This window comes from Procambarus clarkii, chromosome 5 (genome assembly GCF_040958095.1).
Source record: "Procambarus clarkii isolate CNS0578487 chromosome 5, FALCON_Pclarkii_2.0, whole genome shotgun sequence".
In the NCBI taxonomy this organism is placed as follows: domain Eukaryota; kingdom Metazoa; phylum Arthropoda; class Malacostraca; order Decapoda; family Cambaridae; genus Procambarus; species Procambarus clarkii.
In genome coordinates, this window is record NC_091154.1 from 2,736,648 (window position 1) to 2,997,257 (window position 260,610).

Below are 260,610 nucleotides of genomic sequence, written 5' to 3' on the forward strand. Positions count from 1 at the left end.
GGAAAATTCGTTTCGGTTTGTGAATTTTCGGCTTACGCCCCTGTCTTTGGGAACAGATTAAATTCGAAAACCAAGGTATCGCTGAACAAGAAAATAACAAATTCTATATGATCAATGACTCAATACTTAATTTTATTAATTTTCCGTTTGTATATTACAATAAACTTTAACAACTGTATAAATACATAGGTTGGATGAACCAATGTAGCTGTAGTTGTATATTTGTTTCTGATGTAAAAGATTTGATGTCTTACAACCCAGCCCGTTTTGACTATTTCCTGTCCGTAACAAATGCTGTGGTTAACCTAAACAAAAGTGTCAGAACCCACACTACCCATCTAATCTACTGTAGCCGATAATTGTTATGACCTCGAAGGATCGCTATTGTGGAGTTTTTAAATTCCCGTAAACCACCACAATTTTTATGCCGGGGTCAACTGCGTTAGAAATGTAGTGCGTTTAGTAAGGGGGTCAGGTTGCATAAGTACACTGAGAGCACCTCACACCTCAAAGTTAGGAACCGATGCTTTACGGATACAAAGACAATTTGAATATTGGAGATCCTGCAGTACAGCTATGATCTCAACTCACAAACGGCGATCCTGGATTCGAATCCCGGCAGGTCAGAAATGGATGGACGTTTCCTTTCACCTAATGACTCTGTTTGCCCAGCAGTAAGTAGGTACCCAGGAGTTAAGCAACTGTTGTGGGTTGCATCCTGGGGAAAGTCAGTAGGTCAACCATAGAGTGACCTTGATACAAGACAAAGTACAGGCTTCCTGTCCCCCAACAACAGGAATTATTTGGAAGCTACCGAGGGAGCTTTACTCACATTACCCCCTCACTTGACAATCTCTCACCTCACTAGTGGTGCACTTTTTACATGCAAAGTTGGTGAAGTTAGTGTGTGTGTGGAGTGTGTCATCTCTACTGGTCTCGTCGTCCCCAACACACGAGGTACTGACATTGTCATCACTATGAGGTGTGTCTTCTGGGAGACCGTCTCCACCAAGTGACACAGAGTCCTCTTCCTGGTCATCAGCATCTAATGGTTCTGTTGGTAAATGGCTGGATTAAAAACAGGAGAAATTGTTTTGTGAATAAAATAATATATGTCACAGATGAGTTTTTTCTTTATTTTTACTAAAAATATTATATACACTGAACTTGCCAATAAAAGTGGAAAACTGTAGTTGACTAAAATATGTGAATATCTGTGACAAAAATATTTGTGGTCAGAGATTGGAAATTTTTCAGAGGAATGATTCTTGTGGCTGCAGGAAGTCCTCCCACACACATTTGATCTTCTTATAGCTGCCAGGTTTTGTCTGGCGGCTTAACACTTAAACCGCGCAGTACATACATACATATACAATGGGAGTAACTTTCCCGAAACCGCACAATACATACATATACGATTGAGGGTCTAGTGCACGATTTTAAATGCCCTGCGAGGGATAGGGGCAGCTATAGTCCAGCCAGACCCGATAGTAAACAAACGCGATCTTGAAAAAAAATCGTGGGTAACATATCCAGGTGTGAGAGCCTCAGTTCTGAGTGAGCCACCAAGGCTGACGCATGCAGCTTGAGCGCACAGCACCACTGTTCAGCTTTGTTCAGCTTGTGACCACAGCATCACCTAAAAATGTCAAAATATATATGAACATGCTATTATTTAGCGATGATAGTATTACAGAAGACCCTTGACTGTGATAAAAAACCAGCGTTGAATGTAATGAAGCGACATTTTCTAGGTGAGTCCCAGGGGCATCCTGGAGCTATCCAGGCTGATATGGATACCCCTAACTATTTTGCATCAGTTAATGTGGGTGGAGTTCTAGGCCTACCAGGGACCACGAGCCAAAACCTGGCCCCTCACAGAGGCACAAGGATCCAGAAAGGTAAGTGCCACAAAACAAATCCCTATTCAGGTTAAAACAATGAAAAATGCCAATGAGTGGATAGAACTCCCCAAAAGAAAAACGAGCAAACAAGCATGACGTCACCTGAGCCGCGCCGCATGTCTGCGCAGCTTTCCCCGTCCCCGAGAGGGGAAATGGGGGGCCCCAGACCCCCACGCCGGAGATTCACCTCTCATTTGAGAGGCTGGATATCAAAAAGGGGAAAAACCGCCGACCAGAGGGAGGGCAGCCGGGCAGCCTCTGGGACTCATCCAGAAAATTGCGTTTCATTACATTCAACGCTGGTTTTCTGGGAGGAGCCCCTACGGCTCCCTGGAACTATCTCATCAAAGACAGAAAGAGAAAGGGACTTACCCGGGAAGCAGTCGGTGCTCTACACCTCAACTCGAAGTTGAGACAACAGGCTGCAAGCGCCGACCCAAAGAGACACAGGCCCGATTAGGCCCAGGGACGTGCACGAGGTAGCGTGCAGCCAGGACCCTCTTCGATAGCCAAAAACCCCGTGCCCGAATGTCAACCCAAGACATGTTGCCAAAGATGGCAGCAAGAGCAGCAAACTTACGAACGTCGTGGGCACGGGGATACACCACAGGCTGGCTAGACTTAATAAGCATGCAGACGATGTGAGAGACCCGTCCCCACGAACAGGAAAGAAGGGAAACCGGATCAACCCAAAGCGTGTCCCCAGACACAGAGGCCGTGACTTGCTGCCGTCAGGGAACATATACGGCACGCATAGACGCGATAAAGCACCTAAATTATTAGGATTGTCTCAAAGCCCTCCAAATGTACTCACTAGAAAGAAGACGAGAGAGATATCGAATAATATACAAGTGGAAGATACTGGAGGGCCAAGTACCAAATCTACACAGTAAAATAACAACATACTGGAGTGATCGATATGGAAGAAAATGCAGAATAGAACCAGTGAAGAGCAGGGGGTGCCATAAGCACAATCAGAGAACACTGTATAAACATCAGAGGTCCACGGTTGCTCAACCCCTCCCCCACCCCAGCAAGCATAAGAAATATTGCCGGAACAACCGTGGACATCTTCAAGAGGAAACTAGATTGTTTCCTCCAAGGAGTGCCGGACCAACCGGGCTGTGGTGGGTATGTGGGCCTGTGGGCCACTCCAAGCAACAGCCTAGTGGACCAAACTCTCACAAGTCAACCCTGCCCCGACCCTGAAGCCCTCTCAGATGCTTCTCAAGCAGAGGGGGGGGGGGGGAACGAATGAACCACCGAAGGGGAAGAATGAGGGGGCACGGATGGAACCATGGCCAAAGCGACCACCCCCCCCCCCTGTCCGCGTCCCTAAAAGCAAAGCGGGGCAGTCTCGGGGCGTCCAGGGAAGCGACAATCCGAGCATGTTACAATAACCTAAATCTATCGTGCAATGCGGGGTTTCCCAGGGGCCCCTAAACTGGGTCTCCTAAGGGTTATATCAGGCAGGGTACTGCTAACCGGCACCCCAGACTACCAAGCAAACTGCTAAAACTGAACTGATGGGACGTGTCCACTCACGAGGGCGAAGCAGGGGGCGCCACCACACAAACGACCCTAATATAAGGGGAGGGAAAAACACAAGGCAGACCCCCCCCACCAGGCAAAAAGAAAAGAAAAACCTCACAAGAGTACAACATACCCGAAAAGAATAGAGCGGTCGCTGTTAAGGTGAAAACGAACTATGCAGTACCCCGTGCCCCACCAGTGCATTAACTACCACTTACCCCAAGGCAACAAGGAGGGGAGGGAACCCCCACACACTTGGGGCGGCCAAACGCCAAGCAGCAAAAGGCCAACAGAGGTAGATCCAAGGTGACTTGTGGAAGAGAACCCCAAGCCCCAAGAGCTGTACTTGCAGGGCACTTAGGGAAGGCGACCCTAAGCACACGCAGTCCGAGTACCTAAGAATAATACTCCCAGCTCACACGATCACTGTAAGAGCAGCACTGAAAACAAAGACAGCACTGAAGAAGACCGGAGCTGGAGCCACATGACCGTGCACGATCCCATCAGCCAAGGAACTGAGAGGTGGATCACCGATGCAGGGGCTCCCCTCTCCACCTCCCGAGGACGGGGGAAGCTGCACAGACATGTGGCGCAGCTCCAGTGACGTCATGCTTGTTTGCTCATTTTTCTTTTGGCGAGTTCTGTCCACTCGTTGGCATTTTTCGTTGTTTTAACCAGAATAAAGGTTGTTTTGTGAAGCTTACCTTTCTGGGTGCCTATACAGATCAATGGCAGATATAGAATGCTCCAAATCACATGTGCACTTCTATGGGCCATTGCTCCATGTGCCTCTGTGAGGGGCCAGGTTTTGGCTCGTGGTCTCCGGTAGGCCTAGAACTCCACCCACATTGACTGATGCAAAAATATTAGGGGTATCCATATCAGCCTGGATAGCTCCGGGAAGCCATAGGGGCTCCCCCAGAAATGACTAGGATTCTGATAATAGCAGGATTGTGATGATATTTAGCACTGTGCTCTATGGTGGGAGGAGTAATGCCTAGGGAGGGAGGGAGGTGGCGTCATCTTCTGACTGTGTGTGGCCACCTTTTATTAACTGGACTTACCATACCAGCTTAGTAGTTCACCATGGTGAACACAAATGTAGATACTTATATATAACATGTGTATAGAGTGTAATAACAGCAATAGGATTATGTTGGGAGCCTTCATTTTGGTGAGGGAGGTGCATCGTCTGCATGACATGTCATGTTGTTTACTGGTGGCCACTATGGTCTTTGGGCACCATACCAGCTTATTTGTTCAGTTATGTTGAATAAAACATGTAAATATTTATATATAATGTGTGTATATAGTGTAATAACACCACAAACAGTATTGTTGGAGGAGAAATATTAGTGTGTCTGACCTTGAACCAGTGAGGGAAGCAGCTGACTGTTTGTGTAGCAACACATAAGGGGCATAACTGGCCGACCCCTCACAGTGTTCAAGAGAGAACTGGATAAGCACCTCCAAAGGATACCTGATCAACCAGGCTGTGACTCATACGTCAGGGTGCGAGCAGCCGCGTCCAACAGCCTAGTTGATCAGTCCAGCAACCAGGAGGCCTGGTCGACGACCGGGCCACGGGGACGCTAAGCCCCGGAAGCACCTCAAGGTAACATCTCTTATTGCCTGAACTCACTATATGAGCTTAGATGTACAGATATGGTGAACAAAACATGTAGATACTTATATATAAATGTCTGTATATAGTGAATAAAAGCAAAAACAGTATGGTGGGAGGAGAATGTTGGCGAGTGAGGAGGTGAGGAAGGGAGTGTCGACCAGTGGCTGATTGGCTGGTGTGTGGCGACCACTCTTCGTTGCTTTTTGACTCACAATACCAACTTAGTGGTTCGTTATGGTGACCAAAACATGCAGATACTTATATATAACCTGTGTATATAGTGTAATAACAGCAAAACTATTTGTTTATTGTTTTATGAACATAATAATTGAATCGCATAATAACTGAATCATTAATATGCACACCATAATTTTGAGTACAGCGATGATTCACACAATTTATTATATAAATATGTCACACTACACGCTATTGAATAATATTACTGCAAAAAAATAAGAAAAAATCAATCAGACATTGAAATAATTAGGTAATAATATCTTTGTGGCAACTCCCACCTGTCAGCTGGGGAGTTGACACCTGAAAGATCCAAGTACCACTTATGCAGCTCTCGTCTGGCACCTGCTCTGTCAACACATCTTTTTTGCCAGACTTTCCCGCCCTACTGCGGCCAAAACATGCCACCTACGTTTTTTTTTTTTCCCCTGTGATCAGGGAACACAAATGAACACTTTTATAAGACAAAAGAATTGTTTGGATTTCATTTTGTTGCACCTGGCAGTGTTGCAGGCCAAAAAGCCCTTAGCGGTTTAAGGGTTAAAGCCATATATGACTACAATATTCACTCAATTTAACGGCCTCTTTTATACCGATCTGCCAGTAATAACGACCGATTTGGGAGACCGGTATTTAGAGCCTCATATAACGGTCTGGCAGTCAATATTACCGAAGGTCGGTATTGGGTTTGTTTTGGCATCAGGGGGTCCTCACATGGCAAGCAGGCCGCCTATCTCTATCGTCCCCTCCTTTACCCTCAATGAACCTCTCCCCCACACCCTCACTCCTGCTCTCCCCCACTCCTTCACTCCTGCTCTCCCCCACTCCCTCACTCCTGCTCTCCCACACAGCCTCACCCCCCCCCCACCAAGACCATTCTGGGAAATGGCTCAGTAGACTGCCAACCAGCCACAAACAGCCTGGAGAATCTCCATCTAATACAATAAAGCATTCATGAAACAAATATTTTATAACTTTTTATTATCCTAATAATATTACTAAACAAAATCTGCAACCAAAAATATAAATGATGATGTATATCCAGAACTTATTTAAGAAACATCTGGTTCACTGGGTCAAGTGTGTTAGGCTTAGCAGAGAGCCGGTCCCTTCCCCACCACCGACACACCTCCCCCACTTGCCCCCCCTACACCCATACACTCTCTCTCTCTCTCTCTCTCTCTCTCTCTCTCTCTCTCTCTCTCTGCTCAACTCAATACCCATCTCTCCCTCCCTCCCCCCTTCCCTCCCTCCCTCCATATCTCCCTCCCTCCCATTTCTCCCTCCTTCCATCCCTCCCTCCTTCCATCCCTCCCTCCCTCCTTCCATCCCTCCCTCCTTCCATCCCTCCCTCCTTCCATCCCTCCCTCCCTCCTTCCATCCCTCCCTCCTTCCATCCCTCCCTCCCTCCTTCCATCCCTCCCTCCTTCCATCCCTCCCTCCCTCCTTCCATCCCTCCCTCCTTCCATCCCTCCCTCCCTCCTTCCATCCCTCCCTCCTTCCATCCCTCCCTCCCTCCTTCCATCCCTCCCTCCTTCCATCCCTCCCTCCCTCCTTCCATCCCTCCCTCCTTCCATCCCTCCCTCCCTCCTTCCATCCCTCCCTCCTTCCATCCCTCCCTCCTTCCATCCCTCCCTCCCTCCCTCCTTCCATCCCTCCCTCCCGCCCTCCTTCCATCCCTCCCTCCCGCCCTCCTTCCATCCCTCCCTCCCTCCTTCCATCCCTCCCTCCTTCCATCCCTCCCTCCTTCCATCCCTCCCTCCCTCCCTCCTTCCATCCCTCCCTCCTGCCCTCCTTCCATCCCTCCCTCCTTCCCTCCTTCCATCCCTCCCACCCTCTCTCCATCCATCCATCCCTCCCTCCCTCCTTCCCTCCCTCCATCAATCCATCCATCCATCCCTCCCTCCACATATCTCCATTCTTTCCCTCCCTGCCTGCCTACCTCCCAGCCTCTTCCTGCCTGCCTGCCTGCTTACATTTCAGCCTCTCCATCCCCGTGTTACGACCCTGGGTTCCTTAGTTGGAAACCAGAGGTCAAATTGAGCTCTAAATAATTTACTTTACATTAATTGGTAGGACTGCTGATGCGTGTTTGTTCCTATCTTCCTTGCCAGACGTAAGACGAATCTTGTTTCTCACAGAGCATTCAGACTCTGAGCTTGTTGTTGACTAAATATAACACTGAACTAGTTATCAACTATTCTTAGAACTAGTAAAGTAACCAGTATTGTACGTCGGTGAAGATTTGTAATGTTTATAAGCTGCACGATCAGTTAGTTATCTTCCCGCCAACAACAACTGGAGAGAGCTTGGACTGGAGGCTCTTTCGGCCTTGTCCGGACTGCTGTGGTTGAGTCAACACCTCTCCTGTGTGGCTCTGTCTCCTCCTCCTCTTTCTCCTCCTCTTCCCTTACCTTATCCTGTGTCTAGTTTACAAAGCTAAGTACCGTGTTGCATGTACGTTTTCTACCATAAGTGTGTAGTAATGTGTATAGGCTACACTAGTGTTTATATTGCTAAGTTATCCTAAGGGGTCTCAGTGGAACCACGTGTGCTCAAGTGGTACCAAGCTACCTAGAGTCCTTGCTAGTGTCCCTTGCCTAGTAGACTTTACCCTAGCTTGTCCCAAGTGTAAGCCTTGTATCCTGTCTATGTGCACCAAGGTATTTAACGTAAGATAGTGTGGTCAAGTAGTTATTGTTATTAATGTATATGGGGGTTGTTATTAAGAGGGTTTAATAAATAAGTTAGTTTTTAAAGGAGTATCCATTCTTTCTGTGTAGAGGATCAGTGATTAACCTCTAGTATGACATATTTACTTCAAGCCACTACTTTAATATGGTTTTATGTTCTTATTGGGGGCCGGGCCTATCTGATCTCCGCTAATTTTGATACATCCTGATTCTAGCTGTTGGCCCTTCTCTTTAATACTCCATACCCCCCATAACAGCAAGCTAATTCATAACACCCCACCTGCCTGCCCATCCACCCACCAGTCAGCCATCACTGACACAATGAGTGCATTTGAAGCTGACATGGTGCACGGATGTTTCTTGATTGTGCAGATATGTACAACACAGTCACGGAATGAACACTCTAGCCTCTTAACAAATCAAAACAATGTGCCGTGAATCTGTGACATCACAGGGTAGAAGGCTCTAGAGTGGTGGACCAAGTGACAGTCTGTACAAAATATATCTTACCTGAATGTTACTTGGAAAAAAACAGACACTTAACTTCGGAAATACCGGAGCTCCGGAAATAACAACCAGGGTACAGCCCCATATAGGCCACTAAATCGAATGGATACTGTATTTAAATTCTCAGCCAAAATATCTACATGCTCATTGGCAAATCGCCAAACACACGACGAAACTATGACGTCGCTACAATATTTGAAGAAGTTATAATACCTTCTAACAAGTAATATAACAACCAGTATAACAAATTGTAACAACTTTCTTCACATCATAAAAACTTTATAACAAGCTGTAACAAGGAAACAATAGGGTCCATTACGCTGTGTGTTTGTAGGGTAATACATTGGCATTATATCAGACTAAAGGTATTGTATGAAAAGCAGCCAAGCCAAACATCAAAAAACTTTCATAGCCAATCACAGGAAATCTGAACCACTTTTCTGGACAGCTTGGGGTGGTAGGGATTAACAAAGGCAGCAATCGGGTTCAAAAGTGTTGCCATCACAGATGTAACACACACACACGCGCATCAAAGCAAATGTAAAGTAACAAAGTTTGCTAGTGGGAAGAAGAGGCCACAAGGATGGTACAGGATATACCAATGGGTACAATTGATTAGTTCCCGCAGGTATGGCCGATAAGTTATATACAAGTTTCTAATGGGGTGTGACTTATCAGTTCCTGGAGGTATAAGTGATTATTTACCATGCTAAATAACTCTTACTTACCTTCTTTTACTACAGGCAAGTCTCTGTTCACACAGCTCTCCAAGCTTTGACAAATGTTCGCTCCCTGAAAGTCATAAAATTGGAACAATGACAAAATTAGGGACATATGGTTTGATTACAGTTTTGAGGTCAAGAAGAGTCTTATCATTAAACCCTCTATCATGCAATAAGCATTATAAATGAAGTTTCACAGGGCACATCCGGTCCCACGATCGTCATCGCCCCTAAATCAACAACAACAACCCGGTACGCAATAAATTTTAAGGACATTGCATTATGTCTCCTTAGCTTAGTATATGTAAAGAGAAATTTGAAAGTCAAGATGGTCGCCATCAGACCAAGTTTGGATTCTTGTCTGATCCCAAGACATAAATCTTGGGATTTATGTCATAATGACATGGATTTATGTCATTAATAAAGCTACACACGAGAGGTTTAGTTCAATTGCAAACATCTGGCAAGTGACATAATTAATGATAAACTTGCTACATTTCTGTCACAGTTTGCACACACACACACATATTGGTACATATAGAACACATGTTGGCCCACATGTTGGCCCACAGCACCAACTCTGAGGATGCCGGCTGTTGACACCTGAGAGACCCAAGTACCACTTACCACACATTCTCCCATTTTCGTTCTTTTTGGCGATTTGTTAGGCTGATCAGACTTGCGTTTGAATAACGTGTAATTTTCATCGCGCACCTCCAAAGTCTTCTTTCTCAGCCGGGAAGAGAGTGCCACATCTACAAGAATATATTACAGTACAGTACCCTAGTTAAGAAATACATACTTTGTGATTATTTTAATAAAATATGTATAAAGATAATGTACCCCCATCCCACCATTACAGTACGGTGTCTTCCTCAAAGTCTCTTTCCTCTCCTTCCCCACACCAGTCCTTACTTCAACAGAGTACAGGTACTATATAGACAATTATCATCATTTTATAATTATCATAAATTTATGTAATTTTATGTACACAGACACAGAAAGTGCCAGATTTACCTGGCACTTTCAACTTCACCATAGGAGCCCTGCAGGCTTAAGACAATGGACCCTTAACCCTTAAACTGCGCATGACGTATATATACGCCCTTAGTAACATGTCCCACCGTGCGCATGACGTATATATACGACATTGGGTGACGGGCACGATTCAAATAACCCTCGGCTACACGGGGTTCACATTAGCTTCCTCAGGGCTCTTGTAAACAGACGCCATGTTTAAAAAAAATTGTGGACAATATTCTCTGGTGTGAGAGCCACAGTACTGTGGGAGCAGCCAAGGCTGGCACACGCAGCATGAGCTAACACTATTGCTGTTCAGCTTGTGACCACAGGATTGCCTCAAAATGTCAAAATAAATATGTAACTGCTATTATTTAGTGATGATAGTATTACAAATGACCCCTGACTGTGATAAAAATGACCAGGATTGTTGTGATAATTAGCATTGTGTGGGAGGAGTAATGCTGAGGGAGGGAGATAGCGTCGTTTACTGACTGTGTGGCCACCTGTTATTGTCTGCATTCACCATACCAGCTCAGTGGTTCTCTATGGTGAACACAAATGTAGATACTTATATATAATGTGTGTATTAGTCTAATAACAGCAAAAGGATTATGTTGGGAGGAGCCATTTGGGTGACGGAGGTGACGTCGTCTGCATGACTTGTCTAGCTGCGTAGAGGGTGGCCACTATGATCTTTGGGCACCCTACAAGCTTAGGTGTACAGTTATGGTGTATACAACATGTAGATACAGTACTTATATATAATATGTGTGTATAGTGTAATAACACTACAAACAGTATTGTTGGGGGAGAAAGTTTAGTGCGTCTGACCTTGAATGAGCAAGGGAGACAGCCGCCAGCTGACTGTGTGTGTAGCTATGTCTCTTAGTGCCTGAACTAACTATATCAGCTTAGTTGTACAGTTGTGGTGAATAAAACATGTAGATACTTATATATAACGTCTGTATATAGTGAATAAAATAAAAAACAGTATGGTGGGAGGAGAATGTGGGCGAGTGAGATGTTGTTGAGGGAAGGAGTGGCAGCAAGTGGCTGGCTGGTGAGTGGCAGCAAGTGGCTGGCTGGTGAGTGGCGGTCAATCCTCGTTGCTTTTTGACTCAAAATACCAACTTAGTGGTTCGTTAAGCAGATACTTATATATAACCTGTGTACAGAGTGCAATAACACCAAAACTATTTGTTTGTTGTTTTATGAACATAATAATTGAATCACTAATATGCACACCATACTTTTGAGTATAGCGATGATTCACCCCTTTTATTATATAAATCTATCACACTACACACTACTGAATAATATTACTGCAAAAAACTAAGAAAAAATCAGAGACATTGAAATAATTAGGTAATAATATCTTTGTGGCAACTCCCACCTGGCAGCTCAGGTGACGCTGACTGCCTCTGACGACTGCTCTGTAAACGCTTACATTCTGGCAAACATCCTTGGCCTATTGAGGCCAAAATATGTCAACTACGACTTTTTTTTTTTTCCTGTGCTCAGGGAACACAAATTAACATTTTTAGAAGACGAAAAATAATTTTATAATTTTTTCTTGCACACAGGTGGTGTAAATCTCCTCAGGACCCCTTAGCAGCTTAAGGGTTAATATTTACACTGGTCCATTCACAATCTGCGATTACCTTCTGTGTACCAAATGCTATATTCGACTTACTCCCAGTTTATTTGTGAACTCTTTTTATTTTTAGCATGCACACCATGATGTAGGGCTTGTAATTAGCTACACCATTGAAGGGTTCATCTGTGCAAGTTTTAAACACATGCATACAATCATATAGAAGTTATTTAAACTCCCAAGAGTGTGGTTTACATATGGTAGGTGTGTGTAATAAAGTGGAAGGAGTATTTAGAAACTGTTCAAGTAGATGTTTTGCTCCTCCTCCCCCCTCATCACCATCTTCCATACGCCATCAAGAGCCCTCCATAAAGGTAAGTGAAACTTTGGTACTATATATTGTAGTTAGAAAAAAAATTGTATTCAGTATAAAATGTATTTGTATGTTAATATTTTGGAGGGTGGGTAACGGATTAATTCAAATCCCTCTATTTCTTATGGGAAAAATCGCTTCGACTTACGATCCATCTCTGGGAACGGATTAGCATCGTAAGTTGAGGCGCCACACACACACACACACACACACGAAAAAAAGAAAGAGAGAGAGAGAGAGAGAGAGAGAGAGAGAGAGAGAGAGAGAGAGAGAGAGAGAGAGAGAGAGAGAGAGAGAGAGAGAGAGAGAGAGAGAGAGAGAGATATATATATATATATATATATATATATATATATATATATATATATATATATATATATATATATATATATATATATATATATATATATATCAGATGAGAGATATTTGATAATATATATATATATATATATATATATATATATATATATATATATATATATATATATATATATATATATATATATATATATATACACATATATATATATATATATATATATATATATATATATATACACATATATATATATGTAGACATGGGTATCAATTATGTTGTTATAGTAGTGATGAGTTCTACATGGGTATCAATTATGTTGTTATAGTAGTGATGAGTTCTACATGGGTATCAATTATGTTGTTATATGTGGGTATCAAGTACATTATGTTGTTCAACACATGGGCATTTAAAGGGCAGTACACATTCTATACATTTAAAAATTTTACAACAGTAGAACCTATTAAGATTGGGCAATCAAACTACCTGACTGAGAACTGGTGTCCAGATGGCTGACCTGTTGCACTGGGCTCGAATTTTTGCTGGAAGAATTAGGCAAGCATCGAGACGCACGTGTTATAGGCCTATCATTACATGACTGGAACACTTTATTTGTAGATATCTTGCTCTTTAAATATGGCTGATGTTTTTGAGATAAAAAGCCAGTGTCATCATCACTTCCGTGCTTGAAGAATGGGTCAACCCTGTAAAAAAAAAAAAGGCAATATGGTTATTATTATAATCAATGTTATAAATAAATTTGGTCAGAATATTAACAGGCATAGACATTAAGAAAACAAGACTGCAATTGCATTATTTGGTAAGTAGGAAGATGATATGTGTAAATATATACTTACTGAAAATTTGAGACAGCAGCTGCCTCCGAGGGTATGTCGGAAGATAAAGCAGATACGTGTACTTGGGCTTCAGTGAGGATAGTGTTACTGGTGTTCAACGGTAACGTCATTGAGTCTAACTGAATTGGTTTCTTTGAGTCTAACATGGAGTAATCTGGAGCAGTAGAGTCAAAGGGATGTATGCCTGATGTCTGGCAGTCTTTGTCAGATTTCCCTTTGTTATGCCATTTTTCTTTGACTGGTCTTCCTCTTTTGCCAGATCTGCCTCTTTTGTTAGACAATCCTTCTCTGCTGAACACAACTCCTCCTCTGCTGGACACAAATTGCCCTCTGCCAGATGCCAATCGTCCTCGGCCAGATGCCACTCGTCCTCTGCTGGACACCACTCTTCCTCGGCCGGTCACCACCACTCCTTGGCCGGACACCACTCCTCCTCGGCCAGACATCACTCCTCCTCGGCCAGACATCACTCCTCCTCGGCCGAACACCCCTCCTCCTCTGCCAGACACCACTCTTTCTCTGCCGGACACCACTCTTCCTCTGCCAGACACAATCACTCCTCTGCCAGACACCACTCTTCCTCTGCCGGACACCACTCCTCCTCTGCCGGACACCACTCCTCCTCTGCTGGACACCACTCTTCCTCTGCCGGACACCACTCCTCCTTGGCCAGACACCACTCCTCCTCTGCCAGACACCACTCTTTCTCTGCCGGACACCACTCTTCCTCTGCCGGACACCACTCCTCCTCTGCCAGACACCACTCTTCCTCTGCCGGACACCACTCCTCCTCTGCCAGACACCACTCTTCCTCTGCCGGACACCACTCCTCCTTGGCCAGACACCACTCCTCCTCTGCCAGACACCACTCTTTCTCTGCCGGACACCACTCTTCCTCTGCCGGACACCACTCCTCCTCTGCCAGACACCACTCTTCCTCTGCCGGACACCACTCCTCCTCTGCCAGACACCACTCTTCCTCTGCCGGACACCACTCCTCCTCTGCCGGACACCACTCCTCCTTGGCCAGACACCACTCCTCCTCTGCCGGACACCACTCCTTTGTTAATCGTCTTGCACTCTGTTTTAACCTGCGTGATATATTTCTTCGAGTCTAACATGGAGTAATCTGGAGCAGTTGAGTCAAAGGGATGTATGCCAGATGTCTTGAAGCTTGCCTTAATAATATCCGGAGTGCAAATCTCATAGTAAAGTGGCAGGAAGTTGCAGAGAAACGTTTTACAGTCTAGCTTTTCCTTTTGATTCTCCTTGCACCATTTGCTGGCATTAATTTCCCAAGCGATTTCCAACTGGGCAAATACCGACACATGCAGAGGTTGTAGGAAAGGTTTCGTACCGAGCGGCAAACCGTACATTATTATTTGCCTCTCTTGGAGTTCCTTGGCCAGATAGTAACTTACACGAGTTTCGTGCCAATCAGTCCATAATATAACTGGTTTTGTGATGTTGTTTCTAACCAGCCATGGGTCAAATGTGTTGAGAAGATAGTCGGTCAATATTTCAACTGTCATGCAGCCCGAGTTACTGAGCCCCAAACTGCAGTCCAGATGTAATGGTCTGTTCTCTATAATCTTGTTGGAGAGTATCTTGCCAGGAAACACAACCACAGGTGACGGAACCTTCCCATCAGCAGCCACCACAGCTGGAAAAACAATTATCTTGTAGTTATATCCTAAGCTTGCTGCTAAATTACTCAATTTCACAAGTTTATCACAGGTCAAGCCTGGCCTCAGGCTGGGCTCGGGAGTAGAAGAACTCCCAGAACCCTCTCCAGGTATGCTCCAGGTACAGCTTATTACTTCTCATAGGCTAATATAGATTAAAGGCCTACCTGTATACTAAATAATTACAGGCCTAAATTACATCCTAAATAATGGAATAAATTACCTACCTAGTACGGTGATAGTCTTGAGCTGAGCTGAAAGCCAAGCGAGATAAGGATCAGGGGCTCCACTAATACTGTTGACCTTTCCAGTGGTCGGTGAGATTGAGAAGCAAACCTCGTCCATATAAAAATTTCTCGATGGGTCACTCAGCACATCAGCACACTTCTCTTCACAAAGATACTCTCTTACTGCAGAGAACCACTGATGTACTGATGTTTCCGTAACTACTCTTTTAGCCTTAGAGAGGAATACCGGCGACATAATAAACACCTCTGGATGCCTGGCCCTAAAGAGTTTCCACCAAGTCTTTCCTGGCCTGAAGTTCACACAACCTGTTGGCCGCTTCCTTCTGCATCCCTCCTTCACCTCCTTCTTCAGTATACCCTCCACCCAATTCAGCACATCGTCTCTGGTGGTTGGATAGGCTCTGCGATTGGATTTAATTATGTAATTGATTAAACACTCCTCCTCTGCATCCGACAAGATACCTTGAGGGCCATATCTCGTAGGAACAATGATTCCTTTAGCTACCTTCTCTGCCAGAGTGGCTCTTGGAATCTTATGAAATGAAGAGGCTTCTCTTATGGATCTTCTCTTGCTGTATATAAAAGACAAAACTGTTAGGTTTGAGAATCCAACAATTATATTGCATTCTGTAAAAATAAAAGATATAAAATTCATGAATTATATATGCAGTGTATAGTTATTTGATTACATATTTTAGTAATACAGGCCAGTTTTTGTAAGCCAGGTACAGTACTATAACATATTAACTCACCTTTTTACATCCTCAACAGCTTGGGCTAAATCTTCAACACAATATTTTCTTTTTACTCTTTTCTCTGCCATGTTTATCTAAGGCTAAAACCCTGTAAACAAGATGAACTGTAAGAAGACATACAAGAACAGTTGGTGGAGTTTATATTATTCGGGACTCAGATAATACATGTACAGCTATTTTTAGCTACAGCATATCACTGATTTGCACGTACAGTACGCAAACATTTGCAGTCGCATAGGTGAGATCCCTCCACAAGTCTGATCAGAGAAGATGGCTCGCTGCATCATCAGCCCCTTTTTATAATGTCGTTTTGTGTCCCTCATCAGAAGACAATGCTTCTTGAGAGAGGTAAGGTGGCAGTATAAGATGCTCATGATTGACCATTACCTCCCTCATTACCCCCCCCCCCTCTAGAACACTGAAGTGCCAACCCCCACTACAGAGGACCTCTCTCGTCTAATGACAGGGGACATCTGTGCGTGTTCTCAAAGCAGTATGCATGAAGCTAACCTACAGCTTTCCTGTGGATATCACTGGCTACCAGAATCACAGCCATACTTTTTTTTATTTATATATACAAGAGTTATTACATTCTTGTAAAGCCACTAGCACACATAGCGTTTTGGGAAAGTCCGTAATCCTAATTTTCCCCGAATACGACCCGCCAAATCGTTTAACAGCCAGGTACCCATTCACTGCTGGGTGAACAGAGGCTACAGTTAAGGATTAGTATCCGGTCAATCCTCCCCGGCCAGGATACGAACCCAGGCCAAAGCGCTTGTGAAGCCCTGCGTGAGTGTTTTACCACAGCGCCACAGGGACTGCTACCTCCTCTGCCATGTGAGTGTCTAATAACATGCCACAAGCAGCCTGTTTGTGTGTGTATACGGAGTCTGCCACACCTGTTACTCAGCCCATCAAACGGCTCATAGCTGCCCGCTCCTCACCTCCAAGTTGCCACTGCAGCAATCTCCCGCTGTTCTTCTATCAAACTTGATAGAATTCTATGGCAGGATCAACAAAAATATTGCAAGAGAAGGAAGGATGAGTAGATTGCATCTTCTAAGACTGGCAAAAAACTTTTACCAGATGATTAATACACATGATGGAGACAAGTGGAAGTTGTCAAGTACCACGACCACCTCCTCCCACGACCAACCCCACGACCACTTCCCCACATGACCAACCCCACGACCCACTCCCACCATGACCAACCCTATGACCAACCCCACGACCACCTCCCCACGTGACCAACCCCACGACCACTTCCCCACATGACCAACCCCACGACCACTTCCCACCATGATCAACCCCACGACCCACTCCCACCATGACCAACCCCACGACCACCTCCCACGACCAACCCCACGACCACCTCCCACGACCACCGCCCACGACCAGCCCCACGACCACCTCCCCACATGACCAACCCCACAACCCACTCCCACCATGATCAACCCCACGACCACCTCCCACGACCAACCCCACGACCACCTCCCACGACCAACCCCACGACCACCTCCCACGACCAACCCCACGACCACCTCCCACGTGACCAACCCCACGACCACCTCCCCACGTGACCAACCCCACGACCACCTCCCCACGTGACCAACCCCACGACCACCTCCCCACGTGACCAACCCCACAACCACCTCCCCACGTGACCAACCCCACAACCACCTCCCCACGTGACCAACCCCACAACCACCTCCCCACGTGACCAACCCCACAACCACCTCCCCACGTGACCAACCCCACAACCACCTCCCCACGTGACCAACCCCACAACCACCTCCCCACGTGACCAACCCCACAACCACCTCCCCACGTGACCAACCCCACAACCACCTCCCCACGTGACCAACCCCACAACCACCTCCCCACGTGACCAACCCCACGACCACCTCCCCATGTGACCAACCCCACGACCACCTCCCCATGTGACCAACCCCACGACCACCCCCCCACGTGACCAACCCCACAACCACCTCACCACGTGACCAACCCCACGACCACCTCCCCACGTGACCAACCCCACGACCACCTCACCACGTGACCAACCCCACGACCACCTCCCCATGTGACCAACCCCACGACCACCTCCCCACGTGACCAACCCCACGACCACCTCCCCACGTGACCAACCCCATGACCACCTCACCACGTGACCAACCCCACGACCACCTCCCCACGTGACCAACCCCACGACCACCTCCCCACGTGACCAACCCCACGACCACCTCCCCACGTGACCAACCCCACGACCACAACCCCACGTGACCAACCCCACAACCACCTCCCCACGTGACCAACCCCACGACCACAACCCCACGTGACCAACCCCACAACCACCTCACCACGTGACCAACCCCACAACCACCTCACCACGGGACCAACCCCACAACCACCTCCCCACGTGACCAACCCCACAACCACAACCCCACGTGACCAACCCCACGACCACCTCCCCACGTGACCAACCCCACAACCACAACCCCACGTGACCAACCCCACAACCACAACCCCACGTGACCAACCCCACGACCACCTCCCCACGTGACCAACCCCACGACCACCTCCCCACGTGACCAACCCCACGACCACCTCCCCACGTGACCAACCCCACGACCACCTCCCCACGTGACCAACCCCACGACCACAACCCCACGTGACCAACCCCACAACCACAACCCCACGTGACCAACCCCACAACCACAACCCCACGTGACCAACCCCACAACCACAACCCCACGTGACCAACCCCACAACCACAACCCCACGTGACCAACCCCACAACCACCTCCCCACGTGACCAACCCCACGACCACCTCCCCACGTGACCAACCCCACGACCACCTCCCCACGTGACCAACCCCACAACCACCTCCCCACGTGACCAACCCCACAACCACCTCCCCACGTGACCAACCCCACGACCACAACCCCTACAGCACTCCCAATCCTCACACAGGACCTTCACACAAATACAGTTCCACTGTACTATAAACACCGCCTCTGCCTCCAAGCATCCCAGGTCGCCACCACATTTGACCATTGTGCACAAGTGTCAGCGAGGTGGCGCGCCACTGGAGGCCATACTGGCGCCCCTAGAGGCACCGCTGGTCAACTACGAGGCCGCGGGAGCCATTACTGGAGGTGTAAATGATGGAGGCGAGAGATCTCCAGTCCTCCTCTCATCTCCCGCCATCAGCTGCTCTTGTAAACAAACACGGCCGTCACTTCGTACACGCCCGCGCACTGACTCATACAAATCACATCGTACACAAGACGATTCGCAAATGGATTTTTAAAACCTATTTGAGATATATACAAGAGTTGTTACATTCTTGTACAGCCACTAGTACGCGTAGCGTTTCGGGCAAGTCCTTAATCCTATGGTCCCTGGAATACGATCCCCGCCGCGAAGAATCGTTTTTTCATCCAAGTACACATTTTACTGTTGCGTTAAACAGAGGCTACAGTTAAGGAATTGTGCCCAGTAAATCCTCCCCGGCCAGGATACGAACCCATGACATAGCGCTCGCGGAACGCCAGGCGAGTGTATTACCACTACACCACGGAGACTGCTCCCCCTATTCTTCCCTAACCCAATGGAACCCAATATAACCTAACCAAATCTAACCCAATAGGTACCAATACAACCTAATTAAACTCAATGGAGCCTAATCTCTCTCTCTCTCTCTCTCTCTCTCTCTCTCTCTCTCTCTCTCTCTCTCTCTCTCTCTCTCTCTCTCTCTCTCTCTCTCTCTCTCTCTCTCTCTCTCTCTCTCGCTCTCTCTCTCTCGCTCTCTCTCTCTCGCTCTCTCTCTCTCTCTCTCTCTCTCTCTCTCTCTCTCTCTCTCTCTCTCTCTCTCTCTCTCTCTCTCTCTCTCTCTCTCTCTCTCTCTCTCTCTCTCTCTCTCTCTCGCTCTCTCGCACTGTCTCTCTCTCTCTCTCTCTCTCTCTCTCTCTCTCTCTCTCTCTCTCTCTCTCTCTCTCTCTCTCTCTCTCTCTCTCACCCCCCCCCCCATCAACCAGCTCAACTAGGGTAAACCTAACGACCAAACTGGCCAATTAACACCAAACAATATAGTTCAGATCAACAGCTAACGACACCAACGATGTATTTACACATTTGACAAGTGATTTACAGTAATTCTTTTTCACTCGTAAACATTCGTTTGTTTTGAAAATTTAAAACAAGGAAAAAACCGTTAAACGGTCACACGATTTTCAAGATATTTATCATAATAATTTAGCCGGGACAGGAAGCCTGACTGTATACATACACGTTAGGCTTATATCCCGGAATTACTGACCCCGCCCAGGATTCGAACCCGGACCACAAGCAACGCCTAATGGCCCAATCAGTGCCGGTGCGATGACTACGTCTATATTACAGTGTCTTAATATTCCCCATAGGTTGATAGGTCTTAATAACCCTCCAGAGGTTGATAAGCCTTAATAACCCTCCAGAGGTTGATAGGTCTTAATAACCCTCCAGAGGTTGATAGGTCTTAATAACCCTCCAGAGGTTGATAAGCCTTAATAACCCTCCAGAGGTTGATAGGTCTTAATAACCCTCCAGAGGTTGATAAGCCTTAATAACCCTCCAGAGGTTGATAGGTCTTAATAACCCTCCAGAGGTTGATAGGTCTTAATAACCCTCCAGAGGTTGATAGGTCTTAATAACCCTCCAGAGGTTGATAGGTCTTAATAACCCTCCAGAGGTTGATAGGTCTTAATAACCCTCCAGAGGTTGATAGGTCTTAATAACCCTCGAGGTTGATAGGTCTTAATAACCCTCCAGAGGTTGATAGGCCTTAATAACCCTCCAGAGGTTGATAGGCCTTAATAACCCTCCAGAGGTTGATAGGCCTTAATAACCCTCCAGAGGTTGATAGGTCTTAATAACCCTCCAGAGGTTGATAGGTCTTAATAACCCTCCAGAGGTTGATAGGCCTTAATAACCCTCCAGAGGTTGATAGGCCTTAATAACCCTCCAGAGGTTGATAGGCCTTAATAACCCTCCAGAGGTTGATAGGTCTTAATAACCCTCCAGAGGTTGATAGGCCTTAATAACCCTCCAAAGGTTGATAGGTCTTAATAACCCTCCAGAGGTTAATAGGCCTTAATATCCCTCCAGAGGTTGATAGGCCTTAATAACCCTCCAGAGGTTGATAGGCCTTAATAACCCTCCAGAGGTTGATAGGCCTTATTAAGTTAATAGGCCTCACTTAGTTGTGCTTGTGGAGGATGAGCTCTGGCTCTTTGGTCCCGCCTCTCAACTGTCAATCAACTGGTGTACAGGTTCCTGAGCCTATTGGGCTCTATCATATCTACATTGTAAACTGTGTATGGAGTCAGCCTCCACCACATCACTGCCTAATGCATTCCACCTGTTAACTACTCTGACACTGAAAAAGTTCTTTCTAACTTCCCTGTGGCTCATGTGGGTACTCAGTCTCCACCTGTGTCCCCTTGTTCGTGTCCCACCAGTGTTGAATAGTTTATCCTTGTTTACCTGGTCAATTCCCCTGAGGATTGTGTAGGTAGTGATCATGTCTCCCCTTACTCCTCTGTCTTCCAGTGTCGTAAGGTGCATTTCCCGCAGCCTTGTAACTCATGCCTCTTAGTTCTGGGACTAATAACATGTCCCCCCCCCTATGGGTATAAACCTAACGTGTATGAATACCCTCCGGCTTCCTGTCCCCCGACACAATGAATTATTATTATTAAAAAAGACCTTGGGATAATTGTAATTGTTCCATGACCCAGAGACGACTGAGTTGGTCCTCTTGTTTAATGAACTGTTAATACATTGTTTAGTAATTTAACCTTTGGCTCAAGTTAACAAACTCCTAAGTACAGATTAATTATACCTATATGTTGTTTAATAGTGCCCAGAGGGCATCCAAAATTTTCCATTCTTATAATAAGTATCTTCACCGCATTATGTCTGAACAAATGTAAAAAAATAAATAATATAAGAAAATGTACAAATGTTTATGCTATCCTGTAACTAGCCTTTATTATTCTTCAGCTACTAACTTAAAACTTAAAGCACATTTATATAAACAAATTAATGTTATCTAAAATTTTATCTTATATATTATATCAGAAGTAAATTTTCTATTATAAATGTCCCGGAGAAGAAGCTTAGGGCGTCGCTGTCAGCCCGGGTGTGGTCGACCAGTGACTGTGTGGGTGGTAGTGTGTGGTCGACCAGTGACTGTGTGGGTGGTAGTGTGTGGTCGACCAGTGACTGTGTGGGTGGTGGTGTGTGGTCGACCAGTGACTGTGTGGGTGGTGGTGTGTGGTCGACCAGTGACTGTGTGGGTGGTGGGGTGTGGTCGACCAGTGACTGTGTGGGTGGTGGTGTGTGGTCGACCAGTGACTGTGTGGGTGGTGGTGTGTGGTCGACCAGTGACTGTGTGGGTGGTGGTGTGTGGTCGACCAGTGACTGTGTGGGTGGTGGTGTGTGGTCGACCAGTGACTGGGTGGGTGGTAGTGTGTGGTCGACCAGTGACTGTGTGGGTGGTAGTGTGTGGTCGACCAGTGACTGGGTGAGTTTGTTGGCAGTTAGCCACAGATGGACTTTATTTAGCTCAGTATTTACTGTGGCATTTAGAGCAAGGGGGTCAGGACTGGAGTAAATGAAGGTTGTGTCGTCAACAAATAGATTTGGTTTGAGGTGTTGGGAGGCATTTGGAAGGTCATTAATGTAGATGAGAAAGAGGAGAGGGCCAAGTATGCTGCCCTGAGGAACACCAATGTTGATGGGTAGGGTGGGAGAAATTGTATTATTCACAGAAACATATTGGAGCCTGTCAGTAAGGTAAGATTTGAGGTATTGCAGGGAGTGACCTCTGACTCCATAATGATGTAATTTAAGAAGAAGGTTTTGGTGGTTGACAGTGTCAAAAGCCTTACGCAGGTCCACAAATAACCCAACAGGGAACTCCTTTTTATCAGGAGCTGCGTGAATCAAGTTAATCATACTAATAAGTGCATCGTTAGTGCTTTTTTTGGGTCTGAAGCCATATTGACAAGAGCTAAGTATATTGAGTTTGGCTAGATAAGAGTAAAGCTGCTTGTAGATTAGTTTTTCAAAATTTTTTGACAAGTTTGGCAGGATTGATATAGGTCTGTAGTTGTTAACATCTGTGGGGTCACCACATTTGTGGACAGGCGTTACTCTCGCTTTTTTTTAGAATGTCTGGAAAGGTTTGGAGTTCAAGTGACTTGTTGAAGAGCAATGCAATAGCAGGGGCTAAAGATCTGGAGGCTTTTTTGTAGATTAAAGTTGGTATCTCCTCGAGGGCACTAGACTTGGTTTTAAGGGAAAGGATATATCTCATTGACGTCAGTGGAATTAATAGGCTTTAGGTACAGAGACTGTGGATAGTAAGATAGACCTGTAAGATAGTCCTTATTGTCAGTACTGGAAGATGGAATATCATTTACAGTTTACTAACTGTAGGTAGTAACTGAGTGATTGTAACCTATCCACCGCTGCCTACTGGATGGGGGGCGGTGTAACCTATCCACCGCTGCCTACTGGATGGGGGGCGGTGTGCAGGACAAACATATCAATTGTGACACTAGCTCTCCACATATGTCAGTTGCTTAATTTAGAAACTGTACTTGAGGTCGATCTCGAACCCATTGTTGATGTGACGACTTATATTGAATTTTGTAACTAGCTCATCAAGATTGTAACTTGCTTAGCTAAATGAATTGTGGGGTTCAGTCCCTGAGCACATTATGTGCCTCTGTAACCCTTTCCACTACCGCCCACAACATGGGTATGGGGTGCATAATAAATGAACTAAACTAAAAAGCTCAATTACTATTAAGTTTTAGTCTGTTTTTTTAAAGCCACTAGTACTATGCGTACTAGTGGCTTTAGGTATTGTATGTACCACCTCTATCTTTAAATCTAACAGAATGTTTGTACTGCAACTCGGCAACTATGTATGTACTGTTCCTAAATAAATTATTATTATTATTATTATTAAGTCCAGGTATCCGATAACACAAGTCCAGGTATCCGACCAGTGGAGGTGTTTTCATCCGGCCTTGAGAGCCAGGTTTAGTTAGCGAGGCGGCCGATCAGGGCGCCACATGCCGGGTGGCCGTAGCGCTCTACACGCCCACGGTTACAACCGCTGTTATTTCCCTAAACAAATTACTATCCTGTCAATATGTCGTGTGAAAATGGAAGCAACATTCGGTGCGAGGCTTCAACTAGCCGTTTACCGAAGAGGAAACATGTAGTGATGAACTTGGAGCAAAAATGGCACCTTATAAATGAAGCTGAATCAGGCGTGCCACAGCGTGTGATCTGTGACAAATACAACGTCAGCAAAACTACTCTTTATGACATCGTGAAGTCCAAAGATAAACTATTTGACTTTTGTTCCAAAGTTGAGAGTGACGCCGAGATGCGGAATAAAAAAATGATGAGTTCGGCTAAAATTAAGAGCGTAGACGAGGCAGTTTGGGAATGGTACGCTAAGTTTGCCGGGGACCAGGCCGGAAGGGGCCCTGTTCCGGGCTGGCTCATCCAGAGCAAAGCCAAGGAGTTCCATGAGCAGATGAACATTAATGAGGAGTGTGTGTATAGTGATGGGTGGCTGAGGGGATTTAAGTATCGTCATGGTATTTACGGCGTGAAAGCGCGTAGGGAACATAAATCGGTTAATGCAGAGGAAAATACCAAGCTGGAGTCGGTCCGGCAGGACGAATGTCTGCCTCCTAAAATCATTTATAATCCTAATGACACGAGCCCAATACGCGCATCGATCCTTAATTGTGAGTACTCTTACAGTATAATTGTGATCTTTTCTTTCATTTGCAGTATTTAGTGAAGCTGTATTTTGATGTATTTTCGGATAAAAATGAATCAACTGTTTAACGGGGTCGAGAAAGTGTACTTTTAACAAGTCGGATATATGGACCTGAGGTGGTCGGTTTGTACGTCTTCAAACTAGGGAAATAACGTTAACCAAACCCATTTTTTTTATGTATGCGTGCAGATAATTGTTATATGTTTAATATTTAAGATATAATACAAAAAAGATATTGATATATTGTAAATTTAAAAGAAAGCAGATAAATTGTTTGCCTTGTACGATGTTGCCAGACGTAGGAGTCAGGTGCAGGTGGTGGGTTGTTGTGGGCTGGGGGGGGGGGGGGTAGGGGGGACTCACCTAGTTGTGCTTGCGGGGGTTGAGTTTTTATCTTTTTTTTTTTTTTTTTTTTTTTTGAGATATATACAAGAGTTGTTACATTCTTGTACATATACAAGAATCTTAAACTGGTTGGGAGAGGTACAGTCTTTAACATGGTTGGGAAGGTCATTCCACATTCTGGGTCCCTTGATTTGCAGAGCATTTCTAGTTTGATTAAGTCGTACTCTAAGAATATCAAATAGGTATTTGTTTCTGGTGTGGTGCTCATGGGTTCTGTTACAACCTTCTATGAAGCTTTTGAGGTCAGGATTGGCACTACAGTTCAGGGTTTTATATATGTATAATACACATGAGAGAATGTGCAGTGACTTAATGTCTAACATATTCAGAGATTTGAGTAGGGGTACCGAGTGATGTCTGGGGCCAGAGTTGGATATTGTCCTAATAGCAGCTTTGTGTTGAGTAATTAGAGGACGTAAATGATTTTGGGTAGTAGAACCCCAAGCATTATACCCTCTGGGAGATCATTTACATATATCAGAAACAGTATAGGTCCAAGGACTGATCCCTGTGGGACTCCACTGGTGACTCCCCGCCACTCCGAGACCTCACCTCTCACATTGACTTGCTGTGTCCTGTTGCTTAGGTACTCCCTTATCCAATGGAGTACCTTCCCTTTCACTCCAGCCTGCATCTCAAGCTTGTGCACTAATCTCTTATGTGGTACTGTGTCAACGGCTTTCTGGCAATCCAAAAATATGCAGTCTGCCCACCCTTCTCTTTCTTGCCTGATTTTTGTTGCCTGGTCGTAGAATTCAATTAGCCCTGTGAGGCAGGACTTGCCATCCCTGAACCCATGTTGATGCTGTGTTACAAAGTTCCTTCGCTCCAGATGTTCTGCTAGCTGTCTTCACCCTTCACTACCTTCACTGCCCTTCACCACCTTCCCTACCCTTCACTACCTACCCTACCCTTCACCACCTACCCTACCCTTCACCACCTTCCCTACCCTTCACCACCTTCCCTACCCTTCACCACCTTCCCTACCCTTCACCACCTTCCCTACCCTTCACCACATTCACTGCCCTTCACCACCTTCCCTACCCTTCACCACCTTCCCTACCCTTCACCACCTTCCCTACCCTTCACCACCTTCCCTACCCTTCACCGCCTTCCCTACCCTTCACCACCTTCCCTACCCTCCACCACCTACCCTACCCTTCACCACCTTCCCTACCCTTCACCACCTTCCCTACCCTTCACCACCTTCCCTGCCCTTCACCACCTTCCCGGCCCTTCACCACCTTCCCTACCCTTCACCACCTTCCCTACCCTCCACCCCCTTCCCTACCCTTCACCACCTTCACTACCCTTCACCACCTTCCCTACCCTTCACCACCTTCCCTACCCTTCACCACCTTCCCTACCCTTCACCACCTTCCCTACCCTTCACCACCTTCCCTACCCTTCACTACCCTTCACCACCTTCCCTACCCTCCACCACCTACCCTACCCTTCACCACCTACCCTACCCTTCACCACCTACCCTACCCTTCACCACCTACCCTACCCTTCACCACCTACCCTACCCTTCACCACCTACCCTACCCATCACCACCTACCCTACCCTTCACCACCTACCCTACCCATCACCACCTACCCTACCCATCACCACCTACCCTACCCTTCACCACCTACCCTACCCTTCACCACCTACCCTACCCTTCACCACCTTCCCTACCCTTCACCACCTACCCTACCCATCACCACCTACCCTACCCTTCACCACCTACCCTACCCTTCACCACTTACCCTACCCTTCACCACCTTCCCTTCACCGCCACAAATGGCTGAAGGGAACATGAGTATGGTAACAATGAGTCACAATAACGGGGCTGAAGATATAATGACCAAACCACACCCCAGAAGATGATGAGATAATGGTCCATCTTGGACCATTAACAAGTCTATTGTCAACATCTCTTTAACCAAGTCTATCGATAGACAAGTCCATGTCTATCTCCCTGTAATTCCCACCTAACTAAATATTTATATATGTATGATATATATGTAAGTTGAGGGTTCCAAACGTGTCGTTATTATCGGTTATCGTAGCAGCGGGTCTCAGATATTGCTGAGAAGCTTGCCCAACCGTTCTTAAGATGGCCGAACGGATCAAGAAGTTAGGCGATGTCTTCAAGTAGACCAAAGATGTATTGGGCGATATGCCCAAGTGTTTCTGGCGGTAGCGAGCCTCGGGTCCGGTGTCTTCCAGTGTGTTACTGGCCCATCAATGGGGCATTATATTGTGTTTGGGAATGATGGCAGCCATCAGCGGCTCCTTGATCATGAGGAAGGAGTTTGTGTGTGTGGATCAGAGCACAGGTGAGAGACCACCGGACGACCTGTAGACTTACTGTGAGTAACACCACGTGTCCGTGGGCTATGACGACGACACCCACAACAGGCGGACTGAATCACCCGCCCATGGCACCTTTGTGGGGTTCCTGGTAGGTTGTGTAGTCTGTCTTGTGGTGGTGCGCGGTGCTGAGACAGGCGCAAACTGCTACTTCTTGACGACGTTAATGACTGATGCACAAGATGATGAAGATGAAGAGAAAGGTAGACAGGAGAGCAGGGAGAAAGTGGCAGAGTTCCTCCGCTCCCGTGTGGGTAACTTTGGTAATGTTTACGGCTGCCGGTGTGGCATCCACATCTTGGCTGTGGTGGTGGATGTTGTTTTACTTGGCTATCATAGCTATATAGTCCAAGGCAAGACCTTTACCTTGATGGCCACCTACCCCTGGAAAAGGGACGTCGTGACCTTCAGGGACATTATGTCCCTGATATTCGCGCCCTTCGCGAGGTGCGACATTGACTAGGACGACGCCATTTTGGGGCTGACCACACGCAACTATGTCTGTTATAACCCGTTGGCTCTTGTATATGAGAAGTTTTCTCTCATTATTTTTATTTATTTTATAGTTATGTTTGTGTTGGGTTGTGTGACTGGTTCATACATTGTGTACCAAGGGAGCCCCTGGGGGCAGCGCTCCCTGCTGGCCATGGGGGGCAAGACCCGCCCCCACGAGGACAGGCTCCTCACCAAGATCACCGCGGGCGACGTCCTTGTCCTCCACTACCTGCGGCCCAGGACAACCGGACGACACTATAGGGAGGTGGTGTCTGGCCTGGTCCACCGGTTGTGTCGTAGGGACACCCAAGAGCCTTACAGGGACACCCAAGAGCCTTACAGGGACACCCAAGAGCCTTACAGGGACACCCAAGAGCCTTACAGGGACACCCAAGAGCCTTACAGGGACACCCAAGAGCCTTACAGGGACACCCAAGAGCCTTACAGGGAGCTCTTGGTCCCCCTATACACACTCACCCGGGCCAACACAGAGTATACAGCAATAAACATGATTAATATAACGGACATTTGACGGGGGCGTGCAATAAGAGGCTCTGGTGGCCGCTCTACACGGTGATGCGACCTCGGGAGGCTGCGGGGGCAATCGTCTGGGGAAAGCGCCAAGCCATTACCACTATATAACACTGGCAAGGGGTCAGGATAAGGATTTGGGATGGGACGGAGGGAAGGAATGGTGCCCAACCACTTGGACAGTCGGGGATTGAGCGCCGACCTGCACGAAGCGACACCGTCCACCCCAAGTGGTTGCGTTGCGGCTTCATGAATAAAAGTGAATAAAAGGAAAAAAGTGTGTGTGTGTGTGTGTATAATAATAATAATTTTTATTTAGGTAAGGTACATACATAAAGAGATTTTACAAAGTTTGTTGGGTTAATAGATAGAGCTAGTACATACAATGCCTAAAGCCACTATTACGCAAAGCGTTTCGGGCAGGAAAAACATTAATGACTAAAGCTTAAAACTAATGGGTAAAAAGAATAAAATGTGTTGAGAACAAATAAAAATAGAGGTAAAAGAGGGGGGAACATGGTTGAAAAAGCAGAACAAATACAGTATAATTACCTAAGTGTAATTACCTAAGTGTAGTTACAGGATGAGAGCTACGCTCGTGGTGTCCCGTCTTCCCAACACTCTTTGTCATATAACGCTTGGAAACTACTGACGGTCTTGGCCTCAACCACCATCTCCCCTAAGTTGTTCCAACCGTCTACCACTCTGTTTGCGAAAGACAACTTTCTAATGTTTTTTTTTGGCATCTTTGTTTCCTGTGTGTACTCGCCTAGTTGTGCTTGCGGGGGTTGAGCTCTGGCTCTTTGGTCCCGCCTCTCAACTGTCAATCAACTGACTGAACAACTGAAAAAAAACAGATTTGAAATTAATTTCCTATGGATACCATCACATGTCGTCTCCTAACGTACCCTCATGTGGCTCATGTGGGTACTCAGTCTCCACCTGTGCCCCCTTGTTCGTGTACCACCAGTGTTGAATAGTTTATCCTTGTCTTTCCGGTCGATTCCCTGAGGATTTTGTAGGTTGTGATCATGTCTCCCCTTACTCTTCTGTCTTCCAATGTCGCAAGGTGCATTTCCCGCAGCCTTTCCTCGTAACTCATGCCTCTTAGTTCTGGGACTAGTCTAGTGGCATACCTCTGAACTTTTTCCAGCTTCGTCTTGTGCTTGACAAGGTACGGGCTCCATGCTGGGGCCACATACTCCAGGATTGGTCTTACATAAGTGGTGTACAAGATTCTGAATGATTTCTTACACAGGTTCCTGAATGCTATTCTGATGTTAGCCAGCCTCGCATATGCCGCAGATGTTATTCTTTTTATGTGGGCTTCAGGAGACAGGTTTGGTGTGATATCAACTCCTAGATCTTTCTGTTCGTTTCATGGAGTAATTCATCTCCCATTCGGTATCCTGTATCTGGCCTCCTGTTTCCACTGCCTAGTTGCATTACCTTGCATTTCCTCGGGTTGAACTTTAGCAGCCATTTGTTGGACCATTCATTCAGTCTGTCTAGGTCATCTTGTAGCCTCCTACTATCTTCATCTGTTTTAATTCTCCTCATAATTTTTGCATTCTTAATTTTTTTTTTAATTTTGACCCGAAGGGCTAGTTTATTGGGCAGCGTCACTCATCCTGTGAGTGGACATACCACCATAGTGACAGTATTGGGCAGCGCCACTCATCCTGTGAGTGGACACACTGCCATAGTGACAGTATTGGGCAGCGCCACTCATTCTGTGGGTGGACACACCGCCATAGTGACAGTATTAGGCAGCGTCACTCATCCTGTGAGTGGACACACCGCCATAGTGACAGTATTGGGCAGCGTCACTCATCCTATGAGTGGACACACCGCCATAGTGACAGTATTGGGCAGCGCCACTCATCCCGTGAGTGGACACACCGCCATAGTGACAGTATTGGGCAACGTCACTCATCCTGTGAGTGGACACACCGCCATAGTGACAGTATTGGGCAGCGCCACTCATCCTGTGAGTGGACACACCGCCATAGTGACAGTATTGGGCAGTGCCACTCATCCTGTGAGTGGACACACCGCCATAGTGATACTGGCAAAACTTCGCCATATCCGGATACCAGTTCGGATAACAGGATGTTTGGCCGTTAGTTCAGACAGGCATCATCTATACTGATTAGAATAACCACGAATTTATTAGAACAATTCAGTACAGTAAAATAAGTAAAAAAATTATCTAATACAATAACAAATATAATTTTCTTAAAAACGATGTGTATAGGCTGTAGTTTCCTGCTAACATTTTGAGATTTGTTTTTGTTTTGGTTTGGCGGCCTAGGGCCCATGTGCTCTGGACCGTCGCTATATACCACAGTGCTGTCCCGTTAGTGAAACATTTTCTTAAATAATTTGTTCATTTTCACAGTCTGATAGTTTGTTTGCCAGGACCATGTCTGGTAGGAGCAGTAATTGTCGTGAAGGTGTTAAGAGGAAAAAGGTTGTGTTAACCATTAAGGATAAGTTACGGGTCATAGAACTATGTGAAAATGGCCGGTCGACTCGGAGTGTTGCCAAGGAATTTGATATAGGCACTAGTACTGTCAGTGATATCAAGAAACAAAAATATAAACTCATGAAATACATAACAAGCAGTGAGAGTGGCGGCGCAGGAGGCAGATGGTGTAACAGGAAGACTGTGAAGCTTGGACGGCATGCACAGTTGGACCAGACTGTGTACACGTGGCTTGTACAGCACTGTGCAGCGGGTGCAACAGTTAGCGGCTCAGAAATAAGGAATGCTGCAAGCATGTTTGCTGACAGTCTTGGCATACAGGATTTCAGAGCAACTGATGGCTGGGTTGCCGGGTTTAAGGGCAGGCACAATATTGTGAAGAAGAGGAACATTGGCCCTGACCAAGGTAAGCGGAAATTGATGTTGTCAGTCAATTCTTTCAATCATTCCCCCCCCCCTAGAGCCATGTATGTGGAAATAAGAATTATGTTCGGTTTGGTACACAAAATTGCGAATATGTCTATTTTTGGACTTTCCTGGTAAGAATTCCAGCTTATCCGGATGGGCAGCTCATCTGGTGAGGGGTGGGCCTGTCACCCCATGTATTCCGGATAAGCGAGAACAGTCGGTAATGCTATAGTAACGGTACTGGGCAGCGCCACTCATCCTGTGAGTGAACACACCACCATAGTGACAGTACTGGGGAGCGTCACTCATCCTGTGAGTGAACATACCACCATAGTGACAGTACTGGGGAGCGTCACTCATCCTGTGAGTGAACACACCACCATAGTGACAGTACTGGGGAGCGTAACTCATCCTGTGAGTGAACATACCACCATAGTGACAGTACTGGGGAGCGTCACTCATCCTGTGAGTGGACACACCACCATAGTGGCAGTACTGGGGAGTGTCACTCATCCTGTGAGTGAACACACCGCCATAGTGACAGTACTGGGGAGCGTAACTCATCCTGTGAGTGAACACACCACCATAGTGACAGTACTGGGGAGCGTAACTCATCCTGTGAGTGAAATGAGGACCTTAAACAATACAGGATACAAAACACAATCGAATCTGCCCATAGTTGAAAAACAGCATGTCAAGGATTTGGGAATAATAATGTCTGACGACCTAACGTTTAGGGAGCATAACCAAGCAAATATTGCGTCAGCCAGAAAAATGATCGGACGGATTACGAGAACTTTCAAGTCCAGGGATCCCATCACAATGGTTGTATTCTTCAAGTCACTTGTGTTGTCCCGTCTTGAGTACTGCTCAGTACTCACTTCCCCCTTCAGAGCAGGAGAGATTGCTGAAATAGAGGGAATACAGAGAACATATACGGCACGCATAGACGAGATAAAACACCTAAATTATTGGGATCGTCTCAAAGCTCTCCAAATGTACTCACTAGAAAGGAGACGAGAGAGATACCAAATAATATACACATGCAAAATACTGGAGGGCCAGGTCCCAAATCTACACAGTAAAATAACAACGTACTGGAGTGAACGATATGGAAGAAAATGCAGAATAGAACCAGTGAAGAGCAGAGGTGGCATAGGCACAATCAGAGAACACTGTATAAACATCAGAGGTCCACGGTTGTTCAACGTCCTCCCAGCAAGCATAAGAAATATTGCCGGAACAGCCGTGGACATCTTCAAGAGAAAACTGGACGGTTTTCTAAGAAAAGTTCCGGATCAGCCGGGCTGTGGTGGGTACGTGGCCCTGCGGGCCGCTCCAAGCAACAGCCTGGTGGACCAAACTCTCACAAGTCGAGCCTGGCCTCGGGCCGGGCTTGGGGAGTAGAACTCCCAGAACCCCATCAACCAGGTATCAACCAGGTAACCAGGTATCAACCAGGTGAACATACCACCATAGTGACAGTACTGGGGAGCGTAACTCATCCTGCGAGTGAACATACCACCATAGTGACAGTACTGGGGAGCGTAACTCACCCTGCCAGTGAACATACCGCCATAGTGACAGCATTGAGCAGCGTCACTCACCCTGGGAGTGAACTTACAGCCATAGGATGTTCACTCATAACCTGTATGACTGTCAATAATTCTGAGGATCAACGTCCCTGTGCCCTAGTCTGTGACCAGACCTCCTGTTACTGGTCAGGTCAACCAGGCTGTTTGGTGCAGGGGCTTGCACGCTACCGCATCAAACTGTCTCGCTGATCAAGTATCCTTCGATGGTGCAACTTCCATGTTTGCCTGTTTTTTCTTCCGTCCCGAATCACCTTATGCACTTGAAGCCAAGACGATTTCTTGCAATCGCTGATTCCCTCCATCGGCCCCGTCCTTGCTATGCTATCCTCTCACATTGTTTGCCCATAATTGATAAAAGTCTTGGGGATGAAGTATTTAATATGACCTCAGCGGCCAGCACATCCGCTCCTCCATGTCCACAGGTGCCAACTCCGCGGGAACATCCTTCCCCGGCCCGAAATGAGACCAAATATCCCTTACTTAACCCTTGGATTACATATCCTTGTATCAGGGCGTCTCCCAAGCGTCTGTCTTGTGAGAATACCGAAGTAACTTCCAGGGAGAGGCACAACATTAGAACGCTGGATGTATGATGTAGTCCTCCAACGCTCTCCACCACTTCGGTAGAGTGAAGGAGTCGACCTTTAGCTGCAATAGTTTGCCCGAGACGCCTCGACGAGGACAGGAAGCCGGCGCCTTGTCGAAGGTCTCCCCATTTGCCTTGATGATCTTTTCCAGCTGAGCTTTATAAGTTATAGGAAACAGTGCTGGGGTCACTATAGCTGTTGTCTGGGGTCACTATAGATGACTGGGGTCACTATAGGTGTTGTCTGGGGTCACTATAGATGACTGGGGTCACTATAGGTGTTGTCTGGGGTCACTATAGGTGTTGCCTGGGGTCACTATAGCTGTTGTCTGGGGTCACTATAGCTGTTGTCTGGGGTCACTACAGATGACTGGGGTCACTATAGGTGTTGTCTGGGGTCACTATAGATGACTGGGGTCACTATAGGTGTTGTCTGGGGTCACTATAGATGACTAGGGTCACTATAGGTGTTGTCTGGGGTCACTATAGGTGTTGTCTGGGGTCACTATAGCTGTTGTCTGGGGTCACTATAGATGACTGGGGTCACTAGGTGTTGTCTGGGGTCACTATAGGTGTTGTCTGGGGTCACTATAGCTGTTGTCTGGGGTCACTATAGATGACTGGGGCCACTATAGGTGTTGTCTGGGGTCACTATAGGTGTTGTCTGGGGTCACTATAGATGACTGGGGTCACTATAGCTGTTGTCTGGGGTCACTATAGATGACTGGGGTCACTATAGGTGTTGTCTGGGGTCACTATAGATGACTGGGGTCACTATAGGTGTTGTCTGGGGTCACTATAGGTGTTGTCTGGGGTCACTATAGATGACTGGGGTCACTATAGGTGTTGTCTGGGGTCACTATAGGTGTTGTCTGGGGTCACTATAGGTGTTGTCTGGGGTCACTATAGATGACTGGGGTCACTATAGGTGTTGTCTGGGGTCACTATAGATGACTGGGGTCACTACAGATGACTGGGGTCACTACAGATGACTGGGGTCACTATAGGTGTTGTCTGGGGTCACTACAGATGACTGGGGTCACTATAGGTGTTGTCTGGGATCACTACAGATGACTGGGGCACTACAGATGACTGGGGTCACTATAGGTGTTGTCTGGGGTCACTATAGGTGTTGTCTGGGGTCACTACAGATGACTGGGGTCACTATAGGTGTTGTCTGGGGTCACTATAGATGACTGGGGTCACTATAGGTGTTGTCTGGGGTCACTATAGATGACTGGGGTCACTATAGGTGTTGTCTGGGGTCACTACAGATGACTGGGGTCACTATAGGTGTTGTCTGGGGTCACTACAGATGACTGGGGTCACTATAGGTGTTGTCTGGGGTCACTATAGATGACTGGGGTCACTATAGATGACTGGGGTCACTATAGGTGTTGTCTGGGGTCACTACAGATGACTGGGGTCACTACAGATGACTGGGGTCACTACAGATGACTGGGGTCACTATAGGTGTTGTCTGGGGTCACTACAGATGACTGGGGTCACTACAGATGACTGGGGTCACTACAGATGACTGGGGTCACTACAGATGACTGGGGTCACTTCAGATGACTGGGGTCACTACAGATGACTGGGGTCACTACAGATGACTGGGGTCACTATAGGTGTTGTCTGGGGTCACTATAGATGACTGGGGTCACTATAGGTGTTGTCTGGGGTCACTATAGATGACTGGGGTCACTATAGGTGTTGTCTGGGGTCACTACAGATGACTGGGGTCACTATAGGTGTTGTCTGGGGTCACTACAGATGACTGGGGTCACTACAGATGACTGGGGTCACTACAGATGACTGGGGTCACTACAGATGACTGGGGTCACTACAGATGACTGGGGTCACTATAGGTGTTGTCTGGGGTCACTACAGATGACTGGGGTCACTATAGGTGTTGTCTGGGGTCACTACAGATGACAGGGGTCACTATAGATGACTGGGGTCACTACAGGTGACTGGGGTCACTATAGGTGTTGTCTGGGGTCACTACAGATGACTGGGGTCACTATAGGTGTTGTCTGGGGTCATTATAGATGACTGGGGTCACTATAGGTGTTGTCTGGGGTCACTACAGATGACTGGGGTCACTATAGGTGTTGTCTGGGGTCACTACAGATGACTGGGGTCACTATAGGTGTTGTCTGGGGTCACTACAGATGACTGGGGGTCACTATAGGTGTTGTCTGGGGTCACTACAGGTGTTGTCTGGGGTCACTACAGATGACTGGGGTCACTATAGGTGTTGTCTGGGGTCACTACAGGTGACTGGGGTCACTACAGGTGACTGGGGTCACTATAGGTGTTGTCTGGGGTCACTACAGATGACTGGGGTCACTATAGGTGTTGTCTGGGGTCACTACAGATGACTGGGGGTCACTATAGGTGTTGTCTGGGGTCACTACAGGTGTTGTCTGGGGTCACTACAGATGACTGGGGTCACTATAGGTGTTGTCTGGGGTCACTACAGGTGACTGGGGTCACTATAGGTGTTGTCTGGGGTCACTACAGATGACTGGGGTCACTATAGGTGTTGTCTGGGGTCACTACAGGTGACTGGGGTCACTATAGGTGTTGTCTGGGGTCACTACAGATGACTGGGGTCACTATAGGTGTTGTCTGGGGTCACTACAGATGACTGGGGGTCACTATAGGTGTTGTCTGGGGTCACTACAGGTGTTGTCTGGGGTCACTACAGATGACTGGGGTCACTATAGGTGTTGTCTGGGGTCACTACAGGTGACTGGGGTCACTATAGGTGTTGTCTGGGGTCACTACAGATGACTGGGGTCACTATAGGTGTTGTCTGGGGTCACTACAGATGACTGGGGGTCACTATAGGTGTTGTCTGGGGTCACTACAGGTGTTGTCTGGGGTCACTACAGATGACTGGGGTCACTATAGGTGTTGTCTGGGGTCACTACAGATGACTGGGGTCACTATAGGTGTTGTCTGGGGTCACTACAGATGACTGGGGTCACTATAGGTGTTGTCTGGGGTCACTACAGATGACTGGGGTCACTATAGGTGTTGTCTGGGGTCACTACAGATGACTGGGGTCACTATAGGTGTTGTCTGGGGTCACTACAGATGACTGGGGTCACTATAGGTGTTGTCTGGGGTCACTACAGATGACTGGGGTCACTATAGGTGTTGTCTGGGGTCACTACAGATGACTGGGGTCACTATAGGTGTTGTCTGGGGTCACTACAGATGACTGGGGTCACTATAGGTGTTGTCTGGGGTCACTACAGGTGTTGTCTGGGGTCACTACGGATGACTGGGGTCACTATAGGTGTTGTCTGGGGTCACTACAGATGACTGGGGTCACTATAGGTGTTGTCTGGGGTCACTACAGATGACTGGGGTCACTATAGGTGTCGCCTGTGTGTTGGCCATTTATCTGCCATACGGCATAGCAATTGTTTTATTTTTTTTCATCATAGAGCCTTCGGGCTTTAAAGAAACTTAAAAAAAATAATGTAAAGACAATTTACAATAACGTTCCTGCCCGAAACGCTATGCATGTTAGTGACTTTTTAAGAAGATTAAAAACACTAGTGTTATGTGCTCTCACAACCCAGTGTACTTTCTTGTATATATATAAAATATAAAAATATAAATATATTTCTTCCATTCCCGGGAACGCTGGGGGTGTACGCGCCCCTGTGCTGTAGCTGCCCCTAACCCTACAACATCAACAACAACAAACTTTTCCTCTGGCGTCGTTGACCCTAAATCAACAAACTTTGCTCTCTATATGTTCTCGTGTTTTATATATATATATATCTATTTATATTCTTAGCATAAATAAGTCACCATGTCACCTAAGAAAGTTAGTGATAACAGCCAATCAAAAAGAAAAATGTTTAGAACGACAATAGAGGTGAAAAAAGAATTAATTGCAAAATATGAAAGTGGTGCCAGGATGTCTGTTCTGGCTACAGAGTTTGGAATGCCTATGTCTACGATCTCTACCATACTGAAACATAAAGAGGCCGTCAAGGCAGCTAATGTTGCTAAAGGAGTGAAAGCGGTTACGAGACAGAGATCGCAGACAATGGAAGAGGTTGAGAAATTGTTGTCCATTTGGATCAACGAACAACAGTTGGCTGGGGATAGTATATCGGAGGTCATCATTTGTGAAAAAGCAAAACAACTGTATGGGGATCTCTTACGAGAAAGCCCAGAAACGAGAGCTGATAATGAAGTGTTCAAAGCCAGTCATGGGTGGTTTGACAAATTTAAGAGGAGAAGTGGCATCTATAAAGTGGTGAGGCATACTACATCAACTTTGCTAAGTACAGGTAAATTGAGAATAAATTTGCATCTATTTTATCTATTTATTGTGTATTTTTTGTGGTCTGGAATGGATTAATCCAATTTAAATTATTTCTTATGCGGAAAGTTATTTGGTACTTGAACAGATTGGCACTCGATCAACCTTTTAGAAAAAACTAATTTTGAGTACTGTACCTAGGCATCATTTATAATAATTTTATTCATACGAATCTGTGTACAAAATACATAAGATGAAAGGAGATTGTGATCAAACTTGAAGATAAAATATCTTCAAGTTTCATCTCCGTGAATGCAATAATATCTGGAAGACATTATGAGAATGTTTATTATGTTATTATTTATTATGTTATGAATGTTTATCATTCTTATGTGAGAATGTTCAAGAAATAACAAACTAATTTAACCTAACACAACCTAACTTAACCTAACCTATCCTATCCTATTCTATCCTATCCTAACCTAACCAGCCTAATCCAACCTATCCTAATCTCACCTAAACCAGCCTAACCCAACCTAACCTAAGTTAACCAGCCTAACCCAACCTATCCTAATCTCACCTAAACCAGCCTAACCCAACCTAACCTAAGTTAACCAGCCTAACCCAACCTATCCTTACCTATCCTATCCTAACCTAACCTAAACCAGCCTAACCCAGCTGAGCCTAACACAGCCTAATTTATGCTAACCTAAAAATACTCGTATATACGGTTTTAACAAACAGAAAACGAGCTTAGTTAAAGTTGTGTGTTTGATTTGGCCATGCTCTAACTTACCTTTAGTTTGGATGAAACTGACCTCATATTTTATAATTCCTGTAAATCTAATAATGGTACAAAAAATAAATGTAAATTTTCTCATTTTTTACAGGTCAGACGAGAACAACTACATGGACTACACAGTCTCCACCAAGTTCTCCAGCGGTAGTCAACCCAAAAGATGTAACACGCAAAGACCTTGTTCATAACAGACCAGAAGCCCAGTGTGGAAACATGGTAAGAATGAATTGTATCACTGCTAAGTAGTTGCTACTATTATTATTGTATACAGAGGAACCTCAGGTGACGAGCAGCCCCATCTACGAGCATTTCAGGTAACGAGCGAGCCATTCGCAGAAAATTTGTCTCGATTGACGAGCTTCCGTTCGGTTAATGAGAAAACCACGTGGTACTTCCTAGTGTTTCCGCTGGTTCTCGCAAATTTACGGACGCCTCCGATGAGAGTGTTGTTTTATCACACAGGATAAGCATCCCTCTGCAGTTTGTTGTGCTTTTCTTTGGTTTGTTTTTTGTGGTTATCTGACTACAATTTGTAACGCACAATGTCACCAAAGAAGCTGCATGCTAAAGATAGTGTTGTCAAGAGGAAGAAATACACAATTACTGTAGATTTGAAGAAGAAAATCATAGCAAAGCACGAGTGTGGCATTCGTGTGACTGATCTCGCCAGGGAGTATGGCAGGTCCTCATAAAAAAATTGCACCATCTTGAAGAGGAAGGAAGAATTTAAGAAGCTTGATGGGGCTAAAGGAGTTACAAAGGTTATCAAGCAACGTCCAAACCTCCTAGAAGATGTTGAAAAACTGCTGTAGGTCTGGATGAATGAAAGGCAATAGTGGCAATAGTGTCTCTAAAGCTAAATCAATAGTTTGTGCTAAGGCAAAGGTGCTGTATGTGGACCTTGTCAGAAACACACCATGCGCATCGTCTGAAAATGATAAATTTAAGGCAAGCCGAGGAATGATTTGAGAATTTTTTTTTTTTTTTTTTTTTTTTTTTTTGAGATATATACAAGAGTTGTTACATTCTTGTAGAGCCACTAGTACGCGTAGAGTTTCGGGCAAGTCCTTAATCCTATGGTCCCTGGAATACGATCCCCTGCCGCGAAGAATCGTTTTTTCATCCAAGTACACATTTTACTGTTGCGTTAAACAGAGGCTACAGTTAAGGAATTGCGCCCAGTAAATCCTCCCCGGCCAGGATACGAACCCATGACATAGCGCTCGCGGAACGCCAGGCGAGTGTCTTACCACTACACCACGGAGACTGCTAAGAGGAAGGAAGATTTAGGAAGAGAAGCAATATACACAGTGTTGTGCGACATGGTGAGGCTGCCAGATCTGATAAAGCTGATAAACCCATTGTCTCCTTCAAGCCAGCAATGACTCTTCATAAGGTAAAATACAATTGAAAACAGTACAACAAAACATTTATAATTATATGTAAGTATTAGAATTACATTATAAAATGTCATATTGATGTTTTTTTGGGCTGGAATGGATTAATTGTAAACTATTTCCATTATTTTAAATGGGGAAATTCGTTTAGTAAGACAAGCATTTTACATGACAAGCTCAGTGCCTGAACGGATTAAATTCGTTAACCGAGGTTCCTCTGTATTTAAATCCCCCATAGTTAGTACTAGGTCTCACTAATATAATTAACTGGCTACGAACAGAAGTGAACAACTTGGGTTTGTAGCTTACACCGCATTGCTATATGGAGAAGTAAAGTGTCTGCTTGCATTTGTTGTTGTATCCAGTGTGTGTCAGTGTTTGGTGCCATATGATCCCAAGGTTGTCCGACCGCAACCCTTCTTCAGGCAAATTATTTTATTTAGATTATATTGATTAGATTATTTACTTCATTTCATCTAGTGGTTGACTCCAAAGACGCATTCATATATTTTAAGATGCTGTTTATTCAAAACGGTAATTTTTTCAAAGATAAATTAATATACCGTATTAGCATATTGTGCACATTTAGGCCTATGTTAGGTTAGAAGTGTAGGTTCTGTTGGTAATTATTTGTATTTGAAGTATATGAGTGAAGCATTTACAGAGTTGCTAGTTGAACAGAGGTCATCAGAGAAGCACTATATGAGAAATGTTTGAACGCCTTAAGTAGTGAATTGTGTAGTCCATCCTTATCAACAAAAAGCTAGATGTTCATTCCATGCAGCTGTCAAACACCTGTGTTTGAATGAAAAATTCTTTATCCACCACTCTCAACTGGTGGCATTCGAATATTTCTCGAACAGTGCTTCACTGATGACCTCTATTTGAATCGCAAGTTGTAAATGCTCCACCCACGTACTTCAAATACAAATAATTGCCAACAGAACCAAAACATCGAACCTAACCTAACCTTTGCCTAAATATGCACAATACTAGTAATGTAATATATATGAATGTATACAGTGACGCCATGATTAACGAATTTAATCCGTTCCGGCACCGAGCTTGTCATGGGGAAAACTCATCTTATGAAACAACAACAACACTGTTGTTGGAGGTGTCTGAGAACCAGTGGGAATGCTCGTTAATTGAGCGAAAGCTTGTCAGTCGAGACAAATTTTCTGGGAGTGGCTTGCTCGTTACTCAAAATGCTCGTAACTGGAGTTGCTCATAACTCGAGATTCCACTGTACAGTATTTGAGAAAATTCCTATTTTGAATGAACAGCATGTTAAAATTGATTCTTGCATCTTTGGGGTCGCCCGTAGGATGGAACGAATATAGCTTGAGGACAGAAAATATAATATTAACTTATATTGATAAAATTCTTATTTTTAATGAACAGTACAGTATGTAAAAAATTGATGAATACTTCAACTGCTGGATGGAATGGACATACCCCAAGGACAGGTTGCAGACAGTGGTATATTTGTGCTTGAGTTTGTCAGTGGCATTACCTTCTTCATGTACTGAAGTTTTCTTTTTATCTATATAACTAAAAATGGAAATGTTCTTTTGTTCATAATCGCTAATCTCCGAAAGTTCTTCACTGATTGCTTTGAAATTTTCATTCATCGTTCCATTTGCATCCAAGTGGGTTTTTATATACATACAATATAGATGTCATGTCTGTGATGGGAAAAAACATGATTTTTTGAAAAACTGTGTTTTTCATGTGAGGGAAATCTTCGAAACCTCTTTACCGATTGCTTTGAAATTTAGACACAACATTGCATTCGAATAGGCGCATATTTTTATGTACCTACTATATACATGCCTTACCTGTGACAGGAAAAAAACATGTTTTTTTTTTTAAAACAATGCCATCTGTTGGACGTAAGAACAACACACACTGTAATCTCCGAAAGTTCTTCACCAATTGTTTTGAAATTTTGACACAACATTCCATTTGAATACGCGCATGTTTTTATATACCTACTACATAGATGCCACACCTGTGACAGGTAAAAACATGCTCTTTTTGAAAAACAGCGCCATCTTTTGCACGTAATAGCAACGCACACACACTACACTAAATATGTTACAATTCCATTTCAATGTTTCTGATTGCATTGATAAATTGAATTTTCATAGATTACAATTTATTTTCATTTTGATTTAATTATTTTTGTGTGACATTGCGTTGGAATTAAGCTGTGTTGTTTACCATACCGTTCATTTCGTAAGTATAAGTATAGATACCACACTTGTGACAGATAAAAAACATAATTTTTTTTAAGAAACAACTCCATTTGTTGCACGTAAGAGCAGCTCACGCTATCCTAAATATGTTATGATTCCATTTCAATGTTTCCAATTGCATTGACAAATTTAATTTTCATAGATTTCTATATAATTTCATTTTGATTTAATTATTTTGTGTGACATTGCATTGGAATTGAGCTGTATTGGTTACCGTAATGTTCATTTCATGAGTATAGTTTATTTTTTTGTTTTTTAACTGTTTTTATTTTGTTTTTTAGATGTTTTTCTTATATTTCAGTGATGGGAACATTAGATCTTTTGATGTTCCCAATTCTCTGATGGCAACATCAGATCATTTGGGAATGCATCGGACGAGGGAGTGGGGAATGGTGAGGAGGACAAGGGGACTGGAGTGGGGGATGGTGGGGAGGACAACGAGACAGGGGAGGGGTTAATTGTGGGGAGGACTAGGGGACGGGGGAGGGGGAATGGTAGGGAGGACGAGGGGACGGGGAAGGGGGGGAATGGCGGGGAGGACTGGGAAACCGGGGGGAAGGTTGCTGTGGCTCAGCAACACACATGCATTTCTGAGCCACAGCAACGCGTGGCCGGGTACAGCTAGTATTGTAGTATAATAAGTATATTGTACTGAGGGGGGGTGATCTATCAGGGAAAAGTGCCATGCCAATAAGACTACAGTATACAGCACTTAGAAGCAATTAAATTAATGGGTGGTTTAGAGCCTGCAGGCAATGTACTTCCATCTTGGCGGGATAGTGCTGTTAAGTCATCTTAGTGTTGCTCGAGTCTCAGGATGTAAGAGGGAATTTTTATAATAGGATCTTGTTATGCATTATTAGTTTTCTGGGGGGAGTCTCGTCGGCTTCCCGGAGCTATCCAGGATGAATGGATATGTATTACTTTCTGGCATCAAAGTGCTTGGAGTTCTTGCCTACTGGGGACCACGAGCCAGAACCTGGCCCTTTCAGAGAGGCACAAGGAGCAATGGCCTATAGAAACGCCCCCTGTGGTTGGGAGCATTCTATGTCTGCCATCGACCAGGACAGGCATTCAGAAAGGTAGGCGCCCCAAAACAAACCCCTAATCTGGTGAAAATATTGCTACCGAAAGCCGAACGAGTGGCCAGAACTCCCCAAACAAAATTATCAAACTAGCATGACGTCATCACATCGCCGTCTGTGCAACCCCCTCCCCGGGGGGGGGGGGGGGTAGGGGGTGGCGCAGGGGCGCCTACGCAGCGCTCCACATCCTCCGCGCCGGCGATCCAACCTGCAGTTCTTGGCTGATGTGATTACTGGCTGGTCGGGTGCCTCTGGCTCCGATTTTGTTTCAGTTCTGTCCCTTGTGGTGTGGGCTACCTCTACAGGTGGTGTGTGAGCCAGGAGAGAGATTCCACGGTACTTGTACTGCATGTGCCTAGGGTTTTCTTCCTTAGGTGCCCTGGAAGTACTGCCGTTGGGACTTGGGGCCACCTTCCACAAGTCGCCTTGGGATGTACCTCCGCTGTGTCCTTTACTGCTCGGTACTTGGCCGCCCTTGTAGTCAGTTGGGGTTTTGTTGCCCTTGTTTGTTTCTGGGTAGGAGATAGTTTTTGTCACTGGAAAACTAGCTATACAGTATCCTGTAGGGGCGCGGGGTACTGCACAGCTAGTTTTCACCAATAACAGCGGCCAGCTCTGTTCCGCCTGGGTACGTTGTCCTCTTGCGGGGGGTTTTCTTTTGTTTTTGCCTGATGGGGAAGTCTGCCTTTGTGGTACTCCCTTCTTGGCCCCCGTGAGTGGACACGTCCCGGGGGTTCAGCTTTTAGAAGTTTGTTTGGTAGACTTGGGTGCCGGTTCACAGTACCCTGCCTGGGCTTCCCTTAGCGTGTAACCATGGCTAAGGGCCCCTGGGAAACCCCACGGGGGGCTCCGTGGTTAGATGGATGTGACCCCCTCTCGTCTTGCGAGTTTGAAGGTTGCTCTGTCCCCTTGTCTCGGGTGACACTCACTGGTTTGGCCTCCGCTATGCTACCTGTTGGGTCTGTGTTTCCTTCGACCCGGAGTCGTGTGACGGGTGTTGTCTGTACATGCTCCCGTTCATTCGTCCAAGCCTCTGATCATGATATGCGGGTGCAGGCAGCTGCAGCGTTGCATGCTGGGGTTAGGTTGCTGCTATGCTCTAGGTTGGTTGCGGCCCTGGATGCCCCGAGACTGCCCCGTTTTGGTTATAGGGGTCCAGACTTAGGGGTGGGAGTCGCTTCAGCTCTGGTTCCGTCCTCTCCTCCTAGTCCTTCCCCTTCTGTTGTGCATACTTCCTTTCCCTTGCTTCTGGCTCCAAACCATGGGCGGGTTTCGGGGTTGGGGCAGGGTCTGGTTGGGTTGAGACTCGGGTGGTCTCAGGGGTTTTCCTCTTCCGGGGTGGCATCAGAGGCATTGAAGCCTGTTCCTCCAGCCATGCCGTATGGGTCTGACCAGTGGGCTCCTTTCCTTAGTGTTTTGTACGGCTGCCCCGGCTTTTACTTGTGGGGCTGGGGCTTTGGGGAAACGGTTCAGCCCCGGTCCTGCCGTAGAGATTCCTGGGGTTGGGGAGAGGTTGCCTGGGGGACCTAGGCCCCATTTTTTCCCGCTTGGGTTTTTGTGCCCTCAGAGTGGGGCTTGCAGTTCCTCAGAGTTGGGTTTTCCTTCCCCTTCTGCGTTCGTGTTGGTTTCGGGTCTACCCCTCCCTGGGTTCGGTTCTGTGACCCTTCGGGTCCATCGGTTCCATCATTCCTGGAGGTGCTTTTCTCCCCTTCTCCTTTTCGTGATTATGTCATGTACATGTTTCCCTCGTATAGGGATCCCAGCGTATCTCTTGGTCTGGGGTCTCTTTGGGCCATGTGTGCCTCCGTGCATTTGCACTTGCTTCTCACGGTTCTCGTTGATTCGCGGAACTCTTCGATGCTTCCAGTATTATTGGAACGTCTGTTGACTTCCGGTGAGGTTTCCCTCTAGTCTTTTCTTGAACTTGTTGGCCCTCTTCTGTGCTTCTTGTCTTCTTTTGATTCTGTTTTCGCATTATTTAGTCTTCACATTGTCTCTCCTTCCTATCTTACCATTACTATTATTTGTTCCGTACGCCTTGCTGGCGCCCTCCAAGGAAAATGTTTGTGCAGTTCGGTCCTCAGGCGCGGGGGCTGGGGAGGAATGTTGTTTTGGACGGTGTACACATGTGTTGGCGTTCCGCGTTCTTTCTTGCAGATTCTATGCCGTTCTCGCACCTCTTATCTCTGGCCATAACCCCTTGGATACTTGGGGTGTTCTGGATTTTGTGTGGAGCAATCTTCTAGTTCTTTTCTCGGCTTGCAAGTGTGGGGCGGCTCTGAATAGTGCCTCCTCCGCTTCTGTACTGCGTGCACCTCATCTTCTCCTACTGGGCATGCACCTCTGGACATTCTCCACTAGGGATGCCCGATTAAATTGCACAGCTCAGTTGTGTCATGACACGGTGGTGTCTCTGTTCTGCAGGTGAGATTGTACTGTCTGGCGACTTTGTCGGCCAGGTGCTGGTTCTCGCTTTTTGGTGGGGTACTCACCTAGTTGTGCTTGCGAGGGTTGAGCTCTGGCTCTTTGGTCCTGCCTCTCACCTGTCAATCAGCAGGTGTACAGATTCCTGAGCCTCCTAGGCTCTATCTTATATACATTTGAACCTGTGTATGGAGTCTGCCTTCCTCACATCACTTCCTCGTGCATTCCATTTCCTAATTACTCTGACACTGAGAAAGTTCTTTCTAATGTATCTGTGGCTCATTTAGGTACTCAGCTTCCACCTGTGTCCCCCTTGTGCGTGTACCACCCGTGTTAAATAATCCATCCTTGTCTACCCTGTCAATTCCCCACTTGACAGGGTAGCGTCAATGGCACCTGACAGGGGTGTTAGGTGTTGTGTGTTTTGCTTGGATACTTTGCGTGGGTCTTACAGTGACTTTCCTTTGTCCGTGTATCTTATTCTTCTTCGTGCTGTGGTTCACAGCCCAGAATTTCAGTTCTTCCCTGATGGAGCTAGTTGCGCTGCTCCTTTGGGATGCGGGGTCGCTGTTTTTCATTTCGTGTCTCACGCTTTAATTCGTGGTGCTTGTTTTTCTCGTTGGCCTCTGTCTGGGCTCTGGCTCTTCAGTGTTTGACCATGTTGGTTCTTTAGGGGTCCTGGGGGGGGGGGGTTCCTCCCGGACAGGGCTTGTCTGCTCGCCTGGGTTGGTTCCTTTTCAGCTCTCTGGGATTGGGTTCCTGGTTCCCTGGTGGCCGTTCCTTCTGGTTTTGCCGGCCTTGGTTGGGAGCGTTGCTTTACTCGGTTTCCGATCCTGAGGGGTCTTCCCGCGGCTCCGCCTCTTTTTGTGGATCGGTCCAGCCCTGTACGAGGCTGGTTCGCTCTTCCCCTCGAATCTTCGCATCTCTGGTTTTTGTCTCGAGTTTCTCGTCGCTTGTGTGGGCACCAATGGCTTCGTTGTTGGTCTCCCACCTATGTGCTTCGTCTCGGCAGCAGTGTGTAGTTTTCCTGGCGGTCCTTCCAGGTTCCTATCACTGCGAAGGGTTCTTCGGTCTCTGATAGGGTTGTCTTGTCTTTCCCTTCGGGGTTGTTCCAGGACCGTCGTCTGGTGCTGTATACTCTCGCCTCATCTTGGGTGGCGCTGGCAGAGCTGCTCCAGCTTGCGTTCGGTGTTGCTGTTCCTTCTACTCCATTCCACTTGCTGTCTTGGGCATTGTTTCGCCTCCGACCTGCTCTTGTGCTTCCGGTGCCGTCTTGGTCGTTGGCCCGGATGGTCTATTTTCTTTTTCCTCCTCGGTTTGTTGTGATCCCCTTGGTTCTGGTGTGTTTTTGTTTTGTTTTTCATGTCTCCTTCTTCTGTTGGTGTTGACCTCTAGCGGTCGGGTCGTGGAGTTTCCAGCTCTCCTCCAGCGCTCGTGTTTTTTCTGCCTCGTTTGGTCCTCATGGTAGGTTGCTCGTTTGTTGCAGTCGCCTTCTTTTTAGGTGATGTTTGGGTTTGCTGCTTTCCGGAGGGGTCCTTGGGTTGCTGCTTGGTTGATCAGGCCGGGGGTGCTTCCTTTGTTGCTCGGTTACGGCTCTTCGCTGTTCTCTGTGTATCTTGGCCTCTCGGGCTGTGGACGCGTTTTGGTTTGCCCGGGTTCCCTTCCTTCCCTCCTTCCTGTTCGGGGGTTCGAGTCTCCCGGGTCGTCTGCGGGGTCCTTTAGTTTCGTCTGTGGTCTTTTATGTTCGGGCTCGTGGCATCTGCCTCCCAGATGCTTCCTTCTTTTCCTTATCTGTGGTGAGGTAGCCCCGGGAAGCCGACGGGGCTCCCCCCAAAAAACCAGCGTTGAATGTAAAGAAACGCCATTTTCTTGGTGAGTCCCAGGGGCTCCCTAGCATCCCTCCCTCCCTCCGGTTGGCGGTATTTTTCACGTATTATGACATCCAGCCTAAAAACTGCCAGTTGGATCGCCAGCGCGGAGGGTCTGCGGCTCCCCCTTCCCTCTCCCGGGGAGGGGGGGGGGGATTGCGCAGATGGCGGTGCAGCAACGTGATGACGTCATGCTAGTTCTATAATTTTGTTTGGAGAGTTCTGTCCACTCATTCGGCTTTCGGTAGCAATATTTTCACCAGATTAGGGGTTTGTTTTGGGGCGCCTACCTTTCTGGGTGCCTATCCCGGTCGATGGCAGACATAGAATGCTCCCAACCACAGGGGGCATTTCCATAAGCCATTGCTCCTCGTGCCTCTCTGAGGGGGCCAGGTTCTGGCTCGTGGTCCCCAATAGGCAAGAACTCCAAGCACTTTGATGCCAGAAAGTTATACATATCCATTCAGCCTGGATTCCGAGGAGCCTCCGGGACTCACCCAGTAAATGGCGTTTCATTACATTCAATGCTGTTTTTTTTTGTTCTACCACAGATATGGCCACACATTTACAATGCTAACCAACATACTGTATATACATTTTCTTCTGTTTGCCATGGACATGGTTAGAGAATTATTGAACATATAGTTCAGTGATGTCGGATATGTCAGTTTTCAAAACAGTGATATCTGTGTTGAAAATGATTGTTTTGCAAGTTCGTTTGTGACAAGACTAGTTTGTGACTAGTAAATGTGTTTACACTTTGATATATATAAAAATGTCTTTCTTCAGGGTAATGCACCTAGGCATCAAACCCTTTTGGATCGGTTTGTGGTCAGAAGTCCAAGTAGAGTGTCGACAAAATGCTCCTCCTTCGGGCATTCAAGGGTGATGAAACGGCAGTTCCTCGATGCAAAGGTAAGTACAGCATTTTTAAATGTATTTTCTTATTTTTTATTAATAATTTAAAATTATTGTATGCTTAATTGTATGTTCCATTGTTTCTGCTAATAAAAATGCAATAAATTTAGCTGAAAAACAGTGATTGGCATTATAGCTGAAATTTGTTTAAATTCAGATCAATGGAAGCCCCTTTGAGCAGAGGAGTGGGAGAAATTATGGGGATGGGGTGGCAGGAAGGAAGGAACTATCAGAAGAAAGTGCCAAGCCAATACAGCTACATAGCACGCGGAAGGGATTACGATGAGGATTTTGGATGGGGACTGGGGAAAGGAATGGTGCCCAATCACTTGGATGGTCAGGGATTGAACGCCAACCTGCATAAATCGAGACTGTCTCTCTACTGTCCACTCCAGGTGGTTGGGCAGGGGGTGGGGGAAATCATTGTTTGAGCGGGATTCTACTGTACTGGAAAGGTGATGTATAAGCTGAGTCAGGTTTTGTGAGGTTTGGACCCTTGTTTTTCTGTCTTGGTCAGGTAAGGGAGCCAAGCTCTCTGATATATTGGCATAATGTGTTGTATATATCAAATACTATACAGTGTACGGTAGAGACCCACTAATCCGGAATCTGCAAATCCGGAAAACCCCTTATTCCAGTAAAAATCATGGCCCGGATAAAGTTATATCCTTATCAGGTCAAAATATCCATGGAAGCTGGACTAGCAGATATTTGTCCGGATCAATGGCCTAATAATCGTTGTACACCACCACCAGGACGGGAGGGAGGAAGTCACCCTCACTGCTGCTCACTTCCTCTGTCCCACCCACATTCACTGCCTCCCTCCCGCCCTCCCTCCCTTCCCAAGAGATTCTTCTGTAGGTGGCAGTAGATTGCCAGCCAGAAATAGCCTGGAAAATTTCCATCTAATACAATAATGCATTCATGAAACAAGTATTTCTGGGGGCCGCCCCTTCGGCTTCCCGGAGCTATCCAGGCTGAATGGATATGGGACCGAACGAGTGGACCGAACTCCCCAAACAAAATTATCAAACTAGCATGACGTCATTACGTCACCGTGCCACCATCTGTGCAACCCCCAGGAGGACCCCCAGACCCTCCGTGTTGGCGATCCAACTGGCAGTTCTTGGCTGATGGGTTTACTGGCCAGTCGGGTGCCTTTGGCTCCACTTTTGTTTCAGTTCTGTGCCTTGTGGTGTGGGCTGTCTGTACTGGTGGTGTGTGAGCCATGAGTGATATTCCACAGTACTTGGGCTGCATGCGCCTAGAGTTTCCTTCCCTAGGTGCTCTGTGAGTACTACCCTTGGGGGTTTGGGGCCATCTTCCACAAGTCTCCTTGGGATCTACCATTCGCTGTGTCTTACTGCTCGGTACTGTGCCACCCTTCGGGTCAGCTGTTTTTTTTTGCCCTAGTTTGTCACTGGGTAGGAGGTAGTTTTCATCACTGGTAAGGGTGCGGGGTACTGCATAGCTAGTCTTCTACAATTATAGCGGCCGGCTCTGTTCCGCCTGGGTACATTGTCCTCTTGCGGGGTTTTTCTTTTGTTTTCTGCCTGGTGGAAGGGTCTCCCTATTCTTCTCTTCGCTTGGTCGGGGTTTGTGTTTTTCTCTTGTTTTGGTGGAGTCTTCCGCTTGGCCCCCGTGAGTGGACACATCCCGGGGTCCAGCTTTTAGCAGTTTGTTTGGTAGACATGGGCGCCGGTTTGCAGTACCCTGCCTGGGCTTCCCTGAGCGTTTAAACAAGGCTAAGGGCCCCTGGAAAACCCCACGTGGGCTCTGTGGTCCAATGACGGTGACCCTTGAGTCCCCTCTCGCTTCCTGCACGTTGCTCTGGTTGCTCTTTCCCCTTGTATCAGGGTGACACTCACCGGTTATGCCTCTGCCTTGCTGCCTGTTAGGTCGGTGACGCCTTGGCCCGGAGTCGTGTGACTTTTGTTATCTGTTCGTACTCCAGTTACCCACGCCACTCATTCTGATATGTGGGTACAGGCATCAGCCACGTTGTATGCTAGGTTTAGGTTGCTGCAACGCACTAGGTTGATTGTAGCCCCGGATTCCCCGAGACTGCCCCGTTTTGGTTATAGGGACCTGGACTTGAGGCTGAAGGTTGCTTTGGCTCTGGTTCAGTCCGCCCCTCCTGGTCCTTCCCCTTCGGTTGTGCATTTGATTCCTTCCCCCTTGCTTCGAGCTCCGTAACGTCTGCAGGTTTCAGGGTCGGGGCAGGGTTTAGTTGGTGTTGAGACTCGGGCAGTCTCGGGGGTTTTCTTCTTCCGGGGTGGCGGCGGAGGCCTTTGAGCCTGTTCCTCTAGCCGTGCTGTAACGGTCTGACCAATGGGCTCCCTTCCTTAGAGTTTTACAGCTGCCCCATTTTTTTCTTGTGAGACCTGTGCTTTTGGGGGACAGCTCCGCCCCGGGTGGGGGAGGAGTGGGCCAAATGGCTTTTGGACAATATATGCATATACAACACCTGCAGGGAATTTAATTTCGAACACAATGACACCAAAATGAGCCATGTAGCACAAGAATTAAGGTGAGAAAACTGAAACGAGTATACGGGTAACTCATGGATAACTTTTGCCGACTTTAGGCTTTGCTGCAGGGAGTCACGCTTGGCTTTTGGACCTTATATTCATATACACATATAGGGAATTCTATTGCGAACACAATGATACCAAAACGAACGACGTAGCACAAGAATTAAGGTGAGAAAACTGAAACGAGTATACACATTTAGTGTCGCCGAGCGTTCTCCGCCAGTAGTAGTTCATGCATGCTTGCAGACTGCACGCCCGGTGCGCGAAAGTGTTATTTAACATGAAAATCAACATATAATGGCATGAGGCTAAGATGTATATTTTAATATGAGCGGGAGGCTCTGTCAGCGATTAACATGCTGACTTAATAACACATCCCTCACTACCTCTCCTTCACTGACTGGACTGACTGACCTGACTGACCTGACTGACCTGACTGACCTGACTGACCTGACTGACCTGACTGACCTGACTGACTGACTGACTGACCGACCGACCGACCGACCGACCGACCGACCGACCGACCGACCGACCGACCGACCGACCGACCGACCGACCGACCTACTGACCGACCGACTGACCGACCGACAAACCGACCGACCGATCGACCGATCGACCGACCGACCTACTTACTTACTTACTTACTTACTTACTTACTTACTTACTTACTTACTTACTTACTTGACTGACTTGCCTGCCTACCTACCTGCCTACCTGCCTGCCTGCCTGCCTGCCTGCCTGCCTGCCTGCCTGCCTGCCTGCCTTCCTTCCTTCCTTCCTTCCTTCCTTCCTTCCTTCCTTCCTTCCTTCTCCCCCCTCCCTTCCTGCCTGCCTTCGGATAACTTAAGTTGGCAAACCAAGTGACTGTACAAACATTTTTTGGAAATGCTCACTTTTGGACTCCCGCGGTGAAAAAATACTGTACATTAATCCAGAAAATGTGCTAATCCGCCTGAGGGGGTCCTTCCCATATAGTCCGGATTAGCGGGTTTATACAGTATTATTATTATTATTATTATTATTATTATTATTATTATTACTATTATAAGTGTACATAGATATGTGGTACATAAGCAGTAGCGGATACATAGGTAAAGTCAGTACAATGCATGAAGTCGCTAATACTCAGAGCATTTCAGGAATACAGTAATGTAAAAAAAATAATAGGGAGAATGTTAAGCAGGTTGTCAGCTTATAGTCTTCAAAGTCTTTGATTTTGGACCACAATTAGGCTGTGGGTATTGGATGATTAATACCCTGTAGAAAGGAATTCTAACACTGCACTGGTTGTACATTATAGCTGTTCTTTCAGTTTCCTGAACTAAAGCCTTCTTTTATATACAGAATATATAGGATATATATATATATATATATATATATATATATATATATATATATATATATATATATATATATATATATATATATATATATATATATATATATGATTTTTATATAGGGTACATGATCTAAGCTACTTTGCAGACAGTAGTACATGTACTGGTACTAGATCACGGAGGAGCTTAACCACTGAACTGCGCAACGCGCCTGTAAGCACTTGATGGGGGCGGGGGGTGCGCAACGCGCCTCCAGGATCTTATAGGTAAAGCGTTTGATTCAAAACTCCTGCGGCTACATGGGGTTCACATCAGCTTCCTCAGGGCTCTTGTAAACAGACGCCATTTTTTTTTTTAAATCGTGGAGCAACATTCCCAGGTGTGAGAGCCTCAGTACTGAGTGAGCAACCTAGGCTGGCACAATCAGCATGAGCTCACAGCACTGCTGTAGTATGAACAGCATAAAATAGCATGAACAGAAATAATAGCATGAACATATATATATTATGGCATTTTTAGGCGATGCTGTGGTCACAAGCTGAACAGCAGTGCTGTGAGCTCATGCTGCGTGCGTCAGGCTTGGTGGCTCATTCAATACTGAGGCCCTCACACCCGGGAATTTGGCCCACGATTGTTTTTAACAATGGCATCTGTTTACAAGAGCCCTGATGAAAGTGAGGTGAACCCCGTGTATCCGCGGGCTGTTTAACTCTTGCGTAGTACAGTATCCACTCAATTTAACGGCTTATATGGGGCTGTACCCTGGTCGTTATTTCCGGAGCTCCGTTATTTCCGAAGTTAAGTCGGGTCGGGTAATTTTTCAAGTAACATTCAGGTAGGATATATTTTATACTGTATAACTAAAATTAAATAAAGTTCATTGTGTAATTGCGTTCCAATTTAGTGCCACGCCGATGATTAAGCCAGCTGGTGGCTGCTGCATGGATGATGTTTGAACACAGTCTGATCAAGTCCAGATGGGTGGGAAAAAATTGGTTCATTCCTTTGTGTTGCAAAATATTTCATGTATCAATCAGTGATTGTTAATATTTTCTCAATAAAATTTTAGAGATGTGTTTTGTTTTACCCTGAACAGTGCAGGTAATGTATTTTTAATATGACACAGGCTGTGGCGGCCAGGCCATAACAAAATTGACTTACTTTTAATGGTAAATTGACTTACTTTTAATGAAGCTGAAGATTACGAAGCTGTGAAGATTACGTCATCCTCTGCAGCGCTTGTTTTATATTGTTCAGTACTATATACAGGGTACATACAGTATCAACACTTATTTTCAGGCACTCACTTCACACAACAGCTAGCCTTACTACTAATTCACATGAGTTCTAATTCTAACTCACAATTGAAAATTATTTCTACTGTATATTTACACTGTACAGTATCTTATTGTCAAGGCTTAAATAATCATTAACACTTACAATACTGTATTCTATCAACACTTTTTACACTAATTTATATGCCTTTCAATCATATTTTATATCGTTAGTGGAGGCTACACAACATTTGATTGGAATTCAGCATCAGCGGGTGCAACATGGCTTGCAGAGCATTCATTGCTGGCGAAGGCTGTACGACTTATCGATGGGAATTCAGCATCAGCGGGTGCAGCATATCTTGCAGAGCATTTGTTGCCGGTGGAGGCTGCACGACTTATCGATGGAAATTCAGCATATCTTGCAGAGCATTCGTTGCCAGCGGAGGCTGCACGACATGTTGATGGGAATTCAGCATCGGCGGGTGCAGCCTAGCTTGCAGAGCATTCTTTGCCGGCGGAGGCTGCACAACTTGTCGATGGGAATTCAACATCGGCGGGTGCAGCATAGCTTGCAGAGCATTCGTTGCCGGTGGAGGCTGCACAACTTGTTGATGGGAATTCAGCATCGGCGGGTGCAATGTGGCTTGTAGGGCACTCGTTGCCAGCGCATGCTGTATGACTTGTTGAGTTCCCAGTGGGTGCTTTCACGAACCGTTGAAATCATGAATTTATCTATTTTTGTCTGAATCTGATTTTCTCTGGCTAATATTCTGAGACATTGCTCTCAGCCGCGCGAGTTAACAGTAAACAACGCGGTCACATGGCCAGGCGCAGTACGTTCTAGGTCCGTGGGAAAAAAAATACCTATTGCCTATACTATAAAAGGTATTTAATAAGAAAACAAAGAATTTTGTTTAATAACAATTGTTTTAAAATATTTTAATAATAATAATTTAGAATTTTCTTCATAAAACTGAATCATTTTAAATGAAAGTTAAGATTTAATATACCACTCTGGATGATCACCTGGTTGCCATGTGAGGGGCTGCCGATGCCAAAACAAACCAAATACCGACCGTCGGTAATATCGACCACCAGACCGGTATACGAGGCTCCAGATACCGATCTCCCAAACTGGTCGTTCTTACCGGCAGATCGGTATAAAAGAGGCCGTTAAATTGAGTGGGTATTGTACTCCAATACATCATATGATGTGATGCGCAATTTATAGCAATTTACTCAACACATCATATGATGTGTTGCGCAATTTAAGGGTTAAAGGGTATACCTTTATATGTACCTTACCTTGCGATGATTTCAGGGCTCAACATCCCGCGGCTCGGTCCTCGACCAGGCCTCATGTAAGGTTAAGGATGTCGATTATTTTACTTGTCTCCTTGTTTATCATCAATTTGAATTATCACAGTGTCTGTGTTGATCTCTCTGCATTTGGTTATTATTAATTTTCATCAATTTGTCCACTCACAGGGAGCTGATATAAGCGAAGACATGAATATCAGCATAGGCGATGACTTAATTGAAGTCAAAGATGGTAAGATATATTTAACATGTTATTAAAATCTTGTCAGGGTGACATAATATTGCATAATTGGGAAGAGGTGAGCAATAGTTCACTTTTCTGATAGTAACACATTTTAAGTCGTAGCATGTTTTGAGGTTCTTTAACAACTGCGAATACAGTGCACACTGATTTTCCAGTGCTCATGGAAAAAATCTTGACCCCCCTTCATTACTGTGTGTGTGTAATTACCTAAGTGTAGTTACAGGATGAGAGCTACGCTCGTGGTGTCCTGTCTTCCCAACACTCTTTGTCATATAATGCTTGGAAACTACTGACGGTCTTGGCCTCCACCACCTTCTCACTTAACTTGTTCCAACCGTCCACCACTCTGTTTGCGAAAGTGAATTTTCTTATATTTCTTCGACATCTGTGTTTAGCTAGTTTAAATCTATGACCCCTTGTTCTTAAAGTTCCAGGTCTCGGGAAATCTTCCCTATCGATTTTATCAATTCCTGTTACTATTTTGTATGTAGTGATCATATCACCTCTTTTTCTTCTGTCTTCCAGTTTTGGCATATTTAATTCCTCTAACCTCTCCTCGTAGCTCTTGCCCTTCAGTTCTGGGAGCCACTTAGTAGCATGTCTTTGCACCTTTTCCAGTTTGTTGATGTGCTTCTTAAGATATGGGCACCACACAACCACTGCATGTTCTAGCTTTGGCCCAACAAAAGTCGTGAACAATTTCTTTAGTATATCGCCATCCATGTATTTAAAAGCAATTCTGAAGTTAGAAAGCGTGGCATAGGCTCCTCACACAACGTTCTTTATGTGGTCCTCGGGTGATAGTTTTCTATCTAGAACCACCACTAGATCTCTTTCTTTATCAGAATTCTTTAAAGATTTCTCACATAATATATAGGTTGTGTGGGGTCTATGTTCTCCTGTTCCACATTCCATAACATGGCATTTATTAACATTAAATTCCATTTGCCAAGTGGTGCTCCATATACATATTTTATCCTTTATCTTGAAGGGCATGACAATCATCTAAGTTTCTTATCCTTCCTATTATCTTAGCATCATCAGCAAACATGTTCATATAGTTCTGTATACCAACTGGTAGATCATTTATGTAGACAATAAACATCACTGGTGCAAGAACTGAACCCTGTGGTACTCCACTTGTGACATTTCTCCTGTCCGATACATTGCCTCTGATTACTGCCCTCATTTTTCTATCAGTCAGAAAATTTTTCATCCATGTTAGAAGCTTACCTGTCACCCCTCCAATATTTTCCAGTTTCCAGAACAACCTCTTATGTGGAACTCTGTCGAAAGCCTTTTTTAGGTCCAGATAAATACAGTCAACCCATCCATCTCTTTCCTGTAATATCTCTGTGGCTCGATCATAGAAACTGAGTAAATTCAATACACAGGGTCTTCCAGATCGAAAACCATACTGTCTGTCTGATATTATATCATTTCTCTCCAGGTGTTCTACCCATTTAGGTTTGATTAGTTTTTCCAATGCTTTCACTATTACACTTGTCAATGATACAGGTCTATAATTGAGGGGGTCTTCCCTGCTGCCACTTTTGTAGATTGGAACTATGTTAGCCTGTTTCCACACGTCTGCTACGATTCCTGTACACAGGGATGCCTGAAAGATCTGGTGAAGTGGAATGCTGAGCTCAGATGCACATTCTCTCAGAACCCATGGTGAAACTCCATCTGGGCCAACTGCTTTGTTCTTACTGAGCTCCTTTAGCATATTTTCCACTTTATCTCTAGACACCTCTATACGCTCTATGTTGTTCTCTGGAATTCTTATTGTGTCTGGTTCTCTGAAGATTTCATTTTGTACAAAAACACTTTGGAACTTTTCATTTAATGTTTCACACATTTCCTTTTCATTTTCTGTGAATCTGTTTCCCATTTTCAACCTCTGAATATTATCCTTTACCTGCAATTTGTTGTTTATGAATTTGTAAAATAGGCCCGGTTCTGTTTTACATTTATCCGCTATCCCTTTTTCAAAATTTCTTTCTGCCTCTCTCCTTACTGCCGTATAGTTGTTTCTAGCATCTTTGTATCGCTGGTATGTTTGGGGGGTTTGGCCTCTTCCTATAATGATTCCATTTTTGTGTCTTTTGGTCTCTGGCCCTCTCACAATTTCTGTTGAACCAATCCTGTTTTCTGGCCCTGCATCTCTGTTTTGGTATGAATGTTTGTGTGCCTTCCTCATATATTTTGCAAAATTTGGCATACATTTCATTTACTTCCCTGCCTAGCAACAAGTCTCTCCAATTACACTCATTAAAAAAAATTCGAAGTTCCCCATAGTGACCTCTCCTTAAATCGAGTGTATCAGCTGTTTTAATGCCCCCATTTTCTTCTAGATGATATCTTAAAGCATAATCAATGTCTAACAGGACGTGATCACTCTTTCCCAAGGGAGGAAGGTACTGGATGTCAAATATCTCTTCTTCTTTCCTGATAAATACTAGATCCAGTACTGACGGTACATCTCCTTCCCTCATTCTTGTGGCCTGCTTTATGTGTTGATACAAGAATGTCTCCAGAATGAGGTTCACAAATCTGCATGTCCAAAAGTCCTCCGTTCTAGCTTCATAGGCCTCCCAGTCTATTGCTCTAAAGTTGAAGTCCCCCAGTATCAACAGTCGTGATTTATCTTTTTCTGCTTGTACAATAATATCTCTCATGACCATTATGAGGCCCTCTCGTTTGTCATCCAGTTCTTCCTTTGTCCACGTGTTGCTTGCTGGTGGGCTGTAGGTATTTAAAATTATCAGCTTATCCTCCTGATTCCAGATCTGCATTGCCATTATATCAATATCTCGAGGGTTTTCAAATATTAACTCTCTTACCTTCAGGTGTTTTTTCACCAGTACAGCCACTCCTCCTCCCTTCTTAGTGTGTGTGTGTGTGTGGAAGGTCATGACATCCTTCATTAGCATGAGTGTGTGGAAGGTCGTGATCTTCTGTTAGCATGAGTTTAGTTCATTTATTATGCACCCCATACCCATCTTGTGGGCGGTAGTGGAAAGGGTTACAGAGGCACATAATGGGCTCAGGGACTGAACCCCACAATTCATTTAGCTAAGCAAGTTACAATCTTGTTAGCGTGAGTGTGTCGAAGGTCGTGACCTTCATTAGCATGAGTGCTAAACAGATATCCTCTCAACATTTTGATCCATCCTAGACCAGGTCAAGAACAATTTTTGTTTAGACATGCTCATAATTTTATGCCAAGCAATTTCATTATCAGTTTTGGTTGTAACCAAAAATGTCCATAATTTAGCGTTGCTCGTGTACCTGACGATTTCTTTTCCAAAATTATACTCGGCACAGATTTGAGACTTGGGTACATGATTATGGTACTGTATTTTCTTGCTTGATACTCGTGTCCAAAGTGGTGCACAATTATTAGCTGTCATAGTGTATGGACAGTCTGTGTTTTTTCCCGAGTAAATACAGGGTTGCGAAGGAACACCATGTTGAATAACCATACTAAAAAGAAAAAGGTGTTGTGTCATCTTATACGTATGATGCACAGGCAGCCTAGGCGAGAGGAGCTTTTCTCAGGACCCTTTCACTTTGTTATTAACATAAATTATCTTTAACTGGATCATTCGACTTGTAACTTGTAGAGAAAAGTTCACAGGTAGTGTAATGTTAAACCAGGACTTGTGGCTTTCTAAATTTGTGCCAGGAAGTGTTAAAATACTGCAGCCTGTTACAATTTGGGTATCATCCCAAATGATACCACCAAAATATTTCTCTGTTTTGAGGTACTCTGTTCATGAGCTGCCTGAAACGCTATGGGTGTTAGTGGCTTTGCAAGAATGTAAAAATATCACTGTAATGTAATCTCCCCAACCCATTATACCTTTTTGTAAATAAAATATCATTATTATTATTATTACTTCACTACCTTGTTACGAATACTGTTTCCAGTACAGTAGTGTACTGTATTTATTTTTTAAAGTTATTAATATTTCCAATTGTTAAGCCCAGTTATTTTTCAACAGAGCCAATAGAACTGGACGATTGGCCAGATAAATGTGTGCGAGAGAGTGATGAGAGCAACACACAAGACCCGGCCCACAAAGACAGCAGCGGACACATTCACAATAACTCTATGGACTTGTCGTGCAAAAAATCCAACTTTTTCCAGATGAGACGATGTCAAGTTTTGGTAAACAAAAATATTGTTGAACTTTTGGCCCATTGTTTATGTCTGTTAGAGTGAATTGTTTAATTGTAGTGATCTGATTACAACATACTCGATAATAATGGTAGTAGAAATTGAGGTAGAGACAAGTTGAATATGATTAGGTTTAAGCCAGCGCTTGAGCCTATTGTGTATATTGTAAGGTTAAGTGCTACCTTGTAGTGGTCACGAGATGATTTGGTAGTTGCAAAGAGTGCTAATTGGCAGTTATTGTGATGCTAATTAGCATTTGGAAAGGCAATTTCATATGTTAAAATGACCCTTCTAGGGGTTTTGTTGGGTTGGATGAGTATTTTCCAGTGTCTCTTTAACCACTGTGTTGTGTGGCTTTAAAATATGACAAATCCGTGGTATGCCGAGAATAAATTCTTTGCAAAAAATTATTTTCTCTTATATTGTTAAAATGCAGTCTCTGATCATGGGAAACTTAAAATAAATATTGTTTGCGACATATTTTAGCCGTGATAAAGCTGAGAAGTTGAGCAGATTATGGGGGCTGAGTGATGAGGCGCTCGGGGTCACTTGACCCCACGCCACCCCGTGGGGCGGCAGTTGCCGCAAATTTAATTTTTCATAATTAATTCTGTCTCATTCGTTTCTTCTCTGTTTTTTTTTGCTGTAATATTATTTGAAAGTGTGTAATTTGTGGAATGTATATAGTTAAATGTGTGAAGCATCACTATTCTAAAAAATATTGAGCTGAAGGGTGGCACATTATAGTCTTAGATCAACCAAACTGTGTTCCTGTTGTTATTACGCTATATACGCATGTTATATATCACGATCAACATTTATATACACCATGAAATACTAATAAGCAGTTTTGGTGGATGTGGTGATGAAATCAAAACACAGCATGGAGCCACAAGCAGACGATGCCAGCAATCACATGATGCAAGACAATGCCTCTAATATTCCACACATGTCGCTATGACTAGCTACAAAACTGCTGTTATTATCACATTCCTGTCACCAAATCTGAATATGAATCCATTTCCGTAAGAAAATGAACATTAGTGAAGGAACATAAGGTCGTTTCATGATGCGTAGATGCGGGGGAAACAATGGCTGGGTGCTGTGTATGTACCTCATGCTGTGAATATAATAACTAGCATTGTATTCATTGATATCTGATCGTTGTACATAGTCTTTAAGACAGTCAGGATCATCTATGACACTATCAATGCCAAATAATTTAAGTTACCTATTTTATTCATTACTAAGTGGTGCTGTGGCCCCTAGCTGCACAGTGGTGCTGTGCGCTGCTGCATGTGCCAGCCTTGGTCGCTCTTTTAGTACTAAGACTCTCAAAGCCAGCACGGATGCTGACGATTTTTTTTTTCCAAGATAGCATCAGGTTACAGGAGTCCTGAGGCACATGATGTGAACTCTTGTGTACCCCCCAGGAGTTTTGAATCATTGCCTATACTTAAAAACGGCATATGGTGTTCTGCGCACCCCCGATTGGGCACCTTTAGGCGCTCCGTGCAGTGCAGTGGTTAAAGACCAATATATCCCAGCAAAGACATTTGAAAAGATCCATAGTGATCCAGTGTGGCGTGTTAACTGGTTCTTGAGTGTTCCAGTTCCTATTCGGTGGGCTAGCAGGATCTTGTCTTAGGGAGCACTTGTGTAATATATTGTAGCTTAGAAAAGATATCTTGATGTTATTTGAAACTAGCAGAGAGAGGGTCTGGTTATACCACGAATACTGTTTGAGGGACCAGCACTTGATGAGTCTGCCTTAGATGAGGATTCTGTCTCCGAGTCTGCTGCTTGATATTGAAATTATTTTCATCTTTGTTTTACTCTTCACAGACTTTCTGAGGTAATGTTCTTTGGCCAGTGTCAAGTGTGGGGTAAAGACCAACACTTTCCTCAAGTTATGCCTAATTGGAGGCCTTTAAAAGATAATATACTTAAGACACCTCGGGAGGATAATAATACAGTGGTACCTCAGCTTACTAATTTAATCCATTCCCAGAGATGGTTCATAAGCCAAAAATTCGTAAATTGAAGCAAATTTTCCCATAAGTAATAATGTGAATTGAATTAATCTGTTCCACACTCCCCCAAAAAATGAACTTTAAAGTAAATTTTATACCTGATTCACCCAAATCTTCAGTACTAAAGTATGTACAAGTTATTGCTTACCTTTATTGATGACTCTTGTTGGCGTATGGAAGACGGTGAGGAGAGGGGGGGGAGGGAGGAGGAGAGGTGTTTGTTACTGTTTGGAAGGAGAGTCCCCTTCCATTATAACATCAGGCAGTGATGACTTCTCTGGGGTACACTCTCTGGTATGTTTTGCCTGCATACCACTAGGACCTGCTTGTGGCTCATTGCTTGATTTTCTTACTAAAAATCTAACCATAGAGAATTGTTTTTCCCTTCGTTGTAGCACTTGACTGTAGTGAGGCATGATGGTGTCATTAAAAAGGTTAATGCAACGGCCAACTACAGCTTGCTCTGGGTGAGTCGTTTCAACAAAAGTTTGCATTTCTTTCCATGGTCTACACCATTTCCTAATTGTTGAGGAAGGGACATTCTGTACTGCCTTCTCATCCCCCTGAAGACATTTCCTCAGCTGCCTCTTGTTGCTGCTCCTTGTGGTCATTTTCACATGTGTTTTCTTGGCTTGAACTTTACCACTGACGTTCTTGGGACCCATGGCGAGATATATAATAATAACTTTTATGTTCAAATACCTAAAAATCCGAAAAACACTGAAATCCTTTACAAAGAATTCAGGCACGATTGTCACTAGGCGGGAGGCACTGGTAAACTGAGGTGCAGTCGCCGTACCACCACGTGCTAGGTCGGCCATACATGTATCAACAAACTTTGTTTCCCGAGGCAAAGTTTATAACCCGATTCGGATTTTACGAAGAAATTGGGCTCGTAACCTGAAAAGTTCGTAAAGAGAGGCATTCATAAGCCGAGGTGTTACTGATGTTGAAGTAGTAATAGTCAATATAATGATGAATATGATTTAAAGTTTTATATATCAATTTTGATAGACAATATATCTCTCTTTTTTTCCTTTTTTAAGATTGACAAGTCCACCATTCGTGCCTTCGAAAAACTGGAAGAGATGAGAAGGGCTGCAGTGGAGAAGACATCCAGTGATGTGAAGTCCCTTGGGGGTGAATGCTTCAGGGAGATGGAGAGAGCTCTATACCTCTGGATAAAGGATCAACAGGAGAAAAACATTCCTGTCAATGGTACCATTATCTGCAAGAAGGCCACTAAGATACAGGCAGGCATAGACAAGAAGATGGGGGCCTCTGGCACATCATTCTATGCTTCATCTGGTTGGCTGAGCAGCTTTAAGAAACGTCATGGACTGCATAACAGAATACTTGGGAAAAGTACTGGCACTGACATTGCTGCCACATCATCTCACCCTGATGCAGACTATTTAAAAGCATCTTTTCACCCTGCTACCCATGCTAGTGCATCATCTCACCCTCATGCTGACTATTCTAGAGAACCTTCTCACCCTGCTAGTAACCCTGCTAGTGCATCATCTCACCCTCACACTGACTATTCTAGAGAACCTTCTCGCCCTGCTAGTGCATCGTCTCATCCTCACACTGACTATTCTAGAGAACCTTCTCGCCCTGCTACTAACTCTGCTAGTGCATCATCTCACCCTCATGCTGACTATTCAACAACATCTCACTCTGCTACTAACCATACTAGTGCATCATCTCACCCTGCCACTAATTCTACTGGTTCATCGTCTCACCCTGCCACTAATTCTACTGGTTCATCGTCTCACCCTGCCACTAATTCTACTGGTTCATCATCTCACCCTGCCACTAACTCTACTGGTTCATCGTCTCACCCTGCCACTAATTCTACTGGTTCATCGTCTCACCCTGCCACTAATTCTACTGGTTCATCATCTCACCCTGCCACTAATTCTACTGGTTCATCGTCTCACCCTGCCTCTAATTCTACTGCTTCATCGTCTCACCCTGCCACTAATTCTACTGGTTCATCGTCTCACCCTGCCACTAATTCTACTGGTTCATCGTCTCACCCTGCCACTAATTCTACTGGTTCATCGTCTCACCCTGCCACTAATTCTACTGGTTCATCGTCTCACCCTGCCACTAATTCTACTGGTTCATCGTCTCACCCTGCCACTAATTCTACTGGTTCATCGTCTCACCCTGCCTCTAATTTTGCTGAAACATTTTCTCATCCTGCCACTAACCATGCTGGATCATCATCTTCCCCTGCTGCTAACCACTCTGATCAATTGTTTCACCTTGCCATGGGCCATACTAGTGCATCGCCTCACCTTGGTACTCATCACTCTTCTGCATCCCCTTATAAGGCCATTAACAATAATGCTGCATTATTGTATCCTGCAGAGTTTGCAGCGATTATCAGAGAAGGCAACTATTGTCCGGAGCAGGTGTGTAGACTTTAATTATTACTGGGTTTTGTAATATATTCAATCAAAGACTCATTGGGGGATATCTTTTATTAAGGGTAGGTTTTTATTAAATTTGTCAACCAGCAGAAGCATTAGTAATTTTTATAACAAAATATATCCTCAACAGGTGTTTAACGCAGGTGAAACTGGCCTCTTCTGGAAGCGTCTGCCCAGTAAGACCTTCTTGATGGAGGAGGAAAAAGCAACTTTGGGTTTCAAGGCTTCTAAGGACCGTCTGTCTTTGCTATTCTGCTCAAATGCTGCCGGGGACTTCAAGCTTCCTCCTGTCCTGGTATACCGGTCCCATCGTCCTCGTGCACTCAAGAATGTCACCCGTCTGCCTGTGGTATGGCGAGCTAACAACAAAGCTTGGGTGACCTCAACAATATTTGCCGACTGGTACCAGCATAACTTCATTCCTGCCGTGGACAAGTACCTGAGGTCTAAAAATCTACCAAGCAAAGCCATCTTGTTTGTTGACAGTGCTCCCAGTCACCCTCAAGCCCTGAGGGGCACTGCTGACAGCGACGGATACCGCCTCGAGTTCTTTCCACCTAACACCAGCTCTCTGCTGCAGCCGCTCGACCAAGGAGTGATAGCGCAGATCAAGAAACTGTACACTAAGCAAGTTCTCTGGGAGATGTTTCTCTACACTGAAGGCAAGGGCAAAAGTAGAGAAAAAGTGGTTGAATTTTGGAAAAAGTTTAATATGAGAAATGCAGTTTCCATCATCACTGACATATGGGAGAACGTTGATCCCACTTGCCTTAAGGATGCATGGGAGAACCTTTGGCCTGAAATCATGCCTGACTTTCTTGGTTTTCCTGACACGCAGGTAGAGGTCCGCAGCATTATGGAGATTGCCAACAGCATCCCTGGACAAGGGTTTGGTGACCTGGTGGCCGAGGACATCGTGAAGCATCTGGAGAGTCATCGCAACATTATGACACCAGAAGACGTCCTTGAGCTGACCACTGAAGAAGCCGACGAGGGACAGGATGATGATTCTGAAGATAATCCCATTACTCAGATTCCATTATCAGTAATGAGGCAATTTGTGAACCACATGATTTCTGGTATTGAAATTGCTGACAGTGACCCCAATTTTAAGCGAGCATCAGAAGCTATCCGTCTCATAAGAAAAGTTTGTGAAGTTTATGTCAGGCCCACCAGTGCTCGTTCCCATAAAATAGAAATTACAAATACTATTAAGTCAGACTAGTTCATGTCTTTTAGCATTCTGTATACTGTATATATATATATAATTTTTGTTAATGTTATTTTTGTATTTTACATAATCCATTATTTTGAATTTTTTTATTTTAATAACAATTTGCAAAATTCTACGTTGTTTATTTCTGCTAATGTTGAGGAGAAACAAATCCCCCCATTGCATCATGAGCCTACTATCTGAGGATTATGGGTAATCATTTAAATAACATATGACTATATATATACATTAAATAAATTACTTTAAAATGAATGACCAATGAGCATGGTGGGTTTCAAAGCGTTATTTGACAAAGAGTGCTGGGAAGACACCACGAGCGGAGCACTCATCCTGTAACTACACTGAGGTAATTATAGGTCGGACATTTACTCGGAGACAGTTTGTAGAGAAGCCATACAAGAAGGACAGGTAGGTGTACATGGCTTCATGGACAGTGGACAGGGACAGGCTTGAAATTGAATTTGGCAAATTCTGTGAAATTTGTCTTACATATGCATATGTAAGAGTTGGTGTAATGACTGGCATTATAACATTGGTGTGCACCGGGGATTTTCATGTCATGACATGATAGTCATGAGGGAGGTCAAGATCAAAATATTATGAAGGAGTGTGAATGTATTGTATAGACCTAATAATGAGTACTGTATTACCATACATCAAATTCGATGTATGCAGATGATGGGAGTTATTGTAGTAGGTAGAGATTAATGTGTATACAAGTTGAAAAATATATTGGTGTATAAGAGAAGACTTGATGACTAGACAAAGGTGAAGTGTCATTCAAGGGAATGTTTGGGTAAGAGGAGAAGGCTGGGAGGACATACCGGCTGTTTCGGAAAGTTGCGATCAAGCGTAAACAACGTATGGGATGTTGTTAATGCCCTCAGGCTATGGATTTGGGATAGGGGGGGAAGGAAACCATGAGGAGAAAGTGCCAAGCCATTACAACTATACAAGGTATAGTTGTAATATGTGTTGAAATAAAGTCAAGAAAAATAACCACCCCAAAAAAAAAATAATGTAGGGATAAGGATAATGGGTGAGAGAATATATGTATTCTTTTATATAAGTGATAAAGCCCTCATATGGTCCCCATTCAGCAAAAACAACCTAAAGAGACAAAGAAAATGAAGTTTGAAATCTGTGAATAACTTTGCCAAAATAAATTAGTCAAGTTCTGCCCCCTGTGGCTGATTGTTGACCAATTTTGTTCCATTTATACATACTTGATGGATGTGCATGATGGGCGTGCATGATGGATGTGCATGATGGGCGTGCATGATGGATGTGCATGATGGGCGTGCATTCTCCAAGATGTAGAAGCCACAACAAAATCAGATAAGAAACAAAGGAGAAAAAAAAAGCAAAACAAAAATCCATTTGCATTGTGCAATGTATTTATATGATATATAATAAAATACAGCAATATAACATAGCTACTCATTATTATTTGTGTGAAAAATCAGCAATCCTAGAAGGCACCAGCTGCATATCCACTTTGTGTGGACCCTCCTTACTACTATTCTTCTTAGTGCGTCGGACAGGTGCTTGCATCCTAATCACTGCATCATCCATCAGTTCCAGTAACTGGGAGGTGTTATTCTTATCATCAGTACTGCCAGAGTACATTTTTTTGTTTAATTCGTATAAAATTCATTTCTTAACAAATTGGGATGAAATTTTCACGATGCTGATGCCAAATAACGTGAGATTTTTTTTAACAGTTTTCACTATACTGTATTATATATTTGGACAAATATTTTTGAGCTCCCTGCCCCCCTAAAGGAATATGTACACATGTTCCCTTTATCCCTTTAACATGGTTATAGAGGTGAAGGGTAGGGAAGCTGGTGAAGGCTTATCTTGAGGTTAGGTTATCTTGAGATGATTTCAGGGCTTTTTAGTGTCCCTGCGGCCCAGTCCTCGACCAGGCCTCCACCCCCAGGAAGCAGCCCGTGACAGCTGACTAACACCCAGGTACCTATTTTACTGCTAGGTAACAGGGGCATAGGGTGAAAGAAACTTTGCCTAGTGTTTCTCGCCGGCGCCTGGGATCGAACCCAGGAGCACAGGATCACAAGTCCAGCATGCTGTCCGCTCGGCCGATCGGCTCCTCCAGGGTAAGGAAGGTTCTGAAGGGTAGGGAAGATGGTGAAGGGCAGGGAAGGTGGTGAAGGGCAGGGAAGATTGCGAAGAGAAGGCAAGCTGGTGAAGGGTAGGGAAGCTGGTGAAGGGTAATGAAGGTGAAGGGTAGGGAAGGTGGTGAAGGGTAGGGAAGGTGGTGAAGGGTAGGGAAGCTAGTGAAGGGTAAGGAAGGTGGTGAAGGGTAGGGTAGGTGGTGAAGGGTAGGGAAGGTGGTGAAGGGTAGGGAAGGTGGTGAAGGGTAGGGAAGCTATTGAAGGGTAAGGAAGGTGGTGAAGGGTAGGGCAGGTGGTGAAGGGTAGCGAAGGTGGTGAAGGGTAGGGTAGGTGGTGAAGGGTAGGGAAGCTAGTGAAGGGTAAGGAAGGTGGTGAAGGGTAGGGTAGGTGGTGAAGGGTAGGGAAGGTGGTGAAGGGTTGGGTAGGTGGTGAAGGGTAGGGATGGTGGTGAAGGGTAGGGAAGCTAGTGAAGGGTAAGGAAGGTGGTGAAGGGTAGGGTAGGTGGTGAAGGGTAGGGAAGGTGGTGAAGGGTAGGGAAGGTGGTGAAGGGTAGGGAAGGTGGTGAAGGGTAGGGAAGGTGGTGAAGGGGTCAGGGAAGTTGGTGAAGGGCAGGGAAGTTGGTGAAGGGCAGGGAAGTTGGTGAAGGGTAGGGAAGGTGGTGGAGGGTAGGGAAGGTGGTGAAGGGTAGGGAAGGTGGTGGAGGGTAGGGAAGGTGGTGAAGGGTAGGGAAGGTGGTGAAGGGTAGGGAAGGTGGTGAAGGGTAGGGTAGGTGGTGAAGGGTAGGGTAGGTGGTGAAGGGCAGGGAAGGTGGTGGAGGGTAGGGAAGGTGGTGGAGGGTAGGGAAGGTGAAGGGCAGGGAAGGTGGTGGAGGGTAGGGAAGGTGGTGAAGGGTAGGGAAGGTGGTGAAGGGCAGGGAAGGTGGTGGAGGGTAGGGAAGGTGGTGGAGGGTAGGGAAGGTGGTGAAGGGTAGGGAAGGTGGTGAAGGGCAGGGAAGGTGGTGGAGGGTAGTGAAGGTGGTGGAGGGTAGGGAAGGTGGTGAAGGGCAGGGAAGGTGGTGGAGGGTAGGGAAGGTGGTGAAGGGTAGGGAAGGTGGTGAAGGGCAGGGAAGGTGGTGGAGGGTAGGGAAGGTGGTGGAGGGTAGGGAAGGTGGTGAAGGGTAGGGAAGGTGGTGAAGGGCAGGGAAGGTGGTGGAGGGTAGTGAAGGTGGTGGAGGGTAGGGAAGGTGGTGAAGGGCAGGGAAGGTGGTGAAGGGTAGGGAAGGTGGTGAAGGGCAGGGAAGGTGGTGGAGGGTAGGGAAGGTGGTGAAGGGTAGGGAAGGTGGTGAAGGGTAGGGAAGGTGGTGAAGGGCAGGGAAGGTGGTGAAGGGTAGGGAAGGCGGTGAATGGTAGTGAAGGTAGTGAAGGGTAGTGAAGGTGGTGAAGGGTAGGGAAGGTGGTGAAGGGTAGGGAAGTTGGTGAAGGGTAGGAAAGGTGGTGAAGGGTAGGGAAGGTGGTGGAGGGTAGGGAAGGTGGTGACGGGTAGGGAAGGTGGTGGAGGGTAGGGAAGGTGGTGGAGGGTAGGGAAGGTGGTGAAGGGTAGGGAAGGTGGTGGAGGGTAGGGAAGGTGGTGGAGGGTAGGGAAGGTGGTGATGGGTAGGGAAGGTTGTAAAGGGTAGGATAGGTAGGGTGGTGAAGCACCTTCTTCATCTCCATCCATCACTATTTCCCTCTAGCGCTTGTCGTTCAACAGTTCCTCCAAGACACGCAAGAAAACCACTCTGCCTTAACTTCAAGACCAACAATGCCGCCCCATGGTGGACAGGCCACCCAACATTGAGTCCGTCTTACCCATCCCCATAACCTTTTCCCTGAATTTCAACTCCCCACCCTTCTTCCAATCCTTCTACCTCCCCATCCTTCTTCATCCCCACCCTTCATCCTCCCCGCCCTTCTTCCTCCCCACCATCCTCCCCACTCTTCATCTTCCCCACCATCCTCCCCACCCTTCATCCTCCCCACCATCCTTCCCACCCTTCATCCTCCCCACCATCCTCCCCGCCCTTCTTCCTCCCCACCATCCACCCCACCCTTCATCCTCCCCACCATCCTTCCCACCCTTCATCCTCCCCACCATCCTCCCCGCCCTTCTTCCTCCCCACCATCCCCGCCCTTCTTCCTCCCCACCATCCTCCCCGCCATCCTCCCCACTATCCTCCCCACCCTTCATCCTCCCCACCATCCTCCCCGCCATCCTCCCCGCCATCCTCCCCACCATCCTCCCCGCCATCCTCCCCGCCATCCTCCCCACCATCCTCCCCGCCATCCTCCCCGCCATCCTCCCCGCCATCCTCCCCACCATCCTCCCCACCCTTCATCCTCCCCACCATCCTCCCCACCCTTCATCCTCCCCACCATCCTCCCCACCCTTCATCCTCCCCGCCATCCTCCCCGCCATCCTCCCCACCATCCTCCCCACCATCCTCCCCGCCATCCTCCCCGCCATCCTCCCCGCCATCCTCCCCGCCATCCTCCCCGCCATCCTCCCCACCATCCTCCCCGCCATCCTCCCCACCATCCTCCCCGCCCTTGGTCATGGAAGCGAGGTGTTTTTAGAAGGAAATTTGACCATAAGAGAAGACGGTCGCACCTCACCAAGATTTACTCGCTGTTTCAAATTATAAATAAGGCGTGACTTTCCCCCAAGATGCAGCCCATAATAGTCGCCTTGAACTACTGCCACCTATTGAATGTTAGGTGAACAGAGGCGTCGAGTCCTGGCCAGGGATTCGAACCCGTGTCAGGTAAATTGTTTGATGACTTTGGCAGATAAGCAATTTTTATCTTTATTTTTTTGTATTTCATTTTATATATCAACCATACAAGCTGCAGCAGGTGATGTATTATTGTTAATACACTCCAGACTGGTCCGGCTCCCATGAAAACTCTACTTTCCCCAATCTGAAAACTAATTTCCCCCCGGCTTAAAACTCTAAAACTTCCCGACTGAAAAGTCTTTCACCCCCCCCCCCCCCGAGTGAAAACTATAATTTCCCCTCGGCTGAAAACTCTAATATCCCCTCGGCTGGAAACTCTAATATCCCCTCGGCTGGAAACTCTAATATCCCCTCGGCTGGAAACTCTAATATCCCCTCGGCTGGAAACTCTAATATCCCCTCGGCTGGAAACTCTAATATCCCCTCGGCTGAAAACTCTAATATCCCCTCGGCTGGAAACTCTAATATCCCGGGTGGTAGTGAACGCGGCGGTGGTGCCGGCGTGAACGCGCCCTCCTCCCCGCCCACAACAACAACAACATCAGCTGATCAAGAGCCGCTGCTGCTTTCTTTCCTCCCTTGTCCCCTCCTGCCAGACGCTGCCGGAGGTCTTCCCCAGCTGGGTCTTGCCTCCCTGGGCAACTGTATGAGATTTTGCTGACCTCCGTCAGGTGTCCGGACTCCCGGCGGTGGTCTTCGGCGTGGATTCCCATACGGGTCGTCATCGGGTATCATCTCTGCGGGTCCACTGGTGCGGGTCCGCTGTGGTACTCAGGTTCCTCGGGTCGGTCGGGCTCTCGTCAATGGGTTCCGTCTTATGGCGAGATTAATGGTAGTGTGGTGGCTAATGCGGCAGCAGGGATAGCGCCGGTCTAGGGCATTACGCAGGTGTCTCTGGAGCTCACGGGAACTCCTGCAGCAGCTTCAGGGGAACCTGTCAGGCCGGCTGGGAGGTGGAGTTGGCACCAGCTCTTCGGTCATCATCTCTGACGATTCTCCTGGAGGACACCTCCCGGCGTCCATGGGCCAAACTCCTGGACGCGGCCCTCACTCACCTCTGGATGGGCCACTCATGCCTGGCTGCACATCTCCATTGCTTCCAGTGGATTCCCTCTTGTGCCAATAGTGGCAGAACTACACTAGTACTCCACCTCAGGCTGCAAATTGCCCGCCTCACGGTTCCCATTATCCTCGACGGGGCAGGAGGAAGAGATGAAGGCGTCTGTTAAGACATTTTTCGACATACCTGCCAGTTCATTGGCTATGTACATGGCCTGAAGAGGCTGTAGGGATCCCATTCCTTTTCATCATTTCCTGGTGTCAGGCTGCCAGGGCACGTCCAATCTCTCAATTGTCGTTGCCCTCTCAGTCAATAACAACAGTTGAGCAGTTGAGCAAGGCATTCCCTGCCAGAATGTTCTGTTGATTTGCCCTAACAGTCCTGTTATGAAGGAAGAAGAGCAGGTCGTCGTCACCACACACTCAACAACAGGAGGTCGGTGTGGCTGCCACTGCTCTCACAAGTCAACAGTTTGCCTGATAATGGCTTGACAGTTACATTTGTTATGCATTACATAACACTAATAAAGCAACACTTTCATCAATGATTACACCACAAGGAGAACTTTCATAACCTCATATTCATGTTATTTTAGCATTAATTGAGTTATCAAAATGTTGAGCACTCTGACCATTGCTATAGCTCAAGGTATCAAAAAAAGGAAGGTGCTGACTATTGATGAAAAGTTAAATGTTATTGAGAAAACCAAGGAGCCCGGTGCCACCTTTCGCACCGTGGCGCGGGAATTTGGCATAGGCATAAGCACTGTTTTTGGCATCAATAAACAAAAGGAAGCCTTGTTTAAATTTGCTGCTGAGAGGGACATTAATGGTGCTAAAGCTTCAAACAGAAAAACTCTTAAGCCTGCTAAATATAAGAATGTGGATGAGGCAGTTTTCAAGTGGTTTTCTGAGCGGCGTGCACAAGGTCTCATGGTCAGCGGAGATCAGATTATTGTCGCTGCAGAAAAGCTTGCAGATTCCTTGGGCGTTTCTGAATTTAAATGTAGCGCGGGCTGGCTCCAAAGATTTAAGGATCGGCATTGTATATATTTTAGAAGGGTCCCCGGTCAAACAGGTTATTGTTGTAATACAGAGAGCATACCTGTACAACCATGTAAGAGAAAACTAGATAATATTATGGAGCCGGAAGTGTTGAAAAAATGCACAGTTGGCAAAGGTACGTAAAACTATTTCCTACATATAATATTTGTTTATTTCAATTTAGATACATTGCAAGCATTTTTATTACATGTGTAGATATATAAATAAGCTAAAAACAGTTTCATATTTCAATAAACGCAGTTGTTCCAAAAACGTGTAGAAAATGTGACATTCTCACTCTGAATGGACATACACTTTATTAGACCAAAGAGCCAAAGCTCAAACCCCACAAGCACGACTAGGTGAGTACACTAGCACAAATTATTTCTGATAAGCAAACTCAGTTTGCACTGTAACAAAAACATTGCATTTTAACCATTAAGCAGTTCCAATCACTATCTACATTTACATGTGTTAACACTTTGAGGTTCCACAGACTGATTATCTCGTCATTTATTTTTCTACTGAATGTGTTCCAACGACGCAATACTGAGTCACTCATTAAAATATTTTTTAAAAATTTAAATTTTATCAGATCAATCTTGTAGTGGTTTTAAAATAAGCGCCTTTAGATTGCACACAATTTGATACCAAAATCAAAGATATAACATGAAACTTGATGTCCAAACACTTGAAATATTATAAATAGGCCTATGGTCCGAATATTAAAATAATTGTTAAAATTCTATTTATTGTCCTATTATCTTGGGACTAGTTTTAAAATGCGCGCCGTTTTATTGCGAACAATTTGATACCAAAATGAAAGATGTAACACAAATATTTATGTCAGAACACTGGAAAGATATAAATAAATTTGTGATGATGAGCGTCCAGAATTAAAATATTTGTTAAAAATCCAGTTATTGTTCTATTATTCTGGGACTAGTTTTAAAATACTCGCCTTTTTATTGCGAACAATTTGATACCAAAATGAGCGACCTAGCACGAAATTTGATGTTATCAAATTGAACGAGTTGAACATTAGGTTGCAATGTACAAAATGGTGCTCGTTCACGGGTAACTTTAGGCTTTTCTGCGGGGAGGCACTCCAGCCTTTTGTACATTTTATTCTTACACATATGTAGGGAATTTAATTGCGAACACAATGATACCAAAACGAGCGACGTAGCACGAGAATTAAGGTAAAAAAATGGAAGGAGAATGCACATGTTACTGATTTTGTGCGTTTTTGCCGACTTTACGCTTTGCTGTTGGGAGTCACGCTAGGCTTTTGGACATTATATTTATACACAGCTGTAGAGAATTTAATTGCGAACACAATGATACCAAAACGAGCGACGTAGCGCGAGAATTAAGGTGAGAAAACTTGAATGAGTATACACATTTGGGTGTCACCGCGCGCTTACCCGCACGGAGGGGCCACGATCCCCCAGTCAACCGCGAGTTTCTACGGAGCGCGAAAGTGTTAAAATTGCCAAATTTATTTTTATTTATTTATTTATTTATATACAAAAAGATACATTGGGTTTATGAGAGTACATAGCATTGATGTTTCTACATTCTTGTAAAGCCACTAACGCGCATAGCGTTTCGGGCAGGTCCTTAATCTAACAAATTAATTTAAGTAGGTAATTTGTAGTAAATTGATCTGATCTGATCACATTAAAAAATGTGATTGATCTTTTCAGATTTTGAATACAGTACTTACTTTTTTTCATTACCTCAAAGTAGGACATTTAATTAGCTGAACTGCATAAGGGTTAAAGAGAAAATTGAGAATTCACTCAATTATGAACCATTATGTAACTTAAATTTACCGGGGGATTGTGAATATACTGGATACAAGCCTTTGGAGAGCACTGTGTCGGAGAGTTTGTAAGTAATGCAGCACCACAATGTGCTTATGTACACCTTAACAATCACTAGCTACACCTGAGAGAGCAACACAGTGTGCCTGTGTATACCTTAACAATCACTAGCTACACCTGAGAGAGCAACACAGTGTGCCTGTGTACACCTTAACAATCACTAGCTACACCTGAGAGAGCAACACAGTGTGCCTGTGTATACCTTAACAATCACTAGCTACACCTGAGAGAGCAACACAGTGTGCCCGTGTATACCTTAACAATCACTAGCTACACCTGAGAGAGCAACACAGTGTGCCTGTGTACACCTTAACAATCACTAGCTACACCTGAGAGAGCAACACAGTGTACCTGTGTACACCTTAACAATCACTAGCTACACCTGAGAGAGCAACACAGTGTGCCTGTGTACACCTTAACAATCACTAGCTACACCTGAGAGAGCAACACAGTGTGCCTGTGTACACCTTAACAATCACTAGCTACACCACAGAGAGCAACACAGTGTACCTGTGTATACCTTAACAATCACTAGCTACACCACAGAGAGCAACACAGTGTACCTGTGTATACCTTAACAATCACTAGCTACACTTCAGAGAGCAACACAGTGTGCCTGTGTATACCTTAACAATCACTAGCTACACCTCAGAGAGCAACACAGTGTACCTGTGTATACCTTAACAATCACTAGCTACACCACAGAGAGCAACACAGTGTGCCTGTGTATACCTTAACAATCACTAGCTACACCTGAGAGAGCAACACAGTGTACCTGTGTACACCTTAACAATCACTAGCTACACCTCAGAGAGCAACACAGTGTACCTGTGTATACCTTAACAATCACTAGCTACACCTCAGAGAGCAACACAGTGTACCTGTGTATACCTTAACAATCACTAGCTACACCTCAGAGAGCAACACAGTGTACCTGTGTATACCTTAACAATCACTAGCTACACTTCAGAGAGCAATGCAGTTCTGCACATATTGTTCAATATGAATCACTGTCTGAAACATTGTGAGACAATACATGACTGTACTGCATGTCATATACAGTACTGTATTTGCATGTCATATACAGTACTGTAATTTTGTGTAAGCTAAATTAATTATACAGTGGGGCCTCGATTTACGATGGTAATCCGTTCCCAGAGACGAATCATAAGTCGAAATATCGTAAGTCGAAATGATTTTTCTCATAAGAAATAAAGGAAATTGAATTACAGTAATCCGTTCCACACCCTCAAAAATATTAACTTACAAATACATTTTATACTGAATACAATTTTTTTCTCTACAATACAGTACATATGTTTATCTTACCTTTATGGGGGACTCTTGATGGCATATGGAAGATGGTGATGAGGGGGGAGGAGGAGAGGTGTTACTGTTTGGAAAGGGAGTCCCCTTCCATTATAACATCAGGCAGTGAGGACTTCTCTGAGGTACACACTGGCACGTTTTGCCTGCATACCACTAGGACCTGCTTGTGGCTCACTGCTTGATTTTCTCATTAGAAATCGTTCCATTAAAGATTGTTTTTCCCTTCTTTCCAACACTTGTCTGTAGTGAGGCATCACATTGTCATTATAAAGATCAATGCAATGGGCTGTTACAGCTTTATCTGGGTGATTCTTTTTAGCAAAACTTTGCAGTCCTTCCCATACTGCACACATTTTCTTAATTATTGAGGAAGGGACATCTTCTAATGCCACCGCCTCCTCCTCTGAAGATTTATTGTACTGCCTAGCTAGTTCAACAACACTAGTTCCATTTTCATGTTTATGTATGATCTCTTGTTTTTCCTCTATGGTCATTCTTACATGTGTTTTCATATGTTGAACCTTACCACTGACTTTCTTGGGACCCATGGGGTGATATATATTAATCAGTTTTATGTTCAAAAAGCAAAAAATCACCACAAAAATTGAATTTCTTATAGGCGTGATCATCACTAAGCGGGCAGCTGTAGTAAACTGTGGCAGGTCGGCCTGCGTGACCAGGAACCACGCGCTCGGTCGACCCAAACGTGTACCAACAGTTATCGTTGGTTGACGACACTATCATAAGTCAAGGCGCATTTTTTATAAAATTTACATCGTAACTCAAAATTATCATAAGTCGGGGCAATCGTAAGTCGAGGTGCCACTGTACAGTAATGAAAATGAAAATGTCAAATATTAGTTGTAGTATTAAGAAGATCTGTAATTTTTAATGTAAATTTGCCCACTTCCTCAGATGGATTGAAAACCTCTCTGGAAACTACACAACCAATCACAGAATGTCAGAAGGCAGTGAAGTCGGGAGTAACATGTGGTGACCGTGTTAGTAAGCCTAATGTATCCGAAGCCGAGTGTAGGAACATGGTATGTATACAGTATTTGTGGGCCTGATGTACCTTTAGTAGTGGCCCTCTTGTTCTGGTTTGGTTCTTCATCAGTCTCTTGTTTCCGATTGGTGCTTTGCACACCTTTCTTCTAAAATTTTGTGCCTCATACATTTGTCCTAATTCAGGTATGTTATTCCTTGGACTCTGATTATCATTTCCAGGCTTGTCTGCTGCTGTTATCTTAAGGTTATCTTGAGATGATTTCGGGGCTTAGCCTTTCCCCCTCAGCTCAGTCCTTGACCAGGCCTCCTTTTTGATACACATCTACAGAAAGCACCTGTCTAATTTCCAGGTCCCTGTTTACTCCTAGGTAACAGGCGCATTAGGGTGAAAGAAACTCTGCTGTCTGTTTCCGCCTCCAATGGGGATCGAACCCGCAACCTTAGGATTATGAATCTGAAGTGCTGTCCACTCAGCTGTCTGGCCCTGTTAGTACTGGGTTGTTGTTGCATTGGCCTCATGTTTATCTCCATGCAGTACTCTTGGCAAGTGCCAACTTTGTGGCCATTTCTTGACAACGTCTTGTTTTGGTGTTTGGGTCCAGGGCTTCAGGGAAGTCAACCTGAGCATTTGTCTCCTGTTCTCCTCTGGTCTGGCCATGTCCCCACCACAGGTGAGTTGTCTTGAGTCTCCTGTTCTCCTCTGGTCTAGCCATGCCCCCACCACAGGTGAGTTGTCTTGAGTCTCCTGTTCTCCTCTGGTCTAGCCATGCCCCCACCACAGGTGAGTTGTCTTGAGTCTCCTGTTCTCCTCTGGTCTAGCCATGCCCCCACCACAGGTGAGTTGTCTTGAGTCTCCTGTTCTCCTCTGGTCTGGCCATGTCCCCACCACAGGTGAGTTGTCTTGAGTCTCCTGTTCTCCTCTGGTCTAGCCATGTCCCCACCACAGGTTAGTTGTCTTGAGTCTCCTGTTCTCCTCTGGTCTAGCCATGCCCCCACCACAGGTGAGTTGTCTTGAGTCTCCTGTTCTCCTCTGGTCTGGCCATGTCCCCACCACAGGTGAGTTGTCTTGAGTCTCCTGTTCTCCTCTGGTCTAGCCATGTCCCCACCACAGGTTAGTTGTCTTGGGTCAGCTCTCATTTGAGTAATGCTATCGTTTTGCTTCTTCTTCTGTCATATCTGCTCCTTAGCTTCGTCATAGAGGAGATTATGTTTTTCCAAAGCCTCAATACTGTATTAGAGTTAGAATCAGAAACTTTATTCGTAACAACTTATACAAATCATTACAATAATATCTATGAACAAATCCACAGGAAACTTAATGAGGGTTCGAACCTATGCGCTGAGTGTTCCCAGACGCGCTCTAGTCAAGGCTCCTGTAGATTTGTTCTTTGATACATCACGTTAATGTGATTTGTCTGTGTCCAACATCTATATCGTTCTTTCTACTTGTGTAACTCGTTGTAATATTCTGTATAAGTGTCACGATGTTATCATCCAAGTAATTGATGCACTATATATTACTTCAACAGGTGGTGAAAAAATAGAACCTTGCAGTGCTCCACTAGCAATATCTTTCCAGTATGTGTTATTTCCATTTCCTTTCTGTGCTCTAATTATTGTTTATCCAATCCAATAATTTACCATTGAATCCATGTGCCTGTAGTTGTGGGCTAATCTTTCATGAGATACCTTATCCTAAGCTCTAGAAAAGGCCCTGTACTTAACATCAACTGGAAATCTTTTTTTCTGAATAGTTAGATAATAGCAAAGATTTGTTTAGAACAAAATCCTAACATTTTCCAGAACTTGTATTTACCTCTTCCTAAACACACTTGCTGCACAACCCGTGGGTTTTTCTAAACCTTGTCTGTGTGTTTCATGGACAGACTTGGCTTCGGCATTATGCATCTTCAAATTTTCAACAAGAGTACCTCTTGTTCTACACCACATCCCTTGGTCTGTCCTGCCTGTCTTGAGCAACCCCCCCCCCCCCCTCCCCACTCGTGTACATCGGAGAGACTTTACATACATACAGTACCTTGCTCACTTTAGTGATGTTATCGGTGCCTGTTCAGTATGTTCGTTTCGTTGAGTTTATGCCGGTTTCTTTGCATGTTATTAACTTGACTCGTTTTGCCAGTTAAGATGGTTGATCTTGCAACCCATCGTCCTGTTTAGATAGTAACTATTGTGACAGTTGTCAATAGTCATGAATTCATACGTACTGTACTTAGTTTTTAGACAGAATTATATTGACTAGTAAGAAATTCTTATATTCATAACTATATATAAGCACAATATTTATAATTGAAAATTATGAATATTTTCATTAATATTATGATTTAAAATATTATAAATCATAATTATAATTAGTTATTCATAATTAAATCAAAATTAGTATACAGGGTATGTAATTGTTACAGAAAAATAGGTCACTTCAAATACAATGGAAGTTTCTTTGGAGCAATATGGGTCTAAAATCAAATCTTCTGTTCAAGTGGAGGTGCACTGCAGATATACATTTGATGAAGGTTTTTTATACTAGCTGTAATTAGCTGAATGTAGTAGTGTAGTTACCAGGCGAGAGCTACGCTCGTGGTGTCCCGTGTTCCCAGTCCACTTTGTCAAATAGCGCTTTGAAACTACTGACAGGTTTTGGCCTCCACCAACTTCTCACTTAACTTATTCATACAGGTTGTTGAAATAGCATATCAGCTTGTTGGCGAGTGATATGCAGGTTGGTGGGTGTAAGGTTATCAAATGTTTGATTTTTTAAGTGTAGTCACAGGATGAGAGCGTTTCATGATTTCCACCTTGTAGTAAATGGTCTCGTGATTACCACCTTGTAGTAAATGGTCTCATGATTACCACCTTGTGGTAAATGTTCTCATGATTACCACCTTGTAGTAAATGGTCTCATGATTACCACCTTGTAGTAAATGGTCTCATGATTACCACCTTGTGGTAAATGTTCTCATGATTACCACCTTGTAGTAAATGCTCTCGTGATTACCACCTTGTAGTAAATGGTCTCATGATTACCACCTTGTGGTAAATGTTCTCATGATTACCACCTTGTAGTAAATGGTCTCGTGATTACCACCTTGTAGTAAATGGTCTCATGATTACCACCTTGTGGTAAATGTTCTCATGATTACCACCTTGTAGTAAATGCTCTCGTGATTACCACCTTGTGGTAAATGCTCTCATGATTACCACCTTGTGGTAAATGCTCTCATGATTACCACCTTGTGGTAAATGCTCTCGTGATTACCACCTTGTGGTAAATGCTCTCATGATTACCACCTTGTGGTAAATGCTCTCGTGATTACCACCTTGTGGTAAATGCTCTCATGATTACCACCTTGTGGTAAATGCTCTCATGATTACCACCTTGTGGTAAATGCTCTCGTGATTACCACCTTGTGGTAAATGCTCTCATGATTACCACCTTGTGGTAAATGCTCTCGTGATTACCACCTTGTGGTAAATGCTCTCGTGATTACCACCTTGTAGTAAATGCTCTCGTGATTACCACCTTGTAGTAAATGGTCTCATGATTACCACCTTGTAGTAAATGCTCTCGTGATTACCGCCTTGTAGTAAATGGTCTCGTGATTACCACCTTGTAGTAAATGCTCTCGTGATTACCACCTTGTAGTAAATGCTCTCATGATTACCACCTTGTGGTAAATGCTCTCGTGATTACCACCTTGTTGTAAATGCTCTCATGATTACCACCTTGTGGTAAATGCTCTCATGATTACCACCTTGTGGTAAATGCTCTCATGATTACCACCTTGTGGTAAATGCTCTCGTGATTACCACCTTGTTGTAAATGCTCTCGTGATTACCACCTTGTGGTAAATGCTCTCGTGATTACCACCTTGTGGTAAATGCTCTCGTTATTGGTTGTATTGACACACTTTAAATAAATTTAAATTTCCTAGACTCGCAGCCTGCTTTTAAGAATTTATTGAGGGAATCATGTGTTTTAAGCCATCATAGATTCATCTCCGTTCTTTATTAATTTACTAATCAATTATTATTAATTTCCTTAAATTTATCCACTTACAGGGAGCTGATGTTAGTGAAGACTCTGAGATCTGCATAGACAATGACTTGATTGAAGTAAAAGATGGTAAGGTATATTTATGTTATTAAAATGTTGCATGGGGAAATTAATGTTGCATGATTAAAAATGTTGATACTGATTGGAGTATTTTTGACAACGTACAGTTTGACCATCTGTGTAGGTCCATGGGATTGGTTAAGATTTCTAAATCTGTATTCTCTTAGAATACAGGTGACACACACACAATAATCTAATCGTTGAAAATTTTAATAGGGGTCAAGTTTGAAATCTGCACATGGAAATAACACCACATTAGACAAGGGGGCACGGCAGGAATTGCAAAATAGCCCCATTGAAAAGCAGAGGTGCAATAGATACACTGAGAGAAAACTATATCAACATCAAGGGCTCAAGACTTCTCAACACTCCTTCTAAACATAAAGAACACAACTAGCTGACCTCTCATGGTGTTTAAAATAGAACTTGATAAAATACCTCAAATATCAGATACAGTATTTAAATAAAATATCTGATCAACTGGACTGTGATTCATTAGACTGCAAGCAGTGGTGTTTACCAGCTTGGTTGAACTGACCATCAACCAGGAGGCTTGGTCAATGAACGGCCTGTAGGGGCATTGATTTCCAGAACCAACACAAGATAGTAGATCCAGCCACTGATTGTCTTGAAGAGATGGAGATCTATGAAGAGAACTGGTCAAGGGTAGGCAGGGAGGAGGTGTGGACTGGCCACTTTGGAGTAAAATGAATGAAGCAGTCTTGAAAGTTCTTCATCATGGACGTAACTGGGAGAAACGCCTGAATCAGAAGGAACAGATGCTGAAAATGGTTGTCGACCGGTTCCAGTCCAGATGAAAACCGTTCAACACCAAAGGCTTCTGACTGTAGAACAGCGCTTAATACAGTGTGAGTTGATGGATTCCCGCAGTGGGGTAATGAGGTACAGTACCTTCAGCCATTGGTAGTTGTTTGAACATCGTGCAAAACCATGAGAGGGCGCATATGAGAATGTTTGAGAAGGGGGGCACATGGATCCCTCCTCTTAAGATGGTAGACTGCTGGGAAACATTTTGAATGAGGTCAGATGGCTGAGACCCACAGAGATACACCAAAGGGCCATCTTGACCTTTGCCAATTTCCGCATTTTGACTGGGGATTACGATGTTATAGAACCTCAGTCCTAATGGTTCTTGAGCAGGCAAAGCAGAGAACACTACAGATAATTACAAACTGCTTTCAGCCACTCCCAGCTCCAGTAATATGCAAATGCAGGTAAAGTTAGGCAGCTCAAGAAGTGCTTGAACTCCCTAATGATAAAATCAGTAGTGTACCTGACAGGTACAGTACTTGTAGGTACAGTACTGTACTGGCAGTTACAGTACTGGCAGGTACAGTACTGTACTTACAGTACTTACAAGCCTCAGATGGGGATGTAAGCGGAGCTGAAGCAGTGTGGAGTCTGAGAGGGTCATCTTGGTAAATTTCATGGGTTAAGCTCAAAGAAAAGATCTTGAAAATGGTAATTGGAATGCCCCATGTAAAATTCCAACCAATCCCTGGACTGAGGATGGGTGAGTAACATGCCAGTAGGCATCCCATGGGTCCAGGAAAATGAGCCATGACTGGCTTGATACCACCTGATACAGACATGGTGGTCATCCTGAATTTTGGACAGAACATAATACACATTGACCCCATGAGTGATCTAAGATGAACCTGGAATTAGTTCAGTTTCAGTCCATCTGAAAGAGAAGTGGCATGATTCACAGGAAGCTTGATCGTTGAAACAATCACATCCTTTAAGTACTGTAATGGTAATGTCTTCTCATAGACATCATAACATAGGATAAAAATGCACACTTGTTTATTTGTGAAATTTGTGTAAATTCTTTACACAAATTTCTTTACACAAAAGATTTACACCAAATCTTTCACACTTTCCTGAGTGCTTTGTCAAGGTCTTGAGAATGTGATAAGGACGAGACTTACATCTCAACATCTTTTTGCGCTGATTAGATGTTGAGATGTAAGTCTCAACTTAACCACACACTCAGACCTTGACAAGGCACTCAGGAGAGTGCGAAAGACTTGATTTAAATTCTTTACATAAATTTCACAAGTACACAAGTGTGGGTTTTATCCTAAATCATATCTTTCTCCAACATACTCGGAATGACAGTTGGGTGGGATGGCTGAACACTTGAGGGACAGGACACCAAAACCGTCAGTAGTTTCAAAGCATTGTACGACAGAGTACTGGGAAGACCAGAGGGAATGAAGTCGTCAGAGGTGACATAGCTGACATTACCCTAAGGTCAAGGTTTTTGGCTTGGAGCAAACTAGGGAAATGGATCAGAAAGACTTTTATTTTTATTTTCACACATTGCCATCTTTTAGTCTAGTTATTTCTCGACAGAGCCATTAGAACATGAAGAGTGTGCAGCTAAAGATGTACGAGCAGGAGAAAAGGGCAAGATGAAAGCCCCATCTCCTCGAGACAATGAGGGAGAGCGCAAAACAAAAGGCAAAGACTGGCCCTGCATTAACAGTGACTCTGTGGACGTGTTGCACAAAATGTCCAGCTGTGGCCAGATGAGAAGTCGTCAAGTTCAGGTAAGTGAGTTACACAACTGTGGTGGGTGGCTTATGGCTGCCGGAGTTACACAACTGTGGTGGGTGGCTTATGGCTGCCGGAGTTACACAACTGTGGTGGGTGGCTTATGGCTGCCGGAGTTACACAACTGTGGTGGGTGGCTTATGGCTGCCGGAGTTACACAACTGTGGTGGGTGGCTTATGGCTGCCGGAGTTACACAACTGTGGTGGGTGGCTTATGGCTGCCGGAGTTACACAACTGTGGTGGGTGGCTTATGGCTGCCGGAGTTACACAACTGTGGTGGGTGGCTTATGGCTGCCGGAGTTACACAACTGTGGTGGGTGGCTTATGGCTGCCGGAGTTACACAACTGTGGTGGGTGGCTTATGGCTGCCGGAGTTACACAACTGTGGTGGGTGGCTTATGGCTGCCGGAGTTACACAACTGTGGTGGGTGGCTTATGGCTGCCGGAGTTACACAACTGTGGTGGGTGGCTTATGGCTGCCGGAGTTACACAACTGTTGTGGGTGGCTTATGGCTGCCGGAGTTACACAACTGTTGTGGGTGGCTTATGGCTGCCGGAGTTACACAACTGTGGTGGGTGGCTTATGGCTGCCGGAGTTACACAACTGTTGTGGGTGGCTTATGGCTGCCAGTTAGACGGGTGTTGTCAAGCAGAGCTGGATTTAGACATGGTGGAGCTCTTAAGCTACGGGAAGCTGTTGAGGGCTTGCCTGCATGATCACTGCTAATAACACGGACACACACAATTGGTAACACCAAAATAGATAACAAATGCATTCCCAAGTATCCAAAAAAAGTATTAATTAAATTTAATTATACTTGTTTATATAGTTACCCCCCCCCCTTCCCCCACCCTCTTTTGTGCCAGGTTTCAGGGTTTTCCTAGTAGTGGTGGGCCACTGTGTCTGGTCGGCACAGTGGTTGCTTTGCTCGTAGGCCGGCTTCTTGTGAAAGGCTTCAGCCCTATCGTGGGTCACCTCGTTGATGGGGGGAGGCTCGCGCTGTTTGTTCACGTCTGGTCCCACGATTCGTATCCTTCGGGTCATCTCTTCCGGCCTATGGTGGCGTTGGGTGGCTCTTCTTTCAGGGCAGGCCTCTTTCCCTGCGCTCTGTTGGGTCATCTTGAAGTAGGTGCGCTTGGGCTTGGTGAAAACGACCGCGGCCCTCAGGTGGGTTTCCCACCTGTTTCCAGTCCCGAAATGGTACTGTGCAGAGCTGAGGTTAATTCTGGACTTATCCCACCTGAACCCCTGGATCTTTTGCCCATCTTTTCAGATGACCACTCCTTCCCAGGTCCAACTTCTTTTGGAGCCGGATGCTTTGATGGTGTATCTAGTCCTCCGGGACGTGTATTGGCACGTTCTGATTCATCCGGGGTTTATGGACTGGTTAGGTTTTGTGGTGGGGTGGCAATCTTTCCACTTTTGTTGCCTTCCATTTGGCCTGAATCTGGCACCTCGTGTATTCGCTTGTCTCACCCAGGTCGTGGTGACCTGTCTGCATCTGTTAGGGGTTTGGGTTCTGGCCTACCTCGACGACTGGCTGGTGTGAGCTCTCAGCCAGTCCGCGTGTCTGCTCACCAGGGATTTGGTTTTTCCCAGCTTGCTGGGTTTGGGTTCCTTGTGAACTAGAGGAAGTCCCATCTGGTTCTGTCCTGGGTTCAGTCTTGGCTTGGTCTTGTGTGGGACTCAGACAGCATCCTTGTCACCCCCTCTGATGTTCTTGCTGCAGCTGCAGTCCCACCTTCTCCTGGGGCTCCTGGGCTCCCGGGTTACTCTGTGGTTGCTTGAGCAGCTGTGCGTGAGTTTGAACTTTGCCGTACTCCTTTACCCGCTGGGTTGGGTTTGGCTCCGGCGTCTGTTCTGGTTCCTTCGAGGATCTCCCTTCCGCCGCTCTCACGATTGTTGGGTTCAGTTCAGTATCGTGGCGCCTACCCGAGGCCTCACTCAATGTGTTCACGGATGCTCGTCTTTTGGCTAGGGCTTCATGACCAGTGCTCACTAGGCCAGCCAGGGGCTGTAGGCTCCGTCTTTCCGTCGGACTCACAGCACGGTGCAGGAGTTCGCAGCTGTTTGGCTGGTGCTTCAGAGGATTCGGATCACTCCAGGGGTCAACGATCCGTTCCATTCGGATGGTTTCCTGGTGGTTCACTGCCTAAATCGCAGGGGTTCTCTTCTGTCCATGGCTCTTTGGGGCTGGTCTCTTCGAGTGACTCGTCTGCTGGAATTCTCAGGGTTTGGCTCTTTTTGTGGTTCTTGTCTGGTGGATGTCCAATGTCCTGGCAAAGGACCTGTCTTGGTTCATTCCCCTGTCTACGGAGTGGACAGGCGACGCCGACTCCTTCAGTTGACTCTGCTAAATGTATGGGCTCCCAGAAGTGGACCTCTTCGCATCAGCGTGATCTGGGTGTCTTCCTGTGTATGTGGACACTCTTCCCTGACTGCGTGGGTTCGCGGTAGACACTTCCCGGCAGACTGGTTGAGGTGGGGTTCCCTGGTGGCCAGCCCAGCCTTGGTTTCAGGTGCTTCTTGCTCAGTGTCCGAACCCGAGATGTTTTCCACGGCTCCACCTCTTTCGGCAGATTGGCCCAGTCAGGTACCTGGCTGGTTTGGTCTTCTCTTCGGTTCTTCGCATCTGGTCTTTCTGACGCGGGTCTATCACCACTTGTATGGTGATCAGGTGGTTTCGTTGATGGTGTCCCACCTGTAAGCTTCGTCTCGGCGACAGTATGAAGTTTCCTAGCGCTCTTTCACCATTTTCTCTCTGTTCATCGGCTGTCCTCTATTTCAGATAGGGTTGTCTTTTCCTTTCTTTCTTGGCTTTTTCAGGACTGTCATTTGATGCCTAATATTTGCCTAGTCATTTGATGCGCAGATGTGTCTGTTCATTCGGTCCTGACGGAAGATTTGTTCGTTTGCAGCTGTCTCCTTCTTTTCTGGGGGAAGCCTCTTCTGCTCCCCGGAGCTTACTAGGCTGATATGTTTATGTCAGACTTTGGCATCAGTCATGTGTATGAAGTTCTTATGGGCCTACCATGAGCCAGAACCTGGCCCCCTCAGAAGAGGCAAGGGGAGCAATGGCCTTTAGAAACTCCCGTGTGGTTGGAAGCATTCTATGTCTGCCATCAACCGGGTCAGACACCCGGAAAGGTAAGCATCCCAAAACAAACCCCTATTCTGGTGAAAATTTGCTACCAAAAGCCAAACAAGTGGATAGAACTCCCCTCAATAAACGAGCAAATGATCATGACATGACACGTCGCTGCGCCGCTGTCTGCGCAGCCCCCCCCCCCTCCCCGGGAGGAGGAAGGGGGGAGCCCCAGACCCCTCACGCCGGCTATCCACCCTTTGTTCTCAGACTGATGCTAGAGGCAGTGGTCGTGTGCTTGGCTCCAGAGTTTTTCAGCCCTGTACTTAGCGTGTGGTGGCTGTCTTCCAGGGGTGTGAGAGCCAGGAATTATTCCATGGAACTCGGGCTGCATGCACCTAGGGCTATCGTCCCTAGGTGCCCTGTAAGTACTGCCCTTGGGGCTTCGGGCCACCTTCCACAAGTTCCTCGGGACCTGCTTCTGTGAGGCCGTCTGACTGCTCAGTTTTTTGGCTGCCCTTTGGGTGCGTGGGGGTTTTGTCTTCCTTGTTTACCTTAGGGTAAGAGGCAGTTTGCACTGGAGGGGCGCAGGTTGCTGCGCAGTTAGTTGTCACCATTCACGGCGGTCGGCTCTGTTCCTTGGGATGGGTTGTCCTCTTGCGGGGTTTTGTTTTTCTTTCTGTTTAGAGCCTTGTGGGGGGCGGTCTGCCTTGCTTTGTCCTCATTGGGCCTGCCTATGCACTATTACTTCGGTGGTGCCCCCTGCTAGATCCCCGTGAGTGTACACATCCCTGGGGTTCAGTTTTAGAAAGTTGTTTGATAGTTTTGGGCCTCCAGTCTGGGCCTTCGAGTTAGCAATACCCTGCCTGGGCTTACCTGGGGCGCGAGTTCTCTTATAGTAAGCGCTCAGGACCCTGGGAATCCCCTAGGGGACGCATGGGTCCGATGGATGTGTCCCCGGAGCCCCCCTCGCTTCATGCGAGTTTGAGGGTTGCTCGGTCCCCTTGACTCAGGGTGACCCTCATGATTTTTGCCTCCATCACGCTGCCTGTTGGGTCGGCAACACTTTCGACTCTGAGTCCTGTTTGCTGGTGACTCAATTTACCCAGTCCACAGATGATCTTATGCGGGTACAGGTGGCGCATGCATTGCATGCGCGTTTTAGGTTGTTGCAACCCGCTAGGTTGGTTGCTCACTCGGATGCCCTGAGGCTGTCCCGTTTTGCTTATAGGGACTCTGACTTGGGGGTTGGGGTCGCTTCGACTTTGGTTCAGTCCGCGCCTCCTCGTCCTTTCCCTTCTGTGGTTCGTTCTGGTCCCCACCCCCTGCTTCCAGCTCTGAAACGCCTGAGGGTTTCGGAGTTGGGGCAGGGTTTAGATGGTCTTGAGTCATGGGCGGTCTCAGGGGATGCCCCTTCCGGTGTGGCGATGGAGGCCTTCGATTCCCATCTCCCAGCTGAAGCCAGTGGGCCCCCTTCTGTTCGGCTTACTCGGCTGCACCGGCCTTTTCTTTAGGGGCCGGTGCTCTGGGGAATGACTCAGCCCCTGGTCCCGAGGAGGGGGATCCTGGAGCTGGGGAGGGGCTGACTTGGGGACCTTGGGCCCCGCTTGATCCAGCCTGGGTTTTTCTACCCTTGGAACGGGACTTATTGTTACAAGGTGTGGGGTTCTCTTTTTCCCCCCCTCCTCGTACGACTTGGATTTGGTGTCTGCCCCTCCCCGGGTTCGGTTCCGTGTCCCCTCGGGTGCGTCGGTTCCATCTTTCATGAGGTTTTCAGCTTTCCGCATACAACCAGCTGCGATGCGGGCAGGCCTTGCGGCTTACCTCCTGCGTGACCCGGATTACGCCTCCGTGATGGATCCGTCGCCTTTCAGGTTTGGGACTTGGTTCTCTTTCTGGGTCCATTCCGGAGTCGTTCTGGCTGGCGGACTGTCCTGTCTTTGCTTTGGAGGCCTGGCATTCCTTTTAGTCATTCCCGCATGCTTGAGTGGCACGAGGTTTCTCCTGTGGTTCAGGTTTTCCTGGGGGGGGCAACCTTGAGCACATCAATGAGTGCTTGTTTGCTCCTGCCCTTCCCCAGGATGTTGGTGTTCTGCAGCTCCATGTGCAGATTCCCTCCCTTTCGGCTGCGCAGGTGGCCGAGGATTTGGGCGCCAGGGGCCTCTTGGCTTCGGCCTTGTGCTTCTTTTCTCTCCTGGAGCTGTCTTCGGACTGGCTAGGGGAGGACAGGGGGGCGCTCGGGACTGTTCTGGGGTCTGGTGCCTTGGGCTCTGCTGCTCGTGAGTCGGCTGCCTTGTTGAAGCTGTTTGTGCCGATCTTGAGGGATACGGTTGTCCAGTTTTACGCTTCCAGCTCGCGTGTCGACAGGCGGTGCTTGCCTCCTCTCTGGAATCGGCCTGGGCCCCCTGGCTTTTAGGTTGTCTTCACCCTTTTGTCCGCTGCTTTTTGCTCCGGCGGCTGTGGCGCAGTACTGTATATTCAGGCTGCTTCGGCCAGTTGCCATCCGATGTTGGACTTGTTGGTTCTCCGGGGGTCCCGGGGTGATCCTTCCAGGAGGGGTCGTGCCAGGTTCGGGTTTGGCTCCGCCTTCGGCTGTTTGGCGCCGTGTTCGCCCTGTTCAGGGTTCTGGGTCTCGTAAGGGGCGCCGGCCCTTTTGCGGTTCGCCCTATTGACAGGGCGATGGAGGGGAGGCTAGCACTGTTTGCTCATGCCTGGTCCGACAGCTTGTGGGCGTTTCGGGTTGTTTCCTTTGGCCTGCGTTGCGGTGGCGTTGGGTGGCCCCTCCCCCAACGGGGGGGGGGGGGGGGGGGTTCGGGACTGACGGGGCAGGCTTGCGCTCCGTCGAATCGTCTTGGAGTGGGTTCGCTTGGGTGTCATTGAAACGACGTCGTGCCTCAGATGGGTTTCCCGTCTGTTTCCAGGTTTCCAGTGCCGAAACAGGACTCTGTGGGCCAGCGGACCATTCTGGACTTGTTCTGTCTGAACCCCTGGGTTCATTGCCCCTCCTTTCAGGTGACTACACTGTCTCAAGTTTGGCTACTGTTGGAACCGGGTTCTTGGATGGTGTCCCTGGACCTCCGGGATACTTATTGGCACGTCCCGATTCATCCGGGGTTCAGGGACTGGCTCGGGTTTGTTTTGGGGCATCAAGGTTACCGCTTTCGTTTTCTCCTGTTCAGGTTGAACCTGTCACCTCGCGTGTTCACATGCCTCACGGGGGTCGTTGTGGCCCATCTGCATCTTTTAGGTGTTTGGGTGTTGGCCTACCTCGACGACTGGCTGGTTTGGGCTCTCAGCCGGTCCAGTTGTCTGCTAGCCAGGGATTTGGTTCTTTCCCAGCTTGCCGGGTTCTGGTTCTTGGTGAACAGGAGGAAGTCCCATCTGGTGCCCTCTCAGGTTCGGTCCTGGCTGGGTCTTGTGTGGCCTCTCGGATCGCTTCCTTGTCTCTTCCTCCGGAGTCTCTCCTTCGGCTGCGGTCCCACTTGCACCTGTTTCTGGGGGCTCCCGGATCACCCGGCAGTTGCTCAAGGGTTTGTTCGGGAGCCTGAACTTCACGATGTTGGTCTACCCACTGGGTCGAGTTTGGCTTCGTCGGCTGTTCTGGTTCCTTCGGGGATGTCCTTTCCACCTCTCTTGCAATTGCAGGGTTCGACCCCTGGGGACTTTGTGTCGGCTGCTGCGTCGCCAGCTTCCTCTTCTGGTTTTTCGGGGTTCAGTGCCTTGGTGCCTGCCCGAGCCCTCACTCGATGTGTTCACAGATGCGTTGTCTCTTGGCTGGGGCTTTGTGACCAGTGCTCACCAGGCCGGCGAGAGCCGGTGGGGTCCGTCCTTCCGTCGAGCCCACAGCACCATGCAGGAGTTTGCAGCAGTGTGGTTTGCGCTTCGGAGGATTCGGGTCGCCTGCGGATAGACGATCAGGCTCCATTCGGACGGCTCGCCGGTGGTTCATTGTCTGAACTGAGGGAGTTCAATGCGGTCCCTGGCTCTTTGGCGCTGGTCGCTTCGGGTGACTCGTCTGCTGAGTTCTCGGGGTTTGGCTCTCCTGGCAGTTCACGTGCGGGGTGTGTCCAACGTCGTACCTGACGGCCTGTCCCGTTTCGTTCCCCTCTCCACGTAATGGACGATCAATGCCGGCTCCTTCCGTTGGCTCTGCCAAATGTTCGGGTGCCCCAAGGTGGACCTCTTCGCATTGGCGTGGTCGCGGCGCTTTCCCCAGTAAGTAGAGCCCTTCCCCGATTGCGAGGCTGTCGGGGTGGATGCCTTTCAGCAGGACTGGTCGAGGTGGGGGGCTCCTGTACCTCTTTCCCCTGGTTCAGCTGTTGCTCCAGGTCCTGACTTGCTTGGATGCTTGGAAACCTACCAGGGAAGAGTTGTCCTCTTGGCCCCGTGGTGGCCGGCCCAGCCGTGGTTTCAGGCGCTGCTTGCCCGGTGTCCGAACCCGGAGGTTTTCCCGCGGCTCCGCCTTTTCCAGCAGATTGGACCGGAATGTCACATGGCTGGTTCAATCTTCGCCTCGAGTCTTCGCGTATGGTGTTTTTGACTCGAGTTTATCATCATCTCTATGGTGATCAGGTGGCTTCCTTATTAGTGTCCCACCTGCGGGTTTCGTCTCGGCGGCAGTACGAAGCTTCCTGGCGGTCCTTCCATTTCTTCCTGCGTCTTTATCGTTGTACTTCGCTTTCTGTTAGGGTGGTGTTGTCCTTTCTCTTTTGGTTGTTCCAGGACCGTCACCTTATGCCTAACACTGTCACCTCGTATCGTGCGGTGCTGGCGGAGCCGCTACAGCTTGCTTTCGGTATTGATGTTACTTCTGCACCATTTTGCAAGCTGTCTCGGGCGTTGTTTCACCTCCGGCCTGCACATGCGCTTGTTGGCATTGGCCTCTGGGGGTCGGGTTGGTGAGCTGCATGCTCTCCTCCGGTGCAGGGGTTTCTGCTCTGCTCTTTCGGTCTTTGTGATAGTTTTGTTCGTTTGCAGCCGTCTCCTTCTTTTCTGGCGAAGAATGAGACTACTGCTTTCTGAAGGGGTCCTTGGATTGTGGATACTTGGTTGCTTAGGCCGGGGGTGCTTCATGTTTTGTGTCCGGTTGCGGCTCTTCGCTGTTATTTGCGCGCCACGGCTTCTGTGCCCGGGGACGCGCTTTGGGTTGATCCAGTTTCCCTTCTTCCCTGTTCGCAGGTGCGGGTCTCCCAGGTCATCCTCAGAGTTATTAATGCTAGCCAGCCTGCGGTCTATCCCCGTGCCCATGACATTCGTAAGTTCGCTGCTCTTGCTGCCGTTTTTGGCAACATGTCATGGGCTGACATTCGGGCTCGGGGCTTTTGGCGGTCGAACAGAGTCCTGGCTGCTCGTTACCTTGTGAACGTCCCTGGGTCTAGTCGGGCCTGAGTCGCTTTGGGTTGGCGGTTGCAGCCAGTTGTCTCGACTTCGAGTTGGGGAGTGAGCAACGACCGCCTCCCGGGTAAGTCCCTAAGGTTTTTCCTATGTGGGTAGTTGGCTCCGGGGAGCTGAAGGGACTCCCCCCAAGAAAACTAGCATTGAATGTAATGAAACGCCATTTTTTGGGTGAGCCATGGAGGCTCCCGGTACCCTCCCTCCGGCGTTTTTTTTTATTTGTTTTTGATGCTCGGCCTGAAATGCTATAGCGGCCGGCACGGGTAATCGGTGGGACGACATTAGTGATGTTTGCTTGTTTTGGTTTTGGAGTTCTGCCTCTCTGTTCAGGTTTTGCTAGCAATTTTTACAAAATGTGGGGTTTGTTTTGTTACACCTACCTTTCTGGGTGCCAGACGCTGGTCGATGGCAGATTCGGAATGCTTCCAAATACTGTACATGGGGGTTTCCATAGGCCATTGTTCCTCATGCCTCTCTGAGGGGGCCAGGTTCTGGCTTATGATCTCTGGCAGGCAAGAACTCAAATCTACCGATGCCACGGTCTAATAAATACATATGAGCCCGGTAAACTCCGGGGAGCCTCGGGGGCTCACCCAGAAAATGGTATTTCATTAAATTAGACACTGGTTTTTTATTAATTTAAGTTTTTATTGTGGTTGACTTGAGTAGAGTTACTGTGATGGAGAGTGATGTTGTTCATGAGATTAGTGTAAACAGTGACGGATGTTGTTCATGAGATTAGTGTGAACAGTGACGGATGTTGTTCATGAGATTAGTGGGAACAGTGACGGATGTTGTTCATGAGATTAGTGGGAACAGTGACGGATGTTGTTCATGAGATTAGTGTGAACAGTGACGGATGTTGTTCATGAGATTAGTGTGAACAGTAACGGATGTTGTTCATGAGATTAGTGTGAACTGCGATGTATTTTGTTCATGAGATTAGTGTGAACAGTGACGGATGTTGTTCATGAGATTAGTGTGAACTGCGATGTATTTTGTTCATGAGATTAGTGTGAACAGTGACGGATGTTGTTCATGAGATTAGTGTGAACAACGATGTATGTTGTTTCGTGTACTACTCGCAGTTTTTCTTAAACTCGATGCCTCCCTAACCTATCGAAGTGGGAGATAGAGTAGTGATGCTGATGATACTTGAAACAGTGCCCTCACCATAATGGCACATAAAGAGTATCAATCAGTTATTGTATTTGTGATTAACAAATTTAAACAGCAATTTTGATGTTTAGTCAACCTTTTTTTTTAACAGGTTGACAAGTCGACCATTCGTACCTCCAAAAAAGAGAGAGATATAAGACAAGCCACAACAGTGAAAACTTTATCCAGTGATGAGAAGTCCCTCGGGGGTGAATGCTTCAGGGAGATGGAGAGAGCTCTGTACCTTTGGATAAAGGATCAACAGAAGAAAAACATTCCTGTCAATGGTACTATTATCTGCAAGAAGGCCACTAAGATACAGGCAGGCATAGACAAGAAGATGGGGGCCTCTGGCACATCATTCTATGCTTCATATGGTTGGCTGAGCAGCTTTAAGAAACGTCATGGACTACATATTGTGACGCAGGAGATAAGTGCCGACACTGGCAGTGCCGAAGCACCATCTCGCCCTAACCATACATACACATTGTTTCACCCTATCACTAACCTCACTAGTACTCCATCCACTTATTACCCTACTACAAGCCATACTAGCACATCATCTCACCCTGCCACTAAACACACTGGTCTATTGTCTTGCCCAATCAAAAACCATATTGGTTCATCGTCTCACCCTGCTGCTAACCATGTTGGTTCATCGTCTCACCCTGCTGCTAACCATATTGGTTCATCATCTCTCCCTGCTGCTAACCATATTGGTTCATCATCTCTCCCTGCCACTAACCATATTGGTTCATCATCTCTCCCTGCTGGTAACCATATTGGTTCATCGTCTCTCCCTGCCGCTAACCATATTGGTTCATCATCTCTCCCTGCTGCTAACCATATTGGTTCATCGTCTCTCCCTGCCGCTAACCATATTGGTTCATCGTCTCTCCCTGCCGCTAACCATATTGGTTCATCATCTCTCCCTGCCGCTAACCATATTGGTTCATCATCTCTCCCTGCCGCTAACCATATTGGTTCATCATCTCTCCCTGCTGCTAACCATATTGGTTCATCGTCTCTCCCTGCCGCTAACCATATTGGTTCATCATCTCTCCCTGCCGCTAACCATATTGGTTCATCATCTCTCCCTGCCGCTAACCATATTGGTTCATCTCCTCTCCCTGCCGCTAACCATATTGGTTCATCATCTCTCCCTGCTGCTAACCATATTGGTTCATCATCTCTCCCTGCCGCTAACCATATTGGTTCATCGTCTCTCCCTGCCGCTAACCATATTGGTTCATCGTCTCTCCCTGCTGCTAACCATATTGGTTCATCGTCTCTCCCTGCTGCTAACCATAATGATTCATCATCTCTCAGCACTGCTGCTGGTTCACCATCTTGCCTTACTGGTAACTATACCAGTTCATCAGCTCGCCCTGCTCTTAACCATACTGGTTCATCATCTCGCACTCCTGTTGACCATAATGCTACAGTATTGTATGCTGCTGAGTTTGCAGCAATCATCAAGGAGGAAGGCTATTCTCCTGAGCAGGTGTGTAAAAACTAGCATTGTTAATTGAATAAGAACTAAAAAAAATTAACAGACTCATTAAGGCATATCTTAAGAGAACAATATATTTTTATTAATCAAATTTGTCATTCGTTTGAAGTTTTAGCAATTTTACAAAATATTTGCTTTGGCCATATTTTGAATTATATTATATCCTCAACTGTTGTATAGACTTTAATTATTACTGGGTTTTGTAATATATTCAATTAAAGACTCATTGGGAGCATATCTTTTATTAAGGGTAACTTTTTATCAAATTTGTCAACCAGCAGAAGCATTAGTAATTTTTATAACAGAATATATCCTCAACAGGTGTTTAACGCAGGTGAAACTGGCCTCTTCTGGAAGCGTCTGCCCAGTAAGACCTTCTTGATGGAGGAGGAAAAAGCAACTTTGGGTTTCAAGGCTTCTAAGGACCGTTTGTCTTTGCTATTCTGCTCAAATGCTGCCGGGGACTTCAAGCTTCCTCCTGTCCTAGGTATACCGGTCCCACCGTCCTCGTGCGCTCAAGAATGTCACCCGTCTGCCTGTGGTATGGCGAGCTAACAACAAAGCTTGGGTGACCTCAACAATATTTGCCGACTGGTACCAGCATAACTTCATTCCTGCCGTGGACAAGTACCTGAGGTCTAAAAATCTACCAAGCAAAGCCATCTTGTTTGTTGACAGTGCTCCCAGTCACCCACAAGCCCTGAGGGGCACTGCTGACAGCGACGGATACCGCCTCGAGTTCTTTCCTCCTAACACCAGCTCTCTGCTGCAGCCGCTCGAACAAGGAGTGATAGCGCAGATCAAGAAACTGTACACTAGGCAAGTTCTCTGGGAGATGTTTCTCTACACTGAAGGCAAGGGCAAAAGTAGAGAAAAAGTGGTTGAATTTTGGAAAAAGTTTAATATGAGAAATGCAGTTTCCATCATCACTGACATATGGGAGAACGTTGATCCCACTTGCCTTAAGGATGCATGGGAGAACCTTTGGCCTGAAATCATGCCTGACTTTCTTGGTTTTCCTGACACGCAGGTAGAGGTACGCAGCATTGTGGAGATTGCCAACAGCATCCCTGGACAAGGGTTTGGTGACCTGGTGGCCGAGGATATCGTGAAGCATCTGGAGAGTCATCACAACATTATGACACCAGAAGACGTCCTTGAGCTGACCACTGTAGAAACCGATGAGGGACAGGATGATGATTCTGAAGATAATTCCATTACACAGATACCATTATCGTCAATGAGGCAGTTTGTTGACTATATGATCTCCAGTGTTGAAATTGCTGACAGTGACCCCAATTTTAAGCGAGCTTCAGAAGCCATCCGTCTCTTAAGAAAAGTCTGTGAAATTTACATCAGGCCCATCAGTGCTTGTTCCCACAATAAAAATTTACAGGCTTCTTTAAGACAGTCTAGTTAAGGGCATTTTTTATTCTGTAAATAAAAGTTTTTTATAAGTATTTTGCTATAAAACATAATTCTTTTATTTTGTAATGCAGTTTATTACAATAAAATTAAACAAATTCTTCTTAGGGTTTAATTATACAAGAGGTTGGGTTGGGAGGTATATGTCCTTGCATACAAGCATCAGCAGATAGCATGAAGAGTGTGGATGATTATTGAAGATACAGTTCTGGTACTGTATTATTACATAATAAACCTGATTGAATATGTACAGCAGTTGAAAGATACTAATATATTAACTATGCGAACATAGTGAGCTGTTCTATAGCCATATGAGAAGAAAAACAACAGTGTGGGACAATGTGATCAGGTTGAAGAAACTACGGGAAATTTTCGTAAAAACGACAAAAACCCAACATAAGATTTTAGGATGACTTTAAAAAGGAACCAATATGGAGATCAGAGTTGTGATCTGGAGGAGGAGATGATAATGATGAAGATAATCATTATAATCATGTAATTCTGTAACAGTTGGGGGAACTCCTGGGTACCTATTTACTGCTAGGTGAACAAAGGCATCAGGTGACAGGAAACATTGCCCAAATACTTCTATCTAACTGCTTACTGAACAACCTGTAATATTTATTTGTTCCACTGAACAATTTGTATCGAAGGCACTGTTTGGACCATCCAGGAATTCGTTATTAGAGCATTGACCCATTGTATGGTGAATGATACAATGAATGGATGAGTAATATTTTCAATGGTTATTATTTAATATCTCCGGCCTACTCATTATACAGTATTTGCCTCTGGACTATTGCCTCCCCACCTCAAAAAAGTATGGATAATGTATGTACATATATAATTATTGTCCTTATATGCTCATTACACCTTATATGCTAGTTATTGACAATCTTAACTGTATTTAATGACTCTGTGCTTTACCTCTTTCCAAAATAATTTCTATTTGATAAAATTTTCAGTTAATGTATACCATTTCCTCCCATGAACGTCTACTGAATTTGCATCTTTCTGTAAATATGCATTGTATTGCAATTTTATTGTGAAATAAATTTTTAATGATTCCTATTTCTTCACATTTTGGCACAAAACAATGATTTCAAGCTCAACAAGCCACAATGTAGAAATATTTCAAGCTCAACAAGCCACAATGTAGAAATATTTCAAGCTCAACAAGCCACAATGTAGAAATATTTCAAGCTCAACAAGCCACAATGTAGAAATATTTCAAGCTCAACAAGCCACAATGTAGACATATTTCAAGCTCAACAAGCCACAATGTAGAAATATTTCAAGCTCAACAAGCCACAATGTAGAAATATTTCAAGCTCAACAAGCCACAATGTAGAAATATTTCAAGCTCAACAAGCCACAATGTAGAAATATTTCAAGCTCAACAAGCCACAATGTAGAAATGAGAACAGGAGATGCTTTTTCACCCACTGGGTTATTAACCCATGGAACCGCCTACCCGCCCAAGACCTAAATGCCAAAACACTGCTGGATTTAAAAAATATATCTGGAAAAGATCAAGGCAAAGGGGAGGGGGAAAACCTTTGACCAGCCGTCGGCTTCCTGTCCTTATCGAGGCCACTAGGGTTAGTGGCCCTCAGGTAAATCAGCTAAACAATACAATGTTTATTGTCTAGTACTTGTTTTCACAACTCCTATCCACATTTTAGTATCTAGTTCATCTTATGTTTTCCAGTTTGGGACAGGAAACCTTTATGTATATTGAGGCTCCTTCTAGGCCACTGACCCTCCCCAGGATGCAACCCACAATAGTTGCCTAACTCCCAGGGTACCTATTTACTGCTGGGTGAAGAGAAGAATCAGGTGTATAAACAAAACTGCACAAGGCCTTATGTCTTGCTATGGGAATTAAACCCAGGCAGGACGTCTCAGTTGTGACCCCAATGTCACCACAAGGTAATGAGGTCACAGGTGATCCTCAGCCAAGGTAACGAGGTAACAGGTGGTCCTCAGGCAAGGTAATGAGGTAACAGGTGGTCCTCAGCCAAGGTAATGAGGTAACAGGTGGTCCTCAGGCAAGGTAATGAGGTAACAGGTGGTCCTCAGGCAAGGTCATGAGGTAACAGGTGGTCCTCAGGCAAGGTAATGAGGTAACAGGTGGTCCTCAGCCAAGGTCATGAGGTAACAGGTGGTCCTCAGGCAAGGTCATGAGGTAACAGGTGGTCCTCAGGCAAGGTAATGAGGTAACAGGTGGTCCTCAGCCAAGGTAATGAGGTAACAGGTGGTCCTCAGCCAAGGTAATGAGGTAACAGGTGGTCCTCAGGCAAGGTAATGAGGTAACAGGTGGTCCTCAGCCAAGGTCATGAAGCAACAGGTGGTCCTCAGCCAAGGTCATGAAGCAACAGGTGGTCCTCAGCCAAGGTCATGAAGCAACAGGTGGTCCTCAGGCAAGGTAATGAGGTAACAGGTGGTCCTCAGCCAAGGTAATGAGGTAACAGGTGGTCCTCAGGCAAGGTAATGAGGTAACAGGTGGTCCTCAGCCAAGGTAATGAGGTAACAGGTGGTCCTCAGGCAAGGTAATGAGGTAACAGGTGGTCCTCAGCCAAGGTAATGAGGTAACAGGTGGTCCTCAGGCAAGGTAATGAGGTAACAGGTGGTCCTCAGCCAAGGTAATGAAGCAACAGGTGGTCCTCAGCCAAGGTCATGAAGCAACAGGTGGTCCTCAGGCAAGGTAATGAGGTAACAGGTGGTCCTCAGGCAAGGTAATCAATACATAAATGATGGGAATGAGGTAAATGGGATTTATTTCTAGAAGTGTTAGTAGTAAAACAATGTTATTCTTCAGCCCCATTTGTATGATGCAGTTCAGTTTTGGTCGCCATACTTCACATGACATGAATTCACCTAACGAGGTTAGAGAAGGGTGATAAGATGAAACTCTTGGAATTAGAAATATTTTGTTTATTATTATTATTATTATTATATGAAGAGAGATTCAAAAATGGTTCATTTATATTCTCTGGAAAGGCAATGAGTTATGGGTGACGTAGTATAGTATACAAATGGACAAAAAGGGAATAACAAAGGAGATTGAAATTGAAATTGAAATAAGTTTATTGAGGTAAAATACACACAAAGGGATGAGGTAGCTCAAGCTATTCTCACCCCGTTCAGTACATCGTGTTAATATATACATAGACACACATCACAAACAATAAACATATTACCAAACATTCTGAGAGATAAACATCTACATTTCCTAACAAAGGAGATAATAATATGTTAAATAAACCAACACAAAACAGAGTATGAAACAATGGATATAAATGGGGTAAGTTTAGACTTAAAAAAGACCTGGTAAAAACGAATCTGGAAATACATAATAATTTGTTTAGTCAAAAACAGAAAGCCTGAGTATTTTCTCTTGAGCTCTTTCTGCCTTTTTCATTAAGACGTATGTAATTTGCATATTACAACCCCCGCTAGAACAACTAAGTGAATAAACACACCAAGGAAGCAGCCCATAGCAGCTATCTAACTCCCAGATACCTATTTACTGCTAGGTGAACAGGAGCATCAGGGTGAAAGTAACTCTGCCTATTTCTTTTCCGTCATTGCCGGGGGATCGAACCCCGGTCCCGAGGATTACGAGTCCTGATAAGTGCTGAACACTTAGCCACCGGGCGCCCTCTAATGTCTACTATTTCCGGTGTTAACAGTGATGTAAAGTATTAACTCAGAAGTTGGCTGCCTCTTTATCAACAATTATAACTTCCCTGATCTCATCTTTTAAGGATCCAACTGTTTCAAGCACAAGAAGCCACAATGTAAGACAGAAAGCTGATGCTTTTTCGCCCAACAGGGTTATAAACCCATGGAACTGCCTACCCGCCGAAACCGTAAATGCCAAAACATTGCTGAATTTTAAAATTCAGCAGTGATAAAAAAAATCTCGATAAAATCATGAAGACAAATGGGGTGGAGGTGTCTGACAAGCCGCCGGCTTCCTGTCCTGGTCAAGGCCACTAGAAAATCGGTGGCCCTCTGGTAAATACAGGTAAAAATAAGCATAAACAACTTGGGGTCTGTCTTAATATTTGGAGAAAATTGTAATAATAACGTTCAAAAGTTTTCTGCCAAGGTAACAGATATTTCTCACATAGTGTAACAGGTGTTCTTCAGCTATGGTAAAAAGATGTTTCACGTCCTCAAGTTCAAGTATGTTTATTGAGATAAGCAAGAAATACATCTCAAAGGGATAGAGTAGCTTAGGCTATGTCTACCCCCTCTACTTCAAGTCCCTCAAGGGGCGCACAAATTCAGTGAGTAAAATAGACAAATAACATTACAAGAATCCCATTTAACATTGCAGGTTAATATAGTAAGTACAGCATATAAGTGTTACACTCTTGGGGCAAAATTCTTGTAGCTCCTAAGTATACTGTCTATTATACCATTATCACACATCCAAACAATTTGATGTGGTACACTATTTATTTCCTTATTTCTATAGTTATCAATAAGTTGACACTCTAATACATAATGTTCTAAGGTGTGGGCGTGCGGCATACTACATAATTTACACTCCTTATCTTTTTCACTGACATCAACACCGTATTGCCAGATATATTTGTATCCTAATTTTAATCTCATGTAAATTGAATCCTTCCAAGTAAACTTTCCTTTACCATAAGTGAAGGACGAGTTTGTATTTATTACTGAATAATTCTTAAGTGTGTTGCTACTGTCCACCATTGCCATTCTCTTTATCATTTCTTCACCCTCCTGAATCACCTTTAGTCTTGTTTTTATTTGTTTCAATGTTAACTGACATACAACATCATCAAGAGTTTTTTTCAGTGGCTCTCTTCGCTGTGTCATCAACTACCTCATTCAACAGTATTCCCACATGTGAAGGGATCCACATGAATCTTACTTTATACCCAGTTTTTTCTAATTTCTTAACATTCTCTCTACACTCTATCACAATATTCTGATAAACTGGGCGTCTGCTATTTAAAGACTCTAACGCTCCTCTGCTGTCAATAAAGAAGCAAGCATTTTTACCACATTTGACAACTTCCTGTAATCCTGCTAATACACCTTGGAGTTCAGCCTGCGTTGAAGAGACATTGTCAGTTAAGCGGCGTCCAATAACAGTATCTACAGTACCGATGTCAGTGTACTCCCTGATCAAGACTCCACATCCTGCCTTCCCATCCCTAGCTACTGACCCATCACAATATACATGTAGAGGGTTTTCTGTAGGCAGTTTTCTAATTATACAATCATATGTTGTCCTCAGCTCTCCTATTTCATACATACTTTTTTTCTTTTGCAAGGGAGTAATTACTACATCTACATTACAATCCTCCCATGGTGGTGTGAATTGTCTCTTAGGCACATCAATACACTCTGTAATAACATCATACTTTATAACATTAGAGCATAAGGTACTCATATATGCTCTCTTCTTTATCATTACTTCCCACTTGTTGAACCGAGAGGATTAATTCATTAGCTCCCCCACCTCTCATTAATCTAATGGCAGAGGCTACATTTATCTCTGAAATTTTATACTCAATACTCTTCAGATTTTACTCCATCCTCATTATCTCAAAAATAGCATTTCTTGAGGCATCCTAAGATAATTTTCATGGCTTCATTTTGAACCTTCTCCAACTTGCCCATCCTACCTTTACTAAAACAAGAAATAACAGGTGCAGCATAATCAATAAGGAATCTTAATTACAGTATTCAAGTAGCACAGGGACCCCCACTCCCTTTTCCACAGCACGTCAAGGCCTTCAGGGGTTGTAAGAACCTAAGAAACCAATCAGATTACAAAACTAACCGCTCGACACCTTGTACTAATTCTGGGAACTAACCGCTCGACACCTTGCACTAACCGCCCAACTCTGGGAACTAACCGCCCAACTATCTGCTGATGTAAACAAAGAGAGACTTCACGTGGGGCCGAAAACCTTCACGTAAACTGCACGTACTATGAACTCGAGGAGACTGTAGCGATAATATACTCGCTCCAGAAGCATTAGCTTAACGAGAGAAGCAAAGCTCTTCTTAGTACTAATTATGGATACAAACCTTTCCCTACTTGCAGTTAATATTCTTGTCTTTGGAGATGTATGAGGTGAGGTGTTGCCCGAGCATATAAGCAGAGTAGCGAATCTTCTCTTAGTGTCTATGTTTATTGTTACCATACTTTACGTAACAATAGAACCGTTATAAGACTACACGTATTGCCAAGTAGAAGAGACAGCAACTTGTGTTATTGTGAAGAGGAATAGAAAGAGTGACTGGTACTCATAATGCCGTCAGGACTATGATTAAGACGTCACTCCAAGGCGCTGGTAATCGAAGCTCTGTGGAAGATTGCACCTGAGTACGATTTATGAAGACAATTTATTCGGAAAATATTCTTTAATGTACGACGTTCGCTTCAGCTTACTAACTGCTCGTTCATACTTGTCGTTGTAAAATCAAGATCAGTTTAGGCTCATACTCGCCTAGTGATAACCGCGCTTGTAGTCTCTCTCTGAACATATTCATCGTTTTTGTTCTTATTTTCGTGGCTTAACATAAAAGTTCTTAGTGTATATCACGCCATGGGTCCCAAGAAAATCAATAGTAAAGTTCAACCTAAGAGAAAACATGTGAAGATGACAATAGAGCAAAAACAAGAGATCATTCGTAAACATGAAAATGGTATGCGGGTTGTTGAACTTGCTACACAGTACAACAAATCTCAGTCAACGATATCCACCTTAATTGCTAAGAAAAAGGACATTATGAGTGCTAATGTAGCAAAAGGTGTATCAATTATCACGAAACAAAGACCACAAACACTTGAGGATGTGGAAAAGTTATTGTTAACTTGGATAAACGACAAGCAATTATCGGGTGATAGTCTTTCAGAGACTATCATTTGTGAAAAAGCAAGACTATTGCATGATGATCTTATAAAGAAAAGCCCCGGAACGAGTGAGGCAGATACGATAGACTTTAAGGCAAGTAGGGGATGGTTTGAGAAATTTAAGAAAAGAAGTGGTATTCATAATGTTGTGAGGAATGGGAAGGCTGCCAGCTTAGATAAAGAAGTGGCAGAAACATTTGCTGCTGAATTTAAAGAATTTGTAGAGAGTGAGGGATATCTACCACAACAAGTGTTTAAGTGTAATGAGATGGGGCTATTCTGGAAAAAAATGCCAAAGAGGACATACATTACTAAGGAGGAGAAGGCATTGCCCGGACACAAGCCTATGAAAGATAGGCTAACTCTTGTGCTGTGTGGTAATGCAAGTGGGGATTTGAAAATTAAACCCTTGCTTGTTTATCATTCTGAAAATCCAAGTGTTTTCAAAAAATATAATGTGGACAAAAACAAACTGAATGTGATGTGGAGGGCTAATAGTAAGGCATGCGTGACAAGGCAATGTTTTACCGAGTGGGTTAATGAAGTGTTTTGCCCGGCCATCAGAACATATCTGCAGGAGAAAAGTTTGCCACTCAAGGCCGTGCTTCTCCTGGACAATGCTCCTGCTCATCCTCCAGGCTTGGAGGAGTCATTGTTGGAGGAGTTTAGTTTTGTTACAATAAAGTTGCTTCCTTCTAACACCACTCCTATCCAGCCTATGGACAAGAAAATAATTTCTAATTTTAAGAAACTTTACACCAGGGCACTTCTCCGGAGATGTCTTGAAGAGACTTCGGACTCAAGTCTCACCCTCAGTGAGTTCTGGAAAAGCCATTTTCACATTTTGAGTTGTATAAGTCTCATAGACAAAGCCTGGGAAGAAGTGACTCAAAGAACCATGATCTCTGGCTGGAGAAATTTGTGGCCTGTATGTGATCCAGAACGAGACTTTGAGGGGTTTGAGCTTGAACCTGCAGTGCCTCTTGTCGAGGAAATTGTTTCTCTGGGCCTGAGATTAGGCTTGGAGTTGGATGGTGCCGATGTGGAGGAGTTGGTGGAGGAACACAGCGAAGAACTGACCACCGAAGAACTCCTAGCCCTTCACAAGGAGCAGCAACAAGAGACAGCTGAGGCCAGTTCTTCAGGGGAGGAGGAGGAGGCAGTACAGAATGTCCCTTCCTCAACAATTAAGAAGTTGTGTAGAGTATGGGAAGAAATTCAAAGTTTTGTTGAAAAGACTCACCCAGAGCATGCTAAAATAGGCCGTTACCTTAACCTTTTTAATGACACTGTTATGCTTTACTACAGACAATTGTTGTTAAAACGTAGGCAAAAGCAAGTGTCTTTAGACAGATATTTAGTGAGAAAAACAGCCAGACAGCCACAACATGGTCCGAGTGGTATGCCTACAAAACGCAAGAGAGAGAGTACTCCAGAAATGTCAACAGTGCCTGATGTATCTTACAATGGAAGGGAACTCCACATCCAACCACTAACACCTACCCGCCTCCCTCTCTCCTCACCATCTTCCATATGCCGACAAGAATCCTCAATACAGGTAAACCAGTTAAATGTTCTTTTATTTTATTTACACATTATATTTTTCCTTATTGTTTTGTGTTTAAAAAAAAAAATGAGTATTATTCTGTATAAAATGTACTTTCCAGTTATTATATATGGGTGCGAAATGGATTAATTCAATTTACATTACTTCTTATCACTTATTTCTTGTGTGTACAAATATTCAGGTTACGTTGCATTTTTGGGGATGGATTAAATTCATTCCTTTATAGAAATAAAAGTAATTTATTATTAAAAATTATTACTTTTATAAAAATAAATAATATTTACTTTATTTATTTATTTATTTATTTATTTATATACTGTACTGTACAAGAAGGTACATTAGGTTTGTGAGAGTACATAGCATGTTGTGTTTACATTCTTGTAAAGCCACTAGTACGCGCAGCGTTCCGTGCAGGTCCTTAATCTAACATATAATATTAAGTAGGCAATTTCAAGCAAAATTTATAAAATGTTAACAGGTACATTGTAAGAAAAATTTGAGAGATTTGTAGGTATATTAAAGTACATTGATAGTTTTGATTGATAGCAGTGATAGCTTGATTGAGAATTTGACAAAGATGAGTAGGCACTAAAAGCATATTGATAGCACATATATGATGACAGCAATGATCACAATGGTAAAGTTGTATGGCTTAGGTACATATATATATATATATATATATCAGGTGCTTTTGTAGCACTAGATACAGTGTGAGTTTAAAGCACTAGGTAGGAAACTATGACGATGAAATTAGATACTTTTTGGTTTTGTTTTGAATAAGGCAAAAGTTGGACAGCTTTTCAATTCATTATGGAGTGAGTTCCATAGAGTAGGTCCCTTTATTTGCATAGAGTTAATGATGTTAATTGAACATTATCTATCTGAAGCTGAATTTCATTTGTTGATTTGCTTCCAAATAAGATATAGTAGGTCTTTTCTATGTTTAATGAGAGTTTGTTGGTTGACATCTCTAAGTGGACTTTTTTAATTCATTATTCACAACATTATTTAATATGTGTGGGTTGGGGTCCGAGTATATGAGGGTAGTATCATCAGCAAACAATATAGGTTTAAGAATGTTAGAGACATTAGGCAGATCATTGATGTACAGTATATTTTAGTGAGTGTATCATGGCCACAACATCTGTCGGGCTGACTGGTGAAATGAGAAGAGAGTTTGGATAGCTGCCTGAGAGTGAGATATTAACATGTGTCTGAGTCTGTGGGATTTTTCTGGCAGGGTTAGCACCAACCGATGAAAAGAAGCTATTAAATTCAGTTGCCGTTTCTAAATCAGTTGCAGGTGTATAGCCATCGTTTGAGAGTTTTATCTGGTAATGTGAGTGTTGTTTAGTTCCTAGGATGTTAGAGATGGCTTTCCATGTACTTTTCATGTTGCCTTTTGCTTCTTTGCATCTACTCTCATAATAGGAAAGTTTAGCTTTTCTTATGATACTGGGAAGCACTGATGAGTACCTTTTAACTACTTCCTTTGTAACTAGGCCAATCCTAAGTTTCTTTTCATATTCATGTTTCTTGTTGATTGATTGGGATATGCCACTTGTGAGCCACAGATTGTTTATCAGTTACTTGCTTGATGAGCAGGGGATAATGAGTGTTGTAGAGGCTTAGAGTTTTGGAAAGGAAGAGGTTAGCTAATGAATTTATACCCTGTGTATTATTGAATTCAGATTCCCAGTTAATATTGTGAAGTGCATTTGTGAGGTTGCCTATTGCTGCTTCACTGTGTAGCCTGAATGTAAGTTTCTTGTTTTCTGGTAGTGTTATGTCCATGTTTGCTCTAAGGATGGTAGGATAGGGTCAGCTGTTCTGTCAATGATTATACCAGATGCAAGGGGAGCTGTTATGTTAGTCCATACATGATCCAAGGTTATCTTATCTTGAGGTTATATTGAGATGATTTCGGGGCTTAGCGTCCCTGCGGCCCGGTCATCGACCAGGCCTCCTTTATGTTACACATCCTGTGGGAAGCAGCCCATAGCAGCTGTCTAATGCTCAGGTACCTATTTTCTGCTAGGTAACAGGGGCATGAGGATGAAAGAAACATTTTGCCCATTTGTCTCTGGCTCCACCGGGGATTGAACCCGAAACCTCAGGACTACCAATCCGAAGTGCTTTCCACCCAGCTGTCAGCTGCCCTACGCTGACAGGTAGTGGCAGATGTTTGAGTGACTCAGGTGGGCTTGGTGATTGTGGGGATTAGCATACAGGCGTTCATGCTGTTTAGGAAACAGTCGACTTGGGGGCTACAGTATTTTGTTGACTTAGGTCAATTTTGAAGTCTCCTCCAAGAATGATGTGATAGGTACATTGGTACAAATAGGTACCAATAGTACAAAAAGGTACAAATAGGCACATTGTAGCAGAATTTGAGATCAATATAATCCCATCAGTATAAATTAATAGTATTGATTATGCTGGTGAAGTTGCATGTCTTGTAGAAGTGCAGTTACAGGACAACCCTTCCTCCGAATTGACAGTACGATTTAATACTAAGTGTAATAAGTACACTTTCTTACTGTCATAAACAGTGCATAATTGCACTTATGGGGCTGTTACATTTACCCAACCCCCTCCCCTGATTTAATTCTCCTCGTTTTCTGTTAAGATACTCAGAATTTTAGGATGAAGTTTTCAATTTCAATTGGCAATACACAAGTTTTAAATATCAGGAATTTCTTTTTCAGGTTTATTAAAAATATAGATTTTATACAAAATTTTAAAATATCCTGAGTTACTTTACAATTTATTGATATATTTTAGTTTTGTTTTATTAGTTTTATAAAACTGTAATATCAATATAGTTATAGGTTAAGTATTAATTGTAATTAAGAAGCAATAAAATTATTATCTTCAAAACCTAAGATGGTTAGGTGAGGTTGTGGTTTTCTATTCAGTTTTTCAGGTAAACTCAAATATTCACAATATATTTGACAGTACGATTTAATACTAAGTGAAAATAAGTACAATTCCTAATTGCTATGAATAGTACATAATTGCACTTATGTATTTGTCTTCTTACATTTACCACCCCATTTTTGGAGGACGGGCTGTACAGGATGAGAACTATCCTTGTGGTGTGCCGTCTTCCCATTACTCTTTGTCATATAACCCTTTGAAACTACTGATGGTTTTGGTCCCCCACAACTTTCTCACTGAACTTGTTCCAACTGTCTACCACTCTGTAAAAGAGAACTTTCTAATATTTTTGGGGCACCTTTTTTTTTCTTAGGTTAAATCTGTGTCCTCTTTTTCATAAAGTTGCTCGTTTCAGGAATTTCAGAAAACAGGTTACATGACCAGCAATCACAAATGATGTTATTGTAAAAGCATTATTTTCTTGTAGGTATCTCGCTCTGGCCGGGTGAGTAAGAAGTCAACAAAGATGGCCATCGCTGATTCACCAGAAGGAAGCGAGACTCGTTGCCAGCAGAATACTGAAGAGACTCAACAGTCCTGCAAGGACATTAAAGTTGAAGAAACTATGGTGAGCGGCACTCTCTCATCTTGCAGTTATTAGTCATATGTTGTTATTATTGTTAATGTATTATTATAACTTTGTTATAGTACTCTTATTATTACTGTACAGTATTCATATTTTTTAAATTTTCAGGAAGATGACACATGCATAGGCTGAGCTTGCTGCTTGGATGAAATTATTATTAATGTATTATTATACCTTTGTTATAGTACTGTACTTTTATTATTACTGTATTCATATTTTTAATATTTTCAGGAAGATGACACATGCAGAGGCTGGGCTTGCTGCACAGACGACAATGAAATTAAGGTGAAACATGGTAAGAGTCATTTAATGTATTTAATAATAAACTAGTAAGTGAAGCACACAGGAGTACAGTACATGATCATTGGGGAAAACAGCAGTATGTTTCTCTCTAATGCATGGTGGGGGTCAACGCAGATACAGATGAATCATTAGAATTACAGTCCAGAATCGTTCTCTGATTATCTGAAGTAGAGAGGACACTATAGTACTAATAGCAATATTAAATATTGATTTTCAAATACTGTAGACAAAAAAAATTAATAACAGTTTTAACCAAGATTGTTTTCCATGTGACTTTTCAGACTGGCCCAATTTTATGCACATTTCCGCATTATCCAGAAACTCTAATAAATTCCCTTCCACATCAACCATAATTCTGTTACAGCTGAAGTTTGCTGTTGGACAGGAGACAGACTAAGAGTGTTCCATCCTTTAGGGATTAGCTCAAAGGTTCTGTTGGGCCACAATGTCGTGTCTTCCTAGTTTGACACTTCCTGTTAGGAAGTTGAGCCAAGCTTTGTATACCTGGTCTTGAGGTAAGATGTATTTTGTTAATGTGGCACCATTGACCTCACTCTTATGGCTCCAGAGAAGTTGTGCTGTATCATTCAGTGAATCTGTTTATTCATTTCTCAACAGAGCCGTTGGAAGTGGAGGGTCAGGCAGATTCTAGTGACTGCTCTCATAATATGCGTGTTATGGGAGAGGAAGACAGACAAGATATGGGAGAGGAAGACAGAAAAGACCTCGTCTTCATTGACATTAACTCTATGAATGTGAAAAGTGAAACGTCTGATCACAACCAGGTAGAAGTTGTCAAAATTATATTGTGATCGTTTTATCTTTGATTACAGCTCTTTATTTATATTATGTACTTTATGACAATTTAATCACAAAGATGCTCAAGAAGATAACCTCAAGAAGGAAGGTTATACCAGTATTGTGTATCTATGAGAAAATATTGAAGCTGTCATCATGGACAAGTTAGTAGTGCATGTGCCTGAGGCTCTCGGGGATATTGGTCTTGACCTCATTGATGGCTTTAATATTATGTCAGGAACTGTATCCTCCAAAGAATTACTTTATAATGTCGAAAGGTCTAAATACTTTTGAATTAATCTATTTTCAGTGTTATGTAATGTTTGAACACCTTCTCATATTGTCTTGAAACTTTCAATATTTATGTATAGTGGTGTGAGGAAGATCCCTATAGTTATTGGTCCATGTGTCCCCTGGTGGTGGTGTGAGGAAGATCACTATAGTTATTGGTCCATGTGTCCCCTGGTGGTGGTGGTGGTGTGAGGAAGATCCCTATAGTTATTGGTCCATGTGTCCCCTGGTGGTGGTGGTGGTGTGAGGAAGATCCCTATAGTTATTGGTCCATGTGTCCTCTGGTGGTGGTGTGAGGAAGATCCCTATAGTTATTGGTCCATGTGTCCTCTGGTGGTGGTGTGAGGAAGATCCCTATAGTTATTGGCCCATGTGTCCCCTGGTGGTGGTGTGAGGAAGATCCCTATAGTTATTGGTCCATGTGTCCTTTGGTGGTGGTGTGAGGAAGATCCCTATAGTTATTGGTTCATGTGTCCTTTGGTGGTGGTGGTGTGAGGAAGATCCCTATAGTTATTGGTCCATGTGTCCTTTGGTGGTGGTGTGAGGAAGATCCCTATAGTTATTGGTCCATGTGTCCCCTGGTGGTGGTGGTGTGAGGAAGATCCCTATAGTTATTGGTCCATGTGTCCCCTGGTGGTGGTGGTGGTGTGAGGAAGATCCCTATAGTTATTGGTCCATGTGTCCCCTGGTGGTGGTGGTGGTGTGAGGAAGATCCCTATAGTTATTGGTCCATGTGTCCCCTGGTGGTGGTGGTGTGAGGAAGATCCCTATAGTTATTGGTCCATGTGTCCCCTGGTGGTGGTGGTGGTGTGAGGAAGATCAGTATAGTTATTGGTCCATGTGTCCCCGCTGGTGATATAGTGGTATAAGAAAGATCAGTATAGTTAGTGAGCAATATTTAAAAAACTAACATTGGTGACCCAGACATTGTATGTATACCCTGATGACGGAATGATCACATTCCGTCATCAGGGAATATGATGGAATGATACTCTCAGACATTTTGCTTTTGATTCATTAATGTGTTTGTTGCAAACAATAAGCCAAAGTTAATATGGCTGAAAATTAGACACCCAACCGACAAATCTGAAAATTGATTAAGTTTTAGTGTGGTGCAGATCATTATAAGGTTGAGCAACCATTATACAACTTCACACTCTTCATGGACAGACGGAAACGTCGCCAATACCTTTATTTTTCAGATCTGTGGGTTGGGTGTCTGATGTGTATTTTTATTTTTAACGAGAACCATTAAAAGATACGGTATTTTTATTTGGAATTGATTTGTCATTTATCATAGAACTTTACAGTATACTACTGTATGTAACTTTTTATCCTTAAACATTAACTCTAATATGTTTAAAATTGGAAATTGTTAATAATTTGCTATTTCCATATAATAATTATAATAATCATAAAATATATTTAACATACTGGGATTTATTTGTATGTGTAGAGATTTCATATTAACCCTTGTATTGTGTATATCATCCTCAGATGATATTAGATGCTCCGCAACATTTCAAACTCTCGCCTGGTACACGAAGATCCCCTTCTGCACCTGAGGCATCCAGTGCACATCAGCCACCCGAGACAAAATTTGTGGGTATGTCGCCAAGAACATAGTAACGACAAGCAGCACACGCAGCTTGAGCTCTCAAGCTGGTTATGCTACTCAGCCCTCAGCATCACCTACACACAACGAAAGTTATAAAGTTGACGATTATGAGCCCCTAAATGATGATTCAGAGAGTGTTGATATATGATCTGTACAACACTCAAAAAGCACATGAAGAAACAGAAAGCAGAAGAAATGTGTATAGTATTTTTTTATGTTGTATTTTTTATATTTTAATAAATTGTAAAAGATGAAATAGTGTATTTTTCAAAGTAAACATGTTTGTGTATTTAAGAGTGGCACAGTATAAGCTATATGACATCTGAAGTGTGAACACCAACACTTAACTACATAATACCTGGAATGTGAGCAAATGGACACAAATGGAATGGGGTTACAAATATACACACCTCTCAATGGTGCTGCCTTGATGTGGTGAGTGTGGTTCTCATGGACATGTGCTTATGGCTTGTGCTTCCGTCATCTACCTGCTATGATGGTGCACGAGTGAATTATGCCCATGTGGCACACGGGCAACACATTTCCTTGGTAGGGAATCGGTGGTAAAAGGGAAGGTTCAGCGTGGCCCATCAGAATCAATCGGCTCATTTGGCTAGCTTGCCTGGTTAGATATTGAGTGAAGTGGGCATTGTGGGGTTGATAACCCTTATTGGTTCCTGGGGTAATCTTCAGACACCTCAGTGGTTACCTATGTTTACTGTCTTGTTACCCCAGAAGTTGCCCATGTGCTTGTACCTCTCTTTGTTGGACTTCTCAGTGGAAGGAGGTACAGGGTTGTAAAGTCCAATTTCTGAGTATTTTCATGTCTTCCGAAAGCATTCCTTCTTCTCAGGTTCGTGTATTGGGTGACTAGCCTCCTCCCCCTCCCCCTTGGGTCAAGTGTGGCTGTGATGAATGAATGAGCTCCATTGCACTGACTATGATGTGCCCAGACCCAGCCATGTCTTTGGTTCAACCTACCAATCCACTCCAATCCCCAGCCACTTTCTTGGCAAGGTCAAGCCCCAAGTTGCCAGTGGTGACAACCTCATCACCTGGAGTGACTCCATCTTTGGTTTTTGGTTAAAAGGTTTCTATACCTTCTATATTCCTCGTTAATTGGAGTCCATGGCGCTCTCGCAATCAAGCCTACATATTTCCCCTTAATCACTGCTATGTACAGTACCAGGATCTGTTTAGCCCTGATACGTGGCCTAAGTACACTGTTTTGGTATCTCTCATGATGACCTTACCTGCCATGATGATTTACAAATCCACAAACCTCTTGTAGACGCTTTGGGTATATATGTTACATTTAATCCTACCTAGTTTGTCTCGCACATTGTTGAGGCCCCTTCAAAGGCAATGGCTGCCCACCAGCTGCCCTGTCTTGCATATTGGGTCCCCAGTATGGGTCTAAAATGTCTAATTAAATGCAAGCATCGGCACAGTTGTTCTTTCTTCTCAACTGGGCACAGAGACCTTGAAGACTTATGATGATATTAAGTACCTCCTCCAAGGCCAAGGTTATCCAATCTTCCAGGTTGATGTATTCTCCAGTCTTCATCATGGTCATCTCTCTCATTCCCTTAGAATTTATAAAAGCACATTTGATAGATCCTCAATCTTCTTCCCTGCAGACTCCAATCCTTTCTATATAAACAATTCAGAGGTTGGCTGCCTTTTTTATCGTCAGCTAGAACCTGGTTGCTCTCATCTCTTAAGGGTCCTACCGAGTCTTTGTTCTTAGTTTTGCTTAAAGGGGCATAAAAAGACTGTCTTTATATTTTGAGTAAGCTTTAATAATAATCTCAAGTTTTCTGCCAAGGTAACATATATTTTTCACATAAGATAAGATGTTTATACAGGTAAAGATACATACATTGGTTAATACTGAGAACAAAAGCATAACTTGAATTTAAAAAAGGTAAACAAGAAAAGGAGAATGATGATAATTACATGATGGATGGAAAATCAGAAAATGTAACAGAACTGCAGAGGGAATTTTAACTAAATAAGCAGAAATTACAATTTGTTTTAAGTTTATACATGGCAGATATCAACAGTTAAACAAGATTCTCAATAATTAATAGTTTGAAAATAGCAAGACATAGGTGGACATTTATGAGGTAAGGTAGGTTACATGGAGTTTATTAGGTAATACTTAGTTTTCTCTTAAACTTCTCTTAAACTAAGAGAGGTACAACCTTTGAAATTATTGGGAATGTCATTCCACATTCTGGGTCCCTTGATTTGTAGAGCATTTCTAGTTTGGTTATGTTGCACTCTTGGAATATCATATAGGTACAGTATTTGTTTTTAGTAGAGCCCAAGGGTTCTGTTAAAACATTCTAGGAAGCATTTAAGGTCTGGATTGACATTACAGTTCAGAGTTTTATATATTTTAGAGTACACTTGAGAGGATGTGCAGTGACTTAACATCTATCATATTCAAAGATTTAAGTAGGGGGGGCGAGTGCTGTCTGGGGCCAGAGTTTGTTATTGTTCTAATAGCAGATTTGTGTTGAGTAACTAGAGGACGTAGATGATTTTGGGTAGTAGAACCCCGAACATAGGTACCGTAATTGAGATAAGGATAGATGAGAGAGTAATAGTGTTACAAGGGCAATGTGAGGTACATAATGTCTGATCTTAGAAAGAATGCCAACAGTTTTAGAAACTTTTTTGCAATACACCTGTCCAGTATTTTGAATGTGGCACTGGAAATTCAGCTTGTTGAAATTCAGATGAGAACACCAAGGAATTTACTATCTACTTTGTTACTAATTTGGCTACTGTTAATTCTTAGATTAATATGATATGAGGATTTATTACCAAACAAAATATAAAAGGTTTTGTCAATGTTAAGGTTGAGTTTGTTAGCAATTAGCCAAAGATGGACTTAATTTGGTTCGGTATCCACTGTATCATTCAGAATAAGAGAGTCAGGACTGGAGAAAATGAAGATTGGGTCACTAGCAAATGAAATTAGCTTGAGGTGTTGAAAAGCATTTGGAAGGTCACTAATGTAGATGAGAAAGAGAGCCAATATACTGCCCTATGGAATACCAATCTTTACTGGTTAGGCTGGGAGAAATGAAATCATTCACAGAAACATTAGAGCCTGTCACTAAGGTAAGACTGAAGGTATTGCAGGGTATTACCTCTGACTCCATAATGATGTAATTTAAGAAAAAGGTTTTGGTGGTTGACAGTGTCGAAAGCCTTAAGTAGGTCAACAAATAACCCAACAGGGAACTCATTTTTATCAAGAGCTGCATGTATCAAGTTAATCATACTAATCTGCATCATTAGTGCTTTTTTGGGTCTGAAGCCATATTGGCAAGAGCTAAATATATTGTGTTTGGCTATTTAAGAGTAAAGCTGCTTGTAGATTAGCTTTTCAAATATTTTTGACAAGGTTGGCAGAATTGATATAGGTCTGAGATTGTTGACATCATTGAGATCACCACATTTATGGAATAGGGTTACTCTCGCTTTTTTTAGAATATCCAGAAATGTTTGGAATTCAAGTGATTTGTTGTAGAGCATTGCAATGGCTGGAGATAGAAATCTAGAGGCTTTCTTGTAGATTAGAGTTGGTATCTCAACAAGGGCACTTGACTTTGTTTTAAGTTTTAGTTTAGTTCATTTATTATTCACCCCATACCCAGCTTGTGAGTTGTATTGGAATGGGTTACAGATGCACATAATGGACTCAGGGGCTGAACCCCAACAATTCATTTAGCTTAACAAGTTACAGTCTTGATGAGATAGTAACAAAATTCAATGCATATCGTCACATCATCAATGGGCTCGACACCGACCACAAGTACAGTTTCTAAGTTAAGCAACTGACATATGTATAGAGCTAGTGTCACAATTGATAAGTTTATCCTGCACACCGCCCCCCATCCAGTGGGCAGCGGTGGATAGGTTACAATAACTTAGATAGTTTGATAACGTACAGTTAGCAAACTGGGGATATTTGGCTAAGACTTCTGGCAGCAGATCATTTTGAATGAAATATTTACACATTGCTGGAACATTTGTTATAGAATTGTTTCTGAATTCAAGTAATCTTTCGCAGTCCATCACATAGTGACGGAGGGTGTGCGAATAATTTTGTTGACACAGTTTACATTTGGTCAGGTCTACATCAGCAGATAACGAGAATTCCCAGAGATACTTGTAACCGAGTCTAAGCCGAGCAGTAGTACTGTAACATCTAGAAGTCTGCTGATTTTATTGGATGAACCATAGATGTGTGGCTCCTCTTGTATGATAGTATAATGATGATGATTGGAATTACTGGTGTTGATTTTACTTTGCCTCAGATCTACAAAGTGATCTAGGCATCTAGTGGTGCCAGAGCTACTGGCATCTAGGGGTGCCAGTAGCTCTGTGGACAGAATGCTGGACAAGTAATCCTGTGTCCCGGGTTCGATTCCCGGTGCTGACGAGAAACAAAATGGGCAGTTTCTTTTACCCTGATGCCCCTGTTACCTAGCAGTAAATAGGTACCTGGAGTTAGACAGCTGTTATGGGATGTTTCCTTGGGGTGTGTGTGGAAAAAAATAGTAGTTAGTAACAGTTGATTGATTAACAGTTGGGAGGCGAGCCAAAAGACCAGAGCTCAACCCCCACAAGCACAACTAGGTGAATACAAGATTTTATTGAAGTTCTTGGTGTTCTATTGCTCTCAGACTGCTTATTGACTATCCAAGGTTATATTCAATTTCTCCTTTAAAGGCAGATTCTTCAGCTAACTCATTAGCTCATTCATGCATTCTGAGGCCAACATGAGATGTATTCTACATGAAATGGACTCTGTTACTATCATTAATAATTTTGTTGTATTTGTGTCTAGCTTCAGACACGAGCATGTTACAGTTATGTCTTCAAGAGTTGAGAGCATTTAAGGATGATAAGGAGTCACTTACAATTAATGTATCAAGTTTGGAGACTTGTACACATTTCAGTGCAAGGATCAAGGCAAATAGTTCAGTCTGAAGGGTAGAGGCCCAATTGTTTATACGGACTCCCCACTCAAAGTACAAGCCATCGCCCATTGTCAGAACAACTGCACTTCCAGCTGCACCCGTGGGGCGGTGTAGGGAACCATCAGTGTATATAATTTGAAAGAGAGAATGCTCTGTGGACAGAGCATCAATATGGCTTAAGGCGTTGAGCTTTGCCTCAAGACGAATCTTGGGCTGATCTCTAATTTGCTTCTTGGGTGGAAAGGGAGGGATTAAAACTGGAAAGGGTGTAACCTCCCATGGTGCAGGAAACTGCCGTTGTTGTTTCTCTTGGTACAGATCATGAACCAGATACATTCTGAGTTGAGTTCCAGTTTTTGTTATCCATTTGGAACAATGCTGATCTTCAATAAAGAAATTCTGGAGGGCTTCTGTGCAAGGATTAGGATGAGTTAGCCTAAGCATTTTTATACCAATTTGACAGTTAATTTCAGTAACACAATCAACGACGCTCGAATTATTAAGTTCCTTTCTCATATTAAGTATCTTTGTGGTACAAGGGCACCCAAGGATTATCCTCAAGGCTTCGTTCTGCACTTTTTCAGGCCCTCCAAGTTTTCTTTCAGGCATCAAAACAAGCAGAGGTGCAGCATAATCCACTAAAGATCTGATGTATGCAAAGTACATCATTTTAACAATTCTGGCATTTATTTATTTATTTATTTATATACAAGAAGGTACATTGGGTTAGAGAGAATACATAGCATGGTATTTACAATCTTGTAAAGCCACTAGTACGCGCAGCGTTTCGGGCAGGTACTTAATCTAACAGATAATTTTAAGTAGGTAAATTCTAGCAGAATTAATAAAATTATAACAGATACATTGCAAGAAAAAAGAAAATGAAGTGGGAGAGATTAGTGGGTATATTAAAGCACATTGGTAGCTCTGATTGACTGCATTGACAGCTTGATTGGTAATTTAGACAAGATTAATAGGCACCATAAAGCAAATTGATAGCGCATACTGTATAAGAAGACAGCAATGATCACAATGGTAAAGTTGTTTGAATTGGGTACATAAAGATTGGGAGATTGGGTAGCACTAGATACAGTGCAATTTTAAAGCAACAAGGTAAAAAACTATGAAGATGAAATTAGGTCCTTTTTAGTTTTGTTTTTGAATGACGCGAAAGTTGGACAACTTTTCAATTCATTAGGAAGTGAGTTCAATAGACTGGGTCCCTTTATTTGCATAGAGTGTTTACACAGATTAAGTTTGACTCTGGGTATATCAAAGAGATATTTATTTCTGGTGTGGTGATAATGGGTCCTATTACATCTGTCCAGGGAGAGTTTCAGAGCAGGATTTGCATTTAAGAACAGGGTTTTGTAAATGTAGCTGAAACAAGAGAATTTGTGGAGTGAGATTATGTTTAGCATGTTTAGGGAGGTAAACAAGGGGGCTGTGTGTTGTCTGAAAGCAGAATTTGTTATTAGTCTGATAGCAGATTTTTGCTGGGTAATGATGGACTTGAGGTAAATAAATATATAAATAAATAATAAATAAATAAATAAATGTTTATTCAGGTAAGGTACATACATACAAGAGATTTTTTACAAAAATTGCTAGGTTTATAGATAGAGCTAGTACATACAATGCCTAAAGCCACTATTACGCAAAGTGTTTCGGGCAGGAAAAACAATAAAGACTAAAACTTAATGCTAATTGAGTTTAAAGTATAAATATATAAAGTAGTATAGTATAGTATAAAAGTATTCATACAGTCTCCGTGGTGTAGTGGTAAGACACTCACCTGGCATTCCGCGAGCGCTATGTCATGGGTTCATATCCTGGCCGGGAAGGATTTACTGGGCGCAATTCCTTAACTGTAGCCTCTGTTTAACGCAACAGTAAAATGGGTACTTGGTTGTAAAAACAATTCATCATGGGGATCGTATTCCAGGGACCATAGGATTAAGAACCTGCCCGAAACGCTATGCATACTAGTGGCTGTACAAGAATGTAACAACTCTTGTATATATCTCAAAAAAAAAAAAAAAAAAAAATGTGTTGAGAACAAATAAAAATAAAAATAAGAAAGGAGGGAACATGGCTGAAAAAGCAGCACGAATATAATTAGGTCGACAAACAGCGGTGTTTAATAAAAAAAAACAGACATAGGTTGACAATAGAGGGGTAAGGTAGGTTACAGGCAATTTATTAGGTAGTGCTTCTTTTTATCTTAAATTGGTTGAGAGAGGTACAGTCTTTAACATGGTTGGGAAGGTCATTGCACATTGCACATATATAGGAAATTCACTTCCAAGGAAATTCACTTCCAAGGCTTCAATAGTTATTTTGATTATTGTGCACAGTCTGTCTGTGTGCACACAGTCATACATGGGATGTAGTGAAACCCTATCACTAGTAACATTTAAGAGACATGATAATAATGAATGATCAATAGATGCATGGCTCTTTTTATCAAATGTGATTTTTTTCTCAGTGGCCTTCCTTGTATAACCAAAATAGGTAATGGGAAACATCCTTAGCTTGGCTGTTTTATTTACTTTATCTTATGAATATGTTAGCGATATGTAATATGTGAATATGTTAGACATTAAGTCACTGCACATTCTCTCATGTGTATTATACATATATAAAACGCTAAACTGTAATGCCAATCCTGATCTCAAAAGCTTCATAGAAGGTTGTAACAGAACCCATGAGCACCACACCAGAAATAAATACAGTTTTGATATTCCTAGAGTACGACTTAATCAAACTAGAAATGCTCTACAAATCAAGGGACCCAAAATGTGGAATGACCTTCCCAACCATGTTAAAGACTGTACCTCTCTCAACCAGTTTAAGATGAAAACTAAACACTACCTAATAAATTCCCTGTAACCTACCTTACCCCTCTATTGTCAACCAATGTCTGTTTTTTTTAAAGAGCGCTGTTTGTCGACAGAATTGCATTTGTGCTGCTTTTTCAGCTATGTTTTCATTCCATGTTTTCATTTTACTCTTTATGCTCAATTAGTATTAAGCTTTAGTCATTTAAGTTTTTCCTGCCCGAAACGCTTTGTGTCATAGTGGCTTTAGGCATTGTATGTACTAGCTCTAACTATAAATCCATCACTCTTTGTAAAATCTCTTTTATGTATGTACCTTACCTAAATCAACATTTTTATTTTTTTTATTTTTTGATTCTGGGTCCCTTGATTTGTAGAGCATTTCTAGTTTGATTAAGTCGTACTCTAGGAATATCAAAACTGTATTTATTTCTGGTGTGGTGCTCATGGGTTCTGTTACAACCTTCTATGAAGCTTTTAAGGTCAGGATTGGCATTACAGTTCAGCGTTTTATATATGTATAATAAACATGAGAGAATGTGCAGTGACTTAATATCTAACATATTCAGAGATCATTACATAGGATCACACCATCGTAATTGGATAGGAGTATTGGTTACATAGTGTAACAGGTGTTTTTCAGCTATAGTAAAAGATGTTTCACAGCTAAGGAAACAGATCAGATTCCAAAACTAAGCGCTCGACACCTTGTACTAACCGCCCAACTCTGGGAACTAACCGACCAACTATCTGCTGACACAACATAAACAAAGAGAGACCACGTGAGGTTGAAAACTTTCACCTAAACTGCACGTACCATAAACACGAAGAGACTACACGTATTGCCAAGTAGAAGAGTCAAAACCTTGTGTTATTGTGAAGAGAAATAGAAAGAGTGACTGGTACTCATAATGCCGTCAGGACCATGATTAAGACGTCACTCCAAGACACTGATAATCGAAGCTCTGTGGAAGATTGCATCTGAGTACGATTTATGAAGACAATTTATTCGGAAAATATTCTTTAATGTACGACGTTCGCTTCAGCTTACTAACTGCTCGTTCATACTTGTCGTTGTAAAGTCAAGATCAGTTTAGGCTCATACTCGCCTAGTGATAACCGCGCTTGTAGTCTCTCTCTGAACATATTCATAGTTTTTGTTCTTATTTTCGTGGCTTAACATAAAAGTTCTTAGTGTATATCACGCCATGGGTCCCAAGAAAATCAATAGTAAAGTTCAACCTATTAGAAAATATGTGAAGATGACAATAGAGCAAAAACAAGAGATCATTCGTAAACATGAAAATGGTATGCGGGTTGTTGAAGTAGCTAAGCAGTACAACAAATCCACGTCAACGATATGCACTATACTTGCCAAGAAGAAGGTCATTATGAGTGCTAATGTGGCAAAAGGTGTAAGAACAATCACAAAACAAAGACCACAAACACTTGAGAATGTGGAAAAGTTGTTGTTAATTTGGATAAACAGCAAGGAGTTAGAGGGTGATAGTGTTTCAGAGGCCATCATTTGTCAGAAAGCCAAGTTATTGTACGAACACCTTGTAAAGAAAACCCCCGGAATGAGTGAGGCAGATACAATAGACTTTAAGGCAAGTAGGGGATGGTTTGAGAAATTTAAGAAAAGAAGTGGTATTCATAATGTTGTGAGGAATGGGAAGGCTGCCAGCTTAGATAAAGAAGTGGCAGAAACATTTGCTGCTGAATTTAAAGAATTTGTAGAGAGTGAGGGATATCTACCACAACAAGTGTTTAAGTGTAATGAGATGGGGCTATTCTGGAAAAAAATGCCAAAGAGGACATACATTACTAAGGAGGAGAAGGCATTGCCCGGACACAAGCCTATGAAAGATAGGCTAACTCTTGTGCTGTGTGGTAATGCAAGTGGGGATTTGAAAATTAAACCCTTGCTTGTTTATCATTCTGAAAATCCAAGTGTTTTCAAAAAATATAATGTGGACAAAAACAAACTGAATGTGATGTGGAGGGCTAATAGTAAGGCATGCGTGACAAGGCAATGTTTTACCGAGTGGGTTAATGAAGTGTTTTGCCCGGCCATCAGAACATATCTGCAGGAGAAAAGTTTGCCACTCAAGGCCGTGCTTCTCCTGGACAATGCTCATGCTCATCCTCCAGGCTTGGAGGAGTCATTGTTGGAGGAGTTTAGTTTTGTTACAATAAAGTTCCTTCCTTCCAACACCACTCCTATCCAGCCTATGGACAAGAAAATAATTTCTAATTTTAAGAAACTTTACACCAGGGCACTTCTCCGGAGATGTCTTGAAGAGACTTCGGACTCAAGTCTCACCCTCAGAGAGTTGTGGAAAAGCCATTTTCACATTTTGAGTTGTATAAGTCTCATAGACAAAGCCTGGGAAGAAGTGACTCAAAGAACCATGATCTCTGGCTGGAGAAATTTGTGGCCTGTATGTGATCCAGAACGAGACTTTGAGGGGTTTGAGCTTGAACCTGCAGTGCCTCTTGTCGAGGAAATTGTTTCTCTGGGCCTGAGATTAGGCTTGGAGTTGGATGGTGCCGATGTGGAGGAGTTGGTGGAGGAACACAGCGAAGAACTGACCACCGAAGAACTCCTAGCCCTTCACAAGGAGCAGCAACAAGAGACAGCTGAGGCCAGTTCTTCAGGGGAGGAGGAGGAGGCAGTACAGAATGTCCCTTCCTCAACAATTAAGAAGTGGTGTAGAGTATGGGAAGAAATGCAAAGTTTTGTTGAAATGACTCACCCAGAGCATGCTAAAATAGGCCGTTGCCTTAACCTTTTTAATGACACTGTGATGCCTCACTTCAGACAATTGTTGTTAAAACGTAGGCAAAAGCAAGTGTCTTTAGACAGATATTTAGTGAGAAAAACAGCCAGACAGCCACAACATGGTCCGAGTGGTATGCCTACAAAACGCAAGAGAGAGAGTACTCCAGAAATGTCAACAGTGCCTGATGTATCTTACAATGGAAGGGAACTCCACATCCAACCACTAACACCTACCCGCCTCCCTCTCTCCTCACCATCTTCCATATGCCGACAAGAATCCTCAATACAGGTAAACCAGTTAAATGTTCTTTTATTTTATTTACACATTATATTTTTCCTTATTGTTTTGTGTTTAAAAAAATATGAGTACAATGGGACCTCGACTTACGATGCTAATCCGTTCCCAGAGATGGATCGTAAGTCGAAGCGTTTTTTCCCATAAGAAATAAAGGGAATTGAATTAATCTGTTCCCCACCCTCCAAAATATTAACATACAAATACATTTTATACTGAATACAATTTTTTTTTCTAACTACAATGCAGTACTAAAGTTACTCTTACCTTTATGGAGGGCTCTTGATGGCGTATGGAAGATGGTGATGAGGGGGAGGAGGAGAGTTGTTACTGTTTGGAAGGGGAGTCCCCTTCCATTATCACATTAGGCAGTGATGTTTTCTCTGGGGTACTCTCTCTCCTATGTTTTGCCTGAATACCACTAGGACCTGGTTGTGGTTCAGTGATTGTTTGTCTCACTACAAATTTGTCAAGACATTTGTTTTTCCCTTCGTTTTAACATTTGTCTGTAATGATGCATCACAGTGTCACTGAATAGGTTAAGGCAACGGCCTACTGCAGCTTGATTTGGGTGAGTCGTTTCAGCAAAGGTTTGCAATTCTTCCCATATTGCACACATTTTCTTAATTGTTGAGGAAGAGACATTCTGTACTCTTGTTTCTGCTCTATGGTCATCCTTACATGGGTTTTCATATGTTGAGCCTTACCACTGATTTTCCTGGGACTCATGGCGTGATATATAATAATTACTTTAATGTTCAAAATGCAAAAATTCACCACAGAAGCGGAATTTCTTATAGGCGTGATCGTCACTAAGCGGGCAGCTGTAGTAAACTAAGGCAGGTCGGCCGTGTGACCGGGAACCACTCGCTCGGTTGACCTGAACGTGTACCAACAAATAACGGAAGTCGACGACACCATCGGATGTCGAGGCGCATTTTTCGATGAAATTTACATCGTAACTCGAAATTATCGTAAGTAGGGGCAATCGTATGTCGAAGTGCAACTGTAGTCTGTATAAAATGTACTTAACAGCTAATATTTTTGAATTTGTGTAATGGATTAAATAAATTTACATAATTTCTTAGGTGTACAAATATTCAAGTTATGTTTCATTTTTTTGAATGGATTAAATTTGTGCACTGAGGCACCACTGTTGTATTTTGATCCAGGGGCCGGATTCACGAAGCAGTTGCTTAAGTACTTAGGAATCTTTTTGTTCTTAACCCCATCATGGCTCTTGCGTCATGATTGTTACCTTACCTTGTGGTTACCTTGTGTTTTTTTCGGGGGCTTAGCGTCCCCGCGGCCCGATCATCGCCCAGGCCTCCTCATTGCTGGACTGGTCAACCAGGCTGTTGGACATTGCTGCTCGCAGCCTGACTTAAAAGTCACAGCCTGGTTGATCAGGTATCCAAACACCTTTGGGTGTTTATTGAGTTCTCTCTTGAACACTGCGAAGGTTCGGCCATTTATACCCCTTATAAGTAGTGGAAGTGTGTTGAACAGTCTCGGGCCTCTCATGTTGATATATATATATATATATATATATATATATATATATATATATAAATATATATATATATATATATATATATATATATATATATCTCTCTCTCTCTCTCTCTCTCTCTCTCTCTCTCTCTCTCTCTCTCTCTCTCTCTCTCTCTCTCTCTCTCTCTCTCTCTCTCTCTCTCTCTCTCTCTCTCTCTCTCTCTCTCTTTCTCTCTCTCTTTCTCTCTCACTCTCTCTTTCTCTCTCTCTTTCTCTCTCACTCTCACTCTCTCACTCTCTCTCTCTTTTTTTTTTCGGTCATATTTACTAATAATAATAATAATAATATGTCGTACCTAGTAGCCAGAACGCACTTCTCAGCCTACTATGCAAGGCCCGATTTGCCTAATAAGCCAAGTTTTCATGAATTAATTTTTTTTCGACTACCTAACCTACCTAACCTACCCTAACCTAACTTTTTCGGCTACTTAACCTAACCTAACCTATAAAGATAGGTTAGGTTAGGTTAGGTAGGGTTGATTAGGTTCGGTCATATATCTATGTTAATTTTAACTCCATTAAAAAAAAAATGACCTCATACATAATGAAATGGGTAGCTTTATCATTTCATAGGAAAAAAATTAGAGAAATTATATTAATTCAGGAAAACTTGGCTTATTAGGCAAATCGGGCCTTGCATAGTAGGCCAAGAAGTGCGTTCTGGCTACTAGGTACGACATATATATATATATATATATATATATATATATATATATATATATATATATATATATATATATATGTGTGTGTGTGTGCGTGTGTGTGTTAGAAAGCTGCATGAACGCGCAAGCCATATATCACTAAGAACTCTTTGACCCGGCCAGGATTCGAACCCATGCCGTCCAGGATCACCCCTTAACATACATAGTACCGTGACCACCGTTGCGACGTTTGTAGACGACAATGGGTGCGGTGGTCACGGTAATGTGTACGTTAAGGGGTGATCCTGGACGGCATGGGTTCGAATCCTGGCCGGGTCAAAGAGTTCTTAGTGTATTATATATATATATATATATATATATATATATATATATATATATATATATATATATATATATATATATATATATATATATATATATATATATATATATATATGCCTACTATTCAAGGCCCGATTTGCCTAATAAGCCAAGTTTTCCTGAATTAATATATTTACTATAATTTTTTTCTTATGAAATGATAAAGCAACCCTTTTCTCTATGTATGAGGTCAATTTTTTTTATTGGAGTTAAAATTAACGTAGATATATGACCGAACCTAACCAACCCTACCTAACCTAACCTAACCTAACCTATATTTATAGGTAAGGTTAGGTTAGGTAGCCAAAAAAAGCTAGGTTAGGTTAGGTTAGGTAGGTTAGGTAGATGAAAAAACATTAATTCATGAAAACTTGGCTTATTAGGCAAATGGGGCCTTGAATAGTAGGCTGAGAAGTGCGTTTTGGCTATTAGGTACGACATATATATATATATATATATATATATATATATATATATATATATATATATATATATATATATATATATATATATATATATATATAATACACTCTGGCTGCCCATCCCTGACACAATGAATTACTGTACAGTATTATTATTGAATTATTTATTATTTATGCTTGCGGTAAGATATATATACATTACATTTCTGTACTGTACTTAAAGTTACTGATGTTTTGTAGAGTCTACATTTACCAATAATATCTGCACCTTCACACTGTTATAAACATTAGGAAGCTTGAATTACTTCATTTATGTTATTTATTTATTCATATACAAGAAAGTACGTTGATTTGTGAGAGTACATAACATTGGTGTTTAAGATTTACATTTTTGCAGGTCCTTAAGCTAACTGATAAAAATAAAAGTAATAATAGGTACATTGTAGCAGAATTTGAAATCAACATAATACCTACAGTGTAAATTGATAGCATTGATTATGCTGGTGAAGTTGCATGTCTTGTAGAAGTGCAGTTACAGGATGAGAACTACCCTTGTGGTGTACAGTCTTCCCAGTACTCTTTGTCATATACGTAGGTGAAGTTGCATGTCTTGTAGAAGTGCAGTTACAGGATGAGAACTCTCCTGGTGGTGTACAGTCTTCCCAGTACTCTTTGTCATATACGTAGCGCTTTGAAACTACTGATGGTTTTGGCCCCCCACTACTTTGTTGCTGAACTTGTTCCGACCCTCTACAACTCTGCAAAAGAAAACTTTCTAAAAAAAATTTTGACACCTTTGTTTTCTTAGCTTGAATCTGTGTCCTCTTTCATAAAGTTGCTTGTTTCAGGAATTTCAGAAAACAGGTAACATGACCAGCAATCACAAATGATGTTATGGTAAAAGCATTATACAGAGAAACTTTGGGTGATGAGCAGCTTCATCTACGAGCTTTACAAGTAACAAGCGAGCCACTCGCAGAAGATGTGTCTCGATTGATGAGCTTTCGCTTGGTTAATGAGAAAACCACGTGGTGCTCCCTAGCGTTCCCGCTGCTTCTCACAAATTCTCGGACGCCTCCGATGATAGTGTTGTTGTTTTATTGCGTGGGATAGTCATCCCTCTGCATTTATTTGTGCTTTTCTTTGTATTTTTTGTGGTTTTGTGACTGCAATTTATAACCCATGATGTCACCAAAGAAGCTGCATGCTAAAGATAGTGTTGTCAAGAGAAAGAAACACACAATTACTGTAGATTTGAAGAAGGAAATCATAGCAAAGCATGAGCGTGGTGTTCGTGTGACTGATCTCGCCAGGGAGTATGGCAGGTCGTCGTCAACAATCTCCACCATCTTGAAGAGGAAGGAAGAATTTAAGAAGCTTGATGTGGCTAAAGGCATTACCAAGGTTACCAAGATACGTCCAAACCTCCTAGAAGATGTTGAAAAGCTGCTCTTGGTCTGGATGAATGAAAGGCAACTACTTGGCGATAGTGTTTCTGGAGCTATTGTTTGTGCTAAAGCAAAGGTACTGTATATGGACCTTGTCAGGAAGACACCAGGTGCGTCGTCTGAAGATGAGGAGATGTTTAAGGCAAGCCGTGGATGGTTTGAGAACTTTAAGAAGAGAAGCGGTATACACAGTGTTGTGCGACACGGGGAGACTACCAACTCTGATAAAGCAGCTGCCAACTCTGATAAAGCGGCTGCCAACTCTGATAAAGCGGCTGCCAACTCTGATAAAGCGGCTGCCAACTCTGATAAAGCGGCTGCCAACTCTGATAAAGCTGCTGCCAACTCTGATAAAGTGGCTGCCAACTCTGATAAAGCGGCTGCCAACTCTGATAAAGTGGCTGCCAACTCTGATAAAGCGGCTGCCGAGAAATTTGTTTCAAAGTTCCAGGAATTTGTTGCAAGGGAGGAGTTCTTGCCCCAACAAGTTTTTAATTGTGATGAGACTAGTCTGTTTTGGAAGAAATTGACGAAGAGGACCTACATCATGCAAGAGGAAAAATCTTTGCCTGGCCACAAGCCGATGAAGGATCGGCTTACCCTTGTGCTCTGTGCCAATGCAAGTGGCGATTATAAGGTCAAGCCACTGCTCGTCTACCACTCGGAAAATCCACGAGTGTTCAAGGCGTGTAAAGTGCACAAGACGCGACTGAATGTGATGTGGAGGTCCAATAAGAAATCCTGGGTAAGGCGGATATTCTTCAGTGAATGGGTCAATGACGTTTTTGGCCCTTCAGTGAGGAGTTATCTTGAAGAGAAGCAGTTACCACTCAAGGCCTTGCTTGTGCTCGATAATGCTCCTGCACATCCTCCACAGATGCAAGATGATTTGTTTCCAGAAAATCAGTTCATCACCATCAAGTTTCTTCCTCCCAACATCACTCCACTCCTCCAACCCATGGACCAGAAAGTCATTGCCAACTTCAAGACACTCTACATAAAGGCCTTGTTGGAGAAGTGTATTGATGTGAAAGACACTACAGAACTGACCCTCAAAGAATTCTGGAAGGAGCACTTCAATATCCTGGGTGCCTTACATTTGATTGATAAGGCCTGGGAAGGAGTGACACAGAGGACCCTAAACTCTGCATGGCGAAACCTGTGGCCTGAGGGTGTCCCTGAGCAAGACTTTGAAGGTTTCGGTCCTGCACCTGCATTTGCATCTGCACCCGTGGACGACCCAGAAGTGCATCTAGTGGATGATATTGTCGCTTTGGGGCAAACATTGGGTCTGGAAGTGGATGCTGCTGATGTGCAGGAGTTAGTACAAGAGCACAGTGATGAACTAACCACTGAGGAACTCCTGGAACTTCAGAAGGAGCTGAATCAGGAGGTACAGGAGCTCACATCAGGGGAGGAGGAGGTAAGGGAGTATGCCGCCTCTTCCAGCGAGATTAGGGAAGTGTTGGGAATGTTTGAAAAGGTGACCGCATTCTTGGAAAAGTATCACCCTGATAAGGCATTGACTGCACGGTGTGTGAACTTGTGTAATGACAATTTGCTGTCTCATTTTAGGGACATCCTAAAACGAAGACAAACGCAAGTGTCAATAGATACATTCTTTGGAAAGGTACAGAAAAGACGAGCAAGTGATAGTGAACCACAACCCGGTCTCAGTGGAGTGAAATTCCCAAGAGAAAATAACTCCTCTCCTCCCCACTGCCCCATCAAGCCAGCAATGACTCTTCATAAGGTAAAGTATAATTGAAAACAGTAAAAACAAAACATTTATAATAATTACATGTATTATAATTACATGTACATTATAAAATTTCATGTTGATGTTTTTCGGGGGTAGAACGGATTAATTTTATTTCCATTATTTTAAATGGGGAAATTCGTTTCACACGACGAGCTTGGTGCCAGAACGGATTAAATTCATTAACCTAGGTTCCTCTGTATTCTTGTAGGTATCTCGCTCTGGCCGGGTGAGTAAGAAGTCAACAAAGATGGCCGACGTTGATTCACCAGAAGGAAGCGAGACTCGTTGCCAGCAGAATACTGAAGAGACTCAACAGTCCTGCAAGGACATTAAAGTTGAAGAAACTATGGTGAGCGGCACTCTCTCATCATGCAGTTATTAGTCATATATTGTTGTTATTATTGTTAATGTATTATTATAACTTTGTTATAGTATTACTATTACTGAATTCATATTTTTAACATTTTCAGGAAGATGACGCTTGCAGAAGCTGGGCTTCCTGCTTGGATGAAATTGTTGTTATTATTATTAATGTACTGTATTATTATACCTTTGTTATAGTACTGTTCTTATTATTACTGTATTTATATTTCTAACATTTTCAGGACGATGACTCATGCAGAGGCTGGGTTTGCTGCACAGATGACAATGAAATTAAAGTGAAACATGGTAAGATTCATTTAATGTACAGTATTATATAATAAATTGTAGTAAGTTAAGCACACAGGAGTACAGTACATGATTACACACAGAGATCACACTAACGTGATGCATCAAATGAATAAATCCACAAGGATTTGACGAGGATTCGATCCTGCGTCCGGGAGCATCCCAGACACTGCCTTAATCGACTGAGCTACGACTGGGTGTCTGGGATGCTCCTGGACGCAGGTTCGAGTCCTCATCACGGCCCTTGTGGATTTGTTTACAGTACATGATCATTGGGAAAAACAGCAATGTATCTCTTTAATGCATGATGGGTCAATGCAGATCCAGGTGTATCATTAGAGTTACGGTCCAGAATCGTTCTTTGATTGTCTGAAGTAGTGGGGAAACTATAATAATAAAAAATCAATATTTGAAATGCTAATAGACAAACAAATTAATAACAGTTTTAACCAAGATTGTTTTCCATGTGACTAATTAGACTGGCCCCATTTTATGCACATTTCTGCATTATCCCAAAACACTAATAAATTCCCTTCCACAGCAACCATAATTCTGTTACAGCTGAAGTTTGCTGTTGGACAGGAGACAGACTAAGAGTGTTCCATCCTTTAGGAATTAGCTCAAAGGTTCTGTTGGTCCACAATGTCGTGTCTTCCTAGTTTGACACTCCCTGTTGGGAAGTTGAGCCAAGCTTTGTATACCTGGTCTTGAGGTAAGATGCATTTTGATAATGTGGTGCCCATGACCTCACTCTTATGGCTCCAGAGAAGTTGTACAGTATCATTTAGGGACTATATTTAGCTATTTCTCAACAGAGCCGTTGGAGGGTGAGGCAGATTCTAGTGACCGCTCCCATGATGGGCGTGTTACGGGAGAGGAAGACAGAAAAGACATGGGAGAGGAAGACAGAAAAGACCCACTCTACATTGACATTAACTCTATGAATGTGAAAAGTGAAGCGACTGATCACAACCAGGTAGAAGTTGTCAAGATTGTATTGTGGCCTTTTTATTTTTTATTACAGCTCATTATTAATCTTACATACTTTATGACAATTTAATCACAAGAAGGTTATACCAGTATTGTGTATCTATGAGAAAATATTGATGCTGTCATCATGGACAAGTTGGTAGTACATATGCCTGAAGAACTCGGGGATGTACATCTTGACCTCATTGATGGCTTTAATATTATGTCAGGCACTGTATCCTCCAAAGAAATACCTTTATAGTTTTATGTGTCCTCTGGTGGTGGTGTGAGGAAGATCCCTATAGTTATTGGTCCATGTGTCCCCTGGTGGTGGTGGTGGTGTGAGGAAGATCACTATAGTTATTGGTCCATGTGTCCCCTGGTGGTGGTGGTGGTGTGAGGAAGATCACTATAGTTATTGGTCCATGTGTCCCCTGGTGGTGGTGGTGGTGTGAGGAAGATCACTATAGTTATTGGTCCATGTGTCCCCTGGTGGTGGTGGTGGTGTGAGGAAGATCCCTATAGTTATTGGTCCATGTGTCCCCTGGTGGTGGTGGTGGTGTGAGGAAGATCCCTATAATTATTGGTCCATGTGTCCCCTGGTGGTGGTGTGAGGAAGATCCCTATAGTTATTGGTCCATGTGTCCCCTGGTGGTGGTGGTGGTGTGAGGAAGATCCCTATAGTTATTGGTCCATGTGTCCCCTGGTGGTGGTGGTGGTGTGAGGAAGATCCCTATAGTTATTGGTCCATGTGTCCCCTGGTGGTGGTGGTGGTGTGAGGAAGATCCCTATAGTTATTGGTCCATGTGTCCCCTGGTGGTGGTGGTGGTGTGAGGAAGATCCCTATAGTTATTGGTCCATGTGTCCCCTGGTGGTGGTGGTGGTGTGAGGAAGATCACTATAGTTATTGGTCCATGTGTCCCCTGGTGGTGGTGGTGGTGTGAGGAAGATCACTATAGTTATTGGTCCATGTGTCCTCTGGTGGTGGTGTGAGGAAGATCCCTATAGTTATTGGTCCATGTGTCCTTTGGTGGTGGCTAAAAATGTCCAGACTCTACACCAACTCGGTCAAGAGAACACCAACGTGACCCGTGTGGCACCCCACGTGACTCGTACTCTCCTAATTGTACTCACCTAATTGTGCTTGCGGGGGTTGAGCTTTGGCTCTTTGGTCCTGCCTCTCAACTGTCAATCAACTGGTGTACAGATTCCTAAGTCTACTGGACTCTATCATGTCTACATTGGAAACTGTGTATGGAGTCAGCCTCCACCTCTTCTCTATCCTTCCTGGAACGCAAACTTCCTCCACCACTCAATAGATACATTCTTTGTTTTGTTTTGGTAGGGACGCGAGTCTTATTTTCCTCGGCGTCACCTTTTTTATATAAAAGGAACCATCGGAAATGCATCCGATGGTTCCTTTCCTCCACCACTTCTCTATCTAGAACGCAAACACAGTGGCCTCCTTACCAGAGCCTCAGATATTAACACCAAGTAAAGCATCCAGCACTTCCACAAAGATAATATCATTTTTATATGCCAACATTCAAGGTATAAAAACACGCAAATCTAACAAAGTGCACTTCATAGATGGCCTCCTGCATGAGGCAAATGCAGTGTTTGCAGCCCTAACGGAAACTCACACCAAGGACTACCATGATGGTGAAATATGGATTTTCTGTCACATCTGAAAAGATGTGACAGGAAACACTGGCTACAGAGTGGGGTCAGCCTCTACAGCAAAGATGCACTCATCTGTACTGAACTGCTAAACACCACAAATGATATGGTGGAAGTGCTGATAATCAAAATAGAGATCTTAAATGTAGTTATTGTCTTTGTATGTAAGTCACCGGAGGCAAATCATCAGCACTTTAAAGACCAACTAATGAAAATAGAGCACTGCTTGGAAAACCTCACAAATCCAGCCTCGAACATCATCCTGCTTGGAGACTTCAATCTACAGCACCTGAAATGGAAGAACCTAGCTAATACAGTTATATCTGAAAGAATACCAGAAAGTAGCCTAAATGAACAGGCACATGCAAATGACCTGCTACGGATGTGTGACAGGTTTACCTTAAACCAGCAAATAGTAGAACCAACTAGGAAGGAGAACACGCTGGACCTCATTTTCACCAATAATGATGAATTGATCAGGAACATAATGATTACAAATACCTGTTACTCAGATCACAACTTAATTGAAGTTCTGACAAGCATGGGGAATAGACCTTCAAAACCAGTCCCGATTCCCGGTGGAGGAGATTTCAGCAAATTCAACTTCAGTAATAAACAGATAAACTGGGAGCAAATAAACCAAGACTTCACAGAAATTAGCTGGGAAGAACAGCTAGAAAATGCAAACCTGAACCAGTGACTGGAAAAAATAAGCTCAGTAGCATTAGAAATACAAGGTATACTCAAACTGTATACCTCTAAGAAAAAAGAGGAAGAGATGCAGATTGGAACAGGAACGTTGTGCCCTCTATAGGCAAAGAAAATGAATCGTGGAACAACTTGAGAGTCACACCCTATCTCAAGAACGAAGAAGAAGGTTAGGTAGAGAAATAGAAACAATTGAACTCAAGCTACAAGAATCATGCAAAACAAAGAAGAGGCAAAGAGAGCAAAAGACCATCAGTGAAATAGAGAGAAATGTGAAATAGTTTTTCTCCTATGCAAAATCAAGATCAAAAACCACATCTAGTATTGTACCCCTGCGAAAGGGAGATGGAACTTTCACAGATGACAACAAAGAAATGAGCGAGATACACTGAAGAAACAGTACGACTCTCTTTTCAGCGAGCCACTAAGCACAGTAAAGATTGATAACCCAAATGAATTTTTCATGGATATGATACCAACACCAAATCATATATCAGATGTCACCCTATTCCCACTGGATTTTGAAGAAGCCATAAACAGTATGCCTATGCACTTTGCACCAGGCCCTGATTCTTGGAACTCCATATTCATCAAGAACTGTAAAAAACCATTATCACAGGCCCTTCACATTCTTTGGAGACAAAGCTTAGATCCTGGCATTATCCCTGACATACTAAAAACAGCAGAGATAGCACCACTCCATAAAGGAGGAAATAAGGCAGAAGCAAAAAATAACAGACTGATAGCACTAACATCACACATCATAAAAATCTTCAAGAGAGTGCTAAGAAGTAAGATTACAAAATACATGGAATCACAGCATCTCCATAACCCCAGACAACATTGCTTCAGAACAGGGCGCTCTTGCCTGTCGCAGTTGCTGGACCACTATGACATGGCATTAGATGCCATGGAAGACAAACAAAATGCTGATATAATTTACACAGGTTTTGCAAAAGACTTTGACAAATGTGACCATGGTGTTATTGCGCATAAAAAGTGTTCAAAAATAATCACCGGAAAAATAGGCGGATGGATCTACAATTTCCTGACTAACAGAACCCAATGTGTAATAGTGAACAAAATAAAATCTGGCCATCAACTGTGAAGAGCTCAGTTCCCCAGGGTACTGTGCTTGCTCCAGTACTTTTTCTCATCCTCATATCAGACATAGACAAGGACACAGTTTATAGTACTGTAGCATCCTTTGCAGATGACACTCGGATTTTTATGAGAGTAGATAACATAGAGGACACGGCAAATCTCCAATCAGGTTTTTCTATGGGCTACAGAAAATAATATGGTGTTTAACGAAGATAAGTTCCAGCTCATGCGCTATGGAAAAAATGAAAATATATAAACGGAAACCACATAAAAAACTCAGTCAAATCGTAACATAGAACGAAAAGGCAATGTAAAAGATTTGGGTGTACTGATGTCGGAAAACCTTACCTTTAAAGAACACAATAAAGTAGCCGTCACAACTGCAAGAAAAATGACAGGTTGGATAACAAGAACCTTTCACACTAGAAATGCTATACCGATGATGATACTTTTCAAGACGCTAGTGCTCTCTAGAGTGGAGTACTGCTGCACAATGACAGCCCCTTTCAAAGCTGGAGAAATTGCTGACCTGGAGAGTGTGCAGAGATCCTTCACTGCTAGAATCCACTCAGTAAAATATTTAAACTATTGGGACCGACTAAAGAGCCTAAACACTGTATTCTCTTGAGTGCAGGCAGGAGGGATACATAATAATTTACATGTGGAAAATAGTAGAGGGGCTGGTCCCAAACCTGCATACAGAAATAACATCACATGAGACCAGAAGGCATGGCAGGATGTGCAGAATACCCCCATTGAAAGGCAGAGGTGCAACAGGTACTCTGAGAGAGAACCCTATCAACATCAGAGGCCCGAGACTGTTCAACACGCTTCAAGAGAGAACTCGATAAGCACCTTCAAAGGATATCTAATCAACCAGGCTGTGATTCATATGTCAGGCTGCGAGCAGCCGCATCCAACAGCCTGGTTGACCAGTCCAGCAAAGAGGAGGCCTGGTCAACAACCACTGCGGGGTCGCTAAGCCCCAAAAACACCTCAAGGTAACCTCAAGGTGGAGGTGTTGGTGGTGTGAGGAAGATCCCTATAGTTATTGGTCCATGAGGCCCTTGGTGGTGGTGTAAGGAAGATTGCTATAGTTATTGTACAATGTTTTCCCTGCTGATGATATAGTGGTATAAGAAAGATCAGAATAGTTAGTAAGCAATATGTAAAAAACTAACATTGGTGATCCAGACATTGTATGTATACGGTATACCCTGATGAAGGAATGATCACATTCCGTCATCAGGGAATGTGATGACGGAATGATACTCTTGGACATTTTGCTTTAGATTCAATAATGTGTTTGTTGCAAACAATAAGTCATGGTAACATGGCTGAAAATAAGACGGCCAACCAACAAATTTGAAAAATACAGGTAAAGGAATTGATTAAATTTTAGTCCGTTGTAGATCATTATGCAGTCGTGTAACCATTACACTTCACAGTGTTCCTGAATGAACTGAAATGTCGCCAATACCTCTATATTCAGATTTGTGGGTTGGGTGTCTAATACGTGTTTTTATTTTTAATAAGAACCGTTAAAAGATACGGTATTTTTATTTGGAATTGATTTGTCATGTATCGTAAAACTTTACAATAAGCTACTGTATGTAAATTTTTATCCTTAAACAGTAACTAATGTTTAAAATTGGAAAGTGTTCATAATTTACTATTTCCATATATAGTAATGATAATAATCATAAAATATACTTAAGAACATATAGGGATCTATTTGTATGTACTGTATAAAGATTTCATATTAACCCTTGCACTGTGTATACCATCCTCAGATGTCATAAGATGCTCCGCAACATTTGAAACTCTCGCCTGGTACACGAAGATCCCATTCTGCACCTGAGGCATCTAATACACATCTGCCCTCTGAAAAAAAAATTGTGGGTATGTCACCTAGGCTCCAGACCATTAGTAAGAACATAGTAACCACAAGTAGCACACACGGCTCGAGCTCCCAAACTGGGTATGCTACTCAACCCTCAGCATCATTTACACACAACGAACGAAAGTCATAAAGTGGACGATTATGAGCCCCTAAGTGAGTTTGATGATCCAGAGAGTGATATATGTTCTGTACAAGGCTCAGAAAGTATATGAAGAAGCAGAAGAAATGTGTACAATATAGTATTTTTTATGTTGTATTTTTATATTTTAATAAATTGTAAATGATTAAATAGTGTATTTTTCAAACTAAACCTAAACACTCAATATATGTTTGTGTATTTAAGAGTTGTACAGTATAGGCTATATGACACTTGGAGTGTGAACACCAACACTGAACTATATAATACCTGGAATGTGAGCATTAATGTAATGTACACAAATACAAATGGAGTTACAAATAAGCGCACCTGTCAGTGGTGCTGCCTTGATGTAGTGAGTATGGTTCTCATGAACCTCCCTTGGACATGTGTCTGTGGCTTGTGCTTCCGTCATCTACCTGCTATGACGGTGCACGAGTGAATTATGCTCATGTGGCACACTAGCAACATTTCCTTGGTTGGGAATCAGTGGTAAAATGGGAGGTTCAATGTGGCCCACCGGAATCAATGAGCTCGTATAGCTAGCATGCCTGGTTAGATATTAGGTCAAGTGGGCATTGTGGGGTTGGTAACCCTTATCGGTTCCTGGGGTAATCTTCAGACACCTCAGGGGTCACCTATGTTTACTATCCTTGTTACCCCAGAAGTTGCTTATATGGTTCTACCTCTCTTTGTTGGACTTCTTAGTGGGAGGAGGTGCAGGGCTGTAAAGTCCAGTCCCCCTGAATCAAGTTGGGCTGTGATGAACGAATGAGCTCCATTGCACCGACTATGATGTGCCCAGACCCGGCGATGTCTTTGGTTCTCCCTACCGATCCTCTCCAATCCCCAGCAACTTCCTTGACAGGGTCAAGCCCCAAGTCCCCAGTGATAACTACCTCATCACCTGGAGTGACTCCATCTTTGGTTTTACAACTATACCTTTTATATTCCTTGTTACTTGGAGTCCATGGTGCTGCTCATGCAATCGAGCCCACAAATTTCCCACAATTACTGGTATGTACAGTACCAGGATCTGTTTTGCCTGGTTACTTGGCCTAAGAACACTGTTTTAGTATCTCATGATGATATACAAATCCACAAACCTCCTGTAGACTGTGGGGTATATATGTTACATTTAATTCTACCCAGTCTGTCACGCACATTGTTGAGCCCCCTTCAAAGAAGATGGCTGCCCTGTCTTGCATATTGGGACCCCAGTATGGGTCTAAAAGTGTTTAATTAAATGCAAGCATCGGCACAGTCGTTCTTTCTCCACAACTGGGCACAGGGACCTTGAAGACTCATGATGATATTAAGTACATCCTTCAAGGCCAAGGTTATCATATCCTCCAGGTTGATGTGTTTACAAGTCTCCCTCGTGATCATCTCCCTCGTTTCCTTAGAATTGATAAAATCACATTTGATAGTCAGATCCTCAATCTTCAGTAGTTCCTGCAGCTGCCAGAGTCTCCATTCAAGGAGTCATCCACACTACCTGCAATAGGTGCTGGAAATTTGGGCATGAACTTTATAAATGTTGTAGTGAGGTATCCTTTTCCCCCTTGTGTGGTGCTTCCAACCATTCTAGGCCAGATTGTTTTTCTCCCCATGCTCGCTGCATCAGCTGTAGTGATTTCTATCCTGGCTTTTTATCTATCCTGTATATACTATTTTCACCCCCAAACATCGAGTTTGTAATTCTTTCTTCAAGGCAAGATGCCAGGTCCAATGTCTTTCCTCCTTTTCTGACATATGCTTGTATGTTGCATCATGTTCCTCTATCCTATCTTTCTTCCCTTCCTCAGGTCCATAACTGTTTTCAAGCCTTATATCCTGACACTTCCACTAGCTTCCATTCCCTTGTTACTCTGCTATCTTAAGCTGAGGGTTCTACCCTTCCTTCCAAGTCTTCCTCTCTTTCCCATATTTGTATTGCTTCTCCACCTCACTTAAATGTGAGGTGGAGACGGGACCCTCTGACTTTCGGTCCCGTCTTCCCCTCTGTCTTTTGGCCCTTCCCGGCATGTGACTGTCCAAGCTGATACCCATTCTCCTCCCAACCATTGCCCTGTCACCTGCTCTCATTCCAACTCCCAGCCTGAAACAATAGCATTCCAGAGAACCGCATCACTATGATGCCTGTGTTTCTCAGTCAGAAAACTAAACAAGGTTCCTCTCCCCACCTAGAATGTAAGAATGTCCTAGTCCTTACCCCAATTACCTCCTCCTCCTTTGTTCCTGCATCTCCTTTTGTCTCGGTAGCAGAGCCAATTGACCTTACTATGGAAGTTCCCATTGCTCTTGTTCTTACCTCTGGTGCTGCCCCTGATCCAAAACACACTGCTGTTTCTGTCCTTACTCAGACCAAGTCCCTTGTCCCTTGCACCTCCTTCCTCACCAGTCCCTGGCAATTCACCTATGCCCCTTACCACAACCCTTTAAACTCAACCACCTCTGCTGCCTTTACTTATGCCCCTTAACCCTTATTTATCTGATCCTAGTTCTGATCTACCTTAGTATTGTGTTCTTTTCTTTGCTTGATAATTGTTTTATATTTTAATTATTATAACTGTTCTTTGTGATTATTTTCAGTCCCCGTGGCACAGTGGTAAAGCACTCTCCAAGGTGCTTCACAAACGCTTTGGCTTAGGTTCGTATCCTGGCCGGGAAGGATTGACTGTGCGCCAATCCTTAACTGTAGCCTCTGTTCACCCAGCAGTGAATGGGTACCTGTTTGTTAAATGATTTGGCGGGTGGTATTCCGGGAAAAATTAGGATCAAGGACCTGCCCGAAATGCTATGCGGGGCTAGTGGCTTTACAACATTTTACCAACTCTTGCATAAATAAACTAATAAATAATAAAAAAAATCTTCAATAGAATATTTGTGGTTTTTAAACCAATTTGAATGAAGTGCAACTTGTTATCTCACAGTTTTCACCACTTCGTGCTTGTCTCCTGCAGCCAATGTTTGGCACTATTCCTGGTCAGTGTTGTGGTTATTCCTTTCTCTCCTTCTCTCCAGCTTTTTCTGCTTCCCCTCAATATAATGCTCTTTTGATCCAGAATGATGTTCCCTTTTTCAGTCAGGCACTTCTTTCACCACCGCTCATATCTTTGTGCGTAAATGGTGTGAAATTTAGTCCATTTTTCTCCCACTACATGTTCTGGTTTCTCTTCCTGATATTTAATAAATTTTTGACTCATTGGTGAAGCCTGTTCACCTTTTCGGTGATTTATAACTGTCAACATGCCCTCTGGGGTGACGTCCTTGTAAATACCCAAAGCTATCTTTTAGAATCTTTCATCCTCTCTTCCCCATTCTCTCCTGAATTCTAGCAAGTCAACTATGTCGACTCTCACACATTCTCCTTTACTGATCTTTTTCTCTGATCATCTTCCATTTATATAGACCTGGTGTGGAGAGTCCATGATGTAAGTCTCCGTGGTGTAGTGGTAAGACACTCGCCTGGCATTCCGCGAGCGCTATGTCATGGGTTCGTATCCTGGCCGGGGAGGATTTACTGGGCGCAATTCCTTAACTGTAGCCTCTGTTTAACGCAACAGTAAAATGTGTACTTGGATGAAAAAACGATTCTTCGCGGCAGGGGATCGTATTCCAGGGACCATAGGGTTAAGGACTTGCCCGAAACGCTACGCGTACTAGCGGCTGTACAAGAATGTAACAACTCTTGTATATATCTCAAAAAAAAAAAATAAAAAAAAAATGATGATGTCCATATCAGTGACCATTTCCCCATCCTTGTATTTCTTTTTTTTTTTTTTTTTTCCTTTTGCCCTCCTTTCTCTCTGCCTTGGTTGACTGGAATATTTGTCACCTCAGTGCTGATCTTCCCTGCCTGCCTGACATATCCCTCCCCTCAATCACTCCTTTTTCATGAACCTTACTTAAAGCTGCACTCAATTCCTCCCTATCCCCTCCTATGGTGCACAAAACTACTTTTCATGGTGTAATTCGGACTATGCTTAGAATATACGATGCAGAATGCAGCCTGGAAAAGGCACTGACACCGGAAAATATCTGATCTTTCATTTAGTTCCTGAAGGCGAAGTATGTTGCCATCTGTACAGCTAAAGTTAAGAGTTAGAAATCCTGCATCTCCCCCTATTACCGGTGACACGCTCTCTGCCTCATGTCTGGAAGAAGCCTCTCGGACATCCCCCACCCCAGGATGCCAGACGTCCCCACCCCAGGATGCCAGACGTCCCCACCCCAGGATGCCAGACGTCCCCACCCCAGGATGCCAGACGTCCCCACCCCAGGATGCCAGACGTTCCCACCCCAGGATGCCAGACGTCCCCACCCCAGGATGCCAGACGTCCCCACCCCAGGATGCCAGACGTCCCCACTCCAGGATGCCAGACGTCCCCACCCCAGGATGCCAGACGTCCCCACCCCAGGATGCCAGACGTCCCCTCCGGGTGGCGACCTGACCTCTAACTTTACATCCTCCTATCAACCTTAGTATCTCTGGTGGTGGTGATACAGAGTGTTCTAAGGGACCCAGGGACCTCGGGGAATACTACACCCTGCACATTCTAATGCGGCGAGTCTGCTAGATAGATGTAATCGTGTGTGGTTGTGCCTATAAGTGAATGTATATAAGGGGTGCAGGTGTGGGGGCACACAGAGGGAGGCCTAATAGCTGAGTGGACAGTGTTCTGGACTCGTAATCCTAGGGTCCAAGTTCGATCCCAGTTGATGACAGAAACAAAATGGGCAGTGTTTTTTTCACCCCTGATACCCCGTTACCTAATTTCAGATGATATTACATCGATAGATGATAGTTGCAGATGAGTATGTTACCTATCAATATCATCTGTAGTATCATCTGTAAAACCATCTGTACATGGGTAAATACTGTTTCAGTAACAGGGTTGTTGATTTGTGGAACCAATTACCGCGTAACGTGGTGGAGATGGGGTCCCTCGATTGTTTCAAGCGCGGGTTGGACATGTATATGAGTGGGATTGGCTGGTTATAAATAAGAGTTGCCTCGTATGGGCCAATAGGCCTTCTGCAGTTACCTTTGTTCTTATGTTCTTTTTTTTTGAGATATATACAAGAGTTGTTACATTCTTGTACAGCCACTAGTACGCGTAGCGTTTCGGGCAGGTCCCTGGAATACGATCCCCTGCCGCGAAGAATCGTTTTTTTTCATCCAAGTACACATTTTACTGTTGCGTTAAACAGAGGTTACAGTTAAGGAATTGCGCCCAGTAAATCCTCCCCGGCCAGGATACGAACCCATGACATAGCGCTCGCGGAACGCCAGGCGAGTGTCTTACCACTACACCACGGAGACTGTAAAGTAAAGCTGTAAAGTACCTGTAAACAATTTTTTTGTCAATTTCACTGTTAATTATTTAAAAATGATCTGTTAGTTTAAGGACTTGCTTTTAGGTTGGTTAAAGGACTTGCCCGAAACGCTTTGCGTGCCAATGGTTGTACAAAAATGTATTGTCAACTTAAACTCTATGTTCTCTGTTAACCCCCAATGTACCTTCTTGTATATAAATAAATAAATAAATAAATAAATAATGTATGTACTTGCTCTATTAATCCAACATTATGTTTGTAACTCTGCATCTATGTATGTACTTTTCCTGAATAAATTATTATTATCATTATTATTATTATAATAACTCTGGGAACTAAGCGCTCGACACCTTGCAGTAACCGCCCAACTCCGGGAACTAACCGACCTGCTGATGTAAACAAAGAGAGACTTCACGTGGTTCGTCGCTCCTAAATCAACACAACAAATCAACACAAGAGACAACACGTGGGGCGGTCATCGGGAGGATAAACCCTTCATGCAAACTGCACCTACTATCAAGAAGACTTCGCGTGGGGTCGAAAACCTTCACGTAAACTGCACGTACCATAAACACGAAGAGACTACACGTATTGCCAAGTAGAAGAGACAGTAACTTGTGTTATCGTGAAGAAGAAGAATAGAGTGAGTGACTGGTACCCATAATAGCGCCAGGACCAAGATTAAGAAGTCACTCCAAGACGCAGGTAATTTGGCCCAGACATTTGGCGCCATGTTTGAGAGCCTTTTGCGATGCCTGTGTGGGGCCATGCTTGTAGCCTCGTGGAGCCATGCTTGTAGCCTCGTGGGGCCATGCTTGTAGCCTCGTGGGGCCATGCTTGTAGCCTTGTTGTGGGGCCATGCTTGTAGCCTTGTTGTGGGGCCATGCTTGTAGCCTTGTTGTGGGGCCATGCTTGTAGCCTTGTTGTGGGGCCGTGCTTGTAGCCTTGTTGTGGGGCCATGCTTGTAGCCTCGTGGGGCCATGCTTGTAGCCTTGTTGTGGGGCCATGCTTGTAGCCTTGTTGTGGGGCCGTGCTTGTAGCCTTGTTGTGGGGCCACGCTTGTAGCCTCGTGGGGCCATGCTTGTAGCCTTGTTGTGGGGCCATGCTTGTAGCCTCGTGGGGCCATGCTTGTTGCCTTGTTGTGGGGCCATGCTTGTAGCCTCGTTGTGGGGCCATGCTTGTAGCCTTGTTGTGGGGCCATGCTTGTAGCCTCATGGGGCTATGCTTGTAGCCTTGTTGTGGGGCCATGCTTGTAGCCTTCTTGTGGGGCCATGTTTGTAGCCTTGTTGTGGGGCCGTGCTTGTAGCCTTGTTGTGGGACCACGCTTGTAGCCTCGTGGGGCCACGCTTGTAGCCTTGTTGTGGGGCCATGCTTGTAGCCTTGTTGTCGGGCCATGCTTGTAGCCTCATGGGGCTATGCCTGTAGCCTTGTTGTGGGGCCATGTTTGTAGCCTTGTTTTGGGGCCGTGCTTGTAGCCTTGTTGTGGGGCCATGCTTGTAGCCTTGTTGTGGGGCCACGCTTGTAGCCTTGTTGTGGGGCCATGCTTGTAGCCTCGTTGTGGGGCCACGCTTGTAGCCTTGTGGTGCCATGCTTGTAGCCTTGTTGTGGGGCCATGCTTGTAGCCTTGTTGTGGGGCCACGCTTGTAGCCTTGTGGTGCCATGCTTGTAGCCTTGTTGTGGGGCCATGCTTGTAGCCTTGTTGTGGGGCCATGCTTGTAGCCTTGTTGTGGGGCCACGCTTGTAGCCTTGTTGTGGGGCCACGCTTGTAGCCTTGTTGTGGGGCCATGCTTGTAGCCTTGTTGTGGGGCCACGCTTGTAGCCTTGTTGTGGGGCCATGCTTGTAGCCTTGTTGTGGGGCCACGCTTGTAGCCTTGTTGTGGGGCCATGCTTGTAGCCTTGTTGTGGGGCCACGCTTGTAGCCTTGTTGTGGGGCCATGCTTGTAGCCTTGTTGTGGGGCCACGCTTGTAGCCTTGTTGTGGGGCCATGCTTGTAGCCTTGTTGTGGGGCCACGCTTGTAGCCTTGTGGTGCCATGCTTGTAGCCTTGTTGTGGGGCCATGCTTGTAGCCTTGTGGTGCCATGCTTGTAGCCTTGTTGTGGTGCCATGCTTGTAGCCTTGTTGTGGGGCCACGCTTGTAGCCTTGTGGTGCCATGCTTGTAGCCTTGTTGTGGTGCCATGCTTGTAGCCTTGTTGTGGGGCCACGCTTGTAGCCTTGTGGTGCCATGCTTGTAGCCTTGTTGTGGTGCCATGCTTGTAGCCTTGTTGTGGGGCCACGCTTGTAGCCTTGTGGTGCCATGCTTGTAGCCTTGTTGTGGTGCCATGCTTGTAGCCTCGTTGTGGGGCCACGCTTGTAGCCTTGTTGTGGGGCCACGCTTGTAGCCTCATGGGGCTATCTAGAACCACCCCTAGATCTCTTTCTTTGTCAGAATTCTTTAAATATTTCTCACATAATATATAGGTTGTGTGGGGTCTATGTTCTCCAATTCCACATTCCATAACATGGCATTTGTTCACATTAAATTTCATTTGCCAAGTGGTGCTCCATTTACTTATTTTGTCCAGGTCTTCTTGAAGGGCATGACAATCATCTAAGTTTCTTATCTTCCCTATTATCGTATCATCAGCAAATGTGTTCATATAATTTTGTATTCCATCTGGTAGATCTTTTATGTAGACAATGAACATTTACCGGTGCAAGAACTGAACCCTGTGGAAGTCCACTTGTGACATTCCTCCAATCCGATACATTGCCTCTGATAACGGCCCTGATTTTTCTATCAATTAGGAAATTTTTCATCAATGTTAGAAGCTTACCAGTCACCCCTCTAATATGTTCCAGTTTCCAGAACAACCTCTAAATGTGAAACTCTGTCAAAAGCCTTTTTTAGGTCCAGATAGATGCAGTCAACCCAACCATCTCTTTCCTTTAAAATCTCTGTGCTTCGATCATAGAAACTGAGTAAATTCGTTACACAGGATCTTCCAGATCGAAAACCATACTGTCTGTCTGTCTGATATTATGTCATTTGTCTCCAGGTGTTCTACCCATTTAGTTTTAATTATTTTTTTCAATATTTTGACTATTACACTTGTCAACGATGCAGGTCTACAATTGAGGGGTCTTCCCTGCTTCCACTTTTGTAGATTGGAACTATGTTAGCCTTTTTCCACACATCAGCTGTACACAGGGATATCTGAAAAATCAGTTGAAGTGGAATGCTGAGCTCAGGTGCACATTCTCTTAGAACCCATGGTGAAACTCCATCTGGACCAACTGCTTTGTTCTTACTTAGCTCTTTGAGCATTTTTCCACTTCGTGTTTAGACACCTCTATGTGCTCCATGTTGTTTTCTGGAATTTTTATTGTGTCTGGTTCCCTGAAGATTTCATTTTGTACATACACACTTTAGAACTTTTCGTTTAATGTTTCACATACAGGTATTTCCTTTTTATTTTCTGTGAATCTGTTTCCCATTTTCAACCTCTGAATATTATCCTTTACCTGCAATTTGTTGTATGAGTTTATAGAATAGGCCTGGTTCAGTTTTACATTTGTCCTCAATCCTTTTTTTCAAAATTTCTTTCTGCCTTTCTCCTCACTGACATGTAGTTGTTTCTCACATCTTTGTATCGCTGGTATGTTTGGGGGTTTGGCCTCTTCCTACAGTGATTTCATTTTTGTGTCTTTTGGTCTCTGGCCCTCTCACAGTTTCTGTTGAACCATTCCTGTTTCCTAGTTCTGCATCTCTGGTTTGGTATAATTTTTTTTTTCTTTATCATATATTTCACAAAACTTGACATACATCTCATTTATTTCATATCCTAACAGCAAGTCTTAACAGTCAAATTCTATAAAGAAATGTCTGAGTTCCCCATAATGACCTCTCCTGAAATCAGATTTTTCAACTGCTTCAACCTCATTTTCTTCCAGATTATAACGCATTGCATACTTTATTCCCAAAAAAACATTGTCAATTTTACCCAAGGGAGGAAAGCACTGAATGTCAAATATCTCTTCATCTTTCCTGGTAAATATCAAATCCAGCATGGAGGAAACATCCGCTTCCCTCATCCTCGTAGCTTGTTTAACATGTTGAAAAATGATTGTTTCCAGGTTGTAGTTTACGAATCTGCAAGTCCAAAAATCCTCTGTTCTAGATTCATATTCCTCCCAGTCTATGGATTTCAAGTTGAAATCGCCGACTACCAACAGTCGTGACCTATCTTTAGGTCACGACTGGTGCCATGCTGGTAGCTTTGTTGTGGTGCCATGCTTGTAGCCTCGTTGTGGTGCCATGCTTGTACCCTCGTTGTGGGGCCACGCTTGTAGCCTCGTTGTGGTGCCATGCTTGTAGCTTCGTTGTGGTGCCATGCTTGTAACCTTGTTGCGGTACCATGCTTGTAGCCTCGTTGTGGTGCCATGCTTGTAGCCTCGTTGCGGTACCATGCTTGTAGCCTCGTTGTGGTGCCATGCTTGTAGCCTCGTTGTGGTGTTGTGCTTGTAGCCTCGTTGTGGTGCTGTGCTTGTAGCCTCGTTGTGGTGTTGTGCTTGTAGCCTCGTTGTGGTGCTGTGCTTGTAGCCTTGTTGTGGGGCCATGCTTGTAGCCTTGTTGTGGTGCAATGCTTATACCCATATGCCTTGGTGCCATTATTATGGCAAACATATGTTGCCATGCCTGTGTGGCATGGCAACATGCCACATGCTTGCATTCATGCTTGAACATGTTCCATGCTTGTGTTGGTTGCTCAACTGTTTTTGTAGCCCTTGTGGTGCTTGTGTTTGTAGTCTTCTTGTCATGTTTGTGATTCTAGCTGTGCTTGTGGCCATATCTGTTGCCAGAGATGTGTAATTGTTTGTATGAGAAAATACTTCTTAGAGAGTCCTTGCCAAGTTGGCTGTGGTGTTCGTTGTTGTTTTGTGTGGCCGTGGATAAGGTTTGTAGCACTTGAAAGGTCACTACAGAATTGTAGTGACCTAGATACTATAAGATAAATGACCAGCAAACACATATCATGTTTTGGTGAAAGTATTATATTCTTGTAGGTATCTCGCTCTGGCCGAGTAAGAGGTCAACAAAGATGGCCGACATTGATTCACCAAGAGGAAGCGACACTTGCGGCCGGAAGAAAGCTGAAGAGACTAAGAGCTCCTGCAAGAAAATTAAAATTGAACAAACTATGGTGAGCGGCACTCTCTCATTTTGCAGTTTTGGTCCAATATTGTTGTTATTATTGTTAATGTATTATTATAACTTTGTTATATTACTCTTATTACTATATTCATATTTTTAACATTTTCAGGAAGATGACACATGCAGAGGCTGGGCTTGCTGCACAGACGACAATGAAATTAAGGTGAAACATGGTAAGAGTCATTTAATGTATTCAATAATAAATTGTAGTAAGTTAACCCTTAACTTGCGCATCGCATCATATGATGCTTTGACCGACTTGCAGTAAATTGCGCATCGCATTATATGATGCTTTGGAGTTCTACGCAAGATTTAAATGGCCTGCGGATACACGGGGTTCACCACACCTTCATCAGGGCTCTTGTAAACAGACGCCATTTTTTTTTTAAATCGTGGGCCAAATTCCTGGGTGTTAGGGGCCTCAGTATTGAGTGAGCTACCAAGCCTGATGCACGCATCATGAGCTAACAGCACTGCTGTTCAGCTTGTGACCACAGCATCACCTAAAAATTCTATAATATACTTGTTCATGCTATTATGTAGCGATGATATTACAGAAGACCCCTGACTGTGATAGAACTGACCAGGGTTCTGATAATAGCAGGATTGTGGTGATATTTAGCGCTGTGTTCCATGGAGGGAGGAGTAATGCTGTGGGAGGGAGGGTGGTGGTGTTGTTTTCTGACAGTGTGTGGCCACCTTTTATTGACTGCATTCACCATACCAGCTTAGTGGTTCACTATGGTGAACACAAATGTATCTACTTATATATAACGCGTGTATAGAGGGTATAAACAGCAATAGGAGTAGTTGGGAGCCGCCATTTTGGTGAGGGAGGTGGCGTCGTCTGCACGACTTATCATGTTGTTTACTGGTGACCACGATGGTCTTTGGGCACCATACCAGTTTACTTGTACAAATATGGTGAATAAAACAGGTTGATACTTATATATAATGTGTGTATATAGTGTAATAACACCACAAACAGTATTGTTGGAGGAGAAATATTAGTGCGTCTGGCCTTGAGGGTGGCCGCCACCAGCTGACTGTGTGAGTAGCTACGTCTTTGTGCCTTTACTCACCATACAAGCTTAGATGTACAGTTATGGTGAACAAAACATGTAAATACTTATATATAACCTCTGTATATAAAAGCAAAAACAGTATGGTGGGAGGAGAATGGTGGCAAGTCAGGTGAGGTGAGGGAGGGAGGGAGTGGCAGCCAGTGGCGGGCTGCCACTGCCACTCAGCATACCAACTTAGTGGTTCGTTATGGTGAACACGAATGTAGATACTTATATATAACGTCTGTATATAGTGAATAAAAGCAAAAACAGTATGGTGGGAGGAGAATGTGGGAGAGTGAGTGGCTGGCTGGTGTGTGGCGGTCACTCCTCGTTACTTTTTGACTCATAATAGCAACTTAGTGGTTCGTTATGGTGAACAAAACATGCAGATACTTATATATAACCTGTGTATATAGTGTAATAACCGACAAAGTATTTGTTCACTGTTTGATGAACATAATTGAATCAACAATATGCACACCATATTTTTGAGTACAGCGATGATTCACTCATTTTATTATATAAATATATCACACTACACACTATTGAATAATATTATAGCAAAAAAACTACGAAAAATCAATCAGAGACATTGAAATAATTAGGTAATTATCTCTTGTGGCAACTCTGGCCTGACAGCTGGCGAGCAACAGACCGACTGGGACGCACGCTGAGTCAGCGCCTGTTTTTTTTGCCAGACTTCCCCGCCCTATAGCGGGCAATATATGCCACTTACGATTTTTTATTATATTTCCCATGATCAGTGAACACAAATTAACGGGTTTAGAATTTTTTTTTTTTTTTTTTTTTTTTTGTATGCGCCTGTGAGTGACACATGCTAAATAGCCAGGTGCCATACAAGGGTTAAGCGCACAGGAGTACAAGATCATTGGGGAAAACAGCAATGTCTCTCTCTCAAATGCTCAGCGGGGGTCAACGCAGATCCAGGCGTATCATTAGAATTATGTTTCAAAATTGTTCCTTAATTGTCTGAAGTACTGTAGTGAGAAAATTATAGCAATGGATGGAAGTAGTAATAGTAGTACATTAGTAGTACTGTAATGGAAAATTAATGGAGTATTTGAAATGCTGATAGACAAACAACAAGCTAATTATCCCCTTAATTAGTTTTAATCAAGATTGTTTTCCATGTCAAATTGCCCCATTTTATGCACATTTCTGCATTATCCAGAAGTACAGTAAGTAACAAATTCCCTTCCACAGCAACCATAATTCTCTTACCGTTGAAGTTTACTATTGGACAGAAGACAGATCAAGTGTGTTCCATCCTTTAGGGATAAGCTCGAAGGTTCGGTTGGGCCACAATGTCCTGTCTTCCTAGTTTGACACTCTCTGTTAGGAAGTTGAGCCAAGCTTTGTATACCTGGTCTTGAGGTAAGATGTATTTTGTTAATGTGGTGCCCATGACCTCACTCTTATGGCTCCAGAGAAGTTGATCTGTATCATTCAGGGACTATATTTAGCCATTTCTCAACAGAGCCGTTGGAAGTGGAGGGTCAGGCAGATTCTAGTGACCGTTCCCATGATGGGCGTGTTACGGGAGAGGAAGACAGAAAAGACCCGCTCTTCATTGATACTGACTCTACGAACGTGACAAGTGAAACATCTGATTGCAACCAGGTGAGCCGTTGTCATGATTGTATTATGACTTTTTCTGTGGAGAGCCCCTTTGGCTCCTTGGAGCTATACCGGGCTGATGTGTATATATTAGACCTTGGCAACAGTCACTCAAAGGAGTTCTAGGCCTACTGGGGACCAGCGCCAGAACCTGGCCCCCTCTAAGAGGCATGAGTAGCAATGGCCTGTAGACACCCCGTGTTGATGGAAGCAGTCTATTTATGTCATCTACCAGGTCAGGCACCCAGAAAGGTAGGAATCCCAAAACAAACTACAGCTGGTAAAAAATTGCTAACCGAAAGCTGTACGAGCAAACAGAACTCCCCAATCAGAAAACAAGCAAACAAGCATGACGTCACCACAGCCGCCTCGCCGCTGTCTGCCCAACTTCCCCCCTTGCAGGGAGGGGGATGTGGGGGTCCCAGACCTCCCGTGCCAGCTTCCCAACCACAGTTCAGTGGCTGTTGTGTTTGGTGTCAGTCGATTGACTTTGGGTCCATCCTTTTGAGTAGTGCTGCCCACGGTGGTGGTGTTGTTCTATGTAGTGGTGTGCGAGCCAGGAGTAACACTAGAGTACTGGGGCTGCATACGCCTAGGGCCACCTTCCCTAGATGCCCTGTAAGTACTGCCCTTGCGGTTTAGGGTTATCTTCCATAGGCCATTCAGGAGTCTATCTCTGTGTGGTTCCTTTGCTGCTCGGTGATTGCCCACCCTTGGGGTCAGCTGGGGCTGTTCTTACAGCTGTTTGACCTTGGTAGAAGGTAGTATCATCACTGGCTGGGGTGTAAGATACTGTGCAGCTGTCTGATATACGCATAGCGGCAGGTTCTGATCCCCTGGGCGCGTTGTGCTTTTGCAGAGGTTTTCTTTTTTTTGGGGGGAGGGGGGGAGCCTCTTCAACTCTCCCAGAGCTTATCAGGCTGATATGCTAATGTCAGACTTTGGCATCAGTCATGTGTATGGAGTTCTATGGGCCTACCGGGGACCTCGAGCCAGAACCTGGCCCCCTCAGAGAGGTAAGGGAGCAATGGCCTATAGAAACCCCGGTATGGTTGGAAGCATTCTGTGTGTGCCATGGACTGGGTCAGGCACCCAGAAAGGTAAGCGTCTCAAAACAAACCCTTATTCTGGTAAAAATTGCTACCACAAGCCGAACAGGTAGATAGAACTCCCCTAAAAGAAACGAGCAAACGATAATGACGTCACACATCGCCGCGCAGCTCCCTCCTCCCCGAGAGGGGGAAGGGGGAGCCCCAGACCTAGTAGGCACCCTTCAGTCAAAAGACTATGGAGTTGCGCCCTGACAGGGCGCAAAGCCTGGGTAGGTAGATATGGAGGAGAAGTTGTTACCCATGCAGCAGGTCCCCCCTCTCCACGTTGCTGAAATTATCCAATAGAAAGGCAAATGCCAATACACATGGTTCCAGCAACGTCGCAGGAGCTGCCAGAACGAGGGTGACGCCAACAACGAACTGCCTTAGGGGCTCCAACTCCGGATTTTTCCTTGAGGTTGACTCCTGAAGCCTTTCCCAAAAAAGGGGTATGGCCGCAAGGCAGCGGAGGTTTAAAATCAGGGTTTTCCTTCCCCTAGATGGGCTGCCTTCCCAGGCTATCGAGTCCCATCTACCCGGAGCAGCTGGTTTTAAGGCGCCAGAGGTACGCCCTTGCCCCTTCTCCTGTCGGTAAAAGCAGTTCCGCCGGACTTAAAGACTAAGCCACCCATGCAGGCCAGGAGTTGGACTTGGTTGTCAGAGGCTATTGGAGACGCATGCCATATAGGAGCATTTTATAGGTCATGAGAGCTCGTCCCCCATTACCACCCCCTGGCTATGACAACCCCTTGGAACCAGCCCCAGACCTACCGCACCGGCTATCCACTATCAGTTCTTCGGCTGATGCTAAAGGCTGAGGTCATGTGCTCCGGCTCTGGTGGTTGTTTCAGCTATGTACGTAGTGTGTGGTGACTGTCTTCTAGGTGGTGCGTGAGCCGGGAGTGATTCTCCAGTACTTGGGCTGCACGTGCCTAGGGTTTCCTTCCCTAGGTGCCCTGTAAGTACTGCCCTTGGGACTTGGGGCCGCCTTCCACAAGTCCCTTGGGTTCTGCTTCTGCTAGGCCGTTTACTGCTTGGTTTTCGGCCGCCCTCTGTGTGCTCGGGTGTTCTGGCTTCTTTGTTTGCCTTAGAGTAAGGGGCAATTTTGCACTGTTGGGGCGCAGGGTACTGCGCAGCTTGTTTTCACCAATCATAGCAGCCGACTCTGTTCCGCCTGGGTATGCTGTCCTCTTGCGTGTTTTTTTTTTTTTTTTATCTGCTTGATCGGGGGATCTGCCTTCATTCTTGTCCCCTGTGTTCCCTGTGTATTGAGTCTCCTTCCTTCTTCCAGTGGTTCCCCCTGCTAGGTCCCCGTGAGTGTACACGTCCCGGGGGTTCAGTTCTTAGAAAGTTGTTTGGTAGCTTTGGGTGCCGGTTAGCAGTACTCTGCCTGGGATTACCTGAGCGCGAGTCCTCTTATAGTAACGCTCAGGACCCTGGGAAACCCCTGGGGGCGCGCGGGTCCGATGGATGTGACCCCGGAGTCCCCCTTCGCTTCCAGCGAGTTTGAGGGTTGCTCTCACCCCTTGTCTCAGTGTGACTGTCTTGCCTCCGTCTGCTGCCTGTCGGGGTGCGGACCTTCGGCCCGGAGTCATGCGAGTTTTGTTGCTTGTTGTGGCTCGGTTACCTAGTCTTATGATGACTTTACGGGTGCAGGCAGCACGGGTGTTGCACGTTGAACTTCGATGGTGGCAATGCTCTCGGTTGTTTGCTCCCTGGAAGCCCCGAGGCTGCCCCGTTTTGGTTGGTGTTGGGGCTTGGGGGTGTTGGTTGCTTCGGTTCCTTCCACATCCCCTTGTCTTTCCTCTGTTGTGATCTAATCTGGGCCCCTTTCCTACCTGCAACCGGATTCTTACCATCTGTGGGTTCGGGCGGGGCGGGGTTGTTGGTTTTGAGACTCTGGTGATCTCAAGGAATTCCTCTTCCGGGGTAGCGACGGGGGCATTTGAGCCTGTTCCCCCAGCCGTGTTGTAAGATTTTGCCAGTGGGCTCTCTTCCTTAGTATTTTCGCGGCTGCCCCGTTTTTTTCTTGTGATGCCGGGGCTTTGGGAGGACGGCTCAGCCCCGGGGCCATGCCATGTGGGTTTCCGGGACTGGAGAGGGGCTGCCTTGGGGGGCCTAGGGCCCCGTTGGACCCAGCAGGTTTTTTTCTACCCTCTGGGTGGGGCTTGCGGTAATGAGGAGTGGGTTTTTCCCTACCCCGTCGCTGTATGATTTTTTGGGCGTCGGCCCCCTCTCCAGGCTCGGTTCCTTGTCCCTTGAGTCAGTTGGTTCCGTCATGTAGGTGGGTGCTCTTCTCCATTATTCCCTCCCTTTTCCTTGGGGCAGAATGTCTCTGTCATGTTTCCCTCTTCTTGGGGTTCTGCATGACTTTTGGTCTCGGGTGCGGCTGTGCCTTTGTGCGTTCGTGACTTGTGCTTGCTTCTGTGTTTTCAAGAGTTCAGGAAGGTTTCCGCTACTTTCCATATTATTGGGACGTCTGTTGTCTTTCAATGTGGCTTCCCTCTGGTCCTTTTTTTTTTTTTTTTTTTTTTTTTTTTGAGATATATACAAGAGTTGTTACATTCTTGTACAGCCACTAGTACGCGTAGCGTTTTGGGCAAGTCCTTAATCCTATGGTCCCTGGAATACGATCCCCTGCCGCGAAGAATCGTTTTTTCATCCAAGTACACATTTTACTGTTGCGTTAAACAGAGGCTACAGTTAAGGAATTGCACCCAGTAAATCCTCCCCGGCCAGGATACGAACCCATGACATAGCGCTCGCGGAACGCCAGGCGAGTGTCTTACCACTACACCACGGAGACTGCCTTGTTCTTGTTTGTCCTTTTCTGTGCTTACTCTTGGTTTTCGATCCTGTCTCGTTCTTTTGTGTTTTCTTTTCTCTCCGTGCTCTGTCTCGGCGCTGCTCATTATCTTTGCATACTCCTGGTCTGGGATGCCAGTTTGGGCTACTTGTAGCCCAATTGGGTTCCCGATGGGGTTCCTTGTCTTCATCTCGTAAGCAGTCTATGTTGTCGCTGCTTACTCCTCTTTTGGCTCCTGTCCCATGTGATGGGCTGTTTCTTCTATTTAGTGGTTCACTCGGGTCACATACTGTTTGGCTACTTTTTGTAAAGTAGTCCTAGTAGGCGCCATCCCGCAGAGCGGGTTGTGAGGTTCGGACAGTGTCTCCTGCGCATGCACTGTGGGAGTTTGTTTTGGTCAGGGCGGTGTTTACAAATGCTGGTGTTTTGCGTCCCTTTTTCTCGGGGGCTTCACCTCTCACTCTTCTCCATTCTCCAGTCCATGCCCCGTAGCTCCTGGGGTGTTCTGGATTGCAGCTATAGGGAGGACGCCGGAGTTTTCCCTGTGTCATGGGTGTGGGGCGTCTCTTTCGCCTCTTCCCTGCTCTCCTGCATGTGCGGCTATGGCCTTTCTTCCCCTGGCGGTGCTCCTGGGGTGTTATAAATAGGAGTAAGTTCTATGGGGGATCTAGTATTAATTTAGAGTAGGGTCAGTAGTTAGCATTAAGAGGTATCAAGTATGGGAGATCTAAAAGGCCCGGCCCCCAATAAACATACAAGAGTAAACTTATAGTGGCTTATTACTGCAATTGTCAGCCTAGAGGTAGATCATAGATCTCCTACACAGGAAGAATGGATACTCCTTTAAGCTAACTTACTTATTTATTAACCCCTTAACAACCCCCCATATACATTCACACCAATAACAATAATTACTTTACCACACTATCTTACGTTAAAAGTCTTGGTCCACATAGGCAGGATACAAGGTTTACACTGAGAACAAGCTAGGGTAAAGTACTACTAGTAAAGAACTTGAAGCTTGAGTCATCTTAGGGTAGGGAGACCACGTGGTTCCACTGGGACCCCCTTAGAATAACTAGGAATATAAACACTAGGAACACCTAATTCATACAAAGTATAATACTCTACACATTAGAACACATCTATGCCAGACAATGACACAATACAGTATACATATCTTGGTAAACTAGACACAGAAATAGAGAAGCAAGAGGAAGAGGAGGAGGTACTTTTCACCACAACGCCAGCCCAGAGAAGGCCGCATCCAGCGTCCCATCCAGGGCTCCCAAGTTGTTGTGGTGCCGGGAAGAGCCTAATTGATCGTGCAGCTATACACATTAAAAATCTTCACCGATGTACAATATTGTTTACTTTACTCGTTCTAAGGATAGTTAATAATTACTACAATGTTATACTTAATCCACAACAAGCTCAAGAGTCTGAATGCTTTGTGAGCAACAAGATTCATCCTACGTTTGGCAAGGAAGATACGAACAAATACACGTCGGCAAGCGTGTCAAATATATGGTAGTTTATTTAGCTCAATTTGACCTCTGGTTTCCAATTGAGGAACCCAGGGTCGTAACATGGGGTCTTTTCAGCAAAGTTGTGTCGTGACACATTCGTGCCTATATATATATATATATATATATATATATATATATATATATATATATATATATATATACACATACACGAACAAGCCTGAATGATCCCCAGGACGATATGCAACTGATGTGTTAATACATACATATACACACATCACAAACAATAAACATATTACCGAACATTCTGAGAGATAAACATATACATTTCCTCCTTTACACAAGTAAAGGTTTTTAATTTGCAAGACATATGAATCTCAAAAAATATATTAACAGTCTCATCTCCATAGTACTTTTTCGTTTGCTAGATTGTGCAAACCAGATCTGGTAACTGTAGGCCAAGTACTGGAGGACTTCACATAGACAATGGATGGGAAGCTAATAGTCACTTTGAAGAAGTCAAGAAGTCAAAAAGATCTTCCAGCTATAAAACATCAGCACACATGGATCATCCTGGTACATCAAACGGTAAGAAATTACTAAACTGTACAAAGTTTTATGCTAGAACATTTGTTACAGAATTGTCCCTGAATTCAGGGATAATTCAGTCCCTGTCCTATGTGTACTCCATCACATAGTGACGGAGTATGTAAGAATAATTTTGTTGACACAGTGTATATTTTGTCAATTCTACAACAGCAGATAATAAGAATTCCCAGAGATACAGTGGCACCTCCATTAACGAGTTTAATCCGTTCTGGCACCGAGCTCGTTATGTGGAAAACTCATCTTAAGAAACAAATTTCCCCATTTAAAATAAAGGAAATAAATTTAATCCGTTCCACTCCCAAAAGCATCCATACTTGTAAGACATTTTATAATGTAAATATAATACTGCACGTGTAATTATAAATGTTTTGTTGTACTGTTTTCATGTTTACTTTACTTTATGAAGAGTCGTTGCTGGCTTGAGGGAGACGATGGGGAGCTGGGAAGGAGGAGAGGCGTTATGGTGTGGAAGGAGAATCCACCTCTGAGTCAGGCGGGCGCTCTCTTCTTGGGAATTTCACCCCACTGGGACCGGGTTGTGGTTCACAATCACTGGCTCTTCTTTTCTCTACTTTTGCAAAAAACGTGTTTATTGACAATTGCTTGTCTTTGTTTTAGGATGTCCCTAAAACGAGACAGCAAATTGTCATTAACATTTGTGTTTGCTCAGGGCTAATTAGCAATTGTCACCCACAGGCACATACCAAAAAAACAAAAAAAAATTCTTCTAAACCTGTTAATTTGTGTTCTCTGATCATGGGAAAAATAATACAAAAATCGTAAGTGGCATATATTGCCCGCTATAGGACGAGGAAGTCTGGCCAAAAACAGGTGCTGACTCGGCGTGCATCCCAGGCGGTCTGTTGCTGTTGCTCCCAGCTCTCAGGCAGGAGTGGCCATAAAGAGATAATTTCCTAATTATTTCAATGTCTCTGATGGATTTTTCGTAGTGGCAGCCAGTGGCAGCCCGCCACTTGCTACCACTTCCTCACTCCCTCAACTCACCTGACTTGCCCACATTCTCCTCCCACAATACTGTTTTTGCTTTTATTCACTATATATACAGATGTTATATATAAGTATCTACAAGTTTTGTTCACCACAACTGTACAACTAAGCTGATATAGTTAGTTCAGGCACTAAGAGACGTCGCTACACACAGTCAGCTGACGGATGCTTCCCTCACACATTCAAGGTCAGACGCACTAAAATTTCACCCCCCAACAATACTGTTTGTGGTGTTATTACCCTATATACAGATGTTATATACAGTATAAGTATCTACATTTGTGTTCACCATAACGAACCACTAAGTTGGTATGCTGAGTGGCAGTGGCAGCCCGCCTCTGTCTGTCACTTCCTCTCTCCCATACCTCACCTGACTCGCCACCATTCTCCTCCCACCATACTGTTTTTGCTTTTATATACAGACGTTTTATATAAGTATCTGCATGTTTTGTTCACCATAGCGAACAACTAAGCTGGCATAGTGAGTCCAGACAGTAAAAGGTGGTCACACATAGCAGACAACGCTATCTCCCTCCCCACCAAGATTACTCCTCCCACTACAGCGCTAATTATCACAACAATCCTGCTATTATCAGAATCCTGGTCATTTTTATCACAGTCAGGGGTCTTCTGTAATACTATCATTGCTAAATAATAGCATAAATATATATAATATGGCATTTTTAGGTGATGCTGTGGTCACAAGCTGAACAGCAGTGCTGTGAGCTCATGCTACATGTGTCAGCCTTGGTGGCTCAATCACTACTGAGGCCCTAACACCCGGGAATGAGGCCCACGATTTAAAAAAAAAATGGCGTCTGTTTACAAGAGCCCTGATGAAGGTGTGGTGAACCCCGTGTATCTGCGGGCCATTTAAATCTTGCGTAGTACTCCATCGCGTCATATGACGCGATGCGCAATTTATTGCAAGTTACTCAACCCTGCATATGATGTGTTGTGCAGTTTAAGGGTTAAACATGTTCACACACCGGGTTGTCACTGCTTTATCAGGGTGATGCTTTTCCAAGAATGCGTTCACCTTTTCAAACATTCCCAACACTTCCCTGATCTCACTGGAAGAGGCAGCATCCTCCCTTACCTCCTCCCCCCCCCTTATTAATGGTGCAAATTGTTGATGCGGACCTGCAATGCTCCCTTGTGAGATCAGTCACACAGACACCATGCTCATGCTTTGCTATACTTTTCTTCTTCAAATCCACAATAATTGTGTCTTTCTTCCTCTTGACAACATTATCTTTAGTAAACAGCTTTTTTGGCGACATCGTGCATTACAAATTGTAGTCACAAAACCCCCAAAACCCCAAAGAAAAGCACAAATAAATGCAGAGGGATGCTTGTCGTGCACGATACAACAACACTGGCGTCGGAGGCATCTGAGAATTTGAGAGAACCCGCGAGATGCTAGGAAGCACCATGTGGTTTTGCTCGTTAATAGAGGTGAAGCTCGTCAATAGAGACAAATTTGCTGCGAGTGGCTCGCTCGTTACTCGAAATGCTCGTAGATAGAGCCGCTCATTAATCGAGGTGCCACTGTACTTGTAACCGAGTCTAAGTCGGTTACAAGCACTAGGGAGTTCAATCTAACTTTTTCAAGAAATTTTCCAAATCAACATCCTGCTTATTTTTCAATATTTTAAAAATTTCAGTGAAATATGCCTTGTCATTCCTTGTTTATAGTATATTATTAGCCCTGTGGCCCTCAACTGTTCCCGATATATATATATATATATATATATATATATATATATATATATATGCAAACAAGCCTGAATGGTCCCCAGGACTATATACAACTGAAAACTCACACCCCAGAAGTGACTCGAACCCATACTCCCACAACTGGTATGTACAGGGACGCCTTAATCCGCTTGACCATCACGACCGGACATAAGGAAGTGATAGCCGAGGCTATATGAACCACTTCCCCGCCGGCACTCGGATGGTAATCTTGGGCATAGCATTTTATCAAATCACCTCATTCTTTGGGGCACACGTGAGGAACACAAATGCAAACAAGCCTGAATGGTCCCCAGGACTATATACAACTGAAAACTCACACCCCAGAAGTGACTCGAACCCATACTCCCACAACTGGTATGTACAGGGACGCCTTAATCCGCTTACCATCACGACCGGACATAAGGAAGTGATAGCCGAGGCTATATGAACCACTTCCCCGCCGGCACTCGGATGGTAATCTTGGGCATAGCATTTTATCAAATCACCTCATTCTTTGGGGCACACGTGAGGAACACAAATGCAAACAAGCCTGAATATATATATATATATATATATATATATATATATATATATATATATATATATATATATATATATATATGACAATGTCAGACCACGGAGGAAAAATGAAACAGGAAATTTCCTTAAGTACTTTCGTATATTAAATACATCTTCAGAAGGTCATTTTACAGATCGAGTGATGGGTATAAATAGGCAGGAAGGAGTGGTGAAGTAAGGTGAGGTACAATACTTGGACAACGCAGAAGGCCCATTGGCCCATCACATGCACCCAATTGGCACATCCGATGTAGCACAATGGCCCATCTGATACAGCAGACATACAAGCATAATATATAGGTAATTATAACATAAAGAAGTAAATATATACAATAAATTAGTGAGACAAATGTTTTTCAATGATTCTACTTAAATCGCCCTTTAGCTGATCTATTAGAAATGGATCTAAGTTATATAGACCACTGCTAATATTCAAATTACTTTCTTTGGTGATCTGTATCAAAGCAGATTCAATTATGTTTCTGTTATAGGTGTTTTTACAATTTGTTATTGAAGAAGCACTCTCCCAATCAATTTGGTGAGCTTTTTCTGACAAATGCACAAACAAAGCATTAGACAATTGGCCATGTTTTACAGAGTATTTATGTTGCGATATTCTACATTTTAAATCTTTAGATGTTTGCCCGACATAGAACTTATTACATTCCTTACAAGGTATTTTATAAATGACGCAATTATCACTACGAGGGCTGTTCCTTACTAATAGCTTACCAACAGTGTTTTCGTAGCTAAACATTACATCTATATTAAAAAGTTTCAAGGCCTTGACAATATTCTCAAACCCAGAGAAATATGGTAAACATAACACATTCTTTGGGCGAATCCTTTCACTGCATACATTATTATAATATCCGCTTATAATAATAAGCGGATATAATAACATAATATATAATATTATATATTATATAATAACATTATATTATAATAATGTATGCAGTGAAAGGATTCGCCCAAAGAATGTGTTATGTTTACCATATTTCTCTGGGTTTGAGAATATTGTCAAGGCCTTGAAACTTTTTAATATAGATGTAATGTTTAGCTACGAAAACACTGTTGGTAAGCTATTAGTAAGGAACAGCCCTCGTAGTGATAATTGCGTCATTTATAAAATACCTTGTAAGGAATGTAATAAGTTCTATGTCGGGCAAACATCTAAAGATTTAAAATGTAGAATATCGCAACATAAATACTCTGTAAAACATGGCCAATTGTCTAATGCTTTGTTTGTGCATTTGTCAGAAAAAGCTCACCAAATTGATTGGGAGAGTGCTTCTTCAATAACAAATTGTAAAAACACCTATAACAGAAACATAATTGAATCTGCTTTGATACAGATCACCAAAGAAAGTAATTTGAATATTAGCAGTGGTCTATATAACTTAGATCCATTTCTAATAGATCAGCTAAAGGGCGATTTAAGTAGAATCATTGAAAAACATTTGTCTCACTAATTTATTGTATATATTTACTTCTTTATGTTATAATTACCTATATATTATGCTTGTATGTCTGCTGTATCAGATGGGCCATTGTGCTACATCGGATGTGCCAATTGGGTGCATGTGATGGGCCAATGGGCCTTCTGCGTTGTCCAAGTATTGTACCTCACCTTACTTCACCACTCCTTCCTGCCTATTTATACCCATCACTCGATCTGTAAAATGACCTTCTGAAGATGTATTTAATATACGAAAGTACTTAAGGAAATTTCCTGTTTCATTTTTCCTCCGTGGTCTGACATTGTCACATTCTTAATCACGTGTTTATTTTCGTGATATACACACATATATATATATATATATATATATATATATATATATATATATATATATGTCGTACCTAGTAGCCAGAACGCACTTCTCAGCCTACTATGCAAGGCCCGATTTGCCTAATAAGCCAAGTTTTCCTGAATTAATATATTTTCTCTATTTTTTTTTCTTATGAAATGATAAAGCTATCCATTTCATTATGAATGAGGTCAATTTTATATTATTGTAGTTAAAATTAACGTAGATATATGACCGAACCTAACCTACCCTACCTAACCTAACCTAACCTATCTTTATAGGTTAGGTTGGGTTAGGTAACCGAAAAAGGTAGGTTAGGTTAGGTTAGGTAGGTTAGGTCGTCGAAAAAACATTAATTCATGAAAACTTGGCTTATTAGGCAAATTGGGCCTTGCATATTAGGCTGAGAAGTGCGTTCTGGCTACTAGGTACGACATATGTCTATATATATATATATATATATATATATATATATATATATATATATATATATATATATATATATATATATATATATATATATATATATATATATATATATATTTATGATTTATGTTCTTATATATGACCGAAAAGGTAGGATAAATAATTCTAACACAAATTTTCCCAATATTTCTTATGCTTCTTTTTACTGTCAATGGTAATTGAAAAATCAATTCTCCAAAATTCATTTTTATTTCTAGTCTGATGCGATGCTTGAATGCGTTTCATAATAACTTATTACATTTTCAAAGACATGTCCTATATTGAGTATCCATATATATATATATATATATATTTCCGTTAAATTGGAAGTCCGTTATATATATATATATATATAGTCCGTTAAATTGAGTATCCACTCAATTTAACGGCCTCTTTTATACTGATCTGCTGATAATAATGACCGGTTTGAGAGACCGGTATCTGGAGCCTCATATACTGGTCTGGCGGTCGATATTACCGACGGTCGGTATTGGGTTTGTTGTGGCATCAGCGTCCCCTCACATGGCGACCAGGCCACTGACCTTGATCGTCCAGAGTCGTATATTACATCTTAATTTTCTTTTAAAATGATTCAGTTTAATTAAAAAAATTATAAATTATTATTCAAATATTTTGAAACAGTTGTTATTAAGCAAAAGTCTTTGTTTTCTTATTAAATACCTTTTATAGTATAGGCACTCGGTATTTTTTCCCCACGGACCTAGAATGTACTGTGCCAGGCCATGTGTTCCCATTGTTTACTGTGAACCCGCGTGGCTAGCTTCAATTGTGAAGGACATTGCTGTACTGTTAATTGTGATCTTCTTTTTAATTTACAAAATGCCAACAGTTACCCAAAGGAAGCGCCTGACGGTTACACAGAAGCTGGAGTTAATTAAGAAACTCGATAAAGGATATTCTCATGTACGAGCAGCAGCAGAGTTTAACATCGGGAAAAGTACAGTAAGTGACATCAAGAAACAGAAGGATACTCTATTAAAATATGTGAGCACAACAGAGTGTGCTACTTCTGGTGCTGCATGTTCGAGAAAAACAGTAAAGTCTGGTCAGTATCCACAACTGGATGCTGCAGTGTATAAGTGGTTTATTCAGCGCCGCACAATTGGCATGGCAATAAGATTTGAAGAGCTTAAAGTTGCAGCAAGTAAACTTGCCATTCAATTAGGTATAAAAGATTTCAATGCAAGTGATGGGTGGGTTGGAAGATTTAAGGCTCGGCATAACATTTCAAACACCAAAAAAAATTCTGGTGAGGCGTCAAGTGCTGATCTCACTAATGTTAATTCATTCAAGGCTAAATTAAACGAGTACATTGTCAGTAATAATTTAAGCAAATATCAAGTATATAATGCTGACGAGACTGGGTTTATGTGGCGAGCTGTACCAAGTACATCCTTAACCAGTAGAATGCAAGAAGATATTCCTGGACGAAAGATAAGCAAGGAACGACTCTCAGTCTTGCTCTGTGCTAATGCTGATGCCTCTCACAGGACAAAATGTGCCGTGGTAGGCAAGTCTAAAAATCCTCGAGCCTTAAAAAATATAATGCAGGCACTACCCGTAATATATTACAGTTCTAAGAAATCATGGTTTAATCAAACAATATTTATGGACTGGTTTGAAAACCACTTTTGCGAAGAAGTCAGAGAATTCCAGATCAACAAATGTGGAATAAAGGCCAGTGAGGTTAAGGCATTGTTGCTGCTAGATAATGCCCCTGCTCATCCCATTAGCAAGTTAATTTCAAGGGATGGCAGAATAAAATGCATGGCACTTCCACCAAACACAACATCCTTGATCCAGCCCATGGACCAAGGTGTTATCCTTGCTGCTAAACGTATGTACCAAACAGCAATGCTTGAAGATGTTTTAGTTGTTTTACCTAGCGAGGAAGATGAATTGACAGGAAAGGATACAAGGGCTCAAAGAACACTAGAAAATCTAAAAAAGTACACAATCAGGGAAGCAATATTCCACTGGGCTAGGCTTTGGAATAAAGTGAAAGAAACCACACTAACAAAATCATGGAAGAAACTGTTAAGAGAGAGGCCTAGATGTGATGCAGCAGTATCTGATAGTGAATTCAAAGGTTTTGAAAATGAAGCCAATGATTTTGAAGGGTTTGAAGAAACGATCCGAACAATGTTGCTCCAAGCTGGTCAGGGTTTACAAGTGAATGATATCAATGAATGGTTAGAAAATGATTACGATCCTGGTTATGAATTGTTAACTGAAGAACAGATTGCGCAAAGTGTTCTCGGAAATGACTCTGAAGACTCTGATGACTCTGATGATGACTTGGAAGATGTTGGTGAGGCTCTGCCTAGAGGTGTCGGATATCAGAAAAGATTGGAACAAATTGAGGAACTCATTGAATATTCAAGAAAAAGTAAACATGAGGTTATTGGAAGTTTTTATGTACACCTTACAGCCTTTAAGCAATGTCTCAGAACATTAGCCAGAGAAAATCAGATTCAGACAAAAATAGATAAATTCATGATTTCAACGGTTCGTGAAAAATCTTCGTCGACAAGCCATGCTGCACCCGTCGATGCTGAATTACCATCGACAAGTCGTGGAGCATCCGCCAGCAATGAATGCTCTGCAAGCGATGCTGCACCCGCCGATGCTGAATTCCCATCGACAAGACGTGGAGCATCCGCCAGCAATGAATGCTCTACAAGCCATGCTGCACCCGCCGATGCTGAATTCCCATCGACAAGTCGTGGAACATCCGCCAGCAACGAATGCTCTACAAGCCATGTTGCACCCGCCGATGCTGAATTCCCACCAACAAGTCGTGACAAGTCATCAACTAACGATATAAAATATGATTGAAAGGCATATAAATTAGTGTAAAAAGTGTTGATAGAGTACAGTATTGTAAGTGTTAATGATTAATTAAGCCTAGACAAAAAGATACTGTACAATGTAAATATACAGTAGAAATAATTGTCAATAGTGAAGTAGTATTAGAACTCATGTGAATTAGTAGTAAGCCTAACTGTTGTGTGAAGTGAGTGCCTGAAAATAAGTGTACATACAGTATGTACCCTGTATACAACATAAACAATATAAAACAAGCGCTGCAGAGGATGACGTAATCTTCACAGCTTCGTAATCTTCAGCTTCATTAAAAGTAAGTCAATTTACCAATTTTATTATAGTATTACAAGATATTAATTGTTTTTTTTCAACAAAAGCTACATATTAGTCTCTGCAAATGTATATTCTATCGTCAACAGAGAATAGGTGAGCTCAAAATAATTCGTCTTGGCAGGCTCTCAGTGACAAGGCTCGATCGCCATTGTTATGGCATGGCCGCCACAGCCTGTGTTGTAACATTAAAAATACATTACCTGCACTGTTCAGGGTAAATCAAAACACATCTCTAAAATATTATTGAGAAAATATTAACTTGCTGATTGATACATGAAATATTTTGCAATACAAAGGAATGAATCAATTTTTTCCCACCCATCTGGGCTTGATCAGACCGTGTTCACACATCATCCATGCAGCAGCCAACAACTGGCTTAATCGTCGGTGTGGCACTAAATTGGAATGCAATTACACAATGAACTTTATTTAATTTTAGTTATACAGTATAAAATATATCCTACCTGAATGTTACTTGAAAAATTACCTGACCCAACTTAACTTCGGAAATAACGACCAGGGTACAGCCCCATATAGGCCGTTAAATTGAGTGGATACTCAATTTAACGATAACGTGGATACTCAATTGGTCCATGAGGCCCTTGGTGGTGGTGTAATGAAGATTGCTATAGTTATTGTACAATGTTTTCCCTGCTGATGATATAGTGGTATAAGAAAGATCAAAATAGTTAGTGAGCAATATGTAAAAAACTAACATTGGTGATCCAGACATTGTATGTATACGGTATACCCTGATGAAGGAATGATCACATTCCGTCATCAGGGAATGTGATGACGGAATGATACTCTTGGACATTTTGCTTTAGATTCAATAATGTGTTTGTTGCAAACAATAAGTCATGGTAACATGGCTGAAAATAAGACACCCAACCAACAAATTTGAAAAATACAGGTAAAGGAATTGATTAAATTTTAGTCCGTTGTAGATCATTATGCAGTCGTGTAACCATTACACTTCACAGTGTTCCTGAATGAACTGAAATGTCGCCAATACCTCTATATTCAGATTTGTGGGTTGGGTGTCTAATACGTGTTTTTATTTTTAATAAGAACCGTTAAAAGATACGGTATTTTTATTTGGAATTGATTTGTCATGTATCGTAAAACTTTACAATAAGCTACTGTATGTAAATTTTTATCCTTAAACAGTAACTAATGTTTAAAATTGGAAAGTGTTCATAATTTACTATTTCCATATATAGTAATGATAATAATCATAAAATATACTTAGGAACATATAGGGATCTATTTGTATGTATAAAGATGTCATATTAACCCTTGCACTGTGTATACCATCCTCAGATGTCATAAGATGCTCCGCAACATTTGAAACTCTCGCCTGGTACACGAAGATCCCATTCTGCACCTGAGGCATCTAATACACATCTGCCCTCTGAAAAAAAATTGTGGGTATGTCACCTAGGCTCCAGACCATTAGTAAGAACATAGTAACCACAAGTAGCACACACGGCTCGAGCTCCCAAACTGGGTATGCTACTCAACCCTCAGCATCACTTACACACAACGAACGAAAGTCATAAAGTGGACGATTATGAGCCCCTAAGTGAGTTTGATGATCCAGAGAGTGATATATGTTCTGTACAAGGCTCAGAAAGTATATGAAGAAGCAGAAGAAATGTGTACAATATAGTATTTTTTATGTTATATTTTTATATTTTAATAAATTGTAAATGATGAAATAGTGTATTTTTCAAACTAAACCTAAACACTCAATATATGTTTGTGTATTTAAGAGTTGTACAGTATAGGCTATATGACACTTGGAGTGTGAACACCAACACTGAACTATATAATACCTGGAATGTGAGCATTAATGTAATGTACGCAAATACAAATGGAGTTACAAATAAGCTCACCTGTCAGTGGTGCTGCCTTGATGTAGTGAGTATGGTTCTCATGCACCTCCCTTGGACATGTGTCTGTGGCTTGTGCTTCCCTCATCTACCTGCTATGACGGTGCACGAGTGAATTATGCCCATGTGGCACACGGGCAACATTTCCTTGGTTGGGAATCAGTGGTAAAATGGGAGGTTCAATGTGGCCCACCGGAATCAATGAGCTCGTATAGCTAGCATGCCTGGTTAGATATTAGGTCAAGTGGGCATTGTGGGGTTGGTAACCCTTATCGGTTCCTGGGGTAATCTTCAGACACCTCAGGGGTTAACTATGTTTACTATCCTTGTTACCCCAGAAGTTGCTTATATGGTTCTACCTCTCTTTGTTGGACTTCTTAGTGGGAGGAGGTGCAGGCCTGTAAAGTCCAGTCCCCCTGAATCAAGTTGGGCTGTGATGAACGAATGAGCTCCATTGCACCGACTATGATGTGCCCAGACCCGGCGATGTCTTTGGTTCTCCCTACCGATCCTCTCCAATCCCCAGCCACTTCCTTGACAGGGTCAAGCCCCAAGTCCCCAGTGATGACTACCTCATCACCTGGAGTGACTCCATCTTTGGTTTTACAACTATACCTTTTATATTCCTTGTTACTTGGAGTCCATGGTGCTGCTCATGCAATCGAGCCCACAAATTTCCCACAATTACTGGTATGTACAGTACCAGGATCTGTTTTGCCCGGTTACTTGGCCTAAGAACACTGTTTTGGTATCTCATGATGATAAACAAATCCACAAACCTCCTGTAGACTGTGGAGTATATATGTTACATTTAATTCTACCCAGTCTGTCACGCACATTGTTGAGTCCCCTTCAAAGAAGATGGCTGCCCACCAGCTGCCCTGTCTTGCATATTGGGACCCCAGTATGGGTCTAAAAGTGTTTAATTAAATGCAAGCATCGGCACAGTCGTTCTTTCTCCACAACTGGGCACAGGGATCTTGAAGACTCATGATGATATTAAGTACATCCTTCAAGGCCAAGGTTATCATATCCTCAAGGTTGATGTGTTTACAAGTCTCCCTCGTGATCATCTCCCTCGTTTCCTTAGAATTGATAAAATCACATTTGATAGTCAGATCCTCAATCTTCAGTAGTTCCTGCAGCTGCCAGAGTCTCCATTCAAGGAGTCATCCACACTACCTGCAATAGGTGCTGGAAATTTGGGCATGAACTTTATAAATATTGTAGTGAGGTATCCTTTTTGTCTCTTGTGTGGTACTTCCAACCATTTTAGGCCAGATTGTTTTTCTCCCCATGCTCGCTGCATCAGCTGTAGTGATTTCTATCCTGGCTTTTTATCTATCCTGTATATACTATTTTCACCCCCAAACATCGAGTTTGTAATTCTTTCTTCAAGGCAAGATGCCAGGTCCAATGTCTTTCCTCCTTTTCTGACATATGCTTGTATGTTGCATCATGTTCCTCTATCCTATCTTTCTTTCTTCCCTTCCTCAGGTCCATAACTGTTTTCAAGCCTTGTATCCTGACACTTCCACTAGCTTCCATTCTCTTGCTACTCTGCTATCTTAAGCTGAGGGTTCCACCCTTCCTTCCAAGTCTTCCTCTCTTTCCCATATTTGTATTGCTTCTCCACCTCACTTAAATGTGAGGTGGAGACGGGACCCTCTAACTTTCGGTCCCGTCTTCCCCTCTGTCTTTTGGCCCTTCCCGGCATGTGACTGTCCAAGCTGATACCCATTCTCCTCCCAACCCTGTCACCTGCTCTCATTCCAACTCCCAGCCTGAAACAATAGCATTCCAAAGAACCGCATCACTATGATGCCTGTGTTTCTCAGTCAGAAAACTAAACAAGGTTCCTCTCCCCACCTAGAATGTAAGAATGTCCTAGTCCTTACCCCAATTACCTCCTCCTCCTTTGTTCCTGCATCTCCTTTTGTCTCGGTAGCAGAGCCAATTGACCTTACTATGGAAGTTCCCATTGCTCTTGTTCTTACCTCTGGTGCTGCCCCTGATCCAAAACACACTGCTGTTTCTGTCCTTACTCAGACCAAGTCCCTTGACCTAGATTCAGGAAGCTCTGTGTATTTCTTCGTAAGTGGGTTTGCTACGAAGGTTCCTAAGTGTGCCCTAAGAAGATGCTTAGGTGCAATTCAATAAGGTCTACTTAGGAAGAAAATTGTTGGTTCACCTGCGTGCCGATAGAGGTCACTACTGTGTTTTGTTTGGCCAATCAGAGAGCAGCAACATTCTTCATATTGAAGATTTAGCGCTGGCTTATCGGAGCTCTACTGCCTCCTATTTACGTCGAATTTTCTTATAAAATTAGTATATTTCGAAGTAAAACAATGTTTTTTTAACTTCTACAGCCAGCACCGACATTGTAGTAAACAAATGTTACATTTGTTGTTTACCTACGTAATTCTAAGAGATACTGTGTAGCTGTCCTTCTTGCTCGGAAGATGCGCTGACAATTATTGTATATATTTACTGAATTTACCCAAGGGCACACTAACTATCTAGTGGCCTTGAAGAGGACAGAAAGCCGGCGGCTTGTTAAAGGGCCCGCCAATTGTCTTAATGATATTTTTTAGCTGGAATCTGGCATTTACGGCTTCAGCGGGTAGGCAGTTCTATGAGTTTATAGCCCTCTTGGTGGAAAAAAAACATTGTTTTCAGTCCTACTTGAGAGAACATACTCTCCAACACTATATCTGTGATTGTCCTGTTATCAGTGACTTCATACCAAATGGTATGAGGTATTTTGAGTCTATAATTACTTTATACACTCAGGAATATTGGAAGATATTCTTGTGCTGCACCCAGATTTTGCCAGTGGGGGCTAATAGATAAGCATTAAGTATTTTGTTCTCTCCTAATTCCATGTATAACTGGCCATCCTGTGAGGTGATGATGTTGGATGAGCTTGTAGCTGGTTTTTGATCTACACTGTGTGGTCCTTTATACAGACTAGGGAAGCAGCACATTGCTGTGTATACCTAAACATGTTTAAAAATACATTGTTTGAGAGGAGTCTGGTAGAAACTGGTAAGAGTAATTATAATATAATGTTTCCATGATTCAGTGCTTACCGCTTGTGAAAATTGCTTAGAGTTGTTTAGTCAGAGTTGATTTGTTTTTTGTATTGAGGCTGGTATTTTCTAAATTGATTCCATGTACAGTATGTCTAACCATCCTGTGAGATGGGAGTATTAGATAAACTTATAGCTAGTTTTTTATCTACACTGTGTAATATTCCATTTAGAATAGGGTAGTAGTACATTGCTGTGTATACCTAATCTTCTTAATAAAAAAAATCAGTAATAAAGATTTTAAATTATAGTTTGTATTATTACAAATTCAGTACTGTATTATCTTATTAAATCATGTTGACCATGGATCATTAAGATCTCTTGTTGATATGTAATAGTCATATATCTTTTGAACTGCTAATCCATGCTAATCATTCATTAAATTGTGCATTATGTCTCAATTTTTCACTTCCTTGGATATACTGTACAGTACAAAAAGATAGGATAAAAATAAACCAGTAATATTTCTTTCATTATATTTTTCATTTAAATAACTGCATCAACATTTTTACAGCTGACAGGATTTGTTTTCAAATACAGGTGCATTATTTGTTAAAAAAAAATTTGGTTTATTGTTACACAATGGTGCTACATAGCCTTCCCAGCTTGGTGCCTTCTTTTAATACTTACTGATTAAAAAATAAATAATAAATACATTTTATTCAGGAAAAGTACATACAGTTGATTTACAAACATAATGTTGGATTTATAGACAGAGCTAGTACAGTACATACAATACCTAAAGCCACTAATACTCATAGCATTTCGGGCAAGGTGTGGGGGAAAAAACACAGACTAAAACTTAATAGTAATCAGGATTAGGTATAAATTGTGTTGAAAGAAGGAATAAAAAATACAAAAAGGGGGTTAACATAGCATAAATCAGCAATTGCACATGTTGGTGAACAGCGTTGTTAAAAAAATAGCAAGACATGGGTTGACATTTAGGAGGTAAGTTAGGTTACATGGAGTTAATTAGGCAGTACTTGGTTTAACTCTTAAACTGGTTGAGAGAGGTACAGCCTTTGACATGATTCGGGAGGTCATTCCACATTCTGGGTCCCTTGATTTGTAGAACACTTCTAGTTTGGTTACACACAGCCAAATTGATTAACAGGAAGAGGCCTTGGACACAAATTTGTTCCATGCTAAATGTAGAAGAATCAGCTGAGTATTCCTCAAATAAAATAAGTTGCCTCAGCTTATAAGGTAAATAAAATAAGCATTTCTCAAATAGTAGCTGCCTCACCTCACTGCCTTACTGCTACATAGCCTTCCCGGCATGGTGCCTTCTTTTGATAATTTCTTGTTCCACACCCAAATTGTATAACAGGAAGAGGTCTTGGACCCCTACTTCCCTCTCTCTTTTTTAATAATCTATATAGTCATAATTATAGCTTTAAGTATTCAATGAATAAAGTTTGTGACATTTTTACCATTTTCCTTACCTAACATCATTTGTGCAGCATATTTTTATTTTATGTCTCACCCAGATTTAATTTCAAAATAAAACCAAACTAAATAAATTAGAACTGGGTATGTGTAGCTAAGGTACACCCTTACTACTAGGTGAACAGGGGCATTTGGTGATAGTAAATGATCCCATCAGGCAGGGCTCATCACCTCTCATATTTCATGTTCACCAGTGTTTATTTACTTAATAACTACTGGTATAATATCTTGCTATTATAAAACTAATTCTACTATCATCAAACACATATTTACTTCAAGTTTCAAGCAGAGAATGCATATATAACTAACACGAAGGATTCCTCTTCACTAGATTCACCAGCTATAATATTTTGGTCATGTTCCAATATCATAAATCGATCCCAGTGTTATGTAGTAGAGAAAAAATGACTTATATCCAGTTTACGTAAAGCTACGAGTGGTCGAAACCACACTTAAATCCCGGAATGAACTTACGAAGGTTTTTCCACTTAGGGTAGTTAATTGAATACGGACGTAGCCGCCATGAAGGCGCTAAGATGGAAAACGCTCTTAGCTAAGAGGAAAAACCTTCGTAAGTACCTTCCTGAATCCGGCCCCTGCCCGAAACGCTGCGCGTACTAGTGGCTTTACAAGATTGTAAATACTATGCTATGTATCCTCATAAACCTAATGTACCTTCTTGTATATAAATAAATAAATAAAAATAAATGTACAGCTTTGGCGGGAAGGCGGTTCCATGTGTAGATTTGTGTTTGTATAACCCTGTGGGTGAAAGAACATCATATTAAAATAAATATATGTGTATATGAATATACACATGCACGTATATATTTAACTCTCCTATTTTGACATGGTAATAATTCGGACAGTAATATAGCTGCATAGAAACTAGTGTGTTACTAAGCACGTAACCACACAGGGTGATTAAGAAGAGATTTTATTTTTTTTTAAGAAGCTTTTACTAGCTCAAGCTTTAGTTACATGACTGCGACCAACACCTTGAACTATGTTGTGTTGATTTAGGGGCGACGACGATCACACCTTGAACTAAGCACCTGACACCATGAACTAACTCCGGGAACTAACCGCTCGACACTTTGCACTAACCGCCCAACTTTGGGAACTAACCGACCAAGTATCTGCTGATGTAAACAAAGAGAGACTTCACGTGGGGTCGAAAACCTTCACGTGAACTCCACGTACTATCAATAAGAAGAGACTACACGTATTGGCAAGTAGAAGAGACAGCAACGTGTGTTATTGTGAAGACGAGGAGAGAGTGTGACTGGTAATCATAATGGCGCCAGGACCAAGATCAAGACGTCAGGTATGACCCAGACTTTTGGCGCCATGTTTGAGATCCTTTTTGTGGTGCCATATATGTAGCCTCGTTGTTGTGCCATATTTGTAGCCTCGTTGTGGTGCCATATTTGTAGCCTTATTGTTGTGCTATGTTGTAGCCTCGTTGTGGTGCCATGCTTGTAGCCTCATTGTTGTGTTGACATGCTTCCCTGGAAACACAAACCGTAACTATCTCTATTTTTCGCTTGTTACAATTTGTAATAAAGTTGTTACATCTTGGCTTAACGTTTTTATGACGTATTAGAACGTTGCTACAACTTGCTATATTGGTTGTTATAACTGGTTAGGTGTTAAAACTTGTTTGAACGTTGTAGCAAAGTCGTAGTTTTGGTGTGTGTTTGGCGGGTTGTAGCCTTATTGTTGTGCTATGCTTATAGCCTCATTTTAGTGCCATGCTTGTAGTCCCTTGTGGTACCACATAGCCTATGTCATAAAGGCTTGAAAGTGTAGGAAAAATGCCACGTGGAAAATTTGGAACGTATAATTCAGTGAATAGTGAGGCAACACACACACCAGACTCTGTGTACAGGGGCCACGAGGCTTGATCTGTGTACACACTCGGTAGGCTGTGAAGGGTCGCTCCCCCACCCCTCCTTTACCACTGGTCTGGTATCTGTACACCAGTTGATTGACAGTTGAGAGGCGGGACCAAAGAGCCAAAGCTCAACCCCCGCAAGCACAATTAGGTGAGTAGGTGAGTACTGGTCAACAATCACCAGTCCACTGCCTTACCAAAGTTGAACCAATAAACATATATAATATTATAAATATACTGTATACATTTTATATTTATATACTGTACATACATATAATATTATAAATATATTCATATAATACCTGTATTATAAATAGTAAAATTGCTAAAGTCAACAAGAGTTAAATCGACAATAAATCACAAATAGGGGAACAGACAACCTCTACAGCACAAACCCAGCATGGAGATGTGTGGCAGCTGCTTTAAGTCACTTTGGAAGAGTGTTGTAGGGATTGTATGTAACATTTGTAACATAAGATTTCACCTGAGTTGTACAGGATTACCTACACAATATGCTAACAGACAAGGTACCTACTGGATCTGTCGTAATGGTAGATGGATATGGGAAAACATCACCAAACTGATGAATGACATTCCTGAGGTACATAGGCTACAATTCACACAAAAGCTACCAGCAATATATGCAGAGTATGTAAAGACAGCAATGAACACTGAACACAACCCAGGAGCTGAGAGTTTAGAGAACCAAATTAGCAATGTAGAAGGTCATTGTGTCGAGGTACACAAAAATGAAGGCAATATTGAAGAGCAAACTGGTAATATGAATAAGGAGAGAAAAAATGAGAAAGACAAGAACAAAAATGAGAAAGATGAAAGCAACAAGGAGAAAGATAAGGGCAATACCGAGAAAGAATGCAGAAACGAGAAAGTTAGAACAAAACACAGAGGTAGCCAAGGCCTGCACAGAAACAAACAATCAGAATACAAGCACAGATGAAAATATTTGCAGATATTATGCACAAGGGAAGTGCAGATAAGGGACAAGAGGCACGGATTGCACATTCATGCATCCCCGAAAATGCCGAAACATGTTACGGAAGGGCAGATGTCGTTTTGGTACAGAGTGTAGATATTTCCACCCTTAGTTATGCAAACTCTTGGTTAATGAGAGGAAACGCTATGATCTTTATTGCCCTGATTTCCACGTGAGAGGGACACAGTGCTATATAAGAGAGGAAGTTCAATATAATAGCCCGGGAATTTTTTTAGAGGCAAGCAGAAACAGAGGGAGCAACAGACAGACAAAAACGTTGCAGAATCAAGAGGGGAAAAATGTCCAAGACTGGACGACAATTCGTCATCAAACGCACACATACCATACTCCCCCAACTACACAGAAACTACTACACTCCTCAGTACCGCGTCCAAAACTGGACAAACCATTGCCAGGGCAGTACACACTGGGTCAGGGTGGAGAGGAGAGAAAGCTACCAAAACCTTCCAGAAGTGACACAATATGGAAAATCATTCATATTTGAAAAAAATAAAAGGCCTAAAGTCAAAATCAAGAAATAAAGTAAAGTTCATAAATGACCTATTAGAGTCAAACTCAATATTTGGAGCATTCACGGAAACTCATACAAAAGATTATATGGATAGTGAAATCTGGATTCCAAATTATAATTTATATAGATGTGATAGAGAAACTAGGTCAAATAGAGGAGTAGGTCTGTATATTAATGAGGATCTGGTATGCACAGAGCTACTAAACTCGATTAATGAGGTGATAGATGAACTAGCATAAATAATGGTAGTAGGTCCAAGAGACCCAATAAACTATACAGATGTGATAGAGAAACTAGATCAAATGGAGGAGTAGGTCTGTATATTAATGAGGATCTGGTAAGCACAGAGCTACTAAACTCAGTTAATGAGATGATAGATGAACTAGCATAAATAACGGTAGTAGGTCTAAGAGACCCAACAAACAAGAAGGGGAATTCAATCAATTCAATTTAAAAAATAAGCCAATTTATCAGTCTCCATGGTGTAGTGGTAAGACACTCGCTTGGCGTTCCGCGAGCGCTTTGTCATGGGTTCGTATCCTGGCCGGGGAGGATTTACTGGGCGCAAATCCTTAACTGTAGCCTCTGTTTAACTCAACAGTAAAATGTGTACTTGATTGTAAAAACGATTCTTCATGGCGGAGATCGTATTCCAGGAACCTGCCCGAAACGCTACGCGTACTAGTGGCTGTACAAGAATGTAACAACTCTTGTATATATCTCAAAAAAAAAAAAAAAAAAAATAAGAGGATTGACTGGGAAAAAATAAATGTAGACATTGCAAACATTCAATTGGAGACGGTCTTAAGCGACAAAACTCGCACACAGGGAATAGCTCGTGCTTGAAGCACGTTCTTGTGAGGGTCAAAAAGAGGACCACTCTAGAAAGAGAAAGCAGACGACGTTACAGGAGAAGGAAAAAATAACGGAAATGCATAGGCAGACACGACTATCACAAGAAAGGAAAATAAACCTAAACAGGGAGATCGAAGAAATAGAGCAAACTTTGAAGCGATCATACAAGTCTGAGGAAATGGAATTGGAACAGAAAGCTATACAAGAGATAAAGAAAAATCCAAAATATTTTTTTCACATATGCAAAATCAAAAACCTCCACCAGTATTGGACCTTTAATTACAATGTACACAGAAGACAACAAAGAAATTAGTGAAATTCTAAGAAGCCAGTATGAGGCTATGCTTAGCACACCAATAAACAACAATAAAGTTGAAGATCCAGACAGCTTCTTTATGAATGACATTCAAGCCGTAGGTAATATAACGGATATTAACACGAACTCGAAAGACTTTGAAAGAGAAATTAACACTATGCCCATGAACTCGGCTCCAGGGCCTGACTCATGGAATTCAATATTCATAAAGAAATGTAAAGTTCCAGTAGCGTGAGCGCCCAGCACAATATGGAGAAAGAGCCTGGATACAGGGGAAGATACCAGCAGCACTTAAATCTGCAGATATAGCTCCGGTGCACAAGGGGGTAGTAAAGCCTTGGCAAAAAAATTATAGACCAGTTACACTAACATCACACATAAAAGTTTTTGAAAGAGTGATTAAGAATCAAATTTCTAGTTTTATGGAAAATAATGAGCTACACAACCCAGGACAACATGGATTTAGAGCAGGAAGATCCTGTTTGTCACAGCTACTCAACCACTATGACAAAATGACGGAAGCTTTAGAAGAAAAGCAAAATGCAGATTTTGTATACACCGACTTTGCAAAGGCATTCGACAAATGTGACCATGGAGTGATAGCACACAAAATGAGGTCAATGGGAATAACTGGTAAAGTAGGATGCTGGATACTCAATTTTCTGTCAAACAGAACACAAAGAGCAACAGTCAATCAAATAAAATTGAGTCCAAGTGCAGTTAAAAGCTCTGTACCTCAAGGTACAGTCCTTGCACCACTGCTGTTCCTTATTCTCAAATGAGATATAGACAAAAATACAAGTCACAGCTTCGTGTCATCCTTTGCAGATGACAAAAAAATCAGCATGAAAATTACCTCTGCTAAAGACATTGAAAACCTACAAGCTGATAGTAACAAAGTTTTTGATTGGGCAACAGAAAATAATATGATGTTTAACTGATAAATTTCGGGGAATCAGGTACGGCAAAAATGAGGATCTGAAACATAATACTGGGTACAATACACAATCGAAAATGCCCATAGTAGGAAAACAGCATGTCAAGGATTTGGAAATAATGATGTCTGATGACCTAACGTTAAGGGAGCATAACCAAGCAAATATTGTGTCAGCCAAAAAAATGATAAGATTGATTACGAGAACTTTCAAATCCAGGGATCCCATCACAATGGTTGTACTTTTCAAATCACTTGTGTTGTCCCATCTTGAGTACTGCTCTGTACTCACTTCCCCCTTCAGAGCAGAAGAGATTGATGAAATAGAGGGAATACAGAGAACATATACGGCATGCATAGACGCGATAAAGCACCTAAATTATTGGGATCGTCTCAAAGTTCTCCAAATGTACTCACTAGAAAGGAGATGAGAGAGATACCAAATAATATACACATGGAAAATACTGGAGGGCCAGGTCCCAAATCTACACAGTAAAATAACAGCGTACTGGAGTGCACGATATGGAAGAAAATGCAGAATAGAACCGGTGAAGAGCAGAGGTGCCATAGGCACAATCAGAAAACACTGTATAAACGTCAGAGATCCGTGGTTGTTCAACGTCCTCCCAGCGAATATATAAAATACAGTATTGCTGGAACAACCGTGGACATTTCCAAGCTCTCACAAGTCAAACCTGGCCTTGGGCTGGGCTTGGGGAGTAGAACTACTCCCAGAACCCCATCAAGCAGGTATCAAGCAGGTATGTCGTGTGTCCACGCTTGTGTTATTTCTGTGTGTGTGACCCTTATGGCTTGGTGCCATTATTTTGGGAAACATATGTTGCCATGCCTGTGTATGTGTACATGTCATGGTTCCATGCTTGTGTTGGTGGCTCACCTTTTTTAGTAGCCCATGTGGTGTTTGTGTTTTTAGTCTTGTTGTCATGTATGTGATTCTAGCTGTGCTTGTGGCCATGTTTGTTGCCAGAGAAGTGTAATTGTTTGTAAGAGAAGATACTTCTTGGAGAGTCTTCCTCAAGTTGGCTCTGGTGTTCTTTGTTGTGTTGTGTGGCCGTGGATAAGGTTTGTAGCACCTGAAAGGTCACTATTGAACTGTAGTGACCTGCCAGACATTTCAGGATAAATGACCAGCAATCACAAATGATGTTATGGTAAAAGCATTATATTCTTGTAGGTATCTCACTCTGGCCGGGTGAGTAAGAAGTTAACAAAGATGGCCGACGTTAATTCACCAAAAGAAAGAGAGACTCGCTGCCAGCAGAAAACTGAAGAGACTCAACAGTCCTGCAAGAAAATTAAGGTTGACCAAACTATGGTGAGCGACACTCTCTCATCTTGCAGTTATTAATCCAATATTGTTGTTATTATTGTTAATGTATTATTATAACTTTGTTATAGTACTCTTATTACTGTATTCATATTTTTAACATTTTCAGGAAGATGACACATGCAGAGGCTGGGCTTGCTGCACAGACGACAATGAAATTAAGGTGAAACATGGTAAGAGTCATTTAATGTATTCAATTATAAATTGTAGTAAGTTAACCCTTAACTTGCGCTTCGCATCATATGATGCTTTGACCGACTTGCAGTAAATTGCGCATCGCATTATATTATGCTTTGGAGTTCTACGCAAGATTTAAATGGCCCGCGGATACACGGGGTTCACCACACCTTCATCAGGGCTCTTGTAAACAGACGCCATTTTTTTTTTAAATCGTGGGCCAAATTCCTGGGTGTTAGGGGCCTCAATATTGAGTGAGCTACCAAGCCTGACACACGCATCATGAGCTAACAGCACTGCTGTTCAGCTTGTGACCACAGCATCGCCTAAAAATGCCATAATATACTTGTTCATGCTATTATGTAGCGATGATATTACAGAAGACCCCTGACTGTGATAGAACTGACCAGGGTTCTGATAATAGCAGGATTGTGGTGATATTTAGCGCTGTGCTCCATGGAGGGAGGAGTAATGCTTTGGGAGGGAGGGTGGTGGTGTTGTTTTCTGACTGTGTGTGGCCACCTTTTATTGACTGCACTCACTATACCAGCTTAGTGGTTTGGTATGGTGAACACAAATGTATCTACTTATATATAACGTGTGTATAGAGGGTATAAACAGCAATAAGAGTAGGTTGGGAGCCGCCGTTTTGGTGAGGGAGGTGGCGTCGTCTGCACAACTTATCATGTTGTTTACTGGTGACCACTATGGTCTTTGGGCACCATACCAGTTAACTTGTACAAGTATGGTGAATAAAACAGGTTGATACTTATATATAATGTGTGTATATAGCGTAATAACACCACAAACAGTATTGTTGGAGGAGAAATATTAGTGCCTCTGGCCTTGAGGGTGGCCGCCACCAGCTGACTGTGTGAGTAGCTACGTCTTTGTGCCTTTACTCACCATACAAGCTTAGATGTACAGTTATGGTGAACAAAACATGTAAATACTTATATATAACGTCTGTATATAAAAGCAAAAACAGTATGATGGGAGGCGAATGGTGGCAAGTCAGGTGAGGTGAGGGAGGGAGTGGCAGCCAGTGGCGGGCTGCCACTGGCTGCCATTGCCACTGCCACTCAGCATACCAACTTAGTGGTTTGTTATGGTGAACCCGAATGTAGATACTTATATATAACGTCTGTATATAGTGAATAAAAGCAAAAACAGTATGGTGGGAGGAGAATGTGGACGAGTGAGTGGCTGGCTGGTGTGTGGCGGTCACTCCTCGTTACTTTTTGACTCATAATAGCAACTTAATAGTTCGTTATGGTGAACAAAACATGCAGATACTTATATATAACCTGTGTATATAGTGTAATAACCGACAAAGTATTTGTTCACTGTTTGATGAACATAATTGAATCAACAATATGCACACCATATTTTTGAGTACAGCGATGATTCACACATTTTATTATATAAATATATCACACTACACACTATTGAATAATATTACAGCAAAAAAACTACAAAAAATCAATCAGGGACATTTAAATAATTAGGTAATTATCTCTTTGTGGCAACTCTGGCCTGACAGCTGGCGAGCAACAGACTGCCTGGGACGCACGCTGAGTCAGCGCCTGTTTTTTTGCCAGACTTCCCAGCCCTATAGCGGGCAATATATGCCACTTACGATTTTTTTATTATATTTCCCATGATCAGTGAACACAAATTAACAGGTTTAGAAGAAAAAAATTTTTTTTTTTTTTGGTATGCGCCTGTGAGTGACACATGCTAAATAGTCAGGCGCCATATAAGGGTTAAGCGCACAGGAGTACAAGATCATCGGGGAAAACAGCAATGTCTCTCTCTCTCTCTAATGCTCAGCGGGGGTCAACGCAGATCCAGGTGTATCATTTGAATTATGTTTCAAAATTGTTCCTTAATTGTCTGAAGTACTGTAGTGAGAAAACTATAGTAATGGATGGAAGTAGTAATAGTAGGACATTAGTATTAATGGAAAATTAATGGAGTATTTGAAATGCTGATAGACAAACAAGCTAATTATCCTCTTAACACTTTCGCTCGGGGATGACGCAGCATTGCGTCATCCGTTTACTGGCGGTAATGCCGGGGATGACGCAGCATTGCGTCATCCACTTTAAAAATTCGCCAAAAATCAGGTTTTTATCCGATTTTTTGGGGACTGGTTTTAAAATGTGCGCCGGTGTCTTCCCATTTTCTTTGTTGCGCCTAGTGGCCCACAGGCGGTGCAGCACACGCCGTCGGCCCATTGTTTTCGCTCCACTGTTGTGACCGGTGTCGCCTCCCCTCGCGTCTCAAACGTGTGAACATTTCGGCTATTTTCCGTGGCTATATTTCTTACTGCGGCTTCAGAAACTATCTACGCTTACTCCACGATGGATAGTGATCATGAACAAGGCCCTTCCAGGAAGAAAATTGTGAAAGAAAGGCATGAAAAGCAGAAGCTGAGTAGTGTACAGGAGAAGTACAAGCATGTGAGACTAACTCCCACCATCCACTCCACCTATACAAAACATGGGTTGACCCTGCAGGAAACGTTTTCCAGGAGCAGGTGGAGTGGATAAAACAAATGTTCAACACACAACACTGAGGTGGTAAGTGCAAATTTTTTTATTATTTATTTATTTTTGTTTGTTCATACTTTCCCGTATTGTACAGGCAATGTTGTTCTTCAATTGGCCCTTATATGCACATATCCATCTGAAGAATTCTATTAGGAACATTTTCATACCTAAATGAGCGCTGTAACACGAAAATTGAGATTACCACCAGGAAATAATACTAAACATATGTGGCCGGGAATTGGGAGTGTAGCGGGAAGGTGTCTGAGCGCTCACTCACGGCTAACGCGTGGCCCGTCTTCAACTCGTCGGCGGTTGGAGCGTGACCAGGTTTTTTATTTTATATGCTAATATTCCCCTAGAGAATTCTATTACGAACCCATTGAGACCAAAATGAAAGATCTAGGACGAAAATTGAGGTGACCAGAGTGAAAATAGTGAAAACATTTTATCGCGTTTGCGAGCTCCCGGGTAACTCGTTCGCACTTTCTCTGCTTGCTGCGGGTAATTAGCCGGGCTTTTGGAGTTTATATGCATTTAGTGCTGTAGAGAATTTTATTGCGAACACAATGATACCAAATTTAATCTCGTAGAACGAAAATTGAGGTGACAAAGTTGAAGAGAGTATACACTTTTCGGAATTGACGCGCGCTTCCGTGACACGCTGGGGCCCATATCGCCCTGTCGAGGGGTGGCGCGCGGGGTGCGCGAAAGTGTTAATTAGTTTTAATCAAGATTGTTTTCCATGTCAGATTGCCCCATTTTATGCACATTTCTGCATTATCCAGAAGTACAGTCAGTAACAAATTCCCTTCTACAGCAATCATAGTTCTGTTACCGTTGAAGTTTACTATTGGACAGAAGACAGATCAAGTGTGTTCCATCCTTTAGGGATAAGCTCGAAGGTTCGGTTGGGCCACAATGTCGTGTCTTCCTAGTTTGAACTTCCTAGTTCCCTGTTGGGAAGTTGAGCCAAGCTTTGTATACCTGGGGCCAGATTCACGAAAGCACTTACGCAAGCACTTGCGAACGAGTACATCTTTTCTCAATCTTTGGCGGCTTTGTTTCCAATTATTAAACAGTTCATGAGCTCCGAAGCACCAGGAGGCTGTTTATAACAATAACAACAGTTGAATGGGAGGTTTTCATGCTTGTAAACTGTTTAATAAATGTAACCAAAGCCGTCAAAGATTGAGGAAAGATGTACTCGTTCGTAAGTGCTTGCGTAAGTGCTTTCGTGAATCTGGCCCCTGGTCTTGAGGTAAGATGTATTTTGTTAATGTGGTGCCCATGACCTCACTCTTATGGCTCCAGAGAAGTTGTTCTGTATCATTCAGGGACTATATTTAGCCATTTCTCAACAGAGCCGTTGGAAGTGGAGGGTCAGGCAGATTCTAGTGACCGTTCCCATGATGGGCGTGTTACGGGAGAGGAAGACAGAAAAGACCCGCTCTTCATTGATACTGACTCTACGAACGTGACAAGTGAAACATCTGATTGCAACCAGGTGAGCCGTTGTCATGATTGTATTATGACTTTTTCTGTGGAGATCCCCTTTGGCTCCTTGGAGCTATACCGGGCTGATGTGTATATATTAGACCTTGGCAACAGTCACTCAAAGGAGTTCTAGGCCTACTGGGGACCAGCACCAGAACCTGGCCCCCTCTAAGAGGCATGAGTAGCAATGGCCTGTAGACACCCCGTGTTGATGGAAGCAGTCTATTTATGTCATCTACCAGGTCAGGCACCCAGAAAGGTAGGAATCCCAAAACAAACTACAGCTGGTAAAAAATTGCTAACCGAAAGCTGTACGAGCAAACAGAACTCCCCAATCAGAAAACAAGCAAACAAGCATGACGTCACCACAGCCGCCTCGCCGCTGTCTGCCCAACTTCTCCCTTGCAGGGAGGGGGATGTGGGGGTCCCAGACCTCCCGTGCCAGCTTCCCAACCACAGTTCAGTGGCTGTTGTGTTTGGTGTCAGTCGATCGACTTTGGGTCCATCCTTTTGAGTAGTGCTGCCCACGGTGGTGTTGTTCTATGTAGTGGTGTGCGAGCCAGGAGTAACACTAGAGTACTGGGGCTGCATACGCCTAGGGCCACCTTCCCTAGATGCCCTGTAAGTACTGCCCTTGCGGTTTAGGGTTATCTTCCATAGGCCATTCGGGAGTCTACCTCTGTGTGGTTCCTTTGCTGCTCAGTGATTGCCCACCCTTGGGGTCAGCTGGGGTTGATCTTACAGCTGTTTGACCTTGGTAGATGGTAGTATCATCACTGGCTGGGGTGCAAGATACTGTGCAGCTGTCTGATATACGCATAGCGGCAGGTTCTGATCCCCTGGGCGCGTTGTGCTTTTGCAGAGGTTTTTCTTTTTTTCTGGGGGAGCCACTTTGGCTCCCCGGAGCTTTTCCAGGCTAATGTCAGACTTTAGCATCAGTCATGTGTATGCTTTAGCTTTGATGTCCATAAGGATTGGAAAGGATGGGGGAGGTAGAGGGATGGGGAGATGAAATTCAGGAAGAGGATGCGGGTGTAGAGGGAGAGGAGGTTTGAAAGTTCGGTGGCCTGTCCACCATGGGTTGACATTTGTATATGTGTTGTTTGTTTGCATATGTGTTATGTTGGGTTGTCAGTACATTGGCTGAGGGGGCTAGTGTTTGTGACCTTGTTGGTGTCCTAAAGCACTAGAGCCGATGGAGTTGGCTGAAGGAGGTTAATCTTAGCAACATCAGGGTAGTTACACTTCTGATGCCACGACAAAGGGTTTTTTGGTTTTATATTTTTTGTAGGAGTTTTATTTATTTATATTTTGTATTTATTTTTTTTTATTTTTTTTTATTTTTTTTTTATTTATTTATTTATTTATTTATTTATTTATTTATTTATTTTTTCTTTATTCTTCATTTGGTGTAGATCGGGTCCGGGATGGGCCACTCATCTGGGTCATCTGGCAGGCCGCTTAGTATTTGAGGTCTTGGGAAGGCCTCATCATGGATGTGTCTGATCACTTTTTGTTGGAGAGTGATTCTTCTGGTTCTGTGTGGTGGTTCGTGGATCTCGTAGTCGCTGGTGCTGTTTTCTGCTATGTAGGGATCTTCGGGGTCTGGGACATACATGTTCTTCATGCGGTACAGCTGTCTTCTGGCCAGGTAGCTAAGCCTAATGTTCATTGGCTTCATGTTGAGCGTCTCAAGGATTTGGTCAGTTCTTACCCTGTCCATCAGAGTCAGGCCCTCCGCAAAGCGAAGTGCTTTGTTTTGTACTCGTTGGATCTTCAGCATGTTGGATTTGTTGGTGAGGTTCAGGGGAACGTAAGGGTACTCCAAGCTAGGCATTATGATCATTCTGTACAGGTGGCGCTTGATGTGGGATGGGGCTTGCTTGAAATGGAAGAGCCTCGCCAGTGAGCCCCGGGCCATCGCTGTCTTCTGGGATACGTACTGGGAGGAGTTGAGTAGCCTGTTGAAGTTGTAACCGAGCACTGTGTTGGAGTTTGAGATGGCTATGGGTTCACCCCTGATTCTTATTCCCCCCTCATTTTCGATTGAGAAGGCCATACAGCCGACAGTGCTTAATTGGATCTTTTCTGGGTTAGTGGTGATCCTCCATTTCCTTTCCCAGTTAGCAGTTCTGGCTAGTTCTACGTTTGCCTTACGGGTTACAGTTGCATGCATGGCCGCTTGGCTGCTTGGGTTAGATGTTATTACGTGTGTTACGTCGTCCGCAAATTGCACGATAATGGTGTCCCTATACTCTGGTTGGGGCAGGTCGTTTACAAAGATGTTGAAGAGAACCAGGCTTAAGCATGATCCTTGGGGGACTCCAGCTGTTGGGGTGAAGGCTGCGGCCTCTTTTGCCTTGAAGCTGGGGGTAACTTGCCTATTCGTAAGGAAATTTCTGATCAGCCTGAGGAGGGTCCAGTTTTGCGCTGGTAAGTCTGCTAATTTGTACACAAGACCATCGTGCCACAGGCTGTCGAAGGCCTTGTGTACGTCCCTCGTCGCAATCAAAGCTACCTGTTTTTGCTTGCGAATTGAGCTTACGGCGTCGTAGATGATGTTTATTGCGTGCTGGGTTGATCTATGTGCTCGAAAGCCAAACTGTTTTTCTGTGAAGAGGTTGTTGTACTCCATGTAGTAGTTAAGACGGTTTGACATGATTTTTTCAAAGCACTTGCCTATTGTGTCTAAGAGGGAGATTGGACGGTAGTTGCCAGGTTGGTGGGGGTCTTTCTTGGGTTTGGGATTGAATATCATCTTGACTGACTTGAATGCTACAGGAATGTGACCCGATGCCAGCATAGCGTTGAATAGGTTGAGTAGGGATTGCAGAAGATTGCCTGGTAGAAGTTTGATCTGCAACGCTTTGATCCCTAATGGTCCTGTGGCCTTATCTCTGATGCTTTTGATGACTCCTCTCATCTCTAACATAGTTATGGGTCTTGTTAGAGGGTGGTCGTCTTCTAGGGTTGTCATGTGTATGGAGTTCTATGGACCTACCGGGGGCCATGAGCCAGAACCTGGCCATATGCTTCCCTTGCCTCAGAGGCAAGGGGAGCAATGGCCTATAGAAACCCCCATGTGGTTGGAAGCATTCTAGGTCTGCCATGGACCAGGTCAGGCACCCAGAAAGGTAAGTGTCCCAAAACAAATCCCTGTTCTGGTGAAAATTGCTACCACAAGCAGAACAGGCGGATAGAACTCCCTTAAAAGAAACAAGCAAACGATCACGACGCTGCCTGTGCAGCTTTTCCCTCCCTGGGAGGGGGAAGGGGGAAGGGGGAGCCCAAGATCTACTGTGCCGGTTATCCACCATCAGTTCTGAGGCTGGATGTCAAAATACACGAAAAACCGCCAACCAGAGGGAGGGAGGGATGCCGGGAAGCCTCTGGGTCTCCTCCAGAAAATGGAGTTTCATTACATTCAATGCTGGTTTTCTGGGGGGGAGCCCTTTCGACTCCTTGGAGCTAACTAGCCACAAAGGGGGGAAAAAAAAGAGGGACGTACCCAGGAGGCGGTCATCGCACACTCCCCGACTCAAAGTCAAGACAACTGGCTGTAACCGCCAACCCAAGACGACACAGGCCCGAATAGGCCCGGGAACGACAGGAGACACCGAGCAGCCAGGCCCCTGTATGACTGCCAAAAGCCCCGTGCCTGAATGTCAGCTAGGACATGCTGCCAACAACGCAGCTACCTAAGAAGGGACAGAAGGAAAAGGAAGGACCGCCAAAATACCCCATACTGCTGCCCAGAAGAAGCATGTAGGTGGGACACCAACAACGAAGCCACTTGACCACCTTACCAAAGGCGAGAGACTCTAGACAGAACCCAACCAGCCCCGTCAAGGTTCATCCGAGCCTAGAAAGAGGCGGAGCTGTGGGAAGATCTCGGGCGCGACCACCGAGAAAGCAGAGCCAGAAACTCAAGCCGGTAAAGGAGATGGAACGTCTGCCGAACAGAAAAACTCCCCAATGCGAGCTCGCTCGCCAGCAGACCAGAAACTATGGGTCCAACGCGAGACTCCAGAGAAGGAACACCGCAAGACCCTGAAAATGCCAACAGGCAGGGCATGCCAGGAAAACAAGAACCCAAACCTGGCAACAGGAAGGCCAAAAGGCACAAACAAAACACACAACAGTGTGTAGGAGAAAAACGAGAAAAAAACAAAAGAACAGCCCCAGCGGCCAGGGACAAAAGTGAAGCAATAAGATGAGGAACAAAGAAGGCATGCAGCAAAACGGGAACGAAAGGGACAAGACCAGCCCACAGAGTCGCAGACCCTGTCCCAACAAACCAAAGTGAAGAAGGTGCAAAGGGTCGCCACCAGACCAGTACCCGAACCAAGGGGTACGAGCAATGAAGACAGACCAATGCACACAAGTGCACACGCACCATGCGACACAGGCGGAAGGAGCGCCCAAAGAAGCCAAAGGAACGCAAGAAGGAAACATTCCAGCGGCAGAGTAGTAAACAAATGGAATGCACGAGGAAGGGAAGTGGTGGAAGCTGATCCCACACACAGCTGCAAGTGCAGACATGACAGAGCCCAGGAGATGTCAGGGAAGCGACAGGGGAGAGGCAGAACGAAAGAGCCAAAGCACAGGGAAGTGATTTTGCTGCAGTTTTTGTGCCCCAGGCACAAAACTGCAGCAAAATGTCACCCCCCCAACATCCTGACACAGTAACAAATACCCCATGTCACTGTGGTACACGTTACCAACACACATGTGCACCAGCAACATGCACCGTGGAGGTATTTGAGCCTGTTCCTCCTGCCGGGGGTTTGGGTCGTGCCAGCAGGCCCTTTTCATCCTTACTTTTCTGGTGGACTCTGCCTTTTCTCCAGACAGAGGGTTTGGAGGACGGCTCAGCCCCGGGTCCTGACGTGGAGGATTCCGGGGCTGGGGAGGAGTTGACTTGGGGGGCTTGGGGCCCCATTTGATCCCGCTTGGGTGTTGGTACCCTCGACATGGGGCTTGTTGTTACAGGGGGAGGGTTTTCCTATCTACCCCCCCCCCCCCCCCTCCCTGTACGAGTTTGATATGGGTTCAACTCCTCCCCAGGTTCGGTTCCGGGTTCCCTTGGGTTCCTCGGTTCCCTCCTTCCAGAGGTTTTCGGCTTCCCACATCCCGCCGAGGGAGGTGCAGGAGGCCCTTGCAGCTTACCTCCTGTGAGACCCAGATTACGCCTCGATAATGGATCCTTCTTCTTTTGAGTTTGGCTCCTCTTTTCCTTACTGGGTGTGTTACGAGGTGCTGGAGTCTACCTGGCTGGCAGACTGCCCTTTCTTTTCTTTGGGGGCTTGGCATGCGTTCTGTTGGATCTGCATGCTTGAATAGCAGGAGTTAACTACGGTTGTTCAGGTTTACCTGGGGGGAAAGTTTGAGCACCTTAATGTGTGCTTGTTCGCCCCTGTGCTTCCTTGTGATACTGACCAGGTGCAGCTTCACGTGCAGGTTCCCTACCATTCGTCGTCTCTGGTAGTCGAGAATTTGTGTGGCTTTGGGCATTTGGCTTCGGTCTTGCGCTTCTTTTACCTGCTGGAGCTGTTTTCGGACTGGCTCCAGGAGGATGTGGAGGAACTGGGTTCTTGGCTGGTGTCCGGTGCACCTGCCTCGGCAGCTAAGGCGTCAGCTGCCTTGTTGAAGTTGTATGCTCCGATTTTGAAGGAGATGGTGTCTCTGTTCTTTGCTTCTCACCTCACATGCCGATAGGCGGTGCTCCTCCACTCTTTGTAATCTGCTTGGGTCCTGGCACTTAAATTTTCGTCCCCTTTTTGTCTGTTGCTGTTGGCAGAGTCTGCAATGATGCATTTTCTGCAGGCGGCTTCATATATTTGCCAGCCTTTGTCGAACTTGTTGGTTCTCCGGTGGAGGAAGGAAAGGGAGGGGGGTGTTTCACTTGCCTTACCTGGGTTGTTGTGACCCGTTTATGTCTGTTAGGGGCACCCAGGTCACTCGTCGGTTCTTCGAGCAGCTGTGACGGTGTCTGAACTTCGCCGTGCTGGTCTACCCATCAGGTTGGATCTGGTTTTGGCAGCTGTTCTGGTTCCTTTGGGGACTTCCTTTCCACTGCTCTCGGGATTGCTGGGTTTGGACCCCGGGGCCTTGAATCGACTGCTGCTTTGCCGGTTTCCTCTTTGGGGTTTTTGGGGTCCAGTGCTGACTAGTCTGGTGAGGGGCGGTGAGGTCCGTCATTCCGTCGGGCTCACAGCACATTGCGGGATTTTGCGGCAGTGTGGTATACGCTTCGGAGGGTTCGGCTTGCTCGCAGATCGACTATTCTGCTTCATTCGGACTGCTCCCCGGTGCTTCATTGCCTGAACCGAGTTGGTTCGATGTGGTCCTTGGCTCTTTGGAGCTGGTTGCTTTGGGTGACTCGTTTGCCGAGTTCTCGGGGTTTGGCTCTCCTGGCGGTTCACGTTCAGAATGTGTCCAATGTCCTGGCAGTTCATGTTTAGAAGATGTCCAACGCCCTGGAGGATGGCTTGTTTCGGTTCATTCCCCCTTTCCACGTAATGGATGGTTGACACCGACTCGTTCAGTTGGCTCTGCCGGACGTATGGGCGCCTGGAGGTGGAACTCTTTGCATCGGCGTAGTCAAGGCTTTTTCCGGTTTATGTGGCACCCTTCCTCGACTGCGAGACCGTCCGGGTTGATGCCTTTCGGCAGGACTGGTCGAGGAGGTGGGATTACCTGTACCTTTTCCTACTGGTTCGGTTGTTGCTCCAGGTCCTGGCTCGCTTGAAGACTTACTATGGGAGAGCAGTCCTGTTGGCCCCTTGGTGGCCGGCCCAGCCCTGGTTTCAGGTGCTGCTTGCTCGATGTCCGAACCTGAGGGTCTTCCCATGGCTTACTTCTACTCTTAGGTAGATAGGTCCGGTCCGGTACGTGGCTGGTTCGATATTCTCTGATCTTCGCGTCTGGTTGTTTTAACATGCTTTTATTACCATTTGTATGATGATCAAGTGGCTTCGTTAAGGGTGTCCTCCTGCTAGTTTCGCCTTGGCGGCAGTATGACGTTTCCTTTCGGTCCTTTCGGCACTTTTTGTCTCTTCGTAGTTTGATTTCTGATCGAGTTGTTTTGTCCTTTCTTGGTTGTTTCAGGACCGTAATCTATTGCCGAATACTGTCGCCTCGTATTGTGTGCCGCTGGCAGAGCTGCTTCTGCTTGTGTTCGGGATGGATGTCACTTCTGCTCCATTCGACAAGCTTTATCAGGTGTTGTTTCACCTCCAGCCTGCTCATGTGCCACCTGAGCCATCCTGGTCTTTAGACCGGGTGCTCTCTTTTCTCTCTTCTCCTCGGTTTGTGGTGGCCCCTTCGGTTCAGGACTGCTTTTCTAAGGCTCTTTTTCTTGTTGGCGTTGGCCTCTGGGGGTCGGGTCGGGGAGCTTCATGCTCTCCTGTGGCGCTGAGGTTTCTGCTCTTTTGGGCCTGGTGGTTGGTTTGTTTGTTTGCAGCTGTCTCCTTCTTTTCTGGCAAAGAATGAGACTGCTGCTTTCTGGAGGGGTCCTTGGGTTGCTGATGCTTGGTTTGTTCAGCTGGGGGTGCCTCATGTTTTATGTCCCGTTGTGGCTCTTCGCCGTTATTTGAGTGCCATGGCCTCCATGGCAGTGGAGGCATTTTGGGTTGACTCGGTTTCCCTTCTTCCCTGTGCCAGGGTGTGGGTCTTCCAGGTCCAGCTAGCCTGCGGTCTATTCCCGTCCCCATGACGTTTGTAAGTTCGTAGCTTTGGCTGCTGTTTATGGTAATATGTCCTGGGCTGACATTCAGGCACTGGGCTTTTGGAGGTCGAATGCTTTGAATGCTACTCTGAACCAGGGTAGGGTAGCCAGCGCAAGAGGTCTGGGATCACCCCCCCTTTTCCCTCCCGGGAAGGAGAGAGTTGGGCAGACAGCGGCGAGGCGGCTGTGGTAAAGTCATGCTTGTTTGCTTGTTTTCTGATTGGGAAGTTCTGTTGGCTCATTCAGCTTTCGGTTAGCAATTTTTCAACGGTTGTAGTTTGTTTTGTGAATGCTACCTTTCTGGGTGCCTGACCTGGTAGATGACAGAAATAGACTGCTTCCAACAACACAGGGGTGTCTATAGGCCATTGCACCTCGTGCCTCTCTAAGGGTAACACAGACTTCGCAAAGACATTCGACAAATGTGACCATGGAGTGATAGCACACAAAATGAGGTCAATGGGAATAACTGGTAAAGTAGGACGCTGGATACTCAATTTCCTGTCGAACAGAACACAAAGAGTAACAGTCAATCAAATAAAATCAAGTCCAAGGTCAGTTAAAAGCTCTGTACCTCAAGGTACAGTCCTTGCACCACTGCTTTTACTTATTCTCATATCAGATATAGACAAAAAAAACAAGTCACAGCTTAGTGTCATCCTTTGCAGATGACACGAAAATCAGCATGAAAATTACCTCTGTGGAAGACATTGAAAAACTACATGCAGATATCAACAAAGTTTTTGATTGGGCAGCAGAAAATAACATGATGTTTAACAGTGATAAATTCCAAGTACTCAGGTACAGCAAAAATGAGGATCTGAAACGTAATACAGGGTACAAAACACAATCGAATCTGCTCATAGTAGGAAAACAGCATTTCAAGGATTTGGGAATAATGACGTCTGACGACCTAACGTTAAGGAAGCATAACTAAGCAAATATTGTGTCAGCCAGAAAAATGATAGGATTGATTACAAGAACTTTCAAATCCAGGGATCCTATCACTGTGGTTGTACTCTTCAAGTCACTTGTGTTGTCCCGTCTTGAGTGCTGCTCAGTACTCACTTCCCCCTTCAGAGCAGAAGAGATTGCTGAAATAGAGGGAATACAGAGAACATATACGGAATGCATAGACGCGATAAAGCACCTAATTTATTGGGATCGTCTCAAAGCTCTCCAAATGTACTCTCTAGAAAAGAGACGAGAGAGATACCAAATAATATACACATGGAAAATACTGGAGGGCCAAGTCCCAAATCTACACAGTAAAATAACAACATACTGGAGTGAACGATATGGAAGAAAATGCAGAATAGAAACAGTAAAGAGCAGAGGTGCCATAGGCACAATCAGAGAACACTGTATAAACTTCAGAGGTCTGCGGTTGTTCAACGTCCTCTCAGCTAGCATAAGAAATATTGCCGGAACAACTGTGGACATCTTCAAGAGGAAACTAGATTGTTTCCTCCAAGGAGTGCCGGACCAACCGGCCTGTGGTAGGTATGTGGGCCTGCGGGCCGCTCCAAGCGACAGCCCGGTGGACCAAACTCTCACAAGTCAAGCCTGGCCTCGGGCCGGGCTTGGGGAGTAGAAGAACTCCCAGAATCCCATCAAGCAGGTATCAAGCAGGGAAGGGCCAGGTTCTGGTGCTGGTCCCAGTAAGGCCTAGAACTCCATCGATTAACTGTTGCCAAGGTCTAATATATATACACATCAGCCCGGTATAGCTCTGGGTAACTTCTGGGTCTCACCCAGAAAATGGCGATTCATTATAATCAACGCTTTTTTTTTTCTTTGATGTACAGCTCTTTATTTATAATACATACTGTAGTATAAAGTACATACTTTATTTATAATACATACACAATTTAATCACAAGAAGGTTATACAGTATTAGTGTATCTGAACTTTATTTATAATACATACACAATTTAATCACAATTAGGTTATACAGTACTAGTGTATCTATGAGAAAATATTGAAGCCATCATCATGGTCAAGTCGGTAGTGTGTGTGCCTGAGGAGCTCAGAGGTGCAGGTTTGACCTCTTTACCTGCTTGATACCTGCTTGATGGGGTTCTGGGAGTTAGGTCTTCTACTCCCCAAGACCAGCCCGAGGCCCAGCTTGACTTGTAAGAGCTTAGTCCAACAGGGTGTTGCATTTAGTGGCCCACAGGCCAACATATCTACCACAGCCCTGGTTGGTCCGGCACTTCTTGAAGAAAATTATATAGTTTTCTCTTGAAGATGTTATGTCCACGGTTGTTCCGGCAATATTTCTTATGCTCACTGGGAGGATGTTAAACAACCTTGGACTTTTGATGTTTATACAGTATTCTCTGATTGTGCCTATGGCTTCCCTGCTCTTCACTGGTTCTATTTTCCATTTTCTTACATATTGTTCACTCCAGTATGTTGTTATTTTACTGTGTTGATTTTGGACCTGGCACTCCAGTATTTTCCACATGTATATTATTTGATATCTTTCTCATCTCCTTTCTAGCAAGTACATTTGGAGATCTTTGAGACGATCCCAATAATTTAGGTGCTTTATTGTGTCTATGTATGCCATATATTTTCTCGGTACTCCCTCTATTTCAGCAATCTCTCCTGCTCTGAAGGAAGGAGTGAATACTGAGCAGTACTCAAGACGGGACAACACAAGTGACTTGAAGAGTACAACCATTGTGATGGGATCCCTGGATTTGAAAGTTCTCGTAATCCACCCTATTATTTTTCTGGCTGATGCAACATTTGCTTGGTTATGCTCCCTAAACGTTAGGTCGTCAGACATCATAATTCCCAAATCCTTTACATGCTGCTTTCCTACTATGGGCAGATTTGATATTGTTTTGTACCTTGTATTATGTTTAAGGTTCTCATTTTTACCGTACCTGAGTACCAGAAATTTATCACTGTTAAACATCATGTTATTTTCTGCTTCCCAGTCGAAAACTTTATTGTTATCTGCTTGAAGTTTTTCAATATCTTCAGCAGAGGTAATTTTCATGCTGGATTTTTGTGTCATATGCAAAGGATGAGATGAAGCTGTGACTTGTATTTTTATCTATATCTGATATGAGAATAGGTAAAGCAGTGGTGCAAGGACTGTGCTCTGAGGTACAGAGCTATTAACTGCACTTTAACTCGAGGGTATATGGTTGACTGTTACGCTGTGTGTTCTATTCGACATAAAATTGAGTATCCACTGTCCTACTTTACCAGTTATTCCCATTGACCTCATTTTGTGTGCTATTACTCCATTGTCACATTTATCGAATGCTCTTGAGAAGTCCATGTATAAGACATCTGCATTCTGTTTTTCTTCTATTGCCTCAAAGATTTTGTCTTAGTAGTCAAGTACCTGTGAGAGGCATGATCTTCCCGTTCTAAATCCATGTTGGCCTGGGTTGTGACATTCATTGGTCTCCATGAATCTGGTGACCTGACTCCTGATCACTCTCTCAGATACTTTTAATATGTGGGACGTTAGTACAACTGGTCTATAATTCTTTGCCAATGCTTTACTCCCTCCATTTTCTAGAGGGGCTATGTCTGCTGATTTAAGAGCATCTGGTATCTCCCCCGTGTCCAAGCTCTTCCTCACACACTATACTGAGTGCCTGGGCTACTGGCACTTTGCGTTTTTTTTAAATATTGAATTCCATGAGGTTGGACCTGGGGCTGAGTGCACGGGCATATTGTCAATTTCTCTTTCAAAATCTGCCACGCTTATGTTGATATCAGTTATATTTATATTTATAGGGGGGTTCGGATATCACACATAAAGAAGTTGTCCGGATCTTCCACTTTAATGCTGTTTATTAGTGCTAAACATGTCCTCATACTGTTTTTTTAGAATTTCACTGATTTCTTTGTCATCCTCCGTGTATGAAATTTCACTCGTACAAATAGGTCCAATACTGGCAATGGTTTTTTTTATTTTGATTTCTCATATGTGAGGAAATATTTTGGGTTATTCTTTCTTAAATTGCTACTGTGCTAGTTGCCTTTCTTGAATCTGGTATGAATGCTTCAGTCTCTGCTCGATTTGTTCAATCTCCGTTTAAATTATTCATTCATTACGTATATGGAAAGTCGTGTCTGCTTAAACATTTCCGTTAATTTTTGTTCTTCTTTTGTAGTGTCGTCTGCATTCTTCTTTTACATTGGGCTTCTTTCTGGCATTCCTCAAAGGAACATGTTTCAGAAAGACTATATGATTCAGATGTCAGTTTTTCTATTCCTTGTGTAGGATTTTTATTACACTGATGGCTTCAATATTTTATCAGACTCTGTATCCTCCAAAGAAATACCTTCATAGTTTTTCCGCGAATTAATATATTTTCAGTACTTAGTGGTGTTTATGCAATGTTTGAAAACTTCATATTGACTTGGAACATTCAATATTTATGTATAGTGATGTAAGAAAGATCCCTATAGTTATTGGTCCATGTGTCCCCTGGTGATGATGTAAGGAAGATTCCTATAGTTATTAGGCCGTGTCCCCCGGTGGTGGTGGCATAAGGAAGATCACTATAGTTATTAGGCCGTGTCCCCCGGTGGTGGTGGCATAAGGAAGATCACTATAGTTATTAGGCCGTGTCCCCCGGTGGTGGTGGCATAAGGAAGATCACTATAGTTATTAGGCCGTGTCCCCCGGTGGTGGTGGCATAAGGAAGATCACTATAGTTATTAGGCCGTGTCCCCCGGTGGTGGTGGCATAAGGAAGATCACTATAGTTATTAGGCCGTGTCCCCCGGTGGTGATGATGTAAGGAAGATTCCTATAGTTATTAGGCCGTGTCCCCCGGTGGTGGTGTAAGGAAGATCACTATAGTTATTAGGCCGTGTCCCCCGGTGGTGGTGGCATAAGGAAGATCACTATAGTTATTAGGCCGTGTCCCCCGGTGGTGGTGGCATAAGGAAGATCACTATAGTTATTAGGCCGTGTCCCCCGGTGGTGGTGGCATAAGGAAGATCACTATAGTTATTAGGCCGTGTCCCCCGGTGGTGATGATGTAAGGAAGATTCCTATAGTTATTAGGCCGTGTCCCCCGGTGGTGGTGGCATAAGGAAGATAACTATAGTTATTAGGCCGTGTCCCCCGGTGGTGGTGGCATAAGGAAGATCACTATAGTTATTAGGCCGTGTCCCCCGGTGGTGGTGGCATAAGGAAGATCACTATAGTTATTAGGCCGTGTCCCCCGGTGGTGGTGGCATAAGGAAGATCACTATAGTTATTAGGCCGTGTCCCCCGGTGGTGGTGTAAGGAAGATCACTATAGTTATTAGGCCGTGTCCCCCGGTGGTGGTGGCATAAGGAAGATCACTATAGTTATTAGGCCGTGTCCCCCGGTGGTGGTGTAAGGAAGATCACTATAGTTATTAGGCCGTGTCCCCCGGTGGTGGTGGCATAAGGAAGATCACTATAGTTATTAGGCCGTGTCCCCCGGTGGTGGTGGCATAAGGAAGATCACTATAGTTATTAGGCCGTGTCCCCCGGTGGTGGTGTAAGGAAGATCACTATAGTTATTAGGCCGTGTCCCCCGGTGGTGGTGTAAGGAAGATCACTATAGTTATTAGGCCGTGTCCCCCGGTGGTGGTGGTGGTGTAAGGAAGATCACTATAGTTATTAGGCCGTGTCCCCCGGTGGTGGTGGCATAAGGAAGATCACTATAGTTATTAGGCCGTGTCCCCCGGTCGTGGTGTAAGGAAGATCACTATAGTTATTAGGCCGTGTCCCCCGGTGGTGGTGTAAGGAAGATCACTATAGTTATTAGGCCGTGTCCCCCGGTGGTGGTGTAAGGAAGATCACTATAGTTATTAGGCCATGTCCCCCGGTGGTGGTGTAAGGAAGATCATTATAGTTATTAGGCCGTGTCCCCCGGTGGTGGTGGCATAAGGAAGATCACTATAGTTATTAGGCCGTGTCCCCCGGTGGTGGTGGCATAAGGAAGATCACTATAGTTATTAGGCCGTGTCCCCCGGTGGTGGTGGCATAAGGAAGATCACTATAGTTATTGTCCCCTAGTGGTGGTGTTAGGAAGATTCCTATAATTATTAAGCCATGAGTCCCCTGGTGGTGGTGTTAGGAAGATCACCTTACTTGTAGATTGGTCACCTTGTTATTGGCTCCTGATGGTGGTGCTAGGAAGATCACTATAATGGAATCACCACCAGCAGTGTTCCCTGCTGGTGGCAGACGTATTATCCATTATAATAATAATTGGAGGTGAGGAGAGGAGTTGTCTTGAGCAATATTTAAAAAACAAACATTACTGATCCAAACATTGTATGCATACAGAATACCCTGGATGATGTCGAGTGTGTGTACAGTACATACACCTCGCCCGGCCTACCACATCGCCCTAGGTCAACACCACTGGATTTACCATCACCTTCTGTGTTATCTGACGTGTCTCTACTGAGTGATAGTATTAGTGATGAGTCATTTTCTGGTTTCAGTGACATAGGTTCAGATACAAGAAGTGTTGATGAACCGAGTGGAAGCGTCTATGGTGTTACTAGGTGGGGTTTTGCTGCCTCAGCAGCTTGCCGAGGCAAGCACCAGTGTGTCATGCATCCTGAGGACAAAGATGACAGTGAGCCCTCGACATCAGGTGTTCATGATAGTCCTATACTACGCAGAACAGCCTCGTCTCCTGGCATTTGCAGCTCTAGCACAAGACGATGGAGCTGTGTTGTTGGGGCCCTTGCTGGTGATGCTCGTGGTGGTATAGGCCGTGGTGTTGGTGCCAAAATCAAAAACACAGGTGTACTTGTGTGGGAGGATTGTGACAATTTTGTCCCACAAATTCCTGCATTTGATGATACCGATGTAGGGGTGACACCCTTATTCCCCTATACGGGTGATGATATGTCTGAAATTGATTACTTTATGGCATATTTTGATCATCCATTCATGAACCATCTCGTTGCAGAGACGAACGGATATGCTCTGCAACTCATTGCCTCTGGAATTTTACCTGCCTCTCGAATGACACGTTGGAAAAACACGACTATTGAGGAAATGTATGTGTTTTTAGCGTTGTGCATGATGATGAAGCATGCAGAAAAACACGTGATCCAGGATTATTGGAGCAAAGACAGCCTTGTTCCAACACCCTTGTTCAACAGGTACATGTCACGTGATAGGTTCTTGCTGCTTCTCAGGTGCCTGCACTTTGAGAACAATGATAATGAAGACATACACGACAGACTGTGGAAAGTGCGGAAAATATTTAGTGATTTGAGAGGAAAGTTCCGTGACTATTTTGTACCAGCACAGAATGTCATGATTGATGAATCGCTAGTTCTCTTCAATAGACACCTGGCATTAAAGCAGTACATTCCATCAAAGCGGCACAAGTTTGGACTAACGTTCTTCGTGTTATGTGACTGCGAAACTGGTATTGTCGTGGACATGATATTGTATTCAGGTACAGATGTTGACATACCAGGTCAAGATCCACACGGGTTCTCCGGCAGTGTCGTGAAAACACTCGTGGAACCGTTGCTGAACAAGGGGCATATTCTGTACACTGACAACTACTATACCAGCCCCTTGCTGACCAGATTCCTCCTTGACCACAACACTGGTGTATGTGGCATTGTCAAGGCCCACAGAAGGGAAATGCCAGTGTTTGGCATTGGTATTGCAGTGGGTGAATGCCAGCTGAGAAAGTGTGATCAAATGTTATCAGTGCGCTGGAAGGACAGCCAGGAGGTGAATATGTTGACAACTATTCACACCGGTGCCATGTTGGACAGTGGCAAAGTCAACTTTGCAACAAGGTTAGCAACGTATAAACCTGATTGTATCATTGACTACAGTGTAAATATGCAGTTAGTAGATAAATGTGATATGATGGTTGGTGCTGTCGAGTGTGTGCGTAAATCTGTGAAGTGGACGAAGAATTTTTTTTTCCACCTCATTGACGTTGTAGTGCTGAACTGTTTCAACATGTATCTCGTGAAATCTGGCAAGAGACCACCAATCCATACATTCAGCGTTGCTCTAGTTTCACAACTACTGGTAAAGTATGGGATGGAGGGCAGTGTTGTACCGCGTGGGGTGCCAGCAACAATGCCTCACGCAGTTCCTGACAGACTCAGGGGTAAAGAAATTCTGTCTGTACACAAGCTTGGTTATATGCCAGGCACAGGATCACGGCAAAAGGGTAAACGTGCCTGCATTGTTTGCAAGAACACACAACGTAGGGAACGCAAGCGAAGATGCATCTGCACCTGGTGTGTTGAGTGCAAAGTTCCCCTATGCCCCGTTGACTGCTTCACTGATTATCACACACTCTCTCAGTTCTGAGTGTTAATAGGTGATGTATATGGTCCGTGATAGTGTACAGTGTGTAAATAAGTTGTAAATGTACATAATTGAATATGAAATATAGAAAATATAGTGTTTGTGGACACATTTGTGATACATGTAACACAGTCTCTTTGAACAGTACGGATGTTCTGCTGCCTGAATATTGTAAACCTGTTCAATATACATAGGATTAGCCAGAAAAAACAATTCGCTAGTTCTAGCGAATTGCTATTTCGAGCAAAAGAAATGCATTTGTAATTGTGTGGAAAAATGAACAAAAAAATATTTATGGCAACTCCCATTTGTTGAAGCGGGTGTGCGACTGTCACCGGGGGGTCTACAGCATGGGGTGACCACCAAGCCGTGACATCAAATGCCATTTTGTGGACCCACTGCAGCCAAAGTAAGTACATTTGTGCAATATTTTCAACATATATGTGATCAGGGAAGGCTATTTAACACTTTTGGAAGGACAAATAATTTTTTGCTAAGAATTTATTTTCGACGAACAGCGGGAATGTAATATTTTAATGCAGAGTTAAAAGTGGTGCAGTGGTTAAGGTATAAACGATACTCAAGTACATTTTGCTTTAGATGCAATAATGTGTTTGTTGCAAACTGTCACAATAACTTGTCTGAAAATTAGACACCCAACAAACAAGTCTGAAAAATATCAGTAAAATAATTACAATGATGTTTTAGTCCGCTCTGGACCATTATCAAGTTGTGTAATCATTATGTAACTTGATGATGGTTGTGGACGGACTGAAATGTGGCCAGTACCTTTATTTTCAGATATGTGTGCTGGGTGTCTAATGTGTGTTTTTGTTTTTAACAAGAACAGTTAAAGATGCAGTATTTTTATTTGGAATTGATCTGTCATGTATCATAGAACTTTACAATATGCTACTGTAAGGGGCATAACTGTCCAACCCCTCACAGTGTTCAAGAGAGAACTTGACAAACACTGACAAAGGATACCTGATCAACCAGGCTGTGACTCATACGTCAGGCTGCGAGCAGCTGTGTCCAACAGCCTGGTTGACCAGTTCAGCAACAAGGAGGCCTGGTCGACGACTGGGATGTGGGGTCGCTGAGCCCCAGAATCACCTCAAGGTAACCTCAAGGTATGTAAATTTTCATCCTTAAACACTAACTCTAATATTTTTAACATTGGAAATTGTTCATAATTTGCTATTGCCACATAATAATAATCATCAAATATACTAAAGAACATATTATAGTGATTTATTTGTAGGTACAGTACTGTATATAGATTTCATATTAACCTTTGCACTGTGTATACCATCTTCAGATGTTATTAGATGCTCCGCAACATTTGAAACTCTCGCCTGGTGCACAAAGATCCGCATTCTGCACCTGAGGCATCCAGTGCATATCAGCAATCTGAAAAAAAAAATTGTGGGTACGTCGCCTAGGTCCCAGACCAATAACCCCACCACGGAGGACGGGTGTCCTAACACAACGCTCTGCTACCAGTGATTCGGACATAAAAAATGACGATACAATGTGCGTGTCCAGTGCGAGAATTACACCATCCTTGCTGTATCCCAGGTCAACACCTCAGCCAGAGTACAGTATTCTATATCACCAGCTGTGCCACCTGTAAAACAATGGTGTGTGATGAGTCGTGCAGTATTTTTTTTTTTTGCTCCTTAATTTTTTATTTGATTTTAGTGTGGCTTTTACATCTAGGAAAATGCATACCAGTCACTATGTATGTGAAGCTGGAATGAAAGTGGTCAACATGTAAATCAGCCACAGGTGGCAGAACTTGTGACTGAATTTTTTTGGCCGAGTTTTTCACTGATTTCAAACACTATTTTCTTTGTCTCATTAGGTTGTTTTGCTGGATGGGGACCAGATTTGGGATTTATTACTTATATAAAATTTACATAAATATACCCTAATCCATTATAATTATTCCTATATTTTGTTTTTTGGGTGGTTATTTTTTCTTCACTTCATTTCAGCACATTTTGACCTACAACTTTCATATATTTGAGTACGAATGCATAGCAGTGTTTATTAAAACATACAAGTAAATTAATAAATTAGAACTACCATATTCATTGTTGATAACTTCAGCTTCAATTGTCTCTAAAACAGGAATTTCAACTTTGAGTCAGCTTCAAAAATACAGTTTCTGACTGATTCTCACCATTTTCACATGTATTGTGCAAAAATGTCTGTCCTACAATGTTGTCATATGGATTTTTCATAAATGCCAAACTTTTGGAGTTATAACTTTTTGTGTCTATGGCACATATTTAAAATACCACGTTAACAATTTTTTCTGGGGGGAGCCCCAACGGCTCCCCAGAGCTATCACGGCTGATATGGATACCCTAACTATTTTGCATCAGTCAATATGGGTGGAGTTCTAGGCCTGCTGGGAACCATGAGCCAGAACCTGGCCCCCTCAGAGAGGCACGGGGAGCAATGGCCCATAGAAATGCACATGTGATTTGGAGCATTCTATATCTGCCATTGACCGGGACAGGCACCCAGAAAGGTTAGTGCCACAAAACAAACTCCTATTCTGGTGAAAACAATGAAAATCGCCAACACGTGGACAGAACTCCCCCAAAAGAAGTACGAGCAAACAAGCATGACGTCACACGAGCCGTGCTGCATGTCTGCACAGCTCCCCCAGTCCCCGGGAGGGGGTATGGGGAGCCCCAGACCCTCGAGCTGGCGATCCACACCTCAGTTCCTTGGTTGATGGGATCGTTCACAGTTGTGTGGCTCCAGCTCCAATCTTCTCTCAGTGTTGTTTGGTGTTCAGTGCTGCTCTAACAGTGGTCGTGTGAGCTGGAGGTAATATTCTCAGATACTCAGGCTGCATGTGCTTAGGGTCACCTTCCCTGAGTGCCCTGTAAGTACTGCCCTTGGGGCTTGGGGTTATCTTCCACAAGTCGCCTTGGGTCTACCTCTGTTGGCTATTTGCTTCTTGCCGTTTGGCTGCCCTGAGTGTGTGGGGTTTTTCCTATCTTGTTTGCCTTAGGGTAAGTGGTAGTTATTGCACTAGGTGGGGCGCCGGGTACTGCGAAGCTAGTTTTCACCTGTAACAGGGCCGACTTTGTTCTCTTTGGGTATGTTGTCTTCTTGCAAGGTTTTTCCTTTGTTTTTGCCTGGTAGGGGGGGGGGGGTTTCTATCTTGTTTTCTCCCTCCCTGTATATTAGGGTCGTTTGTGTGGTGGCACCCCCTGCTTCGCCCACATGAGTGGACACGTCCCGTGAGTTCAGCTTTTAGCAGTGTGCTTGGTAGTTTGGGGTGCCGGTTAATAGTACCCTGCCTGGGATAACCCTCAGCAGACCCAATCTAAGGGCCCTTGAAAACCCCGCTGGGATACTCGGGTCCAATGGACGAGATCCCTGCATCCCCCCTCGCTTTGTGCGAGTTTGAGGGTTGCTCTGTCCCCTTGTCTCGGGGCGACACTCTATGTTTTTGCCTCCGTCATGCTGCCTGTTGGGTCGGTGACACATTCGACCCTGAGTCCTGCAAGCTTGGTTGCTTGTTTGTGGCTCCATTCACCCAATCTGTTGATGACTTTCCTCGGGTGCAGGTGGCTCGTGCGTTGCTGGGTAGGTTGTTGCAATGTGCTGGTTTGGTTGCTTTCCCAGATGCCCCAAGGCTGCCCCGTTTTGCTTCTTAGGCCCCGGGCTTGAGGGTTTTGGTCACGTCGGCCTTGGTTCGGTCCGCGCTCCCTCGTTCTTTCCCTGCTGTGGTTCCTTCGGTCCCCCTCCCTCCTGCTTCCGGCTCTTAGGTGTCTGGGGGCTTCGGGGTCGGGGCAGGGTTTTGAGATTTGAGACTCTGGAGGTTTCGGGGTTGCCCCTTCCGGGGTTGCGTTGGAGGCGTTCGAGCTGTTTCTCCAGCCTTAGCTCAGGGGTCTGACCAGTGGGCCTGCTTTCTTCCTGCTATTTCGGCTGCCTCGGCTTTTTCTTGTGGGTTTTGTTCCCCACATAGAAAACCCTTTCCCCCTCCCGGGGATGGGGGGAGCTGCACAGACATGTGGCGCGGCTCGTGTGACATCATGCTTGTTTGCTCGTTTTTCTTTTGGGGGAGTTCTGTCCACTCGTGGGCGATTTTCGTTGTTTTCACCAGAATAGGGGTTTGTTTTGTGGCGCTTAACTTTCTGGGTGCCTGTCCCAGTCAATGGCAGATATAGAATGCTCCAAATCACATGTGCATTTAAATGGGCCATTGCTCCTCGTTCCTCTGTGAGGGGCCAGGTTCTGGCTCGTGGTCCCCGGTAGGCCTAGAACTCCAGCCACATTGACTGATGCAAAATAGTTAGGGTATCCATATCAGCCTGGATAAGCATCGGTCTAAGAAGACCGATGCCATTGTGTACCAGACATAAAACTCCAGATTCCGTCCACGTCTTAGCCTGTCCTCACCTGAGTTTCCTACCCTATACATTCATCCCATGTTCCATCATGTGCTTGCACTTCCCTTCCTTTCTCATATCTGATTAGTGACAGCCTCTTATTTATCCTTCGCCTCCCCACCTCCGTCTTGTGCCTACGTCCCACATAGTCTTTATGCCTTTATCCTCGCCCACATAGATGACGTTGATATCTTCCCGCCTCTGCCACATCTTGACCATTGATGAGCCACTGTGCGTGCCGTATCTTTTTACATTAACACACGTGCAATCATCGGGAGGAAGAACCTTCATGCAAACTGCACATATTGTGAAGAAGAACACTGAATGAAGATTGAATCTGCCAAGATAAATTTAACTGCAGTTTAAATTGTATGTTGTTTCAGATTTAGCTACTCAGAACGAAGTGTCCATGTAGCACGGGCTATGGTGAGCCCGTAATTAAATTGTAAGATTACGTTTTTAATAAAGATTTTTTTTATTTTAGAGTTAATTATTATTGAAATATGTATAGTATTTTTAATTTGTAATAAATTGTAAATGATGAAATGTTGTATTTTTCACAACTAAACATATTTGTGTATTTAAGAGTGGTACAGTATGAGTTATGTGACACCAGAGGTGTGAATACTGAGCTGTATAACACCAGGAGTGTCAACACCAACACTGACCTATATAACACCAGGAGTGTCAACACTGACCTATATAACACCAGGAGTGTCAACACTGACCTATATAACACCTGGAGTGTCAACACTGACCTATATAACACCAGGAGTGTCAACACCGACCTATATAACACCAGGAGTGTCAACACTGACCTATATAACACTAGGAGTGTCAACACTGACCTATATAACACCAGGAGTGTCAACACTGACCTATATAACACCAGGAGTGTCAACACTGACCTATATAACACCAGGAGTGTCAACACCGACCTATATAACACCAGGAGTGTCAACACTGACCTATATAACACCTGGAGTGTCAACACTGACCTATATAACACCAGGAGTGTCAACACTGACCTATATAACACCAGGAGTGTCAACACTGACCTATATAACACCAGGAGTGTCAACACTGACCTATATAACACCAGGAGTGTCAACACTGACCTATATAACACCAGGAGTGTCAACACTGACCTATATAACACCAGGAGTGTCAACACTGACCTATATAACACCAGGAGTGTCAACACTGACCTATATAACACCAGGAGTGTCAACACTGACCTATATAACACCAGGAGTGTCAACACTGACCTATATAACACCAGGAGTGTCAACACTGACCTATATAACACCAGGAGTGTCAACACTGACCTATATAACACCAGGAGTGTCAACACTGACCTATATAACACTAGGAGTGTCAACACTGACCTATATAACACCAGGAGTGTCAACACTGACCTATATAACACCAGGAGTGTCAACACTGACCTATATAACACCTGGAGTGTCAACACTGACCTATATAACACCTGGAGTGTCAATTGTAATGTACATAAATGTAGGTACAAATAAAAGTTCCCCTCAAGGGAGGTGTCTTGATGTGACGAAGGGGTTCGCTTGTGCTGCCCTCAGACAGGTGTCTGTGGTTTCTGCTCCTGTCTTCTGCCTTCTGTGACGGTGCACAAGTAAATAACCCTTGTGATGAAACCACCTAGGTAACACGCTACTTTGGTGGGGGGTTAGTGGTAAAACAGAAGGTTCAGTGTGGCCCACCTGAAGCATTCTGCTTCTCTGGCAAGCCATGACATGACTAACTGTTTAGCTAGTCACTAGCCTATGTGACCTAAGTATTTTGATATGTACAGGAATTGTGATTCATTTGTCAATGTTTATAGATGATGCCAAATTAATGAGACGAGTTAGGACAGATGAGGATTGTAGGCTTCTCCAAGAGGACTTGAACAAGTTGCAAAGATGGTCGAGAAATGACTACTGGAGTTCAATACGAACAAAAATAAAGTGATGGAAATGGGATAGGAGACAGAAGACCAAAGGGACAGTCAGAATGAAGGGAAACTATGTCCCTGCAATGACTCGATAAAGACCTGAGAGTGGACATAACACCAAAATCTATCTCTGGAGGCTCATATAAATAGGGTAATGTCAGCAGCAAACACCACACTAGCAAAAATTAGATGATTCAGGAACTTCAATAAGGTGGTATTTAGATATTTGTACACCGCCTATGTGAGATCAGTCTTAAGAGTATGCTGCCCCATCATGGAGCCCCCACCTAAAGAAACACAACAGGGAACTAGAAAAGGTTCAGAAGTGTGCAACAAGGCTCGTCTCAGAATTGCAAGGAATTAAATATAAAGAGAAACTAAAGGAAGTAAATCTGACGACACTATAGAAAAGCAGAGAGATGGAAAGACATGACAGAGAAGTATAAAATACCTGAGAGGATTGACAGAGTGGAAATAGAGGAAATGTTCACAATGGTTCCTATAGAACCCCCACCCCCATTCCAATAGAATGGTTCCCATGCCCCCAATAGAACATGGGGGTATGGGTGGAAGCTTGTTACTCATATGAGTCTGGATGTTAGAATGTTTTCATTTCGCGTAAGATGAGTGGGAAAATGGAATGAACAAAAAGAACAGGTTATAGAAGCAAGTCAAGCGCTGACCTCGGGCCGCACTTGGGGAGTAGAAGAACTCCCAGAACCCCATCAAGCAGGTACATATATAATTCTAAAAGCAGAGATGATAGGGAAATAGGCCAGGAGATATCTTAGGAAATCAGCAGTTGGAAACTGTTCCTGGAAACAGCAGTTGGTGTTCTTCAGGGCAGCATACTTGGCCCTCTCCTCTTTCTCATCTACATTAATGACCTTCCAAATGCCTCCCAATACCTCAAATCAATTCTATTTGCTGATGACACAACCTTCATTTACTCCAGTCCTGACCCCCTTGCTCTAAATGTCACAGTGAATACTGAGCTAAATAAAGTCCATCTTTGGCTAACTGCCAACAAACTCACCCTTAACATTGACAAAACTTTCTATATTCTGTTTGGCAATAAATCCTCCAATCAAATAAATCTCAAAATAAACAATACCCAAATTTGTAATAAATTAGATGGCAAATTCCTAGGCGTTCTCATTGACCACAAGCTGAATTTCCAGGGACACATTCTAAATATATCAAAAAAAGTTTCAAAAACTGTTGGCATTCTTTCTAAGATCAGATATTATGTACCTCGCCCTGCCCTGGTGACTCTATTACTCCCTCATCTATCCATATCTCAACTATGGTATTTGTGCTTGGGGTTCTACTACCCAAAATCATTTACGTCCTCTAATGACTCAACACAAAGCTGCTATTAGGACAATATCCAACTCTGGCCCCAGACATCACTCGGTACCCCTACTCAAATCTCTGAATATGTTAGATATTAAGTCACTGCACATTCTCTCATGTGTATTATACATATATAAAACGCTAAACTATAATGCCAATCCTGACCTCAAAAGCTTCATAGAAGGTTGTAACAGAACCCATGAGCACCACACCAGAAATAAATACAGTTTTGATATTCCAAGAGTACGACTTAATCAAACTAGAAATGCTCTACAAATCAAGGGGCCCAGAATGTGGGATGACCTTCCCAACCATGTTAAAGACTGTACCTCTCCCAACCAGTTTAAGATAAAAACGAAGCACTACCTAATAAATTCCCTGTAACCTACCTTACCCTTCTATTGTCAACCCATGTCTGTTTTTTTTTTAAATACCGCTGTTTATCGACCTAATTATATTTATGCTGCCTTTTCAGCCATGTTCCCCCCTTTTTTATTTTTATTTTTATTTGTTCTCAACACATTTTATACTTTAAACTCAATTAGTATTAAGTTTTAGTTTTTTCTGAGGTTGGAAGAAAACGTGCTCAGTTTGGGGACTTGTTTATTTTATAATGGTAAATAATAAATTAATATATAAAATTAATATATAATAAATTAATTTATTATATAAATTAATTTATTATATAAATTAACAAATAATAAATTAATAGATAAAATTATTACTATATAATAAATAATAATAATAATAACATAGTATAATGATAAGCAATTATTTTTAATGAATCAAATAGCTAATTAGGATGAATGATAAATAATTATTGACTAGTGCATAACAATAAAGTATTAAGGAATAATTACAATGAATAATCCTTAATGATAAAGTAGAGATCAATTACAATTAATAACTACATCCATAGGTAGTAAATGAAAGTTGCATTAATTAGACTAATTACAATTCATGGGAATATTTCTTAGCTATCTGCAGGCTTATCACTTTGGGGGTTCCGGCGGAGCACCCCCAAAGATACAGCAAATGCTTAGCATGCTAGAGCAAGTGCCCCTTGAGCACATCTGTGGGCCGTCCCTTTCAAAATTAAAACAGGGGATGCGGAGGATCCCGGGAGGAGGGTGGGCGTTATGTAAGAGCAGCTGCTGGCTTTTTGGGAAAGGGGCCCACGCCGTCTCCGTCCCGGTTTATATAACCTCGGGTCAATGCGCGCGCAGCTCGGGGCGGTTAAAATCAGCTTCCAGACATACGTTTTCTTCCACTCAGAAAACCCACCGTTTTTGGGAAACAGTGTTCTTTTGAATGTTTTTCCTGCCCGAAACACTTTGCGTAATAGTGGCTTTAGGCATTGTATGTACTAGCTCTATCTATAAACCTATAAATTTTTGTAAGAATCTCTTGTATATATGTACCTTACCTGAATAAACATTTATTTATTTATTTATTTATTTATTTATTTTTTGCCTACTCTGTAGGCAGCAATAATGTCTGCTTTATTTAGAGTGACACTCAATTCGTCTTTTATGAGAGCCTGAACTATTTCAATACACTTTTCACCTTCACGTTCCACAGGAATATCTTGGGTCGACACAATAACAGAGTCAAGCAGCCTTTGCTGGTCCTGTTCATCCTGGGAGATGGAATGTTGGGCGGATACTACAATAAGGACAGACTTAACATAGACAAATCTACAACATCTTTTTTGGAAGCAAATCAACAAATGTAATTCAGATTCAGACAGACAATGTTAACATTAGTAATAAAAATGATGGAAAGTTTCTTGGCCTATCCCTAGACAAGAGACTCAACTTCAGCATCCACATACAACACATAACTAAGAAAGTCTGAAACAGTTGGTATACTCTCCAAAATCAGATATTATGTACATGACTCTGGTCTCATCTCACTATATTATGCACTAATCTATCCCTATCTTAATTATGGTATCTGTGCATGGGGTTCAACCACTGCAAACCACCTCAAGTCCATCATCACCAAGCAAAAATCTGCTATCAGACTAATAACAAATTCTGCTTTCAGACAACACTCAGCCCCCTTGTTTAACTCCCTTAACTTGCTAAATATTAACTCCCTCCACACATTCTCTTGTATCAATAAATTGTGACACTAGCTCTCCACATATGTCAGTTGCTTAATTTAGAAACTGTACTTGAGGTCGATCTCGAACCCATTGTTGATGTGACGACTTATACTGAATTTTGTAACTAGCTCATCAAGATTGCAACTTGCTTAGCTAAATGACTTGTGGGGTTCAGTCCCTGAGCCCATTATGGGCCTCTGTAACCCTTTCCACTACCGCCCACAAGATGGGGTATGGGGTGCATAATAAATGAACTAAACTAACTGTCAACTACATTTACAAAACCCTGTTCTTAAATGCAAATCCTGCTCTGAAACTCTCCCTGGACAGATGTAATAGGACCCATTATCACCACACCAGAAATAAATATCTCTTTGATATACCCAGAGTCAAACTTAATCTGTGTAAACACTATGCAAATAAAGACCCAGTCTATGGAACTCACTTCCTAATGAATTGAAAAGTTGTCCAACTTTTGCGTCATTCAAAAACAAAACTAAAAAGTACCTAATTTCATCTTCATAGTTTTTTACCTTGCTGCTTTTAAATTGCACTGTATCTAGTGCTACCCAATCTCCCAATCCTTATGTACCCAATCCAAACAACTTTACCATTATGATCATTGCTGTCTTCTTATATGCGCTATCAATTTGCTTTATGGTGCCTATTAATCTTGTCTAAATTACCAATCAAGCTGTCAATGCAATCAATCAGAGCTACCAATATGCTTTAATATACCTACTAATCTCTCCCATCTCATTTTCTTTTTTCTTGCAATATATCTGTTATCATTTTATTAATTCTGCTTGAATTTACCTACTTAAAATTATCTGTGAGTTTAAGGACGTGCCCGAAACGCTGCGCGTACTAGTGGCTTTACAAGATTGTAAATACTATACTATATATCCTCATAAACCCAATGTACCTTCTTGTATATAAATAAATAAATAAAAATAAATAAAATAAATGTACGGCTTTGGCGGGAAGGCGGTTCCATGTGTAGATTTGTGTTTGTATAACCCTGTGGGTGAAAGAACATCATATTAAAATGAATATATGTGTATATGAATATACACATGTATGTATATATTTAACTCAACTATTTTGACATGATAATAATTCGGACAGTAATATAGCTGCATAGAAACTAGTGTGTTACTAAGCCACACAGTTACCTAACCTAAGTTACGTAACCTAAGCCTAAGTTACGTAACCACACAGGGTGATTAGGAAGAGATTTTTTTTCTTTTGAAGGAGCTTTTACTAGCTCAAGCTTTAGTTACATGACTGCGACCAACACCTTGAACTATGTTGTGTTGATTTAGGGGCGACGACGATCACACCTTGAACTAAGCACCTGACACCATGAACTAACTCCGGGAACTAACCGCTCGACACTTTGCACTAACCGCCCAACTTTGGGAACTCAGGGGTGCCAAATTGGGCTACAAGTAGCGAATTGGGCTACTTTTGAAAGCTCCGCGCTCCCAAATTTTTAATTTCGCTACTTGCGACTTTTTGGGCTACTTTAAAAGCAGGTTGGGCTAGTAATGTTAACAAACTGAATGATGATTATTTATCCTTTTATAATGTAATGTGTTCAAATCATAGCCGCGTCAAACAGCCTGATTGACTAAACCACTTACCACAGGAGGCCAGGTCAGAGACTGGCCCTCTGGGGACGTTGATCCTAGGAACCTTTGAAAGAAAAAGTAACCGCAAGGCAATGTAATCCTCCCCAGGGGCCATAGATTTCCCAACCGTAATTGTCGTTAATACTTCATTCCGAAAGTTACAGCTGGTTCCACAGCTCTTCATTAAGGAGAGAACGTTATCTAGAAATGTACAGATTGATAAATGATTGTAAACATCCTTTTACAGTTAATACCTTTGTCAGGAAGACGATGGTTGGCAAGGAGCGGTAGTGTAAAGTGCCTGTTAGATCAGTGGGAGTCTTTAACAACTCATTACCAAATCGCTTCTTGCTCTTGTGATAAATATGTTAGAAAGCAACTTTTTCAATATACTCTGATCCCTCAATTCACCTCAATCAATCCCTCAATCATTCGGTACCCCTATTCAAATCCCTGAATATGTTAGACATTAAGTCACTGCACATTCTCTCATGTGTACTATACATATACAAAACGCTAAATTGTAATGCCAATCCTGATCTCAAAAGCTTCATAGAAGGTTGTAACAGAACCCATGAGCACCACACCAGAAATAAATACAGTTTTGATATTCCTAGAGTACGACTTAATCAAACCAGAAATGCTCTACAAATCAAGGGACCCAGAATGTGGAATGACCTTCCCAACCATGTTAAAGACTGTACCTCTCTCAACCAGTTTAAGGTAAAAACGAAGCTATACCTAATAAATTCCCTGTAACCTACCTTACCTCTCTATTGTCAACCCATGTATGTTTTTTGTTTTTGTTTTTGTTTTACAAATCAACGCTGTTTTAATGTAATTTTCTGTAATAATTTGTAATTGTATTTGTGCTGTTTTTTCAACAATGTTCCCCCCTCTTTTACCTCTATTTTTATTTGTACTCGACGCATTTTTTTCTTTTTACCCATTAGTTTTAAGCTTTAGTCAGTAGTGTTTTTTCCTGCCCGAAACGCTTTGCGTAATAGTGGCTTTAGGCATTGTATGTACTAGCTCTATCTATAAAGCCAACAAACTTTGTAAAATCTCTTTATGTATGTACCTTTGCCTAAATAAAAATTATTATTATTATTATTATTATTATTATTATAATTAGCTATATTTCACATTTATCAGACCAATCCTAAATCTTTTTGAAAGTATGAATTGACTTTATCAAAAAGATGAAGCAGATCAGTGTAGCCTTCACACTATCTTAGAAAACTTCACTCTTGGAATACTCGGAAGAATCGTGCATCCTCATCATGCAAAGCTTCATGTTAATTTGGACTACAATTACATATGTCTGCCTCTGGAGAAAGTGGACTTTGGTTACGATTTTTCAACACTTCAGGCAACTAACAGATAAAACAATTTTATAACTTATGAAAAGTTTCAAAATATTCAAGAAAGATGCCATAATATTTAAGTGAAAGCTTGCAAAGAGCTTCTTTCTCGTATTCCAAGTAATGCTGAAACTTTCAAAATCGTGTAGAGTACTCTATATATTAAAGTATATTACTTTGAAACCTGTAACAGTCACTAAATTAAAAATTGGGCTACTCTTATTGCAAATTCGCTACTTTTAGACCCTCAGCTCGCTACTTTCAGCAATTTGGATTTGGCAACCCTGGAACTAACCGACCAAGTATCTGCTGATGTAAACAAAGAGAGACTTCACGTGGGGCCGAAAACCTTCACGTGAACTCCACGTACTATCAATAACAAGAGATTACACGTATTGGCAAGTAGAAGAGACAGCAACGTGTGTTATTGTGAAGACGAGGAGAGTGTGACTGGTAATCATAATGGCGCCAGGACCAAGATCAAAACGTCAGGTATGGCCCAGACTTTTGGCGCCATGTTTGTAGCCTTATTGTGGTGCCATATTTGTAGCCTCCTTGTGGTGCCATATTTGTAGCCTCGTTGTGGTGCCATGCATGTAGCCTCATTGTGGTGCCATATTTGTAGCCTCGTTGTGGTGCCATGCTTGTAGCCTCATTGTGGTGCCATATTTGTAGCCTCGTTGTGGTGCCATATTTGTAGCCTCGTTGTGGTGCCATGCTTGTAGCCTCATTGTGGTGCCATATTTGTAGCCTCGTTGTGGTGCCATATTTGTAGCCTCGTTGTGGTGCCATATTTGTAGCCTCGTTGTGGTGCCATATTTGTGGCCTCGTTGTGGTGCCATATTTGTGGTCTCGTTGTGGTGCCATATTTGTGGCCTCGTTGTGGTGCCATATTTGTGGCCTCGTTATGGAACCATGCTTGTAGCCTCATTTTAGTGCCATGCCTGTAGTCCCTTGTGGTACTGTTCCGAACCATAATGGAAACTGACCCAACTATGAGATGGGTTAACCCATGTATCGCGTTTTCAAAATGGTCATCCATGTTGGAATAGACGAACGCCGAAAGAATATTGTTGAAAACATCTTCATTACTTATTAAACCAAAATTATTTATTAGTCAGAAGAAAGACAGAAACGCGATGTATATGTAAAACCTCTACCAGACAAATATTTTAAGTAAAACTGAAGATATTTGTAGTTGTATAAAAGTGGCAGTTTTCATCATTCGTCGAGCTCGAAACCTGCAGCCGGTCCGTGTAATTACCACAAGCTACCACAAGCTACCACAAGCTACACCAGCTTCACTAAGCTTCCTGGCAATACGTTAGTAATGAATAACATGATATATTTACTCATTATAATGTTGGTGCTGAATGTACAACACGAAAAAACAAAATTTTAATCTTAAAAAGTGTCTTTTTATAAAGAAATTAGATGAAAATAAAGAGCTGGTGATGCCAAATCAAGTCGATGATCCAAGAGTTGGTTAGGTTAGGTTTGGTTTGATTAAGTTAGGTTAGGTTAGGTTAGGATAGGTTAGGTTAGGTTAGGATAGGTTAGGTTAGGTTAGGATAGGTTAGGTTAGGTTAGGATAGGTTAGGTTAGGTTAGGTTAGGTCAGGTCAGCCTAACCTAACATATCATATTTATTCATTACTAACGTATTGCTAGGAAGCTTTGTGAAGCTTGTGTAGCTTGTGGTAATTAGACGGACCCCCCTGCAGCATTCATCTCAGAACAATGCCTATTTCACGCAGATTCCTTAACCCTTTAACTGCGCAATGCGCCTGCAGGCCCAGGCTTCAGGTGCACCACGAGCCTCCGGGTATTTGTATTTTTCACGTTCCATTCAAAACTCCCGCCACTACATGGGGTTCACATCAGCTTCCTCAGGGCTCTTGTAAACAGACGCCATCTTAAAAAAAAAATCGTGGTCCACATTCCCGGGTGTGGGAGCCTCAGTAGTGTGTGAAGTTTTGTGAAGTTGTGAATGCTCTACAGTAAATAGGTACTGCAGTGCATTAAGCCGTTAGCACTGTATTATTAAAAGTGGTTTTGCTGTATGTTGAGTACTACAATACAGTTCTTGAAAACTATTGTACATTAGAATTATTGCAACTTTAATTTTAACACTATGTACACACTTGAATTTAACACTTATTCTAATTGTTCACTTCACACACGATGTTTTTAGATGTTTGCATCAGCTTTGCTGGTGCTCGCTGCTGCTGTGTTGGCTTCAGCTGCTTTTGTGCTGGTGCTGGGTACAGCTGTGCTGGTGCTGGGTACGGCTGTACTGGTGCTGGGTACGGCTGTGCTGGTGCTGGGTACAGCTGTGCTGGTGCTGGGTACGGCTGTGCTGGTGCTGGGTACAGCTGTGCTGGTGCTGGGTACGGCTGTGCTGGTGCTGGGTACGGCTGTGCTGGTGCTGGGTACGGCTGTGCTGGTGCTGGGTACAGCTGTGCTGGTGCTGGGTACGGCTGTGCTGGTGCTGGGTACGGCTGTGCTGGTGCCAGTAACATTTTGTATAATCTCATCATCTGTTAAATGACCATTGATTAAATGATTTATTAATTTTATTATTTCGTCGCCACAGTCACTGAACTGTGGCGACGAATTGAAACGAGAAACGCATGGTGTGTGTGTACAGGGATTAGACCCGTCCACTCGCTCACGCTGGAGTTGTTCCAATAACAAATAATTTCTCAAATAGCAGATGTCTATCATATTACAGTATATTTTCGGTTTTATTTAGTTTAGTTTAATTAGGATAATAAAAAGCTATTAAAGCATTGGTTTTAGAAATGATTTATTGGTCTGAAACTTTCAAAGTCATGGGTCACTGAACTATAACGACACAGACGAAGGAAAACCAAGTGAGGTTTACAGAACAGTATTCCCTTATCTGTCCACCCTCACTCACCTTGTTTTATCACAGAAAATGTCTATAAGGAGATTTTATGACATGTAGCTAGCTAATCATGCTTCAGCCTTTAAATTAATTTACAAAGATACGTCTGCCACAAATCAGTGGGAGGTTGGGAGGGAGGTGGGCAGGCAGAGCTTGTGAGGGAGAGGCAGGGAGGGAGGCAAGCACGGAGGGAGACAGGCACGGAGGGAGGCAGGCAGAGCTTGGGAGGGAGGCAGGGAAGGAGAGGATGGAGATGGATTGATGGTAGGATGGAGGGAGGGATGGAAGGATGGATGATTTGAGGGTGTGTGTGTGTATGGGCTGTAGGGGTGGGGGGAGGGAGGGCTCTTGATGGCATATGGAAGATGGTGATGAGGGGGGAGGAGGAGAGGCGTTACTGTTTGGAAGGGGAGTTCCCTTCCATTATCACATCAGGCAGTGATGTTTTCTCTGGGGTACTCTCTCCTACGTTTTGCTTGAATACCACTAGAACCTGGTTGTGGTTCACTGCTCGTTTGTCTCACTACAAATTTGTCAAAAGACATTTGTTTTTCCCTTCATTTTAACATTTGTCTGTAATGATGCATCGCAGTGTCATTGAATAGGTTAAGGCAACGGCCTACTGCAGCTTGATTTGGGTGAGTTGTTTCAGCAAAGGTTTGCAATTTTTCCCATGCTGCACACATTTTCTTAATTGTTGAGGAAGAGACATTCTGTACTCTAGTTTCTGCTCTATGGTCATCCTTACATGGGTTTTCATATGTTGAGCCTCACCACTGACTTTCCTGGGACTCATGGTGTGATATATAATACTGTAATTACTTTAATGTTCAAAATGCAAAAAATCACCACAAACGCGGAATTTCTTATAGGCGTGATCATCACTAAGCGGGCAGCTGTAGTAAACTGAGGCAGGTCAGACCGCGTGACCGGGAACCACGCGCTTGGTCGACCCGAATGTGTACCAACAAATATAGTTAGTCGACGACGACACGAGTCGCATTTTTCGATGAAATTTACATCGTAACTCGAAATTATCATTTGTCGGGGCAATCGTAAGTCGAGGTGCCACTGTATTAAGCTCTTGGGGTAAAGCGTTTGAACCTCGGTCATTGGACTCGTGATCGAACACAAGTACAGTTTCTAAATTAACTTAAGCAACTGACATATGTGGAGAGCTGGTGTCACAATTGATATGTTTGCCCTGCATATTTCCACTGTAGCTTGTTTGGGTTCTTCTAATTATCTTAGATATCATTGAAGAGAACCTCCTAGGCACTATACTGTATATGCTTGTAAGAAGTATAATAATCCTGAGAAATAGTGTAAATTATGTTGCACGAGTGCTTCCAACAATCACTTGATACAAGCAAGTGATTACTTATGACAGTTAAGTAACATAGTTCATTCGCGTGCGTATGCTTGAAGAGGAAATGTTATCCACCGTCCCCATTGTAAATATTTGTGGCTTTCAGACCATACGACCTCGGCTTACCATCGCCGTGGTCGAGGGTAAGAACACCGTATGCATACCCAGTATTACAAGTAAACATTTGCAGTAACAATTATGGAAAGTTCCTTGACCTATACATAGACAAGAGACTGAACTTCAGCATCCACATACAACACATATGGGGGTTCTGAGAGAGTGTGTAAATACATTTTATGAAATCCAATGAGGCCTGATTAAGTCCTTTTGAGTACCTTAATTATTAGGACGTCCAATGATGAACGCAAAGTGAGGCATTCTCAGACATATAAATTAATTCATGCATCATGTGTTATAGTATTCAGATGGTATATTGACAACATTCAGCATATCTCATAATGACCTAGTACTTGGTGCACAAGTACCTTTTCCGAAGGTAATTGCAAAATTTCCATTGCAAAACATAATTAAACACAACTGTACTGTACAGTGTTATATATTTATATGCCCCAAATATTGAGTTTGACTCTAATAGGAGACCATTTATGAACTTAACTTTATTTCTTGATTTTGACTTTAGGCCTTTTATTTTTTCAAATATAAATGATTTTCCATATTGTGTCACTTCTGGAAGGTTTTGGTAGTTTTCCCTCCTCTCCACCCTGACCCAGGGTGTACTGCCCTGGCAATGGTTTGTCCAGTTCTGACAGAACCAGGTCTATTTTATAAATTCATAAACAACAAATTGCAGGTAAAGGATTATATCCAGAGATTGAAAATGGGAAATAGATTCACGGAAAATGAAAAGGAAATGTGTGAAACATTAAACGAAAAGTTCCAAAGTGTGTTTGTACAAAATGAAATCTTAAGGGAACCAGACACAATAAGAGTTCCAGAGAACAACATAGAGCACATAGAGGTGTCTAGAGACGAAGTGGAAAAAATGCTCAAGGAGCTAAATAAGAACAAAGCAGTTGGTCCAGATGGAGTTTCACCATGGGTTCTGAGAGAATGTGCACCTGAGCTCAGCATTCCACTTCAACTGATTTTTCAGGTATCCCTGTTTACAGGAGTTGTAGCTGATGTGTGGAAAAAGGCTAACATAGTTCCAATCTACAAAAGTGGAAGCAGGGAAGACCCCCCTTAATTATAGACCTATATCATTGACAAGTGTAATAGTGAAAGTATTGGAAAAACTAATGAAAACTAAATGGGTAGAACACCTGGTGAGAAATGATATAATATCAGACAGACAGAATGGTTTTCAATCTGGAAGATCCTGTGTATCAAATTTACTCAGTTTTTATGATTGAGCCACAGAGATTTTACAGGAAAGAGATGGTTGGGTTGACTGCATGCATCTATCTAGACCTAAAAAAGGCTTTTGACAGCCACATAAGAGGGTGTTCTGGAAACTGGAAAATATTGGAGGGGTGACAGGTAAGCTTCTAACATGGATGAAAAATTTTCTAACTGATAGAAAAATGAGGGCAGTAATCAGAGGCAATGTATCAGACTGAAGAAATGTCACAAGTGGAGTACCACAGGGTTCAGTTCTTGCACCAGTGATGTTTATTGTCTACATAAATGATCTACCAGTTGGTATACAGAATTATATGAACATGTTTGCTGATGATGCTAAGATAATAGGAAGGATAAGAAACTTAGATGATTGTCATGCCCTTCAAGATGATCTAGACAAAATAAGTATATGGAGCACCACTTGGCAAATGGAATTTAATGTTAATAAATGCCATGTTATGGAATGTGGAATAGGAGAACATAGACCCCACACAAACTATATAATATGTGAGAAATCTTTAAAGAATTCTGGTAATGAAAGTGATCTAGGGGTGGTTCTAGATAGAAAACTATCACCTGAGGACCACATAAAGAACGTTGTGCGAGGAGCCTATGCCACGCTTTCTAACTTCAGAATTGCTTTTAAATACTGTACATGGATGGCGATATACTAAAGAAATTGTTTATGACTTTTGTTAGGCCAAAGCTAGAATATGCAGCGGTTGTGTGGTGCCCATGTCTTAAGAAGCACATTAGGAAACTGGAAAAGGTGCAAAGACATGCTACTAAGTGGCTCCCAGAACTGAAGGGCAAGAGCTACAAGGAGAGGTTAAAGGCATTAAGTATGCCAAAACTAGATGACAAGAAAAAGAGGTGATATGATCACTACATACAAAATAGTAACAGGAATTGATAAAATCGACAGGGAAGATTTCCTGAGACCTGGAACTTTAAGAATAAGAGGTCATAGATTTAAACTAGCTAAACACAGATGCCGAAGAAATATAAGAAAATTCACTTTCGCAAACAGAGTGGTAGACGGTTGGAACAAGTTAGGTGAGAAGGTGGTGGAGGCCAAGACCATCAGTAGTTTCAAAGCATTACATGACAAAGAGTGCTGGGAAGACGGGACACCACAAGCGTAGCTCTCATCCTGTAACTACACTTAGGTAATTACACTTAGGTAATTACTAATAATGCACACATACAGGCCGACTAGCGCATGGTGGCATGGCAATCGCGCCTCAGTTTACCAGTGTCTTGCGCCCAGTGACTATCCCACCTGAATTCTTCACAAGGATTTACAGTTTTTTGTCAGTTTTTTTACCATTTGAGCATAAAAGTTATTATATATCTCGCCATGGGTCTCAAGAAGGCCAGTGGTAAGGTTCAACCTAAGAAAATAGCTGTGAGTAGAGGCAGTAGAGGATGTTCCTTCATGATTAAGGAAATGTGTGAAGTATGCGAAGAACTGCAAAGTTTTGTTGAAAAAACTCACCCAGATAAAGCTGTAGCAGGCCGTTGCATTGACCTTTTAAATGACGATGTGATGTCTTACTACAGACAAGTGTTAAAATGTAGGGAAAATCAAGTGTCTTTAGACAGATTCTTAGTAAGACAAGCAAGTCCTAGTGGTATGCAGGCAAAATGTGCCAGAGAGTGCACACCAGAGAAGTCCTCACTGCCTGATGTTATAATGGAAGGGGACTCCCCTTCCAAACAGTAACACCTCTCCTCCTCCCTCCTCCTCACCATCTTCCATACGCCAACAGCATTCCTCAGCAAGGGTAAGTAATAACTTGAACATAGTTTTGTAGGTTTATTCAGATGAATTAGGTATAAAATTTAGTTTGAAGTGAGGTTTTTGGGTAGCCGGGAACGGATTAATTCATTTCCCATTATTTCTTATGGGGAAATTAGCTTCGCATTACGAGTTTTCGGAATACGAGCCGTCTCCAGGAACGGATTAAACTCTTAAACCGAGGTACCACTGTAATGATGTCCGACGACCTAACGTTTAGGGAGCATAACCAAGCAAATATTGTGTCAGCCAGAAAAAATGATAGGATTGATTACGAGAACTTTCAAATCCTGGGATCCCATCACAATGGTTGTACTTTTTTCAAATTACTTGTGCTGTCCTGTCTTGAGTACTGCTCGGTACTCACTTCCCCCTTCAGAGCAGAAGAGATTTCTGAAATAGAGGGAATACAGAGAACATATATGGCACGCATAGACATGATAAAGCACCTAAATTATTGGGATCATCTCAAAGCTCTCCAAATGTACTCGCTAGAAAGGAGACGAGAGAGATACCAAATAATATACACATGGAAAATACTGGAGAGCCCAAATCTACACATTAAAATAACATCGTACTGGAGTGAACGATATGGAAGAAAATGCAGAATAGAACCAGTGAAGAGCAGAGGTGCCATAGGCACAATCAGAAAATACTGTATAAACGTCAGAGATCCGTGGTTGTTCAACGTCCTCCCAGCGAATATATAAAATACAGTATTGCTGGAACAACCGTGGACATTTCCAAGCTCTCACAAGTCAAACCTGGCCTTGGGCCGGGCTTGGGGAGTAGAACTACTCCCAGAACCCCATCAAGCAGGTATCAAGCTGGTATGTCGTGTGTCCACGCTTGTGTTATTTCTGTGTGTGTGACCCTTATGGCTTGGTGCCATTATTTTGGGAAACATATGTTGCCATGCCTGTGTATGTGTACATGTCATGGTTCCATGCTTGTGTTGGTGGCTCACCTGTTTTAGTAGCCCTTGTAGTGTTTGTGTTTTTAGTCTTGTTGTCATGTATGTGATTCTAGCTGTGCTTGTGGCCATGTTTGTTGCCAGAGAAGTGTAATTGTTTGTAAGAGAAGATACTTCTTGGAGAGTCTTCCTCAAGTTGGCTCTGGTGTTCTTTGTTGTGTTGTGTGGCCGTGGATAAGGTTTGTAGCACCTGAAAGGTCACTACAGAACTGTAGTGACCTGCCAGACATTACAGGATAAATAAATGACCAACAGTCACAAATGATGTTATGGTAAAAGCATTATATTCTTGTAGGTATCTCGCTCTGGCCGAGCAAGTAAGAAGTTAACAAAGATGGCCGACGTAAATTCATCAAAAGTAAGTGAGACTCACTGCCAGCAGAAAACTGAAGAGACTCAACAGTCCTGCAAGAAAATTAAGGTTGAACAAACTATGGTGAGCGGCACTCTCTCATCTTGCAGTTATTAGTCTAATATTGTTGTTATTATTGTTAATGTATTATTATAACTTTGTTATAGTACTCTTATTATTACTGTATTCATATTTTTAACATTTTCAGGAAGATGACACATGCAGAAGCTGGGTTTTCTGCACAGACGACAATGAAATTAAGGTGAAACATGGTAAGAATCATTTAATGTATTCAGTAATAAATTGTAGTAAATTAAGCACACAGGAGTACATGATCATTGGGGAAAACAGCAATGTCTCTCTCTCTCTCTAATGCTCAGCGGGGGTCAACGCAGATCCAGGTGTATCATTAGAATTATGGTTCAAAATTGTTCCTTAATTGTCTGAAGTACTGTAGTGAGAAAATTATAGTAATGGATGGAAGTAGTAATAGTAGTACATTAGTAGTACTGTAATGGAAAATTAATGGAGTATTTGAAATGCTGATAGACAAACAACAAGCTAATTATCCCCTTAATTAGTTTTAATCAAGATTGTTTTCCATGTCAGATTGCCCCATTTTATGCACATTTCTGCATTATCCAGAAGTACAGTAAGTAACAAATTCCCTTCCACAGCAATCATAGTTCTGTTACCATTGAAGTTTACTATTGGACAGAAGACAGATCAAGTGTGTTCCATCCTTTAGGGATAAGCTCGAAGGTTCGGTTGGGCCACAATGTCCTGTCTTCCTAGTTTGACACTCTCTGTTAGGAAGTTGAGCCAAGCTTTGTATACCTGGTCTTGAGGTAAGATGTATTTTGTTAATGTGGTGCCCATGACCTCACTCTTATGGCCCCAGAGAAGTTGTTCTGTATCATTCAGGGACTATATTTAGCCATTTCTCAACAGAGCCGTTGGAAGTGGAGGATCAGGCAGATTCTAGTGACAGTTCCCATGATGGGCGTGTTACGGGAGAGGAAGACAGAAAAGACCCGCTCTTCATTGATACTGACTCTACGAATGTGACAAGTGAAACATCTGATTGCAACCAGGTGAGCAGTTGTCATGATTGTATTATGACTTTTTCTGTGGAGATCCCCTTTGGCTCCTTGGAGCTATACCGGGCTGATGTGTATATATTAGACCTTGGCAACAGTCACTCAAAGGAGTTCTAGGCCTACTGGGGACCAGCGCCAGAACCTGGCCCCCTCTGAGAGGCATGAGTAGCAATGGCCTGTAGACACCCCGTGTTGATGGAAGCAGTCTATTTATGTCATCTACCAGGTCAGGCACCCAGAAAGGTAGGAATCCCAAAACAAACTACAGCTGGTAAAAAATTGCTAACCGAAAGCTGTACGAGCAAACAGAACTCCCCAATCAGAAAACAAGCAAACAAGCATGACGTCACCACAGCCGCCTCGCCGCTGTCTGCCCAACTTCCCCCCTTGCAGGGAGGGGGATGTGGGGGTCCCAGACCTCCCGTGCCAGCTTCCCAACCACAGTTCAGTGGCTGTTGTGTTTGGTGTCAGTCGATTGACTTTGGGTCCATCCTTTTGAGTAGTGCTGCCCACGGTGGTGGTGTTGTTCTATGTAGTGGTGTGCGAGCCAGGAGTAACACTAGAGTACTGGGCCTGCATACGCCTAGGGCCACCTTCCCTAGATGCCCTGTAAGTACTGCCCTTGCGGTTTAGGGTTATCTTCCATAGGCCATTCGGGAGTCTACCTCTGTGTGGTTCCTTTGCTGCTCAGGGATTGCCCACTCTTGGGGTCAGCTGGGGTTGATCTTACAGTTGTTTGACCTTGGTAGATGGTAGTATCATCACTGGCTGGGGTGCAAGATACTGTGCAGCTGTCTGATATACGCATAGCGGCAGGTTCTGATCGCCTGGGCGCGTTGTGCTTTTGCAGAGGTTTTTCTTTTTTTTTGGGGGGAGGGGGGGAGCCTCTTCAGCTCTCCCAGAGCTTATCCAGGCTGATATGCTAATGTCAGACTTTGGCATCAGTCATGTGTATGGAGTTCTATGGGCCTACCGGGGACCACGAGCCAGAACCTGGCCCCCTCAGAGAGGTAAGGGAGCAATGGCCTATAGAAACCCCGGTGTGGTTGGAAGCATTCTGTGTGTGCCATGGACTGGGTCAGGCACCCAGAAAGGTAAGCGTCTCAAAACAAACCCTTATTCTGGTAAAAATTGCTACCACAAGCCGAACAGGTAGATAGAACTCCCCTAAAAGAAACGAGCAAACGATAATGACGTCACACATCGCCGCGCAGCTCCCTCCTCCCCGAGAGGGGGAAGGGGGAGCCCCAGACCAAGTAGGCACCCTTCAGTCAAAAGACTATGGAGTTGCGCCCTGACAGGGCGCAAAGCCTGGGTAGGTAGATATGGAGGAGAAGTTGTTACCCATGCAGCAGGTTCCCCCTCTCCACGTTGCTGAAATTATCCAATAGAAAGGCAAATGCCAATACACATGGTTCCAGCAACGTCGCAGGAGCTGCCTGAACGAGGGTGACGTCAACAACGAACTGCCTTAGGGGCTCCAACTCCGGATTTTTCCTCGAGGTTGACTCCTGAAGCCTTTCCCAAAAAAGGGGTATGGCCGCAAGGTAGCGGAGGTTTAAAATCAGGGTTTTCCTTCCCCCTAGATGGGCTGCCTTCCCAGGCTATCGAGTCCCATCTACCTGGAGCAGCTGGTTTTAAAGCGCCAGAGGTACGCCCTTGCTCCTTCTCCTGTCGGTAAAAGCAGTTCCACCAGACTTAAAGACTAAGCCACCCATGCAGGCCAGGAGTTGGACTTGGTTGTCAGAGGCTATTGGAGACGCATGCCATATAGGAGCATTTTATAGGTCATGAGAGCTCGTCCCCCATTACCACCCCCTGGCTATGACAACCCCTTGGAACCAGCCCCAGACCTACCGCACCGGCTATCCACTATCAGTTCTTCGGCTGATGCTAAAGGCTGAGGTCATGTGCTCCGGCTCTGGTGGTTGTTTCAGCTATGTACGTAGTGTGTGTGGTGACTGTCTTCTAGGTGGTGCGTGAGCTGGGAGTGATTCTCCAGTACTTGGGCTGCACGTGCCTAGGGTTTCCTTCCCTAGGTGCCCTGTAAGTACTGCCCTTGGGACTTGGGGCCGCCTTCCACAAGTCCCTTGGGTTCTGCTTCTGCTAGGCCGTTTACTGCTTGGTTTTCGGCCGCCCTCTGTGTGCTCGGGTGTTCTGGCTTCTTTGTTTGTCTTAGAGTAAGGGGCAATTTTGCACTGTTGGGGCGCAGGGTACTGCGCAGCTTGTTTTCACCAATCATAGCAGCCGACTCTGTTCCGCCTGGGTATGCTGTCCTCTTGCGTGTTTTTTTTTTTTTTTTTTTCTGCTTGATCGGGGGATCTGCCTTCATTCTTGTCCCCTGTGTTCCCTGTGTATTGAGTCTCCTTCCTTCTTCCGGTGGTTCCCCCTGCTAGGTCCCCGTGAGTGTACACGTCCCGGGGGTTCAGTTCTTAGAAAGTTGTTTGGTAGCTTTGGGTGCCGGTTAGCAGTACTCTGCCTGGGATTACCTGAGCGCGAGTCCTCTTATAGTAATGCTCAGGACCCTGGGAAACCCCTGGGGGCGCGCGGGTCCAATGGATGTGACCCCGGAGTCCCCCTTCGCTTCCAGCGAGTTTGAGGGTTGCTCTCACCCCTTGTCTCAGTGTGACTCTCTGTCTTGCCTCCGTCTGCTGCCTGTCGGGGTGCGGACCTTCGGCCCGGAGTCATGCGAGTTTTGTTGCTTGTTGTGGCTCGGTTACCTAGTCTTATGATGACTTTACGGGTTCAGGCAGGACGGGTGTTGCACATTGAACTTCGATGGTGGCAATGCTCTCGGTTGTTTGCTCCCTGGAAGCCCTGAGGCTGCCCCGTTTTGGTTGGTGTTGGGGCTTGGGGGTGTTGGTTGCTTCGGTTCCTTCCACATCCCCTTGTCTTTCCTCTGTTGTGATCTAATCTGGGCCCCTTTCCTACCTGCAACCGGATTCTTACCATCTGTGGGTTCGGGCGGGGCGGGGTTGTTGGTTTTGAGACTCTGGTGATCTCAAGGAATTCCTCTTCCGGGGTAGCGACGGGGGCATTTGAGCCTGTTCCCCCAGCCGTGTTGTAAGATTCTGCCAGTGGGCTCTCTTCCTTAGTATTTTCATGGCTGCCCCGTTTTTTTCTTGTGATGCCGGGGCTTTGGGAGGACGGCTCAGCCCCGGAGCCATGCCATGTGGGTTTCCGGGACTGGAAAGGGGCTGCCTTGGGGAGCCTAGGGCCCCGTTGGACCCAGCAGGTTTTTTTCTACCCTCTGGGTGGGGCTTGCGGTAATGCGGAGTGGGTTTTTTCCCTTCCCCCTCGCTGTATGATTTTTTGGGCGTCGGCCCCCTCTCCAGGCTCGGTTCCTTGTCCCTTGAGTCAGTTGGTTCCATCCTGTAGGTGGGTGCTCTTCTCCATTATTCCCTCCCTTTTCCTTGGGATAGAATGTCTCTGTCATGTTTCCCTCTTCTTGGGGTTCTGCATGACTTTTGGTCTCGGGTGCGGCTGTGCCTTTATGCGTTCGTGACTTGTGCTTGCTTCTGTGTTCTCAAGAGTTCAGGAAGGTTTCCGCTACTTTCCATATTATTGGGACGTCTGTTGTCTTTCTATGTGGCTTCCCTCTGGTCCTTTCTAGTTCTTGTTTGTCCTTTTCTGTGCTTACTCTTGGTTTTCGATCCTGTCTCGTTCTTTTGTGTTTTCTTTTCTCTCCGTGCTCTGTCTCGGCGCTGCTCATTTTCTTTGCATACTCCTGGTCCGGGATGCCAGTTTGGGCTACTTGTAGCCCAATTAGGTTCCCGATGGGGTTCCTTGTCTTCATCTCGTAAGCCGGCTATGTTGTCGCTGCTTACTCCTCTTTTGGCTCCTGTCCCGTGTGATGGGCTGTTTCTTCTCTTTAGTGGTTCACTCGGGTCACATACTGTTTGGCTACTTTTTGTAAAGTAGTCCTAGTAGGCGCCATCCCGCAGAGCGGGTTGTGCGGTTCGGACAGTGTCTCCTGCGCATGCACTGTGGGAGTTTGTTTTGGTCAGGGTGGTGTGCACAAGTGCTGGTGTTTTGCGTCCCTTTTTCTCGGGTGCTTCACCTCTCACTCTTCTCCATTCTCCAGTCCATGCCCCGTAGCTCCTGGGGTGTTCTGGATTGCAGCTATAGGGAGGACGCCAGAGTTTTCCCTGTGTCATGGGTGTGGGGCGTCTCTTTCGCCTCTTCCCTGCTCTCCTGCATGTGCGGCTATGGCCTTTCTTCCCCTGGCGGTGCTCCTGGGGTGTTATAAATAGGAGTAAGTTCTATGGGGGATCTAGTATTAATTTAGAGTAGGGTCAGTAGTTAGCATTAAGAGGTATCAAGTATGGGAGATCTAAAAGGCCCGGCCCCCAATAAACATACAAGAGTAAACTTATAGTGGCTTATTACTGCAATTGTCAGCCTAGAGGTAGATCATAGATCTCCTACACAGGAAGAATGGATACTCCTTTAAACTAACTTACTTATTTATTAACCCCTTAACAACCCCCATATACATTCACACCAATAACAATAATTACTTTACCACACTATCTTACGTTAAAAGCCTTGGTCCACATAGGCAGGATACAAGGTTTACACTGAGAACAAGCTAGGGTAAAGTACTACTAGTAAAGAACTTGAAGCTTGAGTCAGCTTAGGGTAGGGAGACCACGTGGTTCCACTGGGACCCCCTTAGAATAACTAGGAATATAAACACTAGGAACACCTAATTCATACAAAGTATAATACTCTACACATTAGAACACGTCTATGCCAGACAATGAGGACACAATACAGTATACATATCTTGGTAAACTAGACACAGAAATAGAGAAGCAAGAGGAAGAGGAGGAGGTACTTTTCACCACAACGCCAGCCCAGAGAAGGCCGCATCCAGCGTCCCATCCAGGGCTCCTGAGTTGTTGTGGTACCGGGAAGAGCCTAATTGATCGTGCAGCTATACACATTAAAAATCTTCACCGATGTACAATATTGTTTACTTTACTCGTTCTAAGGATAGTTAATAATTACTACAATATTATACTTAATCCACAACAAGCTCAAGAGTCTGAATGCTTTGTGAGCAACAAGATTCATCCTACGTTTGGCAAGGAAGATACGAACAAATACACGTCGGCAAGCGTGTCAAATATATGGTAGTTTATTTAGCTCAATTTGACCTCTGGTTTCCAATTGAGGAACCCAGGGTCGTAACATGGGGTCTTTTCAGCAAAGTTGTGTCGTGACACATTCGTGCCTACGTTCAACGGGTGAGTTTCTGCGGTCTGGCGTCTCTTTCGGCCAGGCGCTGGATACGAATATATTTATATATATATATATATATATATATATATATATATATATATATATATATATATATATATATATATATATATATATATATATATATGTGAACAAGCCTGAATGGTCCCCAGGACTATATGCAACTGATGTGTTAATACATACATATACACACATCACAAACAATAAACATATTTCTGAACATTCTGAGAGATAAACATATACATTTCCTCCTTTACACAAGTAAAGGTTTTTAATTTGCAAGACATATGAATCTCAAAAAATATATTAACAGTCTCATCTCCATAGTACTTTCGTTTGCTAGATTGTGCAAACCAGATCTGGTAACTGTAGGCCAAGTACTGGAGGACTTCACATAGACAATGGATGGGAAGCTAATAGTCACTTTGAAGAAGTCAAGAAGTCAAAAAGATCTTCCAGCTATAAAACATCAGCACACATGGATCATCCTGGTACATCAAATGGTAAGAAATTACTAAACTGTACAAAGTTTTATGCTAGAACATTTGTTACAGAATTGTCCCTGAATTCAGGGATAATTCAGTCCCTGTCCTATGTGTACTCCATCACATAGTGACGGAGTATGAAGAGAATAATTTTGTTGACACAGTGTATATTTTGTCAATTCTACAACAGCAGATAATAAGAATTCCCAGAGATACAGTGGCACCTCCATTAACGAGTTTAATCCGTTCTGGCACCGAGATCGTTATGTGGAAAACTCATCTTAAGAAACAAATTTCCCCATTTAAAATAAAGGAAATAAATTTAATCCATTCCACTCCCAAAAGCATCCATACTTGTAAGACATTTTATAATGTAAATATAATACTGCACGTGTAATTATAAATGTTTTGTTGTACTGTTTTCATGTTTACTTTATGAAGAGTCGTTGCTGGCTTGAGGGAGACGATGGGGAGCTGGGAAGGAGGAGAGGCGTTATGGTGTGGAAGGAGAATCCACCTCTGAGTCAGGCGGGCGCTCTCTTCTTGGGAATTTCACCCCACTGGGACCGGGTTGTGGTTCACAATCACTGGCTCTTCTTTTCTCTACTTTTGCAAAAAACGTGTTTATTGACAATTGCTTGTCTGTGTTTTAGGATGTCCCTAAAACGAGACAGCAAATTGTCATTAACATTTGTGTTGCTCAGGGCTAATTAGCAATTGTCACCCACAGGCACATACCAAAAAAACAAAAAAAAAATCTTCTAAACCTGTGTTCTCTGATCATGGGAAAAATAATACAAAAATCGTAAGTGGCATATATTGCCTGCTATAGGACGAGGAAGTCTGGCCAAAAACAGGCGCTGACTCGGCGTGCATCCCAGGCGGTCTGTTGCTGTTGCTCCCAGCTCTCAGGCAGGAGTGGCCATAAAGAGATAATTTCCTAATTATTTCAATGTCTCTGATGGATTTTTCGTAGTTTTTTTTTGCTGTAATATTATTCAATAGTGTGTAGTGTGATATATTTATATAATAAAATGAGTGAATCATTGCTGTACTGAAAATTATGGTGTGCATATTGTTGATTCAATTATCATGTTCATCAAACAGTGAACATGTACTCTGTCGGCTATTACACTATACTGTATACACAGATTATATATAAGTATCTGCATGTTTTGTTCACCATAACAAACCACTAAGTTGGTATTATGAGTCAAAAAGCAATGAGGAGTGATCACCACACACCAGCCAGCTACTCGCTCCCACGACTCCTGTGCCAGGTAAGTCCACTACTGGCTCACCATAGCCCGTGCTACTTGCCCCGCTCCTGTGCCAGGTAAGTTACGGGCTCACAATAGCCCGTGCTACTTGGAATTTGTTCCGAGTAGCTTAATCTATAATAACAACAACAACAACATACTCGCTCCCTCAACACCTCACTCGCCCACATTCTCCTCCCACCATAATGTTTTTTATTTTATTCACTATATACAGATGTTATATATAAGTATCTACATTCGTGTTCACAATAATGAACCACTAAGTTGGTATGCTGAGTGGCAGTGGCAGCCCGCCACTGTCTGTCACTTCCTCCCTCCCATACCTCACCTGACTCGCCACCATTCTCCTCCCACCATACTGTTTTTGCTTTTATATACAGATGTTTTATATAAGTATCTGCATGTTTTGTTCACCATAGCGAACAACTAAGCTGGCATAGTGAGTCCAGATAGTATAATATGGCATTTTTAGGTGATGCTGTGGTCACAAGCTGAACAGCAGTGCTGTGAGCTCATGCTACATGTGTCAGCCTTGGTGGCTCAATCACTACTGAGGCCCTAACACCCGGGAATGAGGCCCATGATTTAACCCTCAAACTGCGCATATCATATATAAATGATATCAGTGACAAAACCGAAACCGCGCACATCATTTATATATGATTTCGTGTCTAGCGCTATAATTTAAACACCCCACCTGGGATAGGGGCAGCTATAGTACAGCCACGACCGATAGTTGCCAGATGCCACCTAGAAAAAAAATCCAGGCCAACATTCTTGGGTGTTACAAAGTCAGTATTGAGCAAGCCACCAAGGCTGGCGCACGCAGCACAAGCTCACAGCACCGCTGTTCAGCTTGTGACCACAGCATCGCCTACAAATACCATAATATAAATGATACTGCTATTATTTAGCAGTGATAGTATTACTGAAGCCCCCTGACTGTGATAAAACTGACCAGGATTCTGATAATTGCAGGATTGTGGTGATATTTAGCGCTGTGCTCCATGGAGGGAGGAGTAAGGCTGTGGGAGGGAGGGTTGTGGCGTCGTCTTCTGACTGTGTGTGGCCACCATTTATTGACTGCACTCACCATACCAGCTTAATGGTTCGATATGGTGAACACAAATGTAGATACTTATATATAACGTGTGTATAGTGTGAGATAACAGCGAGAGGAGTAGGTTGGGAGCCGCCATTTTGGTGAGGGAGGAGCGTCATCTGCACGACTTGGCATGGTGTTTACTGATGGCCACTATGGTCTTTGGGCACCATACCAGCTTATTTGTTCAGGTATAGTGAATAAAACAGGTAGATACTTATATATAATGTGTGTATATAGCGTAATAACACCACAAACAATATTGTTGGATGACAAATATTAGTGCGTCTGGCCTTGAGGGCGGCTGCCAATCAGCTGACTGTGTGAGTAGCTACGTCTTATGGCCTTTACTCACCATACAAGCTTAGATGTACAGTTATGGTGAACAAAACATGTAAATACGTATATATAACGTCTCTGTATAATGAATAAATACAAAAGAGTATTGTGGGAGGTGAATGAGGGTGAGTGAGGTGGTGTTGAGGGAGGGAGTGGCAGTGAGTGGCTCGCTGGTGTTTGGCGGTCACTCCTCGTTGCTTTTTGACTCACAAGACCAACTTAGTAGTTCGTTATGGTGTACAAAACATTCAAATACTTATATATAACCTGTGTATATAGTGTAACAACAGCAAAACTATTTGTTTATTGTTTTATGAACATAATAATGGAATCACTAATATGCACACCATAATTTTGAGTACAGCGATGGTTCACACATTTTATAATATAAATATACAGTGCTTCCTCAGACTAACGAACCCCGCTCTATCGAATTCCCGGAAGAGCCGAACAAATTAAATTCGGTACCAAATGTTCAGTGGAACATACAAATGTTCGATTAAGTGAGGAATGTTCGTCCAAGCGGTCACCGAGGCCGAGCGTCGGAGCTGGCTGTCATCAACTATGATTCGCCAGAGTGTAAACAGTTATGTAGTGTTTTATTAACCTTACCCATTGTTTCTAGGGAGAAAAGGTGATAAAAATGGTGATAAAATGGTGTCAGGGGGCATTAGTGAGAGAGTTGTTGCTAGGAGGCAAGAGGCAACACGTGACTGGCGCCTCCATGCTCCCTCGCCCCCACCCTCATTCCTCCACCACAGAGACCACTCACTCTCCTCTCCTCGTCAGATGCCAAGAGTCAATTTAATGATAATTATCGCATTATCTATACTGAAAATAGCCTTTTTATTAGAAAAATGTCATATTGGAGCAATAATAATGGTGAAAATTGTAATATATACAGTACATATTTTAAACAGTTTGAACACATTTCCTTTTCACAGAATTTTTAATACAATTGGGGTGTAGATAACAGCTGGCATTGTGTGGCCGGCCGGTCGCTCCCTGAGCCATTGGGGGGGTGGGGGGTGGCAGGGGGGGTTGTTTCCTGGATCCCTCCCTCCCTCCCTCCTCTAACAGCCTACGTACTGTACTAATACCTATTTAGAATAAATTTTGAGTAGACCAATAAAACAAGCACAGGTCGTGTGAACGTTAGGCCTTGGTGAGGTGGCTGGCATCATTTGTGGTGGTGTCAGGGGAGGCAGGCGGTGTCAGGGGAGGCAGGCGGTGTCATGGGAGGCAGGCGGTGTCATGGGAGGCAGGTGGGGTCAGGGGAGGCAGGTGGTGTCAGGGGAGGCAGGTGGTGTCAGGGGAGGCAGGCGGTGTCAGGGGAGGCAGGCGGTGTCATGGGAGGCAGGCGGTGTCATGGGAGGCAGGTGGGGTCAGGGGAGGCAGGTGGTGTCAGGGGAGGCAGGTGGGGTCAGGGGAGGCAGGCGGTGTCATGGGAGGCAGGTGGGGTCAGGGGAGGCAGGTGGTGTCAGGGGAGGCAGGTGGGGTCAGGGGAGGCAGGCGGTGTCAGGGGAGGCAGGCGGTGTCAGGGGAGGCAGGCGGTGTCATGGGAGGCAGGTGGGGTCAGGGGAGGCAGGTGGTGTCAGGGGAGGCAGGCAGGGTCAGGGGAGGCAGGCGGTGTCAGGGGAGGCAGGCGGTGTCAGGGGAGGCAGGCGGTGTCATGGGAGGCAGGTGGGGTCAGGGGAGGCAGGTGGTGTCAGGGGAGGCAGGCGGGGTCAGGGGAGGCAGGTGGGGTCAGGGGAGGCAGGCGGTGTCAGGGGAGGCAGGCGGTGTCAGGGGAGGCAGGCGGTGTCAGGGGAGGCAGGTGGGGTCAGGGGAGGCAGGTGGTGTCAGGGAAGGCAGGTGGGGTCAGGGGAGGCAGGTGGGGTCAGGGGAGGCAGGTGGGGTCAGGGGAGGCAGGTGGGGTCAGGGGAGGCAGGTGGGGTCAGGGGAGGCAGGTGGGGTCAAGGGAGGCAGGGAGGCAGGGAGGCAGGCGGTGTCAGGGGAGGCAGGTGGTGGAAAGAGGCAGGTGGGGTCAGTGGTGGAAGGTGTTGTCAGGGGAGGTGGAAGTGGAGAGAGAAGGGTGGTGACCACGCATGGCTGCCAAACCTCTCATTCATACTCCATTATAAATCTCAATCTTAGCTGTAAAATATTTATGCCAAAATATGTTAATTTTCGTGTATTAATATACATTATTAATCATTAACATGTTTTATTGTTTCCTGTAGAAAACAATAGCTGACTTGGCATTGTGGTGTGTATGGCCGGGTACCTGGGGGGTGGGGGGGAGGAGGGATCCTGGAGGTGTGAGAGGAGACCTGTCAACCCATCATTTTTTTTTTGTCGGGCGAGTTGAGACGCTTCCAAGCCTGCTGCTTCAATACACGGTGTGGGTGGTGTGGTATGGTTTGGGTGGTGTGGTGTGGTTTGGGTGTGGGTGGGTTGGTGTGGGTGGTGTGGTTGGGTGTGGGGGGGATGATGTGGGTGGTGTGGGGTGTGTGGGGGATGATGTGGGTGGTTTTGTGGGGTGTGTGGGGAGTGTGGGTGGTGGGGGCGAATGGTGTTAGTGGAGTTGGGGATGGTGTGGGGGTGTGGGTGGTGTGGGGGATGATGTGGGTAGTGTGGGGGATGATGTGGGTAGTGTGGGGGATGGTGTGGGGTGTGTGGGGGATGATGTGGGGTGTGTGGGGGATGGTGTGGGTGGTGTGGGGGATGTGGGGGATGGTGTGGGGGATGATGTGGGTGGTGTGGGGGATGATGTGGGTGGTGGTGTGGGGTGTGTGGGTGGTGGTGTGGGGTGTGTGGGTGATGGTGTGGGGTGTGTGGGTGATGGTGTGGGGAGTGTGGGTGGTGGGGGCGAATGGTGTTAGTGGTGTGGGGGATGGTGTGGGTGGTGTGGGGGATGGTGTGGGTGGTGTTGGGGAATGGTGTGGGGGATGGTATGGGTGGTGTGGGGGATGGTATGGGTGGTGTGGGGGATGGTATGGGTGGTGTGGAGGATGGTGTGGGTGGTGGTGTGGGGAGTGTGGGTGGTGGGGGCAAATGGTGTTAGTGGTGTTGGGGATGGTGTGGGGGTGTGGGTGGTGTGGGGATGGTATGGGTGGTGTGGAGGATGGTGTGGGTGGTGTGGAGGATGGTGTGGGTGGTGTGGAGGATGGTGTGGGGGTGTGGGGGATGGTGTGGGTGGTGTGGGGGATGGTGTGGGTGGTGTGGGGGATGGTATGGGTGGTGTGGGGGATGGTGTGGGTGGTGTGGAGGATGGTGTGGGGGATGGTGTGGGTGGTGTGGGGGATGGTGTGGGTGGTGTGGAGGATGGTGTGGGTGGTGTGGGGGATGGTGTGGGTGGTGTGGGGGATGGTGTGGGTGGTGTGGAGGATGGTGTGGGTGGTGTGGAGGATGGTGTGGGTGGTGTGGGGGATGGTGTGGGTGGTGTGGGGGATGGTGTGGGTGGTGTGGGGGATGGTGTGGGTGGTGTGGGGGATGGTATGGGTGGTGTGGGGGATGGTGTGGGGGATGGTGTGAGTGGGGTGGGGGATGGTGATTCTCGCATCTCAGATTATTATCGACACCAAAAGAGCATGAAAGATATTATAATGAAGCACCACACAACAAAGAAACAAACTAATGTGTCCTGGCATATGTTTAAAAAAAAAAAATAAGAAGGTTGTTGGGGCCGGACGGATGGAACGAATTCCGCACTGGAACGAATCGGCTTCGCCCCATATAGTTCGTTCAAGTGAGGACACACTGTACCACAATTCACTGTATGGAATAATATTACTGCAAAAAAACTAAGAAAAAATCAATCAAGAGACATTGAAATAATTAGGTAATAATATATTTGTGGCAACTGCCGTCTAACAGCTCGGGCGGAGTAGACCTCGTCTGGCGAAGGCTCTGCCAACGCCCCTTCTTTGCCACACTTCCCTACCCTATTGTGGCTAAAATATGCCACCTACGATTTTTTTGTTTTTTTTTCCGTGATCAGGGAACAAAAATGAACACTTCTATAAGGCGAAAGAATTTTTTGGAATTTTTTTTTTTGTTGCGCCTGTGGGTGTGAATTCCATTTGGGCCCCTAGCGGTTTGAGGGTTAAAAAAAAATGGCGTCTGTTTACAAGAGCCCTGATGAAGGTGTGGTGAACCCCATGTATCTGCGGGCCATTTAAATCTTGCGTAGTACTCCATTGCGTCATATGACGCGATACGCAATTTATTGCAAGTTACTCAACCCTGCATATGATGTGTTGTGCAGTTTAAGGGTTAAACATGTTCACACACTGGGTTGTCACTGCTTTATCAGGGTGATACTTTTCCAAGAATGCGGTCACCTTTTCAAACATTCCCAACACTTACCTGATCTCACTGGAAGAGGCAGCATCCTCCCTTACCTCCTCCCCCCCTTATTAATGGTACAAATTGTTGATGAGGACCTGCAATGCTCCCTTGTGAGATCAGTCACACGGACACCACGCCCATGCTTTGCTATAATTTTCTTCTTCAAATCCACAGTACAGGCATACCTCAGAATGCGAGTTTAATCCGTTCCTGGAGACGCCTCGCCTTCCAAAAACTCGCATTCCGAAGTTAATTTCCCCATAAGAAATAAAGGGAAATGAATTAATCCGTTCCTGACTACCCCAAAAACCCCACATCAAACTAAATTTTTATACCTAATTTACCTAATTCATCTAAATAAACCTACAAAACTATGTTCCAGTTATTACTTACCTTGCTGTCGAGTGCTGTAGGCGTATGGAAGATGGTGAGGAGGGGGGAGGAGGAGAGGAGTTACTGTTTGGAAGGGGAGTTCCCTTCCATAATCACATCAGGCAGTGAGGACCTTTCTGGGGTGCTCTCCCTGGGACGTTTAACCTGAGTGCCACTAGGTCCTGGTTGAGGCTCACTGCTCGATTTCCTCACCACAAATCTGTCCATGGAAGCTTGCTTTTCCCTTCTTCGCAAGCTGTCTCTGTAGTAAGGCATCACATTGTCATTGAAAAGATTAAGACAACGACCTACTACAGCTTTCTCTGGGTGAGTCTGTTCAATAGTTGTTTGAATCTCTTCCCACATCTGACACACCTTCTTAATTACTGCAGAAGGGACATTCGCTGGTGCTGTTGGTGCTGCTGCCACCTCCTCCTCCACTGCAGAATCATTCGCTGCTGTGTTGGCTTGCTGTTCCTGTTGAAGGGCTAGGAGTTCTTCGGTGGTCAGTTCTTCGTTGTGTTCTTCCACCAACTCCTCCACATCATCACCATCCAATTCCAAGCCCATTTGCTGGCCTAGACTAACAATTTCCTCAACAATAGGCGCATCATTTATAGGCTCAAACCCCTCAAAGTCTAGTTCTCTCACACCTTCAGGCCACAATTTTCTCCAGCCAGAGATCAGGGTTCTCTGAGTCACTTCTTGCCAGGCTTTGTCAACGAGTTTTAAAGCACTACAAATGTTAAAATGCTCTCTCCAGAACTCTTTGAGGGTGAGGTTTGTGGCTTCAGTCACTTCAAAACATTTCCGGAAAAGTGCCCTTTCATACAGTTTCTTAAAATTCGCTATGATTTTCTGGTCCATAGGCTGAATTAGAGGAGTGGTGTTAGGAGGAAGGAATTTAACTGTGAGGAATTTATTGTATTTAGGCAACAAATCATCTTCCAAGCCTGGAGGATGAGCAGGAGCATTGTCAAGGAGAAGCACGGCTTTGAGTGGCAATTGTTTCTCCTGCAGATATTTTTCTATGGCAGGGCACAGCACTTCATTCACCCACTCCGAAAAAATAAGCCTAGTCACTCATGCTTTTTTATTAGACTTCCACATCACACACAAATGGGTTTTCTGCACATTATACTGTTTGAAAACCCTTGGATTTTCAGAATGATACACTAGCAAGGGTTTAATTTTCAAATTGCCACTCGCATTTCCACACAGCACAAGCGTAAACCTATCTTTCATAGGCTTGTGTCCAGGCAAGGATTTTTCCTCCTTGGTAATGTATGTCCTCCTAGGCATTCTTTTCCAAAACAGTCCTGTTTCGTCACAATTAAACACTTGTTGCGGTAGGTATCCCTCAGCCTGTGCAAACTCTTTAAATTCGTCAATAAATCGTCCAGCGGCTGGTTTGTCTGAGCTGGCTGCCTCCCCATGCCTTGTAACACTATGGATACCACTTCTCTTTCTAAATTTTTCAAACCAGCCCCTGCTTGCCTTAAACTCTTTCTTATCTGCATCACTCGTTGCAGGGGTCTTCTTTAGAAGGTCTTCGTGCAACACCCTGGCTTTCTCACAAATAATGGCCTCCGAAACACTATCACCCCTCAACTCCTTGTCGTGTATCCAAATTAATAACAACTTTTCCACTTCTTCAAGTATTTGTGGTCTTTGTGCCGTTAATGTTCTTACTCCTTTTGCCACATTAGCACCCATAATGTTATTGTTCTTCTTAAGTATAGTGCATATTGTTGATGTGGCTTTGTTGTACTGCCTACAAAGTTCAACAACACGTGTACCATTCTCATGCTTCCGAATGATCTCTTGTTTCTCCTCTATTGTCATCCTCACATGAGCTTTCTGGCCTTTATCCTTACCACTGGCTTTCTTGGGACTCATGGTGAGATATATAATAACAAATTGTATAGACAAATCACCAAAAATCCAACAAAACACTGAAAATCCACGAGAAGAATTGATGTGGGGGTAGTCACTGAGCGCGAGACAATGGTAAACTGAGGGGCAGCGGGGCAGAGGGGCGACGATCGCCGAACCACCACGCGCTAGGTCGGCCTGTACGCGTATCAACAAACTCGCGTCCCGAAGTAACCATCGCCTTCCGAGACAAATTTTTGGAGTAAATACTGCTCGCCTTCCGAAAACCTCGCATACAGGGACAATCGCATTCCGAGGTACCACTGTAATTGTGTCTTTCTTTCTCTTGACAACATTATCTTTAGTAAACAGCTTTTTTGGCGACATCGTGCATTACAAATTGTAGTCACAAAACCCCCAAAACCCCAAAGAAAAGCACAAATAAATGCAGAGGGATGCTTGTCGTGCACGATACAACAACAACACTGGCGTCGGAGGCATCTGAGAATTTGAGAGAACCCGCGAGATGCTAGGAAGCACCATGTGGTTTTGCTCGTTAATAGAGGTGAAGCTCGTCAATAGAGACAAATTTGCTGCGAGTGGCTCGCTCGTTACTCGAAATGCTCGTAGATAGAGCCGCTCATTAATCGAGGTGCCACTGTACTTGTAACCGAGTCTAAGTCGGTTACAAGCACTAGGGAGTTCAATCTAACTTTTTCAAGAAATTTTCCAAATCAACATCCTACTTATTTTTCAATATTTTAAAAATTTCAGTGAAATATGCCTTGTCATTCCTTGTTTACAGTATATTAGCCCTGTGGCCCTCAACTGTTCCCGATATATATATATATATGTCGTACCTAGTAGCCAGAACGTACTTCTCAGCCTACTATGCAAGGCCCGATTTGCCTAATAAGCCAAGTTTTCCTGAATTAATATATTTTCTCTAATTTTTTTCTTATGAAATGATAAAGCTACCCATTTCATTATGTATGAGGTCAATTTTTTTTTATTGGAGTTAAAATTAACGTAGATATATGACCGAACCTAACCAACCCTACCTAACCTAACCTAACCTATCTTTATAGGTTAGGTTAGGTTAGGTAGCCGAAAAAGTTAGGTTAGGTTAGGTTAGGTAGTCGAAAAACAATTAATTCATGAAAACTTGGCTTATTAGGCAAATCGGGCCTTGCATAGTAGGCTGAGAAGTGCGCACTTCTCAGCCTACTATGCAAGGCCCGATTTGCCTAATAAGCCAAGTTTTCATGAATTAATTGTTTTTCGACTACCTAACCTACCTAACCTAACCTAACCTAACTTTTTCGGCTACCTGACCAAACCTAACCTATAAAGATAGGTTAGGTTAGGTTAGGTAGGGTTGGTTAGGTTCGGTCATATATCTACGTTAATTTTAACTCCAATAAAAAAAAATTGACCTCATACATAATGAAATGGGTAGCTTTATCATTTCATGAGAAAAAAATTTGAATAAATATATTAATTCAGGAAAACTTGGCTTATTAGGCAAATCGGGCCTTGAATAGTAGGCCAAAAAGTGAGTTCTGGCTACTAGGTACGACATATATATATATATATATATATATATATATATATATATATATATATATATATATATATATATATATATATATATATTATTAAATGTGACCGAAAAAGTAAGATTAATAATTCTAACACGAATTTTCTCAATCTTTCGTACATTACGCTTCACTGTTGGAGGTAAATCAAAAATCAATTCTCCAAAATTCATTTTTATTTCTAGTCTGACGCGACACGGGCGCGTTTCGTAAAACTTAATACATTTTCAAAGACTTTAGTTCACAAATACACAACTGATTAGAACTTACGTATCTCCGATTTTATATCTACATTTGAGTGAGGTGGGAGGGGTGATGTGGCATTAACACAAGACAGAACAAGAGGGGATATTAATAGGGTATTAAAAGTATCAACACAAGACAGAACACAAACAATGGGTATTGAATAGAAGTGTTTGTAGAAAGCCTATTGGTCCATATTTCTTGATGCTTCTATATTGGAGCGGAGTCTTGAGGTGGGTAGAATATAGTTGTGCAATAATTGGCTGTTGATTGCTGGTGTTGACTTCTTGATGTGTAGTGCCTCGCAAACGTCAAGCCGCCTGCTATCGCTGTATCTATCGATGATTTCTGTGTTGTTTACTAGGATTTCTCTGGCGATGGTTTGGTTGTGGGAAGAGATTATATGTTCCTTAATGGAGCCCTGTTACTTATGCATCGTTAAACGCCTAGAAAGAGATGTTGTTGTCTTGCCTATATACTGGGTTTTTTGGAGCTTACAGTCCCCAAGTGGGCATTTGAAGGCATAGATGACGTTAGTCTCTTTTAAAGCGTTCTGTTTTGTGTCTGGAGAGTTTCTCATGAGTAGGCTGGCCGTTTTTCTGGTTTTATAGTAAATCGTCAGAGGATACAACTGACGATATATATATGTCGTACCTAGCAGCCAGAACGCACTTCTCAGTCTACTATGCAAGGCCCGATTTGCTTAATAAGCCAAGTTTTCCTGAATTAATATATTTTCTCTAATTTTTTTCTTATGAAATGATAAAGCTACCCATTTCATTATATATGTGGTCAATTTTTTTTTATTGGAGTTAAAATTAACGTAGATATATGACCGAACCTAACCAACCCTACCTAACCTAACCTATCTTTATAGGTTAGGTTAGGTTAGGTAGCCGAAAAAGTTAGGTTAGGTTAGGTTAGGTAGGTTAGGTAGTCGAAAAAACATTAATTCATGAAAACTTGGCTTATTAGGTAAATCGGGCCTTGCATAGTAGGCTGAGAAGTGCGTTCTGGCTACTAGGTACGACATATATATATATATATATATATATATATATATATATATATATATATATATATATATATATATATATATATATATATATATATATATATATATATATATATATATTTCCGGTCGCATATGTCGACCGTGCTCTCAGCCACAGCTCAGAATGGAAGCAAGTCGACGAAGAACTCTGTAGGGTAAGGCAGGTCCTAGTCAACAACGGCTTCTCCAATGGTTTCGTCGAAGACATCATAAAAAGGAAAGTGAAACCCCATGCAACCTCTGAAGAGACAACTAACACAACACCTATACCCCTTATTAGACTATTTTACAGGAACTTCTTTTCCACAGCTCATAAAACGGAGGAAAGGGTCCTGAAAGATATTGTTAATAGAAACGTTATCCCTACAGACAAAAATCAGAGGATACAACTGACGATTTACTATAAAACCAGAAAAACGGCCAGCCTACTCATGAGAAACTCTCCAGACACAAAACAGAACGCTTTAAAAGAGACTAACGTCGTCTATGCCTTCAAATGCCCTCTTGGGGACTGTAAGCTCCAAAAAACCCAGTATATAGGCAAGACAACAACATCTCTTTCTAGGCGTTTAACGATGCATAAGCAACAGGGCTCCATTAAGGAACATATAATCTCTTCCCACAACCAAACCATCGCCAGAGAAATCCTAGTAAACAACACAGAAATCATCGATAGATACAGCGATAGCAGGCGGCTTGACGTTTGCGAGGCACTACACATCAAGAAGTCAACACCAGCAATCAACAGCCAATTAATGCACAACTATATTCTACCCACCTCAAGACTCTGCTCCAATATAGAAGCATCAAGAAATATGGACCAATAGGCTTTCTACAAACACTTCTATTCAATACCCATTGTTTCGTGTTCTGTCTTGTGTTGATGAAATTAATACCCTATTAATGCCACCTCTTGTTCTGTCTTGTGTTGATGAAATTAATACCCTATTAATGCCACCTCACTCCATCCACCTCACTCAAATGTAGATATAAAATCGGAGATGCGTAAGTTCTATTCAGTTGTGTATTTGTAAACTAAAGTCTTTGAAAATGTAATAAGTTTTACGAAACGCGCTCGTGTCGCGTCAGACTAGAAATAAAAATGAATTTTGGAGAATTGATTTTTGATTTACCTCCAACAGTGAAAAGAAATGTACGAAAGATTGAGAAAATTCGTGTTAGAATTATTAATCTTACTTTTTCGGTCATATTTAATAATATATGTCTACAGGAAAGACTGCTACCAAAATATACTAATATATATATATATATATATATATATATATATATATATATATATATATATATATATATATATATATATATATATATATATATAATGCATATGTGTGTATTCATACCATTTAGATTCAGTTTTCTTAGTATAATAATTTCATACCTGAATACAGTGCCATCTTACATATATTTTACATTTTATCCACAACTTTACCCCAACTGGATTTACATATATAATTTTTTATTTCAACAATATAGTATTTGCTTGAAATTAACAGCCTGGTCAATCAGGCTGTTGGATGCAACTCCTTTCAGTTTTGATATACGAGTTACAGCCTGGTTGATCACATCCAAAATAGAAGCTATTTCCAGGTGCAGTCCTTAAATTTTTATCTCTGTTGTCTTTAGTGTTAATTTAGATTATTTCATAATTTAAATAATATATTAAATTACTGTAGTACATTTGTACAACAATTTAACTTATATTTTTGCAGCATAGGTGATTTGAATATAAGTATTTTGTTAGAAATTATTTCCTTCAGGTCTTCAGGGAAAATTCCTGAGGAGATGCCCAAACTGCACACAATGTGTGCATGTCCGAAGCAATGTTTGCAAGTTCTGCAAGTGTGACTTCCGAAACAGTAGAGAATTAATGAAGAAAGAAGAGGAAGCCCGTTTTCTACTTAAAGGCAAGAAGGCTTTAGAACGAAATACAGCGAGCCGGGTTCTACGAAGGATTGAAAATCAGGTATTGAAGTTTGTCTGCATCTGTTGTATTCATTGGTATTCTTCTTATGCTGAACTTGCTTGATAAGGTATAGAATCAACATGAATAATACAGTACTGTACTTAGATACTATTTGTTTATTTATTTATATACAAGATGGCACACTGGGATTATGAGAGTACATAGCATTGATGTTTTTACATTCTTGTAAAGCCACTAGCACACATATAGCGTTTTGGGCAGGTCCTTAATCTAACAGATAATTTTAAGTAGGCAATTTCAAGCAAAATTGAAAACAAATTGGCAGGTACATTGTAAGAAAATTTTACGAAGATTACTCGGTACATTAACCACTTAACTGCGCCAACCAAGTATTTTCGGTCGGCGGGAAACTGCGCCAACTGAGAAAACTTTTTTTTTATTTGTCAGTACCAATTCTAAATGTGTACGAGGTTGGTTGTGTACGAAATGGACTCTTAGGACCTCCAGTGAGAGGCAGCCATCTTGGAAAAAATTCCCAGGATGCTCTAGGGCTGCTGGCTGGGTTAGTACTGAATGAGCAACAATGGGTGGCGCACGCGCCTCTGGCTCCCAAACACCTGCCTGACGCGTGTTGAAAGATAACGCTCTGTCGGTGAAATTCATAACCTTATTGTTTGAAGAACATAAGGGTCATAATATTGGTGAAGCCAATATTATTATTTTGTTAGGTCAATAAGGACCTAACAAAAAGGTCGGATGCAAGTGATACAGCACCTATGAGGACGATACAGCGAGTGTATCCAGGTGTAGCTCTGAGCATCACCCTTGCAATCCTATGCTATCTCCAATTTATTTAGATGATACATAGATAAATCGTTTTCTGCGTTCAGTGATGATGCATCTGATACAAGTAGCATAGATGAACAGTGTTAGCGGCTTCCATGGTGGTGTTTTCCATAGATATTTTCAAGAATACCTGAATCTCTTCCCTAACTGACGGACACTCTTTGAGGCTAGCTGAATCTCTCTCTGACTGACGGACACTCTTTGAGGCAAGCTGAATCTCTTCCTGTGTGGGACCATACAAAGCGATCTTTTCAAGACTACCTTACAAATTGATCTTTTCCTATAATCTTTTCAATACTACTTTATGCTTTACAAGCTTGGCTACATACAGCCTACAAGTACTAAAACCAAGGGTGTACGTGAGTGCATTATTTGCAAGCACTCAGAATGAAGAAACAGGAAGCGAAAATTTATCTATCTGGTGCACTGAGAGCGAAGTCGCGCTGTGTACCATGGACTACTTCGTTAATTATTACTCACTTCTGAAGTACTGAGTGTGTAATACAGTGTGTTACTGTGTAAATAGTGTGTGAAACTGTACATATTGTAATTTTAGTGAATTTTTAACAGGTAATATTGCGACAATAAACATTTATTGTGGACACATTACTGACACATGTATCACAGTTCCATGGAACATTACGAATGTTCTACTGTATACATATTGTAAAGGACACAAATATGCATCATATACGATAAAAAACAAATAAAACCGCATTGGAAATACATAGAACAAATAATTGAAAATATATTTGTGGCAACACCCGGTGCTTGAATGGCCCGCGCGACCGTGTCTGGGCGAGTCATGCACAGGTGACCAGCCCCTGATGACGTCACAGCGCACCTTGTCCACGTCCCCACAACCAAAGTAAGTGGAATTTGGTATTTATATTTACATAGACATGTTCAGGGAAGAGAATTTATCATTTTACGAAGAAAAAAGAATTTTTTGGGAACACTTTATTTCTTGCGCACCAGGGGAATTTCACAATAAACTCGGCGCAGCACAGTGGTTAAAGTAAAATTTGAGGGTTATCAACATATACATTGTAGCATAATTTGGGGAATATTTCAAGGTATAATACAGTAAGATATGCATTCAATATAACAACCATAATATAAGGTGATAGCAATGATTACAATGGAAAAGTTGTATAGTTTGGGTACATATATTCTGGCATTGGGTTTCATAAGTTACAGTGCGAGTTTAATGCACTAGTTAGGAAACTATGAAGATGAAATTAGGTACTTTTTGGTTTTATTTTTTAAAATGGCAAAAGTTGGACAGCTTTTAAATTTGTTAGGAAGTGAGTTCCATAGACAAGGTCCCTTTATTTGCATAGAGTATTTACACAGAATAACTTTGACTCTGGGGATATCATAGATATTTATTTCTGGTATTGTGATTCTATTATGGGGTTCTATTGCACGTACCCAGCTATGCTTCAAACATTTATTTTGTTGCATTTTCCCAGATAATGTTATTGTTTAAATATTATTTTCTTTTCAGCTGACATATCTGCGTGGCTGTGGGTATGAAGCACTCGTTATCTATTACAAGAAAGGACCAGCACGGGTGACACATGGTATCCTACCAAAAAACGCTCTACTTGAAGAAGACAAGGATATCTTCTCCACTAACTTCTTTTTGTGTAAGTAGTTCACATAATATATAAATATATCACCACCTATTATTTTCTCTCTGAATTTTCACATACTGTTTACAGAGTGTTAAAAAAATTTTTAAGTTTTAACATACCTTGGGAGCCGGTCGGCCGAGCGGACAGCACGCGGGACTTGTGATCCTGTGGTCCTGGGTTCGATCCCAGGTGCCGGCGAGAAACAATGGGCAGAGTTTCTTTCACCCTATGCCCCTGTTACCTAGCAGTAAATAGGTACCTGGGTGTTAGTCAGCTGTCACGGGCTACTTCCTGGGGGTGGAGGCCTGGTCGAGGACCGGGCCGCGGGGACACTAAAGCCCCGAAATCATCTCAAGATACCTTGTTATTAGTTCAGGGAATGCACTTCCAAATCATCTGGAATTTAAACATTTACAAACATACTTGTGTTTGTGTGTGTATATAACATGTACATCTTATGTACATCTTATGTACATCTCATGTACATCTTATGTACATAAGGTGTTATGTAGAAAAGGTGTACATAAGATGTATATTTAATACATCTTCAGAAGGATTGATGATATCTTTCCTTCTGAAGATGGATTCCATTCAGGATATCATTCCTTCTGAAGATGTATTAATATACGAAAATACTCAAGGAAATTCCTGTTTCAATTCTTCCTCCCTGGTCTGACACTGTCACATTTTTCATCACGTGTAAATTTTCGTGATTTACACACACACACACACCTAGTGTGTGACGTACCTAGTTCTTTAACCACTAGACCACACGACTACAAAAATCTTGGTAGTCGTGAGACTATTTATCCAAGATCTGAGAGAACTCGGTGATTAACTCGGGCATAGATCTTTCACCAAATCACCTCACTGAATCACGGGCCCCACAAAGTGAGGTGATTCAGAGAATTATCTATGACCAATGCTTTGAATCACCTCACATTTATCGCTTTGTCTACCTCAATGCCTAGACTTTGTATACCATTCTATACATAAAAGTATAGAATTTTAGAGATAAACATAAAAGATTTTTAAAGTAACCAACCTTACATCTCAATATTTATTTAAAATTTGTGTAATTAAATTAATAATCTTTACTATAGAATGCTTATACATTACTCCAAGTTTTTTGTTAGCTTTTTTGACTGCTGCCCCTACCTGAAGGGAGCTGGTCGGCCGAGCGGACAGCATGCTGGACTTGTGATCCTGTGGTCCCGGGTTCGATCCCGGGTGCCGGCGAGAAACAATGGGCAGAGTTTCTTTCACCCTATGCCCCCTGTTACCTATCAGTAAAATAGGTACCTGGGTGTTAGTCAGCTGTCACGGGCTGCTTTCTGGGGGTGGAGGCCTGGTCGAGGACCGGGCCGCGGGGACACTAAAAGCCCCGAAATCATCTCAAGATAACCTCAAGATAACCTTCTTTGCAACTTTGATGGAGTGGTAGATTTTGACTCCAGTGTCCTTTTCCTTATCAATCTGCTGTAATGTAATGGTATTAATTTGGTAGTTGTGGTGTGGGTTGTTATGCCCACATGCGGCAGGGTCTTACATTTGTCAATATTACAAATTATTTGCCAGTCATCTGACCATTTGTTGAGTTTCTGTAAATCTCATAATTTGTAAGGCTTCCACATTATTATTGTGTTCCACTTTACCATAAATCTTTGTGTCATCTGCCAACTTTTATGCTGTGGTTTGTAATATTCTCATCTCTGTCATTGATGTATATGGCAAAAAGAGTGTGACCCAAATCAGCATTATGTCTTAACATAATGGGTCCATAATGGGTCTAAGGGCCCATAAGGTCTTAACAGCATTATGGGCCCTTGGGCAAACCAGTGTGCTGGGGCCCCTATGACACCCACTTTATGGGTGGGACACCCACCCACCCATTTATTCCATGTGCCTCCAATTTTTTTGGCAGTATTTCATGTAGTACCTTATCAAAGGTTTCAGCAAAATCCACGTATACTATATTAACCGAAAGTTCTTTGAGTAACTGGTTACCGATTCTCAAAATGTGAGCAGGTTTGTAAGGCAGGATAAATTTATAACAAACCAATGTGTCGATTTTTCAAGATTCTTTGCTGAAAGATGGTGAATGATTTCCTCCCTTAAGATTCTCTCCATGGCCTTGCAGATGTGTGATGTCACACTGATTGGACAGTAGTTTTCTGCTGAGTTCTTTTCCTTTTTTGAAAATAGGGGTGACATTTGCATATTTCTGATCTTGGTACATACTTTGGTCGAGAGACTTCCCGAACACACCTTTGCTACACTTATCCCATCCATACCGTCCATTTGCTACACTCATCCTATCCATCCCATTTTATAATCGTCCAGGATGGACCGAAACATGGTCATCTCATTTTCTGGTGTGTGGTTTATTCTTCATAAGAACATAAGAATAAAGGTAACTTCATAAGGCCTGTTGGCCCATACGAGGCAGATCCTATTTATAACCACCTAATCCCACTCGTATACATGTCCAACCCATGCTTTTCACATAATTTATAAGTTGTGTGGGGTTTATGTTCTCCTATTCCACATTCCATAACATGGCATTTATTCATATTCCATTAGCCAAGTAGTGCTCCATATACTTATTTTGTCTTCCCTATTATCTTAGTACTGTATCATCAACAAACATGTTCATATAATTATGTATTCCATCTGGTAGATAGTTTATCTAGACAATGAACATTATCGGTGCCAGAACTAAACCCTGTGGTACTCCACTCGTGACATTTCTCCAGTCCGATACATTGCCTCTGATTACTGTCCTCATTTTTCTATCAGTTTGAAAATTTTTCATCCATGTTAGAAGCTTACCTGTCACCCCTCCAATATGTTCCAGTTTCCAGAACAAACTCTCATGTGGGATTCTGTCTTTTTTTAGACTAAAAGCTTTTTTTAGGTCCAGATAGATGCAGTCAACCCAACCATCTCTTTCCTGTAAAATCTCTGCAGCTCGATCATAGTAACTGAGTAAATTCGTTACACAGGATCTTCCAGTTTGAAAACCATGTTGACTGTCTGATATTATAAAGTTTTTCTCCCGGTGTTCTACCGGTTTAGTTTTACTTGTTTTTTCCAGTATTTTTACTGTTACACTTGGCCAACTGCTTTGTTCTTACTTAGCTCCTTGAGCAATTTTTTGACTGTGTATGTACATACAGTATTTTTATAAATATTTTTTTTTTCCAGCACGCACAAGGAAGCTTGATGAAGATAAATTTACATTAGGATCTGAAGGAGCAGGCCATAATGCCCTGGAAAAAATTAAGGACGAGCTACAAGAGGAGCAGCTGCAAGAAGTGCAACAAGCAAAAAAAGTTGCGCAGGTGAAACAAGAGCGTCCATTAGCGGTGATTGAGAAGCAGCAAGAACTACATGTAGTCAAACTTGAACCACACGCAACTACACCAGAAAAACAGAAATTAAGTAAAAACGTATTGGGATTCTTAGGATATTTGAAAAGGAAGGAAAAATGATAGAAATGGTTCCTTATTATTTGGTAGTTTACAGGTACTTTACATATAATACTTTATATGATGTCGACAGTTTATAATTTAGTTCACAGTTAATTTACTTCTCAACTTCCTTATCTTATATGAAGGATATTTACTGTTTTTCATTTTTAAAAACTTATTAGTATCATTTATAGTTTAGTGTTAATTCACTTATAATACAATATATATTGTGTATAATTTGCTAATAATTCATTTAACTTTAGTAAATATAAATAAATATTTCTGGGGAGAGCCCTGTTGGCTCCCCGTAGCTATACCAGGCTGATATGCTAATGTCAGACTTTGGCATCAGTCATGTGTATGGAATTCTTAGGGCCTACCGGGGACCATGGCCAGAACCTGGGCCCCTCAGAGAGGCAAGGGGAGCAATGGCCTATAGAAACCCCCGTGTGGTTGGAAGCATTCTATGTCTGCCATCGACCGGGTCAAACATCCAGAAAGGTAAGCATCCTAAAACAAACCCCTATTCTGGTAAAAATTGCTACCAAAAGCTGAACTAGTGGATAGAACTTCCCATCAGAAAACAAGCAAACAAGTATGACGTCACACGTCACCGCGCCGCTGTCAGCGCAGCTCCCCCCTCCCCGGGAGGGGAAAGGGGGAGCCCCAGACCTCTCACGCTGGCTATCCACCCATCAGTTCTGAGGCTGGATTTCAAAACACGCGAAAAACTGCCGACTGGAGGGAGGGAGGGTTGCCGGGAGCCTCCGGGTCTCACCCAGAAAATGGCGTTTCATTACATTCAACGCTGGTTTTCTGGGGCGGCTCCCTACATTAGGGCTCCCCCTTCCCTCTCCCGGGGAGGGGGGAGCTACGCAGACAGAGGCGCAGTGACGTTATACCTGTTTGCTTGTTTTCTGTTGGGAAGTTCTGTCCACTAGTTCAGCTTTTTGTAGCAACTTTTACCAGAATAAGGGTTTGTTTTGGGATGCTTACCTTTCTGGATGTTTGATCCGGTCGATGGCAGACATAGAATGCTTCCAACCACATGGAGGTTTCTATAGGCCATTGCTCCCCTTGCCTCTCTGAGGGGGCCCGGTTCTGGCCGTGGTCCCCGGTAGGCCCTAAGGCCATACACATGACTGATGCCAAAGTCTGACATTAGCAGATCAGCCTGGTATAGCTCCGGGGAGCCTCCGGGTCTCACCCAGAAAATGGCGTTTCAAATTCAAATTCAAATGTTTATTTAGGTAAAGTGCATACATACAAGGGGTGATACAAATATTGATGAATTTATAGATAGAGCTAGTACATACAATGCCTAAAGCCACTATTACGCAAAGCGTTTCGGACAGGAAAAACACTAAAGACTAAAACTTAATACTAATTGAGATTAAAGTATAAAATGTGTTGAAAATATAAAAATAAAAAAGGAGGGAACATGGCAGAAAAACAGCAAAAATACAATTTGGTTGACAAACAGCATTGTTTAAAAATAAGAGACATGGGTTGACATTATAGGGGTAAGGTAGGTTACAGGGAGTTAATTAGGTAGTGCTTCGTTTTTATCTTAAACTGGTTGAGAGAGGTCCATTATTTCAGAGGTTCATTACATTCAACGCTTGTTTTGTACCCCAGGATGAGTTTCAGTCACCCTACCCAAAAATTTAATGTTTCTGTATTACTAATCTTGTGAGAGGTAGCTTATTGTGCACCCCATACTCATTCTGTAAGTGTTAGTTTATTGTGCAGCCCATACTCATTCTGTAAGTGTTAGCTTATTGTGCACCCCATACTCATTCTGTAAGTGTTAGTTTATTGTGCACCCCATAGTCATCAGTGTCACCCAAGCCTGCTGCAGCTGCACCTGTGGGGTGGTGTAGGGAACCATCAGTGTACTATATGATTTGAGAGAGAGAATGCTCTGTGGACAGAGCATCAATATGGCTTAAGGCATTGAGCTTTGCCTCAAGATGAAACTTGGGCTGATCTCAGATTTGCTTCTTGGGAGTCTTCGTTTACGTGCACCCCATACTCAACCACTGTGTGGTAATGTTTTGTACAACCCATACCCATCCTGCTACCAGTAGTTTGTGCAACCCATACTTATCCTGTGATCTGAAGTTTATTGTGCAACCAACCTACACTCATCCTGTGAGTGGTAGTTTAGTGTGCACCTCTTACTCATCCTGTGAGTCATAATACATTGTAGAACCCTTTCTCATCATGTAAATCTTTGTTTACTGTGCGAAATGCTGTGCAAACTAGTGGCTTTACAAGAATGTAAACACATATTATGTACTTTCATAAACTCAATGTAACTTCTTGCATATATATAAAAATAAATAAATAAATATATAGTTTCTTGTGTAACCCATACTCATCCTGTGAGTGATAGTTCATGTGTACTCCATACTCATCATCAAGAAGTGTATTTTACCAGCATGGTAATATAAATTAGAATAAAGACTTAACTTTATTACGGACCCATAATCAAAATAAGAGCCATCACTAATTATCATGACAAATGGCCTATATAGGCTCCACTTCCGCCGGAGGTGCGTAGTTTATTGTGCACCCCTGCACCCGCAGCCCTGGGAAAGGGGGCATTGGAATGTGGACATGTGAACCAATACCTGGCCCCCCCCCCCCAGTCCTGTTACTAATAATAATAATTAAATAATATTAATAATGGAAAACTTAATGTAATGCCCTAGTGCTTGAATGAAGGTGAAGGAAAGATCCAATAAATGTGTAAGTGTATTAACTAGCTCCCAGATACCTACTTCTAGGTGAACATCAGTTCATCTAGCAGTGAGCACCACCTTCCAGCTCACCTAGTAATGAACATCACCTGTACATCGCACCTCACCACTTGCCAGCACTTGCAGAAGTATGATGAAGAGAGCAAAGTTTACATTATTTTCTGATCAGGGAGAAAAAAGACACCAGCAGTATGGGGGCTTATCTATTAAGTAGTAGAATACAAGTAAATAAATTTTTGCAGAACACGTAAATGAGGCGGCTATAAGTGAGTACATGTCAAATGCTATAACATAGACGTGGATAACTCTAAGTACAGCTAAATCAACTTAATGAGAACACATGAGTAACATTTAATAAAGTGTACTTATAGCCGAGTAACAAGATAAATCAAAATCTGCAGAACACAAAATAAGCTTATTGTCTAGGTGTAAAAGTATAACTCAAATGTATAACATAACTGAAATAGAAAGTCAGTACATTTAAAGTAAATATAATGGGAATAAACAATGTAATATTTAATAAGGAAGCCTGCCCAAGAGACCAGATAAGACAATGCTAAACCCTAGTTGAGTTAATACGGAAAATAACCAGTGAGTGCGGAATTTACATAGAGACTGGGAAATGCCTGATGTTAAATTGGAGGAGAAATTAACCCAAGCCATGAGGCCGTGCCGCCAAGGAATAAGGATATATATAAGAATTCCCGGACTAAAGGTAAAGCTTACTAGTACTTAGAATGCATGTAAAGTGTGTGGCAAATTTAACTTGAATTACTACAAGGGAGCTCTTGACAAAGTAAGTAGCTGTGGACAGCGGAACACTTGGGGACTGGCGCTGCACCCCCACTCCACAGGCCAGCAGGCCAGACCCCCCCGAAGGGTGAGTGCCCGCTGGCCGCGGGAGGAGCCTCAGCAGGGAAGAGTGGCGACTTCCTGCCTGACGTAGGAAGTAAAAGCGCCACTTCCATCTGCCGACTGCCATGATTGCCGCCAGCACAAGCCCATCCAATGACACCTGTGTGGCCCTGCCAATTCTAAAGGAGTGAAGGGCGTAATCAGCGGGAGGCAGGCCCAATGCTGCAATGGTGGCGCAAAGCATCCTGGAGAAGTCTTGCCTGGTCACTGGAGCGCCCAACTCATGCTGAAATATATGGGCCCTGGGATCGCGCCCAGCCATTTGAAGTACTTGGAAAGGGCACGGACTGGGCAGTACCTGCTGAAGTGGTCCGCGCTCAGGGCTAAGGTGGGCGTGCAGCCCGTACTGTGCTTGGTGGAGCCGAAGATGATGTCTAAGGTGGGCGTGCAGCCCGTACTGTGCTTGGTGGAGCCGAAGATGATGTCAATTCCTGACCTTGTTAACGATACCTGGTCCAGTCGGAGCGTGTGTCGACCCTTCTCCATGTAGATCACCTCCCCCGGGTTGAAAGTATTAAGGCAGTGAGGGTGGGCAGAAGCGGGCATGGGGTGGTAACGTGACGGTAGAAGTAAGTCAACGATAAACCCGGTACCGAATAATAAAAGAACTTAAATTAGTAATAATATGATGCAATATTAATAACATTCATAGCGTTTAGGCAAGGGCCGGAAGCCAAAAGATAATTGACATAAGGTCAATAACACCAATAAGTGACTATAACTAACCTCCATAGCAAATAGTAACAAGTAGAGAGTAACGCAGCAAAATAAGCCAAAGGACCAAAGACCATAAGCAAAGTAGGTTTAAAACAATACTCAGTAATAATTTCAATAATTACAAATAATAGCAGAGGGGGGGGGGTGCGAAGTGAGGCAACTATAAGCCCGATATTGAATAGAAAAGAAGTTAAATAAATATATAACATAATGTAATATATAATATTTTGCCACCAGTCAACATGAAAGGCAGCTGGGAGTCGTCTGGGATTCATACTGAAGTCATCCTGAAGACCTCCTGGAGTCATCCTGACGCCATCTAGAGATCATCTTGTAATCATCCTGGAGTCAGGAAGACGTCAACATGAAGGCATCATGCAGACATCAAGAAGTCATCTTGGAGTCATCGCTAAGCCACCTTGCAGGCGATTGCAAACACGCAACGTGAGGGGGGAAGCCCCCCCCCCCCCGGCCGAGCCCCGTGAAAGTCATCTTGAAGTCAACTTGCAGTCATCTGGAAGTCATCCTGAAGACATCAGGAAGTCATCAGGAGTTCACCATGTAGTCATCTTGAAGCGAATTAGAACCGACTAGAAGGCTTCCGGAAGTCCTGTAGGTCGTGCCGGAGTGGTCTTGAATCAACATAGAGTAATCCTGAGGGAACCTGGGAGCTAGCGTTAAGGGAACGTCGGGAACGAACTGAAGCTAAAGCTGAAGCTTTCCCCTGCCAAAAGGGGCTAGAATATCAGCAGCTAGCACGTCAGCAGGTGGAATAACAACAGCTGAAACATCAACAGCTGTAACATCGACAGCTGGAACATCAGCAGCTGCTGAAGGTATAATAAATAGCGGCAACGGGCCACAGGGGGAACTGCAGTTGTAAATAGAAGTGCAACTGCAAAACAATTTATGCTCAAAATAAGGCTGAAATATATGTCATTAGAAAATACCGGATTTAATACATGAAACTGAAAATAAAATACAATAAATTCAATAAAGCTGTAAAAGAGTAATAATATTAATAGGCACATCGTCAGCTGGAACGCTTCAGCTGGAACACTTCCCGCTGGAACTTCGGGGGCTGGAACATCAGCAGCTGGAACAGCAGCAGGAACCTCGACAGCTGGAACGCCAACATCTAGAACATCGGCTGCCGGAACATTAGCAGCTGGAACATCGCTGCCGGAACATTAGCAGCTGGAACATTAGCAGCTGGAACATCAGCAGCTGGAACATTAGCAGCTGGAACATCGGCTGGCGGAACATTAGCAGCTGGAACATCGGCTGCCGGAACATTAGCAGCTGGAACATTAGCAGCTGGAACATCGGCTGGCGGAACATTAGCAGCTGGAACATCAGTAGCTGGAACATTAGCAGCTGGAACATCAGCAGCTGGAACATTAGCAGCTGGAACATCGGCTGGCGGAACATTAGCAGCTGGAACATCGGCTGGCGGAACATCGGCTGCCGGAACATTAGCAGCTGGAACACCGGCTGCCGGAACATTAGCAGCTGGAACATCGGCTGCCGGAACATTAGCAGCTGGAACATCGGCTGCCGGAACATTAGCAGCTGGAACACCGGCTGCCGGAACATTAGCAGCTGGAACATCGGCTGCCGGAACATTAGCAGCTGGAACACCGGCTGCCGGAACATTAGCAGCTGGAACATCGGCTGGCGGAACATTAGCAGCTGGAACATCGGCTGGCGGAACATCGGCTGCTGGAACATTAGCAGCTGGAACATCGGCTGGCGGAACATTAGCAGCTGGAACATCGGCTGCCGGAACATCGGCTGCTGGAACATTAGCAGCTGGAACACCGGCTGCCGGAACATTAGCAGCTGGAACATCGGCTGCCGGAACATTAGCAGCTGGAACATCGGCTGGCGGAACATTAGCAGCTGGAACATCGGCTGGCGGAACATCGGCTGCTGGAACATTAGCAGCTGGAACACCGGCTGCCGGAACATTAGCAGCTGGAACATCGGCTGCCGGAGCATTAGCAGCTGGAACATCGGCTGGCGGAACACCGGCTGCCGGAACATTAGCAGCTGGAACACCGGCTGCCGGAACATTAGCAGCTGGAACACCGGCTGCCGGAACATTAGCAGCTGGAACACCGGCTGCTGGAACATTAGCAGCTGGAACACCGGCTGCTGGAACATTAGCAGCTGGAACATCGGCTGCTGGAACATTAGCAGCTGGAACACCGGCTGCCGGAACATTAGCAGCTGGAACACCGGCTGCCGGAACATTAGCAGCTGGAACACCGGCTGCTGGAACATTAGCAGCTGGAACACCGGCTGCCGGAACATTAGCAGCTGGAACACCGGCTGCCGGAACATTAGCAGCTGGAACACCGGCTGCCGGAACATTAGCAGCTGGAACACCGGCTGCCGGAACATTAGCAGCTGGAACACCGGCTGCCGGAACATTAGCAGCTGGAACACCGGCTGCCGGAACATTAGCAGCTGGAACACCGGCTGCTGGAACATTAGCAGCTGGAACACCGGCTGCTGGAACATTAGCAGCTGGAACATCGGCTGCTGGAACATTAGCAGCTGGAACATCGGCTGCCGGAACATTAGCAGCTGGAACACCGGCTGCTGGAACATTAGCAGCCGGAACATCGGCTGCCGGAACATTAGCAGCTGGAACACCGGCTGCTGGAACATTAGCAGCCGGAACATCGGCTGCCGGAACATTAGCAGCTGGAACACCGGCTGCTGGAACATTAGCAGCCGGAACATTAGCAGCTGGAACACCGGCTGCTGGAACATTAGCAGCTGGAACATCGGCTGCCGGAACATTAGCAGCTGGAACACCGGCTGCTGGAACATTAGCAGCTGGAATATCGGCTGCCGGAACATTAGCAGCTGGAACACCGGCTGCTGGAACAAACAGCAGCTGGGATAACGCCAGCTGGAACAGCCTCGGCTGTAGCCGCCAGCTGTGTAGCTGACAGTGACGAACGACTGAAGAAGTGCAGTGTTCGACGACAGACGGGACCCGGGTTATAAAGTTCTATACAAACTCAGCAGGAAAATCTTACCGGAAGGAAGCAGCAGAACCACACACGGCAAGGTGGACAGATTAATGGAAGGAAGCAGTTGTTATTTCCCTTCTCGTGTCCATTAACTTTTCACCAGAAGCTGGAGTGGACCGTTCAATTGGCCGAGGAATTTGGTGAATATGAACCATTATTTAAGGAGGGTGTTCACCGGCCCTACATAACTGTTGGGACACAAGAGGCAGTGGAACATCTAACGACTGACGGATTTAAGAATATTGTTTTGGTTACTCCTGAAGTGGGAATAATTTACACTAATGTTATTGTTTTTAAGTGCCCAACATACTTGGATAAAAAATTTCTGTATATCAATAATGAAAGTGTTGTGTGGGCTAAGATGAGCATTGTACGTGGTGAAAAACAAAGTCAGATTGTTGCTTTGTTATTAAAGGCTGATCGAGGCTCCAGAAAGGCTTTTTGTGCAAGGACTTGGATACAGGAAATTGGCAAAATATATTGAGGAGCCCACACTATGTATAAATTTTCTCGTTGGGGACATATATGGCTTGGAAATGCCAGTTCAACCCAGATGTTGGTATTGTGGTAAAAAACATGACTCGTGACAATGTAGAGTCAGGATTGACAAAGGAGATAAATTCTTGTCATCTTGCTGCAATTGTCGAGGCATCCACCACAATGCTGGTTCCCCTCTATGTCCCATGAAGCCCCATGAGAGAGATTCCAAGTCGGCACCCATAAATAGGGTAAACGAAGCTCCGAAGGAAGGCAAGATCGTATAGCAGGAACAAGGAAGAAACAGTTGAAAGACAATGATAGCCTCTGTGACCAACATTTGGGAGAAAGGCCCAGCGACCATTAAGGACAGCCACGTGGCAGTAGGAAACCAAGCCGAGAAAGTGTACCCTGGTGGTGATGAGGTGCAGGGCAGCGTTGTGGACTCTGCGGTCGGTACACACGAGGCTTGGAATACCTCAAAACATTGGACATGAGGATTGAATCTCTAGAAAAATTAGCTATGGCAAACAGATGGTGTGTAGTGGGGAGAGGAGAATGAAACGGAGGGGGAAGAAAGTAAGGAAGAGGATGCGTCCGTTGTGTCACACGGATGGAAGTCTCTTAGGAAAATTAACTATCCACTAATAATGGCAGTGTCCACCACTCCAGTGTGGTGGAAAATGTTGACGGAGAAACTCAGGAAAAATGGTTTAAAAAAAAAAATTGAAGAGATAGTTAAGAATAAAGTTACTTTTGAGTATGTCCCAGCCGTGGCGTTACTCAACCATATTGACTTTGTAATGCCAAGGAGGCATGTTAAAAATAAACACAAATAATAATGTTAAGTATAATTACCATACAGACTGCTCGTAAATATTTAATATAAAATTGCGATATGAATATACTAGAAAATCTAATGTAAATTTATGATAAATTTTAAATATTCTTGAAATAGTCATTAACAAATTTATTTAAACAATTATTTTAAAGTATTATTTTTTTCTTTATATTTGAAGAAAGCGGTAATAATAAGTCCTAAATGTCTTCAGCTGAGTGTGTGGGTGCGAGCATTTTGTTTAGTATTGTCTACCACAGTAAACTTTAAGCAACATAATTAAACTATTTTATGTAATACTTTTGTGTATGTACTTTATATATAAATTTTTATTATTATTATTGTTATAAATATCATTATTATTGTTATAAATATTATTTTTAGTTTACATATTATTATTATTTTGTTGTTATTTTTATAATAATTTGTCTGAAAATTATTTTGGTTGTGGAAATAAGAAACAATTGTATTAGTTGTGAGTGAAGCTACAACTTAAATGATCAGCAGTTGGCAAATAGTGGCCTTGATACGTCTCGGTACGAGGTACCTTGTTCCCAACCAATTATATACAAGGAGAACAATGGTTCACGTAGCTAAGTTTACCTTAAAATATGACACTTCGTTTTCTGTTATTTAAATTAATTTTTTTTTGGGGGGGGGGGGTGAGAAACAAATTTAGGTGAAGGAAAGGCGGCCAATACCGTAGTTACGGTCTAGGTGTCCGGTGAGCACACTCTGGCTACCCTGGTTCGAATCCTCTTAAAGGGCCATAGTGCTTATTGTGATTTCATGACTTGTGAACCATTCAAGCTTTTCACACACATGTAAACACACCCACACTACTATGGGTGAAGGCAAACACATTTACCTTCTACTACTACCCACCCAGGCAGGGAGAGACGTATGGGTAAGTCTCCTTACACCCCTTGCCTCTAGTCACCTAGCAGTGATTAGGAACCTGGGTGTTAGTCGACTGTTGTGGGTCGCATTCAGGGGAATGGTCAAATGCTGCATATATTTCCACACCACGAGGAAAATAGCCGCACGGGAGACATCTCCCGTCACGCAGGGTGCAGTCGCACCTCCACAGATCTCCAGTATCTTCTCTTGATACTGGTAATGGCTCAAGAGGGCCACCACTTACGGGCTATTCATGCCCGTGCCACCTTTTGGGTGGCTTAATCTTCATCAATCAATCAATCAAAATAGCCGCAAGGCAAGGAAACTAGCGTAGCAAGGACACTGGAACGAGGGGACCGGAAGGTTGCAAAGTTCAAAAAACGGTTCTCACTCAAAGTAATTATAATGAAATGTCATAAGAAAAACTAAATTAGTTTACACCCAATATGCCCATTGTTTCGAGCCTAGTGTTGATGTGACGATGTGCATTGATTGTTGTAACTAGCTCATCAAGATTGTAACTTGCTTAGCAAAGTCAATTGTGGGGTTCAGTCCCTGAGCCCATTATGTGCCCCTGTCATATGTTCTTATCATTTAATGTTAAGTGTTACCCCATAACTCTTATATTCATGTACTCATCTGTTAAATGTCTTCAACAGTGTTCATGTTGACTTGATTGATTGATTGATAAAGATTAAGCCATCCAAGATGTGGCACGGGCATGAATAGCCCGTAAGTGGTGGCCCTCTTGAGCCATGGAGATCTGTGGAGGTGCGACTGCACCCTGCGTGACGGGAGATGTCTCCCATTGATGTTAACTTACTTCTTGCTTAGTATTGACTTCCTCATCAAAGTTTAAACAACAAAACTTAATTAGTTTATGTTACACTCCTTTGTATATTATTAATATATAATTTATTGGTATTTTTAGTGTGATTATTATTCATCTAAGAACTATTTTTGGTTGAGTAGTTTAGTTTAGTTCATTTATTATGCACCCCATACCCATCTTGTGGGCGGTAATGGAAAGGGTTACAGAGGCACATAATGGGCTCAGGGACTGAACCCCACAATTCATTTAGCTAAGCAAGTTACAATTTTGATGAACTAGTTACAAAATTCAGTGCAAGTTGTCACATCATCAATAGGTTCAAGATCGACCATATGTACAGTTTTTTGGTTGAGTAAAATAAGAAACTTTCATATTAGCTGTGAATGTAGCTATAACTTAAGTGATCAGCAGATGGCCAGTAGCGGTCGTCTCGGTACGAGGTACCTTGTTCCAGACAATTAATATACAACTATATATTTAATTTTTTAAAAAGACGAACTGAGGTCCACCCACATAAGTTCGCCTTAAAATATGATGCTCCGTTTTCTCAACATTGGGAGATGAGAAACAATTTAAGGCGATGGAAAGGCGGCAAATACCGTAGTTACGGTCTGAGACATCATAGCTTGTGGGCAAGTCATTCGCGAAACTGTGCGTTTTAGTGGTTTTGTCAGAATGTAAAAATACCAATCTTATGTTATCTAACCAATCCACTGTATCTTCTTGTGAATACAGGTTATTATTATTATTATTGTTTATATTATTATTATTTTTATTATTATTATTATTATTAAATCCTTACACAACACACACACAAAGACTGTTCTCTTAAAAAGAACGTCGCTTTTGGCCGTTTGCCCGTATGGACGGAATTTGAACATGAAAAAAAAATGAAAATAAATTTAGGATTTTTTTTTTCAACAACAGTAAGTAAAGGGTTCTCTCATAGGTTAGGTGGGCTGGAAATTCTCATAAAGTTTCAAAATGGTATGAAAAACGTTAATGGAAAGAATCCTTTTCTAGACCGGACGACTCAAACAGAAAACGGAACAGTACGTCACTTTTGTGAGTCGATTTCATTTCAAATTACGTCTAAATTTGGCCATAGCGTCGCGCATACGAGCGAAAAGTGACGTTATTTTTAAGAGGACGGGTTGCACAAAGAGCCGTTTTTTTGGTTTTATAGTAAATTGTCAGTTGTATCCTCTGATTTTTGTCTGTTGGGATAACGTTTCTATTAGCAATATCTTTCAGGACCCTTTCCTCCGTTTTATGAGCTGTGGAAAAGAAGTTCCTGTAAAATAGTCTAATAGGGGGTATAGGTGTTGTGTTGGTTGTTTCTTCAGAGGTTGCATGGCGTTTCACTTTCCTTCTTATGATGTCTTCGACGAAACCATTGGAGAAGCCGTTGTTGACTAGGACCTGCCTTACCCTACAGAGTTCTTCGTCGACTTGCTTCCATCCTGAGCTGTGGCTGAGAGCACGGTCGACATAAGCGTTAACAACACTCCTCTTGTACCTGTCTGGGCAGTCGCTGTTGGCATTTAGGCACATTCCTATGTTCGTTTCCTTAGTGTAGACTGCAGTGTGGAAAATGTGTAAGTTCTATTCAGTTGTGTATGTGTTAACTAAAGTCTTTGAAAATGTAATAAGTTTTACGAAACGCGCTCAAGTGTCGCGTCAGACTAGAAATAAAAATGAATTTTGGAGAATTGATTTTTGAATTACCTCCAACAGTGAAAAGAAATGTACGAAAGATTGAGAAAATTCGTGTTAGAATTATTAATCTTACTTTTTCGGTCATATTTAATAATATATATATATATATATATATATATATATATATATATATATATATATATATATATATATATATGTCGTACCTAGTAGCCAGAACTCACTCCTCAGCCTACTATTCAAGGCCCGATTTGCCTAATAAGCCAAGTTTTCCTGAATTAATATATTTACTATAATTTTTTTCTTATGAAATGATAAAGCAACCCTTTTCTCTATGTATGAGGTCAATTTTTTTTTATTGGAGTTAAAATTAACGTAGATATATGACCGAACCTAACCAACCCTACCTAACCTAACCTAACCTATATTTATAGGTAAGGTTAGGTTAGGTAGCCAAAAAAAGCTAGGTTAGGTTAGGTTAGGTAGGTTAGGTAGACGAAAAAACATTAATTCATGAAAACTTGGCTTATTAGGCAAATCGGGCCTTGAATAGTAGGCTGAGAAGTGCGTTCTGGCTATTAGGTACGACATATATATATATATATATATATATATATATATATATATATATATATATATATATATATATATATATATATATGTCGTACCTAGTAGCCAGAACGCACTTTTTGGCCTACTATTCATGGCCCGATTTGCCTAATAAGCCAAGTTTTCCTGAATTAATATATTTTCTCTAATTTTTTTTCTTATGAAATGATAAATCTACCCTTTTCATTATGTATGAGGTCAATTTTTCTTTATTGGAGTTAAAATTAACGTAGATATATGACCGAACCTAACCAACCCTACCTAACCTAACCTAACCTATCTTTATAGGTTAGGTTAGGTTAGGTAGCCGAAAAAGTTAGGTTAGGTTAGGTTAGGTAGTCGAAAAACAATTAATTCATGAAAACTTGGCTTATTAGGCAAATCGGGCCTTGCATAGTAGGCTGAGAAGTGCGTTCTGGCTACTAGGTACGACATATATATATATATATATATATATATATATATATATATATATATATATATATATATATATATATATATATATATATATATATATATATATATGTGTGTGTATATCACGAAAATAAACACGTGATTAAGAATGTGACAATGTCAGACCACGGAGGAAAAATGAAACAGGAAATTTCCTTAAGTACTTTCGTATATTAAGAGAAAATTACATCTTCAGACCTTCTGAAGATGTATTTAATATACGAAAGTACTTAAGGAAATTTCCTGTTTCATTTTTCCTCCGTGGTCTGACATTGTCATATATATATATATATATATATATATGTCGTACCTAGTAGCCAGAACGCACTTCTCGGCCTACTATTCAAGGCCCGATTTGCCTAATAAGCCAAGTTTTCCTGAATTAATATATTTTCTCTAATGTTTTTCTTATGAAATGATAAAGCTACCCATTTCATTATGTATGAGGTCAATTTTTTTTATTGGAGTTAAAATTAACGTAGATATATGACCGAACCTAACCAACCCTACCTAACCTAACCTAACCTATCTTTATAGGTTAGGTTGGGTTAGGTAGCCGAAAAAGTTAGGTTAGGTTAGGTTAGGTAGGTTAGATAGTCGAAAAACAATTAATTCATGAAAACTTAGCTTATTAGGCAAATCGGGCCTTGCATAGTAGGCTGAGAAGTGAGTTCTGGCTACTAGGTACGACATATATATATATATATATATATATATATATATATATATATATATATATATATATATATATATATATATATATATATATATATATATATATATATATATTATTAAATATGACCGAAAAAGTAAGATTAATAATTCTAACACGAATTTTCTCAATCTTTCGTACATTACGCTTCACTGTTGGAGGTAAATCAAAAATCACTTCTCCAAAATTCATTTTTATTTCTAGTCTGACGCGACACGGGCGCGTTTCGTAAAACTTATTACATTTTCAAAGACTTCACAAATACACAACTGATTAGAACGTATCCCCTCCTAATATCCCCTCCTGTTCTGTCTTGTGTTAATGCCACATCACCCTTACCACCTCACTCAAATGTAGATATAAAATCAGAGATACGTTCTAATCAGTTGTGTATTTGTGAAGTCTTTGAAAATGTAATAAGTTTTACGAAACGCGCCCGTGTCGCGTCAGACTAGAAATAAAAATGAATTTTGGAGAAGTGATTTTTTATTTACCTCCAACAGTGAAGCGTAATGTACGAAAGATTGAGAAAATTCGTGTTAGAATTATTAATCTTACTTTTTCGGTCATATTTAATAATATATGTCTACAGGAAAGACTGCTACCAAAATATATTAAGATTCTCTCCATGGCCTTGCAGATGTGTGATGTCACACTGATTGGACAGTAGTTTTCTGCTGAGTTCTTTTCCTTTTTTGAAAATAGGGGTGACATTTGCATATTTCTGATCTTGGTACATACTTTGGTCGAGAGACTTCCCGAACACACCTTTGCTACACTTATCCCATCCATACCGTCCATTTGCTACACTCATCCTATCCATCCCATTTTATAATGGTCCAGGATGGACCGAAACATGGTCATCTCATTTTCTGGTGTGTGGTTTATTCTTCATAAGAACATAAGAATAAAGGTAACTTCATAAGGCCTATTGGCCCATACGAGGCAGATCCTATTTATAACCACCTAATCCCACTCGTATACATGTCCAACCCATGCTTTTCACATAATTTATAGGTTGTGTGGGGTTTATGTTCTCCTATTCCACATTCCATAACATGGCATTTATTCATATTCCATTAGCCAAGTAGTGCTCCATATACTTATTTTGTCTTCCCTATTATCTTAGTATCATCAACAAACATGTTCATATAATTATGTATTCCATCTGGTAGATAGTTTATCTAGACAATGAACATTATCGGTGCCAGAACTAAACCCTGTGGTA

General features: G+C 43.4%; 8 protein-coding genes across 27 annotated transcripts in view; 6 read left to right on the plus strand and 2 right to left on the minus strand.

Annotated features, from left to right (window-relative positions):
* The window catches only part of LOC123764317 (uncharacterized), a 54,237-nt gene extending 34,920 nt beyond the window's left edge, over positions 1-19,317 (minus strand). For 2 of the 3 annotated variants that reach the window (XM_069338329.1, XM_069338338.1), the window contains exons 1-8: positions 19,226-19,317; positions 16,069-16,159; positions 15,296-15,888; positions 13,384-15,046; positions 13,013-13,230; positions 9,848-9,975; positions 9,227-9,290; positions 861-1,054 (exon numbers count right to left, since the gene is read on the minus strand). In XM_069338329.1, the coding sequence (XP_069194430.1) occupies positions 861-1,054; positions 9,227-9,290; positions 9,848-9,975; positions 13,013-13,230; positions 13,384-15,046; positions 15,296-15,888; positions 16,069-16,139 (2,931 nt within the window). In that variant the 5' untranslated portion in view covers positions 16,140-16,159; positions 19,226-19,317. Of the gene's footprint in view, positions 1-860; positions 1,055-9,226; positions 9,291-9,847; positions 9,976-13,012; positions 13,231-13,383; positions 15,047-15,295; positions 15,889-16,068; positions 16,160-19,075; positions 19,198-19,225 lie in introns of those variants that run through there. The other variant, XM_069338335.1, reaches the window with a different exon arrangement.
* Positions 19,318-24,198: 4,881 nt separating this feature from the next.
* LOC123765243 (uncharacterized) lies at positions 24,199-65,558 on the plus strand. 3 transcript variants are annotated; one of them, XM_045753741.2, is made up of 7 exons: positions 24,199-24,891; positions 38,978-39,102; positions 48,711-48,836; positions 55,476-55,539; positions 59,562-59,728; positions 62,817-64,193; positions 64,342-65,558. In XM_045753741.2, the coding sequence occupies exons 1-7, from the start codon at positions 24,282-24,284 to the stop codon at positions 65,434-65,436; spliced, it is 3,564 nt and encodes a 1,187-aa protein (XP_045609697.2). In that variant the 5' UTR covers positions 24,199-24,281; the 3' UTR covers positions 65,437-65,558. The 3 variants fall into 3 exon arrangements, with proteins under 3 accessions (XP_045609697.2, XP_045609723.2, XP_045609707.2); XM_045753767.2 differs by lacking the exon at positions 24,199-24,891 and adding an exon at positions 30,923-31,610; XM_045753751.2 differs by lacking the exon at positions 24,199-24,891 and adding an exon at positions 37,471-38,115.
* Positions 65,559-70,837: 5,279 nt separating this feature from the next.
* LOC123765262 (uncharacterized) lies at positions 70,838-96,056 on the plus strand. Of its 2 annotated transcripts, XR_011230904.1 has the most exons (7): positions 70,838-72,574; positions 76,572-76,699; positions 80,742-80,805; positions 83,176-83,372; positions 93,128-94,519; positions 94,850-95,351; positions 95,563-96,056. XR_011230904.1 is itself a non-coding variant. In XM_045753780.2 (6 exons), exons 1-6 carry the CDS (start codon positions 72,010-72,012, stop codon positions 95,081-95,083), a joined length of 2,580 nt encoding a protein of 859 aa, XP_045609736.2. In that variant the 5' UTR covers positions 70,838-72,009; the 3' UTR covers positions 95,084-96,056. The 2 variants fall into 2 exon arrangements, 1 of the variants encoding a protein (XP_045609736.2); XM_045753780.2 differs by having other exon boundaries at positions 94,850-96,056.
* A 5,810-nt stretch (positions 96,057-101,866) lies between these two features.
* Positions 101,867-111,222, plus strand: LOC123765267 (tigger transposable element-derived protein 1). The gene is made up of 5 exons (XM_045753795.2): positions 101,867-104,421; positions 107,798-107,938; positions 108,188-108,251; positions 108,878-109,044; positions 110,846-111,222. The coding sequence occupies exons 1-5, from the start codon at positions 102,556-102,558 to the stop codon at positions 110,972-110,974; spliced, it is 2,367 nt and encodes a 788-aa protein (XP_045609751.2). The 5' UTR covers positions 101,867-102,555; the 3' UTR covers positions 110,975-111,222.
* Positions 111,223-119,537: 8,315 nt separating this feature from the next.
* LOC123765272 (uncharacterized) lies at positions 119,538-165,000 on the plus strand. 2 transcript variants are annotated; one of them, XM_069338344.1, is made up of 7 exons: positions 119,538-121,883; positions 128,306-128,446; positions 145,911-145,974; positions 148,367-148,509; positions 154,319-154,478; positions 160,950-163,259; positions 164,603-165,000. In XM_069338344.1, the coding sequence occupies exons 1-6, from the start codon at positions 120,018-120,020 to the stop codon at positions 162,956-162,958; spliced, it is 4,383 nt and encodes a 1,460-aa protein (XP_069194445.1). In that variant the 5' UTR covers positions 119,538-120,017; the 3' UTR covers positions 162,959-163,259; positions 164,603-165,000. The 2 variants fall into 2 exon arrangements, with proteins under 2 accessions (XP_069194445.1, XP_069194444.1); XM_069338343.1 differs by lacking the exon at positions 119,538-121,883 and adding an exon at positions 124,992-128,088.
* A 5,445-nt stretch (positions 165,001-170,445) lies between these two features.
* On the plus strand, positions 170,446-201,840 carry LOC138372758 (uncharacterized). 14 transcript variants are annotated; one of them, XR_011230945.1, is made up of 7 exons: positions 170,452-171,045; positions 176,442-176,582; positions 176,704-176,767; positions 180,688-180,830; positions 197,191-197,282; positions 197,822-198,516; positions 201,473-201,604. XR_011230945.1 is itself a non-coding variant. In XM_069338363.1 (5 exons), the coding sequence occupies exons 1-5, from the start codon at positions 171,016-171,018 to the stop codon at positions 201,620-201,622; spliced, it is 528 nt and encodes a 175-aa protein (XP_069194464.1). In that variant the 5' UTR covers positions 170,446-171,015; the 3' UTR covers positions 201,623-201,840. The 14 variants fall into 14 exon arrangements, 4 of the variants coding, with proteins under 4 accessions (XP_069194464.1, XP_069194466.1, XP_069194479.1 ...); XR_011230946.1 differs by having other exon boundaries at positions 197,873-198,516; XR_011230948.1 differs by having other exon boundaries at positions 198,195-198,516.
* An 8,174-nt stretch (positions 201,841-210,014) lies between these two features.
* On the plus strand, positions 210,015-247,798 carry LOC138372766 (uncharacterized). The gene is made up of 8 exons (XM_069338386.1): positions 210,015-210,216; positions 218,435-218,575; positions 218,700-218,763; positions 219,443-219,585; positions 225,200-225,359; positions 239,315-239,520; positions 241,838-241,979; positions 245,175-247,798. Exons 1-8 carry the CDS (start codon positions 210,187-210,189, stop codon positions 245,459-245,461), a joined length of 1,173 nt encoding a protein of 390 aa, XP_069194487.1. The 5' UTR covers positions 210,015-210,186; the 3' UTR covers positions 245,462-247,798.
* Positions 247,799-250,975: 3,177 nt separating this feature from the next.
* LOC138352647 (uncharacterized PPE family protein PPE24-like) lies at positions 250,976-253,039 on the minus strand. The gene is made up of 2 exons (XM_069305214.1): positions 252,985-253,039; positions 250,976-252,729 (listed from the first exon to the last, which is right to left on the minus strand). Exons 1-2 carry the CDS (start codon positions 253,037-253,039, stop codon positions 250,976-250,978), a joined length of 1,809 nt encoding a protein of 602 aa, XP_069161315.1.
* Between the last annotated feature and the right edge of the window lie 7,571 nt (positions 253,040-260,610).

What these genes read in the sequence shown, in the direction of transcription:
- LOC123765262 (XM_045753780.2), top strand. Translation starts at nt 72,010, where the DNA reads ATGTTGAGCACTCTGACCATTGCTATAGCTCAAGGTATCAAAAAAAGG. An exon ending in CTTGATTGAAGTAAAAGATG is followed by an intron (nt 80,806 to 83,175) that starts GTAAGGTATATT and finishes ATTTCTCGACAG; the next exon opens with AGCCATTAGAACATGAAGAG. An exon ending in TGAGAAGTCGTCAAGTTCAG is followed by an intron (nt 83,373 to 93,127) that starts GTAAGTGAGTTA and finishes TTTTTTTAACAG; the next exon opens with GTTGACAAGTCGACCATTCG.
- LOC138372758 (XM_069338363.1), top strand. Translation starts at nt 171,016, where the DNA reads ATGGCGCCAGGACCAAGATCAAGACGTCAG. An exon ending in GACCAAGATCAAGACGTCAG is followed by an intron (nt 171,046 to 176,441) that starts GTATGACCCAGA and finishes ATATTCTTGTAG; the next exon opens with GTATCTCACTCTGGCCGGGT. An exon ending in TTAAGGTTGACCAAACTATG is followed by an intron (nt 176,583 to 176,703) that starts GTGAGCGACACT and finishes TAACATTTTCAG; the next exon opens with GAAGATGACACATGCAGAGG.
- LOC123765267 (XM_045753795.2), top strand. Translation starts at nt 102,556, where the DNA reads ATGGGTCCCAAGAAAATCAATAGTAAAGTTCAACCTAAGAGAAAACAT. An exon ending in GACAAGAATCCTCAATACAG is followed by an intron (nt 104,422 to 107,797) that starts GTAAACCAGTTA and finishes ATTTTCTTGTAG; the next exon opens with GTATCTCGCTCTGGCCGGGT. An exon ending in TTAAAGTTGAAGAAACTATG is followed by an intron (nt 107,939 to 108,187) that starts GTGAGCGGCACT and finishes TAATATTTTCAG; the next exon opens with GAAGATGACACATGCAGAGG.
- LOC123765272 (XM_069338343.1), top strand. Translation starts at nt 126,070, where the DNA reads ATGATGTCACCAAAGAAGCTGCATGCTAAAGATAGTGTTGTCAAGAGA. An exon ending in CAGCAATGACTCTTCATAAG is followed by an intron (nt 128,089 to 128,305) that starts GTAAAGTATAAT and finishes GTATTCTTGTAG; the next exon opens with GTATCTCGCTCTGGCCGGGT. An exon ending in TTAAAGTTGAAGAAACTATG is followed by an intron (nt 128,447 to 145,910) that starts GTGAGCGGCACT and finishes TAACATTTTCAG; the next exon opens with GAAGATGACACATGCAGAGG.
- LOC138372766 (XM_069338386.1), top strand. Translation starts at nt 210,187, where the DNA reads ATGGCGCCAGGACCAAGATCAAAACGTCAG. An exon ending in GACCAAGATCAAAACGTCAG is followed by an intron (nt 210,217 to 218,434) that starts GTATGGCCCAGA and finishes ATATTCTTGTAG; the next exon opens with GTATCTCGCTCTGGCCGAGC. An exon ending in TACGAAGGATTGAAAATCAG is followed by an intron (nt 239,521 to 241,837) that starts GTATTGAAGTTT and finishes TTTTCTTTTCAG; the next exon opens with CTGACATATCTGCGTGGCTG.
- LOC138352647 (XM_069305214.1), bottom strand. Translation starts at nt 253,039, where the DNA reads ATGGTTCATATTCACCAAATTCCTCGGCCAATTGAACGGTCCACTCCA. An exon ending in ACGGTCCACTCCAGCTTCTG is followed by an intron (nt 252,730 to 252,984) that starts GTGAAAAGTTAA and finishes TGTTTGTTCCAG; the next exon opens with CAGCCGGTGTTCCAGCTGCT.
- LOC123765243 (XM_045753741.2), top strand. Translation starts at nt 24,282, where the DNA reads ATGTCGTGTGAAAATGGAAGCAACATTCGGTGCGAGGCTTCAACTAGC. An exon ending in CTTAATTGAAGTCAAAGATG is followed by an intron (nt 55,540 to 59,561) that starts GTAAGATATATT and finishes ATTTTTCAACAG; the next exon opens with AGCCAATAGAACTGGACGAT. An exon ending in TGAGACGATGTCAAGTTTTG is followed by an intron (nt 59,729 to 62,816) that starts GTAAACAAAAAT and finishes TCCTTTTTTAAG; the next exon opens with ATTGACAAGTCCACCATTCG.